This window comes from Anopheles nili, chromosome 3 (assembly GCF_943737925.1).
Source record: "Anopheles nili chromosome 3, idAnoNiliSN_F5_01, whole genome shotgun sequence".
Classification (NCBI taxonomy): Eukaryota; Metazoa; Arthropoda; class Insecta; order Diptera; family Culicidae; genus Anopheles; species Anopheles nili.
In genome coordinates this window covers 34,641,080-34,888,434 of record NC_071292.1, presented here as the reverse complement: position 1 = coordinate 34,888,434, position 247,355 = coordinate 34,641,080, and the positions used below count along the sequence as shown (strand labels likewise).

The 247,355-nt window shown below is 45.1% G+C and overlaps 15 protein-coding genes across 15 annotated transcripts; 6 read left to right on the top strand and 9 right to left on the bottom strand.

The window, feature by feature from the left end:
• Positions 1-31,021: 31,021 nt before the first annotated feature.
• Positions 31,022-39,875, bottom strand: LOC128725405 (uncharacterized). The gene is made up of 8 exons (XM_053819146.1): positions 39,379-39,875; positions 38,538-39,302; positions 32,832-38,442; positions 32,562-32,767; positions 32,197-32,481; positions 31,847-32,124; positions 31,290-31,392; positions 31,022-31,208 (listed from the first exon to the last, which is right to left on the bottom strand). Exons 1-8 carry the CDS (start codon positions 39,633-39,635, stop codon positions 31,022-31,024), a joined length of 7,692 nt encoding a protein of 2,563 aa, XP_053675121.1. The 5' UTR covers positions 39,636-39,875.
• A 7,244-nt stretch (positions 39,876-47,119) lies between these two features.
• Positions 47,120-53,417, top strand: LOC128727413 (guanine nucleotide exchange factor subunit Rich). Its single transcript, XM_053821325.1, has 13 exons — positions 47,120-47,254; positions 47,322-47,582; positions 47,651-47,831; positions 47,889-48,022; positions 48,106-48,471; positions 48,542-48,751; positions 48,821-48,974; positions 49,050-49,198; positions 49,268-49,436; positions 49,518-49,651; positions 49,732-50,400; positions 50,465-51,288; positions 51,380-53,417. The coding sequence occupies exons 1-13, from the start codon at positions 47,120-47,122 to the stop codon at positions 52,881-52,883; spliced, it is 4,890 nt and encodes a 1,629-aa protein (XP_053677300.1). The 3' UTR covers positions 52,884-53,417.
• On the bottom strand, positions 53,370-54,659 carry LOC128727414 (EP300-interacting inhibitor of differentiation 3). Its single transcript, XM_053821326.1, has 5 exons — positions 54,566-54,659; positions 54,270-54,499; positions 53,936-54,199; positions 53,623-53,865; positions 53,370-53,550 (listed from the first exon to the last, which is right to left on the bottom strand). The coding sequence occupies exons 1-5, from the start codon at positions 54,657-54,659 to the stop codon at positions 53,470-53,472; spliced, it is 912 nt and encodes a 303-aa protein (XP_053677301.1). The 3' UTR covers positions 53,370-53,469.
• Positions 54,660-55,348: 689 nt separating this feature from the next.
• On the bottom strand, positions 55,349-63,532 carry LOC128724136 (neuronal acetylcholine receptor subunit beta-3-like). Its single transcript, XM_053817900.1, has 9 exons — positions 63,505-63,532; positions 63,139-63,312; positions 62,927-63,062; positions 62,480-62,853; positions 56,780-56,934; positions 56,550-56,701; positions 56,101-56,477; positions 55,864-56,016; positions 55,349-55,779 (listed from the first exon to the last, which is right to left on the bottom strand). The coding sequence occupies exons 1-9, from the start codon at positions 63,530-63,532 to the stop codon at positions 55,349-55,351; spliced, it is 1,980 nt and encodes a 659-aa protein (XP_053673875.1).
• A 582-nt stretch (positions 63,533-64,114) lies between these two features.
• On the bottom strand, positions 64,115-66,359 carry LOC128724135 (protein single-minded-like). Its single transcript, XM_053817899.1, has 7 exons — positions 66,185-66,359; positions 65,850-66,107; positions 65,461-65,669; positions 65,175-65,380; positions 64,991-65,097; positions 64,770-64,917; positions 64,115-64,682 (listed from the first exon to the last, which is right to left on the bottom strand). The coding sequence occupies exons 1-7, from the start codon at positions 66,357-66,359 to the stop codon at positions 64,115-64,117; spliced, it is 1,671 nt and encodes a 556-aa protein (XP_053673874.1).
• A 3,648-nt stretch (positions 66,360-70,007) lies between these two features.
• LOC128724134 (neuronal acetylcholine receptor subunit beta-4-like) lies at positions 70,008-72,093 on the top strand. Its single transcript, XM_053817898.1, has 8 exons — positions 70,008-70,092; positions 70,250-70,404; positions 70,504-70,548; positions 70,649-70,758; positions 70,830-71,215; positions 71,321-71,473; positions 71,551-71,744; positions 71,809-72,093. Exons 1-8 carry the CDS (start codon positions 70,008-70,010, stop codon positions 71,974-71,976), a joined length of 1,296 nt encoding a protein of 431 aa, XP_053673873.1. The 3' UTR covers positions 71,977-72,093.
• Positions 72,094-72,823: 730 nt separating this feature from the next.
• On the bottom strand, positions 72,824-75,862 carry LOC128723456 (beta-hexosaminidase subunit beta-like). Its single transcript, XM_053817200.1, has 7 exons — positions 75,726-75,862; positions 75,512-75,591; positions 74,497-74,676; positions 74,358-74,433; positions 74,163-74,278; positions 73,358-74,092; positions 72,824-73,284 (listed from the first exon to the last, which is right to left on the bottom strand). Exons 1-7 carry the CDS (start codon positions 75,829-75,831, stop codon positions 72,928-72,930), a joined length of 1,650 nt encoding a protein of 549 aa, XP_053673175.1. The 5' UTR covers positions 75,832-75,862; the 3' UTR covers positions 72,824-72,927.
• A 2,317-nt stretch (positions 75,863-78,179) lies between these two features.
• On the bottom strand, positions 78,180-147,964 carry LOC128725868 (protein disks lost). The gene is made up of 12 exons (XM_053819637.1): positions 147,878-147,964; positions 91,146-91,225; positions 86,396-88,210; positions 86,054-86,210; positions 85,686-85,967; positions 84,120-84,251; positions 79,599-80,558; positions 79,375-79,501; positions 78,952-79,290; positions 78,681-78,881; positions 78,414-78,601; positions 78,180-78,329 (listed from the first exon to the last, which is right to left on the bottom strand). Exons 1-12 carry the CDS (start codon positions 147,962-147,964, stop codon positions 78,180-78,182), a joined length of 4,518 nt encoding a protein of 1,505 aa, XP_053675612.1.
• Positions 119,295-122,592, bottom strand: LOC128725869 (brain tumor protein). Its single transcript, XM_053819638.1, has one exon. It carries the CDS (start codon positions 122,490-122,492, stop codon positions 119,295-119,297), a length of 3,198 nt encoding a protein of 1,065 aa, XP_053675613.1. The 5' UTR covers positions 122,493-122,592.
• Positions 147,965-153,128: 5,164 nt separating the features above from the next.
• Positions 153,129-157,233, top strand: LOC128724129 (A disintegrin and metalloproteinase with thrombospondin motifs adt-2-like). The gene is made up of 7 exons (XM_053817894.1): positions 153,129-153,545; positions 154,609-155,384; positions 155,454-155,582; positions 155,650-155,769; positions 155,833-155,965; positions 156,373-156,891; positions 156,964-157,233. The coding sequence occupies exons 1-7, from the start codon at positions 153,129-153,131 to the stop codon at positions 157,231-157,233; spliced, it is 2,364 nt and encodes a 787-aa protein (XP_053673869.1).
• Positions 157,234-160,064: 2,831 nt separating this feature from the next.
• On the top strand, positions 160,065-170,948 carry LOC128727138 (carbonic anhydrase). The gene is made up of 4 exons (XM_053821009.1): positions 160,065-160,736; positions 165,750-166,165; positions 167,722-167,793; positions 169,587-170,948. Exons 1-4 carry the CDS (start codon positions 160,703-160,705, stop codon positions 169,893-169,895), a joined length of 831 nt encoding a protein of 276 aa, XP_053676984.1. The 5' UTR covers positions 160,065-160,702; the 3' UTR covers positions 169,896-170,948.
• A 448-nt stretch (positions 170,949-171,396) lies between these two features.
• On the top strand, positions 171,397-173,797 carry LOC128726168 (HEAT repeat-containing protein 3). The gene is made up of 2 exons (XM_053819960.1): positions 171,397-172,000; positions 172,068-173,797. Exons 1-2 carry the CDS (start codon positions 171,397-171,399, stop codon positions 173,432-173,434), a joined length of 1,971 nt encoding a protein of 656 aa, XP_053675935.1. The 3' UTR covers positions 173,435-173,797.
• A 157-nt stretch (positions 173,798-173,954) lies between these two features.
• LOC128723146 (uncharacterized) lies at positions 173,955-178,703 on the bottom strand. The gene is made up of 5 exons (XM_053816862.1): positions 178,498-178,703; positions 176,083-176,341; positions 175,829-175,959; positions 175,557-175,746; positions 173,955-175,481 (listed from the first exon to the last, which is right to left on the bottom strand). The coding sequence occupies exons 1-5, from the start codon at positions 178,701-178,703 to the stop codon at positions 174,078-174,080; spliced, it is 2,190 nt and encodes a 729-aa protein (XP_053672837.1). The 3' UTR covers positions 173,955-174,077.
• A 22,119-nt stretch (positions 178,704-200,822) lies between these two features.
• Positions 200,823-227,912, top strand: LOC128723156 (serine-rich adhesin for platelets-like). Its single transcript, XM_053816871.1, has 12 exons — positions 200,823-203,696; positions 209,321-209,469; positions 210,469-210,635; positions 211,722-211,840; positions 212,661-212,814; positions 214,582-214,678; positions 214,811-214,938; positions 216,113-216,255; positions 216,675-216,797; positions 224,554-224,656; positions 225,295-225,509; positions 226,270-227,912. The coding sequence occupies exons 1-12, from the start codon at positions 200,823-200,825 to the stop codon at positions 226,624-226,626; spliced, it is 4,629 nt and encodes a 1,542-aa protein (XP_053672846.1). The 3' UTR covers positions 226,627-227,912.
• A 3,704-nt stretch (positions 227,913-231,616) lies between these two features.
• Positions 231,617-241,247, bottom strand: LOC128723258 (uncharacterized). Its single transcript, XM_053816977.1, has 12 exons — positions 241,085-241,247; positions 238,560-238,682; positions 236,768-236,931; positions 236,204-236,508; positions 235,278-236,161; positions 235,063-235,207; positions 234,685-234,985; positions 234,448-234,615; positions 233,197-233,286; positions 232,919-233,095; positions 232,661-232,774; positions 231,617-232,121 (listed from the first exon to the last, which is right to left on the bottom strand). Exons 1-12 carry the CDS (start codon positions 241,245-241,247, stop codon positions 231,888-231,890), a joined length of 2,868 nt encoding a protein of 955 aa, XP_053672952.1. The 3' UTR covers positions 231,617-231,887.
• Positions 241,248-247,355: the final 6,108 nt, after the last annotated feature.

Below are 247,355 nucleotides of genomic sequence, written 5' to 3'. Positions count from 1 at the left end.
AGCGACGATATGGATTGAAAACGCTGGAGAAAGAGAGCGATAGTTTTGCAAATGCGTGGGAGCGAGATCACCAATTACGTAATATTTGCGACTGGTAGTCCGAGTGCGTCTATCTTCTTTGTCGCATGATCTTCACTTACTAACTATTTGTGGTGCAGTATAAAATTGCCCCTTTTTCGGCCGCTTTCCAGAAGGAATTTTGCAAAATCAATATGATCACGTGCGTCAACCATTCTCGCTGCAGATGCACTGAGCACTAGTGCTAATTTTTATTTCGGGTGTGCCGAAATATGATCCTGTTCGATAGCCCAACTGATACTAGGAGCAAGAAGCTCAGCTGGTACCAGGAGCAACAAGCTCAGCTGGTACCAGGAGCAACAAACTCAGCTGGTACCAGGAGCAAGAAGCTCAGCTGGTACCAGGAGCAACAAACTCAGCTGGTACCAGGAGCAAGAAGCTCAGCTGGTACCAGGAGCAAGAAGCTCAGCTGGTACCAGGAGCAAGAAGCTCAGCTGGTACCAGGAATCCATAACGGGATGATCGATGCCACAGGAGACAGGAGACGCTTAATCATGCGCCGAAACGAGCGACGATATGGATTGAAAACGCTGGAGAAAGAGAGCGATAGTTTTGCAAATGCGTGGGAGCGAGATCACCAATTACGTAATATTTGCGACTGGTAGTCCGAGTGCGTCTATCTTCTTTGTCGCATGATCTTCACTTACTAACTATTTGTGGTGCAGTATAAAATTGCCCCTTTTTCGGCCGCTTTCCAGAAGGAATTTTGCAAAATCAATATGATCACGTGCGTCAACCATTCTCGCTGCAGATGCACTGAGCACTAGTGCTAATTTTTATTTCGGGTGTGCCGAAATATGATCCTGTTCGATAGCCCAACTGATACTAGGAGCAAGAAGCTCAGCTGGTACCAGGAGCAACAAGCTCAGCTGGTACCAGGAGCAACAAACTCAGCTGGTACCAGGAGCAAGAAGCTCAGCTGGTACCAGGAGCAACAAACTCAGCTGGTACCAGGAGCAAGAAGCTCAGCTGGTACCAGGAGCAAGAAGCTCAGCTGGTACCAGGAGCAAGAAGCTCAGCTGGTACCAGGAATCCATAACGGGATGATCGATGCCACAGGAGACAGGAGACGCTTAATCATGCGCCGAAACGAGCGACGATATGGATTGAAAACGCTGGAGAAAGAGAGCGATAGTTTTGCAAATGCGTGGGAGCGAGATCACCAATTACGTAATATTTGCGACTGGTAGTCCGAGTGCGTCTATCTTCTTTGTTGCATGATCTTCACTTACTAACTATTTGTGGTGCAGTATAAAATTGCCCCTTTTTCGGCCGCTTTCCAGAAGGAATTTTGCAAAATCAATATGATCACGTGCGTCGACCATTCTCGGTGCAGATGCGCTGTGCACTAGTGCTAATATTTATTTAGGGTGTTGCCTAGACATGATCCTGCTCGATAGCCCAACTGATACTAGGAGCAACAAGCTCAGCTGGTACCAGGAGTAAGAAGCTCAGCTGGTACCAGGAATCCATAACGGGATGATCGATGCCACAGGAGACAGGAGACGCTTAATCATGCGCCGAAACGAGCGACGATATGGATTGAAAACGCTGGAGAAAGAGAGCGATAGTTTTGCAAATGCGTGGGAGCGAGATCACCAATTACGTAATATTTGCGACTGGTAGTCCGAGTGCGTCTATCTTCTTTGTCGCATGATCTTCACTTACTAACTATTTGTGGTGCAGTATAAAATTGCCCCTTTTTCGGCCGCTTTCCAGAAGGAATTTTGCAAAATCAATATGATCACGTGCGTCAACCATTCTCGCTGCAGATGCACTGAGCACTAGTGCTAATTTTTATTTCGGGTGTGCCGAAATATGATCCTGTTCGATAGCCCAACTGATACTAGGAGCAAGAAGCTCAGCTGGTACCAGGAGCAACAAGCTCAGCTGGTACCAGGAGCAACAAACTCAGCTGGTACCAGGAGCAAGAAGCTCAGCTGGTACCAGGAGCAACAAACTCAGCTGGTACCAGGAGCAAGAAGCTCAGCTGGTACCAGGAGCAAGAAGCTCAGCTGGTACCAGGAATCCATAACGGGATGATCGATGCCACAGGAGACAGGAGACGCATAATCATGCGCCGAAACGAGCGACGATATGGATTGAAAACGCTGGAGAAAGAGAGCGATAGTTTTGCAAATGCGTGGGAGCGAGATCACCAATTACGTAATATTTGCGACTGGTAGTCCGAGTGCGTCTATCTTCTTTGTCGCATGATCTTCACTTACTAACTATTTGTGGTGCAGTATAAAATTGCCCCTTTTTCGGCCGCTTTCCAGAAGGAATTTTGCAAAATCAATATGATCACGTGCGTCAACCATTCTCGCTGCAGATGCACTGAGCACTAGTGCTAATTTTTATTTCGGGTGTGCCGAAATATGATCCTGTTCGATAGCCCAACTGATACTAGGAGCAAGAAGCTCAGCTGGTACCAGGAGCAACAAGCTCAGCTGGTACCAGGAGCAACAAACTCAGCTGGTACCAGGAGCAAGAAGCTCAGCTGGTACCAGGAGCAAGAAGCTCAGCTGGTACCAGGAGCAAGAAGCTCAGCTGGTACCAGGAATCCATAACGGGATGATCGATGCCACAGGAGACAGGAGACGCTTAATCATGCGCCGAAACGAGCGACGATATGGATTGAAAACGCTGGAGAAAGAGAGCGATAGTTTTGCAAATGCGTGGGAGCGAGATCACCAATTGCGTAATATTTGCGACTGGTAGTCCGAGTGCGTGCCTCTACCTCTCGGTCGCATGATATTTACTTATTAACTCTTTGTGGTGCGGTATAAAATTGCCCCTTTTTCGGCCGCTTTCCAGAAGGAATTTTGCAAAATCAATATGATCACGTGCGTCGACCATTCTCGGTGCAGATGCGCTGTGCACTAGTGCTAATATTTATTTCGGGTGTTGCCTAGACATGATCCTGCTCGATAGCCCAACTGATACTAGGAGCAACAAGCTCAGCTGGTACCAGGAGTAAGAAGCTCAGCTGGTACCAGGAATCCATAACGGGATGATCGATGCCACAGGAGACAGGAGACGCATAATCATGCGCCGAAACGAGCGACGATATGGATTGAAAACGCTGGAGAAAGAGAGTGATAGTTTTGCAAATGCGTGGGAGCGAGATCACCAATTGCGTAATATTTGCGACTGGTAGTCCGAGTGCGTGCCTCTACCTCTCGGTCGCATGATATTTACTTATTAACTCTTTGTGGTGCGGTATAAAATTGCCCCTTTTTCGGCCGCTTTCCAGAAGGAATTTTGCAAAATCAATATGATCACGTGCGTCGACCATTCTCGCTGCAGATGCACTGAGCACTAGTGCTAATTTTTATTTCGGGTGTGCCGAAATATGATCCTGTTCGATAGCCCAACTGATACTAGGAGCAAGAAGCTCAGCTGGTACCAGGAGCAACAAGCTCAGCTGGTACCAGGAGCAACAAACTCAGCTGGTACCAGGAGCAAGAAGCTCAGCTGGTACCAGGAGCAACAAACTCAGCTGGTACCAGGAGCAAGAAGTTCAGCTGGTACCAGGAGCAAGAAGCTCAGCTGGTACCAGGAGCAAGAAGCTCAGCTGGTACCAGGAATCCATAACGGGATGATCGATGCCACAGGAGACAGGAGACGCATAATCATGCGCCGAAACGAGCGACGATATGGATTGAAAACGCTGGAGAAAGAGAGCGATAGTTTTGCAAATGCGTGGGAGCGAGATCACCAATTGCGTAATATTTGCGACTGGTAGTCCGAGTGCGTGCCTCTACCTCTCGGTCGCATGATATTTACTTACTAACTATTTGTGGTGCAGTATAAAATTGCCCCTTTTTCGGCCGCTTTCCAGAAGGAATTTTGCAAAATCAATATGATCACGTGCGTCGACCATTCTCGCTGCAGATGCACTGAGCACTAGTGCTAATTTTTATTTCGGGTGTGCCGAAATATGATCCTGTTCGATAGCCCAACTGATACTAGGAGCAAGAAGCTCAGCTGGTACCAGGAGTAAGAAGCTCAGCTGGTACCAGGAGCAACAAACTCAGCTGGTACCAGGAGCAAGAAGCTCAGCTGGTACCAGGAGCAAGAAGCTCAGCTGGTACCAGGAGCAAGAAGCTCAGCTGGTACCAGGAATCCATAACGGGATGATCGATGCCACAGGAGACAGGAGACGCATAATCATGCGCCGAAACGAGCGACGATATGGATTGAAAACGCTGGAGAAAGAGAGCGATAGTTTTGCAAATGCGTGGGAGCGAGATCACCAATTGCGTAATATTTGCGACTGGTAGTCCGAGTGCGTGCCTCTACCTCTCGGTCGCATGATATTTACTTACTAACTATTTGTGGTGCAGTATAAAATTGCCCCTTTTTCGGCCGCTTTCCAGAAGGAATTTTGCAAAATCAATATGATCACGTGCGTCAACCATTCTCGCTGCAGATGCACTGAGCACTAGTGCTAATTTTTATTTCGGGTGTGCCGAAATATGATCCTGTTCGATAGCCCAACTGATACTAGGAGCAAGAAGCTCAGCTGGTACCAGGAGCAACAAGCTCAGCTGGTACCAGGAGCAACAAACTCAGCTGGTACCAGGAGCAAGAAGCTCAGCTGGTACCAGGAGCAACAAACTCAGCTGGTACCAGGAGCAAGAAGCTCAGCTGGTACCAGGAATCCATAACGGGATGATCGATGCCACAGGAGACGCTTAATCATGCGCCGAAACGAGCGACGATATGGATTGAAAACGCTGGAGAAAGAGAGCGATAGTTTTGCAAATGCGTGGGAGCGAGATCACCAATTGCGTAATATTTGCGACTGGTAGTCCGAGTGCGTGCCTCTACCTCTCGGTCGCATGATATTTACTTATTAACTCTTTGTGGTGCGGTATAAAATTGCCCCTTTTTCGGCCGCTTTCCAGAAGGAATTTTGCAAAATCAATATGATCACGTGCGTCGACCATTCTCGCTGCAGATGCACTGAGCACTAGTGCTAATTTTTATTTCGGGTGTGCCGAAATATGATCCTGTTCGATAGCCCAACTGATACTAGGAGCAAGAAGCTCAGCTGGTACCAGGAGCAACAAACTCAGCTGGTACCAGGAGCAAGAAGCTCAGCTGGTACCAGGAGCAACAAACTCAGCTGGTACCAGGAGCAAGAAGCTCAGCTGGTACCAGGAGCAAGAAGCTCAGCTGGTACCAGGAGCAAGAAGCTCAGCTGGTACCAGGAATCCATAACGGGATGATCGATGCCACAGGAGACAGGAGACGCTTAATCATGCGCCGAAACGAGCGACGATATGGATTGAAAACGCTGGAGAAAGAGAGTGATAGTTTTGCAAATGCGTGGGAGCGAGATCACCAATTACGTAATATTTGCGACTGGTAGTCCGAGTGCGTGCAACTTCTTTGTCGCATGATCTTCACTTACTAACTATTTGTGGCGCGGTATAAAATTGCCCCTTTTTCGGCGGCTTTCCAGAAGGAATTTTGCAAAATCAATATGATCACGTGCGTCGATCATTCTCGCTGCAGATGCACTGAGCACTAGTGCTAATATTTATTTCGGGTGTTGCCTAGACATGATCCTGTGCGATAGCCCAACTGATACTAGGAGCAACAAGCTCAGCTGGTACCAGGAGTAAGAAGCTCAGCTGGTACCAGGAATCCATAACGGGATGATCGATGCCACAGGAGACAGGAGACGCATAATCATGCGCCGAAACGAGCGACGATATGGATTGAAAACGCTGGAGAAAGAGAGTGATAGTTTTGCAAATGCGTGGGAGCGAGATCACCAATTACGTAATATTTGCGACTGGTAGTCCGAGTGCGTGCAACTTCTTTGTCGCATGATCTTCACTTACTAACTATTTGTGGTGCGGTATAAAATTGCCCCTTTTTCGGCGGCTTTCCAGAAGGAATTTTGCAAAATCAATATGATCACGTGCGTCGATCATTCTCGCTGCAGATGCACTGAGCACTAGTGCTAATATTTATTTCGGGTGTTGCCTAGACATGATCCTGTGCGATAGCCCAACTGATACTAGGAGCAACAAGCTCAGCTGGTACCAGGAGTAAGAAGCTCAGCTGGTACCAGGAATCCATAACGGGATGATCGATGCCACAGGAGACAGGAGACGCATAATCATGCGCCGAAACGAGCGACGATATGGATTGAAAACGCTGGAGAAAGAGAGCGATAGTTTTGCAAATGCGTGGGAGCGAGATCACCAATTGCGTAATATTTGCGACTGGTAGTCCGAGTGCGTGCCTCTACCTCTCGGTCGCATGATATTTACTTATTAACTCTTTGTGGTGCGGTATAAAATTGCCCCTTTTTCGGCCGCTTTCCAGAAGGAATTTTGCAAAATCAATATGATCACGTGCGTCGACCATTCTCGGTGCAGATGCGCTGTGCACTAGTGTTAATATTTATTTCGGGTGTTGCCTAGACATGATCCTGCTCGATAGCCCAACTGATACTAGGAGCAACAAGCTCAGCTGGTACCAGGAGTAAGAAGCTCAGCTGGTACCAGGAATCCATAACGGGATGATCGATGCCACAGGAGACAGGAGACGCATAATCATGCGCCGAAACGAGCGACGATATGGATTGAAAACGCTGGAGAAAGAGAGTGATAGTTTTGCAAATGCGTGGGAGCGAGATCACCAATTACGTAATATTTGCGACTGGTAGTCCGAGTGCGTGCAACTTCTTTGTCGCATGATCTTCACTTACTAACTATTTGTGGTGCGGTATAAAATTGCCCCTTTTTCGGCGGCTTTCCAGAAGGAATTTTGCAAAATCAATATGATCACGTGCGTCGATCATTCTCGCTGCAGATGCACTGAGCACTAGTGCTAATATTTATTTCGGGTGTTGCCTAGACATGATCCTGTGCGATAGCCCAACTGATACTAGGAGCAACAAGCTCAGCTGGTACCAGGAGCAAAAAGCTCAGCTGGTACCAGGAGCCAGACGCTGATCACCACGTACGTTCTTCTGTTTGTAAACAAGATAACGGGATGATCGATGCCAAAGGACATAGGAGACGCATAATCATGCGCCGAAACGAGCGACGATATGGATTGAAAACGCTGGAGAAAGAGAGTGATAGTTTTGCAAATGCGTGGGAGCGAGATCACCAATTACGTAATATTTGCGACTGGTAGTCCGAGTGCGTGCAACTTCTTTGTCGCATGATCTTCACTTACTAACTTTTTGTGGTGTGGTATAAAATTGCCCCTTTTTCGGCGGCTTTCCAGAAGGAATTTTGCAAAATCAATATGATCATGTGCGTCGACCATTCTCGGTGCAGATGCGCTGTGCACTAGTGCTAATATTTATTTAGGGTGTTGCCTAGACATGATCCTGCTCGATAGCCCAACTGATACTAGGAGCAACAAGCTCAGCTGGTACCAGGAATCCATAACGGGATGATCGATGCCACAGGAGACAGGAGACGCATAATCATGCGCCGAAACGAGCGACGATATGGATTGAAAACGCTGGAGAAAGAGAGTGATAGTTTTGCAAATGCGTGGGAGCGAGATCACCAATTACGTAATATTTGCGACTGGTAGTCCGAGTGCGTGCAACTTCTTTGTCGCATGATCTTCACTTACTAACTTTTTGTGGTGTGGTATAAAATTGCCCCTTTTTCGGCGGCTTTCCAGAAGGAATTTTGCAAAATCAATATGATCACGTGCGTCGACCATTCTCGGTGCAGATGCGCTGTGCACTAGTGCTAATATTTATTTAGGGTGTTGCCTAGACATGATCCTGCTCGATAGCCCAACTAATACTAGGAGCAACAAGCTCAGCTGGTACCAGGAGTAAGAAGCTCAGCTGGTACCAGGAATCCATAACGGGATGATCGATGCCACAGGAGACAGGAGACGCATAATCATGCGCCGAAACGAGCGACGATATGGATTGAAAACGCTGGAGAAAGAGAGCGATAGTTTTGCAAATGCGTGGGAGCGAGATCACCAATTGCGTAATATTTGCGACTGGTAGTCCGAGTGCGTGCCTCTACCTCTCGGTCGCATGATATTTACTTATTAACTCTTTGTGGTGCGGTATAAAATTGCCCCTTTTTCGGCCGCTTTCCAGAAGGAATTTTGCAAAATCAATATGATCACGTGCGTCGACCATTCTCGCTGCAGATGCACTGAGCACTAGTGCTAATTTTTATTTCGGGTGTGCCGAAATATGATCCTGTTCGATAGCCCAACTGATACTAGGAGCAACAAGCTCAGCTGGTACCAGGAGCAAGAAGCTCAGCTGGTACCAGGAATCCATAACGGGATGATCGATGCCACAGGAGACAGGAGACGCTTAATCATGCGCCGAAACGAGCGACGATATGGATTGAAAACGCTGGAGAAAGAGAGCGATAGTTTTGCAAATGCGTGGGAGCGAGATCACCAATTGCGTAATATTTGCGACTGGTAGTCCGAGTGCGTGCCTCTACCTCTCGGTCGCATGATATTTACTTATTAACTCTTTGTGGTGCGGTATAAAATTGCCCCTTTTTCAGCGGCTTTCCAGAAGGAATTTTGCAAAATCAATATGATCACGTGCGTCGACCATTCTCGGTGCAGATGCGCTGTGCACTAGTGCTAATATTTATTTCGGGTGTTGCCTAGACATGATCCTGCTCGATAGCCCAACTGATACTAGGAGCAACAAGCTCAGCTGGTACCAGGAGCAAAAAGCTCAGCTGGTACCAGGAGCCAGACGCTGTTCACCACGTACGTTCTTCTGTTTGTAAACAAGATAACGGGATGATCGATGCCAAAGGACATAGGAGACGCATAATCATGCGCCGAAACGAGCGACGATATGGATTGAAAACGCTGGAGAAAGAGAGCGATAGTTTTGCAAATGCGTGGGAGCGAGATCACCAATTACGTAATATTTGCGACTGGTAGTCCGAGTGCGTGCAACTTCTTTGTCGCATGATCTTCACTTACTAACTTTTTGTGGTGTGGTATAAAATTGCCCCTTTTTCGGCGGCTTTCCAGAAGGAATTTTGCAAAATCAATATGATCACGTGCGTCGACCATTCTCGCTGCAGATGCACTGAGCACTAGTGCTAATTTTTATTTCGGTTATTGCCTAAACATGATCCTGTTCGATAGCCCAACTGATACTAGGAGCAAGAAGCTCAGCTGGTACCAGGAGCAACAAGCTCAGCTGGTACCAGGAGCAACAAACTCAGCTGGTACCAGGAGCAAGAAGCTCAGCTGGTACCAGGAGCAAGAAGCTCAGCTGGTACCAGGAGCAAGAAGCTCAGCTGGTACCAGGAATCCATAACGGGATGATCGATGCCACAGGAGACAGGAGACGCATAATCATGCGCCGAAACGAGCGACGATATGGATTGAAAACGCTGGAGAAAGAGAGCGATAGTTTTGCAAATGCGTGGGAGCGAGATCACCAATTGCGTAATATTTGCGACTGGTAGTCCGAGTGCGTGCCTCTACCTCTCGGTCGCATGATATTTACTTATTAACTCTTTGTGGTGCGGTATAAAATTGCCCCTTTTTCGGCCGCTTTCCAGAAGGAATTTTGCAAAATCAATATGATCACGTGCGTCGACCATTCTCGGTGCAGATGCGCTGTGCACTAGTGCTAATATTTATTTCGGGTGTTGCCTAGACATGATCCTGTGCGATAGCCCAACTGATACTAGGAGCAACAAGCTCAGCTGGTACCAGGAGCAAGAAGCTCAGCTGGTACCAGGAATCCATAACGGGATGATCGATGCCACAGGAGACAGGAGACGCATAATCATGCGCCGAAACGAGCGACGATATGGATTGAAAACGCTGGAGAAAGAGAGCGATAGTTTTGCAAATGCGTGGGAGCGAGATCACCAATTACGTAATATTTGCGACTGGTAGTCCGAGTGCGTGCAACTTCTTTGTCGCATGATCTTCACTTACTAACTTTTTGTGGTGTGGTATAAAATTGCCCCTTTTTCGGCGGCTTTCCAGAAGGAATTTTGCAAAATCAATATGATCACGTGCGTCGACCATTCTCGGTGCAGATGCGCTGTGCACTAGTGCTAATATTTATTTCGGGTGTTGCCTAGACATGATCCTGCTCGATAGCCCAACTAATACTAGGAGCAACAAGCTCAGCTGGTACCAGGAGCAAAAAGCTCAGCTGGTACCAGGAGCCAGACGCTGTTCACCACGTACGTTCTTCTGTTTGTAAACAAGATAACGGGATGATCGATGCCAAAGGACATAGGAGACGCATAATCATGCGCCGAAACGAGCGACGATATGGATTGAAAACGCTGGAGAAAGAGAGCGATAGTTTTGCAAATGCGTGGGAGCGAGATCACCAATTGCGTAATATTTGCGACTGGTAGTCCGAGTGCGTGCCTCTACCTCTCGGTCGCATGATATTTACTTATTAACTCTTTGTGGTGCGGTATAAAATTGCCCCTTTTTCAGCGGCTTTCCAGAAGGAATTTTGCAAAATCAATATGATCACGTGCGTCGACCATTCTCGCTGCAGATGCACTGAGCACTAGTGCTAATTTTTATTTCGGGTGTGCCGAAATATGATCCTGTTCGATAGCCCAACTGATACTAGGAGCAAGAAGCTCAGCTGGTACCAGGAGCAACAAGCTCAGCTGGTACCAGGAGCAACAAACTCAGCTGGTACCAGGAGCAAGAAGCTCAGCTGGTACCAGGAGCAAGAAGCTCAGCTGGTACCAGGAGTAAGAAGCTCAGCTGGTACCAGGAATCCATAACGGGATGATCGATGCCACAGGAGACAGGAGACGCATAATCATGCGCCGAAACGAGCGACGATATGGATTGAAAACGCTGGAGAAAGAGAGTGATAGTTTTGCAAATGCGTGGGAGCGAGATCACCAATTACGTAATATTTGCGACTGGTAGTCCGAGTGCGTGCAACTTCTTTGTCGCATGATCTTCACTTACTAACTTTTTGTGGTGTGGTATAAAATTGCCCCTTTTTCGGCGGCTTTCCAGAAGGAATTTTGCAAAATCAATATGATCACGTGCGTCGACCATTCTCGGTGCAGATGCACTGAGCACTAGTGCTAATTTTTATTTCGGGTGTGCCGAAATATGATCCTGTTCGATAGCCCAACTGATACTAGGAGCAAGAAGCTCAGCTGGTACCAGGAGCAACAAGCTCAGCTGGTACCAGGAGCAACAAACTCAGCTGGTACCAGGAGCAAGAAGCTCAGCTGGTACCAGGAGCAACAAACTCAGCTGGTACCAGGAGCAAGAAGCTCAGCTGGTACCAGGAGCAAGAAGCTCAGCTGGTACCAGGAGTAAGAAGCTCAGCTGGTACCAGGAATCCATAACGGGATGATCGATGCCACAGGAGACAGGAGACGCATAATCATGCGCCGAAACGAGCGACGATATGGATTGAAAACGCTGGAGAAAGAGAGCGATAGTTTTGCAAATGCGTGGGAGCGAGATCACCAATTGCGTAATATTTGCGACTGGTAGTCCGAGTGCGTGCCTCTACCTCTCGGTCGCATGATATTTACTTATTAACTCTTTGTGGTGCGGTATAAAATTGCCCCTTTTTCGGCCGCTTTCCAGAAGGAATTTTGCAAAATCAATATGATCACGTGCGTCGACCATTCTCGGTGCAGATGCGCTGTGCACTAGTGCTAATATTTATTTCGGGTGTTGCCTAGACATGATCCTGCTCGATAGCCCAACTGATACTAGGAGCAACAAGCTCAGCTGGTACCAGGAGCAAGAAGCAATGCTGGTACCAGGAATCCATAACGGGAAGATCGATGCCACAGGAGACAGGAGACGCATAATCATGCGCCGAAACGAGCGACGATATGGATTGCAAACGCTGGAGAAAGAGAGCGATAGTTTTGCAAATGCGTGGGAGCGAGATCACCAATTACGTAATATTTGCGACTGGTAGTCCGAGTGCGTGCAACTTCTTTGTCGCATGATCTTCACTTACTAACTCTTTGTGGTGCAGTATAAAATTGCCCCTTTTTCGCCCGCTTTCCAGAAGGAATTTTGCAAAATCAATATGATCACGTGCGTCGACCATTCTCGGTGCAGATGCGCTGTGCACTAGTGCTAATATTTATTTCGGGTGTTGCCTAGACATGATCCTGTTCGATAGCCCAACTGATACTAGGAGCAAGAAGCTCAGCTGGTACCAGGAGCAACAAGCTCAGCTGGTACCAGGAGCAACAAACTCAGCTGGTACCAGGAGCAAGAAGCTCAGCTGGTACCAGGAGCAACAAACTCAGCTGGTACCAGGAGCAAGAAGCTCAGCTGGTACCAGGAGCAAGAAGCTCAGCTGGTACCAGGAGCAAGAAGCTCAGCTGGTACCAGGAATCCATAACGGGATGATCGATGCCACAGGAGACAGGAGACGCTTAATCATGCGCCGAAACGAGCGACGATATGGATTGAAAACGCTGGAGAAAGAGAGCGATAGTTTTGCAAATGCGTGGGAGCGAGATCACCAATTGCGTAATATTTGCGACTGGTAGTCCGAGTGCGTCTATCTTCTTTGTCGCATGATCTTCACTTACTAACTATTTGTGGTGCAGTATAAAATTGCCCCTTTTTCGGCCGCTTTCCAGAAGGAATTTTGCAAAATCAATATGATCACGTGCGTCGACCATTCTCGGTGCAGATGCGCTGTGCACTAGTGCTAATATTTATTTCGGGTGTTGCCTAGACATGATCCTGTTCGATAGCCCAACTGATACTAGGAGCAACAAGCTCAGCTGGTACCAGGAGCAAGAAGCAATGCTGGTACCAGGAATCCATAACGGGAAGATCGATGCCACAGGAGACAGGAGACGCATAATCATGCGCCGAAACGAGCGACGATATGGATTGAAAACGCTGGAGAAAGAGAGTGATAGTTTTGCAAATGCGTGGGAGCGAGATCACCAATTGCGTAATATTTGCGACTGGTAGTCCGAGTGCGTGCCTCTACCTCTCGGTCGCATGATATTTACTTATTAACTCTTTGTGGTGCGGTATAAAATTGCCCCTTTTTCGGCCGCTTTCCAGAAGGAATTTTGCAAAATCAATATGATCACGTGCGTCGACCATTCTCGGTGCAGATGCGCTGTGCACTAGTGTTAATATTTATTTCGGGTGTTGCCTAGACATGATCCTGCTCGATAGCCCAACTGATACTAGGAGCAACAAGCTCAGCTGGTACCAGGAGTAAGAAGCTCAGCTGGTACCAGGAATCCATAACGGGATGATCGATGCCACAGGAGACAGGAGACGCATAATCATGCGCCGAAACGAGCGACGATATGGATTGAAAACGCTGGAGAAAGAGAGTGATAGTTTTGCAAATGCGTGGGAGCGAGATCACCAATTACGTAATATTTGCGACTGGTAGTCCGAGTGCGTGCAACTTCTTTGTCGCATGATCTTCACTTACTAACTATTTGTGGTGCGGTATAAAATTGCCCCTTTTTCGGCGGCTTTCCAGAAGGAATTTTGCAAAATCAATATGATCACGTGCGTCGATCATTCTCGCTGCAGATGCACTGAGCACTAGTGCTAATATTTATTTCGGGTGTTGCCTAGACATGATCCTGTGCGATAGCCCAACTGATACTAGGAGCAACAAGCTCAGCTGGTACCAGGAGCAAAAAGCTCAGCTGGTACCAGGAGCCAGACGCTGATCACCACGTACGTTCTTCTGTTTGTAAACAAGATAACGGGATGATCGATGCCAAAGGACATAGGAGACGCATAATCATGCGCCGAAACGAGCGACGATATGGATTGAAAACGCTGGAGAAAGAGAGTGATAGTTTTGCAAATGCGTGGGAGCGAGATCACCAATTACGTAATATTTGCGACTGGTAGTCCGAGTGCGTGCAACTTCTTTGTCGCATGATCTTCACTTACTAACTTTTTGTGGTGTGGTATAAAATTGCCCCTTTTTCGGCGGCTTTCCAGAAGGAATTTTGCAAAATCAATATGATCACGTGCGTCGACCATTCTCGGTGCAGATGCGCTGTGCACTAGTGCTAATATTTATTTAGGGTGTTGCCTAGACATGATCCTGCTCGATAGCCCAACTGATACTAGGAGCAACAAGCTCAGCTGGTACCAGGAATCCATAACGGGATGATCGATGCCACAGGAGACAGGAGACGCATAATCATGCGCCGAAACGAGCGACGATATGGATTGAAAACGCTGGAGAAAGAGAGTGATAGTTTTGCAAATGCGTGGGAGCGAGATCACCAATTACGTAATATTTGCGACTGGTAGTCCGAGTGCGTGCAACTTCTTTGTCGCATGATCTTCACTTACTAACTTTTTGTGGTGTGGTATAAAATTGCCCCTTTTTCGGCGGCTTTCCAGAAGGAATTTTGCAAAATCAATATGATCACGTGCGTCGACCATTCTCGGTGCAGATGCGCTGTGCACTAGTGCTAATATTTATTTAGGGTGTTGCCTAGACATGATCCTGCTCGATAGCCCAACTAATACTAGGAGCAACAAGCTCAGCTGGTACCAGGAGTAAGAAGCTCAGCTGGTACCAGGAATCCATAACGGGATGATCGATGCCACAGGAGACAGGAGACGCATAATCATGCGCCGAAACGAGCGACGATATGGATTGAAAACGCTGGAGAAAGAGAGCGATAGTTTTGCAAATGCGTGGGAGCGAGATCACCAATTGCGTAATATTTGCGACTGGTAGTCCGAGTGCGTGCCTCTACCTCTCGGTCGCATGATATTTACTTATTAACTCTTTGTGGTGCGGTATAAAATTGCCCCTTTTTCGGCCGCTTTCCAGAAGGAATTTTGCAAAATCAATATGATCACGTGCGTCGACCATTCTCGCTGCAGATGCACTGAGCACTAGTGCTAATATTTATTTCGGGTGTTGCCTAGACATGATCCTGTGCGATAGCCCAACTGATACTAGGAGCAACAAGCTCAGCTGGTACCAGGAGCAAAAAGCTCAGCTGGTACCAGGAGCCAGACGCTGATCACCACGTACGTTCTTCTGTTTGTAAACAAGATAACGGGATGATCGATGCCAAAGGACATAGGAGACGCATAATCATGCGCCGAAACGAGCGACGATATGGATTGAAAACGCTGGAGAAAGAGAGTGATAGTTTTGCAAATGCGTGGGAGCGAGATCACCAATTACGTAATATTTGCGACTGGTAGTCCGAGTGCGTGCAACTTCTTTGTCGCATGATCTTCACTTACTAACTTTTTGTGGTGTGGTATAAAATTGCCCCTTTTTCGGCGGCTTTCCAGAAGGAATTTTGCAAAATCAATATGATCACGTGCGTCGACCATTCTCGGTGCAGATGCGCTGTGCACTAGTGCTAATATTTATTTAGGGTGTTGCCTAGACATGATCCTGCTCGATAGCCCAACTGATACTAGGAGCAACAAGCTCAGCTGGTACCAGGAGCAAGAAGCTCAGCTGGTACCAGGAATCCATAACGGGATGATCGATGCCACAGGAGACAGGAGACGCTTAATCATGCGCCGAAACGAGCGACGATATGGATTGAAAACGCTGGAGAAAGAGAGCGATAGTTTTGCAAATGCGTGAGAGCGAGATCACCAATTGCGTAATATTTGCGACTGGTAGTCCGAGTGCGTGCCTCTACCTCTCGGTCGCATGATATTTACTTATTAACTCTTTGTGGTGCGGTATAAAATTGCCCCTTTTTCAGCGGCTTTCCAGAAGGAATTTTGCAAAATCAATATGATCACGTGCGTCGACCATTCTCGGTGCAGATGCGCTGTGCACTAGTGCTAATATTTATTTCGGGTGTTGCCTAGACATGATCCTGCTCGATAGCCCAACTGATACTAGGAGCAACAAGCTCAGCTGGTACCAGGAGCAAAAAGCTCAGCTGGTACCAGGAGCCAGACGCTGTTCACCACGTACGTTCTTCTGTTTGTAAACAAGATAACGGGATGATCGATGCCAAAGGACATAGGAGACGCATAATCATGCGCCGAAACGAGCGACGATATGGATTGAAAACGCTGGAGAAAGAGAGCGATAGTTTTGCAAATGCGTGGGAGCGAGATCACCAATTACGTAATATTTGCGACTGGTAGTCCGAGTGCGTGCAACTTCTTTGTCGCATGATCTTCACTTACTAACTTTTTGTGGTGTGGTATAAAATTGCCCCTTTTTCGGCGGCTTTCCAGAAGGAATTTTGCAAAATCAATATGATCACGTGCGTCGACCATTCTCGGTGCAGATGCGCTGTGCACTAGTGCTAATATTTATTTCGGGTGTTGCCTAGACATGATCCTGCTCGATAGCCCAACTAATACTAGGAGCAACAAGCTCAGCTGGTACCAGGAGCAAAAAGCTCAGCTGGTACCAGGAGCCAGACGCTGTTCACCACGTACGTTCTTCTGTTTGTAAACAAGATAACGGGATGATCGATGCCAAAGGACATAGGAGACGCATAATCATGCGCCGAAACGAGCGACGATATGGATTGAAAACGCTGGAGAAAGAGAGCGATAGTTTTGCAAATGCGTGGGAGCGAGATCACCAATTGCGTAATATTTGCGACTGGTAGTCCGAGTGCGTGCCTCTACCTCTCGGTCGCATGATATTTACTTATTAACTCTTTGTGGTGCGGTATAAAATTGCCCCTTTTTCAGCGGCTTTCCAGAAGGAATTTTGCAAAATCAATATGATCACGTGCGTCGACCATTCTCGCTGCAGATGCACTGAGCACTAGTGCTAATTTTTATTTCGGGTGTGCCGAAATATGATCCTGTTCGATAGCCCAACTGATACTAGGAGCAAGAAGCTCAGCTGGTACCAGGAGCAACAAGCTCAGCTGGTACCAGGAGCAACAAACTCAGCTGGTACCAGGAGCAAGAAGCTCAGCTGGTACCAGGAGCAAGAAGCTCAGCTGGTACCAGGAGCAAGAAGCTCAGCTGGTACCAGGAATCCATAACGGGATGATCGATGCCACAGGAGACAGGAGACGCATAATCATGCGCCGAAACGAGCGACGATATGGATTGAAAACGCTGGAGAAAGAGAGCGATAGTTTTGCAAATGCGTGGGAGCGAGATCACCAATTGCGTAATATTTGCGACTGGTAGTCCGAGTGCGTGCCTCTACCTCTCGGTCGCATGATATTTACTTATTAACTCTTTGTGGTGCGGTATAAAATTGCCCCTTTTTCGGCCGCTTTCCAGAAGGAATTTTGCAAAATCAATATGATCACGTGCGTCGACCATTCTCGGTGCAGATGCGCTGTGCACTAGTGCTAATATTTATTTCGGGTGTTGCCTAGACATGATCCTGTGCGATAGCCCAACTGATACTAGGAGCAACAAGCTCAGCTGGTACCAGGAGCAAGAAGCTCAGCTGGTACCAGGAATCCATAACGGGATGATCGATGCCACAGGAGACAGGAGACGCATAATCATGCGCCGAAACGAGCGACGATATGGATTGAAAACGCTGGAGAAAGAGAGCGATAGTTTTGCAAATGCGTGGGAGCGAGATCACCAATTGCGTAATATTTGCGACTGGTAGTCCGAGTGCGTGCCTCTACCTCTCGGTCGCATGATATTTACTTATTAACTCTTTGTGGTGCGGTATAAAATTGCCCCTTTTTCAGCGGCTTTCCAGAAGGAATTTTGCAAAATCAATATGATCACGTGCGTCGACCATTCTCGCTGCAGATGCACTGAGCACTAGTGCTAATTTTTATTTCGGGTGTGCCGAAATATGATCCTGTTCGATAGCCCAACTGATACTAGGAGCAAGAAGCTCAGCTGGTACCAGGAGCAACAAGCTCAGCTGGTACCAGGAGCAACAAACTCAGCTGGTACCAGGAGCAAGAAGCTCAGCTGGTACCAGGAGCAAGAAGCTCAGCTGGTACCAGGAGTAAGAAGCTCAGCTGGTACCAGGAATCCATAACGGGATGATCGATGCCACAGGAGACAGGAGACGCATAATCATGCGCCGAAACGAGCGACGATATGGATTGAAAACGCTGGAGAAAGAGAGTGATAGTTTTGCAAATGCGTGGGAGCGAGATCACCAATTACGTAATATTTGCGACTGGTAGTCCGAGTGCGTGCAACTTCTTTGTCGCATGATCTTCACTTACTAACTTTTTGTGGTGTGGTATAAAATTGCCCCTTTTTCGGCGGCTTTCCAGAAGGAATTTTGCAAAATCAATATGATCACGTGCGTCGACCATTCTCGGTGCAGATGCACTGAGCACTAGTGCTAATTTTTATTTCGGGTGTGCCGAAATATGATCCTGTTCGATAGCCCAACTGATACTAGGAGCAAGAAGCTCAGCTGGTACCAGGAGCAACAAGCTCAGCTGGTACCAGGAGCAACAAACTCAGCTGGTACCAGGAGCAAGAAGCTCAGCTGGTACCAGGAGCAACAAACTCAGCTGGTACCAGGAGCAAGAAGCTCAGCTGGTACCAGGAGCAAGAAGCTCAGCTGGTACCAGGAGTAAGAAGCTCAGCTGGTACCAGGAATCCATAACGGGATGATCGATGCCACAGGAGACAGGAGACGCATAATCATGCGCCGAAACGAGCGACGATATGGATTGAAAACGCTGGAGAAAGAGAGCGATAGTTTTGCAAATGCGTGGGAGCGAGATCACCAATTGCGTAATATTTGCGACTGGTAGTCCGAGTGCGTGCCTCTACCTCTCGGTCGCATGATATTTACTTATTAACTCTTTGTGGTGCGGTATAAAATTGCCCCTTTTTCAGCGGCTTTCCAGAAGGAATTTTGCAAAATCAATATGATCACGTGCGTCGACCATTCTCGCTGCAGATGCACTGAGCACTAGTGCTAATATTTATTTCGGGTGTTACCTACATATAATCCTGTTCGATAGCCCAACTGATACTAGGAGCAACAAGTTCGGCTGGTACCAGGAGCAACAAGCTCAGCTGGTACCAGGAGCAACAAACTCAGCTGGTACCAGGAGCAACAAGCTCAGCTGGTACCAGGAGCAACAAACTCAGCTGGTACCAGGAGCAAGAAGCTCAGCTGGTACCAGGAGCAACAAACTCAGCTGGTACCAGGAGCAAGAAGCTCAGCTGGTACCAGGAGCAAGAAGCTCAGCTGGTACCAGGAGCAAGAAGCTCAGCTGGTACCAGGAATCCATAACGGGATGATCGATGCCACAGGAGACAGGAGACGCTTAATCATGCGCCGAAACGAGCGACGATATGGATTGAAAACGCTGGAGAAAGAGAGCGATAGTTTTGCAAATGCGTGGGAGCGAGATCACCAATTGCGTAATATTTGCGACTGGTAGTCCGAGTGCGTGCCTCTACCTCTCGGTCGCATGATATTTACTTATTAACTCTTTGTGGTGCGGTATAAAATTGCCCCTTTTTCGGCCGCTTTCCAGAAGGAATTTTGCAAAATCAATATGATCACGTGCGTCGACCATTCTCGGTGCAGATGCGCTGTGCACTAGTGCTAATATTTATTTAGGGTGTTGCCTAGACATGATCCTGCTCGATAGCCCAACTGATACTAGGAGCAACAAGCTCAGCTGGTACCAGGAGCAAGAAGCAATGCTGGTACCAGGAATCCATAACGGGAAGATCGATGCCACAGGAGACAGGAGACGCATAATCATGCGCCGAAACGAGCGACGATATGGATTGCAAACGCTGGAGAAAGAGAGCGATAGTTTTGCAAATGCGTGGGAGCGAGATCACCAATTACGTAATATTTGCGACTGGTAGTCCGAGTGCGTGCAACTTCTTTGTCGCATGATCTTCACTTACTAACTCTTTGTGGTGCAGTATAAAATTGCCCCTTTTTCGCCCGCTTTCCAGAAGGAATTTTGCAAAATCAATATGATCACGTGCGTCGACCATTCTCGGTGCAGATGCGCTGTGCACTAGTGCTAATTCTTATTTCGGGTGTTGCCTAAACTTGATCCAGTTCGATATCCCAACTGATACTAGGAGCAACAAACTCAGCTGGTACCAGGAGCAACAAGCCCGGCTGGTACCAGGAGCCAGACGCTGATCACCACGTGCGTTCTTCTGTTTGTAAACAAGATAACGGGATGATCGATGCCATAAGACACAGGAGACGCATAATCATGCGCCGAAACGAGTGACGATATGGATTGAAAACGCTGGAGAAAGAGAGCGATAGTTTTGTAAATGCGTGGGAGCGAGATCACCAATTACGTAATATTTGCGACTGGTAGTCCAAGTGCGTGTAACTTCTTTGTCGAATGATCTTCACATACTAACTCTTTGTGGTGCGGTACAAAATTGCCCCTTTTTCGGCCGCATTCCAGAAGGAATTTTGCAAAATCAATATGATCACGTGCGTCAACCATTCTCGGTGCAGATGCACTGAGCACTAGTGCTAATTCTTATTTCGGGTGTTGCCTAAACTTGATCCAGTTCGATATCCCAACTGATACTAGGAGCAACAAACTCAGCTGGTACCAGGAACAACAAGCCCAGCTGGTACCAGGAGCAACAAGCTCAGCTGGTACCAGGAGCAACAAGCCCAGCTGGTACCAGGAGCAACAAGCCCAACTGATACTAGGAGCAACAAGCCCGGCTGGTACCAGGAGCCAGACGCTGATCACCACGTGCGTTCTTCTGTTTGTAAACAAGATAACGGGATGATCGATGCCATAAGACACAGGAGACGCATAATCATGCGCCGAAACGAGTGACGATATGGATTGAAAACGCTGGAGAAAGAGAGCGATAGTTTTGTAAATGCGTGGGAGCGAGATCACCAATTACGTAATATTTGCGACTGGTAGTCCAAGTGCGTGCAACTTCTTTGTCGAATGATCTTCACATACTAACTCTTTGTGGTGCGGTATAAAATTGCACCTTTTTCAGCGGCTTTCCAGAAGGAATTTTGCAAAATCAATATGATCACGTGCGTCGACCATTCTCGCTGCAGATGCACTGAGCACTAGTGCTAATATTGATTTTGGTTGTTACCTACATATAATCCTGTTCGATAGCCCAACTGATACTAGGAGCAACAAGTTCGGCTGGTACCAGGAGCAACAAGCTCAGCTGGTACCAGGAGCAACAAACTCAGCTGGTACCAGGAGCAACAAGCTCAGCTGGTACCAGGAGCAACAAACTCAGCTGGTACCAGGAGCAAGAAGCTCAGCTGGTACCAGGAGCAAGAAGCTCAGCTGGTACCAGGAGTAAGAAGCTCAGCTGGTACCAGGAATCCATAACGGGATGATCGACGCCATAGGAGACAGGAGACGCATAACCATGCGCCGAAACAAGCGACGATATGGATTGAAAACGCTGGAGAAAGAGAGCGATAGTTTTGCAAATGCGTGGGAGCGAGATCACCAATTACGTGATATTTGCGACTGGTAGTCCGAGTGCGTGTAACTTCTTTGTCGCATGATCTTCACTTACTAACTCTTTGTGGTGCGGTATAAAATTGCCCCTTTTTCGGCCGCATTCCAGAAGGAATTTCGCAAAATCAATATGATCACGTGCGTCAACCATTCTCGGTGCAGATGTACTGAGCACTAGTGCTAATTTTTATTTCGAGTGTTGCCTAAACATGATCCTGTTCGATAGCCCAACTGATACTAGGAGCAACAAGCCCAGCTGGTACCAGGTGCAACGAGCCCAGCTGGTACCAGGAGCAAGAAGCTCAGCTGGTACCAGGAATCCATAACGGGATGATCGATGCCACAGGAGACAGGAGACGCATAACCATGCGCCGAAACAAGCGACGATATGGATTGAAAACGCTGGAGAAAGAGAGCGATAGTTTTGCAAATGCGTGGGAGCGAGATCACCAATTACGTGATATTTGCGACTGGTAGTCCGAGTGCGTGTAACTTCTTTGTCGCATGATCTTCACTTACTAACTCTTTGTGGTGCGGTATAAAATTGCCCCTTTTTCGGCCGCATTCCAGAAGGAATTTCGCAAAATCAATATGATCACGTGCGTCGACCATTCTCGGTGCAGATGTACTGAGCACTAGTGCTAATTTTTATTTCGAGTGTTGCCTAAACATGATCCTGTTCGATAGCCCAACTGATACTAGGAGCAACAAGGTCAGCTGGTACCAGGAGCAACAAGCCCAGCTGGTACCAGGAGCAAGAAGCTCAGCTGGTACCAGGAATCCATAACGGGATGATCGACGCCATAGGAGACAGGAGACGCATAACCATGCGCCGAAACAAGCGACGATATGGATTGAAAACGCTGGAGAAAGAGAGCGATAGTTTTGCAAATGCGTGGGAGCGAGATCACCAATTACGTAATATTTGCGACTGGTAGTCCGAGTGCGTGCAACTTCTTTGTCGAATGATCTTCACTTACTAACTCTTTGTGGTGCGGTATAAAATTGCCCCTTTTTCGGCCGCATTCCAGAAGGAATTTTGAAAAATCAATATGATCACGTGCGTCAACCATTCTCGGTGCAGATGCACTGAGCACTAGTGCTAATTTTTATTTCGAGTGTTGCCTAAACATGATCCTGTTCGATAGCCCAACTGATACTAGGAGCAACAAACTCAGCTGGTACCAGGAGCAACAAGCCCAGCTGGTACCAGGAGCAAGAAGCTCAGCTGGTACCAGAAGCAACAAGCCCAGCTGGTACCAGGAGCAAGAAGCTCAGCTGGTACCAGGAATCCATAACGGGATGATCGATGCCACAGTAGACAGGAGACGCATAACCATGCGCCGAAACAAGCGACGATATGGATTGAAAACGCTGGAGAAAGAGAGCGATAGTTTTGCAAATGCGTGGGAGCGAGATCACCAATTACGTGATATTTGCGACTGGTAGTCCGAGTGCGTGTAACTTCTTTGTCGCATGATCTTCACTTACTAACTCTTTGTGGTGCGGTATAAAATTGCCCCTTTTTCGGCCGCATTCCAGAAGGAATTTCGCAAAATCAATATGATCACGTGCGTCAACCATTCTCGGTGCAGATGTACTGAGCACTAGGGCTAATTTTTATTTCGAGTGTTGCCTAAACATGATCCTGTTCGATAGCCCAACTGATACTAGGAGCAACAAGCCCGGCTGGTACCAGGAGCAACGAGCCCGGCTGGTACCAGGAGCAACAAGCCCAGCTGGTACCAGGAGCCAGACGCTGATCACCACGTGCGTTCTTCTGTTTGTAAACAAGATAACGGGATGATCGATGCCATAGGACACAGGAGACGGATAATCATGCGCCGAAACGAGCGACGATATGGATTGAAAATGCTGGAGAAAGAGAGCGATAGTTTTGCAAATGCGTGGGAGCGAGATCACCAATTACGTAATGTTTGCGACTGGTAGTCCGAGTGCGTGCAACTTCTTTGTCGCATGATCTTTACTTACTAACTCTTTGTGGTGCGGTATAAAATTGCCCCTTTTTCGGCCGCTTTCCAGAAGGAATTTTTCAAAATCAATATGATCACGTTCGTCGATCATTCTCGCTGCAGATGCACTGAGCACTAGTGCTAATTTTTATTTCGGGTGTGTCGAAATATGATCCTGTTCGATAGCCCAACTGATACTAGGAGCAACAAGCCCAGCTGGTACCAGGAGCAACAAGCCCGGCTGCAGCCATGCATCGGTGGGTAAATTTCTACCGAGTCTTCGTCCTGTTTACCTTAGCCAAGTAGTTTTTGGAGCCTGGAAAACCTGCGCATATCTGAATACATTGTGAATTATCGTGACGAATACTGTTGGCAATATACACAAAATGATTTTTTTTTTGTGTATTTTTATAGAGACTTTGAGCCGGCGTGGCTACATTCGCCTCTGCGAGAAATGATTTTTTTTTTTTTGTATATTTTTATAGAGACCTTGATAGATTTAGATTTTTTTAGATGATTTAGATGATTGATATAGATTTTTAAGATCTACCTTGTGTCAAAAGCGTAAAGCAAAATTCGAACATTAAACAGGTAAATTCAACAAGCTGTTTTACCATAACTCCACGCAACAGCGGTGCGTGCTAAGCCGTAAACGCCACTACAAAGCAAAACAACGGTAAGTCCAGTGGATCGGTGGATCTACAACGCTGCTGCTTAGGACTCGTAGGGCAGGCGGACAACATGGATTTTGCTGGACGACATGTGATAGGGACGGGGTGAGGCGGCAAGGGATGGGAAGGGTTACAGTCAACCCAGAGTTCAGTTGAATGGGATTGCAGTCGATGAACAGATATTTTGGTAAAAGTTATAACATTTCTGCGTTTCATTAAAGTAGTCTTCGACTTTGTACAATATCTTTTACTCTCGATTCACACACAGGTAAGCTAATTTGATTTGATAATTTTAAGGGTTACAACAGACCAATTTTTGACAAATATTGGTCTCTGGGGAAAAAGGAACGAGAAATGTTTGTTTCGTTCAATATTTACATCGGAATAGACAGAAAGCGGTGTGGGAAGGATGATAACAAACGCTTGCATTCAGTCAAAAAAAATTTCTAGACGAAAAGGTAGAAAAACTCGAAGTTTGCAGAGTTTTTTCATGATTACCTTGGGCTACAAACAAAGCAACGAGAACATAATTGCTCGAGTTATGACAAATATTCAGACTTCAGGTGTGCTTTCGTCATCAGGATAGCGGGGATAAGCTCCAAAACCAAAAACTGACCGCGACCTGATGAACGCGCGGTGGAATCATTTAAACCGAACGAACGATTTTTTTAACGGAACGAACGATGTGGAATCATTTAAACCAAGCGATTTAGACTAAGCGAATCATTAAGATTTACGAGTTAATATATTTTGTTATGATTGGTTTGATGTGAGCGAAAACAAAAAATAAATGCATATATCGTTTCAAGTTTAGCAATAATTTCGATTTATTGAACCAAAAATGTATTTTGTTTCCTTTTGTACGCGTTTTTTGTATTCAAAGTTGTGCTGAATACGCCAGTTTAAATAATAAGCCTTTTGTATGAGTCGTTTTTTTGTATTCAAAGCTTTGCTGTAAAAGTAAGTGCCCTGTGGCTTTTATTGACATGTACAAGCAAAGGGATTGCAATTCAATTTAGATAACGGCTGTTTAAAAATAACATAACTTCCTTGTTTATAAAGGACATATGCCGCTTCCTCGACTCTAATATTCTTTTTTACAACCCATGAAACTTTTATCTTATAAATAAAAATGAATGTTTATATATATATATATATATATATATATATATATATATATATATATATATATATATATATATAAAATTTTCGTTTTCAGAATAAAAGAGATTCACAAAAATGTAAAGTCGTCAACAAACAGCTCAGTTTCCTGCAACTCTTCTCTCTTCAAACATTTATTTAGACACTTAGCTGGGCTTACAAAATTAACTCATTTTCTTCCCATGCATGTTAAAATTTAAAAGTGTAAAATATTTTGCAACACATAGCGCTATGCCCTTAATCATTAAGATTCAATTTTTAATTGGGTTTAAAGTAGCGTTGGAAATGTGGTTGGTGTAATAAATATAAATATCGATTTCAGAGCGTTATGATTACGAACGTGGAATGGCGTTTTGAAAGAGAACAGCAATACAGATGAAATATAAAGGAAAATGGAAAACTATTTCCAGGCAGCTTCAGTGACGAAATAAAAATAAGAGATAGAAAAGTAGAAAGATTTTGAACGTCATACATGCTCAGGATAGAACAACATGCTACATTTCCCCTATTGCTATGTAAATAAATTTATGTGACGGATCCAAGACAAATGATAGTGATAAAAACAGGGTTTTCGAAAGAATTAAAGCGGAAAACACTGGGCATAAAAAATTGGTTTTACTAATTTCATGGCGTGAAAGATGCGAAAAATTAGGTAAAAAATTTTTGATAAGACCGGGTTGATCATACGAAGCGAAGATTATGAAGAGAAATGGTAGTTGTGAAACAACAAGAGAAGAAAGGATTTGATAAAAATCCTTTCCTTGATAGCTAAGGTGGTTAAAAGGGTAGATTTGTTAAAAAAGGATTGCAGGATATTTATATATAGATATAGCCAATTGGATAAGATGTGTCAAGAGCAACAACGAAAGGTGAATTAAATGACCTAGAAAACATTCAAAGACGAAGCTAGAAATCACGTATATAGAATGAATACAACTAAATGAAAAAAAAATATACACATCAAAAATTGAATTACACAAGCATACGAAAAAATGCCCCTTTATGTTTCCTTAAGCTACATCGATACGAATGAAATCGGGCTTATCAGCTAGTACGTGAATAAGATATTAAAACTTTGTGATTCGGAGAGATCGTGGTATGGCTGTACAATAAAGTATCGTGGTTGATAAAATAGTGTTTAACTTGATTTTCTTTCGCTATCTCTGTGCTTATTTCTTGATTCTCTGAGTAAAGAGTACATCTTGTGTCCATTGCTATGAGCGCAGCGTTGTGTGTTAGTTTAATTGAGCGTTCGTTACATTTGACGTGTATATTATTTAGATCGCTAGTATAGTAGAGCACCGAATTAGGTTCTTTCAATACAACATAGGATGATGTTCGATACAGAATGCTCCATTGATCCATTCCGTATTTTGCGGATAAAGAATTTTCTATTATCATTGATGGTTATTGTTGTTTCGTTCAAAAGTATTACCCGGTTACTATCTATGTCGGGAACAGGATATGCTTTGAACTCTTCATACGGTTTGCCTACAATAACTAAGATAGATAATGTTATTATTACGTTCCCTGATTCTTCTTGCACTTTAATCTGTGGTTTGTTATATACCGTATTGGAATATTTGCACGAAATTCATTAAGAACGTTTCTTATTTATTATTATTCTTATTTATTTCAGTTAAAGGCGCAACTCTTAACATTCGATATTGTGCCATCAGCGTTAGCTCTAACAATCTAATTCTTGCAAGGACGTGCTTTTTTCTTGCATCAGTGCGGTTGATTTCTTGTTCCAAATGAAATGTTTTATTTTCAAAGATTGTTTCCACGTTTTTTGAATGTTCATGAACCGCGTTTAGACTGCGATACAATTCTTTAACCTTGATATATAATTCTTTAACCTTAGAGATAGATAGAGATAGAGATAGAGATAGAGATAGAGATAGAGATAGAGATAGAGATAGAGATAGAGATAGAGATAGAGATAGAGATAGAGATAGAGATAGAGATAGAGATAGAGATAGAGATAGAGATAGAGATAGAGATAGAGATAGAGATAGAGATAGAGATAGAGATAGAGATAGAGATAGAGATAGAGATAGAGATAGAGATAGAGATAGAGATAGAGATAGAGATAGAGATAGAGATAGAGATAGAGATAGAGATAGAGATAGAGATAGAGATAGAGATAGAGATAGAGATAGAGATAGAGATAGAGATAGAGATAGAGATAGAGATAGAGATAGAGATAGAGATAGAGATAGAGATAGAGATAGAGATAGAGATAGAGATAGAGATAGAGATAGAGATAGAGATAGAGATAGAGATAGAGATAGAGATAGAGATAGAGATAGAGATAGAGATAGAGATAGAGATAGAGATAGAGATAGAGATAGAGATAGAGATAGAGATAGAGATAGAGATAGAGATAGAGATAGAGATAGAGATAGAGATAGAGATAGAGATAGAGATAGAGATAGAGATAGAGATAGAGATAGAGATAGAGATAGAGATAGAGATAGAGATAGAGATAGAGATAGAGATAGAGATAGAGATAGAGATAGAGATAGAGATAGAGATAGAGATAGAGATAGAGATAGAGATAGAGATAGAGATAGAGATAGAGATAGAGATAGAGATAGAGATAGAGATAGAGATAGAGATAGAGATAGAGATAGAGAAACTCCAGCTGAACGTAGATACTTTTTCATTGCATAGGTCTAAATTGATTGTTTGGACACGGTATTTGTTGGCTTACAGGATCTGTCCTACCCTATCACACGGCATGGAGTTTACGGGCGCTGGCTTTTATGGCAAATCCATAGAAACAAGCTACTCCCAGCAGAAGCTATCGAATAAAGCCATGATGGACAAATTTTGAAGTAATGAAGTTCTTTTTCGTTTCGGACGTATTTTCTCGATTAAACACATCATTATTTATTTGTTGATTTTTTTGTTCTTTATTGCGCTCTAGCTGTTGTCCGCACTAATGCGTAAATTTAGCCTTTCATAACATCTCCTTAGTCATATTTAGTATTTCATTTATGCACCACCTCTGAATGCTTTTATCGTAGTAGCTATTGGGGAAGGGAAAACACTGGTCTGTGTTCCTGGGCGCTTTTTCGTAAAATCATAAAACATTATTTTATGCGTTCGACGTCTCCAACAAGACTTGCATGTATTTTTACCTACAGTGCCGCTTTGCACTATCGAAGATTTTTTCTTATTGTTCATGTTAAACGGCATATTACAAGTCAAGCCAACATTGTTTTCTTCCTTGTTTTACGTAATCTCAAACGTTCACGATACTTGTGTGCATTTATTTTAGTTCTTCTTTTATTATTTCTTTGTTTGCTCTTTTTATTTGGCTCTCAAGTGTTGACTTGTTTTTATTTTCTACACATGCTAGAACAAGCCTGACTATTTGCTATTCTTTTCCGGTCATATATGTTATATGCTACTAGTGTCAATTAGTTGACTAATTTGTTGATCAAGTAGGTTTTCCAGTCCTGAGATTTCATTACACTCTCATCGTCTAAGCCACAATCTAGTTCATTCCAATATTTGTTTGTTTAATCTACTGGCGCTGCATCTACTCTACTACGGGGGAACGATGTTTCCGAGTCTCTGCTTCGCTGTAGCGCTTATGCTATTGTTACTAGTGTATGTAGAATTATATACTTTGTTTAGTGTGTTTGTTAGCAATTATTAAGCTTTATTATTTACTTGCATTTATCATGTAGCATTTTTTATTATGTTTTCGTCACCTTTATTATAATTAAATTTAATGTTTGCTGATAATAGTTACTGTTGATACACCATACTGGTAATCTTCAAATGACGTTCCTGTTACTACAGGATTTTGATCCAACAATTGGTGAAAAATAAAACGAAAATAATGTAATATGAAGAAGAAAAAAAGTCAGTCTATCAAACAATAATCCGTTTTGTTCTATTGCCTATCTAGCTTATTTGCATTAAAGTAATACTGATAAAACACTTTTAGTATACATGATTCTAAATTGAAGCAGCTGAATACAACACCGCTAGCTATTACCAACGATAAAAAGTAATTCCAAACATCATTGTGAACCAAACTGATCGCAGTACAAATTTACAAAACAAATGTGTCTGATCACGTATTCCACTATACAAGGCCTTACGGCTTAGTTTATCGACGCAGAATTCAAACCTGTTACAGTTTTAAGCATATGATATGCCCTGCATTGTCATCGCGTAAGGTCTATTAGTATGGGTGGTCATTGCAGGTCGTAGAAAGTTTATATACTACAGGATTGATGTTTTTTTTACTGTTCATCAGACTATATCTAGATTTAGATGGATTTGTTTATAAAAGCATTAAATACAAAGAGGTAGATATAAAATAAAATTAAATGTACGACATGTTCAAACAATAAAAACAATAAATCGGTTCAAGTACACAGGCCTAACAAAAATATCGAAACAGTTTTGCATGCGATAACGTCATTACTAAATTCATAACACAATCTCACTGCTAAATGACACTTTTGCCGTATTCTTCATCGCGTTTTCCTTCTCTACCTAGCGCTTTTTTGCTATTGTTATACATCTTTGTTATCGATAAGTAAGTTTGGTCAGGACTATTGTGGCACGTAAATTAAATGCAATAATACGGTTAACATTTCAACTGCTTCTTCACTAGAATGGTTTACTGCAACTGGATACATTTTTACACTTGTTACATACTCCAATTGCTTGTTATACGTGTGCTATAATCAGCAGCATTAGTAAGTGTAGCAAAAATTGATTTAATTTCGATTCAACCGCCCTATTTTATTTAGTTCTCATTGTTTTACTTGATATTTGGCAAACCTGTTTCTGTCACTACTTGCTATTAAACTTTTTAGCAATTTTAATGTTATTTTATCGATTGGCATACATTCACTTGTTGTTTATGCAAATACTATTTTATCTGTTACAGAATAAAATTATCATTGTACATGCATGTATAAAGAAAGTGGGTACATATCAGCAACATAAAACTAATTACATTATGCGCATGAAAAATTGGCTATGGACTGTACGTTTTATTTTGTCAAATATGTTTCATTTGACGGAATTTGTTTAATTATATGTGAAATAAACTGAGATCAAACTCATGAGCGACGATGTTCATGATCATCTGTCGGGTAAGTGGGTAAAACATGATGGCAAAATTTACGTAGAGTACATGACTTAAGATGTCGTGAAAGAGAGCACCAACATAGAGAGACATAAATGAGGAGAAAATAGAACACGTCCAGGGCAACGTAACCAATTTGAAATAAACTAGAGCTTTAGATAACATTTTTAAGCACTGAAACATAATTGACGAAGAAACAAGTTGAAACAATAATAAACAAGATAAAATGAATGAAAACGTAGAACGACTTCAATGTAACGCTATAATACTGGCTAACTTCATTGTCTAATTGTATTATCTCTAACGAATGGGGATGGCGATTAATCGTGCGATGAGAGATAGCAAATGTAATCGTAATTTAAACATACTTTTACCTCTTTTCGCCTTGCTGGTATGAGCACATATTTCTTGTGCTAGCAATGAAAAGTATTGAGATATGTTAAACAAAAGAAAGTGCACAAATGCAAAACAAAATTCAATTGCAAATACCGAAATTCATTATCCTAACTAATGTAATATAATCACTGTAAATTCATTATTCTGTATCTACTCAAATGATCAAAGTATTTCTGCTGGGTGGAATGTCGGTCGCCAAGATGGAATATCCATCGGCTTTCCTTATACGAATTGAAAACGTTGTCTAACCTGACGAACCAACTTTTTCTTGCCTTTATATGCTATAGTAATGTTCTCGATCAACCGTGAAAAATGCGCCGGCCCATCGCGTGCCAGCATAAATGTGTCCCGGGCCTTGCTGAGGAAATCGATGAAATCACTGTAGTGGCGCGGTGAAATGTGGGACAATCTATATAAGATGAAATCAGAAAACAAATCGAATGATTACATCGAACATTTTCCATCTAAAAATAATGATTTTAACAAGTACCTTGAATGAGTAGTATTTACGTAAGCCGAAACGGCAGCTTCCAGCAATTGATTTAACGGCTCACGATCGTAGCTCAACTTGATGCATTGTCTCAAATTATTTCCTGGAAAATATAATGAATCAAAGAAAAGCAATATAAAAAGATGCACTTAATCGAATAATCATTGTTTGTACATCGTAGTAACATTAACGTATATCCTAGGGCTATGATCGATCATCGTATTCTGAATCTATAAAGTAACTCAATATTTTTTCTATTTTAAAGCGATATTCAAAAAATTCTACATTTATCAATAAGATAGATTCTTTCTCGAATATTCTGTAAATCGAAATTGTTCATGATTAATAGAGATGAAAATATATCAATCGCTAAATTCAGCTAATTCGTCTTTGTAAATTTCTTCGATTAAATGCTGAGTCAACTAAACATTTGCCGTATACAACAGGCACCGTTGTAATGTAACAGAACTGGATTACAAAAGAACAATATTGTCTGATATTATCTCAAAATACGCTCATGATATTGGAAATATGAGGGTACTAATGCGGATACTTACCTCTACCACCATGTGCACCGAAATTGTGTAACCCAGGTGTGGGAACGCTGCAGCGTCGCAGTATATCCGATAACACGGTAGCACATTGCACGTTCTTTATCACAAGTGGTATCATCTTTGATAGTTCCGCCTTGCCAAGTGAATGCGATAGCGCGCATGCCCAATGTATATCATTGATAGCCGGATGCGTATCTTGATTGTAAGCCAGTTGCACATTTTTCATAGCTAGCATGGCTAAATTGTAGGCCCGTGCCGGATATCCGCGGTGTTCCATATACCTGAGATGAACGAACAAACAAAAAACATTATCTTATTTACATTCAATTTAATGTATTTTTCCTACTACATACCGAGCGATAGTAAAGAGTTGACTAGAGGTCATGATGTGAGTCGCAGCATCTATTACTATATGATATGCTGTTTCAAAGGCCATGGCGTCGTTCTCGCATAATGTTAGCGCATTCAGGGCACAGTTTGGCGGGTCTTTTGTGGCACACTGCAATGCCAACGTTCGAGCACAGTTTGATAGCTCATCCTGCTGCCGGAAGTTCAGATTCAGTCTCATAATCGTTGAGTGTGACATGATGGTCGTTGCAACTGGCCCAGTTGCCTCCGTGGGAGTAAACAAATGATACCTACAGGAGAGAACACCAAAACGGGCGAACAATGTTTAAATATGCCTTATGTGTTTGATGAGGTTTTCATGAGTACATACCAATTTTGCATGATGGACATAAGGGCATCCATACCGACATGAGACGCGCAGGTCACTAGCCATCGAACCATTTCACGACGGCGCCAATTCAGGCATGTAAGTGTCATACGCATAACCTGCAACCCTAACTCAAATGCCACGCCCAACAGTGTTTGACTGCGCGGTCCGTTTTCCGGCGTAGCAAAGCGGAACGCATCTTGAGCCAGCTAAAAGGAAAATAACAATTGCATTAAAGACTAACAAAAAAGGATCCGGATTGATATGGTTTACCTTGAATAGATGCGACGAGCTGTGTATGTTTCGGCGGGCATTTTGTAGCACCGCCGATAGCCGCTTTGTGTCCCCTTTGGCGGCACTTAGCATCGTCGAGCTAAGCGAACATTGTTGAGTCTCTAAATGGCCAAGTGTCCACCAGCGTGGGTAAGGCGAGTGCATAAAGTTGTTATGCTGCAACTCAATACCATTGACTGAGCCTCCCTCGTTGATGTTTTCCAGTATAGGGAAACGCATCGCACGCAGACCAATCTCAAAGGCCAAGTCGGAGTGTTGGTTCAACAGTGAGGCAAAAAGAAAACGAGCCAATGTGTGCATTGGCACCGATTCCGGATGTATCATCTCCCCAAGACCACTCGTTGGACCGCCATCGAGCAGCTGTACACTAAGCTTCTGTAGCACACCGACTAGCACGGAATCGAGATCAATACCACGTAGACGTTGTATCAATTGATCCTGCTGCTTACAGATGACATGCTGTGCATACAGTCCATGAGGCATTATACGTTGTTTGCTCAGAGCCAAAATTGCCGCCTCAAACGCAAGTGTTAAGTAAGTTTCGTACCTATCCGACGAATCCGCAATTGGTAGATGGCGATATTTCGGGGCTATTATATTCACATCCTCCGGAGCGGTACTACCACCGGCACCGGGTACGTTAGCAACACTATTGTTGCCAGCGTCATATGCCATGCGACTCATTTCGTTCATTTGCACCGCAATAGCTTCTGGCATTAGGGACGCCTCCGTAAGGCAATCGAAAATGCAAGCTATTGCATCTAGTGGAAATTCCACGTCACATCCCACACTGCAATCGATGCATTTTGAAAGGCAGTTTGGTTTGCGGTTCACTTTTATAGGGTCCAATAAATTAGTCGACATTGCTGCACTCGAAGATGATCGATTGGAGCCCATTTGAGCAGGACCGCTAACGTTGCTACCAGTACTGTTGTGATTGTTATTGCAACTAGTACTGCTTCCTGCGGAGTTTCCATTATTGGCAGAGTGGTTTTTGGTTTTTCCCAACGCCAACGGACAATCATCTTTATGCTGCTGTTGCTGCTGGAGGGACATCATGTCGCAATCATTACTATTGAGTACGCCTATTATAGATCGTTCCAGGGATTTCGATGTTGAGGGCATTGAGGCATGTCCTGACAACATAGACGATGAGGATGACGGTCCTGGCACGCTGTACAATCCGTTGCTATTATACAAGGCTGGTTGCAGACCGCCGGTATGCATAGCACAACCGCCACATGGCATTCCCGTCGATGGCGCATAAGATGGATGCAAAGGACCATGAGGCGGTTTGTGTTGTGCATGAGGAGGAGGAGGAGGCATCGCTAATGAACAGCAAATGGGCTTCACACAGCATGATACCGTTGTACTGTTGATGCTGGATGATGAACCCGCACCAACGTCAATCGTATTGCAAGATGACTGTTGTGATGGCGGCGGAGGCGGTGGCGGAGGTACTGGAGCAGGTGCAGACACAGCTGAGCCTTGAGAAGAAGAAGGCAAGTTGTCTTCCTTGTGAATGGGACAATTGCACTTTGCTTGGAACATTGTCGAAGAACCAGCTGCGGAAGAGGATGAGGAAGACTTTGATACTAAAGATGCCGCCGTGGAGTTAACTGCTGATGGTGCACCAGCGGACGAACTTCCGGAAGGCATATGCGATGACATAGTGGTGGCTGTAACGATCGCCTGTGTGGCAGCCGTAGACATCGCAGGATCGCACATTGTTGTTCCATGAGAACGAGAGGTCGATGGTGCTGGCACTGGACACGGTGGATGTGGATGACGAATTCCAACCGGAACTATCATACCCGGACCGGCACCGGGGTGTTGATGCTGATTTGAATGTTGTTGCTGATGATGGTGATGGTGATGATGATGATGGTGGTGATGGTGATGCTGCTGGCCCGGTTGAACGTTTGGAAATTTCATGTAACGAAAGTCGCGGCTGCAGTGAGGCTGTTGCTGCTGATTTCCTGGAGCTAGTTGTGATCCACCAGCGGAACAGTGGGACATTTTACGATACATGTCATGGGGAGCCAGCTGCGGTTGGATCATTCCGGAACCACTAGGTCCAGCCATAAATTGGTTACATTTAGAAGAGCTACACATCACTGCAGCCGAACTGCGGTGAACACGCTGCTGATGTGCTGCAGCAGATGTTGAAGGAACCAGTGCTGACGCAGACGAAGGTTGATGCTGATGTTGGTGACCATTGTTAACACTACCACCATGAGAAGGTCCTGCTACAGGACCCCCGTGTTTAAGGGATGATGTTGAACTTGAGCCGACAGATTCGTAGTAACATTTAATCTGTATACACTTCGAGCAATCTTTTTTTATTGCTGGCACTGGCGGTGCACTGGCCGCATGAAGATCCGCTATCATTGACGGTGGAGGTGGTGGTGGCGGCGGTGGAAAGAGCATTGATGCTTGTGCTTGATGACGATGAGATTGACATTGACACCCAGGTTTAATTCCGGATGAGACCGATGCTTGCCCTTGGTGTGTTTGCAACAATTGCTGTTGATGTTGTTGATGATGATGGTGCTGCTGCTGTTGGAAAATTTGTTGCTGCTGAATTCCACAAACCGACGATGACAACGTTGGAGGTGGCGGTGGTAGTAAAGCATTATGCACGTGTTTACCGCTACTTGCTTCCTTTCTGCTCGAGGAATCCAGCGGTAGGGGTTTTGCGGGACCACAGTTGCAACGCTGTCCAGCAACCGAGCTACCGGCAGAAATATTACTGGACGAGCCAGCCACCGGTTGTTCCGGAAAGGATGTTTGTGGTGGAGGCATCTTTGGTTTATGCCGAAGCCAGAGCGCTTGTGCTTCTCGCTGTATTTCACGCATCGTTCGGACAACACTCACCGACAATCGGAGAGCCGCTTCCATGTGGCCATGCGAACGCAACGAATCTATGCGCGCCGCAGTCATTGAAATCTTTTCATGCCACAACGGCTGACCGTTTGAGTTGAAATTTGATTTTGCACTAGGATGGTTTGCTACGGGCGCTTTACTAGAACCAGCTATTTGCACCGAATTTCGACTGGATAGTTTATAGCTGTCCGACTCAAGAATCCGCTTCAAATGCTCATTCTCCCATGACATGTTGACGGCATCGAGCGCTTTATGAAAGATTGTACGGGGTGTTTTGTTTCCATTTTTGCTCACCCAAGATCCATTATTCAGTTTAAGGCGCTTGCAGGGTCTTCCGCTACCAGCAGCGTTGCCGTCAATAACGTTAACATTTTTGACGCGGACTCCCGGTGTTGCCTGGGGTACATTCAATCCAGATCCGCTAGCTAACGCAGAACCGTCTTCCGTACTGATGCGTCTTGTACTCGGGCCGGCTTCTGCATCCAGATCCGCATCCTCCGAGGGCTCTTTTGATACTTGTTTCGATTGTTTCGGTAAATTGCTAGAAGAAATTCCACTTGGACCAGCTACTTCGTCGTCATTCATTGCTTTACGACACATTGGTTTATCCTTTTCCTGGTTTTCGCACTCATCACAATCATCTCCACCCAGACGAGAAGCCGGGTCTACAGCTGTGGTAGGATTCATTACCGTTGAAGTGCTGGCCAACTCCGAAGAATGGTTTTGACCACGATTTAACCCAGAAGGACCGGGTTTTTCAAAATCCATCTCGTTATCCTTTCGATGATCGCCAGCTGGTGCTAAAATTGATGAGCTAGAAGACGCCGATGATGATGACGAAGAAGACGACGACGAGGAAGATGAGAACGAGCTTCCTGCAATCGTTTCGATAGGGTCATCGCTAGACCCAAGCTTCAGCCTACCAGTCGTAGTAGATGTACTTGCTACCGCTGCCATTTCTTCCTCCTCCTTGGACAATCCAATACACTCCTGATTGGCATCTTCATTGACATCAAAGTTGGGGGCACCAGTGGGAGTTGTCACTGTTCCACTAGCGGCACCTGCGGCCGCTGCAGCGACACAATCAAAAAATTTCTTCGGTTTTATATCTTCTAGAAAAACTGGCCGATTGCATTCACATTTATCTACGCCACAGATGCACGGGCTTTGGAAGAATCCCACCGTGCCAGCACCAGATTTTGAGCTACCCGCTCCAGCACTGTTTCCAGAAGTCCCAACCCTACTCAGGGCACGACTAGATGACGCTCCGACCAAACTACTTGTTCCGTCCACATCCATCGATTCTCGCGAGCTGTCATCATTTTCCTGCATCATTTCCGGTAACTGGTGTTCTTCTTCGGGAACGTTCAGCAGATTAAGGTTCATAAAGTCACGCACTTCTCCATCTTCGTCAAGATGCTTGCGACTGGAACCAGCTTCGGCGGCGCCGGAGAAATTTATATCTTGCAATATATTGTGAGCCTGTTCGACCACATCCTCCTCCATGCCATTAACATCCTCTTGTCCATGTCCTTCAGCTTCATCATCTTCATGGTGATGATGATCTTCCTCATCATCGTGATCATTAATCGCCCCACCATTCTCATTGCCGTCCTCCTCTTCATCCTGCCCTTCATTATTTCCTGTTGCTTCATCCTCGTTTCCTTCGTCCATCTCTTCGTCAGAATCCGAATCTGTTTCTGAGCTATCGTATTGGTCATTATGGTGACCGCCCCGATTGCCATTATCTGCGTTGCGATCATGCTTCATGGCACCGTAGCGGTGGTTATAATGATTACGATTCAAATTGTCGTGACCAACACCACCACCATTTGGTTGATTATTGTGTTGTTGTTGGTGCTGCTGCTGTTGTTGCTGCTGTTGATGATGGTTGTAGTACATCATATTGCGAAGATTGTTTTCACGAAAGAACCTGTTGCGATCCCGTTCTCGTTCACGGTTTGAACGATCGCGAACGCTCTCTCGGCTGGACGAAGATGGCGACGTGCGTAGGTCCGGATCTTCCTGCGGACAAACGTCACTTTTTGACCACTTTTCGAGCAACGATTTCCAGTGCATCCGTTCTGCATTTGTCGACTTCGGGTTCAGCACTATGCATACCCACAAGGCACCAAGCTGGTCCCACAGCTGACGACACTTTTCCGTCATTGGCGTTCCATGGTTTTTCCACAACACCAGACGCGGGTCATTTAAAAACTGCTCTGTGATGAGTGTCAGCATGCGGGCGCCGTTCGAATCTTGGGCGCGCAACATTTCGCGTACTTTGCCAAACAGAGAATTCAAATGCTTACTGCTATAGTAAAAACTGCCTTGGCCGAGGTACGTTTTCACTGCCTCACACACTTGTGTTTCATCCAGGTGCCACGAATGATCGTCATCCTTGGAGGCTCCCGCGGTTGGATCTGGAGCACCGCAGATGGAATTAATTTCCGAGCGCTGTTGCAGTATCTCATCGGCAAGCCGCTGTGCCGTTGGCAACACTTCAGTGTGATGCTCAGCAATCAGGTATTGAATAAACTTTTGCAACTGCTGCCGGTTCATTTGCAGTAACGTCTCGGAGATAGGAACTCGAAGTTTTACGGAATCGGCATTCCGTATCCGATACAGGGCTAGCGCAACTACATGGTGACACCAGAATATGTCCTTCGTATCGCAGCTGCACGTCACCGATGTTATCTTACATCTACAAAATGGAAATCAAAATAAACATATAATAGCATTTATTATTACGTGCCCAGTGCCGGACGGACCGGATGTAATTTCAAATCGAATACTTACCGATCGAAGCTGACAGATACTTTAAATTTTTTGTTTTCTTCCAACCCTCCACCACCAGCCTGCCCCGATTGTGCACCAATGGACATGTTGTTAAACGCATCTCTGTGCTCCAAATTTGGACCATTATAGGGTTGCTGACCATTTGGAGGAATCTGCGGCGCACCGATTCCTATCGGTTGTTGCCCTACAACTACCATGTGTTGTGCTGGTCCAGGCGGTTGAGCAACAGCTGCAGCAGCAGCTGCTGCAGCAGCTACTACCACCGCCGCCACCTGAGCACCGACCGCTCCTCCAGGTCCACCCGCTCCGCCTCCTGCTCCTCCACCTTGCACTTGATGCACCATGGCTGCAGCCGGAGGTGGCGGTGACAGTGGTGGAGGTGGCACATGATGATTTTGATGCGGATGATGCTGTTGCTGCTGTTGCTGCTGCTGATGATGATGGTGATGATGCGCATGATGGTGTTGATGTGCATGATGGTGATGAGGCTGCTGATGATGGTTATGATGGTGGTAGTTGTTGTACAGGTGTTGGTTGGCTGGTGGCAGTGGGTAACCAAGTTCATTATTGCGGCTTCCGCCGGAAGATGAACCAGCATGGCTTCCGCTACTATGGCGTTCGTTTTGGTTGGGTGGATGGGACCACACGAGTCCACTTAAATGAAAGCCAACCTGAAGGACGTTCTCCACGCAGCCAGTCTCTACCAGCTTTAATCCGGTGCAGAAACTGAGACTTTGCGATTCTACCGAATTAATCGACGAGACCCTGCTAAGACAAGACAAGTCAGTATACATCAGCAGTAGTGTACGTTCGCTCACTAAATCGAACAATCGACACTCACCTGGACAAGGAACTGTACATGCAAATGTCCTTTTCATTGCGTGGAAAGGACCAAAATACAATTCGCCTTTGTACGGGTTCTGGTATACGGTCATAACGTTCCTCAATCTTCTGGAATGGCTCATTTTGAGCGACGATCCGTGCGGTAATGTCCAACAAGGAATACGGTTGGTGATAAGGTCCATGAGATTTTGCCGATGTGCTGCTACTTTTGCTACAGTTAGATGCTTTAGCAGGATCTCGGCTGCAGTGAAACATTCTTCTGCTACTATTTGAACGTTGAACACGACGAAACCGGACGTCGGTCGAGTTTCACGTAAGATGCGATGGAAGGGTGTTCACACTTGTTCCTCTATGTTCGTGTTGGAGATAGTTCAATCGTAATCCTATATTTTATGTACTTAACCACTTCATCCCGAATACGATACGGGGCAGGATGGCAGCCAGGCTGTTTGCCATCTCTAATTGTACATCCTTTTTTTTTATCTCTATATTTCAGCTGATACCTCATACAGTCGAACCATGAAGAATTGGTCTTGGATGATGATAAAACCTGCAAATATAAAAAAATAATCGATGCTGATTTAAAACAGTTACATAATAGTTCTCTAGATTTGACAATTAAATTTGAGTAGGTTAACGATAACGGGAATAAATGCTTTGAACAAAACAACAGTCCCTTAACTATCATCATTCAATTGATGATTGGAACATTGATATAATTTGAGCTAGTTTTGGGATAGCAACATTTTGTAATGTTGGCCAAAACCACACTTTATTCCACACACAAAAATATTAGTTTCTATGAGAACGAATAGAAATTACCGTTACGAAACGAAATTTTCAGATTAGTTTAAAAGATGCACACTCATATAACCAATTTAGCTCACAACATGCGTCACGTCACAGCGATGCCTACTATACAACGAATTAATCCACCTGGGGACTCTGACACGATCCGATGTTCTGTGGCAACGGACTAAAATCGATCTACTAAAACCACCAGCACCGGCACTAAGTGGAAGAAATTGAACACCGAGATATGATTATCTTTTCCCCCTCTGCACAGGCCCAGCACACCGTGCTCGTGGCTGCCGTTTCACTATCTGGAGTGTCATTTCGGATCGAGCTTCGGAAAAAGGCCACAGCTAGGCTATAGAGCACACGTTCCAGAGCCATCCGATTTTACCGGTAATTTGTGGAACGCACGAGCAACGAGAAGCGATTGGGGATGGCTGTTCGGGGGTTTCAAATGTTATTGATGGTCACTGGGAGGCCTTACTGTCCGCTCAAAGCGAGTTTCTTCTCGATCCACTCCAAACCACTCCTGGAAACTCCAATTGCCGTATATGTACGGCGCGCGTGAGCCCCGCGTATCGGCCTTTTCGATGACAGCGCGCGCATGTAATACTATTATTTTTAATAGTAATAAAGCACGTATGTAACTCAAGCTCTCGTCGTCGGTGGCAACGGTGAGGTCCGTTCAACGGTGCTCTGCGTGGTGTTCTTGCAACCGTCGCCTGCTGCGCTATTTGGCTGCAAAGCACCCGCCAGCAGAGTGTAAAGAAGCAGAGAACTAAACGACGTTGGTCCGCAGTGGAACATCCTCCGTATGCCCAAATGGCCGCAAACGCACACAGGCACACACGCTCAAGAAAACCCCCATGTGAGCCATAATCGAGTACGGCGGGGCCTGCCGATCCATTCCACAAAAATAATAATCCCGGTCGACTGCGTCGTCGTTTCGTGCTTCGGTTCGTTCGCTGCCATCGTCCTAAAAAACACACCTAAAGTAGTCATCGTAATCGCCCAAGTCCGGTGGTGGTCTCTTCTCTTTCTCGCGTGCTTTGATTATTTCCCGACACAGATGGGTCCTCCGCCGCCGCCGAATCATGCGTTTTTTTTTCTTCCTCCGTTCAGCCGATTCAATTTCCACCACTTGCACGCGAGCGTCCGTGTAGTTGTGCTGACGGCCGTCATCATCATCATCATCCTTCCTGTCGCATTTGGAATGTGGTATGTACAGCATACCAGCAGGACCATCGGGAACATCGGGAAGAACGTCCCCTACCGTGGTGTGTTTGGTAGACGTACGAGCCCTTCTGCCATACTAGGTCCATACGCGCGAACAGCAGCCGCAGTCGCCGCGCTAGGAGGCATATTACTTTTTATGAGCCTCTCATGGTAAAGAAGTTGAGCCGAGCCAGCACTATAGAGTGCCGACCCAGCCACCGGTCCGGATCCGCCGCTCCTGAGACCGGCCTTGCACACGACGAGTAGGCGGCGACGAGAGAGCATGCGAGACGCATTCATTTGCTCTCTTCTTTTCCCCCGTGACGTCGTACGCATACAGGAAAAGGAAAGACGCACGTCGTGCCAGAACATTGGGGTACGCGAGAGCATTATAGACGGTTCAAATTGCATTGCGACGGCGCAGTCGATGTTTACATGGGAAACTTAGTGAAAACAAGCGCGTTTTTGGTTCAGCGCTACAGTGGGAGAGAGTTGGCACTCCACACGGTAACATAAAACCCATTTAAGCCAGCAAATGTTGTTTGCCAAAGAATCGATGGAACATTTGTGAAACCTTTCCTCGCAACTGCTTTTGAGGGCGCCCTATCGTGGTTATAGCGTTTTGGGTAGCCGAAAATATGATTCCTCATTTTGATGTCCATTTTAAGCCATAATATTTGAATCAAAACCCATGTGCATTCTTCTTCTGGCACGTATAGCAATCGAAAATAGATATAGTTGAAAGCCATGCATTGAATGGTATACTCTTGTAGTACACGTTAGTTATCACCAAACAATTGGTAGCTGTTTCTTGTTTTGGTGTAACTATAGCATAAAAAAATATAATGATAGAATTTGATTTGTCCGAGAAGCTCCAACAGCACTTTCTGGATGATTCGGCTAATCGCCACGCAACCCGAAGTCCGTCCACCAAAAAAAGAGAAACGTATTTAAAAGTGGTTCGGATATAACCTATCATCATCGTCGTCATCTTCATCTACGGTTTCCTACGGTTCCAGGATCATGCTGGGCGCACTTCTTAGTCTCTTCCTGCGATCCCAATTCTATCAGCGGCCACCGTTGGCATGGACCCGAGCTCGTAGGCATTGTAAACACATGTTCTTCTCAGCCGTACCAAAAAGGTGCTTCATTTCATGTGTTTGCGCTGCTGCTGCGTTGTGCCATCTCATCGGATCCGTTAACCCAAAGACGACGAACGAAGCGAGACGTTGCATGATAGAAAGAGAGAGACAAAACACGAGAAAAACCCATCGCAGTGCGCTGCTGCTAACTAAACACAACCGACACAGCCCTCTATACCTCTATAGGGTGTGTGTGTGTGTAGCGAAAGGGAAATAAAAACCCATTTGTGTATGTCAAAGATTAAAAGCTATCATTTGATCGCATTCAGCATATCCTCTGTTTGAACGCACGAGAGCGAGACACCAACCACAGAGGTTTTTTTCTACCGTCAGAACGGCCCAATCCAAGCAAAGGTTCTACGCACTACTGTGGAATGGATGTGTTTAGAATAACAAGTTCAAACCAGCTTAAAAACGCACCGACGGACTAGGCCCCGAATTAGTCGAGAGAAAAACTGAATCCCGATTCGAATCCCAGTACGGCCACGACACTGTCTCTTTTTCTCGCGTACAAGTAACCAAGCGCATCAAAATACGTCGGGCCCATTCCTAATCTGGTGGAGAAAGGGAAAGAAAAGAGACCGATCCAGGCGAGCCTGGAAGGCTAAACAGGGATAGCCGCGCGCAGCCTCGTACTGAAAGAGAACCCAACAGCATGCAATACGAGCCGGGTCGGTTGGAACGATAATAGATTCCTCGCCATGGCCTCCCGATTCGACGGCCAGGTTCTTTTCCAGATGGCACAGAGCCAGCCTGGCGGGGTGTGCGTTCGCCGGTGGTATTCATGTAGCTGCTTCGATGTATGGGTAAAACACATAAGCAAATACACTTTTTTTTTGCGCCACCACACCATCACCTGCGACGGATCCATTTTATGAACGCAGGTGGCTTCCGAGGCCGTGTGCGGCTCGATCGTTATTCTTAAATTTATCTCAATCATTGCACGAAATGGGCAGGCTAAAATGGAAGGAAATGTCGGTGGCCGTACCCACAGTCTGCAGGGATCGTTAAATTAACGTACCGTGTATTATTAAAGCATATACCTTCCAGAATCGTCGTTGAACCAACCGCGTTCAACGTTCTGCTGCTGGAGATAAAATTTCTGTCGGATAATGCTGAAGATACCGAATGAGCATATTCACCCAACGTTCGCATCGAGCAATGTGAGCCCTTTCCATTTGCTTCTCACTGTCCCGTAGCCATTAGTTGAACGAAAACAGCGTGCAATCCCTCTGCCTGGCGATGGAAAAGTATCCCCAGACACGCCTAGGAAAGCATACATAATTGAATTTGAAATTTTGAATTCAATTTATTTTCTATTGTTGGCCAACTTCAAAGCAATTAATATCTGTCAAGTCGGATGTTATTGAGGCATGCGCAGTAAGGACCGGCAATCTTTATTAGATATAATAACACGGTTGCTTTGGTAGGATTCTTTTTTTTTTCGTGTGCTATAGTCATTAGTGGGGAAAAAATAGGTTGAAAAAACAGCACAGAACCTTCTGAGTACGTTTAGTTTTGTATCCACAAAGTACCCCAACAAACGACCCTGGAATAGAGAGCAAGAGCATTCGCGCAAACATCGTGCCATCGGCCTTAATCATTGACAAACAAACAAATGAAAACAACCCGCTAGTTGACAGACAATCGAGAAAAGTGACATTTGAGAATCACACACAGCACATAGCATCCGTCGCGGAAGCAACGCGTTAGAGCGGGACAGCAAAAGGCGTTAAGGAAATTCAGTCATATTTCATCCGTTAGTATGGGAGAAAATTAATACTCTACCCATCTCGTTCCGCTCTTGGATTCATAAAAAATGCAGCTATTTCACTCGCTTCTTCTCTCTTTGTCTCATTCCTAGCCGACACTCATGGGTAGTGTGGGGCGCTAATAAAACCTTCCTTTTTATACTCACGTTCACCTGCGAAGGTGCAAGTGAAAGAAAAACCCCACATCAAAGCATGTGGCCTCGTTCACCCTCGCACGCGGCCGGGGTCCAATGTGCTTTGAAACGTGCAATAAAGAATTATTTACATAAATTAAAAAATAAAACACTGATCAAATAATCATAAATTTTTTCCCTGTGTACGTTGCCCTCTGTTGGCTTGAAACTTTCGAAAAGGATCTATTTTCGAACGGAATTTATAGGACAAGCACATAAGGCGAACCAGGAACACAGTGGGAGAGAACATGATAATGAACGGAAAGGCGAGTTTCCGTCTCTAAATGAAAAGAGGAGAAAAAAAGCTCAAATGCATTTAACAAATTCTTCACGTTCGCCAACGAAACAATCACGGGTTCGTCGGAGGCGACGGCGAAATAGAATATCAATTGAGCCGGCCAAAAGGAAAAAGTTTTCAGCCATTTTATTCACCTTGCATTCATTAGTTAGGACGGGAGATGGTTTTTCTTGCCTTCTTTCTGCGACTGTGTCCTCATTCTAAAAGGACCGACCGGAATGTTTTACGACAGGCTCAGTGCCATTTATCAAGTGTTTTTATGGCAATTGGGATCCTTTACCGTACAACGGTACGAACGCCTCCCAACCATAGCAGCAAACATCGTCAGCTCGGATAAGTTATAGACGTATGTCTTGTCGTAGTTACGTACCTGCCGTAATTGTTGAAAACTAAATAGATACAAACGCACAAATGCCAAGGTTTCAATAACACTAAAGCACAGTGGGTAGCGAAGCTAGCAGCATTATTGAAATATTTGTCCGTTCTACGCCGAACAGCCGACACATGACATAATCAATAACATTTTCTTTCAGATCCCATTAATCGTCGAGGCGCTTAAATAGCAGCGATTAATCTTTTCCAGATGAATACTGCACCGACAGCTCCATTTGTTGTTGTCGTTTTTTTTTCGTTATCTATTTCACTTTGCATAATCGATGGTCTCACTCATTCTGCCACTCTGCATTCTTACCACACTATACGTTGCGCGTATTCTTACCTATCACCGCATACGGACATGAGACGTGCTTCTTTGATACACTTTCAACTTATTCTGAACCGAAATAATACTCCGTACAAATACACTACTGCACGACAAGCACGATTGCGTGATTTGGGGTTGTTACGCACTGAAACGAATTGCAATAGTTTGGCTGATACCAATTGCTGTTCACAATTTCCTTCTAGCCTGTGATTCCTTCCCGAAAACTCATTTTATTCCGACACATTCATTGCCCGAGAATTCACTTCAAATGGCTTACCTCAGATAATATATGCCGAAGAATTTTAAGCCACAAGCCGACATTAGCGGAAGACGGTTTGCCTAACCTAGCACGATTCCACAAAACGCTTGGACGATACGCAGCTAGGAACTTTCCCGACGGAACCGATCTTTAGAAGTGAGCAACGAAGGCATGCACCGAGCATTTGTGACCTAAAGGTAAAGAACACAATCCTATTCAAACTCGCGCACTCTTATCTTGAAGTCAGATGCACGTCGAAGTTTTCCATTCTGTTCGAGTGGCGCTTTAATGGTAAATTCTACAAAAATTGCCATTGTTATGTACTACGAATGAACAAGTTTATATTAACTTTTCGTTGATAATTTGTTAATTTTTAACATTTTGCCAAGAACTATACCACCCTACACGCACACACACCTTAGCAAATCCAGGTTCTTTGACGTAACAAACGTCAGATATTCAGGTGAAATCCTTTGGCCCGATTGAACTTGACTTATCCGAGCCGTTAAAATTTGTCTCAATATGGTTTTCCATAAAAATGATTGCAGAAATGAAATAAATATAAAATAATATTTTTAGACCATTGTTTTTTTCTTAACGTGGCTTCCGTTAGCGTCTTAACAGGATTCGTTCCCTTCATTTTCTTCCTCTATTGATAGCCTTTTTTCTGTTTATGTAATCTTCATTCACATTCTTATATTCAAATGAATTCGAATCGTCAATTCGTGCTTATTAAAATAAAACGCCTTTTCTGGTAAAAATAAATAAATCGCTCAGTTCCTTGGTTAAAAAACTAGTCGTTCAAATACTAATTTATTTTGCGTATTGATTATGGCGATCTGACGTGTCACATCTGACTTTAATGTCAATATGAATACATATATATGTGTGGGTTAATGTGCAATGTTTTGGAAGATATTGTTGTTGGCAAGAATGTAAGAAATTCTTTCATCAAAAAATACTTCTGATCTTTTTTCTATTGTATTTTATGATTATTATAAAAAGAATCGAAATACATCATTCAAACAAGGTGCGTTAGTGTTACCGTTGTCCAACAAAGATGCGATTAACAGAGTTTGCCATTGTTTTCCTTATTTAGTTTCCTTCAACAAATGATTGTAGTTTTACCGTTCGAGTTCGTTGTTTCAGTGGAAAACTGTGTCTCCTTGATGTTAAAAGTGTAAAATCTCTGTGACTTCCTGTCCAGTCGTGTTACCCGTAATATGCTTCTTTGCTAGAAGTTGCTGATAGCATCAAACATCGACGATTAAAAAAATGCATCGCCTACGTCCATTAGGCAACCAGTATTAACCTATATTCCACAGTTAGTCTATAGCACTTGGTTACTTTTAACTCTTGGTTTGCCAAAGAGAATCTGGAGAATGTATTTCTCAATAGGGTGGCCGCGGGTGCTAAATAATGGTCCACACCGCAGTATCCAGAAAGTTGTGTGCGATCGTGTCAAGATTCTCTTTGCGGTTCTGGCCGAAGATGCCATTTCTATATGGTATTCAAAGGTATACTTATTGTTACGGGTGCTCTTTGAGGAAGGTGACCTATTTTGATTATCTCTGTTTATTTCAGCCTTGTGTTCCAATTACAACAAAAGTACGAAATTTCGAATGTTTGGAAAAGTACGGTTTCAATACCAATGTGGAATGGAAGCCGGATTCCAGCATGATTCTAGTAACTACGGCAGGTGGATCTTTGTTCATGTACACGCTCATTGTGAATGATACTCCAAAAGGAGTTTATAACCAGAATGATTCTCCTTTCACTAATCTACGTCGAGATAGTGCAGAGCTGTTTTTAAAAGAAAACATTCCCTGCTTAAAGCTGTCACTAGTAAGAAAAATATACTACCTTTTTTATGAACTAATATCTATAACCCATGAAAATATTGTCTCTTATAGACGCACCGGATATGTCTGTACGCTCCAATATGTTGCATTTCGTGCATTAACGTGAATCAAATTGTGATTGCAACTGAAGAGGGTCGCATCGTCCGTCTTAACTGGGAGGGCGCAGAGGAACGTGATTATGCTCTCGACCTGAAACGAATCCCATTTAGTGTTAATCAACAAGTTAGTTATGGTGAGTATTCAAGAGGAAAAGTTTTGAAGCACTAGTTAAATTCATCTATCATTTCAGCTGTTCCGATTTTGGATAAAAATGTGTTTGTTGCGTCAATTGATTATTCGCCCCTTCTTTGCGGATTTGGAATAACGTTGAATGATGGGCGTGCCGCCTTCCTCACGGCAAACAATACAAAATTCGATCCTAACGTAAGCCCACAAGTCATCAATTTTCAGAATAGCAGCATATTTTCATAAGCCATGATGGGTTTGATAATTTTTTTTCAATGTAGCAAGTACAAGGAATCTGGTGCCAAAACGTGGATGATGCAACGTGTACCGTCATTAATCACAAATATCGCTTGATTGCATACGGGAGAAGAAATTCCCAAACAAATATGTACGTCATCGATGATCTGACCGGTGGATTGGAATTGTCGCATAAGTTGTCGCTTAGTGCGAAGGATTTTCCTGGATCGCCGGGCTACGTACGAGACATGAAATGGACTCCCGATGGGTGTGCCATTATCGTTGCATGGGCAAATGGTGGCATATCACTGTGGAGCACGTTTGGTTCACTATTGCTTTGCTCCCTTGCTTGGGATTATGGATTGCATGTGGATTTAGCCAAAAATGATCCTTTCAACGTCATTAGCATGGTATGCATTATCGTAACAACGTAGCTTTATGATGAGTTTAAAATATGATAGTAATTTTGTGATTATGCAGGATTGGTCAACTGAAGGATACCAGTTGCTTATGGTACGGCAGATTAACGAAAAAACTGGTGTCTTAGCAAATGGAACGAACGATGAGAAAGCCAACGCCACAATGGACCCTTCGACAGGTGAAGCATCCAACGTTCCAGTACCTATGCCAACTACCCTACTTGTTCAACTAGATTTTGTTAAAAGCATTCTAACGATCAACCCATGCATGGTACGGTAACATTGATTTCGAAGTACAAGCAATGTAGTGGTTGAGCTTCATGTTTTACGTTTTTTGTAGAGCAACAACTCATTTCTGCTGCTTCAAGGAGATGACAAATTGTACATCAATCATGGAGACGTATTGCAAAATGTATATCCTGCACATAAATCTACTTATGATGCAACCGATGGAAATAACGTTTACTCCAACAAAGCAGATAGGTTGAGCAAAGGTTGAGCTTGTTAATTCTTGTGGCACGGATGTAATGTTAATCATGCGTCTCTACCTACGGTTTCTTTTGTTTTAGAATCAACATACACACCCTCAGGAGATCCCGATCCAGTGAATGCCGCCAGCGATAACTACCTGAAATTTAACAGTGTTTTGTCAGAAAGCAAACATTGGGTCATCTTGAATCTCCCTACAGATTATATTTCTTCCAATTGGCCGATTCGGGTGAGTAACCCATGTGTACAGGGCTGATTGTAAGATTGCAGGTCCTTAAAAATGTTATATATCTTACAGTATAGTGCCATAGACAGTTCCGGCATGAATGTTGCCGTTGCGGGACGTACCGGTGTGGCGCTGTATTCGTTCAATACCAGAAAATGGAAACTCTTTGGCAATGAAACTCAGGAAAAGGATTTTGTCATCACTGGTGGATTACTCTGGTGGAAAGAATTCATTATAATGGGTATGTTTGTATAATTAAATTCACATCTCTTTTACAATTCTTGCAGTTGAATTTCATAGAGGGGACTTTTTAAAATTTCAGGCTGCTATTCCCTCATTGGATTTCATGATGAGTTACGCATCTACTCCAAGGAAAATAAGCTGGACAACCGGTTTGCAGTAATTACGAAAAGTGCTAGCCCGGTGATGTTGATTAATTTATCGCGCGATCAATTGGTGAGATATCGATGCTAGAAATATGCCTGGTTATTTCGTGTACTCGATGTGATCATAATGTTACCTCTATGTTTCTCTAGGTTGTTTTTACATCCGACGGACATGTTTCCGTATTTGCCCTTGAACAAACTACCGAAGGCTACGATGGAAGCGATCAGCATAGAGTGAAGCTGATGAAGATTCATATCTATGACATTAAAAATGTATGCATTCATCCTGCTTGTGTTATTTCGGTGCTCATGACGAGTTTGAAGCATGAAAGTGTAGGACCAGGAGGCATGATGAGACCAAACAACTACGAAAATTCTCTCTCGGAGACGCTCATTATGAACGTGTCTGGTCGTGTGCTCATGGTTCAAACAGACCATCAGCAACAACACCACAGTCATCATGGTAACAGTAGTGCCAACAGTCAACTGACATCATCGTGTTTGGCTTCGTCAGTCGAATGTATCTGGGTGTCCGAGTCCAGCAAGACACACATTAAAGAATCTCTTTGGCTCTATTGCGGTGGATATGGCATGCGCGTTTGGTTGCCGGTATTTCCGCGCACAGGCGAAACCGGATCTCGTAGCCTTCGGCATACGTTCATGAGCAAGAGAATAATGCTATCGTTTACATTGAAAATATACCCGTTGGTAATATTGTTTGAGGACGCCATCATACTTGGAGCGGAAAATGATACACTACTCTATACGAGCGATCCGTTGGTTTATTTTTCATTGCCGTACAATGCGCTTAAGCGCACGGTAAGTTTTAATGCAAACAATACGAAGAGAGAAGAAACATAACAAGTTTCACTTTATTTTTTAGAGTCAAGTGTACTTGCATCAAATATTGCGCCAACTTATTCGCCGTAATCTTGGGTATAATGCATGGGAAATTGCACGTTGTTGTACCGATTTGCCCTACTTTCCGCATTCCTTGGAGTTGTTGCTGCATGAAGTGCTCGAGGAAGAAGCGACCAGCAAAGAACCCATCCCTGATGCGCTACTTCCGAGCGTGCTAGAATTCATTCAGGAATTTCCCGTCTATCTGCAGACCGTTGTACAATGCGCACGCAAGACGGAGATCGCCCTTTGGCCGTATCTGTTTTCGAGCGCTGGCAAGCCTAAAGAGCTGTTTCAAAAGTGTATGGCCGCCCGGCAATTGCATACAGCAGCGAGTTATTTGATTATTTTACAGAATCTTGAACCATCATCCGTGAGCAGGCAGTATGCGACGCTTTTGCTCGATACGGCACTCGAACAGCAGGACTGGCCATTGGCAAAAGATTTGGTACGTTTTCTTCGAGCAATTGATCCCAATGATGTCGAATCACCGCGCTCGTCGTACATATTTGGGAACAAGTTCGGAGGAATTATTACTGCTGGTCCTCCGGCTCCGAATGCGGAAGATTTGAGCCTTATTCTCGGTAGTAGCATGGCGAGAGGACGTAGCTTTTCCACTACCATTCCTTACCCAAAATCAAGTGACGGCACTGCGACAGTAGTAAATAAGGAAATGAACATCATGTTCAACAGTCCAACTCCTGCTGCAGTGCAGCAAGGTAATGGCGTATCGAACCAAAACAATGAATCCGCAGATCGTCAGATTCTACGACGCAAAAAAAGTGTGCCAAATACTCTTAAAGAATGGTAAGAAAGTAACATGAGATTTTTTTTTTCGTTCACGATCGTTATTCGTAAAAGCATACTAACACACCTCTCCTAACCAACGCCATTTCAGTGACTCCTCGACGGCAGAAGAATTTTTCATCGATGTGGTGCTGCAAAGACATGCAAGAAGGTTCTTGCAGCTACGTAAACTAGAAGATCTTGGATACATGAGTGCTACTCTCGATTTTCATCTCGTCGGTTGGCTTAATCGCGAAAAAGATCGTGCAGCTCGGATAGAGGACTTTGTGTGTGCCTTGAAGACACTGCATGATGAACTCGATTGGCCGAAACCGTGCCTCGATTTGACACTGCTACCAAGCCCGCTTGGGTCGGCTCATTTGCATACCGAATCGTCATCATCGCCTTTCTCGAATCAATCAAATACATCTCCCATGTCCGAGTTGACAACGCGGTGCACGGTTGATTCTGGGTATACTAGTTTGTCATTCGCTTTCCCGTCGACGTTAACCAGTGCCCCAACCAGGCTTGTGGGAGTCGACGAAATGCAGAGTGATCGGCAGAGATCACAAGAACAGACCCTTATGCATCAACGGCATGATAGGGCGATTGGTGAACCGCTTGGTATGGTGGAGACTACTGCGGAGGCAAATTTGATGCCACTTAACGACACGGCAAGCGTACGCTCCGAGGCTGCTCAACCAAACTGGCCAGATGAAATTACGACCGCGTGTGGAGGCAATGGGATGATGAGCTTGACGCTTGGCGAGCAAAGCTTTAACCAAGCTATAGAGGAAAACATTTCCAAAAAGACCAAATCGAACAGACGCAAGCAACACAAGCTGGAAATACGAATGCGTTATTTGCTGCAGATTTTTTCTGAAGCAAACTGCTATGAATTTGCGCTATTACTATCTGTTCTGCTACTCGATGTGGCGTCGGTGGGAAGGATAACGAACGCTGCAATACGATCGAAATCTCTTGTTGTTTGCAGGCAGCTTCGCAATGGGCTAAAAGATATGACACGATGGAGTTTCAACGAATGCCTTGCATACCGTCCGTTTATGATCGCATTGCAGCCGCAACTGGCGGTATTGGATAAGTTTGTTATACAGCAGGAAGCTATTCCATCGTTGATGCACACGTCGACCGTTTCCGGCATAGCTACCTTATCACCGCTCGTCTTGGCGACCCCACATTCTTTCCGAGATTCCGATGCCCCACCCACTGGAGGCTCGAGCACTGGAGGAAAAAACGCAATTCAAACTCAATTAGGTGACTCGAGGAACGTCGCAAACTGTAGTGTAAATGGTCGCCACAACTCGGGCGGGACACTCGGGAGCAGTGTGGCTCTTTCGGGTGGTAGTGGCGCTGTTATGAGCAGGAATAGTCGTGTCATCGGCGATGGTGAAACGAGCATACGTAGAGAAAGTATTTCGCGAGATTCCCTTGGTCCAAAGTATACGACAGGTGGTCACACGTTTGCGAGGTCGGTGTCGGATTTGGAAGTGGCCAACATAAGAAAGATAGCGCAAGGCAAACCTGTTTCCGATAGTCGTTCGGTTGTATCTGCCGTTATTACTGAGGAACCAGAAAGAACGTGCAATGTGATGTAAAATGTACTCAAAAATAGGAGAAAAAGAAAGCACGGGTGCTTTTAGAAAATAATATACAACTTAAGGGTAATGATCCATAGGCGAAAAGATATTTAATATGTTACTAGCCCAATTTCTCGTGTCGTAACTATACCACGGTTACTAGTTCCGTCCATTGGCGGTGCAATTGGAAATTCTGTCGTACTGTTATTGAATAGGAAGTAAAATTAACTTTTATCAAGTAAAATACCATATACCTTTCAAGGGATATTCTACTTGAGAAAATCGTCAAAAACGATTATAAAATATTTGTTAATTTTCAAAACTGAATTAACAAACTAACCTCCAAAAGAGTAATTTGTTAACAACAGCCAGCGCGAGACAGTTATGTCCACAGTGGTACTGCTACGATTGCTCTCGTCACATAGGCAACCTGTTTTCCAGAATTAAAAATAAATTTCATATTAATTGCATCAATAAGACATTTTAGCCATTGTCGCCGGCGTATTAAAAAAACAATACTGATTTAATATTAATAAAATTGTTGTAATTTGTACCCATAAATTATGATTATTAATATACATAGGCCCAGTTTTGCGCCGTTGTTTCATTGAGCCACGCTTGAATCCAGCAAATCACGATCTATTACAAGTATTGGTCTTTTTAAACGATATTGCTTGATAGCACCCTGTCGAAGTGAAGGAGAACACATGATACGATTAAAAGTATGATCAGCGTAGCGTATACGTTTAAATCTTACCTGCCATTGGGAAAAGTTAAGGGAAAGAATTGCCTGAATATTATCATCGTTTTTCTTATTTTGCTGTTTTTCCCTATCGGTGGTGGGACGTACAGAAAGTACATTTTTAATTGTTTCCAATGCAACAGCTCCATCCCGTATTAGAAAAGAAATTTGGAATGCTGTATCTACCGTATTCATGTAGTCCGCGGGATCCGTGATGAGCTCAAAATAGGGTACAGCTGAACCTCGTTTCTCGCATATCTACGCAAGTGGAAATTAAAGTATTCACATGGGTTAAATTCCGTGTGCAGAATGTGACACTCAATCGTACATTTTTCAACTGTTCCATTATGTCTTGCAACTTGCGTGCATCGGCTTCTTCCTGATTTAACTTGTGCACCGTTTCGGGTTTCCGTGCTTCTCCCAATTGTGCACGCTGACGCCGTCGACGTTCTTTGACGGTTTTCTCTACCGGAGCAGACTGAAATTCGAATGCTCCTAGTAAACAAGGCGCATGTTTCGACATGCGAAACGCCTTTATGCCAATATTTCCAATCATGTCCCATCGCGTTTCACCTCCATCAATAATGGACAGCTGGAAGAATGTTTTGGTTCGGGGACCGGTGAGTCTATCATGACCAGCAGCCTATCAGACAGTAACTTACTATGGTAGATGTAAGTTCATCATCACAAAATTGCGAGCTCTCGTTTTTCTGCAAAGCGGCTCCTACCAAATCATGACTCATTTTCACAACCTGTACGTTCATGCTTACTTCAGAAGCATTCTCCATTCTTTCATATTCGACACCTTGCTGCATCAGGCAATCTGTTTGTGTTAAAATCGAGGACACACCTTCGAAAATGTCCACTGCATTTTCGGTTTGTGTTCTGATTGCTGTAAATGAAATGAAGAATGCTCCATAAACGGTTGTTTTAAAGCCATTTAAATGGTTTGATTTACCAAGATCATGCCCTAGATCTATGAGCTCCTGATATCGTTTTCTTCGTTCAAGAACATTTCGAGTTTTGCTTAATGAGTCACTTTGTAGCTCCATGTTGGTTTAATGAGTTATATTCGGCTGGATGATCTCTCCTTGAAATTATTATTGTCGCTCAAAAATGTGAGTATCTACACTTTGTTCTGGTGTGTAGATAAGGATAAATAAAACAGTAAGAATGTTACGACGGCATCAATAACAAAAGCTGAACACTTGATGGTAGATTCGCTTTAGAATTTGTCTAGCTCTAATGTAACAAGTCAAACAGGCTAATGCTTTTTGACGAACAAACGATGTTTGAGCATTTTGGTGATATATTTCAGATCAAATACTTAGTCACATAGCATGTTTTTAATTTGTAAACTACAAGAGCAGTTGGAATTGTGCTCCGTTTTGTAAAGTACTGACCAAAACTGTCGCGCGCTTTAACAAACAGCAAACGTCATATTTGACATAGCATCCATTGATGAGGCTATGGACAATGTGTTTGAGGATGCCTAAGCCCAGTGCTGTTTTATGAAATTGCATGCAATTGATGCGCTTGCTGCATACAAGAGGTTTAAGGGTGCGATGTCAGTTGTATAAGTAAAATGCCTCAAAGGAATGAAGGAAGATAAAAAAGCAATTAAAAACTGGAAATTATGCATGGTAATATGGAAAATAAAAATGACTTTTGTCCAAAGGTCTATTTATTTCGAATACCGTTGAATAATTTTATTTATTTGCAGTACATTTTATTTTGTTCCCTACATTATATTAGCATTCGGCATTAGAATGTAGAGCATAGTGGGGTAACTTAGCACACAACCAACAAACAGCATCCTATCCATGAACGTTATTACGACGTGATGCTGGCGAACAATATGCTCAGTTGGGGTCGCGGGGTCGGTGTTATCTGATGTATCAACCACCAAATTAACTGTATCCCCGTCAGCATTAGACGACCGATTGTCGTCTGCATTACCCGTACCATCGTCAGAGGTTACCTCTTGCTCTTTAGCTACATTAAAATCATCGGCCTGAAGAAATACACGTCCAAAGCTTGTTGAAGCACATCGGAGAGCCAGCTTATCCACCCAGCGTTCGGAATTGATTGGTTTTGTTTCCGCATGCCGAAGAACGATGGTGAAAGCCAACATAAACGCATTGATGATCAGTGAGTTCCGGAAAAAGAGAACTGCATGTAAAAACAAAACCAAGCCAAATTTCAGTTTGGAATGCATGGTGCATGGTGCATGAGAAACGCTTGTGGTTGTCTTACGTGTTGTTGGGACAGACTCGCCATTGTATGGCACTCTCCAGTACAGGTACTCCATGTAGCTAAAATGCGCCATACAGGTCGCACACAGAATGTACAATCTTTCGTTGCTGCGGCTGTTCATCCACAGGACGACAAAATTGATTATAAGCAGTACTAAAAACATCAACTCAAATGTTAATTTTGTCGCAGGATTTAAAAGCAGCTCGAAAAGAAAATTTTACGGTATTCGTGACTTACATAACCCTGGTGCCAATATCACTCCATAGATCGCTGTGTGGCGCTCTAGGGTGAACACAAATTCTAATGATGGATAGCTGGTGTTGTCTGGCAAAAAAATGTACAGTGTGATCGCAGATTGTATTTTCCATTCGGCGTGCTGCAAGTTAATGTAAGTGGGTGACACATTTGATGTTTTGCTAATGTTAATTTGTCCCACGTGTTCTAGCCAAACACCCAGAAACATGGTGCATTTCAGCTTATCAAACGGCCAATTCATCGTATCACTTATGCAGAGTGCTTCGTACTGGCAGGGAGGCACACAGAGTACGTGTCCAGTTTGGTTTACCTCACAGCGATGGCCGGAACATGCCGTATCCCCGCTGCCACTTTTGAGACTGTCGTTGAGGAAAGTATCAGATCGTATTAAAGCTGTTCAAGATGGTACCGAAAGCTCACCATCTGCTTACTTATGAAACGCTATGAAAGTTGGTTGCCACAATTCGGTTGCATCCACAATCAGTTTGTCTATTCCGTACTCCGCCCGGTCCCATGACAGGAATTCGTCCCTCCAAATGAAGGTCATCCAAACGAACAGGTTCAAGGTGGATTTCCTTTCGCTCTTGTGTTTGGACAGATCAGTACAAGAACATAAAGGCTGATTAATGAGGGATATGGTGAAGTAGTACCAGGATCATACCACGTCGTAGTTTTGCAAATGCAAGGTTGCCGAGATGTTGACTGCAGTGTTGTGATCCTTCACTGGGCGTTCGGATTTGTCATAATTAGAACAGAATAGTTTCTTCTGCAGTATTCCCTCTTTGGTGGAAGGTTCGCCATCGCACTTTAATGCGACTGTAATATTGAACAGAAAGTTTCATTGTCTGTACAAAGTCTGCACAATATTACACGATAACCTACCGCTATGATGGCAAGAAAATACCAACAGCAGCAAAACACCCTTCACACTCCACATACTTCAAATAGGCCACAAAACTTCAATGAACCGTTTGTACAACGTTCTAAATGCAAAGCTCCGTTATGAACGTAGCCCAATGTATTACTGAGATAAAATTCATGATGTCGGTATAATGGTAGAGTTGAGATTTCCTTTATCAACTATAAAATACGCCCACTGCTCGCGATGGAAATGGGGTCAGAATCCCGCTCCAGCTTAGATCATTTTGAAAAGACTTATTGGGTTCCAGTTCTCGATAAACGATCATTTCATATACAATTTTAGTAGGCAGTACTCTAACAATAGGTTGAAGGGACTTATAAGTATAAAAAGAAAAAGTATATTAGCGATTGAGGATATAATGACGCTTGGTTTATTTGAAATTTTTATTGCCTTTGAACACAAAATAATAAATAAATATTGATCTGTATTACAATATGAAATTATTTGTTTGTACTCTTTTCAGTTACGAATGCTTGCTTTACTAATGCGTTTATAAATCGAAACGTAAGCATTTACGTTTTTAATTGTTTAACATGAATGCTTTGCTTATGAAACGTTAATGTTTTAACCATCCACTGTGCAATAATGTTTGTAAACCGTTAAAACTGAACAAATCGAGCAGCAGCATAGAACACAGGTACACCCTTAGTCATATACGACCTTAGTGAGACGAGAAGCAAAACTAGTCATCACAGTCAAGAAGGGCACAATGGGAAGGGTAACGGAATCTAAGAATAATGCATGCATAACGACCTATCAAAAATTTTGAATCAGAGATAACAAGCCACCGAAAATGTTTCATACCTAAGGAGATCTTTTTTCGAATTACCGAGCAGAAGTAGGTGACCAGAGGTCCTTTTACTATGGGATACTTTGGAGTGAAATTTAAAGATTAGTTTAAAGAATCGTTAGAGGTTCTACCTGCCAGTTTTCTCTTTCTCTCCCGATCTCTATCTCCATCCGACGGGTCATGTTTCACTTGACCCAGCCAACAAGCTTGCTAGGCTTCTCTTCGCCTTGTGCCGAACTGCGGTACACTGTCTAACACCTTCAACACATGCCCTAACCATTAAGCATGGAGCTACTACCACTCATTATTGATGAAATCCGGAAACCCATCCAACAAAAAGGCGCGGTGTACCATCGTAATAGCGGATGAACTAACCAAGAATCGAGGGAAATCACTGGAATGCAAAAATGATCAAGTACTAAGTTATGAACAAGCAAATCAATGCCTTGTGATTAATATCATTATCATAATCTTCTACTTTAGTGGCACAAGCACTATTATTGGGGAGTCTTTTTTGGCTTTCTTGGCTTGAGATTTTACTCAATCAGGTAGTGGTGGAAGAATCCTTGGTAGTCAGTATTATTAGGCTCAATTAGGGTGTAGAATAAGAATGCGTGTCAATTACATATTAGCAAGAAGAAAGATTGAATATAGTGTGACAATTATAGAGGATTTACCCTGTAGGAACCCGTCTATGTAGCCTTTAACAAAGACAGCTGAATACTATCAGAGAAGATCCTGCAAAAAACATCTGCCGCATGTCAGAAAGTTTGAGACTCTCCTGGCCTCAAACCTTTTGACCTACGGCTGATTTTCTGTGCTTTGCGCTAGATAAGCCTTTGGAAAGTGTTAAAGACTTCACCATATTCAGACTAAAAGTCGCAAATTCGACACAACTAACTGACGACCCACAATTCGTGAAAGAAAACCAAAGTTCATATGAGTATGTTCTATATGTATATAATGAATAAGAAAGTATTACAAATGTATTTATTTGTCATAAGTAAAGGGAAGATTATGTAAAAAGAACAAATTGATTACTCGCATATCCCAAGCTAACAGAATAAACGAATATATTCAGTTAATTATTCGCAAATATCCGACACCATATGTATGTTGTAATCCATTTCATTGAGCATATCGGACTTTTGTACTTCTTGTTGATGACTTGAAACGGAGGCTCTGAAAAAGATGCTAGGTTCAATATATTTTTTCCACCTTCGATCTATATACCACATACCTAATATCCCTTAACATGTCTTTTAATCCATCAATGAAACTAGTCATTTCCATTTCTTCCTTGCTTACAGATTTCTTTTTTTCATTTATCTTCTGCTGTAAGGCATGTTTTTTGTTACGAACTTCACGAATATCGGAGCGACATTTCTCCAGTTCTTCCCCAATTGCACCAGACCGCTGTATGAATATGCATTTGAACATTTTTTTATAGATTTGAATAAGGAGCGTTATACGACATACCATATGTGTGAACATATTATCGAGTTCATCGGCATCGCTAGTTGTTTGGATTCTCAAGGACTTTAAACTTTCCGAAATATCTTCTTCCCACGGTAATGAGGTGGATGCCCCTAAAAACTGGCTTTTTTTGTTAGCTGTCTCCATCTGCATTGCCTTCAGCAAACCAATTTCATCTATGAACACATTGAATGGATTTTAATCGGTTGTTGATATTTGTTCTTTCAAGCATGAGCAACATAGAATCAACTCACCAATAGACAAAATGTTGTTGATTGTACTCTTCATATTATTCTGGGTCAAAAACCATGAAAGAATACCTTCAATTTCATCAAACTGCTCATCTATTTCTCGACTCTGAAAATAGATAATTTCTATTAGATAGGAATATGCAGACCTTCAGTGCCAAAAAATATTACCAAACAAGCGAGCTCTTGCTCACATTCGATGATAGAAGCCATTTTATAAACGAACTTGGAATTGAAACTACACAGATTTTACTAAGTTTGAAAAAAAACTGTCCTGGCCGTTTAATGTAATGGCCGTCTTTTTGTTGCCTGACTGTTATCTGTAATAACACGACTCTCCTCTGGAAAAAAAACAATGGTTGAGCTACCACACTTTCATTTGTAGCAAAGATGCGAAAGATGAGTTTGTTGATATTGTTAATCAAGTAACGAAACCTTTCAAGTCAACTTATTCACACAAACTTTGCAATAGTTCTCATTCGAGTAAATATCATGCGAAATTTTCGCATACATTATTTGGCAACACAAATGTCACCTTCCAATCCGTCAAATGATAAACGACGTGTGAAAGATTGGTTCGAAATTACTGGTAACGTTATTGAATAGATATACAAAGCAATCACCAACGCGACATAATTTGGCTTCGGCTTCAAGAAATTTTATGTAAACCATTTACTCACTTGTGACTTTTTACATTTGCGATACAAAGAACAGCACAGATATCGTAATTTACATAATTTCTCTCAGATTCAAAAATTCTTACTAACCAAAATCATTTACTCAATTGATATTTTCAACATTTGTTTTTTTTTTCGCAAAGCAGAAATACAGTTTTAAACGGCAATTTATCAATAACCAATTGCACAACGTATCTGTTAACAATCGGTTTTCAATTCATTTTTCGTACCGCGTGTGGTACTGAGCTACAACACTAAATGCAGAAAGTAGAGAGGCCGCTTTATAATTTTGTAAACGGAGAAGTGAAGAATAGAGCGTTTATTTTTCTGATTGCACTGTAGCGACTCTCGTGTTCTTACATTGTAGTAGTTTTCATGAGAAAACAAACCAACCTCAACTTATTGAAGGGTATATGACTCCAGATAGTCGAGCTTACAAAGAAATTGTTAGCCTTTGAGTATGTTAATAGTGTCCCTTAGGGATGTTCTAATATAGAAGACTACATCTAATTTCGCAGAAAAGAGATGAAGAAATACATTACTATTATTTATTTAGGGACTATTAGGATAGGCTTTCTGGACTCTTCTGTACTATTCCGTCACTTGAAGTATAAGCCTACAAACCTAGATTGATAGGTCATATGTTCTTCTACAAATTTTCAACCATAAAAGGTTTCTAGACGCCTCCTCTACTTTCAACGATTCTATCAGTGTTGAAGCTCGGCACCACACCCAGAGTAATATAAGACCTAAAACTCGGAAGGATTTTTTTTAATTACATTAGTGGACCATTTTACCGTTAAGCCTTTAGGTTACTAGGATTGAGCAGACTGATAAAATATATAAGCAAGCGAAGTACTTTTCAACTGAAAACAAGAATTTAATTAGATAATCATCTCGATAAGTGTGTTGTAGTTGGAGTTGGAGATGGACAAACTGTACTTATTTCGATAACAAAAGATATTGTTTAAAATCGAGAATAATTCAAAATTTAACAAATGTTTCGATTAATGCCATTTCCGTTAGAAAAAAAAAAACATTACAAATAATGATTATAGAATTTCTTCATACTAACCGCCTTTATATAGATGTTTTACTCCACAGGGAGAAATTCATATTTGCTTCGTATACATATAATTTGTTCTAAGTTGATGATAACTCGCACGTGCAACAGCAAAAATTCCAGTTCGTATATGTTTAAAGGTACTATGGAGGAGTCGTAGTAATGGTGAGTTTGCACAGAACATCTAGACTTTTCCTTAAACCACAAAGCTGATCCTATTTCGTTTTGAGACGTATATACAACAAACAGCGGAACGTGGGTGATCCAAATTCTATTTATTGAAACCAGATTGAATTTGATTTTGTTGTACATTTTTTTCATATTGAATGCTATGTGCAATAAATGTACAATTTAAAAAAAGTATTACTGAAAAAATCCAGACTGGTAAATGTTTTTACTTTTTTTACTTCTTTAGATTAGTTTCATCTGGTATTAGGCTGCAGAGAATGCTAATGTAACAGATTAAACAGAAAGTAAATGCAATCCTGTCCATAAATGCGTTGGCCAGGTTAACGCGCATTTCCTCCGTGCTTACGATTTGTACGTTGTAATCTGGTGCATCAACCATTAAACCGGTCGTATTACCTTTACCATTTCCATTCGGTGAATTAGTACTTGCTGGTTCTTTAACATTGCCTGGTTCATTGGTTTGAAGAATCACTCGTCCAAAGCTTGTAGATGCCATTTTAGAGACCAGTCTATCCACAAAACGCTCGGAGCGGTTTGACTGCGCAGCGGTTTGCTTCAAAATGATTGTAAAAATCAACATAAACACGTTGATAACCAGTAAATTTCTGAAGAAGAGCACTGCATATGAAAATAAAAGAAAGAACAAATGTAGATAAGTTTGAACAAAACATATAAATGTAGTGATTCCCAGCGACCGTAGTCGGGAACGATCGAAACGGATCGTATTACGCATTTTTGGAACTGTCGCGGAGCGAGATGGAACTTTCCAGTACAGGTACTCTAAGTAGGAAAAATTTCCGATGCAGGTTGCGCCAATAATGTACAACCGTTCGTTACTGCTGCTGTTCATCCAGAGCACAATCAGGCTAATCGCCATTAGCACTGAAAAGATGCGTGGTTTGAAAGGTTGCGATTGAAGTGAAATGAAAAAAAAATAATTCAACGTATTAGTTAAAAGTGGTCAATATCAGTTGACGAATCAAATTATTAGCTTACAAACTCCCGGTGTAAGAATAGCGCTATATATAGCTACGTGACGCTCCAGAACAAAAATGTACTCTGCTTCCCTTATGTTGGAGTTTTCGGACAAATCACCGGTGCTAATATTACTCGAAAGTAACTTCCATTCGGGGTGATCCATCTCAAAGGAAGTTGACATTTTCGGTGGATTGTTAAAGCGAATAGCAGTCGATTTCTCCAGCTGTGTGCCAATAATCAAGGAGCAGTTCTGTATGTCAAACGGCCAGTTCGCAATATCGTTCTTACAAATAGCCCCGTATTTACAAGGAGGGATACAATTGACCTCTCCATTGTATTTTACTTCACACATATGGTCGGTGCAGGCCGATTTCATACTTCCGTCTTGTTTGCTGAAACAAACATATAGATAGCAAATTGATCGTTAAGTAAAATGCATTTCTGCCTTCGGGCTTCTCTACTTACTCGGTGTACGAGATGAGTGTGGGCTGCCACAGTTCGTCGGAATCGATCATCACCTTTTCCATATCGAACTCCGAACGATCCCAGGTTAACCATTCGTCCTTCCACGTTAGCGTCATCCAAACGTACAAGCTCAGAGCTGGCTGTGTGGTGTACTTTATATGCAAACAAAATCCACACCTTGCGTTAGCGGGCTGTGAAAAACAAGTAAGGACATTGGAGCACGTCGCGTACCAGGTCGTAGTTTCGAACAAACATGGACGATTGAATGTCCATCACAGTGGTGTCATTCTTTACTGGTCGTTGTGATTTATCGTATCTCCCACACAGCAGCTTCTTCAGCAGCTTTCCTTCCGTGGAAGCTGGCTCCCGGTCGCACTCGATTGTAGCTGATAGAAATGAATATTTCAAGCAATCAATCGTTCAAATTTCAACTAGTTTTCCTTCAGCACATGTACGAACCAATATTTCCCACATGCCATGCCAATAAGAAGGCCACTATTGGTAATCCTTTCTTGAACATTTTCACGCTGTGACTGAAAATGAAGCTTATGTCGAGAAACGCACACAATTGAACTCACAATTTGTCGGATGCGCCCGATAGCACATTCTCCACAAAACTAAAGCATAGGATGTGATATTCCCATTTCATGCACCATTCATTCGACGCCCACTTGCGTTGAGAGATATTGGATAAGCTTTGCTCGTGTTCTTGTGTTCACGGATAGATAGACTGTTCTTCAAGAATGGAATGCTTCTGGAATGCTGGTTCCATCGGATTGTGGGATACAATAATTTTCGGCTTGCTTTTTGCTCCGTTTTTTCCGTGTGAAATGCATTTTCTCAATTGCCTATCATAAATAAGATCTCTCTTTTGAGTTTCATAGCAAAATTGCTTCAAAATATGGCAAAAACAGCAATGTATGTTATCTACAGTATGTTTTGCAGATGCTCTTGTGATAGTGTCAATTTTTATGTTTATATCAGCATCATAGTATTACTTACATACTTACTTACTTTAAGTAAAAACTACTTATCTCTTTAATGGCTTTTCTATCATCAACTAAGACGCAATGATTACGTGCATCGCTTAACATTAATAGACATTGGACGATCATGGGAGTGGATTTTCACGGAATGATCACACTGGCGTACTTGCACTGGATTTGTTGTGTGGCCAACGGGATCGGTTTACGTCGTATCCGAGCCGCTTGTACTGACCGAGGAAGACCGAAGAACCAGCTCAGGATCTGACGAAGGATGCGCATCATAGGTGGCGTAAAACTGTTCGTAAAATGGGTCCAAAAAATCTACCGACGGAAAGGGTTGTGTGTCCTCGAACGGATAGCTTAGATGCGTTTGATTCGAGAACTGCGTCGACTGATCGTAACAAAGATCGTTTGACAGAAACGTGTCATCTTTACCATTTTCATTCAACTCCGCAATCATACACTCGTTGGAGTCTAGCGTGTGATGGAGCTGATGGAAGCTGTCGGTTGTTTCTTTGGCAGGTTGTGGTAGAGTGGGCGGAAATAGCGTCCCATTATGAACTGCCTGGTGGGGAGTTTTCTGTGCCGGTGCTTGCTGGATACGGCAAGGTGTCTGCGTTTCAGTGTTGAAGTCTGCATGGGCTACATGATGGTAGGTTAGATCATTCACAATTCCTATCGGTGACGAATGGGATCGATCTATGTGTGTTCGCAATCCACTCGCTGCGCCTTGAATGTCGTTCAGCAGTAAATTTTGAACTTCGATATCACTGCAATGAAACGTTGGATATGCAAATTACATTAGGTTTAGCAGCTTGCATACCCCTACTCGTAGTCACGATGGCGCGAAATCCTACCTGAGCATGTAGTTCACACTGACGATGCAATGTGGTCGTGATGAACGAGTATTATGCACGATCGTTGCATAAGATTGTATCCATCGCCATCCGCCTCCTTTCGTGAGAAACCGGAAGTACTTCGTGGTAACTTGGCCTTTATGTAACACTGCAAAGAATGGATGCCTTTTGGTTAGCTGTCGAAAACGGGCTAAGGATCATTCGCCAAAGGTAACACTTACAAGTCTGATGAGCCTGCCGTATGTGGACAATATCCGCCGCGTGAACATACTGATAAAGGGTGTTTTCTATCAAATCCTGCGGCTCGTACCCTGTAAGCTGAGAGACTCTGGTGGAGAAAAAAAACAACAGAATATGGACATGAAATATTTGCCCTTTTATTGAAATACAAATAGTGTCACTTACTTAGCGTCTAGAAAGATCAACTTGAGATCCAGGCTGGATCGAAACATGAACATATTTTGCTGCAGCTTGACCTCCGTTGCTGCTGACGGTGACAACGAATGACCGACCGCAACTAATCCAAGATTCTGCACACAGCAATGTCCTTGCATGGTTGGAGATTCATGGGGAAAGACGCGAGCCTTCAAGTAACCCGAGCACTGAATAACCTGAAATTAGAGTTTCTTGGTGTAGTGATACGGACTACATACTATCGCTTGAAATCTATATTCTGCAACCCGCGACTTACCTTATACCCGGACATCGTTAGTCCTGCATTACGTTTCGCCAGTACACATCTCATTCGCAAGAAAAAAGTACGCTCAAGTTCGATAACATACGATCGCTGTTGCTGGCTGAAGCTGTGTCGATGGCTGTTTTGATGCAAATTTTGCTGTGGCACTTGCAATCGATGATCTTGTGGTGGATTAACAACCGCAGGTTCTACATTAAATTGTGCTTGAGAGACGGGATTCCCTGGAGGGGCCGTTTGCGAAAACTCATTACACACGGAAGATGTTGTAGGGAAACTGGTGGAACACATTTGATCAGGAATTCCGAGCCGGTTGGGTTCATTTGGGCAGTGGTTTACACCGGCGGATGAAGAACCAGCTTGTGACGCATCGGATGGAAGAGGCTGTTGCATCGTTAGTATCGCGGACATTTCCTCTTGATCGTACGCGTGGATATACTCGTAGATCGAGTTTCCGGTCAGCTCCACCTGGCTTAGCCCGAGATGCACCGAGGCTGTTTCCGAGATGTACATGATTTTGCCATCGGGTGCAACGACGAATATGAAGCCATCCAACGTTTGCAGTAGATGCGAACCGAGCTCTTTAATGGTGGCATCACGCAAGTTGGACGGATTCCGTTCCGAGCCCCAAGCAGTCCCTAGCCCTAGCACAAAGAAATCCACACCTCAGTACACTCTAACATTTTCACTAAAGCTTCCGCGTTGGAAGCATTAAACTCACCTTCAGGAAAAATTTTTCTCATTCGAAGGTAGGAAGTGGTTAATCGAATGATGGACGCTTTGTCGAGCTGTGACGTGATGGCGTTCGGGAGTGGAAGCAACTTTGCAAGCTCCAGGAACTCCACATTTTCCTTCTCTCGTCGCGATCGAGCGGCATTTTTACTTTTTTCCTTCATTGCACAGCGTGCGGACAAACCTAATAAAATGGCACATTAAAATAGCATCATGAGAATCGATCACTGTAACAGTTCGCTGGAACGATGGAATTTAACGAATGACGCGTACGCTAGGGTAATGTTTTGCTTTGAATTACACTTTACACCACATTGCACGTATCCAGCTGGGTAATTTCTATAAAATGCTCGAAACAAAAGGGTTTCGGAGCCTGCAGCTAAATCACGAATAAATAATGCTACTTCCAAAGCACTAATTACTTGAACGGACAATGCTACCGAGATGCGGGAGGTTCCCTGTTTTCCTGATGCTTCCGTCAATTCACACTCCTCGATCGATCTTGCTCTTTTGTGCGTGTGCCGTCTTTGTTCTTCTGCTTACTGGGTCTCACACATAAAGATCTTCATCGATGCTTCTGTTTCCGTCCATCACCAACCTGTACGATTGATTTACCCCATTCTCTTTCTCGCGCGTCTAACGAAGCGCGTCCTGTCAAGCTAAGACGATCCCACGTACACGATCGTGCGGTACGTGCTTGAGACAAACCACCGCCAAACTATGCTGCCACCCAAAAACTTACCCAAAATATTTTGGTTCGTGTCAGCGCACGGCTTCCGGAGGACTTTCATCTTGCTGCGTGCAAACGTGGACTGTTGATTCGGTGCTAATGGTGATCGGATACGCGAACGGGCACGTACGCAGGATGTGCTTTACGGAAACGATTTTGCAGTCGTGCACCTTGCTTGGCCACTGGCCAAAGTGTAATTGCCATCCGGTGTTGGTACGCTGCGCGAACGTCAGGTTCAGGACCAGGACGATGCCTCTCGCAGGTGAAAATGCACACCCCGGATGCAGGAGTAAGCACGCGATCGGTGTGAATTATGGGCGGTGCATGCGATGCAAGGAGAAAGAAAAACAAAGAGGAACAACGATGAATGGATGAGAGGAAATGGAAACTGTTTGCTTTCTCGGGGAACTTTGCACACTTAACGCATCAGCCACCGGTGGACGTCCATCGTGGAGGGCAGTAATGGCGAAACGCCCATTTGCAATTTTCCATAGGCAACGAAAAGTCGATCAGACGACCCTATGGGCCAGTAGGGGGTTTTAATTCGAGATAGCTGTAAATATGCAACGATTTGAATTTATTTAACATTTCTTCATTTCTTTCATATTCTATTTTACGCATATATAGTTTGTCCAATACTCCGTAAATGGTTGCTACTACAACTCACAAACAACCCATCCTGTGTTGATGCAATCGAGCAAAACGGCATTGTACGGCAATCGTGCATGGCAATTTGTCTGCCACCATATGTTCACCATATTTGAAGAGGTATTATCGCCCAAACCGTACCAAACAGTCCTTGGCGTGCAGTACCTGTAGGCGGCAGCATCCTTTGCCGTCGTGGGCCAGCCGTATGTTTTGCATAAATTTGTTCGTTTTTTCTCTCCCACCAGGCGCACTTCATGTTTGTCACGGGACCGGGCTGGAAAACGTGAGAATCTGCCAGTGCCGGCAATGCTGGTGCCTGGTTGCGGTTCCGTTTCGGGAAAGTCCTCACCGAACTTCATTCATTCCCACGGTTATGTCCACCGGTGCCGTGTGGAGTTTCCCACCCTTCAAGCGATCGCGGCCGGACCTGCACTACCTGATCTTTTATAGCACTGCACTAAAACGCTCGTTATGCTCTTGTGTATCGAGCGCATCCACCGACACACAGCAGGTCCTTGGGATCTGCTTTGGTGTGTAAGGATAAGGATATGTAGTATCATCGAAGAACCAGATGTAAGTAGCGCATCATACACATTGAATTGATAGAATTTTAAATGGATCGGGACAATCATGAATGGAGTAGTCGGAAGAATAGGTCTCGAATTTATAGAATAAAACAATTGACAGACGATCACGGACTTTCCGGTGCAGTTGTAAATTTACGTGAATCTTGTTTAGCAGAAATTGATCTAGAATTGTTTTTCTAAGCCTTTAAATAAGAAGTAATCAGTGCGTCTTATTACGTCATTGTTAATGTACTTAAAGCACAATAAGAATATTTTAAACAAAAAGCTTTTTGATAGCCATTGCAGAAAGTATGATCCCAATGACTATTATTCTATGCGTGTTACTTTCGCTATAACAAAATTTGAAAAATGTTGGAAAGAGCCCATTTAATGTAGAGATGAGTGAATTTACTAAAGTAAGGATTGAAACAGATTTGATGCAGTTTATAATCGAGCGTAATATATGGAGCTATCGAAAAGAAAAAAAAATTAAGACATTATCTAATATAAAAAAATAAAAACAATTGGAAAATTTAACACTTTTATTCCTTAACTTACAAACAAAACAAATTTTAAAAGTTTTAATTGTTTCAAAGCTTTAATTTTTAAAATTTCATATGATCTCCGATGGTAATTTAATGTGTGCCATAGACTATAAGTAATGATTATTTTACAGTCTATAGCGATCAGCTCTTTGAATCCGATCTTTCAAAACAGGTAGAAACAGTTATATTTAAGCTGCATGAAATTTATTGAAATGTGTTGGAATTTTTTCTTCAAGAGTTTTAGCCACAGCAAGACCCAGGGAAGGACATTACAAAAAATTACAAAAAAATTGATGAACCATGAAGTTTTTTTTTTTTCGCCGAGAAACTTAGGAACAACAACTAGGCACAGATCGCGACGATTATCTCTAATTTGTTGCTTGATGCTTTTATTGCTGTTATTAGTATACACTTATGCTATATTTCGTAAACTAATATGTAGATAAGCATAAGCTTGAATAAATATAGGTTTCGTTCGAATAAAAATAAATGTGTTAATTATAATTTTTTTGTTTGTTTATTTATTACTATTTAGTCTTCTAGCTCGAGAGGGCTACAAGACAGATGAAGCAAACTACGCGTAACAAAATAACGCATAACAAACATGACGCAAATAGTTAAGCACATAAATCATAAGCCATAAAGGGCACGTAGACGTATTTTAACACTGAACATGGAATAGTTAAAGTCGATCACATGATACATTTTGTTCAAGGCTCTAGCCATTTGAACCACAGGGTCAATAGTACCGTACTCTTTCGCTGTAATTCAACTGCCAGCAACTGTATGTAGCTTAGAGATGTGCTAGGAGCCGTAAGATTGATTTTACTTAAGATAGAAAGAACGTCAAAGTGGCCGTTTAATAATTTCAATACCAACATATATTTGGCCATTTTCTTTCTATGCTCAAGCAATTCCATTATAGTTAATAATATACAGTGAGAAAAGGGTTTATCTCTTGTCAATCACCATCCCAAATAGTGAGATTATGTTTATTTTTCCTCAAACAATTTCCCTTCCAAATTGCAACTTATCCGTTCGTTCGCAAATGTGCTTGAAAGCATGAACTGGTGCTGTTTATTTTCCTTTCCAACATTAACGCAATAATCCCCGCCAGATATATGCAGTGGTGTGTTGCTCGTGCTTGCTGCCAGAAGATAACACACGAAACATCCGGTAGGGGAGGATTCCACTGACGCCTACCGAAAACGCTAGTGGCAATCAGTAACCCGAATCTCAAGTGCTGCTGGTGTGCTGGAACGAGTGTATGCGATCGTCAGCTTCATTCGCAGTGTCAATCGATCGATCGATCACGCTGCTACGATGGTTGGTCTTTGTGTCGGTACCATTAGGATTGTTCGCCTGCTGGGATGGATCGCATTGCTGCTAAATCACGTACTACCGGCAGGTATCGCTGTTCATTTGCTGAGTTTCACGTCGAGCCGCGATCCCAAGCGTGTTCGTACGTGACATTCCACCGGTGTGAACTCTACCGTGAATGTTGTTTTTTTTTTTTATGTTTTGTGTGTCTGTTGCCTTCTTTTCCTTCCGGGTGACGCTGGCAGCATCTGTCGACTGCAGCACGGACTCGGGGAACGTGGAAAACAGGCTGAAAAACTCACTCCTCTGCAATGGCTACCGTGTGGATGCGCGCCCGAGAAAGGATCACACGCAAATGGTCAATTTGAGCGTGACCTACCACGTGCTAACCTACGAATTTGTACGTAAACCTTTGTTACCATGGCGGTTGTGAGTTGGATTTTGTTTGTACCTTATCATGTCCTTGTATTGTAACGTCCTCCCTTTATTCGTTCGTTAGAGCGAGGACGATGATCTGCTGGAGCTGGGCGTATGGATGGATCTGGTAAGCACCCGTGGGATGTCTGCTGTTGATCACGTTTTCGCCATTAGTGAAAGAAACTCGCTAACACTTCTGCACCTTGAACTCGTGCGCTAATTCACAGCGATGGACGGACGATTTTCTGCGCTGGAACAGCTCCGAATGGGAAGGAATCGATCGACTGGCGATCAACTCGTACGAAATGTGGCTTCCGGACTTTCGGCACTTTTCTTCGTGGGTATTTCTCGTACGCCTGTCGGAGTGGAGTAATTTTGTGCTACTACAAACTTCCACGTCGTCCGTAGGTACTACAATCCCGAGGAACTGCAAGACTGCGTCAACCCCAAGTGCTCTGTGGCGATGAATGGGTCCGTGTTTTGTTTGCCGGTGTGCAGTCTGAACGCCAAGTGTGATGCTGATTATTCCCGGTGGCCTTTTGATGTGCACAAATGCGAAATGTGGTACGGAGCGTGGGCGAATTCGATGGATGAGGTGGACATGCACCTGAAAGATGTTTGTCTGGGCAAGAACACTGAGTTTACCAGCCCAAAATGGAGCATTGTATCGCTGGAGAAACGACGCAGCGTCGTTTTCTCAACCGACAGCTACAAGTACCCCGTGCTGAATGTCGAATTGATACTCATAAGGAAAGCCAGTTTCGAGCAAGTAGCGATCATCGGACCAATACTGGGTAAGTGAAGTGCCACAAGCCGTAAGCATTGTTTGTCTCTGTGGCAAGTGAATCGTTCGTAAGACCATCTCTAATAAGCCGTGAATTCGTTTAATTTTCTGCTAGTGCTCGCACTGCTCAACGTGTACACCGTTTGGTTGCGATCTAACAGCTTCGAGCGGAAGGTGATGCTGGGTATTTCAATTTCCTGCCACTTTGCTACCTTAAAACAACTGGAATGGACCCTGCCTTATAATCGAGACACGCTTCCGGACTGTAGTAAGTCAGCTACCATTTTGAGCCTCGTGCTTTGGGTAGCCTTTTAGTTTCGTTTCTCGCTTCGTTTTCGCTTGCAGTGATCTTCATGCTTAGCTCGACGATCTTGGGCGTGGTGTTGCTGATTCAAACGTTGCTCAGCTGCTGGATTCGAACGCAGCTCAATCTCCAATCGACGACGGGATCGTTCATCGATCGATGGACAGCTCCCTGTTCGCAGAGCCGAGTAGCGGAATTAATCCTTTCAGCGGACTATCTGGAGCTGAATCACAAGGTATCGGTACGATGGAGGGCTGCAGCTTGCGATTTGTGCTCTGACGGTTTTATTCTGTCGACAGGTGATCCCGGATGAAAACAAAAACAGCTGGGAAAGGTTGGCAAAGTTGTTTGATCGTGCTGTGGCCATCTCTTGCGTGATTATTTACGTTGTGCTCTTCCCGTTCTTCATTCCATTCGAGCACCGGTTGGACGAGAGCCAGGGTGTGAAATGTGTCATTGCGGCATAGTTTTAGGTGCCAGATTTTCTAAATCAGCCACGCCGTTTGCTTCATTACAATTGACAAATTTTTTATTTCTTCGGTTCTTTGTAGTGTTCAAGCGTTTTGGGAAACTATACCTTAGTAGAGCCTAAACAGCTGTTGTTATCATTCAGATAAAAATCATAAAATTACAAAAAAAGTAAGATATCTAGTATAAAAGTGCATATATAGAAGCAGACCTGCAAAATTCATAAACAAAACAAACAACTTCTTGTAGTAACTTGGAAGCAATTAAAAAATTAATGCTTTGAATATAGTTTTAGTTTTCTCTATTCACTCCGAACTTCGTTTCAAAGTATGCGTCAATTTGTTTTCTTTTTTCTAACTGGCTTTTTCTGGTGTTCGAAAAATTTATTGTTTATTTATTGTATTATAATTAAAACATGTATAAATTTATCTAATAGAGCTTTTTGGAGACACTGTAGGACATCTGGAGATGAAAAATTGCGTATGAAAACATAAAATAACATGTGCTCATGCGTTTTAACATATGACGTCACGGTAGCGATGGTAGCGAAGAGAGATCTTAAAAAACTGCTCGATTTTTTATAGCAATATCGGAGGCAGCTATAATAGTAAAAGGATAAACATAAATTTAAATTAAGCATTCAATAATAACTATCAAATGAAATTTGATAAAAACTGCAAAAGATTTTTTAATTTTTTGTAAAGATTTTGGATTTGAAATATTGATTGCCTGAAAAATAAATAATAAATTTTATTGAAGTTTATTGTATTCGTTTTATTTTGAGCATTTGTCAATTGTTTTTTTTTAAATTGAACCTTGCTGTTTCTAGAATCTTAAGCAGGAAAATGATAGGACCTAATCGATCGATGATTGTTTCAATCATCCCAAAAAAACCAATCGTTTCGGAACTTATTTAATTGCCCAGCTACCACCAGCAACTAGCCCTAACTTTAAATACAAAATCCCGGCCCATTTGGTGGCTGTGCCGGAATACCGCGATGATTCATGCGGCAGGTTTGCTCTTCCAGCCTGCGAGCCGCTTCGTCCGCATTGTTCACGTTGGCAGGTGACCACAGCTTTTCGGCCGTTGCCGACACTCGGGGGAATATGCGCGGCAGAATGTTGTTCCCGTTCACCACCTCCGACCACATGCACGCTTCGCCACCGAGAACCAGCGACTTTTGTGCGCCAGTTCCGACGAAATCGTGCGGATCACAGTTGTAGAACTTGCGCCAATCCCCACCGGTGCTGAGGTGGTCCAGATACCAGCAGGACGACAGTAACGCCGGTAAACCATCGCGCGTTATCTATAGAGATATAAAGAGAGAGCGATGCCATGTATAAAGCATGATGGCAGCGATCACACCGCATGTGCTTTACCTTAGCCAGCAGATCCTGCCGATTGCCAGTCCAAACGTGCACCACGGTTCCGTTCGGAAGCTGCACTCCATTCACGTACACCTCTTGCCACACGAGCGAGCTCCGGTTGAGCGCATCGATCTGATCGACGATCCGCTGGATGAACTTCTCCTCCAGCATCTCGAACGAGTACAGCCGGTTCTGCTTCATGTACTCCAGCACGTTCGGGTTGCTAGCCCAGCACTCGAAGCCAACCTCGTCACCGCCAAGGTGCACGTACCGATCCGGGAACACCTCGATCACCTCACGGAACAGCTGCGACAGGAAGGTGTACGTGGATTCACGTGTCGGATCCATCGGTCCGAGTTTGCCCCGGTACTGATCGTAGCACTCAGTCAACAGCTCCGGATGCGATACACCCCACGATCGCGTGTGACCGGGAGTATCGAATTCGGACATCACACGGATCCCTCGCAATGTGGCCTCTTCGATGATCATCGCGATGTCGGCTTGGCTGTACACCATCGACGGATGATAAGCACCCTGTTGACTCAGCTCTGGAAACGTGCGACTCTCGTACGGGAAGCTGTGATCGTCCACAATGTGCCAGTGGAACACGTTCAGCTTGTTGTACGCCATCCCGTCCAGGATCTTCACCAGCGTGGGTGTGTCAACGAAATGGCGCGATGTGTCCACCAGCAGGCCACGATGCGAAAACCTCGGACCATCGTTTACGGTTGTGGCGTTGATTCGCAACTAAAACGAACGTACACCATGCGTTAGCTCAAACGAAGTGCTCTGGGCATGCATTTCTCCTCTAGAATACCGTGCTGCCGTCTTCAGCGAGGACGACCATCTGTGAGAAGGATTCCAGTGCTCGCAGGATGCCCCAGATCGAGTACGATGACAAAAGCGCCTGGGAGTCGTTGACCACGATTGTGTCTGCATGGAGAACGGGAATGTGTACGAAAGGTTAGCGAGCTTTTCTTTTTCCAGCATTGCACTCAGGTTTCATTCTCACATTCTTCGTCCATTGAGAGGTACGGCAGCGTTTCGCAGGGAGCTTTCAGGTCCACATCGACTTGTTCCACGAAGCCCTAGAATGTTGGAGTGTTTAAAAAACTTGCAAATCCGTAGCCAAAGGTGAAGTTCGCCCTTACGTTCCAGTTGGGATCCGAGCTCCAGGAACGTGGACCATAGGCACTTTGCAGGATGTTTGCCACTTGCGAGGAATACTGCCTCTTGAACATCACCCGCCGGGTCTTGTTGCCGATTGCTAGGACTATTTTTTGGTAGCGAACCAACGCCGTGTTCAATATATCGCAGGTAAAGTTGGTAGGCTGCCGATTTGGGTGGTACAATGATTGATATTGTGTCATGATTTCATGATTAACACGAGGAAAACGAACGAACATTTTAGAAACACCTTTTTCCATTTTTCCATGATACATTTGTACTTTACATTGATGCGGAGTTGATTTTAAAAATACCTGTCTCAAAAACGATTCTTAAACAATGACCCCCTTGCAAGGATTGAAACGAGCCCATTTCGAATAAAGATGCAATTGGGATTCCCGCCAATACAAACAAATTGATATGCATATCTTACTAAGTGGTACGATCACTTAAAATAACAGCCATATGATGGAGGGCAACAATGAAATTAGAAATTGTAGCACTTGAGCTTATTCTGTGCTACCGAGTGTTAAAGGCTCCCGCATTATCGCACATTCAAACAAACACTTAAGCCGCCGTAACGGTGCAACGAAGTAAGTATTTGAAACACCAATTAATTAAACATTCCACTTGAGAGGGTCTTTTATGAGTTAATAACGCTTCGGTTTGTCCCAAGAGCGCTGTTCACTTGAGCGGCATCATCTTTCGTTACTCTCTCTCTCTCTCTCTATCTCTCTCTCTCTCTCTCTCTCTCTCTATCTCACAGTCCCTTCTGAGTGCTTCAGTTTCGATTCTTATCGCGCGCGCCGAGTGATTGCATTCTTTGGGGATTTTTTTTCTAATTTTCTTTAGCACGCGATACGCTTTTGTACGCGTTTAACGGCTTAATACGGCGAGGGTTGTTTACGTTCCGCGGAAGCGATAATGATTTACAACAAGCTCGTCTCTATGTTCGCGCAGTATCCTGCCCGTTTCACCTTTCTTCGACTGATCAATTACCTGAAACCGGAACGTGCCCGGTCTGAACCTGTAGTAGTGCTGGGAAGTGGTTTGGTTCCTCGGTTTAGGCCATATCTCCCCTGTAACGAGAACGACGCGCCCGTACGTGTGAGAGGCAAAAGGTCATTGGCTCACGTGAAGGTCCAGCAGGGGTTATTGAAGGGAGCTGATACCCGTCAGACGATGCCGGCATCATTGTTCATCGTTCGCATACCTTTGGTGGCCTTTACGACGGGTCCGGGATCGACGATGTACGCGTACGTCCACGGGATGACACACAGCACTGCGACGGACACGCGAAACAAACGGTTCGCTTTCATTTTCACCTAGAACACACGCGGATTGCACGACACTTGACGGATGACGGATGGTTCGGTGGACTTGAGATGGCACGAACACCAGAGGGAACTACCAGCACTAACGCTGGCCGGAGACAGACTGACCGAATAGCCGTGCGGTGATGCTCGATCAAGCGGCAGTTGGGGATCATTCATTTCTCTTGCCTCACATAATCACAACACCCTCGCGGGTTGCGTCTGGGAAGTTGCTTTCGCTCTTTCTGATGCGGACGGATGGATTTCTTGCGCGCGTTTTGCTCTTTCGTCGGTGTTCTTTAATCGGTCGCCGTCTGCCGTCCAAGTTCATCGTAGTGACAAGGCATTATCACATAACGCCGATGAATCAGTGTGCGCGTGTCCATCTCACCTAGGCTGGCCGCTGGAAGCAGATCTACTGAAGCGGCAGCACCACCAGCAGCAGCAGCAGCAGCAACAGAAATCATGTGTGCCATGTGCGCTGGAAATGTTCGGGATATTGTAAAAGAATTTGTTTTACCTCACGAGCAAAATGATCTACGTACTACTTGTATTGTAACTAAGTGTTTAGTTTTCAATTGAGCTGGCTTTTTTTCATGATATGTAAATAATTGTTTAAGGTTTGAAAATTTTCGACCGTTTTGCAATGATTGCTTGGTAATTCGAGATTGTAATGCACTCTGAACCATCAGACTATGTAAATGAAATTCTCAACAGTACAGTAACTTACATGATGGGCCAATTTGGAGAGATACAACCAAATACAAAAATTTGAAGAAAAAATAAGTTGATTAGGTTGGCTTTTGGTTATTGTTTTGTAGTGTTATCTGTTACCTGTTAAGCTTAAAGGTCCAAATATCATTTTTCAAAAGAAGAAAATCTCAAAAAAGACTGTTTGCCAAATTTGTTTTTGAATCAAAACTGTGCCAAAGTATGTCTGAAGGAATGAACACATGTATGATTCGGAAACGCAGAAAAATAGCAGAAGGAAAAAAACATCACTTTTTCTTGGATAATATTGTTGAATTACAATAGGCGAGAGGGGCGCGGCTCTCTGTTCATGAAAATTTACTGTAAATATTCATTTGAAGCGATACGGCAATTTAAAGTAAAATATGTATTTTCTGGTTTTTTATGCCTATTTTGCTTTATGAGCTGCTTGTGAATCTTTACGTCATACTAAATATTAACCGTTACATAAAAAGTCAACGGCAATTAGCTATGGCTATTGCATGCTAGATTTGAATATATTTACATTAGGGTAACATAACGCAAAGGGAAGCTTGAAATGGAAACATGTGAATGCTATGAGTATCCTGATCTTCAGAAAAGTTTCGTCGAGTTTCAACGAAAGTTTGTGATACATTCTCACTTTATTTAAAAATATCCACACGCAAAATCAGCGCCCTCTATTGCTGGTGGACGGAGTTACTTTGTGGAATCGGCTCTCCACGGCTGTTGCTATTTATAAGCAAAACCAAAACCCGCACCTTTCCATCAAACAGTACTTCATTGTTTATTGATTCAAATTTAAAATAATTTTATAACACATATTTGTGACACAAAATCCAATTGAATATATTTTAGTACACATCTGCTAGCATGCTTTGGCTTGTTCTTTTACGAGCAAAAACAAAAGAAAGCCGATAGCGAAGAACAAGCACCCGATTCCAATTCGTTGCACGGCAAATTGAACGAAAAAAGTCCCTTTTAGAACAAGCTGTGGCGTTACTAAAATTTAGAGAAATAGCTGTTGAACATCCGGTTGATTGTTTTTTTAGTGTTTCTTAGTGATGTATCAAAATGTATAATATTAAAAACAATTTTACTACATTTTACAGTTAAATATATATTGTACCTTATTTAAAAAGTCCTTCGAATTAAAACCGGGTATGAATTTATTCTTGTGCTTGTATATATTTTAATAGAAGCATAAAAGCCTTTGGAAATCATATTCAAAGGGTTCTTTTTTACATGCAAACAAATACTTGTAACACTCTTTTACTTATCATATTTAATTTAAGGAAATATGCAAATAACAACGATTGTCAATCACAATAGTTATAGGCAATCAATTGTATGAAGGTAAAATTCTATATAATAATTATTTAAAAGTCCTTAAAGATTTTATTAATTTAAGATTCAAAAACAACCAAACTTTGTCAGAGATTTAAGTTTTATTCTTTATTTTTAAGTTCGTTTAAAATTCTCGAAGTCGTTAATAAACAGTTAAAATAAAAAATCTAGAGAAAATAGCACTGATATCAGCTGAATATTAACCGTGGTATCACATGTTGTGCTATTGTTTTGAAAATAATATTAAAAGAAATATGTCGTAGTCCTTTGTTTGAATATCAAAGATCTGTTATGTCTCGCGCTAAATCGGAAAGCATCGCCATAAACATTTCCGTGTGCGAATCGTCTATGTTGTGGCCAGGTCGCGTAGATTGATCACTTTTTTGCATTACTCGGTTAATAACAACCAAAACACGGTCCAGAGTTGGCTGCAAGACAACAGAAAAAGAATTATGAACTATGTTCAGACACAAATTATGCGTTCTAAGCACGTGATTTAAGTTGCATCTTACCTTCGACCATTCGTCGTTGAAGATGGCTACAAATTGTTCATTCAAAACATCTTTTGTAACAATTTCGGCATCAAGAAGAGTGATGATAAAATCTGCGTAAATTTCGTAATTGGAGGCAGGCGCAGTATTTTCCTCCAACATACGAATATAACGATTGCTTATCAAATGGGAAAACACGTAATTGGCATCTGGAAGTGAAACGATATGTTCTTGTTAATTTCGTTACGTGAAACATACATGATTACTTGAAGAAGTAATCCCAAATACCTCGTTGCAACCGCTTACGACGGTACTGTTCGATTTGCGTAGGATATACGAATGATCGCTCCTGCATCGGGGACGATGGTGAGGTATTATCGTCCGATTCCGGTGCCGGTGGCAAACAGAAGCGAGCCAGTTTGGGATGTTTCCAAATTCGAACCGCACGTTCGAAAAGCTCGGCTATGCACAAATCACAACGCGATTTTACTACACAAAAGCAACAAAACATGGAGACATTATTTACCATCCGGAATGTGGGTGATTGTATGAATCGTACTTAATAATAGAAACAACTGCAGCAACATGAACGCCATTATGCGGTTCATCATCGGCGTCGTGGTCAGACCAGGCTCGTCGAGAAAACTAAGAGATAGCGTAAGAAACTCATCCAGCTCGCTTCTGGTTATTCGTTCCGGGCTGGCCGCAGCTAAATGCACAAGCATTTGAAGCTTCGCGTAGAAAGTGGAAGGCATGATGGGACAGCTTTCCGAAATCACCAGTTCCGTTTGGTTTCCGTTTGTTGATAACGCCTTAAACGAAAGCTGCTGTTGCTGCTGCTGTTGAGATTTGTTGAGTAAGCTTTGTGCTTCCGTTGGAACATTTTTACAAAATACTTCTGCAACAGTAACAGTAAAAGAGCAAAAAAAAGAAGCTTAGAACACTGCGACACACTTTCTGCATTAGCAGGCATTAAATGTACCTGTATCTGAGATGGACGACTGACGCCATTCGATAGACTTCTGTAGGCACTTTTCTAGCGTAATATTTTTGCACACCATCCGCACCGTGTCTATGGTTTCCGCGGGGAGCAATGCATCAAATGACTCCTGCAAAGCACACACACGACAGAAAACAACTGTCAAATCTCTAGTGGCGCAAACGCCAAAGCTCAGCCTAGCTTCCGGCGAAAGCGAAGCCACTTACCGTAATTCGTTTGTTTAGCATTTTTGGCACGTGTCTCTCCCAGGTATTGTTAATGTAGTTCAGTGCCTTATCGCAGATGCTTTGGATTTGTCGTGTCGTGTCCTGCAGCGTTGTTGCGCACACACCCGCCACACGCTCGTGGACCGCTTTTTTCTCCGGCAGCAAATAGAGCATCTGGAAATCTTTTATCACCGCCGAGGTAGTGCGATCGATGATCAGCTCCACTGTTCTGCGTATGGAATGGCTTTGCGATTGCAGAAATGCCTCCACCAAGCGCTGTTGAGCATTTCCGGGAGACACTTTTGAGTGGTCGTGACCAACACTCGTCGAAGATACGTTAACGGAGGTGTCAATCTTGGCCAGAGTTTCGTTAGCTGTACTACTGGCTTGCTGCTGTGATACGAGCCCGGAGTAGCGCGTCGTTATATGCCGATAGCGTCCTGTGCGGGACACAGTTTTCTCCACCCGAGACGGCATGACGGAGACGCGAAAATCAGCTAGGAAGGGACAAGCAGCACTAAGCACGTTTTCCAGCAGTGCACTGAACACAATGGGTTTGTCGATGGGGTTTCCGTCATTGTCGACGTGCTGAGATCGTGTAGCAACGGTGGTAATTAGCTTCGAGACACTATCCGACGCGGGACCACCGGTGAGCTCGGAAGAGTTGTAATACTCCTCCGGAACATTCGACTGATCGAACAGCCAGTCCAGGCTGGATCGGACAATAAACTTCGCCGTCGGGATGAGGAACAAATCCCGATTGGTTGCTGTTGCACCGCACATGGCGGTGGCTTTGTAGATTTCGTGCAGCATCCGAAAGAGTTCCTCGTAGTAGCGTAAGCGCAGTGTCACCATATCGAGCATGCTTAAGTACTGCACAAGCCAAGGAATGGTTATAATCAGCTTTCGCTCGACGACGGAGCTCAACAGTACCGGTTTCACGTCAAACGGGGGCAACAACTGTAAGTAAACGAGCATTTGTTAGCTTTCAGCTGAAAATGTTGATTCCCAATATTGAACTGCTCCCTCTATCGCATAATTGTACATTGAGGGAACATTTCCATGACCTTTACAAATGTAAATGTAATAACAAAGGAAAAAATTTGCTTTATAAGAAATTGAATGAGTTATACTAAACGATTTTTTCTTGCAAAATTAGAATGAAGATTTTCAAGCAATCGCCTATGGTGTTGATTATAATCCGATCCGTTTTTTTTGTCATAGATGAGTAGAATTTAGAAGTGCGTTTGATCTTTGAAAATATTAAACAAAAACAGAATATGTTATTTACAAAGACAAACACATGAGAAATAAGTAAAATAAATTGATTCAATATTTGATTATATGCCCTTAAAAAGCTTAAACTGTTACCAAATTTCGTTAGAACGTGATAAATTAAAATCATCCCTCAAAACAGGAAGAAAGCAGAATATTTTTTTCCTATTTGTCAGACCACCCAATGACAAATTCTACACGATAATTCCACTATTTCAAGAATCGTTTCGCGTCTTAGAAGTTAGAGAAACTTGAATGGATGATGCGAAGCTGAATATGTATCGGAAATGTGATTTTTATGAATATTTTGATTTTATTCTAGCTTAGACAGTAGTGATCAAACAAACGTGGATTCTTCATAACATTTGCAAGCTTTTATATTCTCCAATTACGGGCCAATCAAATGCTGGTAACGAACATTATTGTTATAGATTTCCTTAAAACTTTAACCACTCCATCACAAATCCATCCCATTTCCGTGTCTTGTGCTGATCGCCTGCACTTACAGGCATCTGTATGATTTGATTCATATCGGCACTAAATCATAGCCGGGCATAAAAAAAATAGTCCCAAGAGCCGGGGAAAACCAGGAAACGAGAGCGAAACGGTATTAGAACAACAATCGCAACAGAAATAACAGCAACATCAGGGCGGGCGCCAGCAACAGGAAACTTTTTCCCAACCAAAAACCCCTCTCAGGGCACACGCGAGTTGATCCGAATCCTTGGGGCGCATCCGGGTGAGACTACACAAAGAATGATAAGCCTTGAAGTGAGAGTTCCCCGCCTTTATCCAGGGTGGGTGGATGGGTGGGTGTTGGAAACCACGACGAGTGGGATGAAGCGGTGCGCAGAGAAGAAAGGGAGCTGACGACGTCCCCGGAAAAATTACCGTAATGGTATCTTCTTACGATAATGGCCCTCGTAAGACATGCAACAGCTTTCATACTCCAATACACCACCGCCTTTTTTTTCCGGCCACTGACACACTGACGCCGATAAACAAACACCAACGCGTCCACCTTCCCGCGGGCCGTTTGTCGTCAATCGGGGGAAGCGTATGGAAGCGCCCAGAATGAACGAATTAGAAGAAACAAAAGTGAAACTGCGTTGTTCCGTCAGCAGAAACAGCACGTCCTCGTCTCTCGTCTAGCCATCATTTTCGTCCTTATTCTGACGAGCTGGTGCTTCGTTTCGATCCCACGCCCACCCCCAGTGAGGCCTATTGCGCATTGAACGCAAAAACGCAAAGCCTCCGCACTTTGGAGGCCTTCCCTTAAGCGTGAGACTTCGTGGGAGAAAATCCAGGACTGGCGGTCCCCGCGACCGGAGGAAGTTTCGAGAAATGGAATATTCATCCGAATTCAATTTCCGAAGGGATCGGATTGGAAGACGAATGGCCGAATTCGGGGAAGGAATGGCATGAACGTGAAGAAAAGTAACATTAATTGTAATACAGTTGATACGCTTACGGCATTTTACGGCAGCAAAGGAAAAAGGCGCTCACACCGCAGCGAGTAGCCGCCTGAGGGGACGATAAATGAAATGACGACGCTAGAAGCTGCTATGCTGTGCGACTTTTCGGTAAATTTTCGCTTGATTTACGCGCGAAAAAAGGGACTATAAATATTTGGTATTAGCTAAATCTTATCAAACACGTTATTGAGCTACACACGCCGTAAAGGATAGTACCAGGTAACCACGAGAAGTTGTTTAAAATTAAAGAAACTCCCCCACAGCCGGTCATTAGAGACGGTGAGGCTCACCGGAACAAAGAGCTGTGTGTGGAAACCTTTTCATTCGCGGCTCAGACGCATTCATCGTCGGCAATCGTCAATCGTTTGGAAGCTGCTGGACTGGAAAAAACGTTGATTTTGCAATAACCAATGCTAAATAAAATTAGGTTGAACATGCACAAATGCAATCGAAACGATGGAACATTTGCACCTAACTTTAGCTATCGCAAATTGCAAACATTGCAAGCGACTTTTATTGGGACTAAAGACAAAAAAGCAACGCTTTTTGCACAAGTGGAGCGTTTTTTTTCTTTTACCTTCTCACTTATCCATCGTGCCGTACAAAGCGCGCCAACACGAGCCCTCAAACAAAGGGAACCGCGACGCCATCCGAAAAAAGGGCTGTGTTTGTGGCCGCGTGCGATGATACCGGCAAAATGAAATCATTCGCCTTCACCAGGCACGATTGGGAGCGGCCATTCTGGGCCGCCCGGCAGCACCAACACAACCGAAACCGCGCATCTGAAAATAACAACACGCAACATGCGGAAAACTTATCGCAGCCCGGTATGTCCCGTTGCCGCAGCAGGCAACCGGACGCGGACGCACAAAACAAACAGTAGCGACGGTGTGTGGGGGTGTGGAGGCCACCCCCTACGAACACAACCCCACAAAGCCCACATACCAACACGATTATGCGCAACAAGCAGCAGCAGCAGCAGCACCAGCGTCCCGGCGGAAACTTTTGCCGCTGTTACTGAGTGCCCGTTGGAGTGCGGATACCCGGCTATGCGTCCTTTTTTTTTTGCGGCATTTCCGCCAGGAACCGGCCTTGGGGAGCGGTGCAATCTCAATGAGAGAAATCGCCACGGAGAGCGTCAGGTGTGTCTCAGTTTAAAGGACGACCGCCGCAGCTCGACCGGGCAGAGGACTCACCAACACACACGCACCAAAGCGAACCGGTGATGGCTTCTGCGCATGATAGCTGCAAACGCATTTCCTTTGTTTTCCCACACATGCCCAGATCTTTGCAAGGCCGCGCAATCACTACCCACCGCATCTCGCTGAGCTTCTCTCTCTCTCTCTCTCTCTCGCTCTCTCTCTCTCTCTTTCTTTCGTTCCTCACGATGAAAGGGAGGAAATTGGAGGAAAATTCCATTACCAGACAGCACCAGACGGAATGCTCTACGCGCGCCCTGTGGCATTCGAATTCGGTAGATCCCGTGGCGCGAACTCAGCACATACTCCGCGCCTCCAAGTGGTGCGAAAGCCCTACGGCTGGATGAGGGCCATAAAACAGCCAGCGGGCAATGGATTTTATCACACCGAGCCCATGAATGGAGCGCAAGGTTGCGAAGGAATCCGAGCAAACAGGATAAAACAGCAGCCACCTGTGGTCGGCGAATGTGACAGCGCGCTAATAATCTAACACACGCTCTGGACCTCCGCATCGGGAATGGGAGCGCAGTTGGCCATGAATAATTGCACCGTGCTGCAGCAAATGCTCTCACCATATTACGCAGCTCGATTTGACGGTTTTTCACCAGCGTGCTTTCGCATCCTTCGTACTGGAACGGGCGTGCGATGATGAAACCGAGGAATTTGGCCAACACGCGCATCGTGGCGATTGTTTCTGGGCGTACCTGTGGAATGAAAAAAATAACGGAATCAAATGTTGTGGAGCTGCAATTGTCGCTGTGCGATGGAGGCGCATGGTGTTTTGTAGCGTGTCAGCGCAATATTTACGATTTACTAGCCAATCAACCTGATCAAGGTGTGGGATGGGAAATCTACAATCAAAATAGCGATTAAGTTAAGCTCGCCACCGGGCATTAAATATCATCCCCCCAGAGGGTGGTTACGCTTGCATCCTGCGGGAAAAGCGTATCAGAGTTCATTGAACTTTTTTGTCCCAAGCAGAAGAAGAAGAAGAAGAAGTGAAATAAATGAGGCTGGTGATCCGGAAACCGCCCCCACGAAGCAACCATCACACAAGAGTAAAGGGGGAAAACCCGACATTGGTCCTGCAAAATCCGGGCATTCTATTTCCGCACCTCCTAGCGAGACATGCGGGAATTCTCACAAAGGTACGCGCGCGCTCAAACGACCCCCCGAACGTCTCGAACCGGGCTAGGGATCGAGTTGAGTGCGAGAACCAACAGGCGGATGATTATCGATCCGTTTGCTGATGATGCGACGTATGCCGGGTAAAACACTCACACACCCAAAGGCGACCCAACCGGTCGGTTTTCCAGCGAAGGGTGGATGGGAACGATTTTCCATGATTTGATAATGTTCGCCCTTCCGTGTGTTGGATGGCACGTCGTTGGATGGCGTAGGAGAGCGTAACCGACCGGGTGACGCAGGGCTCGGGAATGAAAATTTACCCTTTCAATATGGATGCACAAACTTAAATTTAATTAAGCATCTGCATCGTGCTTTCGTCATCCGATGGACACTGGACGCGCTTGGACACTTGGACTGAAAAGACGCCCTAGGGTGTGTGGAGATTTTTCTGTTTTATTTGCGCGCGTGTGTGTGGGTGTGTGCATTGTGCATTCAAGAGAAAACCCGCCGATCCGATGAAACGCCGGAACCGGTATTGTGGTTGAGCCCCGTACGCTGCCTTTCATTCAAACGTGTCCCCAGTGGGGTCGATTTCGTCCCAGCCAGAGTCTATGCTGTTTGCGCTTCGGCTCCAGATCTTCCATTTTGTTTGCGTACCGGGACAAACGCGCTGCGAATGTATTGGCTGGCAGGTTTCCTTGTGGCTTGTGGCTTGCGCCTCGCAGCAAATCACACCATTCACGCGCCCCAACGCAGGGTGATAACAAAGTTTTATCAATATTTGCCCGAAACGGCCACGCTTGATTCACTACGCGTCCCCTGTACCGAACCGAAACCCACGCCGGTCGCTAGGGGGCGGAAAACAAGGTACAACTGCTAAAAAAAAAGAAGAATGAAAGAAAAGTGCTGCCGTTTCATCGCACGGCGTGGATACGTTCCCATTTTTTCCCAGACTGGCCATGTTTTCGCCCTTTCGCCCTCGCAAACAACACCCACACCCACACACTCACCACGTACTCCGGGCGACTTTTGCTCTCCGATTCGGATATGTTGAACAGTTCGTACGATGAACCGTTCATCTGCAGCAGCTCGTGAACGAGGCCGGCTTTCAGCTGCTCGACGAATGCGGGATAGTTTTCGCTGGCAAGGATAAAGTCGCGGAAAAACATCTGACTGCCGGGGAACAGGTACTGGGTGGAGAAAACGCTCGGCGCTACCAGCCGTTGGCGCAGCTTCGAGAGCTTCGTCAGGTCGATGTTGGGAAGCGCCATTTGAAGCTCGCTGGTGGAGTTCTGAAATAGATGAAAAGGGGATGTAAAAAAGCAAAAGAAAACAAAACGCACCCTTATGCGGCGCGGCCTGCCCTTATCGCACTCACATCGAAGTTGAACGATATTATCAGCTGGGATTTGAACAGTTTCGCCAGATGGGCCATATTGATTGGGTGATGGGAAATGTCCAGCATTGCTCGCACCTTCGGGCCAAGTTTCGCTTCAAACTCCCACGCCGGGTTCAGGTGGTCATGTTCCCATGTTCTGGGGGGAAGGAGAATATGAAGCGGATATGAAACGTAAAACAGAAAACAAAAAAAAAACCCCCCGAAAATCAATCGGTTAGCCCATGCTTTGTTGTATCGCATGTTGTCCGTGCGATGGTTTACAACCGATCGCTAAAAGCGGGACGCATCCTTTTGCTACACAGTTCGCCCGCGGATACGCACCTCAGCATGACATAAAAAGCGTCCCGCTGTTTGTTGAACGCGTTAAACTCCTTGCCGGAAGGAAAGTGATCCTTCGTGTCATCCTCCTGCTGGTAGAACACGTTCGTGATGCTGCTGCTGTTCGCCAGCAGATCCGTGCTGTTGGCTGCCTGCTGCTCGAGTTTCACCTTTCGCACGAGCATATCACGCAGGAAACCAATCAACACCGGGTGGACCGCAACCAGCTGCTCGTTTTCCACCACTACACGCAACGAGGTGCTGTCAAGCAGCGCCAGAAGCACCCGCTGACGGTAGAGCACTTCCGCCGCAAAGTACACGCAGTTGTGCGGGCTGTGGAGGACATTCTGGAGGTGTTCCGTATCGGTGGAAGTGGACGTGAGATCTTCCACCGTCGGTTGGGAATGCGGTGGCATGTTCCGCTCCGTGTTGACGAGATTGATCAGGTAGGCGAGCTCGTTCAGTAGGTTTGGCACGAGGTTCAAATCCATCAGCAGCGCGTAGATCGCCACCAACCGATCAATGGTGCGTTTTTCGGTGACCTTTGCGAAGTCGATCGTCAGTATCAGTGTCACGCCCGGCACTTCCCCTGCTTCGGTAGAGGTCACAAGGTCACGCACAATATTTTCCGGTGGTGCAGAAGCGGTTTTGCCTTCCTCGAGTTGGCTGAAGGATGCGTGCAGTGATTGTTTCGCTCGTACGACACTTCGCGGAAGGTGCGCTTGTTCCGCCTGGAAATCGTTTCGGATTTTGTCCTTCAGGTTGCGCAACATGCCCCGAGGATCCTGGCTGGTACCTCCCTCGAAGCTTACGGCGCTCATGAGATTGTTTTCCGATCGGATTGAGGACGAACTGAAGTCATGGCGTCCGGATGTGAACCGGCTTACGGTGGTTGGTGCGATACGCCTCCGTTGTGGCTTTTTTCCAGCTCCCCCATCGGGTGTGGCATCCTGTTGCGGTTCCAGGGGGACCGTTTTGGCGGTCAGTGAAAGTCGCTTTTTTCCACCATCAGCATCACCGGGTGGGTCTTTGCTGCCCAACGTGTCATTCAGTTGCGGAAAGTCATCATCCTGGAACAGGGAGCTGCTGTTGCCGCTGCTATTATTGCCCGCAAACGGCGAACGACGGTTCCTGTGAGCTTTCGGTGGATGTGTGCCAGCGGATGTGTCGGTCAGGAGAGCAGGAGAGCTGGTTTTATTTCGTCGTCCAACAGCATTCCCACCATCCCCAGCCACGTTCGGAGATAGGCCGGAAACTCCGAGGCTTTTGTTGCGCATCGATCCTTGCGGAGTTGCCGATTTCCCGCGGCCACTGCCCGCGATCGGAGTGCTGGTAAAGGACAGCAGCATACTGCTGGAACCGCTTCGTGTGGCATTTCCACTACGCACAGGCGTTGAGAAAGCGACCTCTGGGGGATTGCTGCCGGGTGTGGAACCAACCAAACCGTTCGCTGACACCTTCTGTTGGCGCTTCGGTGTCGAAAAGTCGCCATCCTTCTCGTCGATGATGCCATGCTCGAGGGTCTTACTATCGAGGCCTGCCAAAATGGCATCGGACGGACCACCAGGGTTGTCGCAGAGCCTGCGCGCTATCGAATGTACCGGTGTGCCGGTGGTGTCAGGTTCGCTGGCCCTATTTGTCGGTTGGCGACCTTCGTCGGTTGGCGTCGATGCGCAGGGGACACCACCGGACGTTTGGTAACAGGAGCCGTCGTTGATTGACAGCTTCCGCTGCCGAACGGACGGGTCAGGCTCGTATACGCTACCGGTCGAGGCCTTTCTTGGTGTGTCACATCGTGGTGGAGCGTGCTTTAGCGAACTGGCGTGAAAAAAGAGATGCAAACACACACACACACAGGTGTTGGATTAATTGCCGACTATCGGAGCTTAATATATGAGCTAGGTGTTAGATGCACAACGCATGAAGTAAATCAAGCATCCCCAAAGCTCTAAACTTATGCAACTTGAGCATCACGAGCCTTGGATATCATTTTTTGCAAGATTGTTCCCTGAATGCAACCGTTTGCCCTTCAGATGACCTTCACAAGAAAATAATTTTAAAACAAGAGAAAAATAAAAAAGTGTTCACTTTTCGCGGGAAATTCATAAAGAGCTCCATGGCCTGCATTTCAGCCCTTTTACATGCTTATTTTTCCTCATAGCTGGTGCTGGTCTTCGATGATCATGACGATGACTTTCTAATGACAACGTGAGAGCGTTACAGCTGCCATTCGTAACAAGGATCCTCTTGTTAAACCCTTCTCGATAACGACGATTTCCGGTCAAAACTTAACACGGAACTAACCTCCACTCTAACCACGTGTCTGACGGCCCTAGGGCTTACGTTTGCGCCTCCACCTCAAAATGGCGTACCCCCCCCATTTACGATACATTAGAATACCATTTCGTAGCGCATCATAAAATATGCTGATTTGCCGTTTGCGTCCATTTCTCACGCACGCCGAGTACGCGGGAGCGAAATGAAACCGAAACAAGAACTACAACGAACTCATTAAGATTGGGTCAGCGATAATGGCCGCAAAAGCTCCGCGCAGGTCTATTGTGCAATTAAACGCCGAGGTTCGCACCACTCGCCCAACTTCCGCCGGCGATCAACGGCGGCACATCATCATCATCATCATCATCGAGCCTGAGCCGAGCAGTCGAAGGAAGGCTCCTTTTGCGTGTTGGGCCGCGCAGGTGAAAAAGTTATTGCTATTTTAGCTTCTTCTGTATCTTCTTGATGCTCAGTTTTCGCATCGTTGTCTTCAACCTCCCCTCTGTTCTTTCTATTTGCTCACGCACGTCGCCATCCCTCCCTGTTCGGTTGATCATGCAGCTTAAAATAGAAATGGTTCGCGTACCGGAGCGAGCGCGCGCGCGCGGGCACGCTCAAGAAAGTTCAAGGTCGAGCAAAAAGCTCTTCAACACATATGACAGGGTGGTCCGTGTCTCGTTGCCCATGGCCCCATCCAACCACCGGCTCTCGCTGTCAACTTCCGCCCGCAGCCCGCTCGGCTTCATTATCGTTGTTTCGCTCTTTGCTTTTGGCCCGCGTGTTGGCTTTTTCTCACCGTTCCACCACCGGTTCTCGCCTTCTACGGCTCTGCCTCGGCTGCTCACATGCTTCACCTAAATCGTGGGTCCAGAGTTTGCGGACCCGGTCCAGCTCAAAGCACGCCCAAGAGATCAGACGAGTCAGACGAACCGACCGATCAGAACGATGATGGCCCGCATTGTACGGAGATCAGCTTTTCATCCTCGTTATCGATCGATCGCTCGCTGCGTGAGTCTGCGGCTCGACCGGGGGGGGGTTTCTACCCGGCGTGGAATATCCGTTTCCTGCCCACATCACCTGCCCTTGATTTTTGTTTTGCCCACCTTCCCGACCTGAACAGGGAGAGGGATTCGATAATTGGTACATTCCGCCGGTAATGGCCAGGTAACCAACAAAATCAGTTACCCAGCAGCTTGGAAGCGTACGATCGATTGATCGAAAACGGACCCTAAACCACCCTAGTGGCGTGTGAATGCTCGATTTTGCACACCCTTGCGATAGAGCGCGCGATTGTCGCACCATTATTGCCTGGTGCGTAAACGTTCGATATGGCTAGTTTTTTTTTCTTTTTTTTTGCAAACAAAATACCACTTCAGATAGCATTTACACGTGTTAATAGGCTTCGAAGCGTCTCAAAGCAACTAAAAACAAAAACCATCCACCCATTGCAACAAAAAAAACGCTGGTGTGGGGAGCAGCAACAGCAAAATAAAACACCAAGCCAAACGAACGTAGAACTAGATCCCAATCGGTAAACGAGCACGGAACATGGCGTGAAAAGCCACGCACGTGTATGCGCGAATGTAGAACAAAAGACTTCTGCCCGAAACCGCGCGAACCGTGACCGTGCCGGGAAGCATTAGCAGCAGTTAAAAAGTCAACGGTCTTTGCCGGTCGGTTGGTGCGAAAGCCCCCCACACAGGCCGTACTAAATAGCGCCAATTCGGTGGAATCTGTAACGGACGGGAAGCCCTAACGCAGCCGGGAGGGTGAATGGTTGCGTTGGGGCCCAACCGATGCTGCCTTCTCATCATGGTCAGGGTCACAAAAGGCCTCCGAGACTCCGAAAGGGTGTATGTGATGGGGTTCAACACACCATTCGCGCTCGTTCCGCGGTTTCGCTCACGCCCGGGCCTTTGCTCCGTCATCCGTTGGTGCGCCCGCTGAAGCGACTAATTCTGATGCACTATTGTGTGTGTGTGTGTGTGTGTGTGCTCTTCTGGCTTCCGTAGAAGGAAGGAGGAGGGGGAATTTTTAGAGAACCAACAGCCTGCATCAGTTGGCGGTGAAGCCACGCGGTTCACGTGAAGCCAGTGATCAGTCAAGTTCAAGTTCGAGCAACTTCTGCTGGTGGTGCGGGAACGAGTTGGGTTGCAGGAGGTAGTGAGTGAAAAAAAAAAAACAACGCCACACCACGAATCGCAGAGGCCAAAGAACTTTCATTTTTACACGCGGTTTAATGCCACTCGTTTGGCGGCATTGAGATACACATTCTCGAGCATGCGGGCTAGCTTGGGACGAAAACAGAGGCTTTTTATTTGCCGTAGTAGGCATGGAATTCGAAATTTATGGCATCTTTGTTTTCATCACTAAATGTCGCTATAAAAGCAGACCTTATTTGACATATGGCATCAAGGGTTGTCAGGTTGTTTTTTTTCGGATGTATTGACAAACCCTTCTGTCTGGTGATACTTACAGCTCCGTTTGTCCTCGAATAAAACCAATGAAGTACTGTGCGAAGGCTTCCAGTGAGCGCTGTTGATGATTGTCTAGCTTCTGCACGAATGTGTCCGTAGTACCATCGATAGAGCAGCGAAACGAAAGGAAGATCCCAACATGGAAAGAAATAGGAAGCTAAACATTAGACACTGAATGTAAATGGCGACGGGCAAACTAAAAACGTAGAAGAATTGCTTCAAAGATCTTAATTCACTGTAAAAGCTTCCCGCTAGCAACGATATCCGCAGCGTGCTGTACGCGAAACGCCTTTCTCACCTCATCCTTTCGAACGGATTCGATTTTCGTTCAACAAGCACCCCACTACGCCCGGGAGCTAAATGAATGAGTTTGTTGGCTTGTTGGTACCTGTTTCGATCACGATTACCTTCGGTTGGCTTCGAATTCGCGTAAACGCTGCGTTCGTTCATTGACATAAGGCTGAAGATCAAGATCAACCATCAAGAGCCATCACGCGTCCGTCGTCATCGTCATCATCGTCGTCGTCGTCGTCAGTAACACGCCGGACCGGCTTGGAATGGCGAATTGGCTGACCGGGCAGAAATGAAGCCCGATCGAACCGACCGATCGAGGCGTGTATTAGCAATAATTTTGCTTCGTATTACTTTTCCGCACGCGTTCTTCCTTTTCTTCAGTTTCAATTTCATGGACGGAACCCCTTCCTAGAATGCCGCGCAAGCGAGCTTCAATGACCGAAAGCCGGTAACCGACCGGACGACCTTCCTTTCGCAGGATATGGACGGTGTGGATTCCAAAAAATCGCACAGCCACATTCACCGTGCGGAACTTGATCCTCCGGTGACACACATGTGCGTGGATGACGCTGTAACGCAACCTTCGCCATTCATTGCACCTACTTTTAGACGCTAGACGGCACTTCCGGTACATTTAATGAGCTGTGGCGTGGTCCATTGTCGTCGACCAAACGTTTGCGACATCCTCAATAAATCATGCAAACAACATCATTATTTTATGTCTTTGATCACACTATTTCAAAGCTCTCTCTCTTTCTCTCTTTCGCCACTACTTTGTGTCCGATTATCGAACTAGCGGATGGATTCCTTTATACATTCCACGAAAAGCGGCAAATCTCACATCACAACACATCACGCCCGGGAACCTCGGATCAGCGTGAAATCGAAAGCAAAAGTCTATCCACCACCAAAGCTCGCTAATCTGTACATGGAATGAGCCCGGTTTTATAGATAGCAGCAGCCGCTGCATATTAAACAAGCTATCCGAAGGCTGGCCCCACGAGAAGCACGTGGTTGCGACAACGCGATCGAGCCATACCAGCCCTAATTGTGGTTTCTAGTGGACGCGCGTTCGTCTCACCTGCCGTCCAAGTCCTCTACCAACTCATCCCAGCACCGAACAGAAGCACCATACGCAAAGCAGAAAACGGCAGCTGAAAACGAGCGAAACCTTGAACTGACATTAACCTCGAATTCAAACGAAAGGAAGTCAAGATTTGCCCGCGAAACGCGAATGTGTCGGCATCCCTCGTGGCTAAATATGGTTTCCTGTCGGGTAGGCGCTGGGCAGGATGCCTTGCCGGTGAATGATCCGTAATCATTCGCACGGCCAGCGGGAAGATCTTCTTCATTCGACCAAACTTCAATGCACGAGTCGCCCATTCGCACAATGTTTGAATATTCTATCCACTTCCAGCGCCAGCTTAAGGACACACGCCACCCAAAGCCGTGAACGTATGCGTGCAATTAATCATCGATCTCACACACAGAGCCAATGGCGTCGGTGATCGCGCGATCCTCTACCCCCGGGGGTGGGTGATTGTCGAGCTTTTTCTCCCCCCATCCCACTCCCCCAACACACCCCTCCCTCCCCTCCTACACCGTACTCCATTCGGCCCTTCGATGAACGAATTCTTAACGATGGTTCGTTGGCCCCTTTTCGCTTCACGGAACGGAAATCCGTGACTCACCCCTCTCCCTCCCCCATCTCTCTCCCATCAACCCCTCAGCTCATCTCTTCTCATCCTCCCCCTCTCCTCCACCGAGTGGCTGACCGATCGTTTTGTTCGGACAACTTCCGCTCGGACACACAGCAGGGGCGCGCTAGAACGCTTCGCTAGTCTCTCGGTTGGTTCCCATCCATGCTAATCCACGCTTGGCGGACGGTACTTGTCCATTTTTCGCTTCCCTTTGGCTTTTCCGAGGTCCCCCCCCCCCCCCCAGCTCTCGCTCTGATCGCTGTGTCTCTTTCGCCGTGCGACTCCGCAGGTTCAATGGCCTACCCCCTCGAGGATCACCATCACCCCATGGTTTTAAGCGAATCTTGCCGGCTTCACAGACTCGCGAAGATCAAGGTCTCGGTGGCCTCACTTTACGTACGATCTTGCTTCTTCCTCTTGGGCTCTTTCCTCATGCTTCGAACGATGTTCTGCATGGTTAAGGGCGTTACTGCTCGTTTTCTGCTGCGTGTGTATGCGCCGACCAGAAGCTTTCGGTGAACAAAGGAAATATAATTACTTTCGCTGTTCCAACGAATCGCGCCCAGTACCAGTGGGCTTCTCGTTGCTGATCGTGTTACGTCTGGGACTTGACACTTTTGGAAGTCGAGGAAGGTGACGGCAGATTTTTTTTTGGATGCCAGTTAAACGTTGATCCTTTTGGTTTGAAAAAACGTTGTGTGTGAAACTGTACCTTTGAGGTTCTCTGGCTAACCCAACTGACTGTCGCTGTTATGAAACTTTAAATAATAAAAAATGAAAGAAACATGCCTCCTCAAAACTGTACCACCCATCGGTTGGTGGCAAAATCGCACGGAAACAGTCTCTTATCGCCCGCACCAGCTGTACACCGTATATACCAGATATACAATTGCAAGCCTGCGGTACTTGCTTAGTTAACGAAAACAACGCCGCTGCGTGTCCATCGGCAGCGACAAAACGACACTGTATCACCTTCGCGCGGGCATGGCCGGGGTCGTGTTAAAAAATGCGAAAGGAACCAAAACATAACGCCGCCACCACACCACGTTGCGCGCGTATTCGATGGAGGCGCGATTGCGCGGCGCCATTGCATTACACAATGCTAGAAACCCACCCTGCGGACGCGGCTCGACACTCTGGTGGTTTACGAATGACGGTTTTAAGAATGCATAAAAAAAAAATGAACGGGGCAAAACTAGGGCTATCTATTAGCGTGTGGCAAAAATTACGATCGGCTCGCCAGTTGCTCTAATTTTATTTTACCATTTTTTTGTTTGTTTTGCATACATATATATGTGTTTCCTCGTTCTTGTTGTTGTGCCGCTTTCCTAACCGGGGGGAGGCGGGCGAATAAATAAACGAATAATCGGACAAACAATCGACCAAACCGACCGCAATCGCGAGTTGACTTCGATTGGGTTGATCATGATCACTGCTGACGGGTGTCGCGGGCTTTATGCTGTTTGTAACTTGCAACTGCAGCTAGACTGGCAATGGAAAATGGCAGAAAAGAAAGCTGTTGTAAAATTTGTTCAAAAAAAAAACTTCCAAAAAACCATTGTCTCACGCCACACACACAACCAGAACAATTGATACATCTCGGGGTACGAACGTTAAATCGCATGCCCGATGCCGTGGACATGACTGTCACTTCCGCCGTCGCAGAAATAATAATAAAAACAAAAATCGTGAAGCCAACGCACCAGCACCCACACTCGACGGACTGCGTCAAGGTCCAGCCTATTTGGAAAGCCACCGCTGCTGGCGGCGTAAAAAAAAAAAGGGAACGTGTTCCGAAAAATTAATACCTCGCAAAGTACGAATTAACGGCACGAATCATCACGTGCCGTCCGGGGAGAAAATCGATCGAACGAGGGCGCTGGTAAGCAGGCGTACAAAACCTTCGATGTCCGATCGCTTCATATCCACCCGATCCGATTCGGCATTCGCATTCCACGCAGTGGTATCGGAAAATCGTTTCAATGACCAAACCATCACCACCCCCGCGTTTTATGCTCGGACTCGAGGCCTCCCTTCCCCCCAAACAGGCTCCCTTCTCTGTGTGGTGTGGTGTTTCTGAAACCGGTAATCCATTTCGGTGCAAATTTCGTAATGCAAGCGTAATCAACCAATTGCATGGCTCCCCCCCCCCCCCCCCCAAGCGGCCGCCCACTCGGGTGCGCATATGAGCGCACACAGGCACAAATGTACGCTTCTTGGAGGCAACATAAACAAGCTTACCGGTAATCAATGGAGCAACGGCAACATGGAAGAAAAACAACCACGGTGTTTTGTTTTACCAGCGGTTTTCTATGTTTCGATTGCATTTACCTTCTCCCATTCTGTGGTGGCGTTATCCCTTTCGATTTTCTATTTTCGTGTGTGGTTTTGAACCGATAACGGACGAAGTAGGTCCGAGGAGCTGCCTGTGCTTCTGGGGAGTTCCGACTATTACAGCCCAATTGAATGATGTGAGAACGCTGCACAAAATAATATCAAAATTGGAAGGGAAATGTAATGCTTTTGCAGCGGTTCCAATGACGCACTTTGTGATTTGTGGTTGTGTAAGGAAAAAAAAGCCACCAGATCACCAGAAAAAGGAGAAAAATTCGCATAGCTATATCTCTTTAAAGCACGTGAAGATCACTACTTTTAACCTAAATGATAATTTCAACTGATTGATTCGCAATAATTAAAAAAAAACTTCAAATTCGACTCCAACTTGTCCCCATGGCAGAATAAAGAATAACGAGAAATCGTTTGGCAAATAAAATACATATTTAACAACATAGAAATAAAATACATATTCATGTGATGGATTTTTTTTTCACGGATGTGTTCGACATCAAACAAAACGTTCTCAATATGATACGATACGAAAATATATTATGCAAATAAAAAACAAATAAAAGAAAATGCAGCTTATAATAGGTATCGTTCATATATTGCTTATCTTACCCAATCGCCTTTATCGGTAGAGTTCGGATGGTAACATCTTACAGTGCACTCGAGCGCAGCGAAGTGAGGAAAAACACGAAATGGTTTAAGAATAAATTATTTATTCGTGAAATTGTCATACAGGATAATACAAATAATGCATACGTTACTATGTAAAAAAGGATAATCCTTTCATCCCGCTTAGTAGGTAGGTAATAGTTTCAGTACAAAAATGAATCGACTTTCCCATCATTTGCGCTCATAATTCGTTTTCCCTTTCGCCTGTTCACCGTCTACTCGGTGGCGGTCAAGCGATTCTTCGATTACGCAGACTCAGTTTTCCGTTCGGATGTGGTTCTGATCGCTACTTTGAACGTAGTAGCGTCCTTTTAACGTTGGTCGAGAGCCAAAACTGTACGCTTCATTATGTTCTCACAACTGTATCCATTAGTGAAGGACGATGTTTCTTTTTTTTTCATTTTAAGAGCATTCCAGCATTCATTTTCTTTTTCTTTTGGTAATCGATGCCATTTTAAGCATTATTTTTCGATTTTTGTTTGGGAAACCGTTCAAAACATAACAATACCGATAAAATTAAGTGAGTCAAAATTAAATAAGTGCATATTTTCTCCGTTCCACGCCTGATTTCTGTGCGGTGAGAATTTTTTTACTCAAGAAAGCGCTCTCTCTCTCTCTCAACATGTCGTCACTTTCGCTTCTAATTGTTGTTTAAAAACTACCGTTCAACAAACCACAGAGTTCCTTTTTCAAAAGAATATGACTAGTTCGCGCGAATCGTGGATCGTTCGTAAAGGAGAGATCTTCAGACTGTTTCTTGGTGGTTTGATACGCGGGTAAACGACATAGTAGTAAATAGAATCTCAAGTATCAATCGTTACTGCACTACATCGCACCACTAACACGTTCCTCCCCCGTTCCACCCATCAATAGTAGTACGCGCGATCGGGGAAGATGCGATACTGATCGATCCAATAAATAAGTGTACAAACACAATGCTTTCGAGATAAAAAAAACACCAATGATTAAACAGTGTACATAAAACGGTAAAAACAATACCTTGCGTATCAAGAATGTCGAGTAGATAGTAAAACATATCTTATATAGTATTTCAATAATCAGTCACAAATAGTAATATAAGCCGAGTGTTCATCAATGTTGAACCTGAATCGTCCGACTAAGGGAACATCCGGCCGGGTTCAATCTTAACTAATGTTTATGAACGATTAAAGAACAATTGGAAAAGGGGCTTCCATTTGCTCCCGGCTGGTGACGTAGTGTCTCCAGCACGAAACACCATGGCGAACTCCTTTCGCTGTATACACTAACACACATGTTAAACCTATGCCATTATCCGCCAGCCGCCAAAGGAAGGAAGATGCCGGTCTGGACATCTGCCGATCTGGCGACCTGGACCTAGAGTTGACTGTTCCACGGATTTAATGATGCTAGCCGCTGTCTGATCATCCTCGTAACAACTCTCAAAAGACGGACTCACACAGTAAAGGTAGTACACTACGGTTGTGGCTAAACACCTTCTAATAATACGACCCTTTTTCATGCTTTATTCTGGCGCCCTGTTGCCTCATCAACCCATCAACACCGATTCTGTTCTGTTGCGAACAATTACGCAGCTGTATGTATGTATGTATGTATATATACATATACTTGTCTGTTCCATCATTCCGTGGCTTTCCTCGTTGCACAACCTTTCGTCTTGTTTTGTTTGTTTCCCTTTCGGCTTTATTTTAGCAGTACCATAGAGAGCAGCCTAGCTAAGGACGAATGAAACCATTTCCGTACAAATACATTTCACCGTTGATCGAAATAAATATGAATAAGAACGATCGTATCGACCACTCGCAGCCATTAACCATGACCGCGAAATGCCGACCGGTTAATGAATCTTTTCTGGAGTTCTGCAACCCGGCGAGAACAAGAATAGTAATATTGGGCAAGCAGCCGTTGGTTGCAGAAACAATCAAACAATACCAGTCGAAGTAGATAATGTGTTGAATTATCGGGAAAAGCAATGACGCAGAGTGCAACTTGATTGGGACATTTCCGGGGATGCTTCAGGCAGTTAGGGTTCTGCATACTCCCAAAAATATCGTCAAATAACCATTCGAATAGTTGTTTGGCGATACTCAACGATGATGCACAACGAGAAAACCTAACCCACATCGATATTGTGCGATGCCATCGCCATCCGATATCAAATATCAGTGGAGTTCCTTTTCCTGGAATCATGATATCATATCGATGTGCGTCTACTTCGGTATGGTTATTATTAAAAAAAAAACAAGCACCTCTACGAGTGTAATGCGGCGATGGTCGATGACGGATTGGAAAACGATCGTGCCATTTCTACGGATCGCTCGTTTCCAACCGTTCATTACACCACTTGGACCTTATCGTGCTTTGGGTGTGATTATGAAGTTCGCCTCTGCTCAAAACTTATATGTCTTCGAGTAAATTCGGAAAAAGGAGCAGCGTCATTTGCCGTTACACCGGTGCCGCATGGTAATCGGTCACACCAGCTTTGTCTGGGGTAGCATTATCCAAAGCAGCTGTCTCATTCGATTCGACCACTCTCTTTTCACGTTCGCTCTGGCCCGGGATCCCTCTCAGTGGCGTCCTTTTCACTTTACCCACCTTTGTTTTCTGCTTCATTCCATGCTGATTGTTTAGCAATTGCAAGAGCTCACAGAAAATAGTCAACAGTATAAAAAGATTTATAACATTTTTTGTTTGTTTAGTATTTCGTTTTCACTTCCGATTGCATTCTGCTGCCGCTGCGTCTAACCTGTGCTAGGGGGGAGGGGACACGTGCCCAATAGCCCAAATACTATTTCCAGCTTTCTTCCCCACCCACAACCTTGATCCGTCACAGTTGCAGCATGCGTGGTAAATAATTGATTCCCATAGTTCAGCACAATCAGTATTCTTCGTTCCACGGTTTCCACCCTTCTACCTTTACCGGTATAGTTTAGAATGTTATGCTCCACCTTGCCTACTACAGCCACTGGTGTACCACCACCGCCCTCATCGCCGTCATCATTATCATCATCATCATCATCATCATCATCATCATTATTACACTCGTCAGCTTCGTCACCTTCATCAACGTTTTCAATCTCGGTTAACATCGTCTTTCCGTTTTTCTTCTTCTTCTTCTTCTTCTTTTTTGTTGGTTTACATTTATCATCTATGCACACACTCTCACTACAAGTACTAAGAGCTTTTAACCACTAAAAACCTTCAAACATTTCGAGATGGTGTAAAAAGATCAAGTAACAGTGTTGATTTTCTTATACGACTCTTGTTTATTGATTTAGTTTATCGTTATAGTTTACTTATTATTGTTGCAGTTGATGATTATTCTTGATTTGAAAGATTTTTCTCTCGGTCTTCGGTTCGGTTCCGTACTTGTTTTGCCCGTACCTCCCTCCCCCAAGGGAAGGTGCTTTTTTAATGTAGCATCCTAATACCGACTTATACGCGGCTTCCTTGCCAAACCCATTAGCTGGTAGTTCCTGTTTCAGAGTTTAGGTTTATTTATCTTTTTTTTTTGTTTTGTTTCATTTTCTACGACAACATCTCATTTCGCTATGTTAATTTCAATTCAACGCCCATGGGCTCCGTCGTAAAACGCGTATGAGTTATGCATTGTTTTCCGTAAAGTTTTTGCTTCGGAAAACAAACTCGAAACCAACCGAACCACTACGACGAACAGTGCAAATTGGGAAAACATTAGAAACTTGCTTTGGTCCTTTTCGTTTTCACTCCGCTAGAAGGAGAGTGAGCTAGTGAGTGTAGTAATATTAATCTTGCAAGCAACTTATAACTCTAAATAGTGGTAAACGTGATGTAGCCGCGGTAATATTTGCGCATAAAAACTCGAAGCTATCATATTCATGTTATTTCATTACGTATTGTTTCCATGCTTCCCAACGAACATGTGTTGAACCAGCAGCATCCTCGGGCGACGAAGGAAAGGTTATTCTTATCTGGTTGTCGCCACACTTGTTTACTCCGGCTTAAGCGTCTCGTCTTCGAACATGTTACATTATTTGTAAGCTTACTAACGTTAAACTAATTTAGAAGTAAACAGTTTTTGCTACCATAATTTCAACGAAATCAACATTTTTCAGCGAATGATGTAGAAAACAAACAAAAAAGCATTCTTTCAAAGAACGACCCGTTCTCTGAACGGTTTTGATGATTGATTGATCCACTGGCGATCGGAAGCGATCGTGCAAAAATAGACACAAAAAAAATAATCTGGCATCAGGACCGATTATCTTTTGCTCTTATATTCTTCCCTCTGGTAAGGATAAACTTCACCATACAAAAAATAGTCTTGTCCTCTTGTCCTGGCAACGATTAATTCTGTGCACAATATACGGCATGTAGAAGATTATCGAATGTGTCCATGTGTGTTGTATATATATATATATATATATATATATATATATATGTAGATATCATATTAATATTAGGTCCTACTTGTATTCCCTACTCCACGGTATGACATCGATAAATGTCTAGCATTGTTTTTAGTAATTGACAGTTGATTTTTTTTTGCAACACACTCATCAATAATTATCAAAGTAGCCATCCCTTCTCCGATGCTGGTTTATGTAAGATGTGTGCTAAATGCTCCAATAATTTACGCCCCCTGCTGCCATCCTACGCACTGCGCGGTGTTGGCTATTGATAAATGGTTTTTCTTTTTCTTTTTTTCGCGACAAATCATAACGACTTTTCATAATTGCAACGACGAACACAACATCTAAAAACGCCCGAATCAAATTCATACTTTCTTACAAGTAATTAAATCTCCTTGTGTCCTAATATTCGCGCCCAGTGCCACGTTAGACAGGAGACAAAAAAAACACACACGCACATCCTACATGGGTTTCATAAGCGGTTCAATAAGTAGCTAGCAAATACTACGGTCTGTGGAAAATGTGGCCGGGTCCAAAGCCGTGTACATTCTTTAAGTTCCCGCTTGCGGGCAAGGAACCGATCCATATGAAGGCTAAATAGACTATTGTGGCCGTTGTAGATTATGCTACGATGTTGACTTATCCTAGAAGAGAGTCTATTCGAATGTTAGTAGCTCTATTATAACCATGGCTTATTGCAAATGTCTGTGAGTATTTCAAAGAGTAAAACTGTGCCCACACGTTATTTGTTACTTAATAACATTCCACCGTTTGTATGTGTATGTGTGTCTGTATGTGAGTTACATTGGATGGCGACGACTCCGTTACTATCAGCTGCCTCGAATAAGCAAATCGAATGAATGTGTACCCTTCTATTCATTACCCATCTCGAAAACATTAATCAACCCTTTGGAAAGACTTTTGAAATCCCATTTTGTTCTCTGTCTGCACTGTATCTTGCACGCGGACAGTTCTCCGCTAAGAAAGGATAAATAAAAAAAAATATAATATACTGCACCATCATACTTTTTGCTTTAGCGACATTTTCATGCGATTCACGTGTGTTGTTTGCGACTTTTATCGTCCGCAAAATGCTTGCTAACGTGAGCCAGATTCTTCACCTTGGATGATATTAGTTTTGCAGATGAATTCTTTGCATTCGCATCCATGCTACGATTTGTGGATTTTTTTTATTACTTCTCAATTTTGTTGCCATTTTTAAAAAATTGTTCCCAGATGAGAAAATGCTAGTCAATACTCTTCAATATTATTAGGTAAATACAATTTTTAACAATTCATTCATAATCAATATCAATTCAAACACCCATCTCCTTTAAATGGCGGTGTATAACATGTGTGGTTTGATGTTTTATTTTTCCTCTGATTTACATGCCGCATGCAAGCGTGATGCAGGCTGAATTACTTCCGTATTTCACACGCCATTGCTCCCCGTGCACGGTATGCCCAGTGATCTACTTTCTCATATACACAGGTTAAAAAAATTCTTAACTCGGTTCCGGCGTTCCACATCCCACATGCGACCACAAACTGGTCATCCCCTTATTGCAAACTACGTTATGTGAATCGATATCGAATATTTCGTTTCGTTTGCGGTTGATGGACAATTATCTAAAAGTATACGATAATGTGGCGAATGTTTCAAGGTTATCTTTGCTTTCATAGTTATACCGCTCCTTCGCTGGAAGAATGAGAAAAAGGAAGTCACAAGGATCCTTTGACAACGCATGGCGCGAACAACAGTTTTAGGTGATCGAGATCAATGATCGTCAATGCTTCTGCTTTGCTCCATTCCATTTTGCTCTATTTAGCTGGCCCATGATCGGTATGTACACTGCTCACTGTCGAGCGCTAAGTCATTCAGTTGGCGGGGTAAGTTTTCAATCGTAGAGAGGTGGTTTTCATTTATCTTGATCTTTCGCAAATTCTAGCGTTTATCTCGTAAAAGGTGCAACGCTTCACTACTCGACTGCTAACGAACGGAATTTAAATACCCAGCGCAACCGCAATGCGATAGACAAATCAAACCCGATTTTTCTGATAGAAAAGTCGAGAAAACAGTTGGGCAAACAAACAAACAAAATTGTGTTTTGCTCTGATGGAGGGAAATGCTTATGTGCAACGTTGACGCACTACATGTACATCAGCCTGGAAGCGAATTGGCATCGGTAATGCAGCGGAATAAACGAACCGAATTGTTCCTGTCGATCTGCGCTTGGCCTTTCGGTGGTAAAAGTGCCGCTTCATTAACGAATTCAATTGTGTTACTTCTAGGTTTCCGTATCGCCACATGTTCCGCGTATTTTCTTTTTTTTTTATTTGGAATCACACTCCCCACCGTTCTATCCCAAACAACGTTAGTGAGATGCAAAACAGTGTGTTAGCTAGTAATTATCCTTATTATCAGACCGATGTGCGACTATGCTACAGCATTACTTTTAAACAACAACAATCAACGCAGGGCCCTCCGTTTTGTCTTTCGAAACAAAAGACCCAATTCGTTCATTTTTTTTTGACACAGTTTTCACGTTATTTGCAGCTACTCGTATGTGGTTTTTTTTACGAATTTTTTTTCCTCAACTGTGCAAAAGAGTGTTTCCATTTTGCTGATCTACTGTACGCGCTACATTCGATTTTTCCTCCAATCAGATTTTTCTATCGATTTTTTTCTCTTTTATCAACAACATGAATGTAAATGTTCAACAAGTGTGACCCACAAGATATGTATTTTATTTTTCCAGCTTCTATTTTTCGTTTTTTTTTGTTTAAAAATTTAACAATACTATTATACAGAGAGTTATTTAATGATTGTATATGTTGGAATGAAGATAAGCCCCCATGAAAGGCATTCGTTTAAATGCTTCTCATTTATTAGTTCGATTAAAATGTTAAGCAGATCTTCATACCACCGCCAAATTTGGGGACCGTTTCTTTTTTTGCTTGTTTGTTAGTTTGTTTGCTGTTTAAGTGTTTGTTCTTCCTTTCGCTGTAGCTGTATCATTGTTATACATGGATGTTTGTTGGGCTTCTTCCTTTTGCTAAACGTTAACCACACCAAACATCGTAAGCCGTTCTCGCCCAGCTGTACCACGCAACGATGAGCAAACCATGAGCGCCATCATTCCGCATTAAGCTAGTGTTTTACGCACATTTGCAGTAGTTAAAATTCTGATGTTTTTTTTTAGCTCAACGTGAAGTATGGAACGTTCTACACAAGAAGTCGTAGAAATCGAGCGAGGATAAGAAGCACGATAACCAGCGCTAAACCGTTTTGGCGATCTTCATTTAGTGCTAGCTAATTGTCCCGCCCCTCCCAAAACGTTACATTTTCATTCGCGGTTTTATTCAAACGTCCCTAAAGCAGCGCGCGCTGATCGCGGATTTAAAACGTCACTAGAGTAAATATAATTGACCATCGGAATTACATGTTGATTTAGTTCAGTGTTTCGCCATTTTCTTCGCTTCTTTGCCCCCCACACGCGCGGCCTGGCGCCGGGCTTTCCCTAATAATTACTCGATTATCGTCGTCCTTCGTCCCATCCCCGCCCCTCTCTCCCCTTCTCTCCTTCTCCCTCGTGCATGGTGTTGCTTGGTAGAGTTTTAATATTTTCAAAACGTTTTCAACTATGCTAAATTCACCTGATAAAAGCAACGCGAGAAAATACCGTTCTACTCATCGAGATGATGTGTGCGATGGTTGGTGTTGGTGTTGTGAGTTTCGTTTGATTTCATTCATCCATGTTTCGTGTGATGCTTTTGATTTTGAATATGTGCAATAGTGTCGTGTACGGGTTTTACTTTCTTGTATTTCCTTCCTAATTCGTGGTTTGTGCGGGCTGCTTCGAGGAAGGAGTTTAGTTTGTATATGAGTTCTTTAGAATTGTTAGTTTCTTTACCTCCAGCACGAAAGGGAACAGTTATCGTCATGATAAGGAATCATTTTCCACACACACACACAAAAACGCAGAAAGTCAAAACAACAATTCGTCAGTCAAATGCACGCACTTACAGCCCAAATATAGAAAAAAAAACCTCGTTTTATCAACGCCAGAAGGGTAAAGCGAGCATGAATAAGATCTTTTCTGGATTGTAGCAAACACTCCGCTGGCACGCATGTCGCGCAGCGTTTAGCAGCAAGATATGGCCAAAAATAGAAAATATTCCATCCCATCCATGTTGGAAAGTACATCTCGATGCCAGACTATTTTTTATGCCGTCTCGTTTGTGCACAACAGGTTCTGATACGTTCTTCGGCTTCTTCCACTCTTCACGCGCGCAACGGCCGTCCATAATTAACTCTCAGCATTTGGACTCCCGCCGAGCAGCGAGTAAGCGCGAAACGGCTGCGATCAAGCCCCAGTGAAAGGGAAATTTTGATTCAATTTGGAAACAAAGATCCACACGAAAGTTGAAGGCCAATGAAAAGCAAGCTGCTGCACCATTTCACATCGCGCAAATTATCGTCACACATTTTGCCTTCGCGAGAATGAGAAGCGCATTCGTCGCGCGATCGTTTTCATAAGTCGACGGTTTCTATCCAGCATGGGCATGCGCTTCCTGTTGCCGTCGTTCGTGGGCACATAAGCCCGTAACACGACGAAGATCGAAGGGAGGGAAATGGACCCCAAAAAAGAAAAACAACACACACAAAAAAAACCTCCCGGAGCAAAAACATGGACGCACGAGTGAAGCGAGAACGATGGCGGCGCACAAGGAATGTATTCCATCAAAAACTTTACACTCGATCATTCTCGCCTCAACGTTCTCAAGCCGCATCGAATGCGAATGGATGAGTAACGCTCGCTGAAGAGGACGACCGGTCCAGCCCGCGGTGTCGTTAGCCACATAAAAAGGAAATATGCGGAGAAGCGCGATCACCGGGCCGCAGATCATGGGCGCCCGCGCGCTAGAACCAACGACATAAACCCGACAGAACGTCAGCACACATACACGCGCGCACGATCGCGATCAACGCGATCTGTCGAGCGCGAGGATAAAAACGGGCGTGCGCGCGCGACTTCGTCTGCTTCGTTCCATTTCGATTTCACACGGTACGATGATCTCTCGCCGTCGTGGTTCTCTCGCCGTTCTCTCTCTCTCTCACTCTCTCGCTCTTCGCGCACCGGTTCTGTCGATCAGAACGATGGGAAAATAATTCCAAACATGTGCCCTCTTCGCACCGCACACCACCCAAGACTCCCGTGGGATCCACACGCGATCCTCGCGTTTCTCCACAAAAACTACTCCGTGATCACTCTTCCGCATCGGATGGAGGAGCAGCAATAAAAGCAAGAAGAACCATCACCCGGCGTTCCTCCCACTCCCACATACAGCCGGAGCGCGTATTTACGCGCGTACACACGGGTTCTATACGCGGTTGGGGCACGCAAGCACGCGAGAGAAAAGGGCGGATATTGTGCCACCAGCAGCTCTATGTACTACAACGTCAGTGTACAGACTTGATGCAGGTCAGCGACACGCGCACCCCATTCGAAGGTGAATGATTCGATGCGGGCCATGGGGGACGGTTTACGTCAACCGGAGAGACCAAAGTGACGTGTCCGCGCGTGTGTGTTTGTCACGCTGGGGGTCAATGAGGCTTGTGGGTACGAAATGACGATGGGGACACGGTTTGGAAGTCGCCTTTTTCCCGAGTTCGCACACACACACACACACACACGCGAGTGGACACAAATCGACGGCCAGGGACAATTCCGGTCAATCGCATTTCGCAGCGCGTAGACACACCGGACATGGAACGTAGAGACACGCTCGTGAACAACGTTGGGTGACAATCGAAACCGGGTGACCATGATGACAGGAGTCGCGAGGTTTACACCCTGTCTCGATCCGTCGGTGATCCGGGGCCACGCACCAGGGCCACCAACCCGTCACCAGACGCACCACCAATTTGTCCACGCGAACGCAGCGAGTCCGAAAAACCACGCGGTTTCAACTTGTGTACACACACACACACACACACACGGGTGAGAGAGCGACGCAACGAAAACGAAAGAAAAAATAAATAAAACACGCGGCCGAGCGCGCGAAAAACCGCGCGAAGCGGAAATATGCGCGAGCCCGCGTTGCAGAATGCGAACGACGCACGCGGTTTGCAGTACCGAACGGGTGAGTATAAACCGCGCTAGTTCAAGTTCACGTAACGTTTTGCGAGTGCGTGTCTGGGGCACGACGGGCTAACGAGTGGGTTCATTTCGATCGCACACAATGCACCATGTGACAGAAGGTTCTAATGGCTCCTCGGAAGGAAAAAAAGAAAAAAGGAAAAATAATGATGATGGCGCAACAACCGAATCCCCCAAAAAAACAAAAAAAATGTCATAAAATTAAACAAATAGACAGACAATCAGACAGGAAAGAAAGCCTCACTGCACGACGTCTTTCGAAAGCTTTATTAGCTGATTGCTTTCTCTCTCTCTCTCTCGCGCGCGCGCGCGTGCTCGCGCACGTTCAAAACCGGTTTTTGGTTGGATAAGTCGCGCGACGGGACCTCTTATGTTCGCCGTGCCGTCAACGTTCGAATGATGCTCTGAAACCGGGCCCTCAGAAGCTCAGCTGATCGTCTGATCAAGGTCTCGGGCGAAGAAGGACCGAAATTTATGCCACCACGGCGATGTGGCTCCGAAATATGCTGCAAGCGCCGGGTTTTTAGCATTTCCATTCATCTGCTCGCTGCTCTACCGCTGCACAGTGGTTTGGGGAGCAAAACGAAAGGGCATTACGAGGAGCGGAGAGAGTGACAAAAAAAGAAAAAGAAAAGAAAAACCCCCCACACACGCGAGGAAGTGCATGATGACTCAGTACGTGACCGAATTGGTCGCGGACGACAAAAAAAAACTGACCATAATATAGTCCTGCTGCTGGCAACGACGTGCAAAAAGCACCGAATTGGAATACCCCGGGCATGGGCGAGTTTGCAAACACGCGCCCCGTTACAAGAGCAAGAAAACGAAGCAGATTTGCGCGTCACAAACGCCTGGCAACAGATTTCGCAGTTCCAGGCGGAGCTGGACGGTTGGTACGCAAAAGCAAGCATGAGCCTCCGGGGCCACAGCCTAACATGAACGGGGGGAAGGCCAGAAGGTCTACCAAACGGACCACATTGACGCCCGCGTTTTGTGCTGATGCGGAAATTTTGCGCGCCTACCATTGAACCGTGTCAAATCGATGGTCGGAGACAGGAATTCGCACTCACCGTGGGGTCTTTGGGGCAATGTCTGAGTCGCACGGAGCAAAAGCTTCCCAAAAAACCTAGGAGGCGCTGTGAGTTTGAGAGTTACAGTAGGCTTCGAAAAAAAATGTACCACCTCGAAGCACCGAAAGAAGCGAGAACCTGAGCACTGGAGGCAGAATGACAGAACCAACCGCAAGACTCGGTGGAGAAAGATCCAAGCAACCCGGCAAGGTAAGCAACTCGGGAAGAAAGTGAAATGCAGGGTGGGGAAAAGGGGAAAAGGAACAGAGTAAAGAAGAAAAAACAACCCCCTCTCAAACATCGTCAACAACTACCCCTTCCTGTGGGGTTGCTGTTGATGATGGTGATGATGATGAGTTGACCGTGGGTGGTAGATTTAAGATGAGGCCAGAAACTGAAAGGAAGAGGGCATGCATGTGCGCATGTGTGTGTGTGTGTGTGTTTGTGGATGGGAGAATGACGAAAAGTAGTTTAACTTGTTGCAAGTCGAGTCTGTGCCCGCCTGGCCCCGATATCTCCGGCACTTGGTGCTGATGCGAAGAGTGATGGAAGCTAAGGAAAGCGTTGAGTTCTGCTTTCTCGCTTCACGGTGCAGGCGGTCGTGGGGTGGGGGTGGGGGGGTTGGGAAAACAGAAATCGAAAAGAGTTTCATCAAAGAGGAAAAAAAGGTAAGAACACCACTTGGTAGAACCCCAGCGAAAAACGCAAAGAGCGAAAGAAAGAGAGAAGAGCAAGCGTGTGAAGAAAACGCGATAAATTGGGCCCTCCCATAATGTGTGCAGGATTGATATGTTTGGGGTATGTGTGGTGCGACCTCAACATCGATTGCTGAACGTTTGCAAGCGATCTCACGGAATGGTTTAAGTTACCCCAACGAGGGGCACATAACCGGATGTCGGTGGCATTGGAAAAGGTTTTACACCTTCTGCTCGCTTCCACGCACTTATCATGCCACTTTGGGCGAGGAAAAGAAAGAAAGGCAGGAAGCATCGCACAACGCGGAACTCGGGGAGGAACGGCGAGACGAGAGAATTTGAGAAAGAGGAAAGTGATATCATGACACATATATCGAAGAAATGTGTGTGCTTTCTTTCTGTCGGGGTCTGGGCCGAGATAGTCTTATGTCGGCAGCCTGAGACGCATGCAATACACGCGTTACATAACGTTACGCGAGAGCCTGCCTGGCTGTTCGGTGGCTCTACCGGTGTACTCTAGCGGCTCGCGGAGGCCTAGATGAAACTGAAAGCTCGCGCACGCACGTCTGCCTCTTGCCAACGTGCAGATCTGCACGCTGAAGAAGGCTTAAGAAACTACAATTGAATAATCGTACGGGGAACTGACGGCAGTTGGTCATAATTCACGGTGTTGGGTGGCGAGAAAATGTTCAAAAACCAACCGTAAGGGGGAAAACAACAATTATTGCAATATCGATGAGACGGCGCTTAAGGATCGCTAACAAGGGTAAAACACGAAAAGCCAATCCGAATTTTCGAATAAAAGACACTTACAGCCTTACGGGGGGACAAGCGATAAGAAAGATCAGATCATGATCATCAGATCAGATGGCATTTCTTAAACAGCCGCGCTAAATAACAGAGCTCAGAACAGCGTTCTGGTATACCTAGAGTACATGCTCCCAAACCCCCAAATGTCTACCGTCTAAACGCACCTATGGCGAATGCACAAAGTGTGATCATGTGTCTTTTGGTGTGGTGGTGTAGTAAAAAGCTTTCATGATAAATCGTACGCTTGCAACCCTAACGATGTACTCCACACGACGTACTGCTGCTGCTTGACTGGTGTGTTACACTTAGCTTAGTAAAGTAGTTAATTCCCTAAATGCGTTACTCGGCGCTATCATATTTTGTTTGTTTTGGTTTTAAATTGTTGTGTCTTCTCCCTTCGCCCCCTTCCTTTTTCCCAGTTTGATCGTTCGCGACGCATTGAAAACCCTGGTAGGTAGCCTTGCGAGGTGTGAAGAAGTAGAATATAAATCATTATCACCCCGGTTGTGTGTTAGCAAACGCAATGTGTGCCAGTAGAGTAGTCCGTTTTCGTCCATTAAACAACAATTTAACATCGATAACACCCGATCCACCTGCCGATAGCTACACCTCGTTCGTTCTATCAAAAGCAATAAAAAATGACTGTATAACCAATAGAAATCATCCGTCGAAAGTTTCTGCCAGACCGAGTCGAGCCCCACCTGCTCGCTTCCAACGATTTTTTCTTTTTCTGTACCACCGCTCACGGCTACGAGCTACGTTGTACAAAAAACTTTCAAACATTCTGACGATCCTTTCTACCGAGGAAATTCTGTACGGCGCGGCATAACATTCATAGACAGAGACGTGTGGTTTTTTGGCTTGCGTAAAGTGTCGCCCGTTCCGTTTTTTTATCGTTTCCATTGAAATCTTGAATACAAAAATATATGTATGTTGTATATATATAAATTGTTATATATGTTGTATGTTTTTTTTTAGTATAATGTTTCACATTGCCTCAGTGCTATTTCTTCTGCCATCCCACCGTTTGCCTCCCTTTGCAACCTAGGAACAATGATTTGTGCCTTTTTCTCGGACTCGTCCACTTTCTGTACCCGAAAAATAGAGTCGCAAAAATTAAGTATTGTGAGATAAACCGTCTATCAACGAGCATTGGCTGGTGTGTGGTTTACACGTGTGGTAATAGTTATTTCTTAACGCCTTGCAGCTTCCGTTACAACATAAAAATGCTTTTTCTACGCCTTGCGTTGCTCGAAAGGTTTTTTTTTTGTATATTGGCGCATACTGTGCGCCTTAGTAATGTGATTGTTCCGTTGTGCTTATTTGCTTCATACCGATAACAAACGTCTTAGCGATTTCAGATGAATGAACACAAGCTGACATTAACGCTGCCACTGCGGCCAAATATTAGCTCGGTACAAAACCACGAGCGTCATTAAAAAAACGCGGACCAATTTCACCTACAACACACATGCTCTATCGTTCTGTCCGCCAAGCCAAGCACACATTTTTTTTGTCGGTAATGAAGAGGCTAGATAGAAATATTTCAACGATGGTACTACACATCTACAGTTTTATGTCGGCTTGTTGCATGGTTCAAAGACCGGCGAGAAAGATGGCGTAAATCATTCGCTATGAAGCTGTTTTATGTCACGCAACGACACACATCCTGGACATTTAGGTGAATAGAGAATCTACCAAATTTCTTTTCGATTTACGTTCTTTTGGAGCCCAATTCGACAAGGTGCCACGAAAAGCAGTCAAAGTTTTTGCAGCACCAAAAGTCTGTTGCAGAATTTAATTTGCAATACAACTGCTTGTCTGCAAAATGGTTGGTGCGTTTGCAAACAGAATAAGAACAAAAAATGTCCCCTTTTTCGCACAACCATGCGGCGATTGGAGGCAAGATGATTTACTAAAGTTAGCTCCCATTCCCGGAAAAGCATGCAATTTAATGTAGGAGCAACATAAATCTAGTCAATTATTATGTAAGTTGATGATGGTGATGATGATGATGATGATGATGATATGACGCATAAGACCAGTGAGAATAAATAAAGAAATTAACAGGCTACTATGGTAACCGTGGGCTGTATTTGGTTCAGGTTTTTTTTAGCAGGCGTTGAAATCGTTGGGTCTGGCGTTGGAATGTGTGCTATACATATGTGGCATGGAGTTGGTTTCAAAACATTAAACTAACAATACAAAAGAAAAAATGCAAATACGTGATGGGGTTTCGTACTGGCAAAATTAGACGATGTGTCGATGAGTCTTTATTTCCTGACGTGAAGATGAACATGATTCAATGATGAACATCAGGATGATAATGATAATGATGATGACAATTACTTGCATAAATTATGTAGGCGATATTAATGTAAGGTGATGATGATAAGACTAGATTGATTAATGTTTTACATCCTGAAACAAACTACTCTGCGTATGTCGGATTCCCTTTACATTATCCCGCTCTTTCGGCATACGTTAAGTAAAACAGCAAATGCTGGAAAAATATCCCTACTAAAATGTGTTATCAATCAAAACGGCGTACTCGTTCTCCTTATGGCTGCATGATTTTCTTTTCCTTGCTGTTCTTGATGTTGTCCATCGAACGTTGGGTTTATTTTTTAACAGTAACTCTACCCATATCTCACGCGAGTCACATGGGTTTTCTCTTCGTAAAAAGACGAACAAACTGGCGTAGTTTCCCCCCTTCAGGCCAGGTTGCGTCCGTTCAATAATGTGCATAATAATTATAATATCAATAGTAATAATAATAATATTCATAATATCGTTCATCCAAAAAACGAGAAAATGCTTATGATTGTGATTATGTTATGTTAGTTGTTGACTTGTTTCAACTTCTCCCGCAACTAGAAGAGCTATGGTTTCAGAATTTTGGCATGTTTAGCGTACTTCTCGTCTTCCTCATGTATTTATTTGCAAGATACTTTCTTCCGGTCCCTGTGCTCTCCTCTTCGCTTACCATATTCTTACTCGTACACAGCAACTAAGAGCTACTGTAGTACCTACTACTTTATCAGACTGTAAAATGTATTTATGCATTATGTTGTTGTTCCCCACCTAAGGACGTAAAATGTTTTCGAAATTTTGCGCTGGTTGACACAAGTTCATGTTGTGCTGAAATACTGCAGATTTTTCATCGGGTTCGTCGGGTTTGACTTTAGGATTATTACATCAAACCAACAGACCATTCGAGAACTTGTTTATATCGACACACTTCCTCTTCAGTGTTAGATTTGGTAAACCCTTTTCTTCATTCCATTGCGCTACACACGATCCGCGTACCATGGTTAATGCTATTTGCAAAGACTTGACTAACAGCTGTAGTATGATCAATACCCTCTTATCTTACTGCTTTCCTCCAGAAACTGCTTGCAGAAGCATATGCTTAATAATTCCCTTATCGCTTGCCATTCGAGAACGCAATTTCGACCATGTGCGTGATTTGCGTATTTATTTTTTTAATTGTTCGTTTATTTTGTGTGCGCTTTCAAAACCGTCGTCCACGATGACACGGGAGAGGCATGATCCCCAAATGTTACACACCATTTTAACTCATTAGCGTCCCTGTACTGGTAGCCAAAGAACTAAAGGGTTAGCAGGCTACTACCCTGTGGACTCCATCCGTCAACCTATCGAAATAATTACACACATTTTTTACTGCTATGTACACGAATGTGTTTGAATGTGTGTGAATGTGTAATGTTTTTTTTTCCTTTATGTTATTAGGTGTATATTCTTCCAAAATATGACATCTTGGAACAGCACTTTTTTCATCATGTCGATATTTTCCTCTCACCCAGTAGAATAAGAATTTGGATTGTCCCCCACCCACAAATAAGTTAGTTCCCAACTCGTACATTCTAATTGCTAAATGCTTCAAACATACAAAGAATGACAGTCTTATAGTAGAATATTTGCATCCCTTCGTTTTTCTTGTTTCCTTTTAAGACGTTACCCATGCTAGTTAAATTATCATTTCAGCTTAAGTTATGCAAGAACATAGCAGCGCGAAAGCATTTGCTTATACAATGTATAGCTAGACTGTGTCTCTAGGAGATAGTGTAAGAATTCATTCTAAACCGTTCAGCGAAAATAGCATAATAGAACAAATTATTATTATTATTTTTTCAACATGGACAGGGGCAAGCACAGCACAATACAATTACGGTACAATAAATATGAACACAAGAAATATTGTAATACTAGTCAATTTTAGTACCCAGAATCTCACTCTTTGCTACCGAGTGCCACAATTATTACTAACGACGATCTGTGTTTTGCAGCTGTATCCACTTTAGATTGGAAATGTTTAGCAGCTTCGATGGTCTTCAAGTGTGAGTGTTTGTTTGTGAGTGAGTGAGTGTGTGTGTCTGTGTGTTAGCAACGCTATCTTTTCCTCTTGCTTGAACGCATTAGTAGTACTAATTCATGCTACGACCAAATAAGCGAAAGTCACATTGTTATACCCGTTCTTTATGTTCTAAAAAATGAGTAAACTAAAGTATGCAAAAAAAAGAGCAAGCAAAATCATGCAAGAAACTAATACAACAGTAAGAATAAGAAAACATGAGTGTAAAAAAAAATAAATTAACGATACAGCACAATAAATGCGCAAGAGACAAACAGTTGTTGGTATCGTATTGATCTTCGTATAACAAAGTTGTTTAATTTTATAGCACAACAATAGAACAATATTCGGATGGTAACGAGACATACCATAGCCGGGTTATTACACCATTTGTGGATTAGTAGCTTTTTAGTGTTTGAGAATGAGTTAGCTAGTTAGTGTTAGTAGGTTAGAGTTGTTAATTATGATTATTTAAAATAAAAATAGTGTCAGCAGATGTTGAAGAAACACTGTAAAATTGTGTAGCAAACCAAAAGTTGATGGGTACAACATAAATAGAAATGAAAAGAAATAAAACAAATAAACAGCGAAATTTCACTAAACAACACTTTTATTTACTTTTTAAATTATCTTTATAAATCATCAAAAAGAATACACTTAAAAAAATAATAATAATTGATATAACCTTCTAACAATAATGTCTCGCTTGTTTTTATGTGCACGAACGTGTTTTTATTGCGAGATGCGAGAGTAGTGAACGGTATAACGAAACAAATTCGAAGAATTCGTATTACTGCCTGCCTAAAATTTTTGTTTCGCGTTTTCATCATCATTTCTATAATCCAGTAGGGTGTGCATTTCTGTTTCACTACATTAAAAGCATCATTTCAGTCGATTGCACCAGAACACGTGCGGGGAGTCTATGATCGATGCATTCTGGGTGACAAAAGGGTGTTGGCTTTTGATGTCACGATCATACACCAAACCCAGCTCATTGTCATGTAATTATTACGGATCTGGCAAGCGTGAACCGTCGCAGCTTAACCACATATGCTGCATTTGATCGAGCTCGGTATTTTTGATCGATTATTCGGCGCGTATGATCGACCATTCACACTAAGTAAGCAAACTCATCAAACTCAAAAACTTAAGCATTATAATTTAACAACACAAAGATCAACATAACCAACAAACATCGGCAATACAACTAATACTATAAGCTTAAAATACGGAAAGAGACCAGCTCTCACATGGTCACGTTCCGTGTTAAATGCAGTAAGTAGACGTCTGGTTCGTTTAAAAATAATACATACACGAGACTAAGTAAAACTATTACAAATACTCTACGACTCTACTCGCCAGAGAGGCCAATTACAATCGGCAATCGCCTCAAAACTGAGCGAAGGCGCTTAAATAAAAATAGAGAAAAACACGTTCTGGGAAGTGGATCTGCTGGAACATCTTACAATAATAACTAGACGAGTAATGTGTATAAAAATACTGAACTCTTACGTTAAGCACACGAAAGGATTAAAAAATAACGTAACAAACGATCATTCGACAAGCGTATGTGGTACTATTCTTTGTTCTATTACAAAAAACACAACAGAAAACGTATTACACGAAAACTCATGAAACGACAAAAGAAATATATAGTAATACTGCACTGTATCTGAGGAGTGGTCGAATTTCATTTAGGCACGATCGATCGTTGATAGTGTTGTAAGGAGAAACAGTTCTTACAAAGAAATGAGTTTGCCATATTGTCGCTTGTGCGGCGCGCTTCTACGCAGAGTAAATCGATTCTGCCGTATTATTCTCATGTCTCTATCAATCATAGCGTAAAATTCTAGCAAAATTTGATATAAAACCGTAAATGACTATTTTTGCTAACCATTGGCCTTCGCAACACCTCTCCGAGTAATTTACAATTTATCTTGTCAATCCTAATTAAGGGAAAACAACAAAACAAACTGAAAAAAATGTACGACATATGCTTATGTGTGTGATTGATTTGTGCTATTATTGTCGATATAATGTGTATATGCAATGTTTTAACCATGTATAAAAAAATATGCTACATGCGAAGTAGGATCACGCTTAGCAAAGAAAGTGAGAGAGCAGCACACATGATGTAAAAATACGCACTCAGTCGAATCGAAAGACAAAGAGAGCTAAATAAACAAATATTATAAATAAAAGACTTAGAATGGGATAAAACAATGCGACGTTACAGAGCTAAAATACGAAAACTACGAATAGGAATTTGCACGGTTTCGTAACATAGTCTTCCGCTTTTTCGGTGTCACACGATTCGTCGGACTCACCGTCGAAAAAGGGTCTAAAATTATTGGTTACGATCGAAGTTACGACTATGATCGTGTTGACATGCGATCGGACTGGAGAGCCTTGCATAATGCGTATACTGTTTAGCACATTTGTTCGTTGCAATGAGGAAAAGATAACAACGAGATCCATAGAGTGTTGTGTCTACGTCTCTCGTTCTTTAATGTTGCTACCCTTCCATATGAGATAAAATGCTTGCGATGCAAGTCAGACGACTAACGTGGTTTTTCTCCTTGTTTGTTTTAAAGGGAAAACTGATTTAACAATTTATCTAAATATTTCGTTTTAAATATACCTACTAACGTCTAGTTAAGATTTTTGTGTTGAACCACCGTTTTCAGCTAGTTTGTTCTAGTGTATTTCGTATTTAACCAATTCGTTTAGCTCCGATTAATTGTAGGAAATGGAGGGGGCTAGCAAGTTGCAAGCAAATGTACAACCTTTTGCTTGAGCGGTGTTTGAAAAATAAACTACATCCAGTAGTGCGTCTGATCGGTCACGTAATTGGCGCCATGACGAAACAAATCTCATTAACATCTTGAGTACGAGTGTCTGTCTGCCAGATTCGTTACATATCCCAACTCCACTACGTTCAGTGTTTATTTTTCAAAGCCCGATTAGAGAGACGAGTAAGCTAGAACTGTTTTCAAGTTCCAATTCACCTCCAACAAAACGTAAAACTCATTAAGGTGCAAAGATAAGATCAACTTGATGGAATAATTTTTAGGAATAATTTTGGTCGTTTGTTTTCTTTGTTTAAGTATTTTTTTCTCGCAAACGAGAACGACGTCTGGGCTTCTAACCACATGCTACAGAAAAGTAAAGACAACTTAATCTATTATAATTTTGCGCAACGATGGGCGAACTGTAGGATCATCGTTGGAGATTTCCAATTTTAACACATCGATCCTTGCTCGTTAAAAAAAAACAAATTAAATACTTCTCACCGGCATTCTTTCATTACTCTCCTAGAGTTTTTTTTTCTATTTTGCTGAGCATTGTATCAACTGAAGGTGGCTCTCGGCAAGCATTGTCGTGAGTTATTCCACTCGTCGAAACCGTGTCACTAGCTGAACCGTTACTAAGCTGATCTTCTCTCTTTCTCTCTCTGTTCAAGTAGCGATAATTGAGTTTACAGTTAAAAGAACATTTATATGGAACACGTCAACTTAAAGACTAATATTACAATATTTTAAGCAAGGACTTAAAAATTCAACAATAGTCTTCTGCGCAGAGCAATTCAGTCAAATTGAAAGTAGCTTACGTGCGACTAACCCACTCTTGTGCAACTGTGTAATAAAAGTGGCGTTCAGGACAAGTTCGATTCAGTCGGTTCATGCTGCGTCACATTCTAGCGTCCGCACTCTGATATATCTCCTTCCGCAGAGACGATGAAGGGGAAGAGAAACGCTTGTTGCCAGCCATGTTTGCTGTGTTGGTTCAATAAACCCTATCATTCCCCCTTCGCAACGGATGTATCCAGACACAGCTGGGGGTTCTCTGTCTCTGGTTGTTTTCGTTCTATTTATGTCGTTGCAAGGAGACCAGCAACATCTTTTCCCTATACAACACCCCTATAATATAAATTTAAACAGTATCTTTTGTCGCACAGCTTACAATACAGTAGTAATAATAATAAACATAAAAAAATAGTTATAAAAACAAACAAAACTTAGTTGTACATCGCATTATAAAAAAACATTATCTACTGCATATGGAACCTGGGTGGGATCTTATCAACAGGACAAACAAACATCTTACTTGACGGATCCAACGAAAGACCGCATCGGCGTATATCAGTTGACTGCATCCGATGGTGAGCGCACTGGGCGCAGATCCTTGCGCAAGGATGCACGCGTCCATGCGTTAAGAAGATCGGAAGATGGACGCTGGCGGCTTCATAGGAGGTCGGCGCCCTGGAGGACACACTCTGGTTTTTCCCTCAAACACAGACTCTGCACGCCCCTTCTGTATGTGTGTATGTGTTTGTGGATGTGCTTGTGTGTGTGTGAAAGTGTGTTGGTGTGCTCATTCTTAGTAGTTGGTTTTTCGTAGTAGCAGCACAGCTGGCACACAAGTTTTGTGCTAAATTCGATATGTCAACAACAATCTTTTGCGAATAGGAAGCGCACGGTGACCACTAGTCCTAGTCCTAGCATCCCATTCCCTATTCCTCATATAATCCGTCGTTCACCGCTGCATTCCCTCTAATATGCGTAACTGCGCCACGTCAGTTCTGTCAACTAACTCTTACAATACTCGACAAAGAACCTTAAGTTTAACGATGCTAAAACAATCTTTTCGTTTTCGGTTGACTGTTTTGTTTCTTTTGTTTTGGAGATCTGGAATGCGGGCAAGACGAGAATTGAAAAGAACACATTAGTGACACGGTTTTTGTTTCTTCTACAGAGTAGAACCTATTCCTGCTAAATAAAGACCTCAGGCGAGTGATACAAATAATACGAACTGGTTGTTAAAATCATTAGCGATCGGTTAAAGCGAAACAATTCTTCATGAATATGGGACTTTCCGATCGATTTTTTAGTGGGAAAATTTTGTCTTACTATTGCCCTGATCTTTCTAAACTACAGCTAACGAACACTGCTTGTTTCATTTGTTTGCTTACCTGTTTGATTCAGTACAAGTCTGATTGTTCGATGCATATCCTTCTGAGCATTGCGTTGAACTCGATAGCCTTTTAAATGCACAAGCACGCACATTCATACATACTTGCATACACACATACATATTTTGATACATAGGTATGCAACTAAGTTTTGTCAGTAATTCATCTCGTAAACATTTCTGCACGTTCAGTCACGGCTTCAATCATGGGTTTGCTTCACACTGACGCTGCGTTTGCCGTGTTTACACCACAAACGTGTAATACTTGGCCAATGATGGCTTGGGAATCAAACTTTTGGCCACTTTCGCGGGCTGTCTCTCGTGCTAATAACTCTCGTTCGTTTCATAATGCGTCCCAAGCCGTATCGCAATTTATCAATCACTATCACTCAAACGTCCATCTCAGTTATGTTCCAATTCTCTGGCGCCGTAAAGGGACTACGAATGATCACAGAACCCCAAGCAGGATGCGACAGCAAAAAAGGGGGCGCCAAAGAAGATCCGTGTGTCTGTTTTGTTGTTTAAATATCAAACTTTTCTTACGGCTAGCCAAAACAACACATGTGAACATATATACTCGTCGTGGAATTCACCAACCCTTGTGTTTGCTTTCGTTCAGTTCCCGCCATCATCTCGGTGATCCCACTGACAGGCGGGTCCCATTTACAGGCCAATCGGAGGCACCTGCACGTACCGGTAGATGTACAGCCGATAGTCCTTGCTGGCCAGCACAACACTGCCATCGTCCATTAGTGCCACATCGAAGCACTGAGCATGCTTAACCTTGCTCTCCAGAGCCGACACCAGCTGACCATCCTGCGTGAAAATGGTCAGATTGAAGTTGTTGTGATTGTCCGCAATAAGGATCTCGCCACTGGCGTTGATGCCAACACCGATCGGGTAGTTTGTGACACCTTCGCCACCGATCTGTCGCAGGAACTGGCCCTCGTAGTTGAACACCTTCACGCAGTGCGCACGGTTGTCACTGATGAAGATCTCCTGCTTGTCATTAACGACAACTCCGTTCGGGAACTCCAGATGCTTGCTGCAACCGAACTTCTGCAACACATTGCCCGACTGATCGAAGATGATGACACGCATCACTTTGCACTCAACAACCACAATACGGCCCTTACTATCGACAGTGACACCGCGCGGATGCTGCAGGATATTCGCACCGAACTTGCGCACAAACTGACCATACTGGTTGTAGATTTGGATCTGATGCGTCGGTGAACGCTCCGTTACGATGATGTCACCGGAAGTGCGCACCACAGCGACCCGATTTGGGTAGAGCAACTGACCATCGCGCTTTCCGCACTCACCAAACTGGAACTTGAAACGACCCTCCTTGTCGAAGATCTGTATCCGGTGGTTGTTGGTGTCCGCAACAATGATGTCGTTCTGCGCGTTTACCGCCACTCCACTCGGTTCCGTGAACTGACCCTCCATCACGCCAAACTCACCAAATTTGCAGTGATAGATCATCTTCTGGCGCTTGATCTGGCTCTTCGGTGGGAACATCGAGGAGGACATTAGCTTCGCCGATAGGTCGATCATGGCTGCCGCAGTTGCGTCCTGCTGTCCTGCACCACCAGCTCCACCACCACCTCCGCCACCACCACCACCTCCACCGCCACCACCGATCGGGTTCAGAGGGATCGTGTACTGATCGGTGATGTTGTTGAACAGATCCGTACCACCATTGCTCCACTTTTCGTACGAACTGCCAATCGGTTGACCAATGGAGGGTTCCCCAACGAACGGACCCAAGCTGTTGGCGCTGTTGAACCGCTTCGAGATGAGGTTTGCCGTATCGAAAGCCGATGAAAGTCCGTTTACAATGCTACCAGCGCCTCCACCACATCCGCTTAGTGGCGATGTCGAAAGACCACTACCGGTGACTCCGTGGCCACCATTTACAAGCGATCCTCCAAAGGAACGCTGCTGATGCGGATGTTGCTGCTGTTGCTGGTGTTGCTGATGCTGCTGGTGTTGCTGATGCTGATGGTGATCGAGCAGATGCGGTCCAGCACCATTGCCACCGTTCATGAGACCTCCTCCGTTGGAGGTGTGATGGTGATGGATCAAATTCAAACTGCCGGTACTGCTGCTGGACGGACTAGAGCTGCGATTGCCACCGCCTCCCAGCAGCGAGATGCCATTCGACGTCGATGTGGGACGTGCGATCGGTGGCTGCTTCGTGGTGGTGCTGGTTAAATCCGCATTCGAGCGGATGTAACCGTACGTGTTGCGAACCCCAATCTGGATGGCTTGGTAGTTCGACACAAACTCCAGCTCGTAGGACGCTTGCAGATCGTGCGTAATGGCCGGGAAAAGCAGCAGCTTGTTCTCCATGAACTTCCGCAGCATGATCGTTTCAGACGGTCCGGCACATTTCGTCAGCCGCTCGACAAACTCGCAACTTTGCAGCATCTTGTCCACGTGATCCTGGCTGCGGTTCAACAGCACCGTTTGGGATACCGTTTTTGCGTTGAAGAAATTCTCCAGCTCCTTCTGCAGTTCGGCCTTCCGCTCGTCCACCATCGACCGGTAGAATTGGTGCGTGTCCTCGATCTCATTCTGCGCCTTGTGGTATTGCATCTGAATCCGCTGGCTGTTGTGTTCGACGTTTTTGATCAGCGATCGCAGATCCTGTGCCTTTGCACGCACCTCCGACACCGTGTGCAGTAGGCTTTCGATTTGCTTCGGTGTTGTGTCGGAATTATGCTCACATTCATGCACACCACTCGGGTGATCCAAGAGCATACAATCCTTACAAACCGGCACACTGCACGTGCGGCAGAAGAACTTGAGCAGCTCACTCGGATGGCGCTTGCAGAAGTAGTTCGGCTTGTTGCTTCCCAACACACCACCTCCGAGGCCAGTTAGTCCACCACCGGAAGTGCCACCATTGCTCAAAAGTCCACCAAGTCCACCACCACTGACGAGACCGTTCGAAAGCAGCAGATCCGATCCCAACCCGCTCGATTGCTGCATCACGGACGAAAGCTGACTGTTGACCTGATTCAGCAGACTGCTGCCAGCGGTTCCACTGCTCGTGCTGCTGTTGCTGCTGTTGCTGCCACTAGTCGTACTGCTGCTGCTGTTGCTGTTGCTGAGTGTGCAACCGCCACTCCCTGGAGCACCCGATCCGACACCATTCGAAGTCGGTGGCGTTATCACATTGTTCATGATCGATTTCACCAAACTGCTGGCATCGTCCTTGATGGTCAGATTAAGCGAGGTGAGTCGCGGATGAGACGTTTCAAAGCCATGCAATAGTTTTCCGGTTCCTCCAGTGCTTCCACCACCTAAAATGCTGCTAGCAAGCAGTCCTGGTGCGTCCAGACATCCACCCAGCAGTCCACCAAGTGTCGGAGTTGTCGGAGCCGTAGTCGTGACCGTCCCAGACGTCAGGCCAGGTGCCGCGATCGAACCGATCGAACCAATCGCACCGACACCACCACTTCCGGTGGCTCCCGTAATACGATACACCGAATGACCGTCGAAGCAGTGCATGAACTGATGCGCAGTGACACAGTTGGCGCACAGGAAGTTATCGCAGTCCATACATTTGGCAACCGCATCCGATTGCTTGCTCTTGCAACCGGTACAGCGTGGGAACAGCGACTCCGACGAGCCGTTGTTCGACTGAGCGGACTCGAGACTGGACGAGGTCGCAAAATCGTCACAAATCGCCGAATCGCTGGCCGGTGGTGATGATCCGGTTGTTCCTGAACCACCGCTCAGTGTTGTCAGTGGGGAGTCCGACAAGTAATCGGCCGGTTCCCCAAACGAACCTATCGAATTCGATGCACCCGGTAGCGAGTCTAATGATGGTGTTGGTGAAGTGGCCATGACGTATCAATCATTAGCGCGTGGCGCACTGTATCCTCTTCCGTTGTCCTGCTCTCCTTCGGGGTTGTCCCTTTTCTGCCGATTTTTAGTCTCCACCTACAGTTCCGTCTGCTTTGGACGCTATAGCTTTTGCTCGAGAGTACAGGCTGCCGGTTGCGAGAGGGGATGATATCCTTTAAGCATCCATTTTGTGTCAAATAAGCGTTCGTTCCAATTGTGTTCAGTAAAATCGGGCGGGGAAAAGAGAGTTGTGTTTTTTGGAACAAATTCGTCGCTTTACCAACAATTGCACTGTACCACTGTAATCGCACCAAAAATGCACCAACGAGAAACTGTTGTTGAATCGCACATCGGTGTACCTTCAAGACCGCCTCTATGACGGCTCTCGTCACCTTGGCAACGGGTCTAGTAGACCAAGCTGCCTCCTTCAGGAGGGTATTATTTCCGTCCGGCTCTGTAAATTTCCACCACTTTTCACCGATTGCCTGCGTCACGTTAACTTTTTTTTCTTAATTTCACACTCGTAGTAAGCACTGCAGCATGACAATTTTTTTTTGTGTTTGCCTTTCTCTCCAAATGTATCACAAATTCTTGCACCTTTTCGTCACTGCGTGTACCGTTTGCAAACAATCAATAACCCAGTTGTTTGATGCTGTTTATAATTTCTTGACTGTTGCTGTGTTGGTACCACTTACTTCTAGGGAAAAAATCTAAACAATATAGAAGAGAGCACGTTAAAAATTTGCGACAATGCTATGGTGTTTGTCCCCCAGAAAAAAAAACCCATTTATCACAATCCTTAGCACTTGCTTTTACGATCACAAAACTGCATAAAGCTCTTGCGCCACTTGCCTTGGTGTACGGACAACATTGAAAGTGTCCATTGCGATGCCTCGGTTTTCCGGTGGCGGTAAAATAAATCTATTCAGCAAAATCAACTGGTATCCATACACAGGCATTTATTACACAGTCCATAGTCCGTCTGCCCGCTAAAGCGCTCTCAAACGGCGCCAGGATAGAGCGGTTCATTTTTTATGCTTCATCATCACTGTTGGGAACGTGTTGCGCGAGGAAGCATCATCATTTTCATCACCAAAATTCCCCTGAGTCGGTATTGATGGAGAAAATGATTTCAATGGTTTAAATGTACTTAAAAAAAAGAGCGGTAAAGAACGTTCTATATCGCGTTTATATTCTTGACTTTTTTTTGTTGGGTTATAGAAGAAAAAAAATGAAACACAATTTTAAACAACGAAACCCAGCCCATATAGTGCTGCCTTGGCTTGAGGTTAATATCAAACACAACACCACCCTTGTGCTTCCACTTCCGAAAATAACGTGTACAAGAGGGGGAATAATTCGCGTCTGCGCTCGAATTATCCTGCTTCAGATCGCTCCCCGGTCCGCTTATTCGCCTTTCTTCCTGTTGCGCTCTCTTTCAAGGATATTCCGGAACAGTCCTCGCAACGCCACACGGCGAAAGCGTTACTTTTTTCTTTCTTCTTCGTTCGTTTCCCTGCGCTTCGCTCTACCTCGGCGGCCGCTTCTTTGTTTTAGCAGCAGAATTAAAAAATGGTGCATGAACATATGGCTCCCAGTGTGGTTTGAGGGTCCCACGCGCGAGTAGCATCCAGAGAGACCATCGTTAAACTGCTGCAGAGATGATGTCTTCGGACGCCGTTTTGTCCAACACTGAGCAACACCATCAGCACACACACACACACACACACACGATGCGGCAATTGGCTGCGCTGCACTGTATGTTTTTCGAATAATTAATTTCACAGTCCCCGGGGTTTCAGTGATGGGGATTCTTGCCGCGCAAAGGCCACTGCCCCCCAAAAAGAACCAATTTTTATCACATCCTCTTCGCTTCTTTTCTTCATCTTTTTTTTCCTCTTCTCTTCTTCACACTGCCAACGACAACGACGACGGCACACACTGCGTATTAAAGGCGCTTTCCGTTTTATCACAGCGCGCACTTCCGGCAAACTGGGCGTACGCGGAAAATGGCAGGATTCGACCTGTGGCAGGAGTTTTTCATTGCACGAGGAATTGGCGCACACAAGAAAAAAACCCGCCCAACGCAGCGTTGCCTTGTACCCAAACAAAACGACACTTTTGCGAACAAACCTGCGAACGGACGAACTCGCGCAACCAGCTCTTCACTCGTCGGATTGCAGCAGAAAAATGAGCGAGCGAAGCCGCTTCGAGAGTGGATTTTGAAACCAACAAACCAACGAATGGGTCCTGAACGAGCACCCGCTTCCTCATTCCGCGCATGTCCACAAACCACGCGTGCTGGTGTGCGTGCTATCGGGCGAGCGCAACGCCGCGCAGGTTTATACGGCAGCGTCCGTGGTTTCCTTGCCGGACGAAATGAACTCGCGTCGACAAATGAACCTCGTTGTGCGGGCACAGTTTTATGCTTAACGGGCATTTTGTACGAACGCACGTCTACACGGCAGTGAAGATGTCGTCGCGGCAACCATACGAATCAAGCGAAAAACGCACATTTAACGCTTCAACATGCGTGAGGAACGTTTTTGGACGATAAATAAAATGCAAATAATGCGCGTATTGCAAGGCTCATTGAAAATAACACCCTATATTGCAGATTGGATGATTGGTAAAATTTCAAAGTTTCGTATTCATTTGAACGCATCAGAGACTCGTGTAGATGCTGTTCACTTTCAAACATGAAGTCCAGAGAAAGAGACCTAGCGAGCAGTAAATCACAAGCGCGAAAGAGAAAGACATACACCACTGGTACATATAGCTGTAGGTTTGGAATATTGCTCTCGTGAACCCCTAGCGATGTCCCTTCCAAACGTTTGTATATTGTATGACGTCACGATTGCAAATAGGAGCGAGGCTTTTCCTTCATGTTGAAGAGAGAAAGCACATATTGGGAGATGCAAAAAGGCTACTGCCGGTAGTATTCGCGCAAAATTGTTGGTTCAAATTTACTGCATGTTGTGAATTATTGAAGCATATTTCTCTCCCGCTTCTGCTCCGACTGCATTCGAGCCAACAGCGCCTGTATTTTCTACACACCCCAACGTCTTGTTGTTAAATCAGCAAATTCACTCGGGAGTCCAATGACTAATGTAACATATTTAAGGCTTTCGAACTATTAGCGACCTATTCCGCAGTTGCACTCCCACCATGAAGCAACTGTTTGTTACTGCAAACTATTTTTCTACTAAAAGGAAAAGAATATGTACAGCATAGGCACGACGACAAGCAGGATGATATATCAGCCCCTAAACGCGAGTTCTAACACGCAGTGGATGCGAAACACACCAACCCCTATTCTGGGCAGAATATCCCCTTGGCCCCGACAGTTATCATATTTTGATTAATTTCACATCCCTCAGTTATTGCAAAAGGAAAAATTCGCACACTCCCCCGTCTACCCGGCGGGATGAATTGGCTTGATTTTCTTCGCCAAACCCGGCGTTTGCCGGCAAAGTCCGATGGGGGAAAATGATGGCAAAACTACGGCCAATACCCTGCGCCCTGCGCAGTGTTTGTGTGGGTGTGTTGGTCTGTCGGCCATCTCGTTCCGACCCACCGATGCTCCCCGTCGCTGACATCCGGCGCGCGTTGTCTGTTGGTCGGTTTGTCTGGCGTTTCGCGATCGCCTTTATACCATCATCATGCCGGCCGGTCTGGACGCGCGGATTTGCTTTTGTTGTCTGGAGCGGAAGTAGCGTTCGCGAGCGGACACCAAGAGGACGAAGAAGAACAAAATCGGATCCCATAATCCGTAGATCAACGCAGTGGTGGTGATGAATGCACTGCAAAAAAGCACATCATCTAATGCGTCCACGAGGGTTGCAGGATGCATAAGGATGTCAAACCAAAAACTAGCCATTGTCACTCGCGAAATGTTACCGAGGGCGTGTCTGGAATCATGACACCAAAAGGCTCCCAAAAAACCCCGACTTCCGCGGGTTTGCTCGTTTTGATGGTGACTCACATCTGCACTTGAGGCCTCCCGGGTGGGTGGTGAGTCTTTTGTTGTTGTTGTTGTTGCTGAATTCGGAATCTCGCCCCCGGAAACCGGGAACCATGTGGTCTCGCGGCCATACCCAAAGCATGTGTGAAAATGCCACGCACACACACGAACACGAACTCTCTCTCTCTCTCTCGCGCTCAAAATGCTCTCCCAACCGGTGGACAAAGAACCACCCAAATCAAGGGATGGATGCTGCTGCAACCCCATTGATGTGGGGGATGAGAATTCAAGCCAACCGAGCCGCGCGTCCAGGACCTCTGGTCGGGGGTGTGGGGGTTTTATTTTGCCGCTGAAAGAGGAATGGAATGACCAGAATGTTGTTCCAGACAGAGCAAACGAACGAAGCGGACGCGGCTAGCCGCCAGACGGCTGCGAATTTACATCCCCCATCGATCGATCGATGAAAGGCATTATGTTGCACCAAACGTCGGACGGGAGGGAATGGGACGAAGGCGAGTTTTAGCCAGGCACATGTGCACATGTGAAAGCAATAACAGGGCTGTGTTAATACGACGACGACAACTACCGTACATTGAGGGAAGCGAATCTCGCGATCGGGAACGATTGCCCAACGAGGATTAGGCGTTTTTTTTGGGTTTTCAAAAATTCACAAAAAAATAAACTCCTCTCTCTCTACATAACGTTTCTCCAAGGACTGGAAAGCTGTGTCCCGGACGAATTGTGCTACCAAAGACGGGGAGACAAAATGAGTGACGCGCGCGTTTGCGTTTGGCATGTTATGTTTTTCCCCCTTGCCGAAGAGGATCACGTTTTATGCTGCATATGTTTGCTCGCACACACACATACACACACGTACGGCCGGTCTGCCGGTCCCTAATTCAAAACGCACGCAAACATACGCAAAACCTACCCCCTTTGCTTCGAAAAGGCTATGGGCTATGTTTCCCTTCCAAACGAGCCTGTGTGTGGTTGGGTTTTTGTTTGGTGCGCTGCCTTCTAACGCTTTCCATATCAATGAAGGAGAGACCCTGGCCAGACCCCAGGGGCGTTGTAGGGCGTAAAAGGTAGGAAAATGGAAAAACGGAACCGGGACCTAACCTTCAACTGGGACGCTTTCTGGGCTATGTTTTTCTCTCTCTCTCTCGCTCTCGTTTCTCGTACAATCGGTCGGTTTGTGCAATCCCCGGGACCAAGCCAAACAGGAGCACGCACTAACACACACATACACACAGACACACACAGAGTTGCACTCCCAGCTGCAGTTTTAACGTGCCCCGCTTTGGGATGCGCGCATCGTCGTCGTCGTGGTGTTCGCTCTCCCTTTCGTATGGAACGCGGCGGAGTTTGGAGTTTTTTTTGTCGTTGTTCGAGTCCCCAGCTGCTGCTGCAGAAGGGTGCTGCGTGTGTTTCCCGTTTCGGCGGTCCGGGTTTTTGGTGCGAGAATATATTTCTTCAATTTCGTTGTGTTGAACGGAAAACGCCACGCCATACGCACACATGCCGCAATTTGCAATCAAAGACAGAAATGCATACGATCCTTGTCCCTGTCGGTTCCTCGCCGGTTGTTATTTAAACGACGCACACAACGGGCGTGTGTGTGTGTGTTTGTGTGATTGAACGAAAAAAAAATTGAAACAAAATACGGTGGGTGATTGTAGAAAGAGGGGCACACAAAATAGAAAGAAGCACGATCGATTAAACAATTATGCATCCGTCTCCGTGTCGAGAACGTCGAGAGCAGGCCCGGAAAGCCGCACCGGATGCAATGTTCGGTGGAATGGAGAGAAGAGAGAGAAAAAGAAAAAGACGAACCTGGCTTGCAGCTTGCGGCATTTGGTCGGGCCATCGGGCATCAACACTCCCAGGGCAAGATAGTTTATGAAAGAAAGGAGAATGAAAAAAAACACGCCCAGGAAAAAATAGAACCCACAAAGGTAGCGTTCGGACCCCCAGGACCCACAAACACATGTAGAAGCGAGAGGGCTTCTCGGCCGGTGGAAACAAAAAATTAACCACACCACAACAAGTCACCCACACCTCCAGAAGCTGGGCGAAAGGAAAGAATAATAGCCATAGAAGCCGCGTAGCTAGAGAGCAAAAGTAAACTAGAGAAAACGAACCCCGTGTGGTCGGGGGAGGTGCAACGAAGAAGAAGAATACTCGGGGTAGAAAAAATGCCCCATCCCGGGAATCGGTGGAAAGGGAAACGCTACGCGGCACTGAAACGATGATCATAATACACACGGAGGGGTAACGAGCGAGAATCAAAACACGAAAGAACAGTGCAAAGAAGACACAAACGCAAACGCAAGTAAACAAAGAGAACGAGAACGGGGGAAAGCGAGAAAGCGAGAAAGCAGAACGCGGCTACAAAACAGGCGCCAAGCGAGGCGATCGTAGAGACAACAAGCTGTGGGAGAGCGGGGGGGGGGAGGTTGAGAGGGAATGTGGAATGTTTCGTTTCGAAGGCGAAAGCAAGCGAAAATGACGAAGGAAAACCTAGCGCGCAAGGGAAGCGAGCAGCAGAAAAATGGTAACGCGCAATAGCGCATGCACACGATCAGGTGAGCAAAGGGGGAGCAAAGAACGAGAGAGAGAGAGAGAGAGAGCGAAAAGAAGAAAGAAAAACAACACGATAAAGAAAAGAAGCCCAAGAAGGGCCAGGTACACAGGGCATAGGGCCACGATTCTGCAGAAATTACCTGCAACACCGCCAAAGAACGAGCGAGAGTGAGAGAGAGTGAGAGAGAGAGAGCGATCATTCAAATCAAGAATGGGCTAAAGATGAAAGAAAAATTGCTTTTACGGCTACTATCGGGTACTAGCGTGCAGGTGCACACTTGCAAACGTACACTTTGAGATAATTCACAAAAACTGCCAGCTTTACGATGAATGGATGGGTTTTGGATTTTGGTTTTGAGCTACGAAAGCCCTCTTGCCGTGTGATCGTAGCGATCGCTCGGTTAGAAAAGAACGTCCACCGTGGGGTTGTGTTTTGTTGTTGTTTTAGCTCCGAAGGGAATCGTTTCGTTTTCTCAGCATTCCGGGGCATTTTGTTTGTTGACGTTCGCTTCCGACGCGGCCTCAGAACACACATCCGCCGCCGTGTGCTGCGAGTTCGAACAACTGCATCCAATGATGCACCGTGTGTAATGCACATGATGCACGCTGCTGTTCTATTTTCAACCAGCTTGTCCAACCGAAACTGAGAGAGAGAAAGAGAGAGAGAGAGAGCATACTACGGGGGTTGTCGATTTAACGATCATTCTCCATTCCATCATTCGGCATACGGTTAAAAACCATGATTATGATTCAAAATCAGACACTCTCTTGAAAATGCCCATTTTTGGTAGGCAAAAGGGCGTAGCAGAGGGAAAAAAACGGAAAAAGTACAAAAAGGACACTTCATTAGCTTCTTTTTTTCTAATTGCCACGGTGTGTCTCAGCGTTTTCCGTTAGCCAACCGTTAGCGTAGCAACCGAAAACGGGACGCACTCATCGGGAAAGGACATTTAAATGTATATCCTAATTTCATTTCCCCGCAGTCAGATGAGGATGAGAAAAAGGCGGAAAGAAAAGAAGAGAAAGATAGAAAAAACACGCTATGATCGATGAGGATATGCCAGGAAAAGCCGGCCCAGGGTTTTGGTTGCCCTCGGTGTGCGCTTTGTCGTCCCGTTAATTTCCCGTCCCAACAGCGTGTGTGTGAGTGGTTTTTTCCCTGATATTTTCCCTCAATACCGGGTAGAACGGCTCGGAAACCGAGAGAAGGTAGGGTAGGGCCCGCGCATGACATCCCTTCGACAGGGCGCGTTTATATATATATATTTTCGAGCCCCCATGGTGAATCGAATGCTTTTCGACCGGCTTGGAACGGTCCTTTGGTTTCATCCTGGATGCCCGGCACGCACACCAACGCATATACAGACACACACACACAGATACACACGTACGTTTCCGGTGGGTTCAGGACACCGGGAACGGGGCCATTTTGCTTGTGTGTTGTTTCCTTCGTCTGGCAGCAATACGCCCAACACCCTTAATGTTCTCTCTCTCTCACTCTTTCATTCTCTCCCTCTCTCACTCAACCGAGCGGGATGTTTACGGTTTTAAGCGGTAAAGGATACGCGCGAGGGTGTCGAAACTCTTGGGCCCTGGGGGTGGGTGAGAGAGTGCCGTTGAAATTGGTTCGAAAATTTGCGTTCAAACAAAATGGACGAATGGCTTTCCACCATGCAACCGTGACGCACAAAACCCAGCGAAGGATATCGAAGGATATCCTGACGTTCCTTCCTTCGCGAGAAAAAAAAACGAAAAGCTCAGCTTCACCACAATATGTCACCCAACATGTGACGGGAAGCTGGACCAGCAAATTTCCACCAGCCAGCAAGGGGGTGTAGTGTAGCATCGTGTGTCCCTGAAACCAAAACACACACACAACACACACACATACACACATGCTACATGGCGGTGAAGAACAATTCGCCCGTCCACTAGCGTGCTTGAACTCTCACTCGTTCTCTCTCTCACACTCTCTGTCAAGTTCTTCTGCCCTCAAGGCAGAACTCCGTTTCCAGGGGTTTGCCAGGTTGCGGACGACCGCCAGCCACAGGTTCACTGAACTCCGTGAGCTCCAGAACCTCGCGCGAAGACTCGCAGCAAACGCGCGAAGCATCGCATCCACAGCCTGAAAGACGAACCCCGGCCAAGGGTTTTCCCTGGGCTTCAACCCCTGGCAACACAGCACAGCGCCACCGCTTCACGATGCTCCAGCGATGCTGCGCTTTAGGAACAACAACACCACCAGCAGCAGCAGCAGCAACAGCAGCAGTTGCTCTGGGGGGGTGGTTTTTGCCCGTGCGAATTGTTCTTTGTCTGGACGCACCAACACATGCTGCGCACGGTCATTTGGTCCCTCTCATTCACTCTCTCGCGCGCGCTCGCTCTCTTACTCGCAACCGGCATTCTGTGTTGGGTCGCTCTCTCTCTCTACCTGGAGCACGATATTTCCGTTCTCTTCACGCTTTGGCATAGTAGGCGCTGCTGTGGGGAGGTTCGTTTCGTTTTCATCCCCCTGGTTTCATGTGCTGCGCCATTTTGCTCGCGTTCTGGTGCGTCCGATGTCTCGAAGCGAATCTCCCATCCAGCGCTTCCTGGAAGCGGACAGAACCGCGCTCGATCCTGCCATGAGGAGGATGCCTTTTATTTTTTGTAGAAGTCGCGCCGGGCGCAACTTTCGTTTCCTCGCATTTTGCGGAGGGAAGTCGTCTTCGGTTGGCGGGTGGTGGGCGAACGAACGCAAAAAAATGGGGAGGAAAAGAGGAAAAAGAAATAAAATCATCCTCCCTCCTTTTGAGCCGGTGGGAAGAATGTGCCAAACGAACCCTCTCGTGGTACGAACGGGCAGCAGGGCATAAATTGAGGATGCTGCTGCTGTTGCTGTTGCTGGAGGATACGCCATTCGGCGAAAATCGTGATTCGCACAAATGGAATACTGCAAACAGCAATCGGAAAAGAGGGGGTTCAATCTGGGAAGCAAGGAATGTGTCTCTCCACCAAATGTCGGTGGTGGTATCAACTGGTTGAAGCTGGCCGCATCCCTCGAAAAACCCCCAAGGCGAAGGAAGCAACCGTACACACGAAGGTTGGCCGTCGTTTTTACTCCCCTAAAAATCGTTTAGATGAGCTACTCGCCTGCCGAAATCACAAAGCTGCTGATGACGAAATTTTCCACCCTCGTGGGGGCCGTGGAAAATGATACCATTTTTCTTGGGATCACCCCCGCTAATCGACGGCAGACAAACCGACGTTCGAATCGACGCGACATCGGCGTCGTGGATGGGACATTTTTCGTCCTTGCTGGGGGAGGATATCTACGTGCTTGTTTAGCTGCGATAGCAGCGCATCACAAATCAGCTTATTTGTCCATTTGTCTTAATGAATTAGCAAAGCCCGTCTGCGGTATGCTAGCATCACTTGCTCCTCGGTGTGGAGTTGTTTGGAGGCAGCTTATAACACCGTCGTACTGTCGAAGGTACATTAACTGCTAATAGCTAAGTTCCTTTCATATTTCTGAGGGAATTTGCAACACCGAAGTGCAAATGTCGGTAAGCGGGATGGAATTATGAAATGAGCTTGACAGGATGGTCTTCTCATGGAAGGACTTTTCCCTGCGACGTGACGTTTGGCATTGATGTTATTAAATCTTACTACAAATACATATAGCTTTTATTTAAATGTTTTAATCAGTCATAGCATACGAATTATGATAACAACATATGCTAAACTCATTGGCCGCACGTTTGTAATTAATTGTTCTCCATCCACGTGCTTTGTTTTCGTGAATCGATTCGTCCTATCCAACAGATGTGCTCATATTACACACATGGTGTCCAACACCGGTTACTAGGCAACACGAACGTGTCACGTATCTGTCAAATCGAACTGGTCATTTGTGTTTTTGTTTTCGATTATTTTCCCGACCACCACGCCAGCTACGATGCCGCATGATCCTTGACGTTTAATACGTCTTCTTTTCGCCTGAACGCGCTTTAGCCAGGGCTTTAGCACGCTCGATTGGGCAGATGGTTGAACACGGATGGTGTGTGCTGACTTGATGAAAGATGCTGCTGCTGCTGCCTCCAACAATGCGACAGCAGCAACAGCGCGCCGGCAGCGGCAGCTGAAATTATATCGACAGCTTCGGCATGGGCAGCCTCCTGCCGGTGCTGGTGAACGAGAAAGCGGCAGCAAAACGGAACGAAACATTTTAATGATACACATTTCGAGCCGAAATACAGCCAGAGTCACCACGCTTGCTCTCTCTGTCTGTGCCTGTGGTACACGTGCCCGGTTCAATAATAATAACAACACGTGCCCAAGATGGCAGCGACAGATGCTGCGCTCAAGGATATGATAGGACGGCAAGAAACCATGGCAGTTGTTCGATGAACCTGATCCCCTCGAGAAGAGTGATGAAGAGTTTAGGAGTTCGAGGACGATGGTGTGGGTTGTGGAGGGGTTTTTGGGAGGCGCCGGGTAGCAGTGGCAGTTGGAGGATTTGTTGAGTGCGCGTTTTAAAAGCGAAACTTCTCGCCGTAGCCACAAAACCATATGCCTACCAGCTCGAAGGTGGTATGTTTTTGTCATTTTCGGTGGCTTGCGATCAAAGCATCCGCAATAACGATGATGTAAGATCGCACACAACGCCTAGTATAGTAGAGCAAAGGTTGCGTAAGTTTCGAGAAGTTTGCTTGGGAAGAACGGTCGCGTTGTATTAAGCCTCTGGTTCTCACATGAACACGAGGAACAGGCAAACATGCTCAAAGAATCATGCTATTAGACAAGAATCATGTGGAGTCTATTTGAAAGGCGAATACTGCGAAGAAGAGTGTACAAATATACGTATCTCAAAAGAGCCCTTTATAGCGAACACGAAGGAGGATACTTGGACAGTTTTATCACTAAAACAACTTCGCAGCATGAAGGGAATCACAGGAAATTGCTCGATATTTTCGCCACATCTTAGAATCAGCCTGCCGCTGTCAGTGAATGATGGTAACAAGATAAATTTAAGCCAGCTGGAATTTCCATTATATTTGACCCTGACAGTTCCGTTCGACCGTGAAACATAAAATAGGCAACAACTAAACTGCTCGTGATTTACAAGAAATGATATCGAAATTCGAATGAATTCATGTTGCAGATAAATCACGCAAAACGATTCGTGGAAATATTTTTACAATGTTTATCCAACAAGTGACTACAATTTATTCCTTCTATGTCGAAGGTATCTATAGTCAACGAATAGTTGAACTCTGGTACAAAAGAATTGAAGAAGATCTAACTTTAGTTAGAAACAACGCTAAGTATAACCAAAATGAGCTTATCCCGTTCTAATAAGAAGACTCTAACTAACTGACGGTCGTTAATTCGCTTTAAAAATGTCGCAAAATAAATCCCATTCTACTGTGATGCATGTGAGAATGGGATTCAGTAAACGCCTCCCAATATTGCGCCGCGTTTGTGTTCCAGTATTTCCTTTACAATCGAACCACATGGTCGTCGCAAAATGGGAATTCGCTTTGGCGCAATGAAAACATTCCATCTTCCGTACCAACAACGCCGACTCTTGACCCTGGGAAAGCTCATCGATCTTCCAGCTCTTCTTTTCCCATATAAAGTGGATAGAGAGCGGCAAGCAAAAAAAAAACCACAGACACTCCCACCCAGCTCCTGCGCACTTGCTCCGCGATTCCCGACCCCTGGACAAAGCCCCCCCCTCCCCCCTCCCCTCCACCCACAATCCCAGTCAAGCCCGCAAGCGCCTGCAACTCATCCGTAATTTCACGCTCTTCAACGTGTGGTCGTCGTCGCGGCACAACTTCTGGTCTGGTTTGAAGTCGCGGGCTCCGTTTCGTACCATCATTCGCCGAATCGTAATGTCTTTGGATCGCGGTTGAAAACCCACCCGCCGATTGATAACCTTCCGGGAATGGACATCCGCGACAACGTGTGGGGGGGGGGGGGGGGGTTAGTTGGCGTAATTTTTGCGCCAAACGTCACGTGTTCGATCGCGTAACGCAACAAACAAAAAAAGTGAGCCTTCTAACGCAAAATGAACGCGTGTAGTGCGCCTTCCAGCAACTGATCAATCCCTCGATACGCTTCTCGGAGGACGTTGAATATGGAAAAGTGAGCTCCACCGGATAAGCCAAACGACCGGGTATCCGAAAGCGAATGAAACCGCCCAGCCACACGGTCACACAAAGGACCTGAAGAGACCTGGAAATGTGGTAGCGAACCGCAAAACTCGCTGTATCAATAGAACAACAACAGCTCGCTCTGCGGGGTCGGCTTTTGCGGACTTAGCGCCGAGTTTTTGAGTCTCACACACCAAGAAGACTAGAAGGACGCCGAGAATGGACCCCCGGGCGGGCGTTAGTCATCTCGGGGGTGCAAAGACCCGCACACACCCGTCGTTCCGTTGGGGGGTGGTTAAAAAAGCACAAAAAAGTTGCACCCCGCGAGAACTGCCGCGAATAAAGGATAAGCAAAATTACGCTCCACCTGGAGACAATGAACTTTTCAAGAATGTAGTGCGTACGTAAGCGATTCGCTTGTGAGAGAGGGAGGACAGACTCGCGCTTCAATTTCGTTAGAATTTAAATGATCCCATTAATTCATTTCGGTAAGATAATGCAGAGCGGCTCCACCAGTTTCAACGGGCGACGGTTGAAAGAAAAAGTGTTTAATTGCGTAATTTACATTCATACATTCGTGTGTTCATGAGCACGTGTTGTTTGTGCGGGGGGGAGCTTTTTTTTTGTTTGTTTGATCATTTCCATTATTTAACCGACCAACGGTTAGTCAGTTTAGTACCATTTAGATATTGTTCACCACCTTTTGTGTGTGTGTGCGTGTGTGTGTGTCGCCGTCATTAATAAATCGTCTTATCATTTCATGCATCCAATTACGCTACCCTTTTCAGACGACGATCGTGGATATGTCAAACGCAGCGATGTGTAATCGTGCGAAAAGGATAGCAAAAAAACCATTCCCGAAGGTTTTTTTTTCTTTTTTGGGTACGCACACACACACACGAGTCAGGAACAGTAGACGAAATTGGCAGAAATTGATGGGAAGCGCGTTAATGATACGTAAATCCTTCAGGCGTCGAGTGGCACCAACCGATTCCGGGCCCCCGTTTTTGGACGGCATCTGATTACGAGCTTCTTGAGGTTTGTCTCGCTCGCGCACCCACGAAGCATGCTGCTTCACATTATCACATGTTTGCGGGCACAAAACGGCACGAAAAACGCGCGCATGATTGATGGGGCCAACCGCGCGCCGCAGCACTCTAACGCAAATGGACGTCGAGACAAGGCGCGGTTTCGCAGCGCCCCTAGCGGACGGGATGCGAAGCAGAACCTTCGATAAATGCGCGCGCGAGAGAGCGAGAGAGAGAGAGCACAGCAGATGAACGGGACGCGATAGGGAAGTGACGCTGGATTTTTGGCGGCGCTTGAGCGTCCCTTCGATTCCTTTCCGAGACCATAAAAGGACGAGCGAGATGGATGCCGTTTGGGTTCGCCTTTTTTCCTTCCCGCTAAAGGGGGCCGTTATGCTTGCCTGCTCAAGTGCACATCTGCCGTTTGCATTCGCTTTTATGCTGCTGCTGTTGCTGCTGTTGCTGCGTGTGTGGCGACACAACCGCTTCCCGTTTCCGTCCGTTCGGGGTTGCGTTCTAGTTCTTGCGCAATTGGAAAACGTAACCGAAGGGTGCGTGGCTCGAACGCAGCATAATGATCGGTCACCTCTTTATACCAAAAAAAAAAAAGGGTGCGTCGCTGCGTGCATGCATGAGCCCCAGCGCGTTGATAAGTTCGAGGCACACATCAGGCCCCTGACCGAGCGTGCGATCAATTGCCTGCGGCTCACTCGAGGAAGTCCTTTCGGAGAGTTCCCAGCTGTGGCCCCTCTGTCCGTGGCGTGGCAACAACGACACAATGGCACTTTTTAATCCTTTTAAGGGCAACCTTCCGGCTTTCGGGACGCTATAAACTTATCAATTAAAACACTATCGGGCTTGGCGTCGTCGCCTGGCAGCCGTTTGGAACTCGGAAAACCCGCAAGCAGACACATTTATTTTCCCCTCGTTTTTTTTTTCGACGTGTGCAATCCTGCTTCTATTGTGATCCTTGCGCTCGATGCGTGTGCGCAATGGAAGGACGAAGTGAAACAAAAAAAAAACCCTTAACGCCCAAACCTCCCATTTAATGTCCCTGAATTTCCACGGTGACGCCAACCGGCGATTTGGTATTATTTTTAGACCTTCCCGGTTTTCTCCCGTGTGTTATTTGCTTGCCGGATTCTGGCTGATAGGCTGTCGTGGTGCGATTTCCGAGTGGACAATTTTACAGTTATAATTGCAGCAACCCAAGCTCAATTTGGGCCTAGAGACTGGACCTTTTAGCAGGAGCAGCAAACAGGAGAACGATCATTTCCAATATGTTGATCACCATTGCAAGAAAAGCACCAAAACGTCACACCGACTTCATAAAGGTGTTTTGAGCTCGGGATGGGAATGGGAATGCAACCAAAGAATGCTAGCGCGTCTAGTGTGTGTGGTTTTTGTGTCGGTAAGGTGTAAGATGCAGGTACATTCGATCGAGGATTCAACCCACCCCCGGGGTCCTTGGGAAGGATGGATCAATCACATCGCACCGACACGCTCGAGAAATGAGACACACGAACGGCACCACCGAAGGAAACCTTTCCCGAGCGAAGCACAACATAAAACGGAATCTTTTCTATCCCGCTGCCGATGGAATGAAGCCGTATCCTTCGACGGTTCTCAAGAACCGATGCAGGAAAACAAAAACGCTTTTCGGTCGCCTGAAACTTAAGACGAACGCCGAACAATGTGTCTCGCCCGCGTCTTTGTTTCGCAGGAGATGAACGTTTTTCGGGTGAGTGTGGGCTGCTTTTTTTTGTCTCTTACATCTTCCCCCATTCGCTGACAGAGCTGGTAGAGAGAGAGAGAGAGAGAGAGAGAGAGAGAGCCAGTGCAAATATTACTTCCAAGAAGTAAAAAGCGGCTGAAGGAGAAGAGGGCAACATAATAATGCTGGCTGGCTAGCTGGCTGGAGAGGAAAACAAAAAAGAATGTTAAATGATACTAAGCCACTCGGTTATAGTGGTTCATTTATTTTTTCGGGAAGGATCAACACCGTCTGTGTGTGTCCCGCGGCAACCCATCTGCCTTCTGCTGGAAGCGAAGGAGTTCGAATCCTCGTGCCAGGCGATTTCCTTCCTTCCAAAGCACGTCTTGGGCGCACTGCCATCGATCGTGCGCTCGTTAGGTTCCGCTTTGCGCGTGTTGCAAGGTGGAGATTTGGCTAATTTCGAAGGTTCCACCTTTAGCTAGCCCCCGACAGGCTGGTAAAAAGGCCACTTTAACGATCTGCAGACGTTCAAGGTTTTGTGGCCTGGAACGCGCATCCGTCCGCGATCCTTTTGTTGCAGACGGCGACAGAGGAAACCAAAACAAAAAAAGAAAGAAAACACCCGAAAGCCATCAACCGAAATGGAGGAGAGAACAAAAAAAAGACTTTAAAAGCGGCATAAAACCGCACCATCTGCAAGGCGTGCTTTTGGAGCCGATGCATTTCCGATCGCAGCTTCGATCGCAAAGCGATCTCTCGAAGGGTTGAACTGCCGTTTCAAACGTTTGGTGGTTCGATTCCAAGAAATGTGCGGTGGAATTAACTCGGTTGACGAGTGGAATTAGCACCAAAAAAATATGGCACACACAAATCGGGTGTAATTAATCGCTTTTCAATGTAGCGTTGCCGTGCGTTATATTATTTGTTTTTTCACTCGCAACCGTCTCCATATGAAGAGTGGAGCGAAAAAAAATGCTTTGACAAACCACCCCCCATCGCCCTAGACAAGCAGGCAAGCAGACGTTGTCGATTGCTGGATAACTAGCGAGGATTTATTGGTCTAATTAGGGCTCCGGGGATATTTATGGCCACCCAGAAATCACAGCCCAAACTGCAGCCTTAACGCTCGCATATGCGGGCAGACAGACAGGTAGAGATGGGACGTTTATATGCTTCTTGTTTTGTTTTTTTTTTGGTTTTTCGCCCCTAAAGCTCTCATGTACCGAAGGATCAAGAGGTCGTTGGGTTCTGCCATGTTTCACGCTTACCCAAAAAAGGACGAACCGATAAGGTGATCCGGGTTTTTTTTCTTCCTTTACCGCCCAAACGATGAGTTGACAGTTCACAAGCTCAGCAACGGCCGATGAAAAGGATCATATTTCCTGTGTTTTACTGGCTGCCGAAAGCGTACGTGCAGCAGTGAGCAGGCAGCGGCACGTACAAATTTATTATTTAAATTTTAAAACCATGGCCGCATGGAAGCCAGGTAAATGGAGCGGGTTAACAACACACGGTTCGGGACAGGACGAGGAAAATCCCCAAAAAAAAAACCCAAGCAAACCGGCCGTAAGCCTGAACCGGGCAGGATGCTAACCAGGACCAGCTAGAAGAGGTCAGCAGCCTCCTCAAAACCTGTCCATCGCCTTTGTCTAACGGTGGTTGTGATGTTGCTTTGGCATATGGGGCGGTTTATAAATTAGAACAGCGTGCAGGAGCCTACACGAACATCTCTATTTTAGCTGCTAAATGAGCTAATCAATCTAAGGAACTGTTTTAGTCAACGAACGATGCTCCTGCTGCACTACAAACTGTACACACCAAAACTTCGATAGGTGTTGCAGGAAACAAGCGAATAGAGAGAGAGAGAGAGAGCGCGACAAAAAAGAAACAGTCCCGGGAAAAAAAGGCCACAAACGTGATCCTTATCATGGTCCATCAACGCGACAGTCAAACACAATTCGGACGGGTCTTATCGCGCGGGACAAACCGACACGGTTCAATCAAACTAAATGATTTCTTGATTTCGACCGCACGCACTTCACAGTGGAGCGAAGTGATGCGCCCTTTTTTGCCCGAAATCGATAGCCATCGGGGTGGAATTTGAGCCATGCTTTGCTCCTGAGGTTCCCCGGGAGTTTAGATTTTAGAGCGGAAATGTAACGCGTTCTCAAGCGATGAAGCCTCAGGTTTCGTGAAGGAGAAGCACAAAAAAAAAAAGAACTCAAGCTCAAAACCGGGGTTAAATTGGCCCTGCTGGTAATCTTCGCAGGTACGCGAACAAAGGCGTCCGGCCGGATGATCCTTTTCCTTCGAGAAGGTCAAGCACAGCCTTGGATATCTCGTTCCCGAAGTCGTCGGTTCAAAGCCCGCTGCAACCGTGCACTGTCCGTTGAGTGCAGCGTGAACTTGAAAGGCAGAATGCAATGCAAAAAAAAAAGAGCCAACAATAATCGTGCAACCAAGTTCCCAACTCTCTCTCTCTCCTTCTCGCTTACTCACAAGCATATGGTGCTTCTTGGATTTCGCAAGTCCGCAAGAAGTAAGATCGCGTTTGTCGTCTTACGTTAGCGCATTGATCCTCAAAAACGATCGCGCAACGGAGCAGCAAAACGATCGCCCATTAGTGTGTCTTTGTTTCTCTACCGGCTGGTTGTTGGCCTACACCGGCGGTGCCATTGCACTCCCACGAGCCCCATTCATAGTGCCGAGATTTTATCCTTTTACGCGCACGCCGCGCGTCCCTTTCAAGGCGCGCGCACATTCCATCGATCGCAAGGAAAGTGGCCCCCGGCTCGCCCGGTTGCAGACGTTTCTTGGGGTTTGAGGGTGGGTGGGGGAAAAAAAGGGAAGGAATTCCACCGCCAACCCGCGGAAAAACCGGTTCCTAGTGTGTGTTTCCGTGCGCCGAGGGTGAAGGAAGAAAAAGAAACGCCCCGGAAGAAGCGAACAGAATCGATACATCCACCGGATCTCGTTCTGTCTGCCGGGCATGCGATCGATGGCACTGCACAAAGAGCGTATAAATATTTCGCAAACGTGCTTTCGTCGTGTCGTCTTCTTTCAAACCCCGCCACGCACGATCAGGACGTGCTTTGGGATCCTTCCGCGAGGACACGCGAAGATCGCGAGTGCAACCAAGGTTGGAGATCCGTGATCCGGAATGGGATCAGAAATCATAATGAAATTCTCAAACTATTCAATTCGAGGTTACCTCACACGGTGCTGCAAATTAACCTCACTTTCTTACGCAAGGATTTACCCTTAAGCGATTCATTTCTTCCATTATTCACACCAATCTCATCACGCGTTGATGAATTTCTTCGTGCAAGAAATGAGATTGAACTTGAATGAAACAACGAAGTGCAGGCGAATCGCGGCTCGAACATCCAACCTCTGGTGATCACGACAAGCGAAAAGAAGAAGCAGAGCAACGCGGGATCCAACGTCGGGTACGTTGCACTTGCACCCTCCTTCCTCTCTCACATTCCTCCTCCTCCTCCACCGGAATGGTCTGGCTGCCTTTTTCTCGTGCATTTCCCTCCCCATAGAATCGGTGCGAGAACATTTGATGTTTCGCGAATCGCGTTTTGCCGTTCGCCTTTCGTCCTTCCGCGTGTTTCACGCGCATAAAAACCTCGCCGGATGGTTTCTTCCAGCCGTCGTCTTGTGTTGCTGGTGTTGCCGTTGCAGACCGCCGTCGGGTCAGAAATGGCAGAGCGGCGCACACACATTAATCTTGCGCCCGGTTCTTGGAAATGCGTCTTTTGGCGTCGCCGGCGACTCCGGAATAACGCGAAACGAACGCGACTGACGGGCCACTTCCGTTGATTAGCAAGTAGCACGGGCGACTTGCATCTGCACACCGCCGCCAGTGCCGTTCGGGTGGCCGATTCTCAATTTACTCTCAGTTTTCTCGTGCTCTCCTGCTTTGGCGGCAGTTGCGAGCCGTTCCGTTGGTGGTGGATTTTGTCGGTCGTTTTTACGCCCGGTTTCGTGAGGAGGCATGCTTGCAAAGTTGAGCTGATGGTGATGGACGTCGTCCTCTTTTGCTGGCGATGCTCTGAAATGACCATTGCGTGACCTCGGTTTCGCTCGAACAAGGCCTCGGTTGTAAGGTGCGAGCAGCATTTAACCATTGACTGGGATATGCTTGGGATGTGGTTCGTATCCGTCGTAATCCGATGCCGGCGGCGTTAAAAAGGCGGCTGAAGGCACAACCCGTTTTGGCGAAATATGCCAATATTTAGACAACCGATAGCTATGAGCAAGTGATGAGTTTTCGTTTTTTGCTTTGGGAAAACACGGTGTGACTCGCAAGTACAACATCACGATATGATGTTGAGCTGGAGTGCCATAGTGTTGAAGTAAATTAGCTGCAGCAAACACGTGCATCATGCGAAAATTGTTGCGTATTTTAAAAAGAAGTAAAATTAATATTTAACTCAGGCATATCTATGCTGATTATGACTCAGAATAATGTTGTATATCTTCAGTTGGTATTCTATTCTCATTTGCATTTTTTAATGCCGGAGTTTTTAAGAATAAAGCTGATTTTTTGATGAAATATACTTCAAATATAGAGACCACTAAAAATAGTTTAGTATAGTAGCAAAACATTACATTCATAATCACATGTAAGAGAGACGTGGTTACAATCAGTTTGTAAACATGGACGAATAGTCAGTTCCAATTTGAATTTTGAAATTTGCCATAGCCAAAATTGCTACAAAAAGCTGAATAATACTTCAAATACAAGAACCACTGAAAGTAGCCTAGTATAGTGGCAGAAAATCCCATTTTTATTAGCATGTTTGACGGACGTTTACCACAACACCGAGGAGCAAAAATTCGTCTACGTACACATTTTATTCAAATGGGGTTATTGCCGCCCTATTATGCACTGAAGAAGCCATATTTAGTCTGCACTGCTACGGAAGGTCGATTTGATTCCGCCGATTTTTTTTAATACACCGAATAAACATTACAAGCCCGTGAAGCCGAAAAACCAAGCAAACTGGTCGTGTTGCCGGGCAACCTTTACCCTCATGGAATACACCCTGAGATGGGGGAGAAAAAAAAACAACAAAACCGACAGACGAAGACAATAGAGAGAGAGAGAGAGTGAGAAAGACAATGTGACGAACCCGGGCCCGGGGCCGATTTTAATCATAATGCGCCCATTTATCCGCGCGCTGTCTGCAACGCTTCCTTAAGCCGCCCGGTCACAGATTCGCGCCCTCGAAAGGCCTCCTCGGTCTCGGATTTTAATCTCCGCTATTGGGGAGCAATATATATATATATATATATTAACGCCATCCGCTCCGGCATCAGTTGTGAAGGACCGGAACCCGAGCCAAATCAAATCCGCTCCAACGACGATGGATGCTTCGTCCGGTGAGTGAACACGAAACGCGACATGCCAAGGATTTTCCTTCACTCGAAACCGGCTACACACACACACACACACACACGCCTGCCGGTGCCGCATCACGACGGGCAGAAGTGTTTCTAAACATGGAAAATTTATTTTCCTCCCACCAACCCGGCTTCGGGTTTTCCCGCACCGGCCACAACGCCCAATGAGTCACAGGCATTGAGGTTGGCAGAAGCAATAAACACCGCTTGGAGGGTTGACCGAGCGTAGGTGGTTGAACGAGGAGAGCGGGGGAGGAATGTGTCACACCCCGACGGTTTGAGGACTCCCTCCCGGACTGTGTGTGTGTGTGTTCCCTCCACCACGCTCCAAGTCGCGTCCGCGCGTTCACTTTTCGGGCGAAATTTTTGATGAATGAAAGTTGGTATGGCGAAACCGCCGGTTTCCGATCGTTTGGATGCAAAATGCGCGGGGGGACGGGGAGGCGTACGAAACCATTAGCGAAGGGCCCTTTCGCTTTTCCACCCAAAACCCAGCCCAAAGCTGCCGGGAAATCGTTACGGGGTTTTTCGTCCTCGCCCTCGCCACGTCGAGCTCGACCGGAAATGGTAGGCAGGAGGAGTAGGAACGGCAAAACCCAAGGGGGAGTTTGTACACACACACCCACACACCCACACACACACACACATACAGGCCTATGTAAAATTTCATCCCCTCTGTCCCGAGCCAGGGGCCACGCCAGGATTCGTGGGGTTTACGCGACAGAGGGTGCCGTGTTTTTTCGTCCTCTTCTTTTGCCGCTTCATTCTTTTCTTCTTTTTTGTTTTCCTCCACCACCGGACCAAGCGAGACGAGGGCAGATTTACCCAAAACTCCCCCTTCGTTAGGGTGGGTTTTTGTATGTGTGTGTGTGTAGGTGTGCTCGAGTGTCTCCCGTAGGGGGAGGGTGGAAGCAAAAAAAGGTGAACAACCTTGCTTCGGTTTCGGTTTTCGGTCGCAAGTGTGGTGGCAATTTCGATAAGGGAGGTGGAAAACCCCGGAACCTCGATAAGGGTCGGTGTGTGGACGCGGCCAGGTTTCCCTTTGGTGGAGGAATGGAGGATCCGCGAATCGGATTCAAACGCGCGTCACAGCTACCGTTTGCGTGCGTACGTGCGTGCGTGCGTGCGTGTGTGCGAACAGGAAGTTGGATCGAACACACACCCACACCCACACAAAGGGTGATTTTCCCTCGCAAATGTCGCCCGCCGGCGCGTTTGTTAATTACTGCGGCGAGCGGCCGTATTTTGCGGCAAAGTTACGAGTTTCTGCATGAGGCGCGTCGTTTTGTGATTTCGTTCCTATGCCCGGGGGAAAATGCGGCGCCTGGCTTTGAGAAAATAAATGAAAAAAGAAAGACTTCCAATCATAAACCACCACTCGGCGTGATTATGGGGATGAAGCACCCATTCGGTTTGATGGACAATTCGAAAACACAACCCCAATCGTTGTGCAATTAAAATCTGGCGAGGATTCACAATTAGCCACCGGACTCCTTTAAACAGCCCGCTGGATGCTCAATTTAATGAACCCAGACGGGTGGTGATAAAATTAAAAACAACCCCCGTGCTTTTGCTCCTGCACAAAAATATATATTCCATTCTCCAAACAAAACAAAACACACAAACCCACCCCCGTACGCAGCAAGATGCATCTCGCCCTGTCCCACCCCATCCACCGCACGGGCGTGCATTTTTATGTTGCCACTCATAAAACATAAAGCGAACAACACACACACACGGTTGGGGGATATGCGCCCTTGGACCCGAGGCCCCCTCGAATCGGAGGTTTTGTTAAAGCAATTTTACAAATCGCTTAGCGCAATGTAACCCTTGATAACGTGTGTGTGTGCGTCTCTGTGTGTGTATGCGTGTGTGTGCACATGCATCGATGGATGGATGCACCGACGGATGGATGCACTGCAACGACTGCACCCAAGCGACGGGTCGAGCGACGTTCGAAGCGAATCGTCGGCACGTTAATTTATTTCAAGGACTTTTTTTCCATGCCCGGCACGGGTTTATGGAAAGTTTGCCGGCTGTTATGTGCGACCGCGATGAGGCAGCGGGGGCAGAGAGATGCAATTTTCCAGCCACGAACACTCGCGGGAACACAGCACTATACTTTGCGCAACCGACCGCATCCAATCGGAATCACCTTCACGGAAGACACACAACCATCTCGGGTCTCGGGAGGATTGCGAGGATTGTTTTGCATTTTTGCATGCATAATAATGCGTTGCTGGGGGGGTGTAAATGCATCCCAGCCTGGTGATGCAGTCCAGCAGGACATTTTTGACCCCGGGACATCAGCTTCGCCGGAATGATCGATAAATCACTTCCTGTATGTTGGTGTGTTTGGCTTGTGTGATAAACCCTGGCGGGCCGGCGGGTGAGTCACGTAAAATTTTGCTAACCAAATGACAGAGAGAGCGAGAGAGAGAGAGAGAGAACGAGCGAGAGAGCAGGAGAGCGTACCTTAAGCAGGGGTTGAAAAGCGGCATATCAGCAAAAGTGAAATCACCGCGTTTTGTTTGGCGCCTTCAGTAGAACCTTGGCCGCCCTGGGAAATTGCAGGGAAATTTCCCGTGAGTTTTCTCGTGACAGTGCCAGGGTCGAAACCCGGAGGTCGCTTGGGTTTTCTTTCTTTCGGCACCACATCCCGACGCGCCATTAATGAATGGGACACATTCGGCGGCATCAATTGAATGAACGCGGTGCAGAAAACAAGACATTGTTGATTGTTTCAATTTCCACGAGGTGGCGGTGGCCTTCAGCGGAAATCGACCGTCTGGCCCGGGGGTTCTCTCCCGGGGACGTTCGACAGCGCGCATGCAATGCATGACGCTACAAAATGTGCATGGTGCATGGTGCATCGTGCATGATGATGATGCACGTCACTTGCGACCACCCGGTTCGCTTGTCCGTCGAGAGAGCGAGTTAGTTAAGCTGTCTCCGTGTGTCTGCTGATCGTCGCTCTCTGAGACGACCATTTTTTTTTTCGTCTTCTTTCTCCTCGTTTTGCTGTTGCTTCTTCAGGACGCATTGGCTGGTCGCGACAAAGGACATACCGCGTGCGTGTCCGGCGGGTGCAGCAAATCCGTGAGTCTCGTCCGCGGATTTATATGTACCGGCAAATGAAGCCACAGCCAAAAACAAGAACAAAGAAAAAAAAAAAGAGGAGCTTTCTCATCCCACCCAAAAAACAAAAAAACAGGCACAAACGCCTGCCGGCCTTCACGTTGCACCCTATTTCTCGCCAGCCGCAAAGATGCGCGACGATCCGCCCCACCGGGCGCGATTCTTTTGTGCGGTTGTGTTGGTGATGTGTTTTCGTTTTGCATCGCCGCCTGCTTTGTGTGTGTGTGTGTGTGTGTCTGCGTTCCCGGGCAGTCGAATCCGACGGTCGGCAACAGTCGCCGGTAGACAAAACGCCGGCCGAATGCGCGCCGTTGCACATGCGTCCTTGCAATCGCCCAGACACGATCGTGCAGTCTGGCGGGAGGTGCATAATAAAAGCAAAAGCTGCAAAAGCGGGTTGGCCCCGGCCCGATGCGATGATAATCATTTCTCCTTTCGATGCAACCCCCTGGCGGTGGTGGGTCTGTGGTAGAGCAGCAGCAGAAGCAGCAAAAAAAAAGCCACCGGGTACCGGGAGCATCTGCTCTGGCCGCGAGCAAAGTGCGAGCTCGCGAAAGAGCATGAGCTTTTCTCCCACGGATGCACTCAACGATTGTGGGATGCAAAACAACGCGAACACGAGACGACGACGACGACGACGACGCCGGTTTGCTGTCTGGCGAGTTAGTGAGCTGCAGGAGTGAGGGAAGAAGAAAAAAGGGGATTTCAAACGGACTAATGCCGGGCGCGATTACGATGTCAAACAATTCGATTAATGCGAGACATTGTGCATGGCCCTGTGCGCTAGAGAACGAAAGAGTCCATTCTGCTTCAGTAAAACTATCTTTTTTGGCGTCAATAAATGGCTGGTTTTGCTAGAGTTGCACAAAAAAGAACACATGTTCGTAGGGAACGTTTCAGCGATGAATGTATACGAGATTTTTCTTCGTAAACAAAGCAAATTTTGTTTCGGATGCATTCTTAGGTGCATTTGAAATCGTAATGCAAGTGCTTGCATGTGAAGCTAGCACGTTTGAGTCGCGAAACGGGAATCAATTGGAGGTTTGTTTCAAAGTATTGACAATAACATATATAATATAATGTGCGACAAGAATGTAAATAATATAATATAAATATGAAGAAGTCTATATGAAGGATATGAAGAAGTCTAAACCATATTTCAATTAGCTAGCATTGCGCTGCTACAAAGCAATCCGACCCAGTGAATGTTCCACAAACACGCATATTTTATCGCCCAGTAGTGTAGGAAAAAACATCCCGTGCTGAACCTTCAGCACAGGCACCAGCTGTCAGATTCCCCTGAACATGAGCGTTTGTTTACGTTTTTTACGATACCATCGATATTTTGGCACGCAACGCATGTTTAGACAAACGGAACGAATATGAATACGGGCACTTACCTTGAAGTAATGCAGGAACCATTCAAGAAAATCCGTTGCCGGTGGAATATCCGCTTCCACCATTTCTTTCAGCACCTCTTCATTCATTTTTCAGTTCCAGCGGTTCCGAATGTAAACACTTTTGCACAAGGACCAAAACACACTACGCTGTAGGTTCAATTACGATTCACAACACTTAACTCTAAAACAAAGAAGTTACCTAGCAGTTTTAGGCTGAACGTTTCATTACTATACACAGTTTACAACACGATCACTATCAGTAGCTAAGCATTTTTGTTAAAAGTATTATTTGTTAACAGCTTTCCAATTTCTGCGGGTTTTTTGCCTTCTTGTCAGACCACGGCATGACAACCATTTGACAGCAGATTTCATTCCAAACGTGGAATGGGGGTAGGAATGACGACTGCACAGTGGCATATTCACTGCGTCATACCCCACGATAGTGTTTTAAATTTGATTTTTTTAACCGACACACAACGTGGTGCAGCATGTAATTATTCGTGGTGTTTATTGGGATCGTGTTGCTAACAGATGGATTCAAAGAGCATCATTTTATTTACATCTGTTAAATAGTGGTTTCGTAGATAAAAATTTACGATCTCGGGAATACGAAATGTAAATTAACGAAAACGAATTTTACGAATGATAATTTTACGAAATGTACAATTTGCATACATTATTTATTTTATTTTATAGGTATGTAACAAGTGTAAGAGGGAGCATTCGAGGAAAGAGTTTACAGAAAACTGATAGACTGATGATCACACTCTTCGACACATGGTCGCAAGCCAGGTTTCACTCTACGGCAATGAGTGTAGTAAAAAATTTAAACAGTCGTCTTGACCAATTAACCTTTAATCAAAATCATTTGATTCGCTGGACACAACTACGCGTATCTTCAATCTTTGTTGCTATTTTGTAACGTAAACAATTATGTCCACGTGTTGCAATAAAGGTGAATATAAATAATTGTTTTTTTTTTTCAATTGCATCTGGTGAAACCATTAAAAGGTTATTTGCAGCAGAATATATTTTTATGCTTTATTCGTCTTCTGATCGACCGTTGTTGAGTCGGGTTGAAAATAAAATTTTTTGTGTATGTTGGTACATCACTCATGCAGACAGAAGTCAACACTTCTTTAAATACCTAACAAACCAGTCGTTTTACTGAGTTTTCTTCAGGTATGGCACGTCATTTCCGATTTTAGAGAGTTACGTCTGATTTTTCTTCTTTGATTTGTTTCATTTCAGTCTATCTTCACTGACTGAGTCTGACTAGATCGTAAAGTAACGATAAACATATCCAGTCCACTATACACTATAGGTTGTAAGTTCCATCAACATAAAATTTTCCTTATGCTAATTGTTATATCATAAGCTTACATTACTGCAGTGACATCGCATTATTTACCGGCCGTTTCGGATAAATGAATGTAATGTCCACGTGGCTGTTCTTCTGCTTACAAATCGCTATCAATCCCAACGGGCGAACGAGGCACGCCGAATAGTGGAAAACTGCTAGCATTAACCCAGTGGCTGAGCTGGCTAGCGGGAACTTTGGTGGCACAACACCTGGTTCAACAAGAATCTCTTGCAGTAGCATCGCACACAGCCTTTGAAAGGTGAATAGGGCGTAGGTGATGGACAGGAAAATGGACACCTTTAGTGCGAAAGCTACATTTTCTTCGATTTCATCCGGCTGAGTGAAACGTTTCCCTCTGTAGAACTTGACCACTGTTAGGATGAGCGTTATTAACAGCGCAACGGTTGGCAGAATGATTCGTATCACTGGTGCTATTAAGCTTACAGCCACATCACCGCTGTTAGTGATGGTATTCACGAATACCGTGTTCTGACACTGTAGGGGTCCTCCTACCGGCGTCGTGACGATGTCAGAAAACAGGAACAATGGCAGCGATCCGGAGAACGCCATAAACCAGACGAGTAAAATAGGAAACGATACTGGAATGCGCCTTTGTCTGTACCGGTAGTCGATCGTGAGTGATCGCTTCTGGGACACTAAGTCTGTCGCAACCTCGTAGCTGTTCTCTTCCGTCAAGGACTCGGCAGCACTCTCACCGTCCGGTGTGGCGGGTGCACTTGTCACCATATCTACCGCCAAATTGTACGACGCGATCGAATGGAAGTTAAGCACGACGATGAAGTACACGAGCGCAACGCTGGTAAGCAACTCGAGCCCGCTGTACGCCATGCAATGGCCAACAGGAAGGTTCCAGCCATGCTGCAGATGATAGTACACCTCCCAATCGCTCGTCAGGAGTGTCAGCATGTCGACGAGCGCTATCTGTAGCACGAAGTAAAGCGCTCCTGTCAGGAAAATAACATACAAGCGAGAGGGTGGTTAGGTAAACAGGAAGTTGCACGCAAAGGCTGATCACTTCCACTCACCACCATTTGACCGGGCGCCAACGATTCCTTTTATAAGTACGAGATTAAGCACCATTCCGACGCTGACGATAACGGTGTTGTACCAGTACAGGAAAACCAACTGCTGTGTGTGTTCTTCGGTTACCGCATCTTGACCAGATCCATTGTTCCAGCGATCGGCAAAGTCAACCGTATCCGTTGCGTACACTTCGTTGCTGAAGTAGTCCTCGAACGTGTTGTAGTCGCTCTCCATGGTGGTTGACTCGGCGAGGATCTCGTGTAGGCGGTTGCCGGTGTTAGAACCTCCCGCCGGTAACTTACAAAACGAACCGCTCGGAGGCAAATGTGAAATCAAACTGAGCGGTATGCTAAAGCTTTGTTTACGCACCGACTTATTTACTCGCGGCAGAATGATTCTCGGAGAGCCATAAAGAGCGCGGTTTCGTACGTTGTGTCGTGCCTTCGATCTGTCAGATCTGCTGATCGTCATCACACCGTGGCGTGAGGAAAACAAACCCGCAAAGAAAGAAAAGCGTTGAGACACATGAGATCGCTCTCTTTCTCTCACTACTATGCTCGTCGTTTTGTCTCAGTAGCCTCTGCCGCGGGGGTATGCTTCAATTAACCATAAACACACATTTGTCACACATTTATTTTTATCTTCGTCTGTTGAGGGGCGCCCGCGGGTGTAAAACATGTTCCCGCCTGCCGGATGCGTTCCGCCTAACGGCTTAAGGAAGCGTGTGATTAAACCGCATCGGAGTTTTGTTTATATCTGCGTTGTCTGGAGCAGTTGTCGAAAATATGTTCCCCGTGATCGATTGTCGCAGACGGGGCTGATCGTCGTTCCTATGCCGGATGCACTCCAGTTGCACTCTGTGCATATGAAGTCACTAGGAGTGTATGTAAGAAAGAAAGAGAGAGAGAGAGAGACAACAACGAAAAAAGAGAGCAGCAGAAAGGAAGAAGTCGTGCTGGGTGAGAAGTCCGTCGCTCCTTGATGCGATGATGAGTGCGATCATGAGTCGTGGCAAATAATTCTCGAACAAAGATCATAATACATTTGAATGCAAAAAGGCGGATGGATGTGGCATGCATAAAAAAATGCAATCCTCCCTTGGCGAGCCCCATAACACACGCCGGAAACAATGAGATGTGAGATTCGTGGCGGAGTAAAGTGGAAGATCAAGATGAGAACTGTTTTTTCGTTGCGCTTTTCGCTTGTATTACCCATCGTTCAGTTTTAATTAACGCAGGACTGTTGGGCAAACACTTTCCATTTCATCGCGAAACGCATCTCGATGGAGAACGCTGGTAATAGGATGCTCTCAGTCATCCGTGAATTGTTGACGAAGGGTGAAGAGATCATAAACTGTAAATGGAGACGCAAAGCAACACGATTAACGTCAGTTAAAGCCACAATAAGGAGTCTGCGTTGGATGGTTTGAGACATCTCGTTTGCTAAGCGTTGTAAACAATAAATGGACGAGGGAATGCCACTTGTTCAATGGGCTTAGGACGTGTAGGATGTGTAATGCAGGAATGCTCAAAACAATATTTGATGATTCCCTAAGCAGGGACACATGCCAGGTTTTAAAATTTGATGTATTATTTTAAGTAAATTGGAAATCTAGAAACATTAACTAAATTTAATGAAGTAGTTCGAAAGGGCACACTTATATGGAAGAGTTTCAATGATGAGTCATTATCTGTGTGTGTAAGCTAGATCGCTTTACTCCTCGATCATATGCTGAATGTTCGCTCGACTGATGGTCCGTAACCAATCGAGAAAAACTTTCGACTTACATAGCAGAGTAGTACTTTCGACTTACATTAGTAGAGATAACATACATAGCATGACGCTCTTGATCACATACGAGCAAAGATACAATTAGTTATATTAGGATTGCGTACTTTGTCTACGAAATATAGGTACTGGCGTCCGTGTTACGGCAGGGTTAATAATAAAATTTTTATAAATGTTCACGGTAACATATAAAGTATTCGAATTGGAAAATGATTGAAACGGTTCATAAATTCTTAATTTCTTTTCACTTAATACGATAAATATTTTACTAATTACCGTTAATGTATTTCGTCAACAACATATAAATAATATCTTCCTTCAATTTTTATAAAATACTACAATATTTAGTGGTTCATTGCTGCACATTGTGTAAAAAAGTAGCTAAGTCAATCCACGGTACCGCTATGTTTTGATGCGCGAGTTTCAGCGGTACTTAGCTCGACACCCTTATCATTTGTTAATTAGATAATTGCCAGGTCAAGGAGCAATACGCCGGAAAACACGACGTGCGTGTTAAAAACACACTGCACTTGACACACCAAATCGCTCCTACACCAATCGTACCAGACGGCAAATTTGAAGAGTGTGTCATACAAATGGATGCAATTACGATAAATCGAAGCTGTGAACAACGCAACGTGCGCATCCCTTCAGCTTCGGCAACTCGTGCACCCGCGGCTCAGGACCCGCATCGAAAATCGCATTTAAATATCTTCGACAAACACATCCACTCGCCGGAATCGCAATTGCAGTCGCCTTTCTCCGTTTGGCCTCGTCCGCCCTGTCCGTGTGCATTTAAACATCGCTTCCACTGTTTCTTCCAACGTGTCGATCGAGTCCGCATCGTGCCCAGATGTGCCACTGATCTCATTTGCGGGCTTCCTGCGTGGTGGCGGGTGTAATTGCGTCACTCGTGCAGAATTTCAAACACCCTCGAAAAAACCATTTAAAACCTCCGGAAGCGCAGAATTTCTCTTGCAGTCGAGTTTCAGTTCCGTTGGCAGACGGTTGCCTCGTTTCGGTTGTGTGTTGTGCAAAAATTTCACCGAAACAAAAATGTCCTGCCGGTGGGTTGTCTGTGAGACACTTTTCGTTCTGGTCGTTGGAGTGATCGCAAGCCATTGCATCGATCAGCACTCGAAACAGCTGTTCGTCGATCGGTTGTCGGCAGCTGAACGGACAAAGTATTTTGGCAGCGAAAGCGAAAGTGTTTGGCCGTACTTTGAGCTGGTGGATCTGGAAGTGCGCCACACGGACGTGAAAGATTTCAACCTGAGTTTCTCCTTTCGAAATGACGCGATCGTGCTACAGTTTAAACCGAACCACGTGCTCAGTTCACCGGCAACGGTGCTTACGACGACGCAAGCGCGTGTGACGAAGCTGCTGGACGTGGATCGGACTGTCGGCGAGCATTTTGTGCATAATGAAGACAATTCCACGGCCGCCGTTTCAACGAGCGATGGTGAACGATTTGTATGTACCGACCGTACCTATGGGAATGGATTTATTGAAATTGATATGATGTTGATGGCTACTTTCCGCACGCTTTACGATCTGTGGGAATTTGTCCAATAATTTCTCCAACCAAGTGCTAGTGAGGTTGAAAAGCTTCAATAAAATTACTGGCGATTGTACTTGAAACGTAACTTAGCCATCATAGTTACAAATCAGTAAAATACTTAAACAAAAAATAACAAAAAACGGTACATTAATCATTTATACATGATTACCCAGCACAGTATCTGCATGTGATTTAGCTGTATCAATAATCATCTAAGTATCTTTCACATATATTTAAAATCATTTGTATTTCAAACCTGCTGTGCCAGCTTGCTAATGAATCCTAGTGTTCAAAGCCTTTTCAATGATAGATAGAAAGTTTTCTAGAGAAAATATGTGTCATTGTTTTAAGATTTCGTTTAAAAATCGAATGCAGAAATATTTGATCATAATTTGAGGTGTAGAATTTGTTACTAGTTTGTTACAAATCGTGATTTTTTGTTGTTGTTTTAACTGTTAGCTATAGTTAAGGTATGATACTGATTCGATACCATGATCAAGCCATATACATTCATTCAACCTACCTCAACTGATATCATTTTGTCATTCGCCGCTACTGATAGCTACTGATTTGTTTTAAGTTATGGCTTACTTATGACCTTGTAGAATGTAATTTTTATAGGTTCTACGAATTATTTTTCAATTTTCTATGAGTTTTCCCTAACGTACCGTCTCATGTGAATCCTTTCCTTTTTAATCGATGGTCTCGTACTTGATCTATGATAAGATATTATAACGTAGCGAGACTTCATAATCGAGTTTAATAATGTTTACCTTATTATGTTGAATAATCAGGTCTAATTTTTTCTGTCCTGTGTGATATTTCACAAGCTTGAAAATCACTTGTAGAAAAAAGAATACAGATTAAAAATAATCAAGCTGTTGGTAAAACGTTCATCGAAACCATCGTTCAAGAAACCATCGATTCTATTGACCGTCACCATTTTTACCTTTCAATTTTAAATGTTTATTTTAGACTGGCGTTATCTTCCTCACATCCGGTCCGCTTGAAGTCATGCCAGTGGACGATCCTCAAACATTTCTGCCATCCCTTCGTCGGCCACACTTGATAAAGACCCTTCGTGTTCAAACGCCTCCAGACGTTTCGTACGAGCTTACTCGCAGGCGAACACATTCCGAGATACACCTGCTTGGTGATACGCTTGGTCAAAAGAACTACTCTTCTGCGGAACTTGAGGAGCTTGATGCTAGAGATGGCCGCAATCGTAGTGCCCCGGCTCGGTTTGGACGGCCAACTGTGGAGTTGGCAGTGTTTTTTGATGAAGCCGCCTACAACACGTTTGCTCCCTATTTCAACTTCAACGATGCAGCCCTACGAGATTTCCTTCTTGCGTATATCAACGGAGTTCAGGCTTTGTATCGTCATCCTTCCCTTGGACAGGGTGTGGACATCACGTTGGTGTATTTAGAGCTCATGAGATCACAGCCTTCTTCGATGCCGCACTACGATGGTGAGCGAAATCTTCTGCTAGACTCCTTCTGCTCCTACCAAAGCACGCTAAACCAAGGCCGCTGGGATATGGCACTGTATCTATCTGGGTTGGATTTCTATGCGATCGAAAATGGCCGCCGTAATGGAGGTACCATGGGATTAGCAACGGTCGGTGGAGTGTGTTTGAGCGATTACGCATGCGTTATTGCGGAGTTTGGTGCCAGGAATGTCTTTGGGAAACCGTATCCTTCGTCTGGCTTTACGTCAATCTTTATCGCAGCTCATGAAATAGGCCACAAGTAAGTGATCAAGCATGAGAAGATCGCGTGAATTTCGCAGATATTCATGTTTCCTGAGCATCGTTTTAGCTTAGGAATGCATCACGATTCTATTGGCAACGGATGCCCGAAAGATGGCTTCGTTATGTCACCGTCGCGAGGTACGCAGGGAGAAACCACGTGGTCCACGTGCAGCGCTGAAGTGATCTCACAGATCAAGTACTATCCTCGCTATCCAAATCCAATAAATTCCGGCCTAGCTATTAATATGCATTATTTGTTCTAGCTGGGCGGGTTGTTTGTTTGAGACGGATTCGAAAAACGTGGCTGAGTATGACACTTCGAAATTTTACGGACATCCGGGCCAGGCTTGGACGGCTAAAAAACAATGCGAAGTCTTGCTAACGTGAGTGTGTTTGAATTTTTCCTTCAATAGCACGTAATAGATGCTTTTACTTTCTTTGTACAGCGATAAGGATGCAATTCTAGCCTCTACCGAAATGCCGGCAATGTGCCAGAATCTCCGTTGCCGTACCCCACATCGAACCGGGTTTTATTTTGCAGGTCCAGCTCTAGAAGGCACTGATTGTGGTGATTCGAAGGTAATGGTTCTTGTCTGAATTATCTGAATATTTTGAATCAAAACTACGAGTCTGTATGTGCATAAAAATCAACAGTTAAGTTGAAATGTGAAGCGCGGTTGACAAGCACTGGGAGAGAAGAAATACGCCTAAAAGTATGCAAAGTCAATGCATTGAAAGCTTTCGATCTTAAGGGTTCTGGCATCAATTTTGATGAAGTAATTTGTGAAATGGTTTCTTATCAAGTATTCTACTCATTAGATATACAGCTAACCTCAGCCAGTTAAACTTAGTTGCTGATAAAACGGCACCTTTTTAGCCTTTTTTAGCCATTAAATGATCGATGCATATTTTTCAATATTTTTAACAGGCCTTAATTTTGAGCCAATATTTTTCATTTAAATAAAATATAAATTGTTCGCTTTCAGTGGTGCAAAGGAGGTTCGTGTGTAAAGCAAAAGAAAAAACCAACCAATACCGTGCCCGGTGGATGGAGCGAATGGATGGACGAAGACTGTGTTTCAGGGTGTTTGGAACGGTCGAAAGGATACCGGCGTCGAACTCGAAGCTGTGATAACCCACCGCCGGTTAACACTGATCAAGGTTGTGAAGGTGCAGCGCTGGATATAGCAATTTGTGACGATGTGAAGCTATGCCGCTCGAATCGAGAACCAATCCAGTTCTATGCCAGCCAAAGATGTCGAGAGTTCAGTCAACTACTTCCCCGGTTGGACCCTGAAGGTCGCGGCATTCAAGGACCGTACGATTCGAAGCGCCTGTGGATGAGCTGCGCGATTTACTGCAAACGGGCGGACAACGACGCATATTACGCGCCGCGGTTCGATCTGAATGATCTTGGTGTGGATTCGTACTTTCCCGATGGGACACTGTGTCACCAGGAAACTGGGACGAATTACTACTGCCAGCAGCATCACTGTTTGCCTGAGGTAACAGAAGTACACAACAGAAAAAAAAACACTACAACCTACTGGCTATCTTATTTTGTTTCTCCATTTCAGAACTTTAAGACGTCAAAGATATCAATTTGGTCGATCACTGACGATATTCCAGTAGCCGGAAACGCTCTTCCGATGAATGCTCACTTCCTTGATAGTGCAATATTGAACTACTTGTCGCTGGATAAAAATGTTATTCCTCTTACCGGAACATGGGACCTGAAACCGGAACAACTGCCGAATGACGATCAATGGGTGGATCAAGACTACCTTGATTTATCTGACGGTTTCAGAACCCACACGAACCAAACAGATGAATTAAATAGATCTTAAACGGAAACATCTAGCTCAAGGTGTGTGAGAAATAAAGTTAATAAATTGTCGCAGTTTTTTTATTAAGTGAAATGATTTTGCACAAATTTATTAATTTTGAAACCCATATATGAGTTGATAACATGCGTGTCTTTACTGACTGAATGATGAAAAATAAGCTGAGAAAAGTATTACGAAGCCACAAAAACGAACGTTTATGATTCTGATTGATCGAAAAATCGCTGGTTCCTAGGTTTATGCGAGCTTCCGGCTGTTACAAGCAACACTTTCAAATTGCTGCCAACAACGGTACGGAAGAAGGCAAATTTTTTTGCGCCTGTCGACAGTGCATTAGGACGCGGGTGATAATCAAGGGGCAATGAATCAATCACAAGCTGTTGCCATCGATGATCGCGTATCGTGTGGACCTTTGGGGGAGGGGGGAGTGTTCTGAGCAGAAGAGGAGAGCAACATTCGAACATTACCATTATGGGGTGAAAATTGTCCGAGTCTGTGCAATTGGTCAGTTGACTGATATCTTCATTTCTGATAACATACGACTATGCCTCGAGTGATTGCTCTTGAAGTGGATGCATTTGTTTGACAATGGAGGGCTAAGAACATGTACCAGTAAAGTAGCCAACGGCCTTAAGGACACCTTTTGAGCATGGCCTTCGCCGCACTCCGTCAAGCGATATGTGAAGCGGTGGTATGGCACAAACAGACCTTGAGATAACAGAAAGATAACGCCAGATTCGGACGAGTGGCGTACAATACTTCGTGTAGTCAAATAACGATCAATATCCCTAACTGACCCACAATCGAGGCGTTGTTGGGTTGTTTGCACCTCAGAACAGATAGACTAGACTGATAAGCGCATAAACGTGTTCATGCATTTTTCGATCATTTATATACTGTCGCTTTGTCATTGATGCGATCACGCGACACTCTACTGTGTTGGCATAAAGCATTGACTACTGGTAGATGGCGGCCAAAACGAGTATCAAACCAGTCGAAAACGTGACATTTAAGTTGAGCCTGTTTGGACTGAGATGTTTCAGCGCAGCAAAACATGTCAATCCATTTAGAGACTAATGAATAATCATCCCGACACTAGCCTTTGGTAAAATGTGTAAATTTTTGTGACGAAAACAACATCAATCCGGCAGCGGATCTACCGCAAATAGCGGTGTTCCAAATGAAAAAACACATAAGAGTACTGGCAGGATCTGATCAGGTCCGCTCGGGTGCTAATCAGTCCGTATTGCTTCTTCACGACCGGCAACGGATTAAGCGATACAGGGCGACAAATATGATGTGTTTTATGGTTAGCGAAGGATTTAGTCGTCCAGACTCTGACGCAGATTGAATTATGTGCAGTACATGTGCGTGTTGTACTTATCACGTGATTGATGTAATAATCTTTTGAGTGGTTGTTAACAATTTGATTGTATGAAATCGATAAAAACCATCAGTTTCTCGCCGTGGATTAAACTGGATGTATTTATAACCCAAAAGGAACACAAACGTATATGCCATTGATATCATTATCAGTAGCTGAGTCTGTCGACGTCGGTAGGCACTTTATTTGGCTGTATCTATTTTTTATTCTGCCTTTACGTGATATTTATATTGAACTCTCATACTTCTATGTTAGGTATGTTATCGAAAGCACGTGATTTTTGATTTCTTTCAACGCTTATAACGGCATGATAGAACCCAGGTAAGAAATTCAGCATTGTCACATTTGTCTATTTAAATTCCCAACTAGTAATTTGAATTAACCGGTTTTTTATTCACCAAAGCACTGATACTATCAATGCGTACCACCCGATATGTACCACAATTGGCTTCTCCTATCTTATCAAAGATGAAACGAAGCGAAAGTGAAAAACAAAACAGACCTTATTATATTGTTATCAATTATTGCCTCCGATGCCCCGCGACCTGATACGCAGTGATTTTATTACCTTCTTTATAGCATTTTAAATAATCCTCTGGGACGGTTTTTTTTTTGGGAAATCCATTAAACGGCGTGAATCGTTAACTCAACGCTTCCTTAACAGGCCGACATCGAATGTTTACATTCGTCACGAATCTCCCCAAATGGATCGTAAAACTCAACACCGTGTGGGGTTGCGTGCGGTTTTACGATCGTGACTTCTGTATCAAACATCTTAATGTGGCTGCTGAACGAAATGCAGTGTGATCGAAAAGAATGAAGCGATCGAGTAGTGGCCCTTATGGTTCTGGTTTTTCCACGTGGGCTGGAAAAAGTGGTGGTTCCGGTCACGACGGTCCTCCATTCACGTGGCGTTTTGGGTTCGTTTTCGTCTGCATAGCTTCTAAATTGCCCAATTAGAGAACCCGATTGTTCGGGATGAGCTTTTCAAAAACCAGCATATGTCCCGCGTCATTACCGTCAGCACTTGTCACCGGTTCGTAATGCATTGTTGCATTTTCCAGCGACAACGTGCGCTTTGGACAGTGGTTAAAAACTCCCTCTCCCAAGGGAACAGCGCGCGATCGGAACGTCGGCGATCGTACCTCATGATCACCAGGCTGACCAACTAGCGTGATAGAGAGACGCCCCTAGTAAACGAGCAGAGTGTTCGCGAGAAACACCGAGAGTGAGAGAGAGAGAAGCGATGCGTGGGTTTCCATTAATTTTCCGCATTCGTCGCAAACTACTCGTCAAAGCTCTCCGCGCGAGCGATGCAACGATGGTGGGTACCCTCGGTGCAGAGTGTAGTGGTGCGATTCGCTCCAGCGCACACGTCTCGCGCATTCGGCGGCCCGTGCATATATATGGGTGCCACATTGGAGTGCGTCCTCCAGATGTGTAACCGCCCTGGTCGTGTTTCGCCGTCACCGTACTCGATACAGCGCTGCATCCGCATTCGGTTCCATTCCATCGAGCGAACAGGTCGTCCAGCACGGACACGCCCGTCACGAGCAAAGTCTCCCGTTTCGTCAGCAAACTAACCGCGGTCACAACAGGGCACAAGTTTCCTGTTTGTTTACAGCCGTACTGTGGGGAGAACAAAAAAAAACCAGCAAAGCATCCCCGTCTGGGTGAAATCTCTACAGTGTGGCTTGTGCGTTCGACACGCACGATCGAATACGCGTACGCGGTACGAGTGTGGCGCGTGTTGCTGTGGTTGCATCCGCGACTTGTTGATAACACCGGATAGCCAGCGGTGGCCAGCGTGTTCGTGGTAGTGTTTGCGATTGTTTCGCTGAAGAGCAAAGAGAGGGTGAAAGCTCGCGTGAGAGCGAGCAAGCGAGTGCACGAAAACCAGCAGTTATCAACCTGCGCTCGACCTAGTCGACGAAGAGCGCCGTCCAGCGTTGTTTCGAAGCCCATTAGTTTGTTGTTGCTTGTGGTTTCGAGATTGTCGAAGACGCTGTTTACTGTTGCTGGTGTTGTTGTTGTTGTTGTTGTTGCTGAAACGAGAGGAGCGAAATTAAACGCTAAACTTGCACCAAGATGTCCGTCACATGGGGATACACGCAGCTAAATGGTAAGTGTTGAGAATGAAACCACGTCGATCGAGTCTTTCACCATGCTGATCATGCGCCGTTTTCATTTGCTGTGCGAAACGAAACTCTGATTAGAGATTGTAACCACGCTGTGTGACCCTTACGGATCGTGTATTTCCGCCTAATCATTGACGAAGTCGACAAGGACGCGTTCGCATTGCCGATTCGCGATTATTGATCTCGTGCGACCGCGCCCTATCGGTGCTAGAAGAGGACAACAAACTTCTAACCCCCTCAGGAGTGGTTATCAACGGAAGGGCCATTAAATCAATCACGCACCTGTTATCAGTGACGTTGCCCAACAATCCGACGCTGTGTGTGCGTTGCACCCCGAAGAGACGAAGCGTGGCAGACCGACGATTGTTGTTAGTTTCTTTTGCACAAACAGTCGGAAAAAAAACGGTGCCTCAAACGCACCCTAAAAGGTGGCTGATAAACGCAATGTTTGTGCGTGTTTCGATGTTGTTTTTGTTTCTCGAAACATCCAATGACACACTGCGCAATGGAGTAATAATACACGATAGCAAGACGCGGCCAAAGTGACGTGGTACTGCGTAAAACTCATGGGCATATCTTCCACGCTGGAAAGTCACGTGACTCACAAAAACTCGCGTCTGGTTTACCACGAGCAAAGGGCACCACATTCAAATTTGACACCGAATGGTGATGCTTTGGCAGTCGACAGTCAGGTGGCTTTTTGTAACTGTGAATTTGAATTTTCATGTTACTGATCCATGACCGTTTGGTGATCGATTTGTTGATTGGGTCTGTTGTCGGACCCAAACCCAAATTGCGTTGCATAAATTGATTCGATGGCCACCACAACCCAAATTGCACCCACGGGAATACAAATTAACCTGTTTGGGATGGTTTCGGTTCTGTCGCAACTGAGCCTCACTTAAATGGCCATCTCTCGGAGTGCCCCCGACCGGATGCTGATTGGTACAATTGAGTGTCGTAAACACGCATCAAAACGCGGTGGGTTCTCGTTCCAGGCGGAAACATCAAGATTCAACTTTTCAGTATGTGTGTGTATGTGAGTGCAGTTTTTTTTTCTTTTTTTACATCCTTTTCATCTCCCCGACCGGGATGCTGCAGGGTATGATTTGATTGGAATCTTCTCGAACTGGTGGCTGGTGCTACGCTGCCGGTTGCGTGGCAATTGTTTGATAACAGTGGGAACGAATTGCAACACATTTGAATGAACGATTGATCACGATGGGATGGACGCTGTGGTGGGCCATTTCGATTAAACTCACCTGTTGTGAGCAGCATGCAAATTTCTCGGAAAACATTGCCGTGAGCAATTGTTTATTTTTTGAATTCGTGCTAATGCACGAGAACAACTATTGTGATTTTATCGCTCACCGCGCGCGTTGATCCAGCTCATTAGCTGTGATCGTAGTGATCTGATCTGAATTTCTTTTTTTTTTTTGGCGCATACCATCGCGTGTCTGAAATTTAGCCATCACACAGAATGTGGGCTGTCAAGGCCATCGATCTTCGCATCGATCAGCTTCTCGCTAAGAGTAAAGCAAACAAGAAAACAACAGAAAGGTTTAAACGATATTCTTCACTGCTCCGTTGGGCTGCGAAATCGCACTCGCAGCTGAATCAGCACGTTGTGTGTCTTGTGTCTCGTCGCACAAATGCCCTCCCCAAGGGCCTGCCTAAAGGCCCTTTTGTTACAGCAAACTTTCTTCAAATGATGGACTCCGTACCTTAAATACTCCACGCTTCAGCTGGCTCAATCAATCAGTGCGCGGCTTTGAACTTTCTAATTGCTTCAATTAACGCCTCTTGGGGCTGGAGGAAATCTTCTCGAGGGAGTCGCCTGCCAATTCTTCCACGTACAGCAGTGTTCGTGGGGCTGCTCCATCGGATGCTGCAAATGAGCCAGCCCACCGTGGTGTGCGTGAGCGATCTTCAAAACCCCCACCCAAAGCCCGAAGGCGTGTGTGAAACAGAGGAAAGAAATAAACATAAACAAAAACGATCGATGGCAGCGCGTCCGTTTCACAGGATGCAAAAGGTTACGCTTGGCAAAGGCGAGAGAGGGAAACAAGGAGGCGAGAGAGGGAAAGATCACCGTGGCGAAGTGATCGCTGGTGAGATGCGCGAAAGGAGGCTCAAACCGGTTCGCGTAAAATCCACCCCCGTGCAACCATTGTTCGGTTCGTCTCTAACATCCCCAATGGGCGACCGGTTTGTCGCGTTCGGTCACGTGATAAGGAATTCCATGAGCCACCATGAGCGCTGTGTAAGGCGGTTTTAGGTGTGTGGGGGCTTTTTGTGCTTTCGACTGGAACCACCCCGGTTCCCTGGCGGCGCGTTGAATTACAGCAGCACACTTTGCAGCACGTGCTTTCCGTGAAACGCGTTGAAAGGGGTACTTTGGCGGGGATTTGCAGGCGGGAGATATCGTACGGAGTCGGAATCATTCCGGTGATGGTGGCGAGTCACTGAACGATCGCGTAGACGAACGATCGTCGATCGCATATTGTGGAAGGTCGCTCGTCGTGGTGAACTTTTAATTATGATAAGTGATAGACTCTTTTGCCGTTTTTGTTCTGCTACCAGCTTGTTGATTCATCTGCGTCCGTTAACCATTCGAATGTTTTTTAGTTAAAAATTGATTATATTAAACTAAAATGAGCATCACTTTGAAATATTTAAAAATATAAGGCATTTACATTGTTTCTTCCGGAAAATGTTTTACAATGCTAGATAAGGTGATATACTCTGTTATCTGGAAGTGTACTTTTTTTTAGAATTTTTCAGTTATCTTCCAACAAATGAAAACAAGATTTTATCTATAAAATTATTTCCTGTTTGGTCTTTGCCTGCGTTATGTTGATGACAAACGCTGCGCTCCAAAATTGATTGTTATCTGCCAAGTAGCAAAGCAATGATAAACTCAGTGACTCGTTCTGGGATGTTTTATAATTTTTTTTTCACCCCACCACGTTCGCTACCAAATTGATCAATTTTGAGCAGAAAAAAAAAGTAAGGCAACCCCTACCGCAGCTCGATGTACAATATGTTTGATGGGCGAAAATTACTAGATAGACGCGGTACAAAATTACACGCTTGTTACGATCCTCTCACACATCACGCCAACGACCATGGTCTGTGATGACTATGGCCACCTCAAAGGTCTTGTGACATTTGCGATACTGTGCGCGAGGGCATGTGATAAGAATGCTGCCGAGAAGTAGGAGAAAACAACTATTATTGTTGAGCAGTAGACGAGAGAAGTGAGTCAGGAGCGTGCCGGGGATTTGGTCGATAGCGCGATTATCATGAAGCACGGTTTTGAAGTGTACAGAGATTATTGCAAAATATTATTTACAGCTCCGCTAGCAACGAATAAAGCCACTGGTCAATTAGACCTGGGCAACCCTCCAATTTGAGTATGGCCTCAGATATGGTGCGTCTAATCTACTCAACAGGTTTGAGCTACTAATAAAAATACGACCATCGTTTCAAACCGTTATTGTTTCATCAGTCGCCTTTAACGGTCACATGAGCGGGAGAATAAATTGCCTGAATACGATCTTGATATTTATTGTCACGAACACTTCTCCTTAAATTGGTAATTTAACGGGGTAAACTTTTAAGCACCAATTACTCCTTTCTGACATCATTCAGCTCGATGAAGTTTCACCAAAGCCATTGTGAGGTGTCGCAAGTGGCCCACTTGCGTTCCCCATCTTGCCGAGTACTTCGACATCACGGCGTTTGATTGACGTCAGCTCCTGGATAGACAAACAGAAATCGTTGTTTTTTTCTTTTGCTCGCATCGATGAACGTTGAAATACCTCAATATCGCTTGCGAACCCGTGAAGAAAGATTAATCATGCCGCTGAGCGACAGATGATCAAAACATTTTCATCACCTCTGAAAAGGAACAAAAAACAAGCACCCTACAAACTGGGACTGAGAAAATGGCATCACTGCATGGCCCAGAGATCATTTGAAGGTTGTTGCGTTTTTTTTTGCTTGAAAATGTAAATAAATAAATAGCCAAAAAATAAGACAGTAAATCAAACGAGCTAACGAGAGATATGAGCTCTAAGTAAATCCTGCAGGCTGGGTTTATGGCCCAGGCGAAATGAATGTCTATGAAATTGCATGTGATTCTATGAGCTGCTAGGAAGTGGAAGCAACCATTATGCATGGCGCGAAACGGAAATTATCACTACGTACCCTTTTTATCATGCTTTATAGCGTCAATCATGCGCCACATGAAGCTGTTAGCCTTGAAGAGGCTGCTCTTTAGTAGCAGTACGTTGCTAAGTGTCGGCAAATTTATCTCTTCCTCGAAGACGGCGTGCCCGAGACGACGACTTTTACTCGAATTAAGGCCAATCAAGTGGTCGTTAGAAAGACAAAAAAGCAACACAGCTTCCAGGAGCCCGGGCAGGCGTAGTGTCTCCGCAAGCGAAGTAATTCATTGTCATTTTTCCTCCCCCATTAGTCACGACTTTGGGTGTGGATTTAGATTGGTCAGCGATTTTCTGCTTCTCTGGATGCGTCGTGATCGGTTGCACTTAATTGCTCACGGATGACATGCATTAGGCGGGTTCGATTAGTTTCCGAAACGGTCCCCGTCTTGCGGTTGAGATATTGACTCTTTTTCTTAGAAATACACAATCGTGATGGAGGCTTCGGATCGATTGCATTTGCTTATATTTGTCACCAATTAGCAACGAGCCGGTTGAACGAAATTTCACTTAAATATAATTGGAAAGTTCGTTATACGTTGCAAGTTTATTGCTTTTATCACGCTTATATGTCGATGGACACAAAATTATCCTTGCTCATGTATCATTAACATCAATGGTTGATGAGAAAACCGCTCCGTGAGCATGACAAATGACCTGATTAATAAATAATCGACGAATGCACGTTAAACTCACCATCACCATATTTTCCAAGAGCAGTGCACTTATTAAACTTGGTATACACGTTTCTCTACTTGCCTCACGTAGGACCGCAAAAATGGGCTGAAATGTTCCCGCAAGCCCGCGGCCAACGTCAATCACCGGTCGATATCGTAACCTCCAAAACCCAGCACTCGGGCGATCTGCAGGAGAATCCACTACGCTGGACGTACGTGCCGGAAAACACGCGCAGCCTGGTTAATCCTGGCTATTGCTGGAGGGTTGATGTGAATGGAAAAGGATCGCTGCTGACCGGAGGGCCGCTGCAGAATGAAAAGTTTATCCTGGAGCAGTTCCACTGCCACTGGGGATGTTCGGATTCGCGCGGTTCCGAGCACACCGTCGATGGAGAATCGTTCGCTGGAGAGCTTCATCTCGTCCACTGGAACCAGAGCAAGTACAAGAGCTTCGCGGAGGCTGCTGGCCATCCGGATGGTTTGGCGGTATTAGGCGTCCTTTTGAAGGTATGTATGGGGTCCAAGAATATGTGCGAAAATGTCTCAAAGTAGTATAAACATGCGGTTGGATGCAAAATTGCGCTAGACGATGTATTGGGTGAAGTACTCTACTCTGATGCGGTTTCGGATCCCGCTGGTCAAGATCAAGCATTAGAATTCATTTAGCTCTTGCTTCATTTCAACAATGCAAAATCTGAAATAGGCCAGATCACGTAAGGAAACCCCTGCTTTAAATAGAAACTACTGATAAGACAGTTATAGTTCAAATGGGCATATTTAAGTGAACCATTCAATACTGGAAAAGGTGTCGCAGAACTTGGCAATAAGCAAGTCGAAAATGTGTACCGATTTAGGTGTAGTTAGTTTTCTTTATCGATCGATTGAACAACCTTCACATGGTAGGGAAAACCAGCAGGCAAAATGTGTTTTGAATGAACTAATCCAATTGTTGCTACCGTCGGGGCTTCAAGGTTTATGTAATAGAAAAAAAAGGCTAGAAAAAAATCGATTCGTATACCGACGTGAGATAGTAAGATTTCTCAGCGAGTTTCTTGTTCAATTTCCTTCGCTTCAAATAGCTATTTCCATGTTTAATGCCTACTACAGAGCCGGCGCTTGTATAGGATTGTTCTAAGCTCAGTCCGGTCATGAGACCCATTTCAATTATGAACGATCGTAACACTAACCGTTTTGCAAGTGGTACGCGTGCCCTTAGCACAATTAGCGTGGCGTGTCGGACGAAATGAGGGAAACTTTGTACGGTGATTACTCCTCACCTTGTAGCCAATCAAGATCTGTTCGGTGGAGAAATCATAAACGGATCTGTTTTCGTAGTACGTGACTGAACTGTGCCCTAGCTTAGTAAAGGTTGAAGTCACGTGGAGAATCACGAGATCAATAGTGACAAGCGGCGGCAATACATGAAGGGCGATGTCTACGATCATTTCGATCGGCAGCTCAAATGCAAATTGAGGTGTGACGTAAATGGCTTTTCAAAAATGTACCTATTAATAAGATTATCCATTCCAACTGAATGTTATTAGTATGGCAGCCATAGTGGCCCTGTAAGAAGCTAGAATTCTTCGTATAGAGTGTGTAGCTTATATACCATGCTTCTATGGCATTTGATAAATCCGGGTGGTAATGTTTTGAAGCAAAAATTCATATAAAAGCACACAAACTGATACATGTGTGTGATATTCCTCAGGAACTCATGGGGTTTCTTGATAAAAGTATATGCAAGACAATCAACTTTGACCATGTCTTTTTTTAAAGCAATATTCTTATATGACATTGATCGGTTGAATGTTATCGGTTGATTAGCATACGCCGGATACCGCAGATTAATATTCCGCGACTTCTTCCGCTGACGATGGGTAAACGATTGTTTGCATAGTTTGCAGAATAGGCCTTCCAACAATTCCTAGAGTGGCAGGTTTTCTCGACGAGAAATGTATGCAAATGGTATTCCTAGGTTGCGAAAAAATCAAGTCCGGAATGTAACACAATAGCAATGCGTAGGCCATTTGCATTGATAAAGTATCCATTTTTCACATTCACAGGTCGGCAAGCCGCATCCAGAGCTGGACATCATCGCGCGTCTACTTCCGTTCATCACTCACAAGGGCGATCGTGTAAGTACTGCAACGGTAGCGCTTCTAACTTCCATTGGAATTCTCAATTCAATCGTGGGCAGGGGACGTCAAATGCATTCAGCCCTCCTCTGTGTGCAATGTGTCAAACGGAGGAACGTGGAATAAAGTATTCGCACTGCATTAATGGCGACGTTACGTGATTCAATTTCAACAAATGTAATCCAACCATCGCAATCAGGCTACGTCCGGGGAGTGGTTCTAGCTGATCGTAACCCGCAAAAGACGATGGCACGATGAGGCATTTTAGTTCAATTGGTTTTCGCCGGAGGGAAGGCAGACATACCACACAATATTGTCCTGCCGCCTGGTTGTAATAACTCAATCGAACGCCTCGCGACAAACCGAAGGTGTCCCTTCCGTCGGCATAGACAACGAGACGCGTCAGCTCAATTAAGCTAAAAACTATGCACTTGAATATTCACCCACCGATGGGTTCCCTTTTTTTCTACGCAAACTTCCACAGGACAGGGAAGCTAGTTGTTTCACGTGCGATAAGCGACTAGTAAACAAACAATTGTACTACTACGGTTCACCACATGGCCCTTTGGTGTGATGGACAGGTTATGTTTTCCATGTTGTTCTCCTTCAAGGGGTCATTTTATTATTCGAACTGTGTCCGGCAGACGGTTCGGGAAAAAAGGGGTTCCGTGAATCACACATGGCTTGATTGTGAGCGATCGGTCAAGTGGCAGAGGCAATTCGCGTAGGCCAGCATGACATGAATGCCTGGGAGAATGCGCCCCCATCAGATGGGGCGCTGGAGCAAGTAAGCTGTTTACAAGCAGATAATAAACTTCAGGTGTGTTTGTTCAAGTGTTGTTAAACAATGCTGCGTCAATGTGAAAAAGGTTTAAGATATATTCTTAATCCACGTTTCATTAATTGTTTGCAGCAACTCGAATCCGGTTATGTTAGGCACTGTGAGGCTTAAATTGAATTTAAAATACTCTGCTACTGGCTTTGGTTTGTGCCTATAAGTAGAAAATTCCCTCGAAATATTATGCCACATTTTCCTACATTGCAAAAAACTATCCTACATTGCAAATTTCCATAAAAACTCTCGTGCAATGATATCGCCAACAACCGTTTCGATTCAAACGACCGCTGTTATCCATCTCCCCATCTGGGGGCCGTGGCTGATTATTCCGTCCTCAATGGTAACCTTCAAGCGGAAAACGAGATTGGTTCGGATCTCGACCAGTGAATCGAGCACGGGGTGAGATATTTGTGTGCTGCAAAAAAAAATACAATAAATAAATGCAAGCGCGTTCACTGCGCCTAGGCTAACGTTGTTTCAATTTGTTCCTTATAATTCACTGGCCGCACTTCACGGCACGTCATATGACTGTCCATGAACTCGTTGGAGAACAGTTTTGAATCAGACGAGACGCTCCAGCGTCAACCAGTCTGATGTGTATGTGAGATTGTGTTGTGATCTGCCGTATAGTGGTGATCGCGAGATCATTGTGCTCTTGCGATTGCGTATGGGAAAAAGTGCATCAAACCGCTGCAAAGCTCAGCAGCTACGTGCTTGTTCTGCTTCATTGATCGTACTTTTCATTCGGCTTTGATTGATTCGGTTGAACCGATACAAAATTACAATCCCTTGATTGTACAATGATATTGAAAACACAATCTGAAATGATATTACATGGGCTTTAATTACATATTGAGTGCTGCATTAAACGCTAGCCTTACTACAGATAACGTGTTGGTTGGATCGTTAGGTGCAGTTTTTAATAATTTATTTCCCTTGATTGTTTCTCCCCCAGGTAACGTTGAACAAACCGCTTGACCCTGCTCGGTTGCTACCGGCTGGCAAAGCTTACTGGACATATCTAGGATCGCTGACAACCCCACCGTGCTCCGAGTCCGTCACATGGATCCTGTTCAAGGAACCGATCGAAGTATCGCACGAGCAGTTGGAGCTGTTCCGTGAGATGCGTTGCTACGATGCCGGCGAAGAGTGTCCCTGCGACGAGACGCTCAACAAGCAGTTCGAGTACGGCAAAGTCATTAACAACTTCCGTCCACCGTTGGAGCTTGGCAACCGTCAGCTCCGTGAAGTCGGTAGCTGCTAAAAGCTGCTACCTCGCGTAGCCCCGTATTTGATTTTAACCGGTTGAGTTGATGACCAAGACAACAGCATTAAAGTGTACATGACTCGAACTGGTCGATCTGTGACCGACCCGGGTAGTGCCAAAGCGAGTTAACGCACCGTTCGAGGTTCGCTTATGGAAATTGTGTTTTAAATTAGATTCATTTGACCGACACTAGCAGCGTAGGCAACGTACTGACCACAGAACAGCCACAGGAAATCCTCAATTTAAGCGTCTACCATTTTCGCCAGTGATATGGGCTACCGTACCGAGAACCGAGAAAATCAGATAAATGGTTTTGTTTTTGATTCTCTTTGAGAAAATCAGCATCATACGTTGTATGGCAGGGCAAGATGAATAATCGAAAAGCAATATCAAAAGCAGTAGCTCTATCAAATACTTGATTATTTGCATAGTTCTACGAGAGAATTACTACATACGAAAATAGGCGTTTTAAGAGGACAAGCGTTATCAAGAATATACAGCAAGGGCAAACGTTAAATGTGCAATGAATGTAATTTGTGAAAACTTTGTAGAATGTTAAAAACAATTTAACGATCAGAAAACGAGCCGAACATATTTTACAATTCAAATTAAAGAAAAAAAAATGAATTAGCCTGCACGTACAAAACAACTGGCGAGTATAGTATTGTTGAATGTTATAAAACTGGGGTTACTTGCAATAAGCAAAAACGTGTTACTGAAATATATTACAGCTAGTAAAAAGTATCATAATACCGTCTAATACAAATTATAGCCTTGGAGGAAAAGCATCGAGAAAAAACTAAAACAGTCGATAAGTTAACATAAAACAAGTAGTGCTCCGATGATCGATGAACGATCTTTTTCTCAATACATGTGTCTGGTATGGAGAAAGAAATCATGCAAGTAACGTGTATCATGCTTCCATCGTTTAGAAAACATTATTCCTTGTTGTCGAAAGTTATTGTACCAGTTAATAAGGACTGCATTGACTTGCAATATAATGGAGTGTTATGGTAGAATCCGTTGAAAGATTGTTAATAAAAGAACGCCTGCAATAGAAGCATCTTGGATTCTGTTTTTACGAAATAATAGTATAATGTTACCATATGGATGCTAACAATAATATGAAAAACTAAAGTGAGTTATTTCTGAGCATGTACACAAAACGTTGTATTTTTACACTCAGTAGAACGACCTTGCTCAATTTTAACTGTGAAAATCAAAAAGATTTTTCCGATGTATCCGATTTTTTTACAAAGCCCTAACGGACAAATCTTTAAATAAAATCATCGTAATTTTACACCGTCTGAAAGCACGTTTACTCCGGAAAATTGTTCCTGTGGGGTAAACTTTTGAGCTAGGCAGTATAAACGCCTTCAACTAGTGCATGGTTGACAGCTGAGCAAAACACGTGCGGTTGTTTTGTATTCATACACGATACCTCCTGCAACGTATTTAGCCGTTGATTGCATTCGTGATTTAGTTAAAAAGCTGTGCGATGGGGAAAGCTAGGAAGGTAAAGTTCCATCGACACAAAACAAACCCAACCGGGTTGGTGGATGTAAACGAGCTAATCGATCAAGGGCTTGCTGGAAGTGCGAAATCCGGTACGCCCATCGAAGCGATCGTCGAGCAGCTGGAAGCGGTCGTTACCGAGGAAAAAATATGCGGGTTGCAATCCCTGGCTACGATCTGCCAGGGTGAGATTAATATGAGTGAATTGGTGGACAGCAACGTCATCCGGATAGCTTCCTCTTTGCTGGTGGATCCAGACCCGAGTGTACGTCACGCCACAGCCGGTGCCCTGCGCAATCTGTCGGTGATAAGCGTGGAGTTAAGCGAATTTATGGTAGATCAGGACGTTCTAACGCCACTGTTGGCACTATTGAACCGCTACCCCAGCAACGGGTCATGGACTCCCACATTCGATAAGAACTTGCAAGATCAAATGGACGAGCATTCGGACACGTTTCTACAGGGTGTCAATCTGCTTTGGAACCTATGCGAAAGTACTTCCGATGCGCTCAATGCGTTCAATCAATCCCAGTTGTTGGTACCGTTTGTATCTTTTCTGAATCATAGTGTCTATGGATTGGAGATAGGTAAGAGCGACACTGAACTCGAAAATGCAAGCACACTGTTACTAAAACAATGTATTGTTTCTTCTAGCGATTGCTGTGGCACAATGTCTATTAGTCGTTTCAGAAGATAATACGTCTTCCTGGGGGGTCCTAGCCAACCAAGGATCAGAGCTGACGAGTCTTCTTAACATTGATGTTGTGGATAATGCGTCGATGATGCTACGCGCACTAGCCGCGGGAATAATTGGAAACGTTCCGGTACTGTTGAGCAGTTACACGAATCAAATTCTTAGCTGCGTTTCCAAAACGTTGGAGGCAAACCATCGTACAGCGTTGGGTAACTTAACCAGCATGTTACCCTTGGAGCCACAAAAGGATGTCGTTGATTTGGAGGTTACCGACGACGTTGCCTTCGATGATGAAACTGAAGCACAATCCTATCAACGCCGGCGTAAAGCCGATTTGCCTTCCGACGGTGAGCTGGAGGTACGGAACGTCGGTAGGCTGCTACAAGCGCAACGAATAGCGTCGGAGATTTTAACTAATATCTGTTCGTCTGAAGACGACTGGCAGAGTGAAGGCAATAACGACGCGAATGGCGATTCGGATGCTGAGAGCGTCTACGATTACGATACGGCGAACGAGCTGAATGGAAGCGTGGAAAATACTGAAAAGATTTCGGTAGAAATTCTAGAAGCTATAAAATCGCTCGCGTTGGTTGAAAAGTTGTGGCAAAAGGCTCAACCTTTGGCAGAGAACGTGTATCAGATATTGGTAGAGTCAGAAAAAGGTACTCTTAAGAAGCTAGATGCCCTGCGAACCTCTGCAATGTTGTGCTTACATAATTTGTGCAACAATATCACGACGGAGGATTTAGGGGGACCGTCTGCACTGTACAATGTGTGGATCGATTTGGGACAGCAGGTATTTCAGGGCCAGCGAAACTTGAAGCTGCTGGAAGCATCGACGTCACTGATGCGTGCCGCGCTCGAACACTTGCGCAAAAGTCCAGAGCTGTTCCGGCAAATGACTGATAACGATTTGCAGCTTATGTTAAGCGGCGTGGTTGGGTGCGAAGATGCAGAAATTCGTGCCAACTGGTTACGTATGCTGGGCATTTTAGGATGCCTGCTGCCAGAGCCACTGGTAAAACTGATCATCGATTTCGTTCTTAACACTTGCGCTAACGAGGCAGATGTGTGGGTCTTGGCGGAAGCGCTCGATGCCATGATGGACATTTTTGCGGACAACGACTGGCATGCTATTATGTACGAGCTAGGAATGGTTGCGAAATGCAAACAGCTGGATCGCGTTATTCGTGAGAAAATGAAGCGCGATAAACGTCAGCTTGGTGATCGTTTTCCAGCGGTTAGCACGGTGCGGACTAATTTGGGACGGTTTTGTAAGTATTTGGAAATGGAATTGAAAGACTACAAACCACAAATGGAATCGTAGAGTGGCGCGAAACGAGTAGCATTTTAGCAAATATGTATCCTAAACTACGATGCAATGTATCAAAAGTTAGTTTCTTGTGTATGAGTATATTATTTTTCTTCATTTGATTCGATATTTCCCACGGAGATTAAACATTTTGCGTATATTATTAACTAAATAAGGGAACATGTGAAATTTCCTTCAAAATTCCGCATAAAGTTTCTTCCGTTTACTGTGCTTCTAGAATCGTATTGATTCAGTGTCGTATCAGCTGATGTGCAGGTCAATACACATATGATGTTTGGATCGTTGTTTTCAATTCAAAATAGCATGTTAAAGATAAGTTCATTTCGTGGAAAAACTGTATTAAAAAATCCCTTACATTGCGTTTTATCTGGTTTTCTCGATGTTGCATTTATACGATTGCTAAACGTTACAATAGTAGCGCTAATAAACAGTTTTGTGAACTATTATCTTCTGGTGTACTTGAGCAAAAGAAAGAAACACAAAGAATGCAATTTATATGCGATAAATATTTTGTTGTATAAATAATGCACATTGCAACATCCAGTTTTATTCTACTTTAAGCGTAGAGTACAATCACACACTACCATCACTAAAATAACACTGTTAAACAACTGAAACAAGCAAATGTTGTACGCGGCTAGGGAGCATTAGGCACCACTGGTAATTGCTCTGCGACGACGATTGCTTTCTCCTCCTGGTGATAGCTGCGTCTCGGTTTTGGCAAAGGGTTCCAATTTATGCAATCCTGAAATTGTGGATCATCACCCTCGCTAACGATTACCGTCTTGGTAGGGCTTTTCTTGATTCGACAGCCCGACCCAGCGTACATGTTGTTCTTGTCGTCCAGATTGTGGTATATGTTATTCTTGGCGTCTAGATCTTCCGGCAAATTGTCGTAGTAAGAGCCGCGACCTTTCTGAGCATCCACCGAACTGGTCGCGACATCACCGGGCTGCTGAAAACTACCAGCTCCATAGTGTTCGCTGATATCTTGCAGTAGGTTTTGGATCTCCTTTTCGCGATCGTTCAGTTCGCGCATGTTCCGCGTCATACTGTCGGTTGACTGTGTTTCGTGCAAACCGTTGGTTGGCTGATCTTGATTAACTTTGAGCATGCTCTGACTCTTGTTGATCGACGCTATAATATCCCTCACTGATCGGCGCCTCTCATTAGGCGCATTATCGATCGTGCTCAATGGTAAGTTGCCCGTCGATTCGCTGATCTTCATGCGCGCATTTTCGATTTTGGTAGTAATTTCCGTATGTATCGGGGCTACCTTCAATCGGTACTCCAAATTGTCCACAATGATTGTGGTCGTGGGACCTTCATCGTCTGCTTCCGCGCTTGCTGAAGCAGCTGGTTTGACCGCGATGGGTTCGATTTTGTTGACCACACTCGTTGCTGGAGTAACATTTTGAGTTATGTATTTTTCACGATTTTCGCGATTCGATCGCCTCTTGGGAACAGGAGTCGTCGGAAGGGCCAGATTGGCGAAATCAACGTCACCTGGGTGAGCGCATTTCGTAGCATCGTCATCTTTGGGCTGAACCTTTTCTGACTTTTTCCTCGGTGAAGGAGTCGGGTTGGTTTGCATTCCCACAGCTACAGCAGTATCGACAGTGATCACGTCGACAGACTGTGTATTAATAATTTTTGGTTCTTCCACCTGCACGATGGCCTGTTCCTCACGTGCACTCTGGGGATCTCTGCTGGCATTGGTGACAGTGTGAGTAGTTTCGGTTTTAGTACTCTCCTGAGTTCGTTCGTCTAGCACTATTTCACTCTCTATGGTAGAGACTGTAGTAGGAATCTCAACTTGTGCGCTGTTATTGTTAACATCATAGTTCTGTTCTGTCACGACGGTGGCTTCCACATTGGCACTTGTTTGCATGGTAGATGTTCCTCTGTTGGATGCGTCCCCTTCAGTGGAAGATATGCGTACAAAGCTTTCGATTTCTGCCGTCAAATTTCGCAGGTTCTCGGTTTGGAGATCGTTTGCGGCTGGTTCCTCCATCGTTGGGGAAACGCGATTCGCTGGTAACTGAAAGAATGAAAACTAACTAAGCCTCGGTTCTACTGAAGGATACTAAAAAATGAATTCCGTAATTACACTTACTACAAATACCGGTGGTGGAAGCGGAGCTCGTCGTTTAGTGCGTGTTCTCGTTCCAGTAGTGTGAGATCGCAGAGTGCCGCTGTAATTACTGTCCACACTAACCGTGGACAGGGTGTCAACTTCCGGTTCCATTTCGACATCGAAAGGGTTTGTGTTTTCCTGCTGCCGCTGTGCTCCCCGTGGCGTTGTGCTGTAACAAGAGCGAAGAAGCAACAATTGAGCAGTACTTCCTACTACTTTCTTTGTGTGGTGATTGCTCTGCCGCGCCTTACCCGTACGGCATAGGGGCCGATTGCTTCTTTCTCGGTGTGGAAGTAACCATCCCATTGCTGTAGGTGGCAAACCCATTCTGAATCGTGCTACGGTAGCGATCGTTCCGCATAAATCCAATTTCTTCGTTTTCCTGCGATGCGTTGGAGAGACACATGAAATTATGGTTATCAGTGTTATTATTGTTAAATAAACAACGTGAGTCGGGGTGCATCCAGTGCATGCACTCGATGCACCCCCAGGCACAGTGGCGCACCTTTTGACGGTCTTGCAAGGAACTGCGGTAGCGTGTATGCCGCACAAACAGCGGTGTCGTAGTGTACGATTGGCTTTCACGTGGCGTTCCATAGCCGGGAGTGCTGACTGTGTTCCGATAGGCACTTGTACTCGCGAAGGTGTCTTCGTTGGTGTCGTGAACGTACACGTCCCTTCTTAGCGGTGGAGGACTCTCTGACGTCTTATTGATGCCGAGCGTCGACGATCGCTTCTTACCGAAGCGAATTGATGAGAATTGCCTGTCGAAGTAGATTAGTGGACAAGTGGGCATCTCCATTAGTACAACCTCCAGTTTTCGGTTCCTGCAAACAATTTCGCAGGGCGTCTTCCTGTACATATGCTCTGGTGGCACACATATGTCGGTAATTTATTGATCGTCTGCGTTATTTATTAGCGTAAGAAACATTGCCGCACCGATCCCCATGCCTTGGGGCACCCTAACGATGTCAATTACTGGGTCTTGTCTACAATGCCGCTCAATTAAAGTGTCACCTCCCTCGTCGAGTCGCGCGTGTTTTTTTAACTGTGAGCCTTCGAGCCTCTCTCTGGTGGAAGGATGGAGTGAACTTGACGCGGTTCTGTCTCGCCGTGCAGTACGGACGTGCGGAATAAACCGAATGGAGGTCGCATTTCAATTAGAGTAAAACATTACACACACACACACACACTGGTTGCGAGAAGTACGGAGGACAAATGCGTTGTGTTGAGAGATCCCAGGCGCCCGAATCATTGTCGATCGAGAAGCCCAAAGCGAAAAAAAAAGTATTATAACTTGTTATAATCTTAAGTTTCTTTGGAAAGCAAGCATTTCACCATCCACATTTCTTGCTCTTCCACATTTCCTATGAACGAACAAGCGACAAGGAAGCGTGCTTGTCGAGTGTTTGGCACAAATAGGATTTGATTTATGCGTCCTCGTTGTTTGAACCCACAGACGAGTGGGCGAGATGAGATGGGTGCAAAAAAAATCCACTTATAACCAATTTCTCATTGAAGAAACAACTGATCTCAAGCAGACTAGTTTATGAAATGTTCTTCCGTGTGTAGCTCCGATGTAAAGCAATCTTTGATACTTTCGATCATTCTCGAGAGATGAACATTTTAAGTTATTTGTTCATATTGCTTACAAAAATAAGATTGAACAAAATATAGCATCAACCACGCAATGCATTGACTGGCTTTTCGGTGGACTAGATTAGTGTTTGTTTTTCGCAACCGCAAATCCACAATCAAACACGCGTTTCCTTTGTACCATCCAACCTACTTCAACGCAATGCATGTTGAGGCAAGAACAACACCCTTTCGGACAATAAATTGAATGTCAAGACTTCGATGGCACTTGAGACTGGGCGGGAAAATGATGGTGATCGGGGAAGGCTAAATTTAGAAGTGATCTAGCCCAAGCCACAAGATCTCAAGACTAGGCGTGTTTGAACCCGCATGGACCATAGACAAAGTAATGTTGGCGTTATTTGTATGTAAATTTTAACCACTGACTCCTACGCGGTTGGGCCTACGGGAAAGTAATGCAAAAATCGATCATTCACCGTGAATATATCACTCAGTACTGTGGCAGTAAGAATAGCGAACGAGAACACCGAGTTGACTTGATCCGTGTGATATATTCATTGTTCAATACACCTACAAAAATCAATTTCTATCCAAAACTCAGTTGTAAGCTCCTGGGAAGCAACATTGTTGAATGAAAAACAATTCACGTATGCTTCTGCAAGGTGTAAATTAGTCGATAGCGAATCATCCTTGCCGACATGATCTTAGGTTGTCGGAAGAGTACAACGATATTAATTATGAACCTGATCTCAACCGTGCAGCTAGACGTCGGTCTCATCTCTTGAATGGTGTTAATGCGCTCCCGACGTAATTCGAATAGACTCCTGCATAAGCGGAAGTCATGTTTTGCGACAGCACTAAAACGAAGACATCGAACTGGTTTCTAAACCCAACGTAAGTCAGAACCGTGATCCAACTCAAGATCGTTGAAAGAGCGTGGGTTCAATTTTAGCAGCTTTTGCAGAGCGCTTGCAAACGCTAAACTCCATGCCAAATAAGGCACAGACCTGGTGGAGTGTCCAAAATGTACAAATTCGCTTGCCAGCGGTTAAGTGTGTGTATACTTTGTTTCGCCCGTGGAACGAGCGTGATGATGTAATTTTGGACAAGCGAACCAAACGTAGGTGTGCTGCTGGTACTCGATCGTCGACAAACGTTCACATTCAAGCGCTCTAGGCCACGAGAACTTCGCCACAGAATTATCATGCTCAAGTGGACAGACTATAAATAAGCTAATTAGAGGATGTGACCACTGGTAGTTATTCATTCCACGCCGTGCCGCTGGAGCTTCCGATCGTCGGACTTACGCTTACGAAACACTTACCATAGATCGCGAAGTCCGTCCCGCAAACTAGACAGGCTGCCTCGGCGTTTGGATTTATGCGCGGCCGGATTATGCTCCAAAAAGCGAAGGCGTTTGTGGTTTTCATCCTCGTAGAAGGGATTCAGATGTTCCGGGTAGTTGTTGATGGTACTGGCGGAAGCTGCACCATTGCCGTACGGTGGCTGGTACCGGGAGATGTCCGTCATTCTGAAAGGCGCTTCCGAACTGGACTCACTGGCACGGACTGTGTGATGTCATGCACATCGCTTATTTCGTTTTTTTTTTCGCGCGTGTAGTGTTTTTGCCTTCTATTTATTTATCTCTCTTTCTGTGGAGCCTGTTTGTTCTTCCCGATTGGGGGTGATGGTGTTTTTTCTGACACTTTTTCGCCTTCCACAAAATAAAACCAGACTGGTTAAGTACACACTCACACTCACGCTGCACACTACTAGCCGGCTAATGCAGGGCGTTGTACCATGCAACCAGTAGCCAATTACACTGCACTGAGCACTTTTTCACACGTATCCGTAACCTAGCATCGAAACGAGAATAAATGAAGAACTACTTTAGCACACGGTCCACGATTGCCGGATCCTGTTTATCAGCGAGGTAGTCTTTTATCTTATCGCCACCGCGTCGTGGAGTGCAGTATTTACGTGTGTTTGGTGAAAAAAAAACATCCTGAAGCCCACCTTGAAGGGCGGCCCTTACGATGCGCAACACCTTTTGCAGAACGTTCGAACCACGGTCACTCACTTTTCGACCAGATCGAACCGTTACGAGGCGTTACGAGCAATTAACTTTGCTAACGGATAGTTTTTGTTTTCCGTCGTCTTTGCTTGTTTTACTTTTTGGCCGTATTTGCTCGTTTTTTTTTTGCCCTTTTGCCTGGCCTAGCGATAACGTGCACACACACACACACACACGACCGAGGACCATTCAGTGGTCGCACCGGAGTGATTACCATTGCACCTTTGCTCGATGGCTAGCGCTCGGTGCGAGTCACGTTCAGCAATCATTAGCAAATTACCGAACGGGTGCAAAAAAAGAAAAAAGGCAACCCTTCCAGTGTTTCCAGTGCCGCGTTGGTCAACGGCGACTAGGTGTGTGTGGTTTCTCCTTCTTATGGTTTTTTTTTACGTTTGGATGTTTATCAGGAGGGTCCCGCGAGTTGGACACTTTCCCACAGACGTTTGACGTATTGCAGCAATTCCCGCCCGTTTGATAAGCGAGACGATATCGGATGGTACCGATAATAGCGAACCGGTGATGTTTTTATTCATGGGTGAATCCCTTCGGTTGGATGTCTACACAACTCGCTAAATAATAGGTGATGTAACCGAGGCTTACAAACGCTCCGATAGCGCAACATCGGTTTATCATATCTTCATCGCGCGCTGGGTTGGAATTCAAAAGCGATCATATGATCTCTTTCAGGGTAGCCGCGTGAAAGTTGCATTGTTCATTGAACACAAAACTCGACGTTCTCTAACAACGCGCTCCAACCCGGCGCTCGAAAAAAAGATTGGAAATTCAAACGTGCAAATGTTTCCATTTCCAGATCTTTGCACTAGGGGTATAAAAATAGCTTGCCCAACGAATGTCTCCAACCGAAATGCTACCAAGTCCAAGATTTTTCCATCGTGGTTTCTTTCTTGTACAAAAAGCAATGTAATCGCATTGCCACTGCGTTTGTCTGTGGTGCATTCCGGTTTCCATGCGGTGCGCTTTAAGTGCATAAACGCACTTCAAATTCAGTCGAAATGAGCCGAGGTCATTATCAGGGTAAATCCACCGACCAGCTGAGGACGGGTCGCGTCATCGGTCGGTGTATTGGAGAGGTGGGAGAGAGCTGTCGATGCGTGAACGTTATTAGGTCGTGGTACGAGTCAGCACCAGCGTTGATTCAGCGGGAAATGTGCTCCCGCTGGTAGAAAGAAAGACAACGCACAAGAAATTTCCCTGTGCTGCGTTCCATAGCGAGTCAAACAGTTAGCTGGATGAGCTGAAGGTGGAAAAAAGATCCCACAATCGTAGGCTTTTGTGTGTGTGTGTGTGTGGCACGGTAACGGTTGTTGCTGTTGTTTAATTTTTCTCTTCAGTGCACGGCGTTTACCGAGTCGTTCCGTGGTGATCTGCAGCGTTGGGATTGGATTCGAATTCACCGTTCGTTTCTATGAGTACATGGTTCGATTGTTTTTCCCCGTTCACATTTCATCGTGTGGGTTACGATGTTTGTTATAAGTCGTGATTTTGACGCCATTTATTCTTTGCCCATTTGTTTCGTGCTGTGTGAGGGCCATCACTCGTACTAGACCGTGTGAACGTGTTCATTGTGGTCAGTTGTGAGTCACTAGAAATTATCAAACAACAGGTAAATGTAAGGTTGTTCTCCCGGCAAGTGATCGACAGTGGGAGCGCCACTTTATTTCACACCACGTTAGAAGATCTCGAATGCCAACGAGACAGCTGCCACACATTCACCGTGAACATACCATCCCCAGAACGTCTTATCCGTATTACTTATGAGAAAATTCAAAGCGCAATGTGTAGCGTCTATTTTTAGCGCCACCAAAATTGTGTTTCGCGTTCCCTTTTAAGATTTTCCCGTTTGCAGCAGGAATTGTACGGTTTTCCAAACCCCCACCGAGAGGCAGTTTTCAACGAGTTTCGTTAAAATCGTTTCGTTAAACCGCCAGTAATGGCCATTCATTTGTACAATTGCTTAAGCTACAGTTGGTTAAAATTTCGCAATGCACTTGCCAAACACTACACGAGACGGCACACTTTTGGTAACATTTTTTCGATTGCGCATGCTATGCGGGTTTTCCGCAAAAACGAAATTTTTAAAATCGACCCTTATCGTATTTACTAGCTTTTCGAGGGCACTGCACGCGGATTGCACATTCGAGTTCTATCGTTGTCCGCAACGGGAAGAGAACGATCACACCGCACTGCCTTGAGTCACTTGTTCAAATCGGATCGTAAGTTGAGTTGCGGTCGATCGCGAGTGTTGCTCGAGCGAAAGCTGTGGATAGGCCCAGTTGTAACACCAATACACAGACCGCGGAACTAGACGGTGCTGGTCAAACATTTGGCACAACGTAATGATGAATACACTGCAAGCATAGGTATAGTTCTTTTTCAAATATCGCTTAAATACATTCTTTTCATTAAAGCGACTTATTTCATGCAAAAAATTAGTAAATCTTTTAGATACAATAACGCTACAAAACATTATGCGTTTTGTAGTTTTATCTATTTATTTTATAATAATTGAATTCAGATTATTCAAGCCTATGAACTGGAAGATTCCGACGATTGACAACTATAAAAAAATCGTTTTGGTGTAACTACCGTTTTTCGAGTCATTTATTGGCCTGATTTCAACGCTACATATTGACCGCAGGTGGCTAAATAACAGAAAGGCGGCTAAATAACTTTTATGGTTAAAAGTCGTTATACAATATGTTAGGGTTCTGAGTGCGATGTAGTGAATCGCGTGTTCTAACATTGTATTAATTCAAAAAAATAACTTCATTACCGTTGCTACTGTTGTGCTTGGCACTGTTAGAACACCTTAGTTTGTAGATGTGATCACTAAGGCGCTTTCTGCAGATCGGCTGCAGTCTTTGATCGTTGTTGGTGGTTTGTACAACAATGATGACGTCATATATCGATCGGATGAGTATGCTGCGTGTGAATTTTGGCGAGTGGCGAACGTGAAGACTAGGTGGCAATGGAAAGCAAATTGGAAATTGATCATCACGAATGCACGCGTCAGACGGGATCAGCAGGTATTGGCAGGCATTAAAAAAACAGTACACGTGATGTGATGTCTAATGTAATTTGAATAACAATTACATACCGTATGTTCATGTCTTAAGAATCCCTTATTGATAATAATTCAACATAAAGTTTTAGGATAGTTGTTTTGTATGACATTATTTTTGCTCTTATAATCCTTTGGATTTTCCAGCTTAAACCCTAATTAAAAAAATGTTTTTATTCTTTGAAAACAAATCAATTACAATATACATAATTTATAACATACATGTTACTTTTAACACGCATTTGATATAATTTATAATTTAAGTATATAATTTTACATGTACTTTAAACTATATTTTATAAAAAAGGCTATATATATGATATATTTTAACCTAAAATTGATTTCTAGTTTGCTTTTCTATAGTAGTTATGTTCAAAGTTTATTAAATCAATAAACAGTTATCTAATTTTTTATTAACATTTTTCATTGACTTTCCAACTCTTAACCATTTGCTTGGAACATTCATAGATAAAATAGTGTTATGATAAAACTGTTCCGTGTTGTTTTTTTAAGGCACCTACTGTGCTAGTAGTTCATTTCATTCATTCGCGTTCATTTTCATCATCGACCATAGCGTAATATTTCATGCGCTTCATGAGATGCATTATTCATTGCTAAGTATGTTTTTTTCCACAATAGTGTGATTCATATCTTAGCAAATCATGCAATAAATCATCAATGGGCACAATAGATGAGAATAGAAATTCGGCCAGGAAGTTCCAAGCTGCGCTGTGACCAATTGCATAAACATGGGCTCTATTTCCCCCTTTTTTTCACCAAGTTGCTTTCTTCATTTGCTCTCTGAGCAGTTACGTTTCATAGATGGATAAGTATGATGGGTTGAAATTTATTACCATTTAGAACTAATAAACTATAACTATGAGACTGTAAGCTAGGATACTAATCAATAAATTTACAAACAACAACTTTTTTCCCTGCGTGGATGATAGTGAAAGGGTAAGTTTGCAATACCTTTCATCTTTAAAACGAGACGATTAACTTTACAAATTAAGATTCAATTGATAATCGTTGGAAGAATATGGACAAAATTTACGCACGTTTGTCACTAGCTATCAGAGAACAAACAACTACCAATCGGAATTTCATCGGGTTATAAGACATCTTTCACACCATTCAATTGGCTATGAGTTGGAAAAATAGTGCCTTGCTCGCTCGCAACATCCAAATACCTGGCAATATCCTTTCATATGCTTAATCAACCGAACTCGCGAATGGCGAATGGCGCTATAACTGCAGTCGGTAAAATCCTCACTCCAACAACCGACAGAATATGTCAATTATTCAAAACTGGACCGTGTACGGGGGTAGATAGCCTTTTTTTGTGCTCCCTTTCGTGCATACCTGTTCATTGATGCACGGCACCCAGGGTGCATATGTTGTGCGTGTTTGTGGGGGTTTTGCAAATTAAAATTTGATTAATCGACTAGCCATATACTTTTTGTTTTTATTTTATTTTTCATTCATCTGCGAATTCACACTGCTGCCAGTCGGAAGGACTGGACTAGTTTTCATTTGTATCTATGTCTATCCGCAGTTTTGCCCCAACATGAACTTTATTTCAACGAAGCTGCTGGCATGAGCTGCCCGTTGCACTAACCGTGTTAGCTTTGTTTGCAACAGTTTTTATTAGCCGCCTGCAAGTTTCGTAAGCTTTAAATCAATGGTGTGTTTAATGCAACAAACAAAGCAACACCATTTACCGTGCCAATATTTGAACCACGTTGGTATGCTCGTCGATCGGTAGCCATTTCATGTTGTTCCTAGAACGTAACGATTGAAACAAATGGCATGAATAAATTAATAACACTGCGAATTAACACAATTACCTTTCGGGGGGGTTGTTTGTGAGGTGAGAGCGTTACTGTAGTGCTTTCGATGGGAAAGTTGAACGTAGTTCGACAATCGCATACAGTTCGTGCCGTAATCATAATGAAATATTGCTTACATCGCCGCTCATAATTGAAGTGAATTTAATTTATAACTTAATGTAAAATTCGTGAAATGGAAATGATGCCTTACAATTGCTACTTACGCAATGAAACGTACTAAGTAATATTTTAGTAATTTGTCTATATATTTAACGATTTTTACTTATAAAACTGTTTTAAATACGTTAGAATTTAGATATGTTTAGAAAAAGTCTAATTTTCTGGTTGGTTCTGTTTCTGTTGTTCTGCAAAAAAATGTTTCTGTTTCTGTAAAAATAACTTTATGAAATAAACTGTGTAAAATTATAAAATAAATTTTGAATAAAAGTAATTAAAAAAATAAATCGGTTTAATTTTTATTTTGCCATGAATGAAAAAAAAACTACCGGCAACCCATACATCGTAGCACGTGACGCACGTGACAACCTTATTGAGATAAAGCTGAAGTGGCAGCAATTTCAACAGACCATCCGCTGGTTGGCATCTTGGGCATGGGCCCTCTTCCTGGAAGTCCACACTGTTCCAAAACCGAAATGAAGTTGATAGTGAAAAGATTCACACTCATCGTGTTGAACGAGTTCTGGCCGGTGACGGTATAAATAAGCGCCCACTTAGTGCCGCACGAGAAAGTACCGAAATCTGATTATTTTTCGTTATGTGAAAAGTTTCTTTTTTTTCCAATGCTTTACTGCCACCATAACTACTGCCACGGGGTTGCCTTTGCCAGCCCTATCTTGATCCGAGAAGCAGTTTTAATTATCATTATTAAGTTCGTGGGTCCGTTCTGGGCGACAGAGTGTTTCGATGGAATTTAGTCTGATGACCCCCGCTCACGGGGTCCACCGGGGGTTCCTGGGGACGCTTGGTCACGATACAAGGATCGAAAGAAGGACGAAACATTGTTTGTAGCTCTCACGTCTTCGAAGCCATACGCTTGTATCGAGTTACCTGGGTTCGGTCACGGGACTCCGCGTCCCGGCTGCAACGGAACGGAAGTTGAAGTGTGTTGTGTTATCTCTTTCACACGCCGGCCATTTCCGCTCGGTCCTGCACAGGTCGTAACGTTCGGTTCGGCGAGAGCGTAAAAAAAGCACAAAAACTAATCCGATGGACCAGTTGGTCTATCCTGTATGTTTTCTCCCACCGGGGCCGGACGCAGAACCGGGGCTGTAGAAAAGTATATTAAATTTATTATTTTTACGTCCTTGCGCAAACACCGGACCAGGCTGGGGCTGAAGTTGGCTTCAGGTGTGGTAATTTTTCTACGGTTCTGGATGTGCTTTTCCGGTAGGAAGTCGTTTACATATCATAACTTTTACAGCTTTTCGCAAACGGCTCGTTGCCGCAATATCGTAACGCGGAAACCGAGCTTCGACAATTCGTTTTTAATTGTTAGTGCTCTCTTATTTAGGCTAGAAAAACTATTAATCGTATCACAACGGATATGGTAAATTACAAGCTTATGTTTATATTTGTGTTGTACAGTTAAAGCTTATCTGCTTAAAAAATAGATACTTTTTTAAAATACAGTAATTCGCTGTAAGCAAAATGTAGCTAAAAAAACGTCAAAAAAGAACGTTCACGAAATGATTGTGATGGATATATTCCAAGATCCAATATTCCAATCGATACTACAAGAATACGGTCTCTGTGAGAGCATCAAAGTAGGCGTAACTAATACTTGATTGCCGGAATACCAGAAACAAAGGCATGTAAACATCATTATTCGTTAAAACAAAAGCATGTATTTATTGGAAAAAGAAATGCATTATTTGCGAAACATTCTCATTCCACATGCATCATGTATTGTGTTCAATAGCATGTTCTTACGTCCTTTGAATAGTTACTCTTTTTCTTCTACCTTGAAGGCGACAAACATCAGCTCTGAAAATAGCATTTGCACACCTTCATCACGACAAGATAAACAAAAATCAATAGTTCAAGCTCCCTAGGGGGAAATCAATAGTTTAAATGGATGAAGGCGATGCAGATTCCAAATTAACCGGCATATATATATGGCCACTTGGAGATGGGCTACAACCGTCGTGCACTTAATCGCTGTTCACAGGAACCAAACACGTACCAGACCAGTTCGTATGCATGTTACTCGCACCTCCACCGATCACGCAGCAACAATCTCAACGCACCCCCAAAATCCAGCATGTCGTAATCCCATAATTTTGTTTGCCTTCCCCAGCGTAATGCGTTCTTCTTCGCCGATGGTCTACGGCGTGGGGACGTGTCTATCCTTTCGTGCCTTTGCATCCAGCCAAATTGTCTTTTAAGATTCCTGCTCCAACCGGATGGCACTTGTGGTTGAGTTGAGTGAAAGATGTGCCTCTCGAGTAGACGGCTCCTTGTTCAGTCTTCCCGCCTGCACTAGTTCCCGGGGCTGGAAAGGCAAGGTTAGTGTTGTTTTTTTTTGCGTGTGTGTATCATTTTCCCAACACCACCCGGCATGTGTAGCATGTGCGAACAACAACCATGTCTGAGTGTGTCTGAGGGCGAAAAGTTGGGATGAAGTTCGGGAGCGTTAATATCTTTTTAATTAAATTTAAATTTTCACTCACTCGGAAACTATTTAACCGAAAGTGAGCATACACGTCGAGCCGTGGCCGTGGTGGAGTGGCAATTTTATAATCTCTCCCTCTCTCTCTCTCTGTACCGGGGCAATCCACTGTGATAAGCAAGTGTAGCACGCCTGTACGAGGGTGCCGCAGTTGAGTGGATATTGCTGTACATGTTAACACACCCTCTCGGAAGCGCCCACGCATTATCAATATGTGTGAATTTTCGGGTGGACTACAGTATCCGTTCACTTGGTGCTCCGGCTCGGTAATTTCCGGATCGGTATGTATTTTTTGCGGTGTGTCGTTTACTGGTTTTTTGGGGGCGGGTGATCGTTTCCACTCCCACGGCCTGAGGGTTTGGTGGTCGGTTTGTTATTTTTGTTATTTTTTTTTGCTTGTTTTACTTTTTGCCTTGCTTTGGAAAGTTTTAATTTCAATTGTCAGGAACAAATGTTGCACATGTAATTTATGATTCCCTGTGGCATTGCGCCCCCTGTGTTCCTGACACTGTGTGCAGCAGCTCGTCGTGTTTTAGAGGAGCGGTTTTTGTCGTCTCCATTCGGTTGGATGGGCTTTTTTTTCATTTCTTGCAGTCCAGTGCAGTAGTGGGAAAACTACTGGGAGTTGCACTCATAAAATTTAATGCTCGACCGGTGGAATTTTGTGCCCAAACGTATTGGCAGCTCGTGCGGTTCCTGGTGGGGAATCAACACGGCAACAGGGACGTGTTATTTTCTTGCCCCTTCGGTGAGCGAGGTGAAAGTCATGAATAAATTAGTAGCGATTTGGAATGATCGCCTCTAATTAGCCGACCAACGGTTTAACGGTGTTGCTTAGTTTGAAATCATGCGCAGGGTTTTGTTCCTTTCGTCGGGTTTTGAGGAAATCAGCGCAGAACGCGTTCAAAAAACCCTCCCCGGCGGATGACAAACGCAAACAGATAAACCAGAATGGCATATTTGGGTCGGTGTTGTCAGTGCGCTTGAACGTCTAGAGCTGCTAACCATTTTAAAGCTCTCCCGAAAGTTGACATGCACAAAAGTTTGCGTTTCGAGCAAAAACCCCGTCGAAAGTGTGCTTCGCAACAGTGGCCACCTTCAGCTCGCAAGCGAAAGTTCGCCTTTATCGGCGATAGTTATAGCCAAAAACAAATGAAGCGGAGGCTTCGGTGGTTCGCCCATTGGTATTGGGGGGTGAAATCATGCCGTTGAGAGGGGTTGATGAGGGTTGTGTTCCTGCACGCGACGCGGTTTGGGAGCAAAACTTTATTAGCAACACATCTTGACACCGTTCCACCGTTTTGCGCCGATACTGGCGGTGGCGCTGTTCATTTACCAGGAATGGGTGCAAAACTTTCGTTTTGCGGGCGTTCTGGCTTCGGACGAGAGCTTTCTCGTGAACGAATGGGTGCACCATGCGCATGCTTTGATCGTTCGAGCACGCTGAGAAATGACAGCTCGCTCGTTCGTCCTGTTCTCGCTCTCTCTCTTTCTCTCTTTCTCTCGCTGACGCGAGCTGGACACGCGTGCGAGAGAGAGAGACTCGTGAGAGCGCCCAGCGAGATGTCTCGCGATGAGCCATTGAATGCCATTTGAAATGATGCAGCAGGGAGACCGCTTTTCCTCGCGCGGAAAATGAGAGCAGACTCCGGAACAGGGACCCGGTTGAGGCGCTATCCGCAGCTTCAAGTTCTCGTGAGTATCTCCATTTTTGCAGAGCCACAGGCGACACCCTGTGCCCATGCGTGTGAGGACGGGGGACACACGCAGCAGAAGACGCGGTACACTGAAGTTTGTTGTTTGTTTCGTGTGGCCGCCCAAAGAATATGGCTCACACATTTCGGTGGAGAATCGCAACATTCCTGCACAGTCTCGGGAGCGCCGGGACTCGCGCGCTCTTTGCGAGATGAATGAGTCTGCGGCATGAGTGCGATGGAAAAAAAGGCCGAACGCGAAGGATTCAGTGGTGAGTACACGCGAAAAAAAGAGACACCGAATCATCTTCACCGTTGCTCACCGTTTGACGGAGGGGGTTGTTTGGGACCATCGAAGGAGACGGATGATTTCTGCGCTCAGTTCGACACAGCTTTTCACGCCATTCGGATGGTCGGAGAAACGGATTCATCGGAAGTGCCAGTGCGCTGACGGTCAGGAAGAAAGACAGCAACCGAGAGAAAAAGAAAAGAAACAACAAATAAAAACCCCAAACTCCTGTCAAAAAAAGGGGAGCGCGTCAAGGGCGTGCGAGAGGTAACGCAGAAGAACAAAAAAAAACAGCTTCAGCAGCAGCAGCAGGATCCGCGCCCTGTGAGAGTGGGTGTACCCGTGTACGGCAGGAGCTAATCAATCATCGACGTAGCTCGTGTGGCTGGCTGGCTGGTGGTCACTACCTTTTTGTTGTCCTTTCGGTTGAATCGAGTACGCTTCACCGAGCTCGAACGGGCGTGAGCGAGCGAGTGTGCGAGTGTGCCGCCTTGGCTCGTTCGGAAACATTTATTCCATCGATCCGTTCCGTCGCACGTCGCTGGGGAGGTGTCCTTTTTTCCCTGCGTGTGCTTTAGTGCTCGTGCGAAATCTTGCTTGCCTGCCTGCCTGCCTTGGTGATGTGTGTTTGTGCGCCCAGCAACACTGGATTGGCATTGCGTTCGAAGATGTAAATCGTCGATGGATGTATGGAACGAAATTAAACATCAGCGAAAGAAAGCGAACGCTTTTCCTGCCAGCATCGCTTGTGCCTGACAGTGCTGGTGGGTGTGAACTGTGTGCGTGCGTGTGTGTGTGTGTGTGTGTGTGAGTTTGCGTGTTTTTATGTGTTTGATAGAAAATAGCGCTCCTTGCGTTGGCCAAAATGCACGTTACGTGCCCGCGTGAGTGTGTTTGTGGGCGCGTCAAAAGATTGTTGTTTTTTTTCCTTCGTTCTTTCAACACTGTGGCTAGCGATTTCCGAGACTGATATTTTGACAAGATAAGAAAATGCAAGCGCCAGCATCATTAGTAGGCCGTGCGTGATCTAAAGGCAGCGCCATTTGCGGGTAGTATTGAGCGTTTCCGTGCCGACGGAAAGGACAACGAAGAAACGGATGTTGTGTGTGGGGTGGGTGGGGGGTGGTGGGGGGTAGGGGTAGAGAAAAAACCCACCGGCTTCCTTTCGGGGCCACCAGCGTTGTCGGATTGCGTTAGCAGTGTTTGCATGTAGTTTGGCAGCGATTGGTTGCTGTAATTTGGAAGCGTAAAATTGGAATACATCCTTTCGATTGTTAGGACATATATACCCGTCCGGGTTTTTATTCTTTTGCGCACGATGGCAGACGATGACCGAAGCATCACCAGCATAATGGCATTTGGGAAGTCTCGTTCTCAGGGTTGTGGTGAAAAAACGAAAAAACAACAACAACAACAACAAAATATCTCCACTGAACCGCACCAAAAAGGATACCAACGGAAACGCGAAAACGAAACCTTTCTCAAACCCAGCAAAACATGGGAAAGGATCAGCTTTGAAATGGGGTGGCCAAGGGCGTCGAAGGCAGGCGGATAGCTAACGCAAAGAATCCCAAAGACATTTGCTATACCCTGGGCGAAAGCCCAGGCCGAGATTTTGCTTTTTAGTGAGCTTTCATGCTGTGCTCCATCCTGCCACTGTTGGTGCCTTTCGCGCGGGTAAGATGGCGGTTGTGCGGCATTTTGGTGGAGGACATTTTTGGGTAAGAATTCCAAAACTTCTTCGCAAACGCTCCGGTTGGCCAAACGCTCGAGTTTGGGACGGGGGCCTCGGGTATGAGATTTTTCCGGTAATTTTCTCGGTGCCGCTGCGGCCGATATGACGTTGCCTTCGAGGCTGCAAGGTGCTACAACGACAAAGTTTTCCGTCCAAAACATTTCACAACATGATACGGCCACACCTGGGCTAGAAGAACGCCGATGCCTGAATACATTATGCACGACTGCGGGGGGAAGCAGAAAGCAGAAGAGTTTATTGCCAAACCGGTAGCACGGCCAGGATGCAAAATGGGAGTAAAAAATATCCATCTCTCCAACAATGAGCAATCATTTTGCTCCGGTGGAATTTAATTCAACCTGGCACCACGATTCACCAACGGGTGTAACTGTAACGTAGCTGTAGGAGAGCATAAATCCCATCACTCTCGCCGGTTACAGCGTAGAAAGGCGAGTAAGGAAGTAGAAAAAATTCGTTGATTTCGATGTAAATTTATTGAGAAATTTAGAAAGGCTCCTTTTACGGCCTACGGTCCACTCGTAATGACAATGAGCGATTGTAAAAGTTGAATGGCGCCCCGATCGACTTACCGATTACGGTTTCGGGTATTTATTGAAGGCATTCCGGCATTGTGCGATGATTATCTGTTGGTTGGTTTCATGATCCAACCCGATTGTTTAATGGTTTGCGGTTTTCGCTTCGACAATGATGATTTGTTGGTGATGCAATTTGTGGTAGTTGATTGAAGCCGAACCGTACAACATCAAACGCCGAAAGGTATGAAATGTGCCACGCAGGGCATTCTCGGAGAAGCCATGAAAGTTCTTTTTAAAATCTTTCTTTCATTGGCAGTAATTATTGTTTTGTGGGTTCCGTTTAATGACGGCCATTCCAAGCGCTCACTGAATGTTGTTTCCTCGAATGGAATCCAACAGAAGGGAATTATCAGTTCCATCGAACGGCTGGCCATTTTGAGTTATGTTTCTTAGAAACTTTCCCAAAGCGGAGATGTTTTGGCAGTTGCAGGGAACAAATTGCTATGATTAATGTTTTGAAAATAACTAATTGTTTGTTGCGGCTTTAGTTTGATATCTGAAATTAGTTTATGCAAATTTCACGACGAAAAAGCTGGTTTCTCCTCTTTTATTATAGTTTGGTTTGCTCGCTTTCGATGGGACTTATTTGTTCATACATCCCGGAAATGACATTATCACGTCGGCATAATTAAGGGACACTCTGCCAATATTTCGACGGTGCATGGAATACTCCACCCACCCACCTCTACGGGTTTATTTCCCGGGAAAAGCAATTAAAAGCCAGCAGCCCAACACGGCAGGCAGTGCTTAATAGTATCGAATTCTCTGCCCCCCCCCCATCAAGGACCCTTCGTGCGTTCGTTGCTCGTTACGGTTTCGCGCATAATTGCTGCAAAAGGCACTCCAGCGGTCGACACGCAAGCCCGAACGGGCGAATGAACGCGAAACAAGTTGCCGCCCAAACGGTTGGCACGAGATAAATCCTAAATTATACCCATCATCGCCTTTTGGCATGACACGCATTTGAAAGTGCGCTGATATCACTTAGCATGGCGATAAAGCTAGTCAGCGGAAGTGGGCCGCGGTGGGTTTCGCCCACTGGATGTTGCGAGGCGAGGGTTTTGCCCTTTTTTCCGGGTGGCTTTTTCTCGTGCGCACAGCAAAGCGTCACCTTCACCTTGGGCACGGCGGGTCTGTCCATGCCTTGTGCGAGCATGGTATGCATGGTGTAGCAATTTATGGCAATCGTTTTCTGCGGCTGCCTGGTTTTTATTGCCGTTGGCCATTTTATTATTATTGTTATCATTTGCATGTTGCCTCGCATGCTTCGGGGGCCGAGTTTCTTCCGGCAACGGTCGGTTGTGGTGCGAAGAAAGATTCCAAGGAGCGACCCCGAATCCTTCGGCGCCATTCATGGCACGACGCGCCGAGAAGGAAAAGCTCTCACTCGTTTTCCGCGTGCGGCGGAAAGCGAAGCGCAACACCATTTCTTACAGGCAATTTATGCTCGGAATCGCTTGCCGAACGCGAACGGAGGGAAAATGTTACATCAGGCGCATTAGTTTGTCGAAAATCTCGATCACCAGCGAGCGTACTCGCGGACGGGTTCTGATGTATATATGCCATTCAACCGGGGGCGACCGTGGAAGGCCATAAAAATCTGTGCCGAGAAACAATTGAACGCACTGAATTGAGACGCCAAAAAGGGGGACACGCTTTTGCATGATTTATTGTGCACTTTCGAAGGAAAAACGGACGTTCCAAGAGCACGTTTGAAACCGGCTAGCGTTCCAATTTGGTGTTTCATATCTAACAGCGGAGAGTGAGATGAGCGAAAGTGTCGTAAAAATTTTGTAACAACTTTGTGCAAGGTAGCGCACCGATCATGTTAGTGGAAAAGTAATACGTCCACTTTTTTCTCACCCAGTGTCCGTGTTCCTTGCGCACCTAGCCGCAAGTGCATTCGTTTGCTGTGGTAGCACAAGTGAAGCAATAAAATTACGATGAAGTGAAGTGAAGTGGCGCTAGTGGTGCGGAAGTGCATAACCGAAACTCAATTCCTTCCGGAGCGGAATAATAGATGGAGAAACATTGATAATTGCTGTAATTTATTGCTGTTCAAACACGACCAATAAACAGGAAACGGGTGGCTTCAGGAGCCTGCTGCCGTGCTGGTTTGCGCCCAATATCCATTGATTGTGGAGTAAACAACAGTCCCTCATAAAACACCAGAATTGGACGTTTTTATACACCAAAAGGAGCCGCGTTATCCATCGGAGGTAGGTGTACATTTTTTGCTCGTTTGCGGATTGTTTGCTTTCCATGCTCGCACAAAAGCTTAATTAAATTTCTCGCAGAAAAAAAAAACGTCCCTCAGCACTGGTCCGTCCGAGGGTTCCGTGTATCGGGGATACCGGAGAATGGAACAAATTTCAACAATAATCATCAGATTGGGATCTAAATTTTGCAGTTGCCAGGCGACTGGTCGCCACCAGTTGACTTCGCAGGCGCCACCTACGCCGCTAGGGTAGCAGGGGAAAATGAAACTTTTCCTGCGCAGATTTTCGAAACCGTTTGGGGATGCTGATTTTCGTCACCGGGAGTTTGTCGTACACAGCCAAAAATAACCTCACTTTATCCGGGAAGGATTTCAACGAGAGGCAGAGTGAAAAAAAAAGAAGGAAAATATTGCCGGAAGGAAGAACGGTCGTGGTAATGGGAGATTGTGCGTTGTATCGATTTATTTGTCACTGGTGTTTCCGGCGCGAAGGCTACATTATTTCTCCCCTAAGCAATGGGAGCGACAATGTTAGACGTACACTGTCTGTTGATGCTTTCACAACCGTTGAAATGATACACCATTTATTCGCGCTGTTAGCTAGCGCTTAGCTGCAGCACATAATGAGCTTTGGCAGCATTATATAAAAGAGCCATTCCTTGACACGTGATCCGTTGATTTTGGTTGTAAGCATGTAACAGTATAATTTACATTATACATCTAATATATCTATCGATTTTTTATCTGTTTTTTTACTGCATCATTCTATTACATTTGCCTGTCTATATTGAAGCAAGAGTTACAATAATACATGAAAAAGGAATGTTAATTTCAATAGTTTTATAAATAAATCAATCAATACAGTGTAAATAGCAATAGTACAAAATATACATGTATGAAACATTTTATAGTGTTCACAATAAACTCTAATGCTCATAATGTTGTTTGGTGCATGAGTTTGTCCCTATTCAAAGAAGCTGTTCTGTTGTTTTTAAATACAACCAAAATGTTATGAAAAACATTTTGATCGATTTTGAGTAGAAGAGAAACATAAAAGCTCTGCTAAACAATTGTCAAAAATGTAAGAAAGTTGTATAAAACCCATTGCTATGCTTTGGTTTTCACCAATCTCATGACACCTAGCCATTTAATTACGTCACCACCTTGGAAATCGCGTGAAACACAACAAATCCTGCCACATGGGCCGTAATCAGCAGACGCATTTAAGAAGAATAATGGATACCTGATCGTGCTTTTAATCGGGCGCATAATGGAAACAAAACGCAGCACTTTGGCAGAAGCTGCACGACCTTCGCTCTGAGAGCAAAAGAAAAATGTTTTCCACCATTATGCACCTTGGCGACGTCGGGCGACGAACACACACCCGACGGAAGTAAAAATGGTGCCACCACGTCACCGACAAAGCAAAGCAGAGTCTGGAAAATAACAAGAATTTCGCACACCGCCACCCACGGGAATATCGACGGCACGGTGCCATCCTGGTTGTCCTGGCGGTGCCTCCGACGAGAAGCGAGTGGCCTGAATGAGCAAAAAAAAAACGAACTCTTGGCTGGAAATCCGAAACGTGTTCCATCAGACAAAAGGACGGTGTAAACAAACTCTTCATCTTCATAAAACATTCTCTCTGCCGGGAACCCGCTATCCTGACCGCCTGTGACGCTTTCCGCCGCCTGTACGTGGGCCTTTTGCTCGACGGCCAGCGGCATAAAAGGCGCCGATTTGCTGTTGCTCGTGTTGCTGATCCACTGTGCTGCTGCTTTCATTTCCATTTTGTGCCGTGCCGCATCGCACCGGGCACACTTAACCCTGGAGCAATCAGAGGGCAGGGCGTCCTGGCAAGGGCGTACGGTCCTTTCTTTCGATAGCGTCTTGAGCAAAGCGCTCATCGACGAGCGAATGGGGAAAAAATTTAGCCCACGGCAAGGCTATCGAGGCTGATGAGATCTTGGAATCGCGTTGAAATGAGGTAAAGTGTGCGAGCATAAGTAAATAGCATGGCACAGTAGCGGTGCAAGAAAGAAAGCGAAAAAATAAGAGCAGCACAAGGAAACGAACTCCCCGTCACCAGCGAGGCGGTAGTGAAGGAATGATAAAAAAGTAATCCAGCGCCAAGCGGCGAGATCAATTAACTTCCTTTTCTTCCGTGAGCCCCACCCCACCCGGAACGGGCGTGGAGTTTTCCCGATAGACCCCTGGCCTGGATTGGTGGACTGGAGTTTGTTTTCACATTTTCCTGCAGCACGAACGCTTCTCGAGGCCTAAACTTGATGCTTTTCCCTCGAGGGGAAAAACTGTGCCATTTTCCCCCCAGCCAGACTTTGGTTCGGTTTCTGCTTTCTGGTTTTTCTTATGCTGCCGTGGGGCGATAAAGTTCGATCACGAGTTGTGGAAGGGAACAGAACACGGCGTGGCTACTTTATGCCGTTCGATTATGTAGTTATAACAGCTCGCGTGCAATGGGTTTCACGATGGTGGAGATAACGTGCGTCCGCGCGATGGTCAGGATCGTGGCTAATCGAAAATTAATTTACCCCAAATTTGTAAAACATTGTACAAATTAGCCCTACCATTCCGTGCGGTGCTGGTTGTCGGATTTGACGAGTCATTTCTATCCATTAATATGGAGCTTATAATGAATTCAATATTTAATACAAATCATAGTTGAAAACTTGAATAATATAGTACTTCCACCGACAACGTTGCATCTGCGAAGCAAACAAAGTCCATTTGCAAAGCTCTCTGCTCTTCTTTATGTAAGCTCTGCTCCCTTGCACATACCTTTCTAATTGAAGAATAAATACCTGGTTCGCGGGAAAAGCTTTCAAACTTCCTTAATCCTTTAAAATTTGTTCAACAAATAACTACTCCGTTCCATTGTTTTTTTTATAAAACCCTTGAATGCAAAACAAAATGGATACACGTAAAGTACAAAGAGGCGGAGAGCGTGTAATATGTATATCACGAAAAATAGAGAAAATGAAAGAAAGACTTTCTAGCGAGAGAATAAGAGAGAGAGAGAGAAAAGTCCCAACCAGAAACATCGTGAAGGAACGAGAGCAAGATAGTTATTTGGCATACTGCGATCGAAACACATCGAAAGGATTTACGCCTTGATTTTTTTCCTCGAACATTTTCAGATAGCTCGCACCGAACGAACGAGAACGTTGCCAGGTGGCAGGACAGTGGATAGTTTCGTTCATATTTTATCAAAGTTTGATTGTAAACCGACGGTGGCTTAGAAAGAATTATGCTTTTAGCGTCCACCACCAGCTGGTGGTGGGCGGCTTAAGGCGCACCGATTGGGTGTGAAAACGAACGCAAATAAGAGCTCGCTCGTTGGCCCGGCGGTTCCCAGTTACCATTACTTATTCGATTTACTCTGTTAGCAGCAAATTATGTCTATCGTGTCTCAATCATGTTTATGGCAGAAAGGGACAAGCTTAATTTAATCCCGCACGGAGTCTCGGGCACGCACACGGCGATGGGGCGTAATTTGTTTCGCTGGTTCCGCCCTACTTCGCCAGCCAGCATTCTCGCGACCTCGCACGCGAAACGTGGCACAGCATAATCGCATAATCTTATTCCTAATAACATTCGCTCTTGAACGAATCAATCTGCGGCCAACGATAGGACCAATTGCGCGCGCGCGCGCGAGCTCGTGCGTTGGCGGCGCCGCTGGCCCAGGAGGGAAAACTAACTTTCGTAATCGTAATTATTTCTTTGATTGTTTCTCGAGCGCTTTCACCGTCGTTAGCATCGTTGTCCGACGGGTCACGCGTCACCACGGTTTCCGTGGCCGACGGAGAGATCGAGCGGAATGCGTAAATTATGCGACAGATTGGTTTTCCCGAGCCAGAACTTTCCATTCCAGCCAACTCCTCAGGCGAACTAGGAGTGGGCGGACGGAACACCGGCTCTGGGTAAAATGCATAATCTCGAGCAGCTTATAATTGCGAAATTTACTGCGAACAGATTTTATGTATGTTTTTTTTGTGTTTTGTGTTTGTGCCGGAGGCATTAGTATCATTCATCTACGAGGCTTGAGTTTGGCAGCATTCTGCCATCCGACAAGGGTACATATTCTTGTACACCAGCAAATTTGATAGAGCAATAATTCCCGCACCGGTGTTTTTCGTAATCGCAGCTTGATATCGAAAGAATGGTTGCCTAGCTGGCTTATTTGATAATTCAAGACAAGCAATGAACCCTGTGTCCACCGCTGGCGGGCAGCCTTTGCTGGCGGTAATTTATTTCACCTATTCCAAAGTCCTTGAAGCTGGCTTCCCTGAGAGCGTTGGCAAAATCCATGCCTGCACAAGGATATCGTTTATCATCATCTACGCCTGAAGTATAGATTCTCGAAGCCAGAGCCACCAGATTACCGACTCTCTGTTCGAGCATACGTTACGCCCGAACATCCTGGCGCTCATATCGAGTTAGCTAGCACCTGAAAGCTGTCTCTGCGAGAAAACTGTGGTGCGAGCGGTGGTCTGATGAATAACCATAATGTTTCCAGGTACGGTTTATGCTGGCGGTGTGCACTTCTTCCTCTGCTACCGAAGGTAAACAAGCTCGGAAAACAGAAACTTAAGACCCGACATCAAAGGCAAAGCGTCGGAGACGGAAGCCGATCAATGTTGGGCGCCGGTTGGAAAATGCCAGGATGGATTGCGGTTGCCAAAGCAAACGGGATTAGTGGGTTACCTTCTAACGTTGCGTTGACTCTACGGTTTAATGGGCACACGTCGAATTCATTGCGCTAAACTTAAGCGAACGGGTTTAATTGCACGCTACCAGTCCGGATGTTGGGGATGCATAATCACCGCACGATTTGTCGGTTGGTGCGGAAGTCAATGAGCTCCATTAATATTATCGCAATTGATTTTTCTGTCACTTTCTGCACGCAAGTATCTGCGAATGACTGACATCGGTTGTAAATTATTATTACCTATCCCCACCCGGACTGATGTTTGCTAGCCTCGGGACTAATAATATGGGCTGCAAGCTAACGAAGGAAATGTTGTAGCCCGAAACGATGTGGTCATATTGCTCACACACACAGCCAAGCACACAGCACGGATGCGTTTCATAGATCGAGTCAATCGAGAAGCTCAAATTAATTGCGATAGTAAAGGCCATAAAATTGCAATAAAAACTGAAGGCATCGTGGAGATAGAAACAAAATTATCTTGTTGCCACTGCCATTCGATAGCCCGAGCTGGCGCCGTTTGGGATGCATGTTTTCCGGTGCCCATGGGAAATGTCGGGCTCCATGCACGATGTTTTCCGTCCTAAAACTTGCTAGCGTTCCGCTGCAGAAAGGGACAGGTAACGGATCGTTCAATTCGGTTTCGTTTGGTGCGGTATGATGTGTACCAATCTGGCAGTAAACCGGATATGGCTAACTGCATTTTGTAACGGCAGCACATTTATCTTGATTGCTGTCGGAAAATGAGGCCATCTGTCAATGTTGCATTGTGTGCTTGTGCTCTTGGAGTTATCCTTATTTCATGCACTGCTCGGCACACGGCACCGGCAAATTTATCTTGGTACATTTGTGGGTGGAGCATGTCGTTAAAACCCGTATTGTGGCCAACATAATTGAACTTCCGCAAAAAAAAAACACTCCGTAGGTGCGCACATGTCGTTCTTGCGTCTTGTTGGTTTGTTAAACAAACACGCTACGGCACGGTGAGAGTGAAATAATATCCAACCCGCATTGGTGGTTCCATTCTAAGGACAATATTTAACGTAAGTTCCCCCAAATAAGCCCAATACCGTCGTTAAACGCGTGCGTTGGCTTGGAGAAAGTGTTGTTTACTTGCACGAATGTAGGAAAATGGGCAGCTCGAAAAACAAAAGCAAACAGTAAACAACAAGCTCCAATCGACAACTATTCGTTCCGTTCCCATCTGGTTCTTCTTTGCGAGCAAGCGACATAACTGTTGACATTGCGTATGCTGGGCGAATCCATTCGTTTATACGCTTATAGGATTATCGAGCACGCCGTGCTTTTCACGTGAGATGAAAATGGTACTACTGGCTGCTTTGAGCGAGTGGAGTAGCAAACAAAATGTTGTTATTAAATATTTGTCGAAACAATAGTAAAAAGAAAGAATTTAAAGCTTTGATGCGGCGCCTCCATTGTCAAAAATTCTTTTGTGTTACGCAATGCAACGCGCACTCAGCAAGGATGAAATGGAGTGCAAATACCGAAAGTTTGTTGGGTTGATTCTCCATTTTTGAACAATGCTTAATTTCTCTTTGTGAAAAACCTTCCCGATAGTTGAAGCATGTTGAACAACTGGGCGCCTCCATTGTGTCTTCTCATCTCACGCTGTTAAACCAGGCGTCTCCATCGTATGTTGCTTTCGTACTAGTTCTTTTTCGTAAACTCACGAAATGTAATGAAACGGTTTCAGTATGAATTGGAACATAATTTTAAGCATAAATTGAATAATAATAATATTTTTATAGCCATAAAATAAGGACGTAGATAAAGAGGGAAGCAAACAGAAATTGTACATTTCACTTCAGTTCGGTACAGTTGGGAAAATTATTTGCTTTTGTCTGCTCTTCACACACACCTGTGTCTCTTGCGCTATGTACGTGCGCCAGTAAACAATCTCGGGCGTCCTCTAGCACGTATGCAAACGGTCTGTCGTATTTGTCTGCCCGTGAAGGACGCAGCATGTGCAAATATCTGCCTTTCATGGAATCAGCCGTTTCAACGGAAGCATGCTCGTGCATTCGGTCGGTGCTAGATGCGTACCTTTAGATTCGAAAGGATGTTTACAGAACGACGAAGGAGCGTAGGAAGGAGACATACATTTATTCAATCCCTACACAAAATATATCAAATTTGAAATAACGCCCCTGAGTGTGGTGAATGCAATGTGCAGACGCGACATATTGCCAGGTTGCACATCACACGATGCGTGTCACAATCAACGAAGTGAAAATCGTATATTTTAAATCCCATCCACCAAGTGTCATGTGTGTGTTCATCAAAGCAACCATGCGTACATTAATCCCCCACACGTACAGAGAGGTGACATTGGGAACGTTGTAGTTGCATTCAGCCACGGATACTGCTGACGTAGCCATGGCCAACGTGGATTGGACTCTGACGCTGGTTGAATGTTTATTGCAATTACTGTGGGGACAGGTTCAATTGTCTCTTGCTGACCAACACTCACACTACCTTTTTTGCACTTTCATTACAGATACGCATCATGTGAAGGGTTGCTTCCGTACGAATGATTCAGTGCATCCCAGTGCTCTGACCTACCATCCAGAGGGTAAAATATCAACCCACCTCCCAAGTGAGCGCTACCGGGGTTCCAAGTAGCCAAGTCAAACGCCAAACAGCTCAAAGAGTTTAGCAGCATCGCCGCAACGCCGGAACTGAAGCCCTTCAAGATGACCCAGCGTGCAATTGCCCTGTGCCTGGCGCTCCTGGCGCTAGGTGTCACAGCGAACCCAACCACTCGGGCCGAACTGACGACAGGGCAGGATGCTGAAGCATTGTTGACTACCGCATCATCCGTCTCGTTCACGGACACCGCAACCGATGTGCCGGCTGTCGAGAGTGAACCTGCGTCTCGGCAGCCTGCTGTCGAAGACAGTCCAACGGAAGTGTCATCATCACCGGCGTCATCGTCGCCGTCGTCGTCAGGACCGCCATCATCGTCGTCCCTGTTATCGTCGCCGGCATCAGCAGACGTGCACGCAGACGAGCCGTCGCAATCTACGGCAACGCCTTCAACGGTCGCGAAGGTGGCGTTAGACTCATTTCCGTCACCAACACCATCGGAAGCGCCGCTAATGGTGTCGAGCACAATTGTCTCTAGTGGTCAAACACCCGTCGGTGAGGAGGGATCGCTTTCGGTGAGCACCACGGGCACGCTGGCACCGGAAGTTCTGGCACCAACCGATGGTCTCACGGACGCACCTAAGCCACCGGAGGCCATCACAAGCACGGAGTCTCCCGCGGGTTCACTCGAGAGTGATGGTGATGATAAGAAGGCGGCTGGAGACCTCGAACCGGAGAGCGAAACACCGGTGATTAGCTTCGGAATCCGGCTGTTTACGGTTGAGGTGGCCACCGGAACGGAGCGCGCGAGTGAGGAACAAATCGACCCGTCGAATGGAACTCAGGTGCAAGAGAACGTCACCACCAGCAGAGACGTGGGTTTGAATGCCGAAACACCGGCAGTCGTTGGTACGACCGTAGCTGCACCGGAAGCTACCGAAAAAGCGCGCATTCCACAGGGTGCTGACGAGAGCAGTGCGTCACCGGTTACGATCAACACGCAGGTGCAGCATACGGGTGCCGGTGCGACTGGTGTTGCATTCGAGATCCCTGAGGACGCCCAGGATGAAGCTTTTTCCAACGAAATCCACGTCGAGCGGAACCTAAAGAATGGGCTGTATCGCATAAAGATTGCCGAAATCACGACGGATGAGTTCGACAACGGGTTGCGTGAGAATGATAACGAAAATATGCTGCTGACGGATACGATGGGTGTGCCTGGAAATCGGCTGCATAAATCGGTGTACCCGAGCAAGATAAACATTGACGATTTTTATCCATCCAAGCTGGAGGACTTTAAGCCGGAGTTAAGGGTGCCCCAGCAGTCCGCCGGTGTGGAGGAAAAACGTCTGCGAGAGAAGGCTATCCTAAGAAATGAGGACGGTGAGAAGCTGTTTGAGTCCACCATCATGAAGCCTTCGGATGTTCTGCCAGTGTTGACGACGACGGAGCTGGATGAGAAGTCGGCGCTTTTCCAGGAACAGTCGTTGGGTGATGGCATGGAGCGACCCTCGAGCGTTGGCACTGTGACAAGCGCCAGTAGTTCGACTGGTGGTAGCACCAGCAGTAGCATCAGCACCAGCAGCAGTAGCAGTGCGCCTGTCATCAACGGAACCGGTCAAGATGGAGGTGACATTTCCACCACAAAGATAGAGATCGAACTTATCGATGATACGTCGGAGACGTCGGCCAGTGACGAACGCAGCAGCCGACCGACCATCGACAACATCACGGAAAAGCTGGAGGAAAACGATGAGGTGATCAGCAGAATCGAGGAGAACTTTAAGGGTTTCCCTGCGTTCGAGGGTGCTGCTGGTGGTGATGATGAGGACGAGTACCGCGATGTTGGCGACGGTCGCAAGGACGATGAAGTAATCACGATTGCTATCTCCTCGGTGACGTTTTCGTCCTCGCAGCAGGACTCCGCGCAAACATCGCCACCACCGTCGTCGGTTTTGGCGTCCGCATCTACGGTGGCTGGGTTGGAACAGCAGCAGACGACAGATGAGGAGATCGGCGAGCCGGTCAGTGGCAGTGATATCGTGAAGAACAGCTACAGCGACTTATTCATTCCGCGACGCGTTAAAAAGAATGATCCTTCGACGGCGACCAAGCTGGCCCAGCTCAGTAAGACGGCACCCTTGAAGAAGATCGATTTCGCCGCCACTAAGTTCAACACGGACAACAGTGGGCCTGGAGGTGTGCCTGATCTGAGTGATGGTGGCAAAAAGGACAAGCCTGAGTTCTCGACGACAAAGTTCTACAACAGCAAGGAGTTGTACAGCGAACTGCATCATCAGGTGGTAGTGACACCCAACAGAACCGCGGATCGATCCACGCAGGCCGTCGCAAAGTCCAAAGCAACTGCGGCCGTGTTGTCGGAGAAGGACATCATTACCGCGAAGACAATGTCCAAACCAGCACAGGCCATTCTAGCGGCTTCTTCAAGAAAAACACCCAAAACTCAGCCACCGCCAGCTGCCGTTGGTGCTGAATCTGCAACAAAGGGTGATCTAAAGCAGCACATCCTGCAAACCAACTTCGTGTTGTCGGAGGAAACCATTCCGATCGGCAACGTAAAAACCATAAAATCCGGTGCCCCTTCAACAGCCTCCAACGAGGACGCGCAACAGCGAAAGATAAAATCCCTAGGATCGGCCGCGTCGGCCATTATTGCGGCTACCGCGAAACTAGCCAAACCGGCCAGAAATCCCGCATCTTCAACGACGCCAACAACGACCACGTCCTCGTCAGTGATGATGTCCACGGTGTCGGCCGCGTCCTCGTCGGCTTCAGCTGCAGGCAACCACGACGGATCGTCCCCAGAAGCCGTGCTATCAACGTCACATACGAAACCCGCCGTGGCGCTGTCGCGTTTACACGAGAAGATCAATACTCTAGATTGCGAAATTCAAAGTATCGCACCCGAATCGAGCGTCTGGCGAGGCAATGAAACGCACGAACTTCCGCTTCCGGCGATGGTGAGTAGCCAACCAACCCCATGGTGGGGCTAAGTAGTTGTATCTCCGATAAGCGATGAGCTGATAACGGACGTCCCCGTGGAGTCCCGGAAAAACCAACAGCCCGGTTCTGACGATTTGCGAGGTCGTTTTTAATAGATGTTGTGACTGCATTATTCAACAGACAGCGACCCCACTTCAAAACTTTCGTTTTTTTTTTCAACGATTACCAAGAGGCAATTGCACAGCAAAAGAAATTGGTACTTGAAGTGCTTTTTCTTCCGACCAAGCGTACTTTTTCCACCACTGACGACTGGAAGCGTTGTGGCAAAAACCCCAGAATGTAAATAAGCTTATGGCTCGATTGACCATGAGCACGATCCTTGCAGGAGTTGAAGCATGCTCCCAAAATTAATCATTTGCGTCTGGGTGAGTAGTTTCTTTTCCTCTTCAATGAGGAGAAAGCGCGCGCGAGAGAGCGAGAGACGGGTTTGGTTTCCGAATGTAGTCCAAACCGTCCAATTTGAAGGATTTTATCTGCCCAATAAGCCCGGTAGATCCCCAACGGAGCCTGATAAAATAGCACACGCTGTCGGGAAATGGCCGGGGCGTAGCGCAGAACGAGGAAAAACTAATTGAATTAATTTTGTTATCATTTCGAGTATATCTTTCCTTTATGGGGCTAGTTGAGTTCTCTTTTGCTTCGTTCGTTTGCTGCATCATTGAGACTTGCGTAATGTGATTTTTTTGTTGTTGTATGTATGCCGGCTGTGACTGTTACGTATTCTTTTCTCTGATTTTGGGGTCGATCGATATTTGTTGTGCTCTTTGAATTCGTTTTGAATCCTGTGTTTTTTAAAGCGCGTCATTGCTATTGATGTAGTAGGGTTATTAGCTTTAAAACCACCTAGTAAAGAAAGCACAGGAAGCGGATACACTTATGCGAGTGCTCACAACAACAGAACCGTTGTGTATTTGCCTGAAACCGTGTCTCGCCTTGTTCTTCCCGCGATGTCACATTTGATAAACCGGAAGGCAATCTCCTTGGCCTGCTCAGCCAGGGAAACAATGCACGCAAGTGACGCGAAGCAACTGCTGACAGCTGCCGGTAAAAACGACGCAAAAATAGCCAACAAGCACCGGAAAATCCCGCTTCCACCAGATAACGCAACCGCGGTGGAACGCACCGTGCACCATTTGCTTTATCTGGCCGTTTACTTGTCAACAGCAGGCCGGGATACACCATTTTGAATGCGCCATTTACGATGTGTCTTTTCAAGCCACTGGCGCGCTTCGTTTCCTCCAGGTGGCACTATGGGCATGGCAAGGTCGGCATAATTGCGTCGCGGTCAAATTGTTAAACATGCTTTAGTTTGTGCCGATCGTTTTTGGATAGTGTGGTGAAGCGTCCTTCAAAATGCACACCATATTTTCCGACTTCTCTGAACTGTAACAACATCTTCGGGTTGAGGTATTTGATTTGTTTTCTCTCTCTCTCTCTGTGCAAGTAACACACCACGTTTTGTTTTAACAATGCGTTTCATTACGATCTCGCACGATAAGCCAACTGGAAGACCGTGACATACGAGATAGTACCTTGTTCCCGGTGTTGTCAACTCAACCGGCAAGAAAATACCATATCTTCTGCGGAGTCGGTAAGGTGAAAGACCAGGCTGGCGCAATGCTGCTGCTGCAAAGATGGATGAAAAATAGAGCCCGATGTCAAAAGGGGGGTTAACTTTGTTCCAAATGTATTTCTTCACGTGCTCACTTTTTACCAGGCTAAACGAACCGTTGCAGAAGGGGTTTTAGTTGGTATGGGTGTGTGTGTGTGTGTGGGTGGGTGGGTGTGCAGTTATTCTGGGGAGTAATGTTTCGTAATTATGGCCGCTACTGTTGCTGTAATCATGCCGTTAATCTCGGTACACGGGATGGTCTCGTATAAGGCCACTGCGGTTGACTTAAGCTGCCAGAAAGAACAATGCCACAACCGACGCGATGTAAGCTAGCACGTAATTGATAATTTTTTTCTTTGCATTTTGTGGGCTTCAAAAGTTGAAATATTAATTATCTCAAGTTGGAACTAAACTAATGCCATTTGCAAAAATACAAAATGTGAGACATGCTACGTACAATAAATACGTTAGTTGGTTTATTGAAGTTAATCTATTTTAAAGTATTAAAATAAAAGCCATCAAGTCCTCAAGCTGTATGATGTTATGGGGAATCGCGTAGGAAATTGCGGTCATATTTATTGTTTTTAGCAGCTCGTAAACAGTCTTCAAATGCATAGTATTATGTAAAAGTTATGAACATTTTTCTTGCTTTATGAATGGAAGCCAAACTGCTGCGCATGTACCATCGCTAAAGAAAAACGCTGGCTGTATAGCTCCATCAAGTCTGGGCGATGACGTGTGAGAAAAAATCATCTTGAAAACAAGCAAATCATCGCTTTTAATACGCTGCATTCACTGGGGCCATGTTTTAGTTTATATATTCTAATGCCATCAGAATACCATCAAAGCAACTACCCAAGTGCATGTTTTTTTTTATAGCGATCAATATTTTGCGCGCTTGACGCTGTCGAATGCAAAGAGTAATGACTTGGGCTTCCAAAAACGATGCTTTGACGGCAACATGACACACGCTCTGCACGGCTCAAAAGATCATTCATTTAGAAGCCCACAATGTTTGCAGGCTTGATATTTTTTCTTATAATTGAGCGAAAAGAAATTAAGCAAACTATGGCTTTCCGCTATACAGCGCATCAAGAAACCGCGACTGAGACCAGTTTTTTTTTTGAAAAATGTTGCGTTTCTGTTTACGTCCTCCATCCAATTTCGTAGGCCCTTCGTCCAGAAACCGTCGAAAATTCCAGCTAATAAATTAATTAATACGAAAGTACCCACCGGTTGGAAAAGTTAGTGTTTATGTTTGAGCAGTTTTTCCTTTGTTTGCTAACCCTTTCGAGCCATGCTGGGTTCTCTGGCCAGGCAAGGGATGACTTTATCCATATTTCATTAGAGAAATGGTCGGGAAATGGTTATAGCGGAGGTTAAATAATGGTTGCGTTGTATTTTTAACGCATTTGGGTTGTAAAGTAGAATCCTGTGTGGCCTAAGCGGCTACATGCAGAAAAGTGGCTAACGTGAGGTTCGCGTAATAAAACGCGTGCTTTATATAAGGCCGTTAAGGATTTGACCTTCGTAAATTATGAGCGCGTACGCGGAATGCTGTTATGTAAAATTATATTTGTGAGAGAATAGAGCCAAAAAAACAAATTTCTCGCTCTATAAACTCGCATCTCGTTTATTCCTCAAACTTATCACTTTTCAAACATTATTCACATGCCTGACTGCACAAACAATAAAGAAATATAGATTTGAATAGAAATCGAGCCCGGGCTATAGCAGAGCTATTGGAAACTTTGAAGTCATTTTTAAGCATCGACATCTTGCCGTTTTCCGTACCGTTGTTCGCGTTGGAAATATAAAATGTAAGAAAAAAAAACTACCGATTTTGCTCCATTGCGTTCCATCTCACCCAGGTCGAGCCGGAAAAGCAGGTTTTCCATTTTATGCAACCCCTCAGTGGAAACGGGGTAGACGATTGGTGCTCGATATAAAGAAACACATTTATATTATCTTCTTTTTTCCCCTTTTTTCCGATCTGCAGCATCGGACCTGCAGAGCAAAAAAGTTTTTCAATTCTATTTTGTGATAGCTAGTTTTCCCCCTAGCGGAACAAATTAAAGTGAGTATAAGTTTGCTTGAGTCGGCTTGAACTTGCTCCGTTTTTGAGCTTCTTCCTTTCGGATGTAAGTAATATTCCTCTCCTTATACCTACCTTTCCACTACCACCGAGCATGGCATTTTATTCAGACTCATTCCAACGGTAAATCCGCTGCCATCGACGATGTTTTATCGAGCGGCGTTTGATCTTGCGAAATAGCTTGTGCGAGGTTTTAGTAGAAGCTATCGAGAGGGTATAAAGCTAAGCGCGAGCTTTATTTTTAGTTTCTTTTCACTTTTTTATGGTAAATGAAAGCCAAATTTCGAGCGGAGTTCAAAGAAATCCTGGGTCAAAAAATCGACTACGATATTATTAAATTGCTCTCTGAACGGATTGCTGTTAGCGAAACGCATCACTCTCGAATCAGTGTTGATTGGTATTTCTAGCAGATTTTCAAACCCTCTCCATATGCCGTACGTTTACGTTCACGGCATACCGCTGTGAGCCGTGCGGCTAATATGGAACGATAGTCCATTCATCATCATTGACTTAATGACAGCCATCGATGTTCCGATGTCGCGGGATTATGCTCGCTTGCAACGCACATCTTCGTCGTTCCGGCCATCCAGGACCACGACCGTGAAGCGCAACGTATGGCTCGCTTCAAGGAGCAGCATAATCAAAGTCATACACCCATTATCTCGTCCCTTTCGCTCGTTTGACCGGCGCGAGATACAGTTCGCTAATTTCGCCACCGTCGCTATCACCCGTCGAGGTGCCGCGTGCTGTGCGCGTGATAATATTTCAATTTGTATGCAAATCTGTGCCGTTAATTTATCGCTTCCAAATCCCACAATTCATCTACGCATATTGCGCGAGCAAATGTGTTCCTCGCGGAAGAATTACGACCCAGCGCTGCACTAATCGGCGAGCTTTTAACGACATGCCGTATGCATAACGTCCGTGAGCCCCTTTGAGGTAGCTGACCGAGATGCAATTGGTTGGATATCGTTAAACGATTCATGATACACCATCAAGGCCGGTTAAAGCACTGGCCCGTGAAGCCCGTGGCTTACGCTTTGAAGCGCCCGCCTAGCTTTGGGCAGAATATAGTGATCCTTTCTGATTACGAAATAAAATCCCACCACCCACATGTGAGCCACGCGCTTTAATATTGTTTCTACTGCTTGCTGCCCACACGTTCGTTCGTTTGCCCCGTTCAGAAGGCTGAGACGTCCATTAAGCTGTCACAAAGTTGATAGATACGGAAAGGGTCCGCCCGTAGCTCGCGTACGTGACGGCAATGTTTTTGACGTTTGCGCCGACGCATCATTGGGAACGAGTTCCACGATGTCCTTTTTGGATCACCACGCGCGTAATGTCCACCGCAACAAGCAGCTTTCGTTTGTCCGGATGTCTGGCTTCCGTATTTGCTGGAAGATGACGCAGTTGAACTGCTAGCCTGAAATATAGCCTCCATTTAAGAACGAAATCCGAGTCATCATCATTTGTGAAGGGATGCGCTGTATGATTTACAATTGATAAATAAAATTGAGAGCTGACCGTCCGACTTTCTAGGAAAAAGTCTAAGAAGAGATCAGCGTTGGTGGCATTCTCGAGTGAATTTTCATTCACCCATGCGGTTCGTGTGAAACGTGAGGGATTTCTTGAAAGCTGAACACAATAATGCTGTCGATGTTGAACGACGAGTAGTGGTATGCAGATGGAAACGTCCGAGACGTTTGCTATGCTGAAGGATTGTTAACTTAATGCCCTTTTTTCGCCTGTCCACCGCTAATAATTCAATTTTGCTCGTGAAATATTTCGTACAACAATGGCGGGAGCATAAACGATTTTCTCAATATTCCAAAACGTGTTCCATCCATTGTTTTGCTTTCCTGTTTTTTTTTCAGACTCCTGAAGATTGCTCGGCAGGCTCCAGCTGCACTCCGACCACCATATCATGGGAGGGCACAGCAGACATCCAGTCCGGTGACGTGCTCATCGTAGAAATCGACGATCATCATTTGATCCCCTCAAACTACAACAAATCCTCTGAAGGGTGAGTTTCTGGTGTTTTCGCTCATCGTCGCTTTCTGGGGTGCTTCGGAATGATTTATTGTTCGCTTGACTTGGGAACTCTCTCATGTTTTTGTCATGATAATGATAACCGTGTTCTTTATTGGAATAACTAAAATAAACTTATTGGAAAATTTTGTGACTCCAGCACTTCTCGTTTTGTGCTGAACTGTATTGGAAGTGTGCTAATGAATGCTGCCAATGAATATGCTCGGAATGTAAGCACGTCTAAATAGCCAAACTAATGTCCTGCTGTTGATTTATCACCACGTATTACATCCCACCGAACGAACGAAATCGTGTTGCTTCTAACGTTTGCGCGAATCCTCCACATTATGGTGATTACATTAATGACCGACGTTCCTTGCGCAACACGATGACCCACGTATAACGAAATTGCTCAAAATAGAGCCGTTCTTCGCTGGACGCTCGCACCTAGTTACGGCAGCAGGACATTCTCGCCACTCGGGTTAATTATCCGGAAGACGGTGCGAAAAATTAAGCACCACCGCGCGTACATTGCGCTGGTTGCTCTTACAACTGAGTGGCGTGTGATTTCGCCACCTCTGCAGTAGTAATCAGTTTTCGCAAAACCAACCGCACGTGACAGATCGTGTCCTTCGCCACGCTCAGTCCGCCTGAGAAATGGCGAGCAAATTCGCGTTGCTCAGCAGCACTGGCAAGCGCCCGAAGCGTGTTGCAGTGCGGGTAATACGATAGCCGGACGGAGTTTAAACCGATACCCGAAAACCCGCCGAACTCGAGGCGCCATTTATTGCAAGTGGTTACGCTCATTTTCACATCCCACCGGATGCCCGGCGTGTATCCGGCGGACGGTTGTGGCTGGCGTCCGCGAGCATCCAGCATCTTGCCATTTTCCAGCCTGCCGCACACGAAATAAATCATCATTTTTCTTTTCCTCCTTACCGCCTACGCCTGCCACCAACATCCACCGCGGGTCCACCTTTTTAATTAAAATCAGCGCCCATCACACGACCACCGCCGTTTATCAGGTCACCCGGTTGGGACACGAGAACTGCGACGTCACCGAAGGCGTCCTGCTTGACATCACGCCGCTCGTGGCCGACGGCAAGAAGCTGGTCACCCTTTACGACAAGGATCTGACGGAGGGAATTAATCTACTAATTGGTAAGTAAGATCTTTCTCTCACTCGCAGTCTCTCTCTCTCTCTCTCTCTCTCTCTCTCTCTCTCTCGCGTTTAGTTCATGTTTCACCGGCGTCTGACGTCGAATTTTGGCGTCCCTGGCTCATTAGTCGGGCCCCTTTTGCGGACGCGACACCGCAGGCCAATCGGAGGATCTGCTTAAATGATTGGGAGCCGGGTTTTGTCGGTGCGTTTTTTGTGCCTTTTGCTTTGGGGCCCATCGGAACCCCCTGCGAATCAGGCACGATAGCGATTTTATTGCCCCTCGGGTGCGAGGGTTTCGAAACCGAAAGGTTCGCAAACGATCAGCGCGAAAGCGTCACTTGGGCGTGTACCGAGATGTTTTCGATAGGTAGGACCCGTTTGCGTAGGTTTCGGTCATTCGAGCGACCGATTAGCCCCTTCCGGGTTGCCGGGGAGACCCGGGGACGGTGTTTTATCTTTTCCAAACACATTTTGCGCTTCGACAACGGTACCGTCAGTTTACGTGACACGAATGGGTATCGTTAATTCGCTAATAGGATCGACGGTGGAGTGCGATAGAGAGCTAGATTGGGCTTGGATACCGCTTGGAGGCAAGAATAATAATAGGAAAATACTGTCAATTACACATACACGCAGTCATGTAAATTGGTAGATCCTTCGAGTCTTCTTTTGTATGTCAGTACGTTAGTTTGAGGATTTTTGACAGAGTTAAATGTTAATATCTATAAAGTACGTAGAGTCAGACTAACTCCGTCCCCCTTACAAAGAGCACTGCACTTACTAAGCGGTACAATTTATTTTGGTGACATTTTCCTAAGCTCCTGCTCCACATAGCGTGGCCATTTTTAGTGGCCCTTCAAAAGTTTCGTTTTCCCAAGGGATCCAATTAGGGAGTAACATGTCGACCAAGCTCAAGCTGTCCAGCACAAACTCGCCACTCCAATCACTGGCAATCCGCGTAACCGCGTAATATCCCATGCCTTGCAGACCTCAAGACATCCCGTGGCCGGGATACTCTCGTTGACTGCCCATAATGACGTTCCTCGCCAAAACCTAACCACCGACGGGTTTTTCTTTGCTTTCAGTCGTATCGGAACAGTGGGGCCAGCAGTGCGTCCGCCTGAAGGTGACCGTAAAGTCGGATAATTGCGGCGAAAATGCTGACTGCTCCGGAAAGGGTGTGTGCTACTCGAACAACTCGATGGTAAGTAAGCGTGATGGACGGGATGGCGTGTTCACCGAAAGCGGACAAAAGCATCCAACAATTCCCCCCCTGCCAACCAAACAAAGTGGAACATTTCCCACCGAAAAACCGGTCGGACTCATACGCAAGCCCCAATCACATCAACCAGCTCAAACCGGCAAAGCTCAGCCAGCAATTTGGATGAAAGAAAGAAAAAAAATACTGAAAGCACCATGGACGTGGCATTAGCGTGAGCCAGAATCAATCCAGCAGCTCATCAACGTTTATTATGTCCGCCGACCATGACCGGAAACCGATGACGCCCGAATGCGCAGCCCGCAGCACTGCGCTGTACATCGTTCCGGATGGGTCGAAATGAAATAGTGACCTCATTAATGGCGGATTGTAGCAGCCGATGCGAAGGATGGCGCAAGCATTAAGCACATTTTATGCCCGACGCCGATGCGATTGTCCTTCGCGTGCCGGTGCCGGCGTTTTCCACCGAGATGTTGCCGCATTTGTCATGGTAATGATGATGATAATGCCATTGCCGATGCCGCTCGAATTCCACTGGTGCTGACCGGTCCGGTGACCATCTGAGCTGTTCTGAGGGCTGATGATGTGGACGTGGGACGCTGTCGTTGGAATAGTTTCATCAAGGATGTGACGCTCTCTCTCTCTCGCTCGCTCGCAGGACGCTTCTGCCGCAGATGCTCCGGAAGCGCATTCGGACGAGGGCGTGTTCGTATTGTTGCATTTTCCATTGATTTCTCACACTTTGGCTTGTTTCGTTTCGTTTCGTTTCGTTTTTTCACCGCTTCTACTGCTTCACCGACGACAGGAGGGCTACGAATGCCAGTGTTGTAGCGGTTTTGCCGGAACGCACTGTGAGGAAATCGACGCCTGCAGCCCTTCGCCCTGCACCAACAACGGAATCTGTGTCGATTTGTCGCAAGGACACGAAGGCAACGCTTATCAGTGTCTCTGCCCGTACGGTAAGTACCAAACGCTTAGCTTGTGCCGTATTGTACTGCTCAAACGGCTCGTTTTGTGACGTCCATTCCACTTGGCGCTTCAGTTTGGGAAACCCTTCAAATAATACGCACATACACGAACCAATCAGATCCGGTTAACACTTCTCTCAGCAATCCATTCGTTGAATGATGGGCAACGCCGCAACGGTTTTACAGTCCTTGCTTTTATGTCCTGCTCCACGCAAACTCACGCACGTACACGTGCACGTGCACGCGTTGATTATATGTGGAGTAAATTTCTCAATGCTTCCCGGCGACCGTAAAACGTAAGATTAGGGCTCCTGGGGCGGCGTTTCGACAATCGACATTTTACAATCCTGAGCGCTCGCTTTCCGGGTCGCCATTCTTCAATAAACCAACACGCACCCCTGCCGGGTGGGATTCTGTGCGCGAGATGAATGACTGTTGCCGGTTGCCTCAAAAAAAAAAGCGCCGTTCCTATTCGGTGGAAAATAAAACACCCAAAATCGATCGACACAGCACCCGACGAATACGCGAATGCACGCCAAGCATTTATTGCCACAATCACCGCGCAATAACAATCTCAATTTGCATCGGGTTAGCGTGCAGCATTACCGATATGCCGTGTGTGTGTGTGTGTGTGTGTGTGTGTGTGTGTGTGTGTGTGTGTGTGTGTGTGTGTGCATCAAAAGCCAAACACTATCGCCGGACGGACGACGGTGTGTCCGTGAAGTATAGAGACTCCGAAAAACAACGAGCGAAAAAAAAAAGAACCAAACAACAAAAAGCCCCAACAAACGCGAACTGTGTGCATAAATAAAAGTGAAACAAGCTTAATGCCTAATCCCGCTCTTTATGTGCCGGTGTTCGGTGTTTCGCAATTGCAAACAAATCCTTCGCATCGTGGAATGTGCGCCGTCGGGCTGCTGCCAATGAGTTTTCTTTTCGCTCAATATGTGGGGGTGCTTTTTGTCCAACCTCCCCCTTCTAGCTCCGTTTCGAGGGGAGCCAATCGCTGACGCCGCGAGAAACGGGACGAAAATCAGGATCACATAAAAATTTATATCGCCGCGTGTTTTATTTGCATTCTGCTGCTGCTGCTGCTGCTGCGTTGGTTTCCGTCGGGAAAATGGATGGTAGGGATGGCCTGTTTTTTTTTCTTCATCATCCCCCTGAAACCGTGACGACAATACATCACCGAATTGAAACAGTCAACCGGACCGGTGGAGCTGCGCATATCGATAAAATATTGAACCCGGGACCTCATTCTGGACGGCAGGCGTCGTTTCAGGCCGCAGGTCGCTCGAGCCCACCAAAAACGTTGCCGCATTCGTTGTGGCCATGCGAGATGGTTCGTATTTTATGTGGGTCCCATTTGAATATTTTACGACCGATGGAACCGACGGCCCACTTTCTCTTGCACTACTCGCCCATTGGTGCGCTTTATTTTTGGACCGGGGTTTTTCTTTTTTTTGGAGGGAGCCACTTTTAACCCCAAAGCCTCAAAACGGACGGTGCGGATCACAGATGGGTGAACTTTCCTCTCCAACGGTGGTCTGGTTGGGATGTGTTCATTTACATTTTCATGCATTAGAGCCGTTAGAGAGGAGTTCGAGTTGAACCGTTTTTCTTCATTCATTTTAGCACCACGATTTTGGCCTACTGCGATTGGCAAGCGTTTTGTCGCCCGTTGCGCTGTGAATGAAGCGTTTTGTGTCAGCCTTTGAGCGTTAACGACGGTTGTCTTTCATTTTCTTCCCTCCCTAGGGTACACCGGTAAAAACTGCCAATTCGAGTCGGATCCGTGCAATCCATCCCAATGCCTGAACGGCGGTACCTGCGTTGGAAATTCCACCCATTTCAGGTGAGTTTGGGGAGACCCCGAAGCTTCGTCGGATTTTGTGCCCTAATTAGCCTAACTACGGTGCACATTCGGTCGCCATCACTAACTGGCTTCTTCTTGGCTCGATTTTCAACCTTTCCTCGGCATCACCAGATGTGACTGCACCTCGGGCTACACCGGGCCGCTCTGTCAGCACAATTTGAACGAGTGCGAATCGTCACCCTGTGTGCACGGTATCTGCGTCGATCAGGAGGACGGATTTCGATGCTTCTGCCAACCGGGTAAGTAGCTTTTGGCTTTCGCGAAACAATGCCCCGCTGCGTTGCGTTGGCGCAAAGCCATTCGTATCACGCTAGGGACCTGCCAGTTGCAGTTAACTGGACGCTTTTTCCGTTCCGGTGTCGCGGGCCATTAAGCCGCCCTCAGCTGGGTTGCCGAAACTAGGCGGATGCACCGTGTTTGGTAGCTAACATTCGGTGGAGCACAGAAAGCGAGAGAGAGAGAGAGAAAGAGAGAGAAAAGTGCCCCACAAGAAACACAGATGCACCACCGGAAAGAAGGGTAAAAAATGTACATTCAGTCTCGGTGCACGTGGGACCAGGAAAATGGAAAATCAACCGTGATGCTGAAGCCTTGCGCGGAACGTTATGGTGCAGCCGGCGTAGCGCAACCGAGAGTTGTCCGCGAAACCCACAGAAATGGAAGTCTGTGGGGAAAATAATTCAATTTGCTTGTGATGGAAAATAAATTGATGTTATTGACGTGAAATTATGGTTCTGCACCGTGCCGAGCTGGATGCATCGCAATCTCGAGAATTCTGGAACGGTACATATCGGTTCGATCATAATTTCAAGATCCGCGCGGCGTTCTCGCAGTAAATCATAGTCATTCAACGAAAATACTGTCGGCACAAAGTTGCACCGATACGATACGTAAATTAATAAGCTACATGGAGGATTGACAAATATTCCTTAAAGTATGCTGATTTCGACGACGTCGCTTAACTCTTGTCCTTAATATTGTTATTATTCTACAAATTTCAGTTCAGTTTGCGATTTGTCGACAAATGTTAACTGCAACTATTTAATGAAGAACCTTCCTGTTAATTAAAGCAAGAAAGCAGCAAAAGATATCTACATGAGAGTTTCAGGGTTGAATCAAACAAGGCCAAGCTCATTTGAAAGTAGCATAATTGTGCTTGTCTTTCATTAAAACGGGAACACAAGCTCCCATTAATTAATGCACCCTGGCTCGATCCCTTTCTCCATTAATCTACCCGCAGCACGCTGAAATCAACCCATTTGCAAAGAAAAGCGTTCACCCTCGGTTTCCGGAAGGCGTGCAAATTATTCATTGTCATGGCACATTAACATTATGAAGCCTTTTAACTCACACCCATTCCAGTTGCGTCTTGGCACCCCGTCTAACGACTCTTTCTCTGGTGTCTTCCCTCAGGCTTCTCGGGCGAGCTGTGCAACTTCGAGTACAACGAATGTGAATCTAATCCATGCATCAATGGCGGCCAATGCATCGACAATATCGGCGGGTTCTCGTGCAAGTGCACCCGAGGCTACACCGGCAAACGATGCCACATTAAGGTAAGCCTTCGACACGGCTGCAGTCGACTGTAATCTGCATGCCAACCAAGCACATTTGCCAGCGGACTGCACTGTGCTGAGCTGCACAATCTATCGTCGTTGCGAATGAGCAGCAATCGTTCATCGTGCCAGCGCAGTACCATGTGTCGCACAGCTTTCCCGCAGTCTGGCATTCTGATCACGCTGGAGCACTTATTTTAAAACCCCTACCAGCCAGCCGGTGCAGTCCAGAATTAATTGTGCAGAAGATTTTAATTGTTCGTCTAGCAGCTCGTGAAACGCGAAACCGACCGAATGTTGAGTTCTAGTTTGCAGCGTAGCACCAGCGGAAAGCATCGAGAGCAGGAGGAGTGCCTGTGGCGCTTTTGAACCTGTTCACGTTCGATTTACAACACTAATGATGTTCTCATTATACGCAGGTCGATTTTTGCGCCAATGATCCCTGTCCAGATGGCCATCGGTGCATCGACCACGGTGACGATTTTACCTGCGAATGTCCTGGCGGGCGTAACGGACCGGATTGCAATCAAGTTCCGAGAACGGTATGTACAAATAATGCAAGCCTAATATAATACGGTTCAGTGGACGATGGCATCGAGTTTTAAACGCTTTGTTTTAGAGGAAATTCCGTCTACTAACATGGTGGTACCTTCGGCAGGTGTTCCGTCACGAGTTTGTCATTTAAAATTAGGATCTTGAATTCTTGTCATCGTATTGGTAAACCGTTCATCGATTTTAGTTTGACAAATGTTCACCATAAGGTCTATCGTAGTTAAATAATATAAGATCAAACAATATAAGGACAAATAATATAAGGTCTATCGTAGTTAAAGTTATTGAAGCATTATTTGATGATGCCATTTTGTTTCTATTTCATATGCTATTTTTTCTGGCTATCACATAATTATAGGAAATGATTGCCAATTACAAATATCATAGGATCAATTTATCGTAGTTTTCGATGTATTGCTTTGTGATGCACTTTTTTTCTGAATTCATGTGCTACTTTTTCCAGACAGCCACTTTATGCCATATGGGAGAAAAATGCAAATTTAAATCAATTTGCCACTTTGCGTGCGGTTGAAGTTGCAAGTGCTCGCATTTTAATTTACAGCCTCGCAAATGTGATGCTACAATTTTTTTTTTGCAACAAACTATTGCCTTTGTTGATGTAACATCCGGGGATATTCTGCTGTGAACGAAAGTTTCCGACTTCCGTCGGAACAGTGGAAACTTTTTAGCGAGTTTGTCAAGTTTCGCTAAGATTTTTACGTGCGCTTTCCCCCGCCGAACGGACGGCCAACCAGACGTACGAGTGCTACTTATCGTGGATGTTCTTTTCCATCAAATTTCCTTCCACACTCTATTATCTTGTCGTTTAGTTTGATTTATGTGGCGTGTTATCCGCCGTAACCAAGATCAGCAAAGCGCGCCATGGAAGCCGTCCGCTTCGAAGCGGATTCGTTTTACAACGTCCCGATGGCGCCGTTCTGTCCCTCATTTCACATCCGTTGGGCACGGTTCGGTGCCGATTGCATCATTGCATTTCTTGGGGAACTTCTTTTTTTGTTCTGGCTCTGCGAGGTTTCCTTTCGGTCGTAGCGTGTTCTGCAGATTGGTGTAGCAGTTTCTCGCTCACAGCACCGAGTAGAATAATTATGGTGCTGTATCTTCATACGAAATCAGCTAAAACTAATTAAAATTCATGTTTCTCCGAGCGTGCGGCCATGCCCATAAGAGTGAGCAACTGGGCGCCTCCATTTAAACTTTAATGACTTTGTTGATAATTTAATCCGCAACATCGAGCGTGGCTGCACCTACGCGCACCCAGTGCTGGTGAATTTTGGCGTTTTATTGAGCCATATGCATCAAGATGGTGCGGAATGTTTAACAGAATGCAAAAACACAATCCGCTGGTGGTGCTGCGGTGCTTGCGTGTAGAGTATGACTAAAGAAGCATTAGATTTGCACTGCATTGGTATTTTTTGTCTTTTTTCTTATTTTTCAGGGAAAGTCATGTACGCTATGCAGTTGGTAGTTTGCTTATATTGCTTGTATGCTTATACGCATTTGGTAATGAGAATAATCAACACTTATTAGGGTTTGTGTATCGGGCTTTCATACAGTTCATGTGAAATGTTTGCATATTATTTTTACATACTCAAACATTCTCTTAATGCTGCCTACTTTCATATCGATATATGAACAAAAATCACATCTAGTTTCTTCGATCAACATTATATGTTTGTATTGTACAATGCAGTTCATATTTCATTTGAAATACATGAACAAACACCATATATTAATTAAATTTATCACAGTGCACTACAAATTTGAAGGAAAATAGCATATATTTTTTCAAAACATTCATTCAAAGCAATTGGTGTAAGGCAGACAAGTATATTTCAAACAACTGAATATCTTTCTTCTTATTTTTGAAAGCGTTGTTTAACTAGTCGGTTTAACTACAATGAGATCAATTGGAACGAAATGTAAACAACCAAAACAACTACTACATCGTAATGATAATGATTTACGATCTAACAAGACGGATATTCTGTTCTCTATAGTATTTATCAATTTAGTTGCCATAAATTCAGCATCACAAATTCACAGCGGTGAATGATGAATGCATCGTGCTTTATTCCGACCGCAGATCGATGCAACCATTTCTGTTTCATAATTCGTAAGGCTCGAATAATGAATCACAAAATCGATAAAGGTAAAATTTGCCTACCGTCCAAAACAACTCAGGTGGGCGGCTCAAAACAACCCCCGTAGGAATGCCACACCCTGCTCTACGGTGAACACCGTGCAGTCAAAGTTCGGTACCTTTTTAAACGAGCAAAAAACTAGCACCAGAATAAACAACAACCAACGAAAAAAAAACCTATCTCAACAACCCACCACAGCACGGGAAATGTGAAAATCGGAGGATCAATTCACAAACCAGCCAGGCGTACCCAAGCCGTCAACCGACCGTGCTACAAATCAAATCACTGAATGAGTGCGGATGACTTTTCCGTGCAGCAGTCAACCACCGTGGCCATTTTCATTGGGTCGCTTTTCACCCCTTCCGGGGGCGACTTTTTCTTCCGTTTGGCATCGCCACCCCTCGGAGCCCAGCGATGGCATTTTCGTCTCAAGCCGTCCCAGCCACCCCTGAAAAGCTGGAGGGCGTAGAAACGGAAAAAGGATTAAAACATAAATCAGCTTACCCAGGGGCCTAGAAATGGTGAACACTTATTTTCGTTATTCGTGAGCATTTCCTTTCCTTTTTTTGGTCGTTTCGATCTATGCCTCTTCACTGTCTATCTCTCACTCTTTCTTACTCTCTCTCTCTCTGCCTCTCTCTCTCTCTCACTCACTTTTCACGCTCTGTTTTTGCGTTTTATCTTTTCATATTCTTATTAAATCGTACCGGCCACCGCAGGCTATTTCCCTTCTATTTTTTTTTCTTTTCGACCACCGGTACCTTTTTTTCGTCGTTAGTCCTGGCCTGTCGGTTTGGTTCGATTGTTTGGACGTTCCCATTCGTCACCTTCGTGTCTATCCGTCCGGATGGTTTGCTCAGTTGCGTCCACAGGGTCCGTCGAGCCCATGCACTTTGCTTTTGCCAACCGCGATATACGCCGGTATCAACGCACCACCCGGTGGGTGAACTTTTCCTCCCAAATTGGGGGGGAAAATATTTCTCCTATCCGTGAGATATATTGTTCCCTTTGTGCCGTAAACCAGCTTCGTACAAAAAAGATTTTCTACGGCCCACTGTTCTGCCCATGCAAGCGTGTTCCATCTTCTCACTCCAACGTCGCCCTAGCGCCACATTCACGAGAAAAGGTCACTAAAACCTTTCTTAAGAATGAGTGGAAGCTTTTTCCGTGCGTTTCGGTGGTTCCCTTACGCTTACAAAGAGCGCAGCTTTTTTACTTATGTTATTCTACGCCGCTGCGCCGTCCGTTTGTGCGTCCCATTTGGGTCCACGGGTTGGGCGTGTTTTTCTTGCTCTCCATTACGGTTTCGCTCTTGGCGGAAGGATAAAAACCAGCGCCGCCCAATGTTTTCCCGGTTCGCCGTTATTGCTTTTTTACTACCGCCACCACCCCAGAAACGGCCGGAAAATCTACCTTTTTCCCGGGAAATCCTTTGAAATCGGTGTCCTTTGGCCGGACCGGTTCAGGCACGACACGGTTAGAATTTCAATCGTTCGAATGTAAAGAATGAGCTCTACCCGTAAACCGATGGGCGGAAGATAATTTATGATGGTGTTAATTTTGCGTTAATTCAGCAACCGGATAGCGCCCCATTTGTGCTCGAACTTTCTCGAGCGACGTCCTTGCGAGTGTGTGGGTGTGTGGAAAGTTGACACTGACAAATCAAACGCTCGTAGCAAGCTCGCGTGTGTGCGTAGGTGTGTCGTTCCCTGCGGGTGAGTTGATTAAATTATCTGTGAATATACGATTAGTCACACGTGGGTATTGAATGACATTTAACATAAGGAAGCGAACCGAAAGTGGTCTTATCTTTGCTTTGTGGCGCCAGGATGGTGTGTTTATTTTTAAAGAATCGCACACATTGAGAGCATAAATATTTTATGACTCCTCCACCGCTCGCGTTGTCTCGGATGTGGGTGGTTTTTTGAGATTCTTGCCGCGTAGCACATAAAAATATTTATCTGCCACGCTCAGCTCACAACAGCCACAGCATCCGGTGGAAGGTTTACGCGAGCGTATGTAGTACAGCGCACGCACAGATTCACCTGAGATTTCGCTATTTTCCACCACGTGCAGGGCAAGATACGATAAGCTTTCTTTTCATGTAATTCCTTTGAAATATTATTTGTAACAATGTTTAATTTGTGTGGTTGGCTGGTGCACACATAAAGCCAGTGATCCTTGCAAGTTTAAGCTTGAATGATTTTTATTTTACGCCAGTCTTAAACCTTTCTACATCCACCTTCTGGGAAAGCTGTTAGGGCGCTCGGATGCTGTGAATGCGCGATATATAAATATTCGATCTCGAATCGAAATGCACAAGCTGTCAGCGTATCTAATAAATACTACGTTTGAAGTGTGCCTGCAACGATTCGACGTAGACGCATAATCCTCTCGAACATTCCCGCTCGAGCTCTAATGCTCTTTATCAAATGAACACCAGGTGATGCTGCGGTCTCTGCTTTTTTGCGCTCGCTCGAGTTTTATGCAGCATCATTTGCATGTCGGATCCCATCGGGAGCCCATCGTGCCAAATGCCACTTCACGACGCGCCGAGTGTCTTAAGGCATCGGCACGCAGAAAAGCGCAAAGATAAAAAACATTGTAATATACCCTTGTCAAGGGATTTAGTTGCTGTTTTCTCCTTGCTCCTGGTGGTGAGGGTGTGGTGGGAGGGAGTGGGGGGAACCACGTTGCACATAAACATTTTTATTTTTGAACTTCTTTCTCTCTCTCACACACACACACACACACACGTTTACTTTGCAACCGATCCTGTCGGTATGTATTTATACAAAACCACACAACACAACACTGTTTACCACTTTTGTCGATACTTGTGCTGCTGCTGCTGCTGCTGCTGTAGAGGGAGATATTTTTCTTCACTTCAGCACCCCCGGAGGGAATTTAATCTGTATTGATTTTATTCCTCCGAAAGTGGCAGTGTCTATGCGATGTGTCTTGGCCGTGTCCTCGGGTGTTCCGGGCATGTCCGACATTTCCGAGCACTCCTTCGGTACGATAAACAACTCACGGACTCGATACGACGGATGTTCGGCCATCGTATAAATCAGATATAACTTTCATATTTGTATGCATCGCAAGTGGATGCCATCTTCTGCACGCCCTTTGCGACCCGAACGAACCACATTCCGATGTCGATTGCGAATCCACAACCCTTCTCGGCGGGTGTCACCCTGTTCACCGGCGTCATCATCGTCATCCGCCACTCGACATCATCGTCATCAGTATCATCGATGGCATCGGTGGCATCTTTGCGTGGGAGCTTCTTTTTTTTCCCAACCCTATTTTTATTTGGGAGACGCCTGTCAGGACTAAGACTCGACGTCGTATTTCCTTCGATTCGATAAACTTGTCGATGCTATGTGCTGCGCACGCCTTTCGAGTGACGGCATTCCTTTTTCCCGGCCCGGAAGCAACTGCTCACGAAGGCGAGAGAGAGAAAAAACGGCACAATGAAAAAGACAGAAATTACAAAATGCTCAATACGCTTTTTTCTGCTGTTCCTGCGTTCTCTTAAGCTGTCGCTTCCCAGCCGTATGTCTTGCCAGCACCGAGTGCAGGGACATGTTGGATCGAAAATGAATAGCATAAACACAACTGCAAAAAAAAATAACACCAAACAAATGGAAGGAAATATTTTTCCATCCGGGCAATCCCGAGGTTTTCCCCCCTTTTATTTCTATCGTTTGCTTCCTTCTTCCGAAGGTGCCGAGGGGAGCAAAAAAAAGCCTCTGAAGTAGAAATGAAAACATCTTCGCAGGAATTTGAATTGCGCCTGACGGCCGTGGGTTGATCGTTGTGTTTTTTTTTTCTACTTTCGCTCTCTTCGTTCTTAGAATGCGCCCACCGACCGAGTGCTTTTCCATCAGTATTTTCCTTGCGTATGGATGAGTGAGTTCGAAGGGATCAACGTTTGTACCTGATTGAGGGCAAATTATGAGATTATGTTACTAATTTTATTTTTCCTTCCGATCGGCCGTGCTGGTAATCAACGCAAATGGTTCGTCGAAAGTATCCTAAGCCCGCGTTTCCGCTTGTTCTGCCGATGGCAATTTTGTGTTTTTGTTTCACTCCAGCTAAATCATTACAGCACACAGGCTGTTTGGCAGAGTGATGAAACAAAACCACCTTTGACGAGCTGTGCGGTTTCGATGTATATAACCCACATGTGGGAGCGTTTGGTGGAGTACCTGTACACGTAATATCCATTCAACACACTTGAATGGGCTCATTCCGATGGATGTGCATGATTCAGTTCATACCTGTGGCTTGATGTGTTATCCAAATCACCGTACGGTAAAAACGGCTCCATCAACATTGATTTATTGCATCATTTGCATTTTTCAAATGCAAATGCAACTGCATGAATGGCGCTCTTTCCAGCTTAACTAACCTTTGGAAATGCGTTACTTTGAATTTCTGCTTCACTGCCCCCGTTGCATCGATGAACGGGTCGCATTTCATTTCCATTGCTTCCATAATCCATACCAAACAGGATACACGCATTAAGTTGAACATTTCGTTTGGATCAAAGAGAACACCACCGCGCTTATTACAAAACACTAATGTTGACGGGTGAATTTCGCGTAAAAACCCTCCATGTAAAATTGGAGATTCAGCTGTGTCGTATCAATGGTTCGGCACTCTCGTCAGTGGAAATCTGCTATTTCAGTTCGGATGACACATTGTTTGCAAAAGGATTCGATTCAATTAATCTCGGTCGCTTGCCTATAAGCTGTTTGCCGCGTGGGATTGAAAAAGATCAAATTCCATTACAGCATTGGCGGTGCGCGTTGATGGATCATATTGACTTATGATTTATTGGTTCTCTTTTGTGGCAAATTGAATTGACATTAAGAGGCGTCGATTTATCGATGATATTTAACGTCGGAACCATAATTTTCATTGTTTGAAGTCTTGTATATGAAAGTCTTAAGAGTAATTTATTTGTGATTGACCCATTATGGCGCTAACATATTGCAATAAACGATCATTACAACGTAGGTATGTAACTTACTGTAAGATATTATGAATATATTCCCGACGATGAAACAGTAAAAAGAAAAAAAAGGAAGCACATACATCAAACGTTTTAGAGGAATATTCCAATTTAATGATGGTCATTGTTTACGCTCCAATTGGTGCGTTAAATGTAGAAGGACATTTGCTACCGTGCGGAAAGGATAACACGGAAAATCGGACCGAAACCATGCGGGTCCTTGAGCACGATATCTGCCGAGTTCGCGTTCTGCCACCACTTTGTCTTTTCCGCCGGAATCGTCGCATGGTCAAACAAGCGCAATCGCCAATCGGCACAACTGTGGAAGGCCGGATAGACTTTTGAAGGGTCATAGAAAATGCAAACCAGATGATCGAACCCCTTTGTGAGGCCATTAAATAAGGGACCAGATTGAAGGCGCACTGGGGAGCAAAAAAGAGAGAAAGAAAAAAACGAGCAACCCGTTGCTGGACCGTATTCATAACATGCCCGCACGTATTTGACTTTGAGCAGACCTTAACGTACTATATTTTTTTTTTGCCACCCCCGTAACCGTAACAGCTGTGTAACGTGAACCCTTGCGCCAACGGTGGCACCTGCTGGACGACGGAAGAGTCCTTTTACTGTGCCTGCCGACCAGGATTCACCGGCAAGATGTGCGAAGGTGAGTATTTATTTTCAAAGCGAATTTCAATCGCCCTGAAATTGGTCAATAAGCGAGCATTATAGCCGCCCGGTGCTGGTGCTGCCCTCTGTCCTGGAAACGGCGAAGATTATTCGGGCCTCGTGGAAACACACACACTTTGAGATCCATATCCCTTTCGATTAACCACATCCGGCCCGGGGTGGTCCGGTCCGGTGGTTTATCGATTTTCGACGCGTTCCATTCGGTTCCACTTCACATCGAAGGTGAATTCACGCGGGAGCAAAACAAATTGGAGTACGATCCTGGTGGATTACGCCCAAAGCCAGTTAACCATTTATTTCTGCCCTTCCCTTTCTTTTTTTGGTTCTCGAAAAAACTTTCACGGAGCAAAATTAAACAGCTACCCCATTCCCAGCGGACCGACGCTTCCCGGCACAGCTCGGCCCGGTCCATTTAGTTCTTGGCTCGATTTTTCTTACCCCACCCGAAAATCCTTGCAAAAAGCGGGCAGCGGGCATTTCCTTTTCGCCAGCGCGTGTCGAATATCGCCTAGCCGCCTTCGAGTGGAAACTTTCCTAATCTCCCGGGTGTTATGATATCATTACGTTTCGCTTTAACCCGCCCCACCCGATTTCTCGCCCCTTTCTCATCGGCAGAAAACTTCGTCATCGATACAATGGTGAGCTCGAGCGAGATACTGTCGGATACGCTGGCCAACCAGAACGGGCTGCGCGCCATTAGCGGAAGCACGATGTACGGGGACGATGGCGTTGTGGCGCACACCGGCAAACACAACAGTGCGATCGAGCTACACAATGCGTACATTGCGGCCGGTACGCTGGCCACCGCCATTTTGATAGTGGCCATCGTGGTAAGTATCATCCGGGACCCATCAGATCACGTTCCATCAATCGGATTTTTGCACATTTTCTCGCGCCAGAGCTGGGAAACATCAATTTATTACTCATCGGTACCGTCGACGTGCTGGCAGCCCAGTGGCTCATTAGTTATCGTGCTATCGATTGCTGGTGGAAGCCAATAACTCCCGCCGTGCTTGTGCAACAAGCGAGTGAAACTTTTTTCCATTCCCCCGGTACGCGTAGTGTTCGCTTGGGAACTGGAACCTTTCGTTCGCATGTAGCAAAAATGCGTGTTGACTTATGGAGTTGGGCTCTAGTGGGGGAGATCCATCATTGGTGAGATGACGGATTTGCTGAGAAGCACGGTTCACCCATCAAATGGAGTCGTTTACACGTTGACTAGCAATATTTTTGAGATTTTTTTAAGAGCGCACACTACGAATGGTTAGGTATCAGGTTGATTTGGTGTAATGGGTTAATTTTACATTAAAAAATTTCGGCAAATTTCGATCAACGACCAACTCCAAGATCGCGCGGAAAGAACAGATGAATTTTCATCGATGCACGTTCACGCCTGAATGTATGCAAGCGTATCGTGGCTCAAAAATGGTTAAACAAACGACACGTATTCCTACGGGCTCGTTTTCAAACAGAAACGTGCCTATTTTAAAATATCTTCCCATGGGATGAGGGACGAAAATAAGAGGCTTTTCCTCGCCCGCTGCCAAAGAGTAACCCAATTCCTGCTTGTTGTCATATCATCCCACCCAGGTAACCGCATGTCACTGCAAGGTGCACCAGAGCTACCGACATTTTGCCACCAAGCATCGTCAACTCATTCCCATTTTCGGGCGCCGTTCGAAACCCGCCAGCAACAACCGCCACTGGCTCAGCGGCAAAGGCCATCAGCAGCAGCAGCAGCAGCAACAACAGCAACACCATCACCACCACCATCACCACCAGAGCCACACGAATCCGAACTACAACTACGCGCATCAGCTACCCAACTCGTACGCCGGCCTGCAACCGGAAAGGATAATCAACAAACCGCTGCCGATGAATTTGGAGAACGACATGTACTACACGGTGGACTTTGGCGACTCGCAGAACGCCCCGTTGATACAGTAATGGGTTTGGTGAGTTCCCCAAGGACCGGTGTGTGTGTGTGGTGTTGTGCGGTCACGAGCCAGTTGCGAGCGAGTATTCGGGGGGTAAGTGTTGCGATGTTGCGACGAAAGCGAGTGAAGGCCGATGCTGGCGCCAAGAAGCAACGAGATGACACGCTGTCCTTTCACCCACACTCACTCACACACACACACATCCACACCCACGAAATGCAATGGCAGGACATGCGCTCAGCTCAGTCATGGCTGCCGGACGACAACGCCACATCTCTTCAGTTGAAGCTGTGTAAGTATGGGAGAAGCGGTTGTCATCAAGAAATTGATACTTTATTTGGTCAGTTCCTCGTTATTTTCGGCTCGCGTTGTACAGCGCGTTGTGCGATTGTTTTCATTCCATTTCCACCCACATTGTACCGGTCGCTGTTAGAAAAGGTGGGAAGGGATAGTAGATGGGGCAAAAAGTGTGCTAAACAAATGCCGGTACGTTGGTTGAAGTTGGTGCATGCATGCAAGGATGAAATTGAAGAGATGAAGAGAGACTCCCTCCATAAACAAAATATAAAATAAAAAAAAACAATCCCCGCCCGCATGTAAGGAAGAGCCTTTGCAACGAGAAACATGCAAGCATAACTAGTGTAACGGAAACTAAAAGCGTAAATGTAAATTTGTGCAACATTCTTCACCGTTCGTATGGCATCCGTGCTCCACCGTTCCAGTATTGTAATGCGTCCAGTGGTATTAGCGTCCTGAAGCGTTGTAAGCTCGGACAGTTGAAGTAACTCACCTGAAGTTGGTTGGCGTATGAGCCTCACTTCTTCCCTTATTGTGCCATTGAACAGAGATTAATGGATTTTTGGATCAGCCGGCACTCAAAAAGTGCTTGCATGATTCGATTGACCATCGCTAGAAAAGGGGTTCGGAAATTGAAGATCACAATCGCTGGCTCAATCCTTGCGAACAGGAAGGAAGCAAATAGTAAAAGAAAATGAGATCACACTGAGCTGAGCAACGAGTGCAGAAAAGATCTAAATTTGCGATAAGCATCGGCACGTTACGCCGGGGTAGAATACGTCCAGGAAAGTTCCGACAAACGGCTCTCAAACGTTTTGCCACTCGTCAGTTTGTTCTTGGAAATCTTTGTAACACACAGAGAAAACTTCATTCTTCTTCGCTTTTTCGAAGACTTCCAGTTGACACCGATCCTGTTACTCTCGCTGGTTCGATTAAACCCAACAAAAGCTAATCTTTTCGTTGGGCGTTTTGTTTGAGGAGTTTGTTTAGGAACACTTGCAAGCGTTTGAGTGCGTTTCTAAAGAACTCAATTGATTGGGGTCGCTCGATCTGAGATCGTACTAGTTGATAGGGATGCTGCATAGCCCAAGGGGGACGATTCTTTGACGTCAAGACACAAAACGAACGAATTTTGTTGGATTTGTGAATCTGTACCCCTAGCTCCTAGTTAGTAGTAAAGTCAACATTTATATACTTTATTAGTGAACTCAGACACGCTCATAATGCACACCGTCGAAAGAACGCTCCGAAGGGAATTAATAATTGAATGCAAAAGTTTTGGCAAATGTCGGACAGTTTGTTGGAATGGGTCACGGGCCAACGGGCATACGTGAAGAATGTGTTTTTTTGTTTAATCGTTACATAAGTGTTACACCACATGTTCATCGCCGCTGTGTCCGGCGGAATGGTCTGATTGTGAATGTGGGGACAACATGTGCCAATATATTTTGAATCTCATCGAACGAAGTAGCAAACATTTGATGCATATATTAGAATTAGGAAGTGAAAAATTAGACGCAAAAGACCCGGCCAGGATGGTATAAGTCACGATGGGCAGAAATCAATACCAGATAACATTCCGAGGAGGCAGAGATAATAGAAAGAAAAAGCTAATGAAAACTAAGCAAAATGCATTGATATCTTAATAAAACATAAATACGTCTTTTTCTTAAGCTACCAAAATCTTAGCTAAATACCAGTTACTTGACATTGAGTGAAAAAAAACTAATAACATACATCAAGAGAATGATAAAATTACTTACAAATTTCCAACTACATTAACAACCATACAAATGAACTCTTCCATGCTGACACGAGGGGAGGGGTGGAAAATAATGACCCAACATAAAATAGAATCAAATGCAAACAAACCATGGGTAGTAGCTCAAAATCCAGATTCTAGTAGACGCCAGTAGTACGATAGCGATTGATTTAGCGATGAGTTTGAACCTAACATTAGTGCTACCAACGACCCATCCGAAGTACGGTGGCCAATAATCCTAGCAACTCTCCGACCAGGTGGCCAAGTTATTCGAACATAAGCAAACTCTCTTTTCACTACTTCCTTCCTGCTCAATAGTGTTTAGACGATTTTTCCTACCATGAACTGTAAGCCAGCCGAAGAATGAAACGAAACGAAACACCTAATGATAGAACGTAGTGCGCATTTTTTCCTTGATTCAGACGTAGGAATAAATTTTCCTTCCCGAGATTTTCCTGCTCTCTTCTCTGGCTCGTGTGCTCCCCAATAAGCCAGTGCTTTGGCGATTACTCGCGATCTGATAGAGACGACGATGATAAGACGACGCAACCAACTCCAACCTGTTTTCCGAAACTGCAACTGCGTCGCAGTTTAGCTTTCTTTATAGAGCTTTTAATGTAGCAAACGGAGATGCGCTGTTCTGGAAGGAATTCTGCGGCCAGCACAAACTGGCACGCTAGAAGTGAGAGCTGTTTTTTAAGTATCAATTGCGTTCCATGACTACACAAGGTTAGCAGGTTTAATCAAATGTACATCTTATCGTAGATAATAGATACGTACACTCACACACACACACGCGCACACACACCCTCCCACACGCGTAAACACGCATAGTAATCGAGAATGCCAAACTTATATAGTGAATACGAAGGAAACGCGTACCACCATCATGCAATAATTAACGGAAGAATCCCTACCAACAAACACACAATACAGATCCTTGTTCTCGGCTTTGGTGATGATTCGGCAGATGCGCTGGTGAGAAGAAAACCGACAAAAGCATTAAACTACACACCCACAACAAGATAATTGTAGCATCAATAAAATGTTCCCTCGTAGCCAAAAGAGTACGCTTCAAATGTAAATGTGTGGGGCAGGCGCGTCTAAAAAAGGACGAAAAAAAATTCGACGCGTAGACAAACCCCCGGAATGGCTTCAATGTATATCCCATTTGTTGGCTTCGATTGCGAAGGAATCCTGCGGCAGGATAACTGTGCTCAGGCTGCGCAGAATAAAAAGCATACAGTCCCTCCATGAATATGATAACTTGAGTCGTCCTTTGGAGCACGTTTTGTTGCCTGTACCTTTCGGTTTATTTTGACCGTTCTGTGCACGCGCACAGAATGAACAGCTCTTGGTTTTTCAGACGCCACGGTGCTGAACATCCAGGAAAGAGCAAAGTAATTCAATCCGCTGTCAATTGAAACGAGCTGTAAGTGTGACCCTGTGTGTCCTTGCTTCTGCCCTTTGGCTTATACGTCACCGATGTGTGTTGCAAGATGATAGCTGTGTGTGCGTGTGCGCTCGCCATTGTAGGTAAAATCATGTGAATGCTTAAGAAGTGTACCGGCACGCGAGTAGAAAACAATTGTTCAGTAAACTCGTATCTAAACTATAGCCCGAGTACAGCAACAATGATGCCAGCATTAGTGATTTTTCTGACGACATCGAGGCGACGGAAATCAACACGTCTTTTTGTTCGGTTGACGTTGCGATAGCGACGAGGCTTACCTGTTGCTATCAGGGCAAATCGTAGCAACCCTTTAGCCCTTTAGCATATGTACAGCGCTTTATTTGCACTCGTTTCAATTGCCAATTAATTGCTACGATTTACGAGAATGCTCCTTCTCAGCTAGCTCCATCTGGCGGCAATCAACAAAACTGTTAGAGTGATAAGAGAATGAACAAGCGAATAATAGAGAGCGAAAAAAAACCGAGAAAGGCAGAGTAAGAGAGACGAAGGATTTTAAGCTAGCTAATGGGGCCGGAAATTGTGTGCACTCGCGCAAGTGACACGCACCGGAAAGATGATGGTACAGTTTAGATTAAATGGAAGCTGCTTCAAGTTCGTTACCATCCAAAACCACCCTCTATTGCCAAACATGCAACTGTGACCATAAAACAAAAACGCTGGATGTATCCGATTTCGTTTTCAACGCAGCATATGTAACTGTTTATGAGGTAGTGGTCGCAGCATTGAAAAAAAATGCGTGCGACAGCTAAAGCGAATGAAGAATAATGTAGAGGTAAATGGCAAACATTTTATTCGTACGTACTGCAAATACCGACAGGCTACAGGAGGTGGACGAAGCTCCAACAACCTTTACCTTCTAATGCATGAGTAATACACAGACAGTGACAAAATAAACATGAAAATTGTTATAAAATTTAACTATGCTGTTTGATGGTTGGATTCCGATGCCACAGCACCATCGCCGGGATATTGCACAATTTCATCGGCAACAAGTGAGTATGTTTTATTTTGTTATTGTTTTCAATTGAACCATTCACTCCACGATCATTGTTTACGCATATCATTTCGATAAAACAAAAACTCCAAGAGAGAAACTGATGTCCAAGAGCAACTATGGAGGTTATATCTGCAAAAATATTATTTTCATACTTTCTTCTTTGCCTCAAATGGAAAATTTCCTTTTCAAAGTTAACAGCTAAAGCTCTCGAGCCCCTTTTTTCATTGGCAGACAATTTTGCCTATGTTCTCTTATGTGATTTTATAATTAGCTATTACCTCCAAGGTAGTAGAGCACCTTTTATTAAAAGGAAACTCCAAAACCCCCTAGCAAAGGGAATAACAATTAATGGCTAAAGAACGCATCCTTTGAAGGTATATTCACCTTAGATGCATAGCGAAAACACTGAAATTCTTTTAGATTTAACGCTTTCTTTGTGTTTCTCGCACTGTGATACAAAAAACGCTCTTCCTTCGGCAATAATTCGAAGCACTTGAATGAAGTGGCACCTGACGGAATGTGCCATATTTATTCACTCTTACATCTTGTACTTATGGTGTGCTACTTGCGATAGTTATTTTTCATAATTGAGCAGATAAACGCACAAACAAAACAAACCCAATTCCCGCGTGGCGATGTGTGTGTGTTAAAGAAATACTTGGGAAACAGCAAACAAAACATGAGAAACAAAAGCACCCGGTCGGGGATTATCGCCACCCAAGAATCCGGAACATCCGCCTATCATGTAGCATTGGTTTTTGTATGATCATCCGCTATGCTAGGCGTGGGAGTTGACACAGCTTCGGCCACGTTCGGTATTGGGGATGTTGGCAGACCCGTGGAAACAGCATCCGACGGTTCTACCGTTCGCTCGGGTATGTCATTCAGCACATGACCGCGGGATGCCTTCTTACTGAGCTCCAGTTTGTAATTTTCCTCTTCGCCTTCGGTGATTGAATCACGTTGCTCCGTTTCCTGAAATTGCATTTAAAATTAACGACACTTTCTGCGGGTTTCAATATGTGTCCGTGCCATGCTTTAGTGATTGTAAGAGTGTAGAAAAGAAAATCGGTGATCAGCATCCAGGAGAACATGAAAATGAATGAATATGTTATCACATCAGTGGAGAGCAATGGTAAAATTTCGAAGTAATGACTAATGATTAAACAATTTTTCTTAATTTGGTATGCGATGCAAGGTATTGGATTCCATAGAAATACTCTCTAAATCGCACGCAGCTTCATTTAAATTCATCATTTTCAAATAGATACTTTTGCAAGCCAGCGTGCCGCTTCACGGATTCCTTCCACATGCATATTAGTGTCCGGAGAAGAGCGACCGCATGTGCTTCATGAATTTCATGCATGATTAACGACGGAATTGAGCAATTCCAATGCGATTATAAGCTACCGCTACACAGTCGGCTGAGTAAATAGGCAAACCAACGAGCAAACGCAAACACAGCATGCATCCGTGCACTTGGCCCGCTGAAACGGGGGGGTTAACGAAATTACCCGCAAATAATTACGCAGGTCCAAATCACCATCATGGCTGCAAGCTTTCACCACCAGGATACCGCTCTGATGGTGTTTTTTCCTATGACGCGACAGCCCAGCCGCCGGTAGATCCTAAACACCGGTAACACTCGCACACATTAGTGACGCCCAGAGACGCAATTGTCAACCCTGCTGTAAACCGCCCTTCCCTGGGTGAGGTCCCAACGGGTGGTCCTTGCCTTTTTCCCGGTTCCCTTCCCCACAGGGAAAACTTACCTCGTCCACAACTGCGCTAAGAGCCGGCTGGGAGATGTTTTTCGATTGATTGTTCAAACGTGGCGCACTGTCGGCACGTTTCGAGTTGAGTGACTGGTCGGACGCCTTGCCTTCCTTGCGCAGGTGCGGATGGGACGCCTTATGGTTGATATCGACCGCCGACTTCAGGAGGTCGACCTGCTCGAGAAGGGGAAAAAAAAGGATCACAATTATCAATCGGTTTTTACGATAACGACGGTACGGTGCCACTTCCGATAATCCGACGTTAACAAACGCACCTTTGACGCACTGCCACCACCTCGTTGGGCACGCACAAATTCGATGTTGTAGCTGCTGCGGCGTTTGGCGAAGACATCGTTCACGTCACCCTGGAAGTGAGTCAAAATAGGGGAGGGTATGAACCCGTGAAAAGTAAGTATGGACGTTATTGTTCGATGTGCGAGAGCATACGCGAGATAAATGCGAAATTGTGTAATTCAATTGCACCAAACGAAAAACGATTCTCTGACATCGTATTCCGCGGGATTCAAATTTCTTAATCTTCTCTACGACAACGGGCGGTAATCTTACGTAGATCGACTCGACTGTTTGATAATCGCTGTATCCGACCAATGCCATCCTTATCGCCGTTCTTCACCCACATGACAGTTCCGGCAATTAAAGGAACGAAGATGTACCATCGTTGTCGCGCGTCTTGTTATCGTTCACGCTGCTAGAATTTTTTTTTTTTGCGTTCTCTATTTGTAAATTTATCCTTCCCTCAGCAACAGCAGCACTGCGTCAGGTATAAGGCTGCCAAAAGCAACAATCTCGCACGAGAAAAAAAAAATTAACAAACATGAGCCTCTTTGGTGGCGTCCAATTCCGCCAGAATCCGGTCTTTATCAGTTCGTCAGCTGAACATGCTCCGTTTGGGGGAATGTAGTTCGTTTCCTTGCCGCTCGTAGCTTTTGTGGACCGTGTTTGGGCTTTTATTTTTCGGTGCACACCGTGAAGGAAAATCTCCCAGATGACACGATGCTCGCAGGTCCGGGGAACCAGGTCGGGAGGGAAATGTGCCGGGAAAAAGATAACAACGGGCGGCTTCTTACACATCGTACTCGAGCACTCGGCACCGGCGAAGGTAAACAACGACGATAAGACGGCTACAGATAATAATAACTCGCAGCGCACATTTTTGCTCATCCATCGGTACGCACCGCTTTCGCTATTCGTTATCCGCTTTTCGTGGTTCGCTAGAATTGGATGCATGCACGCATACACACACACATACAAGTTGTTAGATGACTTTCTTTTAATCAAGTTGTCTCTGTAACCAAATCCTTTCCGACAACTGGCAGTCGCTGTTGCGTGTTTGACAGCTCAAAAAGAAAGCAAAAAAAAGCACAACATACTACGATACGCGTCCTTTGAAGGAGTGTGTCATGTTCATCTGCGTCGGAAGACGAGCCTGCCGCTATCGTCGTCACCATCATTGCAAACAATTCAAATTAAGATACACACTCCTTTAAATATTGTGCGATACGTACCCTTGAGCCGCGCGGCAGAGACGTCAGGCTGCCTATCTGATTGTACTTTATCATGAGTGATAGCCGCTCTTGAGACATCGAGGTGCCTTGATCTTTCGTCTTCGGTTCGTCACCCTCACCGTACAGCTTGTCCGTTTCGCCCTTTTCCAGCTCCTCATCGTCGGCGTCCTTGCGAGGCACGAGAAAACATCATGTCAGTGAAAAACATCAGCGACTTTACATGCCCGCTGTACTCACCGGATTGTCGTACTTCCTCAGCCAGATTGCGTGTATGAACTTGTACGCTAGTCCACCGGCCACCGCTACCAAACCCATGTACCGGAACGCCTCGCGAGTACCCACCTCCGCGATCAGGAACCCACCGAAGAAGGAACCACTACCACGACCCAGGCTGAAATGCGCCATCCCAAGCACACCGATCAGCGTGGCGAGCAGGCTCTTTGGAGCCAGCAGGGCACAGTACGTGGCCGCTGCGACCCACATCAAGTGACAGGACAACGCCTCCATCGCCTCGAACGGGAAGCACCACCAGGCGTTCCTGTGCGGGAAGATACAACCAATACAACTCGATCAGCTCGATCCAGCGTCCAGATGCGACCCTCGCTGTGTTCTTACTCGATGAAGGAGTAGCCCACCAGACGGCAGGCGTGTGCGATGAACGCGATCACGATTAGGTTCACGTGTCCCACTATCTTGGTGATGCGCCCGGCACCGTACAAGAACGGAATACTGCTCACCGTCCCCACTGTTATCGTGATGCCTAAGAGATGGAAAGTGTAGAAGTCGAAGTTAGGAAGTACTGTCACACTCGCTTCCGGTGGTTCACTCACCCAATAGGTAATTAGGGGCGCCGAGTTCCTTCAGGTACAGGAACAGGAAGCTTTCGATGAAACCCCAGAAGTTACCCAGCAAGAACAGGAACCAAATGAAGATGATGACGTGCTTCAGCTTGAGCAAGTTCAGCAAGTCCTTAAACACATTATCAGCCGGTAACTTCTCACCTAGCGGCATCAGGAACACCGTGACCGAGGAGATGATCAGCAGGATATCGTACGTGTAAAACGCCGCCGAGTAGTCTGTATAGCCCAAGTCCTTCGAGAACAGATCGATTAGCACTCCGGTAATCGGGGAGAAGATGGCCATTCCAATGCTGGAGAACAGTCGCTCACGTCCAAAGTCCCCACCGTACTTCTCGATCATCGTCAGCGCGATCGGGTCCATAATAGTGACACCCGCCGACAACATCGTCGTCGCCAGGAATCGTAGCGCGAAGTAGATCCAGAAGATCTTGTCATCACTCTCCTTGTAGTCAGGTGGGCAGATATCGGGACCATTACGACGGAAACGGCATCGTTGCACCATGCAATCAGCAGCCCATTCCGACAGCTTGATGTTGCTGGTAAGCGTCATATTGGACGTCTGCACGAGTCCTCCACAGCGAAGATCTTCCTCCTCGAGAGCCGTAACGTTGACACCCTGCTTCCAGAGAAGACCTATGCCAAAACGCGTCTTGAAGTCAGTCACGGTAGCGTTGTCGTCGTGTTCAATCTCCATTCCCAGCTGCTCGATCGGTTCTCCCAGGTCCGGGTGCATGTCGAGGACGATGAACGCGGAGTCACCACTACCTGCCACCACCCAGCCCTCTTCGCTCTCCTCCGATTCATCTCCCGGGTCCTCCTTAAGTACCGCCTCTGGGAATCGACAAAATGGACCACTGAGATAGCGCACCTACGGCTTCCAACACCTACCAGATCACCTACTGTCGATGTACTGCTCGGTAGTGCTCGAACTGCTGCCACTGGTGGTGCTAAGTACGTCGGCAGTCTTGTTCTTGTGCTTTCCCGGGCCCTTATTCCGCACAAACAGATCCAGATCATCTTTCGTGTCGTTCGGTTCGTCGCTATTCGGAGTTACAGCTAGCGGCAGATCTGTTGGGGGTGGTGCGAGCTCTATTTTCGGGTTCTGCTCCTGTAGCAGACAATGGTCCAGACACTGATCGACGACAATATCGAGTTCCTCCTCTTCCGGGCACTCGCGGCTTGGACATGGTGACCACCAAACCTATACCAATGATTCCAAAGGACACATCGTTTAACTCCTATCTAAAATCAACGCCCGTCGAATAAAAAAACCCCCCGTCGAAAAACCGTCGATCTGTTGATCCGGCGTGGTAAACACGCTACCAAACGCCCTACAAACCATGTGCACCAAGCCACAGAGTAGGCCATGCGGACAACGAACCGACAGAGGCTTGACAGTTTTGACGGAATCAACGCACCCATGCAGGGTAATTGAATTATGAATGTGTTGTAACACTCACCTCGACGTTTCCTGTCCCGGGATGTCTCATTACGTACGCTTCCGGTACCTTGCCAGGTATTTCCTGCTGCGGGATCAGCAGCAGCGAGTGGTGGAATAATGCATTTAAAAGCAAACTCATGATGACAACCGGCTTGTACCGTCCGAACTTGTCCACCAGGAATCCTGCCGAGCATGAGAACGTCAAACATTAGACACGCCAACATTCGCACACGGTGACTATATGACGCCGGAGCGAAATCCTGTCGACACTCGTTCAATGGGAACGGCGCTCTACCACCAGCGCAAAACAGCCATTTTTAATTGACTTTTCCGGTGCTACGTTGCGTTCTCGTTGCAGCAGCAAAAAAGCATGTGAACTTGCGTCCAGCATACTCGGTGCAGCAGGTCGATACGTTTTCATGGCGTTATCGAACAGCGTCAGGATGATACTTTACAGCCACGTTTCAGCACGTTGAACCGTGGTGGTTCGGATGTTCGGAATCCAACAGGAGAGAAAACTAATTACCTGCATCATATTAATATTCATCGTTGTCAACTGTTTTGAAAGCGTACTAAGCACTCAAAAACAAGCTCGATTTTGTTTCGATGACGCCTCACCAGCCACTGCACATGCTGCGTAATCGATCGGCCATAAATCGGAGCAGCATGATTACGAGCCGAATAAAACGGAACCAACCAGGAGGAGGGTGTTACAACGCCCAGCGTTCGCTTTTCCGCAGCTAGTAGCTTCGTCAGCAGCAGATGCTTACGTTTCAATTAATAACACCCCGTCTGCTAGTGCTGCCCTTTCTCTTCTATTAGTATTCGCTTAAATTAACATGCTGTTAGAGAGATTGATTAATTTATGTTGTACAAAAACATAATTAATTTTGCTTTCCACCGCCGTTTTCCCACAGCTGGCGGCTTTGGCCTTTTAGCTTTCAACGGTGCCGCACCCATTCAAGGCCGCACGCATCCCTTCAGCGAGCTCAAACCCAGGGCGCGTAAGGGCGCAAGGACGCAAAAGGCGTTGCGAAACTACTGCAAAATTCCGCGCAGCAAAACGATGCCGTGTCCCGTTTTACCGTTTCCGATGATCGCCAGCCATGCCCTACGCTGCGAGCCAATAATGATGGTAGGTTTCAATTTGTAAAGCTTTCTGGCTGATTTCACGCACTTAAGCACTCTGGCGTCGACGAAAGCGGCCTTTCCCTACAACTTGTACAACGCGCGCGCACACCAAACCGAAAAGCGGCCTCAAGATCAAAAGGGAGCTCGCGTGGCCACGGATTTTCTGCCGAATGCCTGCCCGGCGCCTCCCGCATCCCTTTCATTTAATTTATTTTATCGATCTGCCCGAGTCGCCCCAAGGCCCGGGCCCTTCTTAATGTGGCGCTCTCTTTTTCGATTATTTTCCGCAGAAGCGTACTTTATGGGATGCTCCTTTAAATCTCTTTTTTTTCTGGTTGCTTGCTCACCTCCCATTCCACGAAATTCCAAGCATTGGCGGGCAGAAAAAAAAATACCTTGCGATTCGCGGCTGGACGCTTTTCCATACTCGCTTTTCTGTTATCGGTAAAATATAAATTTATTCTATCGGCAGAGCAACCAACGTACTACTATTCGTGCGTCCACCCCGAGAGGCCGCAGAAATTGTTCGTTATCAGTTGGACCGTTAGATAAGATGGTTAGCGCTTGGTGGAAACTTCACGAGCCTCCGAACGGCGGGCGGGAAATGGAAAAAAAAAACACAAGGAAACCTCGAAACGCTCGAAGACGCTCGTGGAGAATTTCACCAGAACGCTGCTTACCCGTGATCGGCGGACTCAGGAACGTTGTGAAGGGCAGTGCCAAGTAGATGATTGCAATTTCCTCTACCGTCAGGCCGGTGCTCTGCATGTGGATGGTTAGGTACGGGAGCAGCGACGACGTGGCTGTTGAGGGGTGCGGGATCCGAGAATGAAATGCACGAAACAAAAGAGCACAGTGAGAGAATGAGAGGAAGAAACATAAGTTATTAGATTGTTTGAAATTTGCAGCAAATTTGGCCGTGTTAGAATCCTATTTTCCAATTACAAAATACCTCCAGCAGAGTCCGAGAAAGATATATTGAACGGTAGGAGCTTTTTTATTTAACGTCTCTAAATACTCTACTTCCGGAACTGCAAATATCGGGAAAATGGTACACCCAGCTGGTACAAATGGCAAACGCTGCAAACCATTGTGTGCTTAATCCCGCAGGGAAAATTTATACATAATTTTTGCACTTTTGTGTTTTCAGCACGTATGTATTTCAAATGATTCCAAGTATCAAAGGGTATCTCGGAAATTCAGTGGCTCAAAAATGGAATTTTCCATGCTTCAGAATCAATGGTATTATTTATAAAATTACAAGTAATTGCATGTGCGATTGGTTACGATACTCATGAATAGAAGTGTTAACGCTATTTGAATGAAAATTCAAATGAATGAAATCCTCTATTTTTGGAAGGAAAAGTAATTAGAAAATGTGTTTAAATGCCATGTTGGTTTATATATCCAGATTGGTCTATAATGCAGTTCATAAAATTACACACACACACATGGCATGCTGCGTTGGCATATTTTCGAAGTGGCTCAATTATTTTGGCAATATTTCATATCGATCATATTACATCGGGATAACCGTTTGCTCAGTTTTCCGGAACAATCATGCCACGCATCATACGCTATGGATTAATTTCCTGTACATCAGCATATCTGTTGTAGAATTATAAAGCATTATTCGTCAGTCAAATGCTAAAACACACCTGCCATACAACAAAAACTTTTCGTCCACATCCCGTCCCAACCCGATGCGTAACACTTATTTAAGTTGAGGATTAATCTAATCGGCATTTAAACCTTCACCATGCTGCCAATAATGTAGCATTCAGCCAACTCGCCCTGAAAACGATTTTTACATTTCCCCAAAATGGTGTGGCAATCGAGGAACTGCACCCGGTACTTTCAAACCCCTTTTGGGGTGCGAATAAAAACGTCACGAAAATAACGCATGCGAGCGATTGTGTGACCGACCGTTCCTTGTCATCTTCCCGGTTTGGTTCCTCCAACATCCCAAGTCCTTACAATTGATAGCTCCCGTCACGACGCCGTACCAGTGATCTTGCCATCTGCATCCCTGCACCCGGGCTGCCATTTTTCAGTGAAACAGTTTAGTGGTCCTTCCCCGGCTTCCAGACCACGATAGCCCGGTTCACCGGAGCATGCCGGTCGAATTGAACATATGTAGCTACACTCTGCGAAACAGCAAAGTTCATAATTCAATTTCATCTAGTTCGTCCGTGCCGGGCTGCTCGTTTGCTCCCACTCTGTTCGGTATGGTCTGGTGAGCTCACCAGAGGCACCTTCTACCCAATCAACAACCGAGACAAGGCCAGTTGAAGAGCCCGAAGCCTTTCCCGGGTTCCGATGGCCCTCAATGGCACTACCGAGACCTGTTCCGTTCATTCGTCATCGTTCCGGAATGCAGCAGCTATTCGCATTAGGAATAGCAGATGCATTTTAACAGGGACACATTTCCACATTTACACCCACCCACTAATGCAGACCGAGGTCCGGGCCAAACCGAGGACCCGGGCATCAGCCGCCGTGTGGCATGAAATTGAAACGAAAACGTTATGAATAGAAATAGGTTTTTGTAACATCATTTTGTATTTATACCCTTGCCTCGTCGGCCCACCGGGCGATGATGGTGGAAAGAAGTTTCAAGGATGGCCCCAGGAGCATGAGTATCATGTAAATTCGATGACTTTTGACCCCGATACCCCAACGGCCACCACCAGTAACGATCTGTCGGTCATCGTCTTTCGTGTGAGAGCTCCCACTTAGTTCGGCGTGTTCAATTTTCCACCCCCACATTGCGTGGGGTTTTCGGTGGAAACGAGCCCGGAACGTCCCGGTTCCCGGTAACGGAACAAGTTGATAAATTTGACTATCACACTACATAGTAGCCAGAGGGCAATCGGCAGGAGAATTCGCATGCATTAAAACCCGACGCATGCAAATAGCCGATACAAGGGTGTCTGGCTCGAACGTGGCTGTGTTCTGCTGATTATTTCGATCCTGGCAGCTGAATAGAAGCCTTTCCTTTCCTTTTTCTTCCCGATTCCACGCAAACCATCGTTTGGAAACGTTTCGTAACGGTAGCAGACAGCTTCGAATGCTAATTGGCTTCATTTTTCGAATTAAAACGACCTCTTTTACGGTGGCATGTTAAATTAATCTACCCCTTAAAGCACGCACTCGCACTCGCACTCGCTCTGTTTTCGCATGGTGCTTTTTACACGACACTTACCACCATACATCACGAACAGCGTTATCTTCAGCATGATCAGGTTCGGGTTGATGCCATGCCGTTGGCAAAACTTCTCCCATCGCGTCGGATCACGCAGCGGATCATCGTCTGGGCCAACGACGACGGTGTTGATGGGATTGGTACCATTTTCTTCGGCTGCCATTTCTGGCCGCTCCACTCACAGATCAGCACGAGCTTCCGGTTCCGGGTTTTAATGCTGCTTTCCCCGATCTACCCTGCTATATGTCACGAACGCTGTGGAGCAGAAAAAAGCCAACATCATAACGTATCCCGCCGTACGCTTCGGTCTTTAATTCGCAACATCCGATTCAGACAGCAACTGGACGCGACGATATCTTCGATTAGGCGCACTCTACCACCCACTGGCCTAAACACACTGTTCAGAGGCAAACCAGCTAGCATAACGTTCGCGACAATTGGAGAGCGCTGTATGTTGGTATCACTTTACCACAACCGACCCACAGAGCTCCATCGCCTGACGACATGATAGCAGCAGCATTCGTCACCTGGCAGCGTGACCAACGGGCGTGTGGTGGAGTGGTGCAGAAGCGGGGAACCGAGGACCGCAAAACGGCTTAAGGACGGGTATAATTAGGCCGATACGGTGCGGTCCATTCGCACGTCGGTGCTCTTGAATTTGCATCATAATGTGGCACGATTTGAAGGCTAGCCTGCTAGGTTGTAAGATGGCGGGAAATGAAGGAGCTGTATTAACCCTAATTTCAATGGCTCAATTCAATTAGCCTTGCTCGTGGTCGTGCTTTGCAACACCGTGAAAAGGGTATCGCTTCTGGCGCTCAACAACACTGGGAACAATCGGCAAGGATCGGCTAATAGCCCGACATCCTCCACCATCAACCCACTGGCTCGCGCGCGCGTGTGTGGGAAGACGTTGAATGGATTATTTAAAACACATATTAACCGAGCTTAAAACGAACACTACCACCGTCTTCGTCGTTGGTCGGCTGTCGGTTTTCTTCCACCTTGTGTCAGCTTTGGACGCGGGCGAGCTTACGAGGGCAATTTTTCAATCAAATCTCATTCGCCCCTGCGCCCGTTTTCGTGATGAATTCAATGGCAAAGCCTGAATCCGTCCTGTGGGACGTTCTCAAACAACGCAACAAAACGAGTACTAGCTGTTCACCGATTCACACTACCACACAGTCAACGCGCATTGAAATACGATCAGATCCACCGGAATTGATCGCTAATTTCTTTTTTCCGATGCGTATTTCGTCAGCGATCGCAAATGGGAAAGAGTCGAGCTGATCACATGATCGGTCACTCCTAGTATCTTCCACGACACAATGAAACGACACCACTGATATGGTAACTACCACCGTCCGTACCCAGAAACTTGATCAACCGTCAAACGAACCACTCGCGATTACGACCGCGGACAAACTGTATCTGAGATAGGGCTGAGATTATACTCCAGCACCAGCCAGTCTCCTAGTTAAGAGATCTTCCAGGTAATCTTCCAATCATCCCCACTGCTGCACTGGACACGGGGGTACGATGCTATCATAAGCAAAGCGAATAACTGCTTTGTCCCGCTCGCTAGTTATCTCACTCCCATTGGTGGGTGGAACAAGCAAGAACTACTCCACGTTGCCCGAGCGACGTTAACTGAGAACCTTGTGGTCTGTGGTTGACGTGGTGTATCAGGCGAAGATCAATATACAGCGATCTTCATCCAACTGCACGCGCATTTTTGTGTTGTGCTGTGTAGAGTCAATGCCGGACGAAGTCGATCACTTACCGAAGAGGATCACCTAGGGATCTGGAATGTTTGTCAACTCGTCATGCTTATCAGCAATGGCGATGGGAACTTTCTGTTCAATGTCTCATCTCAGTTCTGTTCACTTGCTCACTGGTTCTTGTGGAACTTTGTTGAGACAGGTTTTCTTCATGCTCAACATTTGCATCGTAACCTCATCATCCTATCGTTTCTAGCGTTGGCAAAGAAGAACGAGATTATTGCACCTGCTGTATCTTAGTATGTACCTGTATATGGATATAGATATATGACAGAGGAACGAAAGGAACGATCTGTTGTTTACGGAGATTATCAACAGCGACAGATAGTTGGTCATGAAAAACAAAATCAGAAAACAAAAGAAACAAATGATTTCTGTAAAGTTTTTTTTAACCATTGCCCATATGACTCATAAGAGATCAAAAGCGATGAATCTGGTAAAATATGGATCAAAAATAGTCTCAGAGTTTTGAAAGGAACGGAAACTAAACGGTACATTAAAGTTGACAAGGTGCTTTATTTGACTAAATAAAATTGTATCCATTTACAACTATGTCACTAGCATAGTTATTATTCCATTGTATTAGAGTTTTGCAAATGGCACTTGTTGATGTAACATTAACATAACACGGTTATTCTTACACGATTTCAAATGCATACATATTCTATACAAGATAAAAGAATTAGAATGTTACAAAATAAGTACTCAAACGATTTGGATTACTTGATTATCTAATTTTGACGATTTACCAAGTTACAAAAAATGCAAATTAAAACATGAACACGTTCCCTAAAACTGGATACCTTCTTTTGTTGCAAATCAAGTGTTGGTTCACCTTTTACGAAAATAAGAATAAGGTAGGTTCTTATCTTGCCGACAGGCTTAACTGTTACTAAAATAGATTTACAGCCCGGTTATAATTTGAAGAGCACCAAGTCCAATCTGAGCTTCTGCAACACTAGAAGCATTAACGTTAAATTTCGTGTTTACCCCTTTATGATGCTGTGAGCTCAGCATTACGATACATCGCTATCATATGCAATTTCGTTGTGTTACGCAGAAATTTGCTTAGCAGATAAATTTAATTATAATTTTATTATACTGTTTATAGCTAGACTATTTATTGTTGTTGTATATAGTTTCCACTTTTTATTCGAGGTTGTTAAAACATATATTACCGTCACAAATCAATAAACATCCGAACTCAGCTTACTTTACAACAAAGGAAAATTTCTATATGAGTCGATGTTGTCTGAGCCGAAACTAATCTCTAATGGTCAATATTTAAATGAAATCAATTTGCTCTCGGGATGCAAAATTTTGCTTTCCTACTATTATCCCTTGTATTATAAATTTGCACTCAATCTGCTCACAGCCGCAGGCAATAAATTTGTTTCTGTTTCATGCAACATTGTACACCATAACGGTTTATGGCCACAGTAGCGCATGATGAGGCAGAAGTCAAACGAATAAAACAGCTGGAGGTAAAATAAACAATAAAACTCGTCTAGATACCAAATAAAATACTCGTTTACATAATAAACAACAAGAGCGACAAACTTCGCATTCCTCAAAACGATGCGGAAAGCGATGACTCCCAGCATGCTAAGCACTTGCATGCAAAGGTGAGTTGATGTTGGCGCTGCAAATCAAGAATCACGAAACAATCTATTTTAACTGAGTAAATCTTACAAATGTTTATTTATTTTGCTTTATATATTGTTAGGTTGATTTGTTAATCAAACGATACTGTTCCGGGACTACAGAAAGCATTGTGATCTTTTCAATACAAATTGTATCACAGAGGTTCTGCCAGTAGAAACGTGTGCGTCTCCCTGTTTTGAACCGGATCGCTTCGAATCTTCAGATCTAATTTCTTTACATTTTCAATTTCAATCTATTTCTTCAATATATTTAAAAATAGTTTTTAAATGTTATGTATGATATTCATAATTCGTATATGTTTTTCAAATTTAGATAAAATCCGGCACATTTCTTTGGTATACAACGTTACAATGTTTGCAATATTGATATTTTATCTATGAAATTTATACTTTTTATAACCATAAAATTTTAGCCATTTATCTGCAGTGTATACATTTACTTTCATGTTTTGTACAAATAATTATTCTAGTTTAATGCATTATATTCTGATGGATGTCGATAAACGTTATCTCATTTGAAGCCAGCCCGTTTTTATTTACTGTAGAGCACCTCAATGAACTTTCGATTATGTATGGACTATTTCTGCAGTTCAGTTCAATTTTATAAAATTTCAATGAAAAGTAATCATAAAATTCAGTTTCATATAACTCCTTTATCAATTCAATATGTACCTATAACTATAAAATAGAAATCGATTGTTTTAGAAACCAAATCAGTATCTTAAAAGTGTTCTACTCTGATTGTCTAATCATTATGGAAGTGCAATGTTGAAAATTATTCATTTTTAAAGTATTCGTTGTATTTTATTATTGTATCGTAATATTTTTCTATTTTTACAAGTTTTCAAATTCAAAAAAATCATTATACTTTTGTAGTTTATAATTAGATTTTGCAGAAAAAAGATCATATCAAGTTTTAGACTAATTAGAAGCCATGTGGTACAACATGAACATTGTAGTTTTATTGCATTTTTTGTTTTTACCTCGTAAACTTATCGTGCCTACTAACGTAGTGTTACTGTGTCTGTAAATGTTTTGCTACCGTGTCTGTATAACCATATAGTAATAATTCAAAAAACTATCCTTATTACAGTATTGCTCTTCTTTTTCGAGGTGACCCACCGTGCGATCCAACCAGATTCAGCGTTCATCATCAATATCAGTCTCAGCTTTGGGATCATCCTACCCCTCTGAAAGGAGCTGTGAACGTTTTTGACGTTTGTCCTACCACTGCGAGTTAAGGAGTTGAAATTGTTCCAAACGAAAGAATATGGCTGCCGTGTTGAAAATTTTTGCAGTTCCAGACGATTTCATAAATATTAAACAAGTTTCTCGTATCGTATTCCGCACGAGTCGGCTATTTTGAGCAAGAGCTGTCCGGTCGCGAATCGGTAGTGTTCGTTTTCATCCCTTTTCGGTGCGTATGAGTGCGCGACGGTGGTGTGAATAAATTATTATTAGGCAAGTGACTATCGTGACGGCGACGGCAGTGACGACGAAGAACACGACACGGACGTCTGCGAATACAACAAATAACAGAAAAGAAGAAGGATCAATCTCCCGTTGCACAGGGTCAGTGGAAAAAGCAAGGAACGTTGGAATAGGCCTGAATCATCTAGCTCACCGTGCGGGTTGGCAGAAACTGGTAATGGCGTGTTTTGTTGTCCTGCTGCACTGCCAATGACCTAGAGCATTTGCATTCGATGGTTAAATGCCATCAGCTGCAGAGGCCATCGCCACACACACACACACAGACACACGCGCGCATACGGCACCCGTTGTGAGGAGGGTGCACTAGATGTGCGATCGAGTGCTGGTGAAAAGTGGTGGCTAGCATCCACGGGCGTAGTCGCAACCCGCAACATCGAAAGAAGAAAGTTTGGCATGATTTTGTTCCACTGCGTTCGTCCGTAGTTCGGATGGACGGAATTGCACGGTGCTCGTTTTCGTAATTATCAACGCAGCAAGAGTGAGCAGCGCGAGCGCTCGTGAGTGAATGAAACAGAAAACGTCAGTGCATTTGACAGAAGCAGTCAGTCAGGCAGGCAGGCAAGCAGGCAGGAAAGGCAGACAGGCAGCTGTTGAGGTGGGACGGCCAGGAAGGAATGCATGCAGCAGGGAAGGATTATTGATCTTCTCACGTTTTCTACTTTTGCTTTAATGTTGCCGTGTTTGTTGTTGTTGTTGTAACATTTTCCATCAGCTTGTGTCAGTGGTAGCAGCAGCTGCAAGAGCAAATGAAACTCGCGGGTGAAAAACAAACCGCCTTCTTCCGAGCACGTAAAACCCAGTGCCCAGTGTTGGACAGTGTGCACTCCGAATGTGGCGAAAAATGCCAAGTGCAAGAGGCTAGGCTAGGCTAGTGACGTTGAAATAAAAAGAAAGACAAAAAAAAAGACCCATTGGAGCGCAGCGAGTGTGTATCACTTCGTGCTAATATGGGTGCGAGCGAGCGCCAGCGCTAGAACTGTGTCGCCAGAATTGCGTCTAACGCGTGGCTAACCCAGCAATATATTGAATCCGTTCCCTTTTTGCAGGAACACTAGGTCGGGCGCGTTTCGAGTGCTTTTTTTTCTTCTTCTTCGTAAGCACACCCCACAGGCATTTCGCACGGGGTCACGGCACCGTGAGAAATGTCGCGTATTTTTTTTGGCTAGCCACTAAAGCGTACCCTAAACCCATTGCAGCATCAGCCCCGTATCCGTGCCAGCAGATGAGCAGATTTTGCGGCACGCCATGGTTCAGAGAATCTAGCGTAGCGGCAGCAGCAGCACCAGCAGCAGCAACAACAATGGAATAATCGATTCCTGGAGCGGCAGCACGCAA

Coding starts and splice junctions, on each gene's coding strand:
- LOC128725405 (XM_053819146.1), bottom strand. CDS start 39,635: ATGTTTCACTGCAGCCGAGATCCTGCTAAAGCATCTAACTGTAGCAAA. Junction 32,768..32,831: donor GCTCGTCGCATCTATTCAAG/GTAAACCATATC, acceptor TTTTCCTTTTAG/CTGGCTCAAGATGCGTTCCG. Junction 31,393..31,846: donor CGGTGCACATGGTGGTAGAG/GTAAGTATCCGC, acceptor TATATTTTCCAG/GAAATAATTTGAGACAATGC.
- LOC128727413 (XM_053821325.1), top strand. CDS start 47,120: ATGTATTTCTCAATAGGGTGGCCGCGGGTGCTAAATAATGGTCCACAC. Junction 48,472..48,541: donor CTTTCAACGTCATTAGCATG/GTATGCATTATC, acceptor GTGATTATGCAG/GATTGGTCAACTGAAGGATA. Junction 49,437..49,517: donor GAAAGAATTCATTATAATGG/GTATGTTTGTAT, acceptor TTAAAATTTCAG/GCTGCTATTCCCTCATTGGA.
- LOC128727414 (XM_053821326.1), bottom strand. CDS start 54,659: ATGGAGCTACAAAGTGACTCATTAAGCAAAACTCGAAATGTTCTTGAA. Junction 53,866..53,935: donor TAATGGAACAGTTGAAAAAT/GTACGATTGAGT, acceptor CCACTTGCGTAG/ATATGCGAGAAACGAGGTTC. Junction 53,551..53,622: donor TTAACTTTTCCCAATGGCAG/GTAAGATTTAAA, acceptor TCACTTCGACAG/GGTGCTATCAAGCAATATCG.
- LOC128724136 (XM_053817900.1), bottom strand. CDS start 63,532: ATGTGCTATCGGGCGCATCCGACAAATT. Junction 63,063..63,138: donor GGTACGCGACGTGCTCCAAT/GTCCTTACTTGT, acceptor CCACACAGCCAG/CTCTGAGCTTGTACGTTTGG. Junction 56,478..56,549: donor ACTTTCATAGCGTTTCATAA/GTAAGCAGATGG, acceptor CCTCAACGACAG/TCTCAAAAGTGGCAGCGGGG.
- LOC128724135 (XM_053817899.1), bottom strand. CDS start 66,359: ATGAAGGAAAAAAGTAAAAATGCCGCTCGATCGCGACGAGAGAAGGAA. Junction 65,670..65,849: donor CGCGATACTAACGATGCAAC/AGCCTCTTCCAT, acceptor CCGTCTCTCAAG/CACAATTTAATGTAGAACCT. Junction 65,098..65,174: donor TTGATCTTTCTAGACGCTAA/GTAAGTGACACT, acceptor TTTCTCCACCAG/AGTCTCTCAGCTTACAGGGT.
- LOC128724134 (XM_053817898.1), top strand. CDS start 70,008: ATGGTTGGTCTTTGTGTCGGTACCATTAGGATTGTTCGCCTGCTGGGA. Junction 70,093..70,249: donor AAATCACGTACTACCGGCAG/GTATCGCTGTTC, acceptor TGACGCTGGCAG/CATCTGTCGACTGCAGCACG. Junction 71,216..71,320: donor GATCATCGGACCAATACTGG/GTAAGTGAAGTG, acceptor ATTTTCTGCTAG/TGCTCGCACTGCTCAACGTG.
- LOC128723456 (XM_053817200.1), bottom strand. CDS start 75,831: ATGAAAGCGAACCGTTTGTTTCGCGTGTCCGTCGCAGTGCTGTGTGTC. Junction 74,677..75,511: donor CGGGCACGTTCCGGTTTCAG/GTAATTGATCAG, acceptor CCAAATCGGCAG/CCTACCAACTTTACCTGCGA. Junction 73,285..73,357: donor GGCAGGATCTGCTGGCTAAG/GTAAAGCACATG, acceptor ATATCTCTATAG/ATAACGCGCGATGGTTTACC.
- LOC128725869 (XM_053819638.1), bottom strand. CDS start 122,492: ATGGCCACTTCACCAACACCATCATTAGACTCGCTACCGGGTGCATCG.
- LOC128725868 (XM_053819637.1), bottom strand. CDS start 147,964: ATGAATGAAGAGGTGCTGAAAGAAATGGTGGAAGCGGATATTCCACCG. Junction 88,211..91,145: donor ATTCGAGGACAAACGGAGCT/GTAAGTATCACC, acceptor TTTTCACGCCAG/TTCGCTAAAGCACGCTCCAC. Junction 78,882..78,951: donor GCAGTTGTTTCTATTATTAA/GTACGATTCATA, acceptor GCTTTTGTGTAG/TAAAATCGCGTTGTGATTTG.
- LOC128724129 (XM_053817894.1), top strand. CDS start 153,129: ATGTCCTGCCGGTGGGTTGTCTGTGAGACACTTTTCGTTCTGGTCGTT. Junction 155,966..156,372: donor CTGATTGTGGTGATTCGAAG/GTAATGGTTCTT, acceptor GTTCGCTTTCAG/TGGTGCAAAGGAGGTTCGTG. Junction 156,892..156,963: donor AGCATCACTGTTTGCCTGAG/GTAACAGAAGTA, acceptor TCTCCATTTCAG/AACTTTAAGACGTCAAAGAT.
- LOC128727138 (XM_053821009.1), top strand. CDS start 160,703: ATGTCCGTCACATGGGGATACACGCAGCTAAATG. Junction 160,737..165,749: donor GGGATACACGCAGCTAAATG/GTAAGTGTTGAG, acceptor TGCCTCACGTAG/GACCGCAAAAATGGGCTGAA. Junction 166,166..167,721: donor TATTAGGCGTCCTTTTGAAG/GTATGTATGGGG, acceptor TCACATTCACAG/GTCGGCAAGCCGCATCCAGA.
- LOC128726168 (XM_053819960.1), top strand. CDS start 171,397: ATGGGGAAAGCTAGGAAGGTAAAGTTCCATCGACACAAAACAAACCCA. Junction 172,001..172,067: donor TGTCTATGGATTGGAGATAG/GTAAGAGCGACA, acceptor TGTTTCTTCTAG/CGATTGCTGTGGCACAATGT.
- LOC128723146 (XM_053816862.1), bottom strand. CDS start 178,703: ATGACGGACATCTCCCGGTACCAGCCACCGTACGGCAATGGTGCAGCT. Junction 176,342..178,497: donor GACGGACTTCGCGATCTATG/GTAAGTGTTTCG, acceptor CTACTTCGACAG/GCAATTCTCATCAATTCGCT. Junction 175,747..175,828: donor TCGGCCCCTATGCCGTACGG/GTAAGGCGCGGC, acceptor CTCTTGTTACAG/CACAACGCCACGGGGAGCAC.
- LOC128723156 (XM_053816871.1), top strand. CDS start 200,823: ATGACCCAGCGTGCAATTGCCCTGTGCCTGGCGCTCCTGGCGCTAGGT. Junction 209,470..210,468: donor TACAACAAATCCTCTGAAGG/GTGAGTTTCTGG, acceptor AATTAAAATCAG/CGCCCATCACACGACCACCG. Junction 224,657..225,294: donor CACCGGCAAGATGTGCGAAG/GTGAGTATTTAT, acceptor TCTCATCGGCAG/AAAACTTCGTCATCGATACA.
- LOC128723258 (XM_053816977.1), bottom strand. CDS start 241,247: ATGGCAGCCGAAGAAAATGGTACCAATCCCATCAACACCGTCGTCGTT. Junction 236,932..238,559: donor CCTGAGTCCGCCGATCACGG/GTAAGCAGCGTT, acceptor CATGCTCGGCAG/GATTCCTGGTGGACAAGTTC. Junction 236,162..236,203: donor GAGCAGTACATCGACAGTAG/GTGATCTGGTAG, acceptor GCGCTATCTCAG/TGGTCCATTTTGTCGATTCC.